At 34.6% G+C, this 288358-nt stretch overlaps 2 protein-coding genes and 1 long non-coding RNA gene across 5 annotated transcripts; all 3 read left to right on the forward strand.

Moving 5' to 3' along the window:
* Positions 1 to 24802: 24802 nt before the first annotated feature.
* Positions 24803 to 27085, forward strand: LOC141406057 (uncharacterized). Its single transcript, XM_073991069.1, has 5 exons — positions 24803 to 25508; positions 25572 to 25751; positions 25811 to 25879; positions 25937 to 26275; positions 26341 to 27085. The coding sequence occupies exons 1-4, from the start codon at positions 25365 to 25367 to the stop codon at positions 26273 to 26275; spliced, it is 732 nt and encodes a 243-aa protein (XP_073847170.1). The 5' UTR covers positions 24803 to 25364; the 3' UTR covers positions 26341 to 27085.
* A 28309-nt stretch (positions 27086 to 55394) lies between these two features.
* Positions 55395 to 220897, forward strand: Drep2 (DNA fragmentation factor-related protein 2). 3 transcript variants are annotated; one of them, XM_073992678.1, is made up of 5 exons: positions 55425 to 55955; positions 56698 to 56897; positions 197457 to 197553; positions 217335 to 217508; positions 217615 to 220897. In XM_073992678.1, the coding sequence occupies exons 2-5, from the start codon at positions 56886 to 56888 to the stop codon at positions 218742 to 218744; spliced, it is 1413 nt and encodes a 470-aa protein (XP_073848779.1). In that variant the 5' UTR covers positions 55425 to 55955; positions 56698 to 56885; the 3' UTR covers positions 218745 to 220897. The 3 variants fall into 3 exon arrangements, with proteins under 3 accessions (XP_073848778.1, XP_073848779.1, XP_073848780.1); XM_073992679.1 differs by having other exon boundaries at positions 55425 to 55654; XM_073992677.1 differs by having other exon boundaries at positions 55395 to 56897.
* A 17905-nt stretch (positions 220898 to 238802) lies between these two features.
* Positions 238803 to 239678, forward strand: LOC141386612 (uncharacterized). Its single transcript, XR_012408419.1, has 4 exons — positions 238803 to 239167; positions 239270 to 239432; positions 239497 to 239590; positions 239658 to 239678. It is a non-coding gene; the product is annotated as an uncharacterized lncRNA (long non-coding RNA).
* The last annotated feature ends 48680 nt before the right edge of the window (positions 239679 to 288358 follow it).

The raw sequence follows: 288358 nt of genomic DNA on the forward strand, positions 1-288358 counted from the left end.
TACAGAAAAAACCAGTTGGTTGATCCCTACACATTTCTTCAAAAGGAAAACAAGAGTGTATACATTTCGGAGAATTTGTTATAAAATAAAGAAATAAAAACTTAAGTTGCGAACATTTTTGCGGCAATTCACGAGACGGAAATTTTTAATGGAGCGGGGTTGGAGTCCATTTCGAAAGCTGAACTAGTGATGGGAAGGCAACATAAAAAACCTTTTGGATGATGAAGCAAAATCAGATGCGCTTGGATTAAATTGAGAACGGAGGAAGTAAGCTCAAATGTGATTGAATTTAATGGAAACTTTTTTTAAATTTGTTTTTATATAACAATTTTGAGTTAATATAATAAATGTAGTAAAGTTCTTTGAGTTCTTGTTTTACAGAAATAATAAATGCATTTTATTTATTTTGGGATATTTCGCAATGGCTTGCATTTTTATTGCATCTTTAGACTGATTAAAAATGCAATCCGAAGAATGAATATAAATTCAATCCAAAGCACTGCATCTTAAGCTGTGATTTGGATCGAAAATGGAGTGCATCCTACCTGTGTGCTGTGGAAGCAAAATGGAGTGCATCCTAGCTGCGCGCTCTCTTGTAAAATTCATAGGAAAAAATGTACTCCAACGACAATTGTACTGTACACTTGTACTGATTAAACTGCATCCACGGATGCAAACTTTTTGCTGGGCATTTCTAGGAATTTGTTATAAAATAAAGAAATAAAAACTTAAGTCGCGAACATTTTTGCGTAATTTACGAGACGGAAATTTTTAATGGAGTGGAGTCCATGACGACAGCTGAACTAGTGCTGGGAAGGCAACATAAAAAGCCTTTAGGATGATAAAGCAAAATCAGATGCGCTTGGATTAAATGGAGAACGGAGGAAGTAAACTCAAATGTGATTTAATTTAATGGAAACTTTTTTAAATTTGTGTTTATATTATAAAGTTCTTTGTATTATTGTTTTACACAAATAATAAATGCATTTTATTTATTCTGGGATATTTCGCAATAGCTTGCATTTTTATTGCATCTTTAGACTGACTAAAAATGCAATCCGAAGAGGGCCTTTAAATTCAATTCAAAACACTACATCAAAAGCTGTGATTTGGATCGAAAATGGAGTGCATCCGAGCTGTGTGCTGTGGAAGCAAGATGGAGTGCATCCTAGCTGCGCGCTCCCTTGTAAAATTCATAAGTGAATTCATAGAAAATGATGTACCCCAACGGCACTTGTACTGTACACTTGTAGTGATTCAACTGCATCCGCGGATGCAAACTTTTTGCTGGGTAGTTACTGATCTTGAGCCAGTTTTCTTAATCTGACCATAATATCCTGTTAAAATATAATGACAGAGATGCACATATATGTGGGAACTGGGTATAATATACTTACTACACATAGTGGTATAACATTAAAATACAACTCTACATGTAAAATATAAAATGTAAGCCCGCACTCTATATTTTAATGTTAACAATTTGAAAACTTTTTTTTTATTTGTCATAGTGAATTTATAACTTTTAATATTGTGATTGATCATAAAATTTAAACTTTAACTGACGAAATGCAACATTATAAAATATATTTAATACTACTAGTTTAAGCAACTGTAAAGTACTAATTAAATCATGTGATTCTAGAGGATTCTCATGAGTTGTACTTAAATAGAGTGAATCTCAAATTTAATCACTTTGCAATCGGCATTTGAGCCACTTGTAGTCTCGTCCATTCTTGTAAAATAAATTTTTGGCAGCTACATGGTTTCCATTGTTGAATAAGCAAAGCAAGGAACATCAATTCCGAAAACTAATTCTTAGGATTTTATAATAAATAAAGCAATGTTTAAATAATTCACTAAAATTATTACATGTGTTTTACTAAAATCCTACATTTTGGGGGCTCGTACCGGAGCTAAGCCACTGGAGAAAAGTGTTTGTGAGAAAATGTGAACTGTGAATAGAGAATATTCTTGAAAAATACCTGAGTGGTACGAGAAAAAGATCATTGGAGAATGGTCATGAACTTGAAAATACCTGAGTGGCACGAAAAATAATGATCATTAGAGAATGTTCATAAAAATAACCTGAGTGGTTAAGAGAAAATAAACTGTTTAAGAGATAACCTGCAAAAAACTGAAAAAACTGTCGAAAAAGCTAATTTGTGTGTGAGACAAAAAAACTGTGTTACAAAATTTTGGAAAAAGGCTGAAAGACCAGAACAAAAAACTGAACAGAAAATAAAATAGTGCAAAATAAATTGTGTTATAAAGACGATGTGTATCAAAGCTTTTCGAAAGAAAAATAAAGGCAGCATAACAGCACAAACTTCAGTGCACAAAGACAATTATTATTGTGAGTAATAAAAAACGCCACATGATCTATGTAATGACCATTAAGTCAAGCATCAGTTCGTGGTAGCTAACACACATACAAACAATAAAAAATAAGAATTCGTTGTCAAGTGCCTAAACAACGATAACTACATCCAGTTGCCAAGTGCATAAAACAACAACAAGGCATTGTGTGGAAATAACCCTGACTTTATGCCGAGGGAGAACCTGTGAGTTGCAGAACGAGATAGAAATTGTGTGTACGAGATCAAATTGCGGAGTAAATGCAGATGTGTTGCAGAACTTTAAGCTAAGTAGAAAAGTTTTATTAAATATAAAAGCTTTTAGGTTTGGAAAAAGACCAAGCTTTTTAAATTTGAAAACTCGCTAAGGTTTGAAAAATTAAAAGTTCCGGTCAATGATAAACAAACTTTAAAAGTTTAGTGCAGGCAAGAACCAATGTTAATGTTACAGTTTGAGAGTTTCGATTAATTGAGAAGAATAGTTTAAGAATTGATCGAGCCAAAGCCAAGAAGAGAATGAAACATTTTGACAGAGAAAAGCCGGAAGTGCCTAAACCAGGTGAATTTGTCGCCATTAAGCATACACAGGTTCGACCAGGTTTCGAAAGGCATGGGACAGATAGGTTAGGCAAACGTGAAGGAAAAGATTTAGTCAAAATAAAGACAAGTGAGTACAAGCCAGTTGGACTGGACGCCATTAAGCGTTTATACAAAAGCATAAAAAAATTAAAAAGTTCAGAGAATTAAACCGTCAGAGATACGAACTAGAGATGATCGGTGAATGTGAGGGACTGGGAAGGGTAATACTGAGGCTGAGTACTTGAAGTGGTGGAGCACGTCATTCGGGTCGAATGAATCATCAGGATGGCCGAATGTGGGAACTGGGTATAATATACTTCCCAGCAAAAAGTTTGCATCCGCGGATGCAGTTGAATTACTACAAGTGTACAGTACAGTTGCCGTTGGAGTACATTTTTTCCTATGAATTCACTTATGAATTTTACAAGAGAGCGCGCAGCTAGGATGCACTCCAATTTGCTTCCACAGCACACAGCTAGGATGCACTCCGTTTTCGATCCAAATCACAACTTTTTATGTAGTATTTTGGATTGAATTTAAATGCACTCTTCGGATTGTGTTTTTAATCAATCCAAAGATGCAGTAAAAATGCAAGCTATTGCGAAATATGCCAGAATAAATAAAATGCATTTATTTGTGTAAAACATGAACACAAAGAACTTTATTAAATACAAATTAAAAAAGTTTCCATTAAATTCAATCACATTTGAGTTTACTTTCTCCGTTCTCCAATTAATCCAAGCGCATCTGATTTTGCTTCATCATACTAAAGGTTTTTTATGTTGACTTCCCATCACTAGTTCAGCTTTCGACATGGACTCCAACTTAACTTCACTCCATTAACAATTTCCGTCTCGTGAATTACAACAAAAATGTTCGCAACTTCAGTTTTTATTTCTTTCGAAATGTATACACTCTTGTTTGTCTTTTGAAGAAATGTGTAGGGATCAACCAACTGGTTTTTTTCTGTAGGGATCTCTACAGCAACTGCTTATAAAATGTATGTTACGGAGTGCATTTTTCATATCTCTGTTGAACTACATCAAAAGATGTTGTGAAATCATGACTCCAATTGCACAACTTCCAAAAGTTTTTGCTGGGTTACTACACATAGTGGTATAATATTAAAATACAACTCTACATGTAAAATATAAAATGTAAGCCTGCCCTCTATATTTTAATTTTAACAATTTGGAAGCTTTTGTATTTTTTTTTTCATTGTGAATGTATAACTTTTAATATTGTGATTGATCATAAAATTTAAACTTTAACTGACGAAATGCAACACTGTAAAATATATTTAATATATCATGAGTTGTACTTAAATAGAGTGAATCTCAAATTTAATCACTTTGCAATCGACATTTGTCTTTGTCACTTTTTGGCATCTACAATAGTTTCCATTGTTAAATAAGCAAAGCAAGGAACATCAATTCCGAAAACTAATTGTTAGGATTTTATAATAAATAAAGCAATGTTTAAATAATTCACTAATAGTATTACATGTGTTTTAATATAACACTGTGCAACATTTTTAAGGTGATCTTGTGCAAACAATTCGAACTGAAGATTTTTTGAAAGTACAGACCCAAAGGACAAGAAACCCTAGTTGGGTTTTGTTGTGTCAGATCCAGCTCGGATTTTATGGCCCCATCTAAACATGGTTAAATATTGAGTTTTTAAAGAAATTCGGGGCTATATCTCTGAAACCAATGCGAATCTTCTTCTGACCTCTGAAGCAAATTTGTAGATAAAAACAAGAATAAAATATATGGATAAATAATGAACTCGAAAAACTACATGTATTGCCTCAAATTTCAAAATATATGCAAAAATTCCTCAATTTTTATACATTTCGCACCGTATCTCCAAACCCGTTAATTTTTTCTGAATATTTTCTTTTGGAAAAATATTCTCTGGAATGTAATACACAACTCTTCAGAACATGTCATTGTTGTAAAATGCCTCTATGCCGTTGTTTTCAGTACATTTTTCAGCGACGATTTAATAAAAATGTCAATAATGTAGTGAAATCCGTAATGCGAGAATAAACTGTTGGTGTGAACTGTGTTGATACGTGTTGTAAAAGATATGATGCAAAATACCGCTGAAACAACATGAAGTAAGCATTTTAGAGTTTCGGAATGTTCTAAAGAATTGTTGAGAACTTTATTTGGAATATTTTTACAAAAGGTTACTTGGTACAACTCCCAATAGTTTAGCCGATACTGACCAGAATTTCAGCAATTATGCAAAATTTTCTATATTTTATAGATTTTGATGCCCTAGATGGAGTTTTTCTTATGTGGTCTTTTCAAAAAAAAAAAAAGTTCTACTAGTTTAGGGCTACAATATTGCTAAAGACAGCAAGTCCAAATTCCTATTCGTTTCTGATATAAAGGCCTGATAAATGCAAAAAAGTGTAGATATAGTCCTGTTTAGATGAGGCCATAAAATCCGAACTGGATCTGACAGAACAAAACCCTACTAGGGTTTTTGTAGTCTAAATATGTACTTTCAAAAAATGCATACTAAAAGATGTTTGCATTTTCAGTGTTGCATAGTGTAATCCTACATATATGTTTGCATATGTGTATATACATTAATATAAAAATTTATGGTGTGTGTTTTCGCTCTTGCCCGAGAGTTTTTAATAGGAATAGTTACCCAGCAAAAAGTTTGCATCCGCGGATGCAGTTGAATCACTACAAGTGTACAGTACAAGTGCGTTGGAGTACATCTTTTTTATATGAATTCATTTATGAATTTTACAAGGGAGCGCGCAGCTAGGATGCACTCCATTTTCGATCCAAATCACAGCTTTTGATATAGTGTAAGTAAGAAAGTCGAGCGGCTTATGTACCCAGGCCTTAAAGGTAGAAACACAATGAAATACGCCGCTTTTTTCACGTTCAGTTTCATGTAAAAGACTAAAGGCAAAGTACTACCTAATTCAAATGAAATGAATGCCTTTAATCTTTTACATGAAACTGAGCGTGAAGAAAGCGGCGTATTTCATTCTGTTCACACCTTTATTCTTTTATCAGAAGCAGGCGAGGCTTCTTAAGTGGGGTACACACCGACAGTCAAAATTGACTTTTAGTACAATTTTCTCGCAAATAAAAGCATTTCTTTAGCTAAAAATATATGAAATGCAATATGTAAAGTGTTATTTACATATTAGGAAAGTAATTATTCAGCTAGAGTTTGATATTAACAAAATAGACCTTGATGACTGTCAGTTTTGTTGGTCAGTGTGTACTATGCTTTATGTACCTAGGAAGGAATAAAGTTTACATTACCAGGGATTTGTTATTACATCTTCCATTTAGAATAAATGTTATATTTTGTAAAAATATGGAAATATCAAGCAAAAATGTCTGTGCATCAGATTTACTGAAATCAGATTGGTTGATCTTAATTGGGGGCGCTCTTGCCGAAAGGTGGGGCACAAATAAAATACCAAAATCAAGCTTAAGGAGCGGCACCTGGCTCCTTAATATCATTGGGGGGCGGAGGTTGAGTCAACCGGTACGGCAATCATCGAGGAACAATCGGCAGTTATGACAGAAAAAAAAAAATAAAAGACGAACCTATGTATTGGTTCTTTATTTGCTTATTCATTCAAATTTGGAGATTTGAATAATAGCGCTTATCGAATTTGACAACAATAGTGGTTGACGGTTTGGTAACAAGTGAATAGCATTTATTGAAAGGAAAAAAATAAACTTAGGATTGTGAATTAGTTTGCCCTGATAGGAAAATGTCGCATTAACAAAATCGGGCCCCTTGCAGTACGACTGCAATGAAAAAAGGAGAATTGCACGTGTGTCGCGACTCTTTACAATACATTAATCAACAATGAATGAATATATAAACTGTAAAGTTTGGATGGGGAACGAACGCATCAGGAACATACGCCATAAATGGTCCAGTCGAACACTGTACTATGAGCTGTTGGCAGCCCGCTTCTGGAATATACTCCTTCCGTGACGACCTTTGGGTAAGTACCTACCCCAATCACGATATCGATGCCTGAAGATAGATAAAATTGGGTCCGCAAAGAAGAGATGAGCAATGCTTTGTTTGAACTCCTCAGGCAGAGATTCAGCTGGCGTTTTCGTCGTGATCCGGTTGTAGACTCGGAAAGTCCCCTCAATTTTTACTTTCGAATCAAAACGGAAGAATAGTGTCAGCTAGTGTCGTCTCCTCTCTCAATGTCAGGGTGTTTAACTGGTTCTTCTCCACAAATGGACTGACTTCCGAATTGTAAGTTCCTTTATATTCGTGCATGAAACTAGGGGTTCTTAAATCGAGTTCCATACTAGAGTAATTTTATGAAATTGCAGTAGTGGGGAAATCGATTTAAGAACCTCTAGTTTCATGCATGAATACACTATGCAACACTGAAAATGCAAACAACTTCTAGTATGCATTTTTTGAAAGCACATATTTAGACTACAACAACCCTAGTAGGGTTTTGTCCTGTCAGGTCCAGTTCGGATTTTATGACCTCATCTAAACCGGGCTAAAACTAAAGTTTTTTGCATTTATAGGGCATTTATCTCAGAAACGATTAGGAATTTGGCCTTGTTGTCTTTGGCAATATTGTAGCCCTAAACCAGTAGAACTTATCTTTTAAAAAAACCACATAAGAAAAACTCCATCTAGGGCATCAAAATCCATAAAATATAGAAAATTTTACATAATTGCTGAAATTTTGGTCAGTATCGGCTAAACTATTGGGAGTTGAACCAAGTAACCTATTGCAAAAATCTTCCAAATAAAGTTCTCAACAATTCTTTAGAACATTCTGTAGCTCTAAAATGCTTATTTCATGTTGTTTCAGCGGTATTTTGCATCATATCTTTTACAACACGTATCAACACAGTTCACACCAACAGTTTATTCTCGCATTACGGATTTCACTACATTATTGACATTTTTATTAAATCGTCGCTGAAAAATGTACTGAAAACAACGGCATAGAGGCATTTTACAACAATGACATGTTCTGAAGAGTTGTGTATTACATTCCAGAGAATATTTTTCCAAAAGAAAATATTCAGAAAAAATTAACGGGTTTGGAGATACGGTGCGAAATGTATAAAAATTGAGGAATTTTTGCATATATTTTGAAATTTGAGGCAATACATGTAGTTTTTCGAGTTCATTATTTCTCCAGATATTTTATTCTTGTACTTATCTACAAATTTGCTTCAGAGGTCAGAAGAAGATTCGCATTGGTTTCAGAGATATAGCCCCGAATTTCTTTAAATACTCAATATTTAACCGTGTTTAGATGGGGCCATAAAATCCGAGCTGGATCTGACACAACAAAACCAAACTAGGGTTTCTTGTCGTTTGGGTCTGTACTTTCAAAAAATCCTCAGTTCGATTTGTTTGCACAGGATCACCTTAAAAATGTTGCACAGTGATACCATGGCACAATAATACAGGTACAGCGACAAAAACAGCTGGTTATCACACTAGTTGTCAAAATTCATTATTGTGAATAAAAACACATAAAAAATGTAAACAAGCAATTCACAATAATACATTATTGTGACCAAATTTGACGTTTGATATGATTTGATGTAACACCTTCTTATTCCACCATGACGAATACAAAGCAACAACAATGCGGAAGTCGGCCACGCTCTCGAAACCCAAGTTACCGGTGATGCAGAATGCAGGAGGCATCGAGCTACATTCTTCGCTTCCACCCTAACGAGGACGGTAGGCAGCAGAATCATTCGCTTCTGTCGGATCAAGGACGCGAGAGACATTTTTGCGTTACGCGATACTGGCGCGGATGCTTGAGGCCTCGGTTGGGGTCGCGCTGACTTGGAGGTGGACGGTCGTGGTGAGTTGGGCGGGGACTCTGAGCGTGACTTCGGAGAGGGTGGAACGATTTGGTCCCGCAACTTGGGATCAACGTGAAGCAGTGTGTGATGAAATTTGTGGCAGTGACGCCATCCGGTGTCACTCAAACACGACCCTTCAGAATTGTCTAGAGCCAAACAGTTGACACAATACTTGTGCTCCCGAACCACCTTCATCCATTAGTCCATGTCTAGGAACTTATAGCATCGTCGTAACGCATGAGGACGCTGGCAGTGGAGGCACAACAACTGTCCCTTTCCATACGGAGCGGACTTGGAATGATCGCGTTTGTTGTTGTGGGAGGAAGGTTTGGGCATGAAGGGACGTACGCAACAACACAGGACGAAAAGGAAGAAGAAATTTTGAATTTATTTAGATGACAGGACGACAAGCTTTGTTATCGGAAATTGTCAGAATACAAATGTGCGGGGCATCCTCGCCGAGAGACGAATCTGTGGAAAGCTGCCAAGAACGAGAATGTGGAAAAATCGGATGTCAAAGGGACCTGCGAAGTCGAGGCCCGTGCGGAAGAAAGCACGAGCAAATTCGGTACGCTCAGAAGGTAGCACAGCTATGATTTGTCTTTGACGTCTGTTTTTGTACAGATAGTGATTTATGGACAAAATCAACACATTGCCAAGAAAAGTGGCAGCTGTAAGGAAGGATAATAGGACGTTTCTTGTCGTACAGGATGCATGGAGCGGAATTTAAGCGACCACAGGAACGGATTAAGCCATCGGAATCTAAGAATGGATTTAAAATTAGAACTGGATGAAGAAATTAGCTGTTTGCAGGATAACACCTTGTATTCATTAGGAACATGGAACTTCAGGTACCATTTTACCAGCAGATTTCGAGCAACAAGGATTTCGGAACTGGAAACCAAGTGTGACTCGTAATTGAAATCGGAACGGAGTATCGGATGGGTCCGTCTGAAAAACCGATGGACGTAAGCAAACATCCTGAGCGATCGAGGATACGAGAAGTTTTCAAGAATATCAACGGAATCCTCGAAATAGGAAAAATTGACCTTAATGGGGTTGCGTTCTGCGCTTGTGTCCTGAATAGGAATACTGTCCGGCTGTCGATCGGCAGAGTCACGAAGCCAAGTCGGTCCGGACCACCAGAGATCATTTTCGGTGATATCCGAAGGTAGAAGACCGCGACTTGCTAAATCTGCCGGGTTGGATTGGGAAGGAACATGATGGAATTTGGAAGGATTAATCACCTGTACTATAGAGGAAACTCTATTGGCTACAAATGTTAGACAATGCAAGCAATAATTAGGAATATCGAGAGAAGGAAGCAGTGTATCAATCACTTATTCTAGCAGAACAGCCCCACATAGTTCTAGTTCTTGTCTTGGAATACACCATGTGGAGCTATTCGTACATATAAAGCAGCTGCGTAAGAAACTATGAAACCAGACTTCAGCGGAAGGATTATAATGGAGCCATCTTGGAATCTTCCACTGAGATAAGGTGGTCGGACTTATAATTTCGTCCCAACATGTACCATCGGACCATATTTTCTGCATTATAATTTTTGCCTCGACGATACATACAAGCCAGCCTGCAGGATCAAAAAGTTTGGAGATCCGCTGTCCATTTTCGAAGGGAGAAACCAGCTGATGCTAGGGCGGATTTAAGCTCATTTTTGGACTGAATTGCTTCGGAAAGTGAATGTGCACCGGAGAGTTACATTGGACATCATCAGCTAGTTGCAGGAGTGTGCGAATACCCAAGTATGGAGCACAATTGACACCGAATGTGACCGCTTGCAGCTCGAAATCTTGAATGTTGTCACCTGGGTGGTTGCGGAAGACAATTCTTTGGAACGGAGTATGATCAGAATGAACGAACAATCGCCATTTGAGAATTAGCGTGGTCAAGTCATTCTGCAACACTGGACCAGTATGCAAAATGTTGTTCAGGCTTTGACCATTGGATGAAGCAGCAGATGCATTGAAAACCACACGAACCTTTGTGGTTGATCTCCCGGGTTTAACAACGGAATGATGAGGCATATAGTAGTGGCCTGGATTACAATTGAAACTCGGTGTTTGAATTGGAATCATGTGCTTCAGTAGAACGTACTCGTCCAGCACCTGATCATACTCTAATTTGGAGTTTGGATTAGACGGCTCTCATTGCGAAGGAACTGAGAGACCGCGCTTGGACGGGATTGTCCTAAGAAAATTTCATTTGGAAAACCTTCCTTGAAGGCAAGTCGAACAACAACCTGCCATCTTTCTTTTAGTTGAAACAAAAACTCTTCGCAGGATTTATCAGAATTAGAAGTGAACATCTTGCTTGGGCCGTTCTCCACCTTCCAGAAACGACATATTTCCTTATTTAGGGAAATCTAGCAAAAGTTGGAGACTTCCGTGGACGATGGAGAAGAAATAGGAATTGGACCTGTGAGATTCTATCCAAATATGGTCTCTTGGCCCATTAGGGATAAAAAAAAATTATGCATTACCCCGGATCGCATGATTTCAGGAATAAAATCACCTCCAACTAGCAGATCAATAGTGGAACTCTAATGAAATGCGGATTTGCTAGCTTGATGTTAGGAAGACGAGAGAACAAAGACGTCGGCAGAGTCTGCGAAGGGAGATTTCCAGATAATTGCGGAAAAAACTCCTCTTGAGCTTGTTCTGAAGCAGGATTGGATCACTCCGTTCCCCAAACTAGTGGACTGTACGGAATAAGAGTGAAGGGAACAGAGCTAGCACTCAGAATTGACTTGGAAGAAAAATTGGAGGGATGACTATTCGCGGAACTATCATGGAGCATAGAGTTGTGTCTCTTTTGACTCTCCAAACAATTGTTCTTGCTGGAACAACTACACACATGATACGTCTTAGAAATGAAATTCAGGCAGAGGCCTTGCTTCTTAACCTTAGATGAGCGTTATTTCATGTCCATTGCGATGAACTTTGGACATTTTCGGAGGATATGCGCGAAAATGGCGCACAGAGGACATTTTGGAGGAGAAACTTTAGTCTGAAATGAATTAAACTTCGAAGATTTGGGATTGGAATGGGGTTTCCCTTTGTTGTCCTCCGACTTTGAATTATTGCGCATCTCGAAAACGGACTCAAGAGTACGATACCTGTTTGTGAGAAAGGAATCGAGGTCTTCCCACTTTGGAAGAGCCGTTTTATCGATCTGACCTTGCTCAGAGTTGAATCTGGAAGGCGGTTGGAAAAAAGGAATACGAATATCGGATCCCAACTCTTGACATCGATATCGTACAATGAAAGCGCAGATATACAGGAATTGATATCTCGCTGCATGAACTTTAAGGCAGAGGCTGATACGCTTTAATAAAAGGAAGATTGAAAAGAACTTTGAACTGACAATTCACAAGAATTCTTTTATTTTCGAATCTAGCGCACAAGTTCTGCCAGGCTAATTGGAAACCTTGATTAGTCAAACGGTTTCACCTCTTGTCTGCTGCGTTAAGTGGAATAAGCGCTCGACTGGAGTTTTTAACGTACACAGCCGTGAACATGTCTCGGAATGTATGCCATGGCATATAATCTCCGTTGAAGACTGTAGTGTCGCACGGAGGAAGGCGGAAGGAATGTTCGTGATCTCGTTGTTCCTCTTGAACGGGACTACTGAGGGTAGAGATGGGGATTCGGAAGGGTTTGGAACAGAAGGTGTCTGAAAACTTTCCAAAAGTTCAGACAACTTTGCGAGACAAGTACAATAAGTCACGTCCGTGCTTTTGTACTTAGTCTGGAAGGTGTCCCTCTCTGACTCTACCTCTTTACCACCATTCTCCTCTTCACCCTCCTACCTAGCTCTCTCGGCTATGAATTTATCAACGACTTTACGCGTTCCCCCAATAAATTTGGAAATTTGAATCTTTAGCAACTGGGCGTAGGCTAACGGAATAGTGTAATCAGCGACTCCAGCATTGAATGCAACCAACTGGTCAGCGCACAGTGGTTCAGAATCGTTTTTTCCTGGTCAAAATTCTGTAACTTTTGAACGGATAGAGATATTTTCACAATTCTTTTTTCTTAGACAGATAACACAATCAGCTTTCTGGTGAATTATAAGCGGTCAACTTCGGTCTGGTAGTTGCAGAGGAATTCAATGTCAAAGTTAAACTTTTGAATTTTTTTTACTATTTTTCATCAAAATATCAGTGCTTTTGTGTTTTTATATCTTCTTATATATTAAAGATGGTCAAACGCCAATAAATAAACTAAAAAAATGCAAAAAAATTAAAAAAATTGTTCGAAAAAAAAAATTAAAAAAAAAATTTTCACAAATTTTTCACATTAAAAAATTCAAAAAATTTAAATCTTTTCAAAAATTAAAATAAAATGCTCCTTGGGTGTTCATAAAACTTATATAACTCATATGAAAACTCATATACACCAAAAAATTTTAATTTGTGTAAAAAAGCTGTAATTGATATGGGAATTGGTATGGAAAAACACACATTTTTACCCATGTAATTTCAATAAATTTAAAAAAGTGTTAAACGGACGGAACGGGACGGGAACAAAAGTATATATGGGCTAAAAGAGGGGACTTTCGGGCATATTTCTGTGGAAACAGAACATTGTTCCATGTTGTTCCACAAAAGTTCTAGTCCACTAAATTTGGATTTTCATAAAATTTAGTACCTGAGGAAGAATAAAATAGTACATTTTGTGTAAACACCACGGTAATTTGTTTAATTTATTTTTAAAGGCCACAATCCTACCTACCTAACAAAAAAACAGCGAACGCAATTTATGTTATAGTTTCCGAGAAATAGCTATTTCTTTCTCCAGAAGTTTTCAAAAATTACGTATTTCTCAAAAATTGGAAAAATGTTCGTCTTTAGGGGCAACCCACGCCCGCACCTTCCAATATTTTGACCTAATTTTTTGGTTTCCTTAGTTTCAATATGTTTACTATCGAATCCCATATAGAAATTAAATATCTGTTACAAAACAAAATTTTGATTTTTGGCCAGGAAAATCGATTCCTGAACCATTGTGACAACAACCACATGATGTTTATTGTTTGTTTACATCAGCGACGACCACAGAAATACAACCAAAGCGAAGACATGTATGAACGTATGAGTGAAAAAAGCAACAACCACATTATGTTTTTGTTTGTTTCCATTCATTTACACTGTACGTGAGAGAGAGAAGCAAATGCAAAAACAACTCAGTGGGCGCCCTCACTATACGATCTAAGCAAAGAAACTCGTCCCTGGTTTACATTCACTTACACTGTAGGTGAGAGAGAGAGAGAGAAGCGAATGCAAAAACAACTCACTATACTGTCTTTGCAAAGATGCCGTCTCTGCCCTAAACACATCCAACTTTTGTTTTGAAGTTTGGTATCGTCCGTCGTCGTCGATTTACGTTGGCCGTTGTTAACACACATAAAACTTTTGATAACGCCATAGTCAGCCATATGTTTTATATAAACAACAACATATCGCTCATTTCCTCAAAGAGTGACACATTTCAAAAAATCAAGTTTCGAGAAAAACCCGTTTTAAGTTGGTGATTCAAATTTGACTTCCTAACTTAAAAATATTATTATGTACACAAAATATACACCTTTTTCACATGTAATTCGAAACATTCCAGTTGTAATTCGTAACATTTAATTTGTAATTCGATTATTCTATATGTAATTCGTAACATTTTATTTGTAATTCGAGAATTCCATTTGTAATTCGAATTATTCCATTTGTAATTCGAATTATTCCATTTGTAATTCGGATTATTCTATTTGTAATTCGAATTATTCCATTTGTAATTCGAATTATTCCATTTGAAATTCGAATTATTTCATTTGTAATTCGAATTATTCCATTTGAAATTCGAATTATTCTATTTGTAATTCGAATTATTCTATTTGTAATTCGAATTATTTTTTTTTGTAATTCGAATTGTTTTATTTGTAATTCGAATTATTCCATTTGTAATTCGAATTACTCCAATTGAAATTACAAATAGAATAATTCGAATTACAACTGGAATAATTCGAATTACAAATAAAACAATTCGAATTACAAATAAAATAATTCGAATTACAAATAGAATAATTCGAATTACAAATAGAATAATTCGAATTTCAAATGGAATAATTCGAATTACAAATGAAATAATTCGAATTTCAAATGGAATAATTCGAATTACAAATGGAATAATTCGAATTACAAATAGAATCATTCGAATTACAAATGGAATAATTCGAATTACAATTGAAATGTTTCGAATTACAATTGGAATTCTCGAATTACAAATAAAATGTTACGGATTACAAATGGAATTCTCGAATTACAACTAAAATGATTCGAATTACATCTGAAAGAGGTGTAGAATAACCACTTGGACCATATTTGGCAAATCACTAGCCAGATATCAGTGCTAAATTTCTGTGCAAGATCAAGCACGCTTTGAAGTGTTTTAGTGCTTCATAAACTCAAAAATCTGTTTGGTTGAATTATGACACAAGATAAAGGAGAAGTCCTACAAAAAATAGAAATTGCTAACTCAGAAAACGCATTTTTTGAGTTATGCCACTCTTTGAGTAAATGAGCGATATGTTCGGCGATCAACATTTAAGAAGTCTAAATATATAATATTTCTCCCCAAACATTGTAATTATATTCTTTTTATTATAAAAGGAGAAACAAATAAACAAAAAAAAAAAAACAAGAATAACGTCGTGCCAGTGTCTTCAATTTGAAGCATTGTGGCGTTTTTTTATTGGGATAGCGTTTGCAATTTTGTTTTTTCAAAATAGTCTGGCTTAATCCCATTGTTGTTGTTTTAATATTTTAAAACAACTATTTTATTAGTGGAAAAGATTTGGCATTGTTCGCCAAGGGGTAAGGCATTTGTCGAAATTCGACGACACACACAAGTGGAAGAGGTTTGAATTGTTTTCGCAGACACTTTCGTCGGAGTTGTATGAGGTTGCCAAGGAAAAACTTCTCATTGAACTTTTTTCTTTGCTTACCTTTATACTTCGAGCTGACGATTGATGTTTGGGTATAAAAAGTTTCTTGTTGAAGAAGTTATTGAAAAATAACTTCGGTGGAGAATATCCACAAACAAGAAACAAGGGAACTGATGAGATCCAGTGGCGTGGATCGAAACTATAGTATTCCCTGCCTTACCCCTTGGCGAACAATGCCAAATCTTTTCCACTAATAATATAGTTGTTTTAAAATATTAAAACAACAACAATGGGATTAAGCCAGACTATTTTGAAAAAACAAAATTGCAAACGCTATCCCAATAAAAAAAACGCCACAATGCTTCAAATTGAAGACACTGGCACGACGTGTGTTGTTTTTGCTGTAAAGCAGAAAAACCAAATTTTGGTGTGTGCATTTGTCGAAATTCGACGACACACACAAGTGGAAGAGGTTTGAATTGTTTTCGCAGACACTTTCGTCGGAGTTGTATGAGGTTGCCAAGGAAAAACTTCTCATTGAACTTTTTTCTTTGCTTACCTTTATACTTCGAGCTGACAATTGATGTTTGGGTATAAAAAGTTTCTTGTTGAAGAAGTTATTGAAAAATAACTTCGGTGGAGAATATCCACAAACAAGAAACAAGGGAACTGATGAGATCCAGTGGCGTGGATCGAAACTATAGTATTCCCTGCCTTACCCCTTGGCAAACAATGCCAAATCTTTTCCACTAATAAAATAGTTGTTTTAAAATATTAAAACAACAACAATGGGATTAAGCCAGACTATTTTGAAAAAACAAAATTGCAAACGCTATCCCAATAAAAAACGCCACAATGCTTCAAATTGAAGACACTGGCACGACGTGTGTTGTTTTTGCTGTAAAGCAGAAAAACCAAATTTTGGTGTGTGCATTTGTCGAAATTCGACGACACACACAAGTGGAAGAGGTTTGAATTGTTTTCGCAGACACTTTCGTCGGAGTTGTATGAGGTTGCCAAGGAAAAACTTCTCATTGAACTTTTTTCTTTGCTTACCTTTATACTTCGAGCTGACGATTGATGTTTGGGTATAAAAAAATTCTTGTTGAAGAAGTTATTGAAAAATAACTTCGGTGGAGAATATCCACAAACAAGAAACAAGGGAACTGATGAGATCCAGTGGCGTGGATCGAAACTATAGTATTCCCTGCCTTACCCCTTGGCGAACAATGCCAAATCTTTTCCACTAATAAAATAGTTGTTTTAAAATATTAAAACAACAACAATGGGATTAAGCCAGACTATTTTGAAAAAAGAAAAACAAGAATAACTTCAAAAATGAGTCAATTTGTTTGTATAACATGTAAACAATGAAAAGTGAATAACAACGCCGGTGCCAGTTTTGGCAAATCAAAATTTTTTGACTTTGAAGCCCAAAACTGAGCAATGTGTGCACCACAAAGAGAATTAGAACAAGAGAAATTTTCGGACGTCAATGCCAAACGCAAAATTTTACCCATACGTTTGATGTGTTTACAGCTTTATGTTGTTGGAGAGACTAGTCGGCAGTGGATCTTTCTCTAACAACAACTGCAGTGGAATAAAACTGTGATGGATAAGAGGTATAAACACAAAAACCAATAGAAATTAAGCGAAATACTCTCGCAGCAAGAAAAATAAAAAACGATATTCAACTCTGCATATTTTTAAAAATGAAAGATGATTCAGAAGCAGGGTCAATTAAAGCGCTGGCTGGGTACGTAGTGCCTTGTTGCACAATGTGGACCATAGTCTTGCCTAAAAATATTTTCCTATTCTGAGTAGCACGAAATACCTGTCTAGTAGTAGACACAGATGAAAGAACTGTAGAGGTAGAAGGGGAGTTTACTGCAACTAAACTCCTGTAGTGGGATTCTGTAACTCATTTTTGCTGTTTCCGACAAGAATCGGTAAAATTAAATCGCAAAATTATGACTAAACACATAAAGAAAAGTTGGCATCACTGTTTGTGTCGGTAGAGGCTAGCGACTACTTTTTATTCATCGTTAACTTACCGAAAAATTTCTTTAATTATCGAAATTATAAGCATTTTAATTTTACCGGCAATTATCGATAACAGCAAAAATGAGTTACAGAATAGAGCTGACAAAAAATCGATGGCACTATCGATAATATCGATTATTATTTAAAAATTCAATATCGATAGATAGTTTTGCCTTTCGATATTATCGGAATAAAAACCCCTAACCTGAAATCCATTGAAATAAATAGAAATTTCGCTGCTTTTCGGTTATGTGTCAGTAAAAAAGTAAGTCCGTAGTCACACGTACACACTTTTCGGTAATATAAAATGTATTTTTTTACAATTTTATAAAATAAAAGCAGTTGTTTATTCTACTTTACATTTCTTTGAACTACTTTTGCATAATTTCAAGAAAATCATTGACATTTCCGCCATTTTCATCCCCAAATTAATGGCGATGACAACTTAACGATAATATCGATAGCAATCGATATTTTAAAACATTATATCGAAAATATCTAATGTTGGGTATATCGATGATTTGCCAGCTCTATTACAGAATCCCTCTACTGGAATCAGGTGACGTCGGAGATAGAGCTGGCAAACTATCGATATCTGTCCCATTCGATTTTTTCGATATTTCCGTTTCAAACTATCGATAAAATCGATACTATCGTAGATTTGTCACCCATATTTATTTAGAAGCCAAAATGGCCAACAAACGATTTTTGTTTACATTTCGTATGCCATTGAAATACCGTTGTAAAATTCAATTTTAAAACGTCGGTACGTTACGTTTTCGTGCTCTCGAGGTTTCCTTTAATTTTTTTCATTTGACAGTTTTCTCCTTAATAAAAGTTTTCATTTCACATTTTCATACAAATAAGTTTCAGCCCCAGAACTATTTCTAAGCGATACTGGCACACAATTGACCCCAAGTCAACGACGAGACGTCAATTGTGAAATCCACCACTTTTTTAAACAACAGAACTGAGAGCTGGTAAATCAACTGGTATATGACAGTAAACTTCGAATTAGTACAGTACCATCTACGGGTAATGCATAGAGAGTCAATTGGTTACTTTCGCAGACATTCCTTTTAAATGTTTACAGTTGATTGCACTGTGATGGGTAGCGGGTACTGACTCGTTGGCCGAGTGCGGAGAATGTTAAAAAATGTTGAAAAACAGTTTTATTACAAAACACAAATTAATCATGGGAATTAAATTCCTCGAAGTCATTAAGACTTTGCAGTATACTACTAGAAATAGCCATCTCGAACGCAAAATCCAATTCAGGGAGAAAGTGCTATGGACCGTCATAACGCTCTTCATCTACTTGGTATGCTGTGTTCAGGTATCATGTGTTCCGACTCTGCTGAACATTTCTTGCATACTCTTATGTTACACGCTAAAACTTTCATACGAAACTTTCCCATTATTTTGCGTTCATAGATCGAGTTCCATACAAACGTAATTTTATGAAATTACTGTAATGGGGAACTCGACCTAAGAACGCCAAAATAATGGGAAAGTTTCTTATGAAAGTTTCAGCGTGTAACATAAGAGATACTTATGGAATTGGGTTTGTCTCCCAATGTTACATCTGGTTTGATTGTGCAATTGTTGACTGGTATAAAAACCATTGAAGTTGGTGACACTCCCAAGGATCGTGCTTTGTTCAATTGTGCGCAAAAACTCTTTGGTATGGTTATTATCATTGGTCAAGCCATTGTTTATGTCATGACTGCAATGTATGGTGATTGATCTTAAATAGGTGTTGATGTTTGCTTGTTGTAGATCAACATTTTATTTGCCGTCGGTTTGATTTTGTTACTTTTGGATGAATTATTGCAACATTTGCGAAACCTATGTGTGGAAGGTCTTCTCACCAATCACCGGTTCAATCTGCGCCATTTTCTTGCAGCTTCTAAAACATGTCATGAATTCGTTTTATTCGTTTACACAAAAAGCTTGTATAATCAATTGCGTATTTTAGTCCCGGTTCACACTAGAGTGAATTTCATTAAAAAAATTCATGAAATTAGGCGTTCTTTGAGCGAATTCCTCACTACAGCAAGTTCATGATTTTACTCTACTGTGTCCCGGTCCACACAAGAGTGATTTCATTGAAAAATTTCATTAAATTATGCGTCCCTAGATCGAGTTCCATTGTAAGGTAACATCGTGAAATTGCTCTAGTGGGGAACTCGATCTAGGAACGCCTTATTTCATGATTTTTTCAACGAATTCGCTTTAGTGTGGACCGGGACTGTGGAACTCGATCTAGAAAAGCATAATTTCATGAATTTGTTCTTTAGTGTGGACCGGGAATATGGAACTCGATCCAGGGACCCATAATGTCATGAAATTTTTTCTATGAAATCACTCTTGTGTGGACTGAGGCCTAACAATTTGTTAAAAAAAAATCCTGGCTGTTGCTTCTACGGCTCTTATTTAGTGATGTCAAAATTTTCGATAGTATCGAAATAAAAAAAATTATTCATTGGTATTGGCGTAAAATAATAAGTATCGATAATATCGATATTTCCATCGAGTATACCCTTGGTCTTCACAGCTTTTCATAAAGAAGACTACAGGTCTTCGTAGAGAGAAGACCAGAGGTCTTCGTAGAAAATACCACATGTCTTCATAGAGAAGACAAGAGCTATTCATAGATGACCAGTGGTCTTCATGGATGTCCAGAGGTCTTCACAGATGACCAGAGGTCTTAATAAAATTACCAGAGGTTTTCATAGAGGAGACCACAGGTCTTCATAGAGAACCCATAGGTCTTCATAGAGAAGATCACAGGTCTTCATACAGAAGACCACAGGTCTTCATACAGAAGACCACAGGTCTTCATACAGAAGACCACAGGCCTTCACAGAGAAGACCTTAGGTCTTCTTCATAGAGAAAACCTTAAGTCTTCATGGAGAAGACCTTATGAATACATGTCTTCTTGGAGAAGACCTAGGTCTTCTTCATAGAAAAGACCTTAGGTCTTCTTCTTAGAGAAGTTCTTAGGTCTTCATCATAGAGAAGACTTTAGGTCTTCTTCACAGAGAAGACCTTGGGTCTTCTTCGTAGAGAAGACCTTTGGTCTTCTTCATAAAGAATACCTTAGACACTGAGAAGACCTTAGGTCTTCTTCTTAGAGAAGTTCTTAGGTCTTCTTCATAGAGAAGACTTTAGGTCTTCTTCATAGAGAAGACTTTAGGTCTTCTTCATAGAGAAGACCTTAGGTCTTCTTCGTAGAGAAGACCTTTGGTCTTCTTCATAAAGAAGACCTTAGATACTGAGAAGACATTTGGTCTTCGTAATAGAGAAGACCTTAGGTCTTCTTAATAGAGAAGACGTTAGGTATTCTTAATAGAGAAGACCTTAGGTCTTCTTCATAGAGAAAACCTTAAGTCTTCATGGAGAAGACCTTATGTCTTCATGGAGAAGACCTAGGTCTTCTTCATAGAAAAGACCTTAGGTCATCTTCATAGGGAAGTTCTTAAGTCTTCTTCATAGAGAAGACTTTAGGTCTTCTTCAGAGAGAAGACTTTAGGTCTTCTTCATAGAGAAGACCTTAGGCCTTCTTCGTAGAGAAGACCTTTGGTCTTCTTCATAAAGAATACCTTAGACACTGAGAAGACCTTAGGTCTCTTTCATAGAGATGACCTTAGGTTTTCTTAATAGAGATGACCTTAGGTTTTCTTCATAGAGAAGACCTTAGGTTTTCTTCATAAAGAAGACATTAGGTCTTCTTCATAGAGAAGACTTTAGGTCTTCTTCATAGAGAAGACCTTAGGTCTTCTTCATAAAGAAGACATTAGGTCGTCTTCATAAAGAAGACCTTAGGTCTTCTTCATAGAGAAGACTTTAGGTTTTCTTCATGGAGAAGGTCTTCATAGAGAAGACCTTAGGTCTTCATAGAGAATACCTTAGATCTTCATAGAAAAGACCTTAGGAAGACCTACATAAAGAAGACCTTAGGTCTTCATAGAGAAGACCTTAGGTCTTCATAGAGAAGACCTTAGGACTTCATAGAGAAGACCTTAGGTTTTCATAGAGAAGACCTTAGGTTTTCATAGAGAAGACCTTAGGACTTCATAGAGAAGACCTTAGGTTTTCATAGAGGAGACCTTAGGTCTCCATAGAGGAGACCTTAGGTCTTCATAGAGGAGACCTTAGGTCTTCATAGAGAATACGTTAGGCCTTCATAGAGAAGACCTTAGGTCTTCATAGAGAAGAGCTTAATTCTTCATAGAGAAGATCTTAAGTCTTCATAGAGAAGACCTTAGGTCTTCCTAGAGAAAACCTTAGGTCTTCATAGAGAAAACCTTAGGTCTTCATAGAGAAGACCTTAGGCCTTCATGGAGAAGACCTTAGGTCTTCATGGAGAAGACCTTAGGTCTTCATGGAGAAGACCTTAGGTCTTCATGGAGAAGACCTTAGGTCTTCATGGAAAAGACCTTATGTCTTCATAGAGAAGACCTTAGGTCTTCATAGAGAAGACCATAAGTCTTCATAGAGAAGACCATAAGTCTTCATAGAGTAGACCTTAAGTCTTCACTGAAAAGACCTTAGGAAGACCTTCATAAAGAAGACCTTAGGTCTTCATAGAGAAGACCTTAGGTTCTCATAGTGAAGACCACAGGTCTTCGATATGAAGATCAAAGGTCGCTTTGTAAATTGTCTGCAGAAGCAACTCATCATCTCAACAAAAATAATACATTTTAATTTGAAAATCGTTTAAATTTAAAATGCCTAATAATTTATTTGTAAACAATTTTTAATTGAATTTTCCATTTTTAATTACTTTGTTTTTTTTTTCTCATTATCAGGTATGTACACAACACTCTATTGCAATATTTTGTTCAAACACACGTTCTCATGGTACTCTGTGGCATGCTAAGTAAGTTCTCCTCCAACCTTCCATTTGAGACAAGGTCAAAAGTTCAACTATCACAAACAAAATATGATATGTGATGACTACGGCAATTCAATCGATGTGACAAACAAACCAACCGAAAATTGTACATCAATACCTATCTGACTGACAGATGGTGAATTGGAAAGTATTCATCAATCACATATAACAGACACCTATATAAAGAACTATCAGATTAAAAAATTCCCAAGAAAAAAATTGAAGTGAATATTAGTGATTTGGTTTTTATTGAAGGAATAAATAAATTTTGCATAAGCACAGGTTCTGTGGGAACTAGAAATTTATGGAATATTAGATTAAATTTCATTTAACGAGTCTCGGAACTAGGGTTGTTCCATATTTTTTCTTTGAACAAACTGCGTATACTTAATATCACACGTTACATTTCATGATGTTACTCATACGTTTTGGAACTATTACAAGGAACAAGAGTAATCTAGTTAGTTACCCAACTTTACTCGGAACCCTTTTGAAAATATTAAAAAATTTTTTAGGTTTCATAATCAATTTTGAAGGACTAAAACTATTTTGTTTTATTTTATTAACACAAATTTCATACCCATACGTAATTATACATCTGTTCTGTGGGTCATCACAATATTATTTTTAGATAATTGCAATGTAATTGAAACGAATTATTAATTTATGTGGGAAATATGGTCACATTCATACATTCCCATTATCGAGTGTTTGTGTGTGTGCGTTTTTAAATTTTATTTTCATAAGGAAACCAATTTTCCAGCATGTCAACATTTATATCTAGCCCACCGCGAGTACGCGCAGGCACACATCACTTCTTCATAAATGTTACGTGAATAAACACCCAAAAGGAATTAACCTGACCATATCAAACAGAAAAATATTTTTCGACCATTGTTGACGAACTCTGTTTGCATTTTTCGCCTAAAGTCTATCTGTATATGTGTGAGTGTGTGGGTCCATATAAGGGATGATTACAAATCCCAGCAAACCAAAAAGGTCTTTTTGTAGAAGACAAGGCGGCCTTTGTAAAGAAGACCAATGGGAAGGTCAGGGCTTCTATTTAAAGACCATAAAGTCTTCTTATAGAGGTAGGACCGTGGCATAACTATAAACTATAAACCCCTCTTATGGAGAACCCAATGATCTTCTCAGGAAGACCTTGATCTTTTGAAGAATCTAATCTTTTTTCGCTATGTGTAGCAAACTGAATGAAACATTCAGCTCCAATGATTCAGCTCCAATTAGTCAACCAAGACTAATATTTATGATGTCTAAACGATAAAATTATTCTTTATTTGCTCTTTAGTTAGCATTAGTAGCATAATGTGCTAACATTTTCGGTATTAAACAATAAATTTGTAATTTGACGTATGTTTTTTGAGATGAATTCAATTTACAAAAACTTCTTTTGACGTTTTAAATTCGATCAGATGGGCTGATGAATCTACCTTGGTAATTGTGCTATGAACAAAAATCAGCTGACTGCCATTTAAATCCTCCAAAATGTATATCTAAATGCAATGAGATTTGTACTGTATTTATTAAATCCAGTCGAGGATTTATGGCTAGTCTAAATGAGCTATTACGATATAGTGATATAACATTTTTTCTTTTATACATGTTTACGTATTTAACCGAATTTACCGATCCAATTGACATAGAATTATTCTTGAATAGATCCTTGAATTCATAAATTTCGTTTCTGATGCCATTAGATGAAATGTTCCTCCTTGGTTGCGATTTTGAATTAACTGCAACATGTTAAGATACAAAGTTTCGTAAACATTTTTTTGTTGCATGCATTTTGTCTAGTCTTAGAGGCAGTTTACACTATCTATCAATTTCATATGACACGAAATAAAAACATTCCATATCTACCCACGGAGAAAATGTGGAGACGTAATTTTATTATGTTTTTGTTGGGGTGGACGCACAGAATAAATGGCGTAAGGAAAATCTCTAATATTCCACATATTAGTGAATATTTAACGATGGAAAATTTCATGTCATATGACATTTACATATAGTGTAAACTACCCCTTAGTCGATGGTCAGACTAGCACGATTTCAATATGGCGACGTCAAGTTTATAGGCGAGGGGTATGAAGTAGTGAAACCCATGTACACGGTTTACTGTGTTTGTGGTGTTGCCTCTTCTTGTTTTTCGTATCGATAAAACTGAAGTTGGCTGCAAGTTTTTTTCTCCCATTTTCTTTCATTTCATTTTCTCATTTTAGCAAACGTTTGAAGTGAAAATAAATCATTTAAAGGTTGAAATAAATGAAAAAGTGAAAATTTTACGAGCAACGTTAAAAAAAACACAAAATAAGGGAAATATCCTTAACAAAAATATAAATTGAACAAAAACATTGGATACCAGAAACAAAACCAGAGTGAAAAACTAAAATATAAGCATATGTTATGTAAAGAAAATAAGGATGACTTCTAAATGGAGAAAAGAAATGGTCGAACAACTTATAGTTTCTGTTCAGCAGTACCCCTGTTTATACAATGCTCGGTCACCGGACTATATAGATCGGATAAAAAAATCCAGTGTTTGGCGAATGATTCTAGAGGACCTGCGAGTATCGGATCCTTTGCTAAATGTGGAGGAAGTTAAAAGTTAAAAGCAATGGAGGAACCTGCGGATTCAATTTATGAAAGAACAGCGCAGATTATCGAGCTCGAAGAAAAGTGGAGCTGGGGTCTCAGACATTTATATTCCTAAGATATGGTATTACGACCAATTGCAATTTCTGGTGCCTCACATTGCTATGAGGTCTAGCAAAGACAACATAGAGGTAGGTAATCCGGTAATAAGTTATTCTATATTTTCATATTGTTTCTATGTTTTACATTTTTAGGATATGAATGCAGAAAATGAATCTGTGTGTTCCGTGGAAGAGAGTGACATTAGCCAAATACAATATTCAAATAATACGTCCTGTGATGACATGGATGATAACAATGGCCAGGGTCCTTCCAGAAAAAGGTCACGAAATGACAATGATGCCGAAAAATATGACGCACTAAGGGAAAGTCAGGTAAGACATTCATATCTCATCACCCTTTATAAACATATTAACATGTTCTCGCATTTTAGAAATTCAACGCCCTGCGGAATGAAGTCTACAACAACAATAATGACAATTATTCAAAAAAGAAACAAATTGTAAGTTTTGCTCTGTTTTGTATATTAAGTTATAACAGCACTCTTTTTATACAACAGAAAGATATCAGAAACGACTTAAAGGATATGAAAAACTTGATCACCGGAAGAAAAGAACTTAAGTTTGCATGGTTAGGAAACCTAGTAGCAGCGCAAATGGAAAATATAGATCCCGAAAATCAAAACGATGCCGCTTGGCAAATCCAATGTCTAATGCGGAAACTAACAAGACCATCTAAACGAGCATGCTCTTCATCATCCAAAAATATTTTGGATCTTTCTATGCAAGGTATATTTGAGGAGGAAGGCAGCATTGAAGATGAGAACATCATTGATGAGGTAGAAATCCTTGGAGAAGAAGACATCATTGAAGATGAAGGCATGTCTTATTTTAATTAGGTAACATACATATATTTTTTAAAAATTATTCATATGCTAATAACTTTTATTTTCTACCATTTCAGAATAAAAGACAATTTTTAAAGAAGAAGTCAAGCTTTAATTAGTTATTAATGATTTTGTCCAACGGAAACTGCAAAGTGACTCGACGTTGTCTTGATAGATATAATGCCCGAAGACATATGTCGATGTTTGGCTATACTAATATCAATATTAAAGTTTTGAAATAGATATCTTATGGTACGTTTACATTTACAAATCCATTGGATATTAATTGCCAATTCCATTTTACTAATGTTTGGTTTACATTTATAAAATCCACTTGATTTCAACTGACAATTCCATTGCGCAAATGAAATCGAATGGAGTTTTCATTTGACGTATAGCCAAAGGTATTGACAGTTGAAATCCACATGATTTCGTAAATGTAAACATAATTTTAGAAAGCTGCGAGAAAAACATTCAACGGTGTCAACGACAACGCCAAAAAGATGTAGTTTCCGTAAAGTCCATTGATATATTATTCCGTGAAGTACCTATGTTGTGTTCCTAATTGGTATAAAATGCCAAATTTTTTTTTTGTATTGTTCGCCTCTTTATATTATTTTTTAAGTCATATATGAATATAATAATTTAACTAAAGGAGCTATAAATGTATGTATATAAAAATATAGATATATACTAAATGTGTGATCGATCACCTGGAATGAAATTAAAATTAACAGAGAATATTTTTTAATTTAAACAGGAATTTTTGTCCAAATTACTTAAAGAAGTATTGAAATAAAACAAATGCTTGTAATAAATTTACATATATGTGTGTCATTATTTTTAAGGAGTAAATTGTTGCCATTGTTAGACAGTTTGTAAAACACTTTTCCGCTTGATTTACATTTCCATAAGTCAAATGAAATCTTCATTCGATTTCATTTGAGATTTGAGCAATGGAATTGACAGTTGAAATCGAATGGATTTCGGAAATGTAAACTAATATGCTGTTTATATTAGAGCTTTTTGCAGGGTTAACCTTCTTTGAGAGGATTTGTTTGAAATATAAGCAATGGAATTGACATTTAAAACCCAGTCGGTTTGTTAAATCCGGTTATATATAAACGGGGTATAAGCTTTAGAGCAATATAACTCTTGCACTTAAAACATTTGTTTGGGAATTTACGTCATTTATTTGACAGATAATCTATGGAATTCTGTAGTTAGGATAAGGTATTGGTTGCTTATTTTGTATGTGAAAATACATGAGAAGGAAACCAATTTCATCAAAAATATTAGGAAATATTTTCATGTTTTTTTCAGCATAATTGCTACTGATATTTTCATGCTATTAAACGTAGACATTTCATTTCTTTGGTGACCCATAGTGAAATTTGACGAAGAATATTTTTGACATCATCTATCTAAATTTATGTTTTGTGGGACAATTTTGAATAAACTCAGATGAAGTCCGACATTAACCCTAAAACTTCCTGTACCAATATAATGCACTTACCATTCCAACTAAATTACCACAAAATATTTTTATATTCTGTATGCATGCACAGCATGTCTTTTTATTTTAATCATAGTTATTTATGTTAAACGCATAGTGATAATCCTATATTATTGATAATAATTAATACAAATAATTAAATATTTAGAACGTTGTTTCAGCTGTACATGTATATTCAATATTGGACATCTTCAAGCAAAATTTCATCCACAGATCTGTAAAAAACGTAATATAATATATATTTCTCGATGTAAGCAATAAAAATAATAATTATAAATTATAGCTTACCATTGCAACCAATCAAGCTTGCCTTCATTGTTGAAATATTCCATAAATGTTTGCCGTACAGATTCGGCTTCACCTCTCCGTGGATTGTAGTATGCACTTTCCACGTTTTCTGAGTTATTCGGAATATTCGATGATTGGGTTAAATTTGATGTATATCCTTCATCGTGTTGTAGTAAAAAATTGTGGAGTGCAACACATGCGAGGGTTATTTTTTCAACCTTCTCTACACTTAGCTGAATTGGCGCCAAAAATACTCGAAATTTGTTGGACAACATTCCAAAAGAGTGTTCCACAACATGACGAGCTCTAGATATCCTTGCATTGAATACCTGTTTTTCCCTTGTATTCGAATGGAAAGGATATGGCTTCATCAGGTGCCTCTGCAGCGGGAAGGCATTATCCCCAACCACAACATACGGAAGAATGCGACCGTTGCCAACTACTGAATCATGCGGCAGACCTCTTTCATCCATTAGAACTGTGCTTAAGTGGCTTTGGAGATACACTCCCGCATCGTTGTTGCGACCATTGCAGCCAACATCCACAAAAATAAATTTGCAATTAGCATCGACTAATGCCAATAGCACTATGCTATTCGTCCCCTTATAATTATGAAAAAAGGCTCCATCCTTCCGCAATGGACGAAAAGTTATGTGTTTGCCATCCAAAGCCCCAATACAATTGGGGAATTGCCATTTGACAGCAAATTCTTTGGATATGGCATCCCATTCTGAGGGACAACTGGGGAACTAGAACAAAAAATATAAATTGTTGTTACTCATGCTGCCACCTTACTTTTTCCAACATGTTTAAATGTATACATTACCTTTAAATATGTGCCCTTCAGTCGTTTCCAAAGTGCTTCGCAAACTTGTGGAACGATTGTACATATAGATGCCTTTGACACTCTGCTTTGGTAGTCAATGCTTCGAAAGCTCTCTCCTGCAAAATATAGACATTTAATGACAATATAATTAATTGTTCATTGAAATCTTAATTTACAACATACCAGTGGCAAGAAATCTCAATGTTATAGCCAATTTCTGGGCTGGATCAATGGCTTCCCTCATTATAGTGTTGCAGCCGGAAATATCATTATGTATGAGGTTCAAAAGGCAATCAAATTGACTTTTTGACATCCTCAAATAATTACAAAATGACCATTCATCATGTACTAACAGCTCTTTGGTCACAAACGCAAAAGATCCACGTTGTGATCTGCCTTCTCTCCATGGTTTTATCCAATACTTTCTTCTTTTACCAGTAGTAGGCAGATACGTGGCATTATGGCATAAATCAATTAGGCCTATATAACAAATGATCAAATAGAAGACGTGTTAGTTAATTATAATGAACTATAATTTCCTACAAAACAACCACTATGGGCGGTCCAGTTGTCGCAAAAGATCTACACAACAACCTACACCTCATTATACGAGCTCCTAAATCTACTGAACTTATTGCAGAAGCTTAATGTACTGTTACATATTCCTATACCAAGATTAATTCAGGGTCATATGAATCAGAAGACCGAACATGCTATACATTTACAAATAGATTATATCAAACAAAACAATCCAATATTACTCACCTATTAAAATTCTCTCGTCTGCGTCCGCAGCAACGGCTTCCTGGAATAACTCCATAAGTACATTAATTATTATTAATTTCTCCCTTTCGTCCATTTTTATACAATATTGTTTGCTTTTTTAATAAATTTTTCAGTTTTGGTTTATTTTGGTTGGTTTTTGGTAATTTTGTTTCTATTTTCGTCTTTATAAACGCGAATGGTAAAATAAAGAGGACATGCAAAAATATTAAATTTTACGTTAACGTGTGTGGACACTAACGAAATTTGAAAAGAAATTTTAACGAAACTGGTTTCAAGAAACCTTGCTAGTCTGACCATCGACTTAGTTGTATTTATGTCTTTGGTATGAAGTGGTTTGTAACAGGGTGTGATGCCCGTTATTACATAGGCTACAATTATGTACACTACTACATTTTAGAGTTGGGTAATCTAGTTCACTGAACGGTTCGATCTTTCTCGTTCCTTTTATCAAAAGGAACTAGTTCCTTAATATCGTTCCTTCGTTCCATATAGTTTCTTCGTTCGTTTGGCATTTAACTCAAATGTTCTTTTTATTTAAACCGCTCCTTTGGATGAATCGTTCGTTCAAATATCATTTTGTGTAAAACTCCGCCGTTCTTTTAATGTTAAACAAATAAAAACACATTTTTATATTTTTTATTTTATAGAATTTATGCGCGCTTTATTAAAGACTAGTATCAAATATTTGTAAATTTTTGTAATTGATAGAGAGAAGTTTTCACCTCGGAATAATATTAATGATATGTGAGGCAATTTATGATCTGCTCCCAGCTCTTTAAGTTTTCTTACTCCTTTGCCATTTTACAATCTTTGCATTTTTTGACGGGAACACACACTTTTTATGTTGAAAATCTATTATATTTTCCTACACATGACGTAGGTAAACGCAAAACCCTTCACATACACACAAACACACGCATCGTCAATAACAAACAGAATAGAAACAGAATAGAAAATAAATTCATACGTTCTTTTCTATTGTGTTTCTATTTTGTTTGTTATTGACGACGCGTGTGTTTGTGTGTATGTAAAGCGTTGAACAAATAGAAAGAGATGAGCGAATTGAACGAGATGGTCAAAAGGAACGAGATGAACGAAAGGAACTATATAAACGAACGATTCGGATATCGTTGCGATCGTTCCAGTCTCGGAATAGTTCCAATGAACTAGTTCGTTCCGGTACTACACAACTCTACTACATTTTGAAGCTCTATGTCCGTGCGACAAACAGTTAAGATAACAGTAATGCTTCTAACTATACTTAACCTTTCGGGAACTGAAAGTCTAAAGAATTTTTGAGAAACCTTAAGATTATGTATTTGTCGTGAATAAAGAGCACGTGACTTAGGCGAGGGTGTACGAAAATACCGTGAAGAAGGAGGTGTACTTTGTGGCGTGGACACGCCAATGATTTCACCATTCGTGGAATTGGAAAGTCCTTTGTTGTTATTTAGAGGTTGGACGTAGTCTATGCCACTATTGTCGCGCAGGTCAAACAGGCTTTTAAGTTTTTGGTTCGCCAAAATACATGGATTGTCATAAGTTTGTTATAATTCGTTCCACACCAGACTAAAATTGGTGTCGGTAAGCAAAAAATTACCTAGTATTTCATTGGCATTGCCACTGGTCTTTTTATACCCTCCACTATAATATGGAGGGTATAATTAAATTTGTCATTCCGTTTGTAACACATCGAACGGTACCTCCCGATTTTCGGTATTTTGAAGGTTGAAATTTGGTACTTAGTCTTCGTTCGGAGTATACAACTTTCTCCCAGAAATTTGTCGGTAAAGGTCCACGCCTTCATATAGCCCCCATAGAACGGTACCTCCCGATTTTCGGTGTTTTGAAGGTTGTGGCTACTATAATCCACCGAAATAGCTGAAATTTGGTACTTATTCTTGTTGGGGGTATAAAACTTTCCACCAGAAATTTGTCGGTATAGGTCCACGACTTCATATAGTTTGGTAGTTATTCTTCGTTGGAGGTATACAATTTTCCCCCAGAAATTTGTCGGTGTAGGTCCCCGACTTTATATAGCCCCCCTAGAACGGTACCTCCTGATTTTCGTTATTTTGAGAGTTAGCCATATTGTTTTACAGAAATTGTTGAAATTTGGAATTTAGTCTTCTTCATAAGCGAAGGGAAATTGTTCCATTTTACTTCAATACAACTCGTGGTGGAGGGTATAACAATTTCGGCCCGGCCGAGCTTAACGCCGTTCTTACTTGTTCTTTAAGTGACATAACGTTCAATATCACTTATGCCGCTGTTGCTAATATAAACGGCAGAAAATAAATCCCTGAACGTAGGCCAAAGGCTCAATTCTTGTTCTATGAAAAGTTGAAATGAAAACTTTTGTAAAGGGAATAAATGTCAAATGAAACATTTATTAAAGAAAATATTTTTCATTTAAAATTTTCATAGAACAGGAATCCAGCCCCAGGAGTGAAAATCGCCATCAAACACTTCTATGTCACAGGGTGGTAAATTAAGTCAGTAACCGTATTAACATCTTCACAGGATGTGGAGGATGAGTTATTTGAAATAGTCAATCGATGCGAAACACCAGAAATGGTTACCGTATCTTCAGTACGTGGCAATGAACGGAAACAAACAAAACGATTCCCGTACCAATCACACAAAGCCACAAACTTTTCAGCTTCTCTGAATCGTTTCATTCTCACAACCAAAACAAAAACACAAACTTTTCAATGTAAAAAGATGGAAACCGTACGATTGCTGAAATGTAACTTCGGCTATGCTTTGCCGAGTTGTTTCATTCACCACCGAAACGACAAGTATTTTTGGGAAACGCTTGCCGTGCGTATTGTCAATGACACACTCAGGCACACACACATGTGATTGCTTAACAACCCCAGCAAACCAAATGTCGGATGTCCGACATATCGGAACAATTTCGGAAGCAAAATCGTTCAGATTTCGTATCGATTTCTATACGATTTTTCGTAGGGGAATTCGTTCAGATTTCGTTCCGATTTCGGATCGATATGTCGGAAACAAATTTCCCTTCGCACAACAACCACCTTTTGTATATATCTAACAAGCAACATTTTAGTTTGTTGTCGAAAAACAAAATGGTTGGTTATAAAATTCGCATATACATTTTTAAATATTTTACATATAAATGCAACATATAATAATTCAAGCTAGTGCTGATAGACTCAACATATTCGTACACAAAGTTTGCATTGTTCTACTATAACTACTAAATGATAACAACAGTGAAAATCATTAGATATCATTGAAATTATAATCTTCCAATAAAAAACGTAACAAAGAAAATTTATCAATAAAAAAGAGGCGTTAGAGAAAAATTTTTCCTTCGATAATCATACGAAATTAATCCAAAATCGTTCAGAAATCTTTACGAAAGTTCGGAAGGTACCTCAGATTTTCCTACGACATTATTCCGAAATCGTTCAGAAATCTGTACGAAAATTCGGAGGAAAAAAATCGAATTCCGAATTTCCCATGGATTTTCTTCCGATTTCGTTGCGAATTCTGATCGAAATCGATCCGATTTCGCTCCGACATTTCGTTCCGAAATTATGTCAACCACTTCATACAACTTTCGTTAAGATATCGTTACGATTTCGGATCAGATATCGGACGTAACGTCCGATATTTGTTCCGATTTCGTTACGATATCGGTACGATTGGTTTGCTGGGACCCTATAAGTTAGCATCAGCATACCACTACATTTTAGAGTTGGGTAATCTAGTTCACTGAACGGTTCGATCTTTCTCGTTCCTTTTATCAAAAGGAACTAGTTCCTTAATATCGTTCCTTCGTTCCATATAGTTTCTTCGTTCGTTTGGTATTTAACTCAAATGTTCTTTTTATTTAAACCGCTCCTTTGGATGAATCGTTCGTTCAAATATCATTTTGTGTAAAACTCCGCCGTTCTTTTAATGTTAAACAAATAAAAACACATTTTTATATTTTTTATTTTATAGAATTTATGCGCGCTTTATTAAAGACTAGTATCAAATATTTGTAAATTTTTGTAATTGATAGAGAGAAGTTTTCACCTCGGAATAATATTAATGATATGTGAGGCAATTTATGATCTGCTCCCAGCTCTTTAAGTTTTCTTACTCCTTTGCCATTTTACAATCTTTGCATTTTTTTACGGGAACACACACTTTTTATGTTGAAAATCTATTATATTTTCCTACACATGACGTAGGTAAACGCAAAACCCTTCACATACACACAAACACACGCATCGTCAATAACAGATATCGGACGTAACGTCCGATATTTGTTCCGATTTCGTTACGATATCGGTACGCTTGGTTTGCTGGGACCCTATAAGTTAGCATCAGCATACCACAGTGAATTTTATGAACCACGAAACGTTTTTAATTTATTCATATGTGTTTAGTACTATTCCGTTTTCTATCTGCTTTTGTGGAGTTGAGTACTTTTTGCTTTTCGTTTTGTTCGCATTCACGAATGTAAACAAAACAAAATTAAACAGCGAGCTCGGCCAACGTGGGTTATGTTTCGTTTTGTATTGTTCCTATGGAAAATACGAAACGATTGGAAATGCTATTTAAAGTATTTTTACGTACGCTGGTACGTGGTACTGTGTTTATCTATATGAGATTTTGGAGAAGTGAATGGAGGTGACTTAGACGGAGTCCGAAGTACCCCTAGCTTTCTATTAATGGACGATAAAACATTCATGTTCACGTTCGTGAAACCCCGTTAATTCCGGATGAGCGGGCGGGGAGACCGATCTGGTAACATTTTTGAAGATGTCACTGGCCATATTTTGTTGTTGTTGTAATGCAATTTATAACTAGAGTTGATCTTGGTCTTTTAGCGCGAAGGTGCTCTTGATTAAATAATTAAATTCGTATATTCTTCAATTGTTTACCCAATGTATACATATTATAGTCGAAACTATATTTTTTTCGAACTGACACTTGCATGTGTAAACTTTCGGAAAAAATTTAATTTACTTTCAAACAAGATCTATTTAACAGGTCACGTAAGTAGCACAACAACAACTTCTTTTTGGCTGAAAATTCTTCAATATGTCAAAATGTTTGTTTACGTTTTCATACAATTCATTCACAATAACAAAAAATTTGACAGATTGAAACCAGTCAGCTGGTCGTTTTACGCCACCTTATTATTTCATCATGCTTTCAAAGCAGTTACATTGATTACTGACAAGGAAATTTTATCGGCAGTGAGGTTGTTAGTTGGTGTGGCAGTGTTATACCCTCCACCACGACTGTCTGCACGTTACTTGCATGTGTAATCATTGCGTAATTCGAAAATTGCATTGTTTTATTTTTGTGTTGTGCCTTTTTTCCTATCTTTTGTTGGCTCCAATTTTGCTCCCCAGCTGCCGTTTTATTTTGTTGTTGCAATTTTGTCCAAATTGATTTGAAACAAAACAATTCACAAAACACTTACAGTGAGCATCAAAATAAAAATTCCACCAGTTGACTGAACTGGGCTGTTATGTTAGTGTCAAATTCCATACGACATTTTATACATATATTTATTTCTATGTTCGATGTATATTAGGGATACATATTTTTTAAAGAACAAATTTATTCATCAGAAAAAAACTATTTCCCATAAAGGCTCCTTCATATCATTGACATGTAACCTCCTCCAGGTCCGAATGACATGCCTCACACTAAAACACCGCTTATAGAGGCGGTACAATAATTGTTAATATGTGTGGTATTTTGTTAAACTTGAAAAGAATAAAGCCCTAATAAACATGTGCTTTTTTGTTTTCAAAAGCAAACGATTGAAACAGCTACTCTTTTTCCAATGAATTACCAGCGACCACAAACATTTTTGAAGAATTCTTCTTTCTGCGAGAAATTATAGCTGTGTTCCAGAACTAAAAAGCTTTTACAATTTTTACGACTTTTACACATTTTACTCGAAAAAGTGTTCCCGTACACAAAAAAGTTGTAAAATGTGCATTTCTCTTTAAAAAAAAAGCGGCTGAATGACGCTCTTTTTAAAAACTTTTTACACAACAAATTTGGGCTAGTAAAAAATAGTAACATGGTTGCCGGCGTCTGATTGACTGATACGCCGACTTTGACATTTGTTCCAGTTTTTTTGACGTATTTCCATTTTTCCGTTCCCGAACTATTTAAAAAAACTTGTGTGTGAGAACAAATTTTTTGCAGTTCTCTCTTTTACGAGTTTTACCATTAAAAAGAACGGGAACGAAGCTTATGTATTTAGTGGAATGATATGAAAAGATTCAAATTTGAAAATCTAACGAGTTTTCATTCATGTTTTTCAAAATATTCAATCAAATGTGAAAAATTATTAGTTTTTTAAATTCCAATAATTTATAGACATTTTCTTATTTTGTTTACATGTACGTTGACACTAATAGGTCTGTACGATAACTTTGCAAGTGAAAAGTACTTGCAAGTACTCAGCAAGTTCTCAGTAACCTCTCTCCACTAATTTTACTCTCTCGAACCTAAAAAATTGCAGATTGTTATCGAACAGCAATTTGCTAACACTTGGAATGTTATGTTTTGGGTGTAGGAAGGAGATGAGCACGCGTTGAGAGTTATTTTGAGACTGTTTTATTTATGCATTGCTTATGACTATCATAGGTGTGCTTACAAGTATGTGAGATCACTTATACTAATAACACAGTTGTAATTTATTGTATGTAATATGTAAAATGAATTAAGTCAAATATATAACATTACTCCCCCCAGAAAATTCAAAGTTGAAGGTAGTAAGTAGATATACATATATAAATAATGATTTGAAAATTAAGGCAAGAATATTTTGAAATGAATATATTATTTACGAAAAGGTTCAGGTGAATAACGAGATACTTCTTTTCTTCTTCTTGTACATCGTCTAGGACCATCAGTATTGTCATCAGTACTACGGCTTCTTGTTGGATTTTCGATTACTGGCTCTTCTGCTGTTTGTTGATGTTGATTAGGCTGTTCGGCGATTTCAGGCTGCGATTCAATAACAACAGGCTGTTGACATGGTGATGAAAAGCAGAAGTAATCAGGGCTGAAGCTATTCTGTAGTTGCTGGCGAAATTCGTTTGAATGTCTTGGCTTCATCTGATTAATATGACGTTTGTACTGACCATTAGGAGTATTGATGATAAATAACATTTTACCAAGTTGTTGTTTGATACTTCCTGGTATCCATTTTCTTCCTCTTCCATAGTAGCGAATATATACAGGTTGATTGATGTTATACTTGGAAGTTGTTGCTTTTGTTGATTTTGGCGATTTTTCATAAAGTTGAGACCAAATTGTTTTTACAGGTCTTCCACGAATAAGTTCTGCTGGAGATTTACCAGTTTCATTCGGCATAAAACGATATGTAGAAAGATATTTATGTACGGCATGTTTCAATGATAAGTTGTCATCGAAGTTCTTTCTAACTGCTGATTTAAAACTTCTTACGAAACGTTCGGCTAATCCATTTGATGCTGGATGAAATGGAGCTGTTGTAATATGATTTATATCCAGGTTGGAGCAAAATTGTTTGAATTCATCAGAAGTGAGTTGAGGACCATTGTCGCTGACTAGTGTGTCTGGAATTCCTTCAATTGAAAAAATTGCTGATAAGGCTGCTGCATATGAGCCACATGGAGTTGAATATAGGCCCAGCAAAATCGATGTGAATACGTTGCCAAGGTTTGGTTACTGTTGGCCAACTGTTAAATTGTTTTGAAGGCGATTCATTTTCGTTTTTGCATATTGAACATTTTGAAGCAAGTTGCGTGATATCGTTGTCTATGTTGTTCCAACATACATGTTGTCTGGCTAGTTGCTTCACTTTCACTACACCCCAATGTCCATCATGTAGAAGTGTTAGAGTCTGCTGTTTAAGGGCATCTGGAATAACCACTCGAACAAAATCAGTTTGAAGACAAAGTAAATCATTCTGAACTGTTAATGAGTGTCTTCTGTTGAAGTAAGGTTTGAGGTGAATATGATGCTGCAATAACTTTTCCGGCCATCCACGTAACACAAAATTTCGTACACGTTTGAGTACTGCATCATTTTCTAAACATTTTCGAATCTCATTAGGATTGATTGGAAATTCATCGAAAGTAATGTTGTAACAGGCTTCTTCTTGATCAAAAGGTTGATGATCTTCACATGGTAACCGTGATAAAGCGTCTGCATTACCATGTTCTGTAGTCTTCCGATACTTTATATCATAAGTATATGCCATCAGAATGATAGCCCAGCGTTGCAATCTGTGAGCTGTCATTGTAGGTAGATGTTTATTCGGGCTGAATATGCTTACTAGAGGCTTATGATCCGTAATTAAAGTAAAGTTTCTTCCGTAGAGATATTGGTGAAAACGTTGAACACCAAATATTATACTTAGACCCTCTTTCTCGATCTGGCTATACTTGACTTTATGTTTATCCAATGTTTTCGATGCAAAGGCTATTGGTCTTTCACTTCCATCAGGATATAGATGGGAAATGACGGCTCCGATTCCAAAAGGTGAAGCGTCGGTTGCAAGTATTAGAGGCAATTCATCTTGAAAATGAGATAATTGAGCGGCGTTTATAATATGTTGTTTGAGTTGTTCAAAAGCATGTTGCTGAGAGGTTCCCCAGTAAAATTTTGTATTTTTTCTTCGAAGGGCGTTGATCGATACTTGAGAAGTTAGGCACGAAATTATGATAATAATTTGCTTTACCCATAAACGCTTCCAATTCTTTGATGTTTTTAGGCGGTTTAATATTCTTAACTGCTGCGACACCTGATTCGTCTGGCAATATTCCCCTCGCACTAATCTGTCGACCAAGATAGGTTATCTTGTCTGGCAAAAATTGACATTTTTGCAATTTGCATTTTATCCCCTTGGATTGTAGAATGCTTAACACTTGTTCTAGGCGTTCGAAATGTTCTTCAATTGTGGGAGCAGAAATAACTATATCGTCAATATAATTAGCACATCCATCGATACCGATTAAAACTTGTTCTATGTATTTTTGAAAAATAGCAGGAGCGCTAGCGACACCATAGGGCAATATTTGGTATTGAAAAAGTCCCAAAGGCGTGTTTATTACCATAATTTCCTTAGATTCGTCATCTAATTCCATTTGAAGATAAGCATCTTTCAGGTCGATGGTTGAAAAATATTTTCCATTTCGTATTGTATGTAGTAAACTTTCACGAGTCGGTAAAGGATATTGTTCGATTTCAATTTGTTGGTTTACTGCAAGTTTAAAATCTCCACAAATTCGTATTGCGTTATTTGGCTTTTGAGCGATTACAATGGGTGATGCCCACTGGCTATATTTCACTGGTTTAATTATATTTGATTTAATAAGTCTTTCGATTTCCTCTTTAAATTTTGGCATTTGAGCGAATGGAATTTGTCTACTTCGAAAAAACTGCGGTTTTGCATCCGCTTTTAGGCGCATATTTGCTTTAAAGTTGGTTACGGTACCCAGGGAGGGATCAAAAATTGATTTGTACTTATTACACAAGTCTTTACTTTTCGCTTTATGGTTTTCTGTGAAACTATTAATTTGTTTTATTTGAAATCCGAATTTATTAAATAAATCAATACCGAAAAGATTTTCTCCATTTTCAACGTTCACAACAATCAATGTCACTGCTTCTTCTTTTTGTCCGTATTTTACTTTAGTATGTAATTATCCCAGGACGATTATTAATTTCTTTCCGAAACCGTGTAAAATTCTTTTACTTTTCACAAGCGGTGGTTTGTTTAGTTGTTTATATGTGGCTAAATTTATTATTGACACTGAAGCACCAGAATCCAATTTAACTTTTATTGATTTGTTGCAAATTTTTAATTCAATGTACATTTTTGAGTTATTTTCCAAAATTCCACCATTAATTCCATAATTTGTTTCAACATTGTCTATTTCATTATATGAACGATAATGTTTTCTTTTTGCACTGTTCTTAGTTTGTTTTGTCCTAGTTGACAAACACACGGGAGAAATATGTCCCTTTTTATTACACTTATGACAAGTGGCATTTCTGAATTTACACTCTTCTCTTGTATGCGAACGATAACAGCCAGAGCACGACTTTAGTTTGTTTTGATTCTTATTATTTATTTTTGATTTGTCACTGTTTTTGTTTTTTACTAAATTGACGTTTATGTGATGATCACTGTTATTCTCTTTCATCGCTGCTATTGTTTTAGTTGTTGCTTCGTAAGATTCTGCTAACAAAAGAACATCTGCTAAAGTTGAATGCTGCTTCTGTAGAGCTGCTGCGCGAACTGCATCATGAGGAGTATGAACAATTATGTGGTCACGTATCATCTCATCGACGTAATTATGAGAGCAATTTTCGGAGTTGCAAACGAACTTACATTCTCTCGCAAGACCACGAAGATCTGCAATCCACTCTTTGTATGTATGGTTGACCTTCATTTCACTTTTAAAAAATTCATACCTTGCTGCTGTAACATGATGTGAAATTCTAAAATGTTCCGTTAACTTTGCCGTTAGCTCGCTAAAATTCTTGTCGTCCAGGTTGGATGTACCAAATAAATTCTTTAGCAATTCAAATAATTCCGCACCAATCCATGACAAGAAAAATGATTTTTGTTGATCGGGCTGATCAACGTTGTAAGCAGAAAAATGTTGATTTAGCTGCTGCAAATATGAGTCCCAATTTTGGCTGTCTTTATTAAATGCGTGAAAAGCTGGTACTGCTTTGCTGTTGCATGATGGAAATTTGTCCATCATATTTTGCATCCACTTTTGTTGTTGCTCCAAAAGGCTTCTTGCAAAATTTTGCTGTTGCTGTATTAGCAATTGTAAATTTTCACTTGAACTCGCATCGTTTGGCATTTTGTTAAAAATTAATTTTTGTTGTTAGGGCACTAGCACTAAAGAAACAAACCGACCGGTCAAACAAATTGTTTGTTTATCCTCGTCGCCACTGTTATGTTTTGGGTGTAGGAAGGAGATGAGCACGCGTTGAGAGTCATTTTCATACTAATAACACAGTTGTAATTTATTGTATGTAATATGTAAAATGAATTAAGTCAAATATATAACATGGAAGAAGTCAGCTGATTTGATAAACAAGAAGAAGAAGTTGCAGGAAAATATTAACAGCGTGTTTTTGTAAAAATGCTTGCCTGTCACCCGAGCCGTTCGTACTAAAACGTATACGTTCAAAATTTGGTTCTTGTAAAATTTTACGAACCATTCGTTTTTATCTAAAAGCTTTCGTCTATTTCATAAAAGCTTTTACATTTCAGGGTTTCCATGATACTTATTTTGTGAATTTTGCATAGGAATCTGCACGTAAAATGTATTACTTGATGGCAACCCCGATAAACAGATGACAAACAAAAAATAAGAAAAAATGTAATCAAATTTGTCCAAAAATAATTGTGATAATATGAAGAAACGGATGTACATATACTCGTGTGCTTCTATGGAAATAAATAAAATTGCATTCCCTTCCAGTTTTCGTGTGTTTTGTGGCATTTATTACTCAAATTATTTCATTCAAAACTATGAGTCTTTTCCATTCGTTTATTTTATTCGTTCGTCTGATTTTGTTACGAAAACCAAAAAAATTACGAAAATAAAAAGCTTTCATTTGTTTGTCACACGATACAAACGTCAATCGCTATGAAAACCAAATTGTGTCTTCGTTCATGAAATCGACGAACGAATGGGCAAAAACTTTTTACAAAAACACGCTGTAAATAAAATAAATAATAAAAAAAAAATAGTCACCACAAACTACAAAATAAGTTATTTTAATTACATTATCGTTTTCCAAAATTTATTTAATATTTTTCCCTTTTTTATTTCTATTTATTTTAATAACAAAACGTTTGTTTATGTTCTTGTCAAGAAGTCTGCCACAAAGCATTCGAATTTAAATCAGCTGATTAAACTTGCAAATTGTTACAAGAAAAATTGTCCTTGCAAAAACTTGTAAACAAAACTCTCCAAAATTCTCTCACAATTGTCTCCAAATTCGCTCTCTTTTACTTTACAAGTTTGTTATCGAACAGCATTTTGTAAAAGTTTGTGCAAATTTGTACAAACTTTTGGATTATCGTACAGACCTAATGTTTACAAACAAAAACAAATTTCTATGTGGTTGTTGTTGAGTTGTATTTGTTGTAGTATTTACTTTACCTGGTTTGTTCTACCATGCCTCTCAACATTAGTTTGATTGCATTATTACACTGACATAGAGATATTATACGTGTAACATATAAATGTAGCTTTTCTAAGTATTTAGTGGTGAATTAAAATCCAGAAAATATTAGGCCCTTCCAACGTTTCATTAGGGATTTAATGAAGATTACTAAAATAACCCAAAATTTGACGCGTCAGAATAAAGTTTACACTTTTCTCAAACGCAAGAATTTTTTTATTTCTTTAACAAAATAAAGGTATATTTTGGCTTTTTTCTTTTCTTTTTATTGCACTCAAGCCTCCAAACAATAAATCAACGAGTGTTTTGGTGTAATCCGGTAATAATCGCCCATTGGACTCGTGGTACCGCTTTCGTATACAATATAGCCGAAGAATAAATGATTTCCTTCAAAAATGCACGAAAATTCACTTCTTACTTTAAAAATTACACGTAATGTCAGGTATTTGATTTAAAATCAAGAAGTATTAAATCCTTTTGCCGAACAAATTGCAAAAAGGCTTAAAAGCTCTAAAATATACACTCATGTTTCAATAGTTGTAGACTATTTTCAAAAATATGTGTGTTCGTTTACTCAAAATTTTTACAAATTGTTGCTGGATGTTGTTCGATTACTCTACAGTACAATGCAAAAGACCTTAGTCGATTACAAGAAGTTACTGGACTTGTACAAATCCGTACAAATTGTTAGGTAAACGAACACACCTAATGTAGCGAAGATACATACTTCAAATTGTATGAGGCTTATGTCATGTTCACACGAGCGTTTGAAGTACGTTGTTCGCTTCTCGAAATACGTACACGAATTAACCCGTTTCCACGACACCATTCGTAATTAAGAGAAACATAATTTATTTTTCCTTACTTTTTGCTTCCTCGTTTTGATGAGAATTTGAACACATAACAGGTGTAACATATATTAAATGAGCAGGAAAAACACTAACCTTTCCTGCGAATGTATATTTTACACTTAATTGCACACTTTTCATTCATATTGTCCATTAATACAGACAATTTTGGTATTTTCTGTACATTTTTATATGTTTCTATTTTCAAAATTAATGAGAGAGAGACATGTCAAAACAATATTTGTGTATACAGACTTTCAGACAGGTATTTGACTTTTGTTTCTAGATTTGTACGCGAATTTTAAAAAAATGGGCAAAAATTTTAACTGCAATCAAAGAGAATAGAAAATTTGCTATGCTTTGAATGTATACTAATCGTTGAACCTTTTAATTTTCATTCATATTTTCCAGTTTTTCTAAAAAAGCCCTTCATTTTAAAATTTTTTATTTTGTCTGTCATAATTAATGAATTTCGATAAATGCTCTCATTTGTTATAGATGGGACATATTTTATCGTTGTTCGGAAAGTATTTCTACTTGAACAACGTAGAAAAATCGTCGTTCGTTCTCAGAATTTTGTATAGGGAATCAAGTAATTTATTTGTCTTTGAGGGTCGAACAACGAATAGAGAACGAAGGACGTACCGTGGAAACGGGCTATAAGGCTAATTCGGTCTCTATTCGTTGTTCGAATCCAAATTATGATATAATTAGTTCATTTCCAATACAACATTTTGAGAAAGAACAACGATTTTTGTATATTATTCAATTTAAATTACTCTCAGAACGACGATAAAATATGTCCCATCTCTAAAAAATGAGAGAATTTATCGAAATAAATTAATTATGACAGGAAAACTAAAAAATTAAAAAAAAAATTATTAAAACCCAAACATTTTTAGAAAAACTTCAAAACTTGAATGAAAAGCAAACGGTTTAACGACAAGTATACACACACATCATAGCAAATTTTGTCTTCTCTTTCATTGCAGTTGCATTTCTTGCCCATCGTTTCAAATTCGCGTACAAATCTAGAAACAAAAATCAAGTGCCTGCCAGAAAGTCTGTATACCAAAAAGATATTTTGGCAGGTCTCTCTCTCATTAATTTTGAAAATAGAAAAATTAAAAATTGTAGTGAAAACTGCAAAATTGTGAGAAAAAATGGAAAACATGAATGAAAATAATATTGTTACGAATGTAACTGATAGGTTTAAGTTAATTTAGTTTAATTTCCGTTAATTTAAAAATTTGAATTGTAACGTAAAGTTTTTATTACGCAGTTACTTTATTTAAGCGACAACTACCATGTAGAATTCTCTTCATCATTCTAGTTCTTACTTTACCTTTTATTAATGTGCTTTTGTTTGTTTTGGCATAATCATGTAATTATCGTTTAGTTTGCTACCCTTGTAATTCTTGCATTTGTTTGTTGTTGTAATTACGTCATTAGTGTGCTTGTCCATTTGTATTGATCTTCGCCCATGTATGTGAGTATGGTTGTTCGCTTATGGGTACTTTACACGATATGTTTTTTACATATGAGTTGTCACTTCTCCCATACAAAATGTATATGCAAAGTGACAACTCATATGTAAAAAACATATCGTGTAAAGTACCCATTAGTGCGAATGTGCGTCTGTGTGTTCGTTGCACAGATTCGAGGTGTTACCAGATGTTCTGGACAACTCTCGAACAGGGAGATTTTGGGGATAAATACAGGTGGAAGCAGCAACAGCGAGTTAGTTGTGTTTTAACAGCGTGTTTTTGTAAAAATGCTTGCCTGTCACACGAACCGTTCGTACTAAAACGTATACGTTCAAAATTTGGTTCTTGTAAAATTTTACGAACCATTCGTTTTTATCTAAAAGCTTTCGTCTATTTCATAAAAGCTTTTATATTTCAGGGTTTCCATGGTACATATTTTGCGAATTTTGCATAGGCATCTGCACGTAAAATGTGTTACTCGATGGCAACCCCGATAAACAGATGACAAACAAATAATAAGAAAAAAATGTAATCAAATTTGTACAAAAATAATTGTGATAATATGAAGAAACGGATGTGCATATACGCGTGTGCTTCTATGGAAATAAATAAAATTGCATTCCCTTCCAGTTTCAGTGTGATTTGTGTAATTTATTACTCAAATTATTTAATTTTAATTCAAAACGATGGGTCTTTTCCATTCGTTTATTTTTGACGTATTCGTTCGTCTGATTTTGTTACGAAAACCAAAAAATTACGAAAATAAAAAGCTTTCATTTGATTATCACACGAATACAAACGTCAACCACTATGAAAACCAAATTGTGTCTTCGTTCATGAAATCGACGAACGAATGGGCAAAAACTTTTTTATAAAAACACGCTGTAAGCGTTTAACTGAAGAGATCGGTTAAAGAGTAGCTGCGTGCTAACTAGAGACAAGCTGTGTGTTTAGTAATTAAAGTCGGTTCCGAATAAGTGTAATAAAATAAATAAAGCATTGTAGAAACCTAATCTGAAACGAACCCTGTTTTATTTGGAAATAAAACAACGTCTACACGGAGATTAGTTAAATTTAATATCAAATAGATATCTGAAAGAAGGACAAATATATTTTCAGTTCATATAAATTAAATTTAATCGCCTCTTGGTTGAAACTTTATTTAAAATCAGTAAATAAAAAGTATGAAAATATGAATCATGTTGCCATGAATTGTGTACCATGTCGTATGAACGGGTTAATTCGTGTACGTAATTATGAGAGCGAACAACGTGATTCAAATGCTGGTATGAACATGGCATTAAGGAACTTAGGCCATGTTTATATTACAGCCTTTTGCAGGGTTAACCTTCTTAATGAGGATTTATTTGACGTATACGCAAGGGAGTTTACATTTTAAACCCAGTGGGTTTGTTAAATCCAGTTATATATAAACGTACTATTAAACCATAAAACATATTGAAATTTTAGAATTTTCAGCCAAATTTTTCTCAGTGCATGTTGTTGTTGTAACAGTGTTTATTATTATGTTTGTAGGTTCGTTCTTCTGTTTGGAATTGGATGGAATGGAATGGGGTTTCCCTTTGTTGTCCTCCGACTTTTAATTATTGCGCATTTCGAAAACGGACTCAAGAGTACGATACCTGTTTGTGAGGAATGAATCGAGGTCTTCCCACTTTGTAAGAGCCGTTTTATCGATCAGACCTTGCTCACTCAACGTCAGAGTTGAATCTGGAAGGCGGCTGGAACAAAGGAATACGAATATCGGATCCCAACTCTTGACATCGATATCGTACAATGAAAGTGCAGATATACAGGAATTGATATCTCACTGCATGGACTTTAAGGCAAAGGCTGATACGGCTTTAATAAAAGGAAGATTGAAAAGAATTTGAACTGACCATTTACAAGAATTCTTTTATTTTCGAATCTAGAGCACAAGTTCTGCAAGGCTAATTGGAAACCTTGATTAGTCAAAGGGCTTCACATTTGGTCTGCTGCGTTAAGTGGAATAAGCGCTCGACTGACTGAGACTGGAGTTTTTAACGTACACAGCCGTGAACATGTCTCAGAATGTATGCCATGGCATATAATCTCAGTTGAAGACTGTAGTGTCGCACGGAGGACGGCGGAAGGAATGACCATGATCTCGCTGTTCCTCTTGAATGGGACTACTGAGGGTAAAGATGGGGGTTTGGAAGGGTTTGGAACAGAAGGCGTCTGAAAACTTTCCAAAAGTTCAGACTACTTTGCGATACAAGTACAATAAGTCAAGTACGTGCTATTGTACTTAGTCTGGAAGGTGTCCCTCTCTGACGCTACCTCTTCACCACCATTCTCCTCTTCACCCTCCTACCTAGCTCTCTCGGCTATGAATTTATCAAAGAACGACTTTACGCGTACCCACAATAAATTCGCAAATTTGAATCTTTAGGCTAACGGAATAGTGTCGTCAGCGACTCCAGCATTGAATGCAACCAACTGGCCAGCGTTGCGAATAAATGCATCCAACGACATTGTGGATTGGAAATAATTGCAAAGGAACAACGGAAAATTGAACTTTTGTGTGATGAACTCTTAAGCGGGGTACACACGATCAGTTTTGACTGTCAGTTTTGCTCAATTAATCGTTTGCTTGCCAGTGTGTCCGTTCACTTTTGTCAGTCATCAGGCAACCACAAAATATTTTGTGGTTGCTGGACTGTTTGACAGTAATCGATAATTCCGAAAAATCGATAGTCAAAACTGATCGTGTGTACCCCGCTTTAGTGAAATCAGGAAAATCGACTTTACGAAAGAAATCTGCTCGAAAGATTAAGTCATTAGTCTGTAGCTGGAACCAGGAAATTCTCGAACCGAAAAAGATAAGATACCACTGGAGTTCGAAAAAAATCGAAGAAAATACGGAAAAACTTAGTTTTTTGGTATTTGCTTGCAGGAAAGATGAAAACTGGTGGCGATCGGCAGCACTATACTAGGAAACAGCACCAAAGTTTCAGCAATATCGAAAAATATTCCAAAAATGACGCTAAACTTCAGTGATATTGGGAAAAATTAGGTTAAGAATCGTAATTTATGAGGAATTTATATACTGTAAAGCATCCTCTAACGGTGGTGTGTCGCACTACGTATCCGCGACAACAACCAAGTCCACAATAGCGAAGACCTTCTCGGAAGATTTGGAAATATGATGGACTAAAATTCGGCTACACTGCAGTGTCTCGACACCTCACTTATGGATATGCATGAATATGTAATCTTATATATCGTAACCATAAATGCCGGAAGACGTAACTCACAAAAATAAAACTTTACAGGAGAAGCAAAAAACGTTATAAAATGAAAACGGTGTTATAAAATATCGAAAATTTTTAGTATCGTGTTTTAAGACAGGGAAGAAATATATTTTTGGAAAAAAACTAAATATTTTTCCAGAGTGTTAGAAGCTGTGTGGGTTATGTCTTTTGTATTTGTATTTTTCAGAAATGCTAAAAGCCGTAACACACAATTTATTTAGTATACATTTGAAGAAACTAGTATAAATGAAAAATTATCAACAAATTAGAACTGGTTTATTGGCCTACGCGGTTAAGCGAACTTTTAACTAGCAATTTGACGGTGTTGGGTTCAATTCCCAGTCTTTACGTTAATATTTCAATGGACCACAATTAGGTGAACTGTATATTCCAATCATCACTATTACAATTGCATTAGACGATATTAAATCTGGAATACTATATTCATTGTGTATTGAAGTCAATTTATGGACAAAATATAGTTCATATAAATTAAGTGATCTGTAACAATAAATGTAACTTTTAATTGTCATAAGGAATGTTGTCATAAAAGTAATGACAATCACTTGGAATTAAGCGTTTTAAGTCTTGCAGGTGTTGAAATTTCTTTTTTGAAACTTTTAGCCTGTGTGTGTACATCTGAGGAGGATCCACTGCCTCAAAATTTCCGGAGCTTCTCTATGGTAGAATCTTGTAGTCGTCTTTGATATCATTTTTAAAAAAGATTATACTGCTAGGATCAAAAGCCAATGCTCGCAGTGACTGTAGGATCTCCTGTCTTTTTGTATAAGTAAACCAATACAGAAAATTTGCGTTTTTCTCTGGACCTATTTGATAACTACAATCAGTTGATCTCTATTAAACCATGGGTTGGTTGAGAAGACCATCTTTTGCAAACTTACATCCTAATCGTATCCGTCTTTAAAGAATACGTCTTTATACTAGAACGACGTGAATTTTGACCATATGCACGTTTTCGTATCAATGCCTCAAATTTTGAATATCTCCGTTCGTTCTTTTTCTTGGAAAAATTAACAATATCGAGACGAGCATTGCCTTCCTAATAACCACTTCCTTTTGTCCGGTTACCATAAGCTCTGTTCCAGAACTAAAAAGTTTTTACAATTTTTACCACTTTTACACATTTTGTGTTCACGTACACAAAATTTATATGAAAATCGTTTACGACTTTTACAACTTTTACGAGTTTTACCACTTTATAAAGTACGGGAACAAGCCAATATTGTTTTCCATATGTGCGTTTTAGATGTTTATTTCAATCAGGGCATAGGTCTTCTGTCATCATCTTCAATTATTTCAATTATGATTTTTTTCTGTAAGACCAGTAAAAACTGTCTAAAGTCAAAGTTATTGCTCTAAAAATTAACTAAAAGAGTGGTCTTTGTGATTTTTGAAAAAGCTACTATTCTTGAGATATCGTCACCTAAGAGTGAAATTACTCATATGGAGAAATAAGCTGCAAAAATCAAAGAATACATTGTTTGTACTGCTGTTTAGTTTTGAAATAATGTGGGTAACGCCTTTTGTGTTCTATGAAAATTACAGTATGCTGTTACGTCTATTGACATTTCTTGAATAGGATCGATATTTTTAAACGTAGAAGATTGAAAGTTTGCAAGAGCATGTATTTTAGCTTAATATATCAGATTCTATCAAAAAACGAATTTCGATTTCCATGTCGGTTACGTCTTCCGGCATTTATGGTGACGATATATATGTCGCATACAAGCTATAAACCGACCATACAAGCAGGCTTGCTGTAAGGTGCACGTATATTGAAGACCACAACGAAGAGAATACCAATAAGATCAATCACTGTTAGATGAAATCACCAACATACACTATGCTGGCTGAACGGACAAACGACTCAACAGCGACCAACAAGAAATAATATGTATGTATGCTTATATGTACAGTCGAAATCGCTTATAACGTCGGTCAAGGGACCGACGGAATTTGTCGCTATAACCGATATGTCGTTATAAGCAATAGGGCTATAAAGGGCCCCAGAGATTTGGGACTTTTGGAAATCGTCGTTATAACCGATATGACGTTATAAACGACGACGTTATAAGCGATTTCGACTGTATATGGATCAGCAGTTAAGCCCTAAACCAGCGTCGCCCAAGAATTTCCATCAATGTTTTAGTATGTGTGAAGAAAATAACAACCACATGATGCAATATCAACACAGTGGGCGCCCTCACTATACTATATTTGCAAAGAAGGGCGTCTCTGCCCTAAACACATTCAACCAGGGCTGTCAGGTATGACGATTTCTCGCCAAACGTGGCAATTTTTCAACACGTTTGGCGACTTACTTTTTGACTTGGCGACATGGCGATTATTTGGCGGTTTACATAATAGTTGGCGATTTTGTTGGTGAATTGTATTGTTTTAAAGATGAAATTCCAACAAATTTACTCCACTTTTGGCCAAAAGTTTATGATTACCATGATGCGGCAAGTACATATCACTTTAAAGAAATATCACTAGCTGTTCTTAATATGTTAGTTATTCCAACCAGTAATGCCTGTGTTGAAAGGGGTTTCTCAATTATGAATTGTACCAAAACAAGGGTAATAAATCATTTTAATACAAATAAAATATGTTGTAATTCTTTCACACCAACTCATGCATGATATGTTAGAAAGATTCAATACAAATAATATGTATGACACTGAAAACAAAAACGATGCAGATGAGAATGAAGTATACATATAATATAATAAATTTGTGTACTTAGTTTTACTACCTCCAAAAGTAACTATTGGTCTCAAATAGCGATAATATAAATTAACTAAGATACAAATAAATCTTTAAATGTACATGTACCTTACTAGTTTATAGTAAATATAATTTTGATTTCAATAAATAAATTAAAAGTTATTAAAAAAATAGCTAAATGCAGTATAAATTTTAACAAAAATTGAAAAATTTTCATTTTGGCGGTTTTTGGCGATTTTTGATACTTGATTTGGCGATTTGGGTCAAAAAAAAAAAAAAAAACTGGCAGCCCTGCATCCAACTTTTGTTTTGAAGTTTGGTATCGTCCGTCGTCGTCGATTTACGTTGGGCGTTGGTAACACACATAAAACTTTTGATAACGCCGTAGTCAGCCATACAGTCAACCAAAAAAGTCTACCTACACCCTGTAAATCTCGAGTTTTAAGGTTAAGGAAGCATTTTTATGAAAATCCAAGTACATAGTTCTATTTCATATCCCTAATAAATAGACAGCGGAATTTTATGTAACCCCAATTTTTAGTCCGATTCATGTCGTATTTTGGGACTGGGCATATTTTTGGCTTCTGATTAAATTGCAATCGAAACATATGACATATGCAAAATTATGCAAAATGCATAAATTTTTGCATATGCAAAATTTATGCATTTTACATATTTTCTTATGCAACAAATATTTCAATAACACGGTGTGTAATTTTTTTACTTATGGTTTATTAACCACATTCTGACACCACAGCGTGATAGACGACCAAAAATAAGAAGACACGTGTCCCGGCGTTTTTCCCTATCACTTCAACTTTCGCGATTATGGGCCCACAGAAAACTGAGGCTTTTATGTCAAAAGGAATCATTTTGTCAGGCACATATCTTCTAAACCGCTTGGAATTTGGGATTACTTGTGGAGGCAAAGTTGTATCTCTCGTCCTAAAGAATAATAATTGTGAACACATAAAATCCATTCGATCTCATCTTCTAGGTCAAAATCGTCAAAGTCCACTTTCCATTGTGGTTTTTTCTCGGATTTTAGTCTGTAAATATCAAACCAATTAAAATTAAAGCAAACAACCAACTAGAAAAATGTTCGTTAGATCTCAATAAACAACTTTCTAGAACATACGAACTCTGTAGAAACGGTTCTTAATGGTCGAAAATAGCAAAACAAATGGGAATTTTATCCTCTTTTGTTGGTTTCCGCTCCATTGATACTAAACCGTTCAAAATTCAAAAAAGCAATCAATCACAATAATGTAGCAAATATTAGATTTTTATAATTTTTTCTCCTATTCTGGTCCACAGAAAATTTGAAAGGTTTGTTATTTACGGACCTGAACAGGAAATAATGATTTAAAATAATCGAATTTTGAGCTTGATAAACCGTTCCTAGAATCCTTATATGTTCTAGAAAGTTATTTATTGAAATCTTAGGTACATTTTTGTAGTTGACTGTATACTTAATTTTTGGGCGGTTCGGTATCTGTGGACCAGAATAGGAGAAAAAAAGTATAAAAATCTAATATTTTCAAAAGTTTTTGGCTATTTTCGCATTTAAGAACCGTCCATAGACATTTCGAATATTCCAGAAAGTTGTTTGCTGATATTTTTGCTACATTATTGTTAATTATTTTCTTGAATTTTGAACGGTTTAGTATCTATGGAGGGGAAACCGAGAAAAGAGGATACAAATCGCATTTGTTTAGCTATTTTGGTCATTAAGAACCGTTTCTACAGTGTTTGTATGTTCTAGAAAGCTGTTTATTGAGATCTAAGGGGTACTTTACACGATATGTTTTTTACATATGAGTTGTCACTTTGCATATACATTTTGTATGGCAGAAGTGACAACTCATATGTAAAAAACATACCGTGTAAAGTACCCCTAAGGAACATTTTTCTAGTTGGCTGTTTGCTTCAGTTTTGATCGGTTTGATATCTGCAGACTAAATTCCGAGAAAATAGTACAATGGAAATTTTACTTTGACGATTTTGACCTTGAAGATGAAGTTGAATGGATTTTATGCGTTCACAATTATTATTCCTTAGGACGAGAGCTACAACCTTGCCTCCACAAGTAATCCCAAATGCCAAGCGGTTTAGAAGATAGGTACCGTACAAAATGATCCCTTTTGACATCAAAGCCTCAGGTCTTTGGCGGCCCATAACCGCGAAAGTTGAAGTGATAGCGAAAAAAGCCGGGACACGTGTCTTCTTATTTTTGGTCTTCTATCACGCTGCGATGTCAAAATATGGTTAATAATTTCGTGTCGCATAGTGTAATAGGTACAAAAATGTTTGTATATAAAATTATTCTGTTTAAGATTCTTTTCAGACAAGTCAATAAAATAGAGATATGTATAACCATAGCCTCAATCTTCAAAATACCGAAAATCGAGATATATCGTTCTATGGGGGCTATATGAAGGCCTGAACCTGAACCGACAAATTTTAGGTGGAAAGTTGCTTACCCCTAAGGAAGACTTAATACCAAAATTTCAGCCATATAGGCGGGATATTGAGGCCACAACCGTCTTCTTCTTTTCCGAATATTAGCGACCAATACAATTTAATTACATTTTACATATATACATTATTTGTTTTTATAAATTATTTATCAAAACCGTAAATCCCTCTCTGTCTCTCGCTATGCTTAATAGATTTGTGACATCTCGAATACCAGTCCATTCCGTGATGTTATCAAGCCATGTTAACTCTTTTGTTCCTCTAATGGGGTTTCCTTCAATTTTTATGTGGGTAATATTTTGTAATAATTTATATTTTTGATTCCTCATAATATGTCCCAAATACGCAGTTTTTCTTCTCTTTATGGTTGCGATGAGTTCTCTTTCGCAATGCATTTTCCTCAATACTTCAGCGTTTGAAACATGAGCAGTCCAAGGAATTTTTAATATTCGCCGATACACCCATATTTCAAAGGCTTCTAACTTTTTAATATGTATCTGCAGATTTCACTGTCCACTCCTCCATTGCGTACAGTAGGACTGACAGACATATGCTTTGACAAATCGAATCTTCGTTTCAAGATTGACGTCATGGCTGGTAAAAATTCTCTTGTATTTCAAAAATGCATCTCTCGCCAATTCTATTCCACATCTTATTTCCTTCGAGGAGTCCCATTGTTCGGTAATTGTAGCTCCAAGATATTTAAAACTCTTAACTCTCTCTACGTTTGAGTTGTGTGTTTTTAATATCGCGTTATTGTGTTCTTGTTTTTTGCTTACAATCGTAAATTTTGTTTTCTGGATATTAATTTTTAAGCCATATTTTTCACTGCAAGTTGCGAGTGTATCCACAAGGTTCTGAAGTTGGGATATGTTATGTGCCATTAGAGTTGTGTCATCAGCATATCTAATGTTGTTTAAAACCGAACAGTCTATATAAATGCCATTTCGCAATCTATTGATCGATTCGTGAAATATTTGTTCTGAATAAATATTGAAAAACAATGGAGACAGTATAGACCCCTGCCTGACTCCTTTGGATATAGGTATACTCTCCGTCATTTCTCCGTTTACCTCAATTTGAGCAGTCTGGTGCCAGTATAGACTCTTTATACATTGTATTTCTTTCTGATCTATATTTATTGAGTTAAGAATGTCTATCAGTTTATCATGTAGTACGTTGTCGAAGGCCTTTTCATAATTAACGAAACATAGGAATACATCTTTTTGGGCGTTTCTACATTTTTATATCATTGTGTTTAGGCTTCTCTGGTACCCATGCCTTCTTTGAAGCCGAACTGAGACGTTCCCATTACCCTTTCGCATTTAGGATACATTCTTGAATGAATAATTCTAAGGAATATTTTTAGAGCATGGCTCATAAGAATATTTAGTCTGAACTCGTGACAGTATTTAGCGTGACTTTTTTAGGGATGGTTATAAATGTCGATCGGGGAGGCGTCCGATGGGAGAAAAAAACAACTCCGCACCGACCACAACCTTCAAAATACCTGAAATAGGAAGGTACCGTACTATGGGGGCTATATGAAGACGTGGACCTATACCGACAAATTTCAGGTGGAAAGTTTTATACCCCCAAGGAAGACGTAATACCAAATTTCACCCATTTCGGAGGGATATTGAGGCGATAACCTTATAAATACCAGAACTGCGGAGGTACCGTTCTATGGGGGCTATATGAAGACGTGGACCTATACCAACAAATTTCAGGTGGAAAGTTTTATACCCCCAAGGAAGACTTAATGCCAAATTTCAGCCATTTTGGAGGGATATTGAGGCCACACCCGTTCTATGGGGGCTATATGAAGACGTGAACCTATACCGAGAAATTTCAGGTGGAAAGTTTTATACTCCCAACGAAGATTTTATACAAAATATCAGCCATTTAAGTGTGATGTTGAGGCCACAACCCTCAAAAAACGAAAGTCGGGAGGTACCGTTCTATGGGGGTTATATGAAGACGTGGACCCATGCGGACAAATTTCAGTTTCTTACCCCTAACGAAGACTTAATACCACATTTCAGCCATTTCGGTGGGATTTTTAGACCACAAATCCTTGTATATATTTCTACATATGGTTTTGCATATGCTCATTTTATGCAAATATGTAAAAATATGCAAAAATTTCTGGGCCTAATTTGTTTTATTTTGTGATAAAATGAGTTTCTGTCTAATCAGATTTTCTCTACGACCATCCTAACCATATGTATATGCATTTGTGTAGGATTCCGCTGTCTAATTATTGATTAATAGGGAAAAGCTATCCGTGATACAGGAAATAATTTTTGAGAAAAAATGTCGAAAATTCATTGCCTTATTCTGGATATGTTCAAAAGACTGTTTCATCACAATATTGATGAATTTAATTTCAATAAATGTTGTAGGAAAAATGTTCATTCGTTCGTTTACTCTACAGTGCAATGTAAAAGATCTTAGCCGTTTACAAGAAGTTACTGGACTTGTACAAATTGTTGAGTAACTACTGTAGCACAGTGTAATTGTACGATTTTTGTCGGTAAATCGAAAAATGAGTTAGAGAATCGCACTTCTGACCGTTTATTTTTCAATCTACAGAACCATCCTGCTGTTTATTTTTCGATTTACAGATCCATCTGGGAGTACACTGCACTATCACTATCATTACAAATACAAATCCCCGTATTACGAGTACTTCTTTTTCCACTTTCTATTCATCCCATATAAAGAGAGAACAACTCAACGAAGTGCACTGCATTATCAACAACATTACAACCCATATTACGAATACTTCTTTATCACAACCAACATCCACCACTTTCTATTCATCACAAAATTCAACAGTAAGGGATAGGGGAAGATATAAAAAGGGTGTCATTTTATTTCGGTTAACGAAAATCTGCTCGTTAATATTTTACAAGTAAATACAAAAATATTGTAATGCTTTCATAGAAGTAATAAAAAATAATTAAAGTACCCCCACGCGTTCGAAAAATAGATGCAAAGATATGGTTACATACTTATTCGGTGTTAAAAGTGCAAATTCTGTGAATTGAACGTATAAATCTGCGTGGAAAACTCCCATGAATGGTCGAAACATAAGTAGACGGCATTAATCAACAGAAAGTGGTAGATAAATCGTGTGTAATAACCCAAAAGGAACAAAGGATTGTTTTAAAGTGTTACAAACGTGAATATTGTTGAACTAGTTGTTAAATTAGGTATAACAGCAAGTACAATCATTAATTTTTTAATATTGTATAACAAAAAGTTCATTTCTGAGTACACACGCACATGAAAAATATACATGTATGTTCGTACGCATTTGCACGTGAAGCATTACACACAAGAACGTCTTTGATAATGTTCATTAATAATACTATTTACGGCTAAAAATTTTAAAAATATGATAAGTAACATATTCCGACATAAAAATGAAAAAGCGAAATAAAACCTGTAATTAACTTTTCATCTTCGCAAAGTGTTAACACAGCATAGAACAGCCAGCACGGGTAGAATACCAATACAGTCAAGACCACTCGCACTGATACACACAAAACACACCCTCACTCTCCTTCAAGGAATCCATAGCTATTTGCTCACATCAAAAACATTGGAAATTCTAACGTTAGTGTAAAAGAACGGAAGCAAAAACGGTATACTACGTGCTAGCGAGTACTCTGGCGAACGAATTTTTCGCTGTTTTGTATGAATGAACCACAAATGAACGAACAAAATGAAAAACAGTATTTTCAATTATTAACCACAAAACAAACCAACAATGTGTAGGTCGAAACTAAGTAAACAAAAATGTTTGATTTTCGATAGTAGTTAAAAACTAAGAAACAGCTTCCACAAAGTGCAATAAAAATATGTCTATGATACATACTTTGTATTACAAGTCTTCCTGATTGATAATCTGTTGTGTGTCGTAACTCGTAACACATTCTTTTGGAATTACAGTATATGCACAATAAAAAAGTGTTCAAACAGCATATATCATTCATCCATACCCTAATACCAATAGTCCAATTTTTTATTCGATGATTCTGCTGCGGGATTTTTAATGCAAACTTTGAAGACATCTGGGAGAACAAACCATATCAAATGGCAGACCCTTTTTGCGGGGGGTTCTGTTGAGACATGTCGTAATGGCAAGAGAGGTGAGTTTGTAAACCTAAGTACCCAAGGTCCATGAGACAGCAGATGGTAATGAGCTGATTTATATCATTTTTTGTAGTACAAGTTCGTTCACAATCTATTTTAAGATAAGTTTGCCAATCAATACACTTATATTTGTTTACACATTTTTATTTTGTAAATTTCAATTTAAACAAATATGTATTATTTATAGTTTTCCTTTTTAAAGAAAAAATAATATACTGTGGTAGAGGTTAAAAACCTGTTTTGACGTCTCATATTACCATCAGCTGGGCTGATAAGGTTACATTGGTTCATATAACTTACATTTAAATGTATATGTATATGTATATTCAGTACAGCCTCGATAATCCGCACAATGCGGTAATTCGGACACTAAAATTATATACACTGTAGACTCTGTAATCCGAACACACTTCAATATTTTTACCTCAATTTGAACCATCATTTGTTTTCTTCTACACTGAGTTATTTCTATTATATACGGGTTTTTATTGATAAAAAAGAAATTTTATGCAATTTTAAAAAAGAGTGGTCTTTTTTAAATATTAACTTTGTTCATGGTTTTAGGGATCTAGTTAGCGGTATATTATTTTTATTTATTTTAAATCTAGGACAGTTAGAATACAATTCTTATGTACATTGTACTAGTGGTATATTGAATGTTTCTTGGTGTATAACATGATGAGAAACGGAATACATTTCATAAATAAAACAAAAAGTAATGAATAAAATTAAAAGTTAATAACAATAACATGTTATGTTTATAAATCATTTGTACTAAGATAATTTTTAAATTATTTTTAAAGCGCAGGTTGTTGCTTATGGTATGTATGTTTGGTGGAAGACAGTTCCAAAGACGTATGGTTGGTATAAAGTATTGTTTTTTTGAATGACTGAAATTTGGTATTGAGCCTTCGTTGGGGTATGAAACTTTCCCGATTATCGGTATTTTGAAGGTTGTGGCCTCAATATCCCACCGAAATGACTGAAATTTGGCATTTTGTCTTCGTTGTGGGTATCAAACTTTCCAACTGAAATTTGTCGGTATAGGTCCACGTCTTCATATAGCCCCCATAGAACGGTACCTCCGGATCTCTGGTATTTTGAAGGTTGTGCCCTCAATATCCCTCCGAAATGCCTGAAATTTGGTATTAAGTCTATGTTGGGGGTATAAAACTTTCCATTTGAAATTTGTCGGTATCGGTCCACGTCTTCATATTGCCCCATAGAACGGTACCTCTTGATTTCCGGTATTTTGAAGGTTGTGGCATCCCTCCGAAATGGCTGAAATTTGGTATTAAGTCTTCCTTGGGGGTAAAAAACTTTCCACCTAAAATTTGTCGGTTTAGGTTCAGGCCTACATAGAACGATACCTTCCGATTTTCGGTATTTTGAAGGTTTCGGCTGTGATTATACATTTCTCTATTTTATTGACTTGTCTGAAGAGAATGTTAAACAGAAAAATTGTACACACAAACATTTTGGTACCTATTTTGGAAATATTTGTTGCCTACAAAAATATGTAAAATGCATAAATTTTGCCTATGCACATATTATTTTTCATATGCAAAACGGGGCGCAACTTTTATATGGCGACTATACCAAACGTGGTTTTAATTTCAATTCTAAATATCTTATATTTAGCGTATATTTCATACTCTGTAAAAAGTTAAAATTGTATCCTAAATATTGTGATCTTTCTCTAATGAATTTTTATACTTTGTGTCAATATTTCATATAAAATCAACAGCAAAACCTTAAAAAAGCTTTACGTTACCCTACACACCATTTTAAAATTTCATGATTTTTGGTCAAGTTGGGCCCCCCCCCCCCGAAATTAAATCCTGCGTACGTCCCTGGTCATATGAACACGGGGATTCAGCCTAAATACAAAACGCAAAACTAAATGAATCAGATGTAGGTTACCCAAAGAAGTTCCCGAATACACCTTAATACAGTATAGGAACACAAACAAAATCAATTCTCGCATTATTGTAAACGATAGACACACAGCAAACAGTAAACGACGCGAAAAACAATGCCTTTGTCTTGGATGTATTAATGGAGAGAGAATTATGGACCATCCAACCATACAACGCTCGCATTAAACAATCAATCTTAGATCCTTTAAAAAGCCGATGAACATCATCAGTAAATGCATAAGGTTCGCACCAAAACTGCAATCTGTGTACCTGCAGACTATGTTATCTGCGCCTTCAAGATATGTTCAACAATCCTGGAGCAGATGGGCAGAATAGAAATGGGTCGAAATTCCTGCAACGAACCAGTAAACTTTAAGGCCCCAGTGGCACGTGTTAACATATTCCGATTGTACTTTAACTATGGCAATCTTAAAATCTAACAAAACTAAACAGTTTAGGGGGGTGCCGCATAAAAAAATCCGACATCGACTTTTTCACTTTGAGTTAAAACCAATCTAATATCACGCTCCACCGGCAAACGATATACGATCACCACGATACAGTGTATATCCAGATTTCTTCAAATTGGTCAAATTTGTTATTTAGGCTTTGTTGGTTTAGTTTGTAGAGAAAAACTTTCGATTGATTCTTCTGTCAACCACTTACGGTAATATAGCAAGAACATCATTTAAAATTATGCATTTGCCAATAAAAGAAAATAAAAATAAGAACATTTTCAAGTAATGATATTTAACATCTGGGTAACAAATTTTGTCGTTTAAAATCATTTGAAATTTAGGTATCCCCGAAGTGATACTTCTCTAATATTAATTTATTCATTCCGATTTATATTAGCTCAATGATATGATACTTATAGAAGAGTCCGAAAACGAGTCTTTCAGCACCACTTATAGAAACATTTTTTGATTTAGGCTGACTTCCGAATCATCAGATGCTTTGCAGTTTTTAAACTTCGTCAAAATATTTCAGGTGCACACTCATGCATTGTTCTTCGAAAAAGCAACTAAATGCATCAGAAATAAAAATGATACATGTTTGATTTTTACCTGCGTTAAAAATGGGCATTTGCGGCGTTTTGAAGTATATAAAAATTTATTACGGCGTCATGAAATACAATACATAAGACATTTTTGGACATTTGCAGAGCAACTGATGTTACGGAAGTCAGCTTTACTCAGGAAACGTCGCCAACACATGTGAGTATATGAATAATTATAAATTGAATTTTTATTTAGGATTGAAATAAAAATTTATTTCCTTTGTTTTTGATTTTGCCATTTTGATTTATCAAAGTCTTCACAATTTGCAATGGAAGAAAAAATATGATCAGGAACATTGTTTCGAGACTCCAAAAAGGCATAATTCTTAGTTAAAGGATTGCAATCGACATTAACATGGTCTTCAATCGTAAAATCTTCAATACGTATTGATACCCTATTTATACCCTCAGCATTTATTCTAACGAGGGTATATACACTTCCATACGAGCAAAATGTGCCTCATCGAAATAATGATTTTAGACCCCAAGTATGTTTGGACGAAATGTGTTCAAGACAATTTGGAGTTGATTTAGCAATGTCCGTCCGTCTGTCTGTCTGTCTGGCTGGAGCGCACTATAACTCTTGAATGGATCAACTGATTCGGTCCAAAAGTTGGCTTTCGTAATATTTTGCCCAAACTTAGTTTAAGTTCGAAGATGGGCTATATCGGTCCACTCCTTCCGGTACCTCCGGTACCACAAAAGTTCGAAAACGTTCGGAAAATTTGTGCGCACGATAACTCTTGGAGGAAGTAACCGATTTGATCCATACTTTGCACATCGTGAAATTTCTACCAGACTTAGATGGGGTTCCAATATGGACTCAATCGGTCCACTCCTTCGGGTATCTCCCACACAAAATTTCGGATAAGTTCAGATTAGGACCTGCTCTCGAATCGCTTTGATTTTTGTTGCAACAACTTGTATTCACTGACCCCCATGCGACGGTACAAGTTTCACCAGGGGCAAGTCCATACTTCCTGAGAAAATAGCCTGAAAGATGCAAAAGCCCCTATGACACCGTGTGTAGTGGTTGGAGCGCAAGATAACTCACGAACGGATCTGCCGATTCGGTCCAAAATTTGGCCTTCGCAATATTTTGTCCAAACAAAGTTTAAATTCGAAGATAAGCCATATCGGTCCACTCCTTCAGGTACCTCCCCCACAAAAGTTCAAAAATGTTCGGAAAAATTGTGCGCACGATAACTCTTGAAGGGAGTGACCGATGTAATCCATACTTTGCACATCCTAATATATTTACCAGATGTAGATCAGGTTCGAATCACTTTGATTTTTGTTGAAGCGATTTGCATTCGCTACATCCATTACGACGGTAGACGTTTTTCAGGGGCAAGTCCACATTTCTTGAATGCGGCAACAATTTGGTCAAAACTTTGGATCTCCTAATATTTTTTCAAAATTTAGTTTAACCTCTGAAATATCGTATATCTATCCTCCCTAAGGCTACATACCCACAATATTTCAACATTTGTGTCTTAGAGCAATTAATTCCTAATCCACATTTTTGTCGGCAAGTTAAAATATCGAAAAAGGGCCACAAAATTCTGAAGAGACCTTAAATACAATCGATCTGCCCGTAGGTGAAAGTTTCACTTCACATTGGCTGAGGGTATATATCTGTCGGCAAAGCCGACTGACACTTTTTTACTTGTTTTGTATTTCAATATCAGCATCTTCTATAGCTGTACTAAAAAAACCAGCCTTTGTAAAACAATGGCCAGTCACATTGTTGACAATAGAAATAAATGATTACGATGCATTTAGTTCATATATTATATATATATTGTTTATGTTAAATAATATGTTTTTTTTTTAAAATAAATTTTAAATTAATTTATAATTACATATCTATATATATAAATGAGCTTGGTGATAAGTGATTGACTGACTGACTGACTCATCATCAACGCCCAGCCAAAACGGCTAAAGCTAGGAGCTTGAAATTTTACCAGTGGGTCACTGTTGATGCAAATGTGCGAGATAAGGCCTGGTTTTAGAAAATTCGTCCTGGAACCACAAAAAATAACAACAACAAAAATCCTTATTTTTCATTACTATTACGTACTTATTCACTTAGTTGGCCCTCTGCAAGACATGTGTCAAATTAACAATGCTATAACTTCATGATACCGTAAACGATCACACATAATTTCAAATTTTGTAGTTTACTTCTAGGCGCACTTATTTTATCGTAAACCACTAAATAATAGAAAGACAAGACATTTGTTATCTTCCATTGCAACAGATGTCGCAGTTGGTGATAATGGTTTAAACATAAATTACGCGAAAAATACAAACCGATCCTGATTTAGTTTTTACATAACAGGTGTCGCACAAAAGATTTTCATTCGTTAAAATACAGTTAGAAAAGATGATTACAAACGATGCATTTGTAAAAATTTTGATTTTCAATTTAAAATTAAAACAAAAATTCTTTCAATAAATGATGTTGGGTTTGTTGAACAAATGAGTTGCTGTTGAAGACAACATTAGGGGAATAAATTCAGAAATCGGCCAGAAATAACAACAACTAAAAACTGTATGGACCTCACTTTTTGGTAATAACTAAATGTTTGCAAATCAATGAAAGTGCAATAAAATTGTGCATATTACCACGATTTATTTGCAATTAAGAATTTTATCGTATATTGATATGTACAGTCATAACTATTCAATTTCAAAATCTGTAATTTGAAGAAATCGCTAAATAATTAATGAAATCAATAATAGGCCCCAGGAATATAGGAATTTGGTATGGAAATCAAGGTTGGGAAGTGGTGCTTCTAAAAGGAAATGGTTTGGAAAATTACCAATCATGTGTACGAAAAGTACTAAATGGTACTAAATTTAGTACAATTTAGATTTGGGTGAACGTAAAGAGCTGGAAACCTGGAATTTGGAATTAAGGTTACTGTTGTAGTGTAGGATTGAGATATGAGGGTAGTTTTGGAAATTCGTGCTTATGTGTACGAAAAGTACTAAATAGTACTAAATTTGGTACAATAGGGATTTGGGTGAACGGATAGAGCTGGAATCCTGATATTTGGAATTGAGGTTACTGTTGGAGTGTAGGATTGAAGAACTTTTGGAAATTCGTACTTATGTGTATGAAAAGTACTAAATGGTACTAAATTTGATACAATGGGGATTTGGGTGAACGGATAATAACTGGAATCTCGAAATTTGGAATTGAGATTACTGGTGGGGTGTAGGATTGAGGTAGTTTTGAATATTCGTACTTATGGGTACGAAAAGTACTAAATCGTACTAAATTTAGTACAATTTGGATTTGAATGAACGGATAGAGCTGGAAACCTGAAATTTGGAATTAATATTACTGTTGAAGTGTAGGATTGAGATATGAGGGTGGTTTTGGAAATTAGTACTTATGTGTACGGAAAGTAATAAATGGAACTAAATTTTGTATAATGGGGATTTGGGTGAACGGATAGCGCTGGAATCTCTAAATTTGGAACTGAGATTACTGGTGGAGTTTAGTATTGTGGAAGTTTTGGAAATTCGTACATAGGGTACGAAAAATACTAAATAGCACTAAATTGGTACAGTTTCAATTTAAAATTAAAACAAAAATTCTTTCAATAAATGATGTTGGGTTTGTTGAACAAATGAGTTGCTGTTGAAGACAACATTAGGGGAATAAATTCAGAAATCGGCCAGAAATAACAACAACTAAAAACTGTATGGACCTCACTTTTTGGTAATAACTAAATGTTTGCAAATCAATGAAAGTGCAATAAAATTGTGCATATTACCACGATTTATTTGCAATTAAGAATTTTATCGTATATGGATATGTACAGTCATAACTATTCAATTTCAAAATCTGTAATTTGAAGAAATCGCTAAATAATTAATGAAATCAATAATAGGCCCCAGGAATATAGGAATATAGGAATTTGGTATGGAAATCAAGGTTGGGAAGTGGTGCTTCTAAAAGGAAATGGTTTGGAAAATTACCAAACATGTGTACGAAAAGTACTAAATTTAGTACAATTTACATTTGGGTGAACGTAAAGAGCTGGAAACCTGGAATTTGGAATTAAGGTTACTGTTGTAGTGTAGGATTGAGATATGAGGGTAGTTTTGGAAATTCGTGCTTATGTGTACGAAAAGTACTAAATAGTACTAAATTTGGTACAATAGGGATTTGGGTGAACGGATAGAGCTGGAATCCTGATATTTGGAATTGAGGTTACTGTTGGAGTGTAGGATTGCAGAACTTTTGGAAATTCGTACTTATGTGTATGAAAAGTACTAAATGGTACTAAATTTGATACAATGGGGATTTGGGTGAAGGGATAATAACTGGAATCTCGAAATTTGGAATTGAGATTACTGGTGGGGTGTAGGATTGAGGTAGTTTTGAATATTCGTACTTATGGGTACGAAAAGTACTAAATCGTACTAAATTTAGTACAATTTGGATTTGAATGAACGGATAGAGCTGGAAACCTGAAATTTGGAATTAATATTACTGTTGAAGTGTAGGATTGAGATATGAGGGTGGTTTTGGAAATTAGTACTTATGTGTACGGAAAGTACTAAATGGAACTAAATTTTGTATAATGGGGATTTGGGTGAACGGATAGCGCTGGAATCTCTAAATTTGGAACTGAGATTACTGGTGGAGTTTAGTATTGTGGAAGTTTTGGAAATTCGTACATAGGGTACGAAAAATACTAAATAGCACTAAATTTGGTACAGTTTCGATTTGGGTGAACGGATAGAGCTTGATTCCTCAAATTTGGACTGAGGATCACTGATGAAGAGTAAGAAAGATGCACCAAAGGGTTTTTGGAAACTTGAATGTACGAAAAGTACTAAATGGTACTAAATTTAGTACAGTTTGGATTTGGGTGAACGGATAGAGCTGGATTCCTGAAATTTGGAATTGATATTACTGTTGGAGTGTAGGACTGGGGAAGTTTTGGAAATTCTTACTTATGTGAATGAAAAGTACTAAATGGTACTAAATTTGGGACAATGGGGATTTGGGTGAACGGATATAGTTGGAATCTCGAAATTTGGAATTGAGATTACTGGTGGGGTGTAGAATTGAGGTAGTTTTGAAAATTCGTACTTATGGGTACGAAAAGTACTAAATGGTACTAAATTTAGTACAATTTGGATTTGGGTGAACGTATGTATGTAGCTGGAAACCTGAAATTTGGAATTAAGATTACTGTGAAGTGTAGGACTGAGATATGAGGGTGGTTTTGGAAATTCGTACTTATGTGTTCGAAAACTACTAAATTTGGTACAATAGGGATTCGAGTGAACGGACAGAGCTGGAATCCTGAAATTTGAAATTGAGATTACTGTTGGAGCATAGGATTGGGGAAATTTTGGAAATTCGTATTTATGTGTACGAAAAGTACTAAATGGTACTAAATTTTTTACAATTTGGATTTGGGTGAACGGATAGAACTGGAATCCTGAATTTTAAGTATTTTAATTTTATTTATTTTAATTTAAAGTATGAATTTTAGTAAACGGAAAAAGTTAGAATTTGCAACTCGTTCGCGGTAGGCTATAGAGGTAGAATTTGGATTTGGGTGACGGATAGTGTTTGAGTCCTGAAATTTGAAATTAGGATTACTATTGGAGTGTAGGACTGAGGTAGTAAGGGTACGAAAAGTACTAAGTGGTACTACCTGTGGTACAATTTGGATTTGGGAGAACGGATAGAGCTGGAATCCTGGAATTTGATCAGACTGCTGTTGGAGTATAGGATTGAGATGGAAGTAGTTTTTGAAATTCGTACTTATAGGTACGAAATGTACCAAATGGTACAACTTGGATTTGAGTGCACGGATAGCGCTGGAATCCTGTTATTTGGAATTATGGTTACTGTTGAAGTGAAGGATTAAGGTTGTTTTGGAAAATCGAATTGTACAGAATTTGGTACAATTTGTTTATGTGTAAAGTGCTAAAGTGTACTAAATATGGAATCCATTGTATTAGGCAAACGCGAAGAGCTAGAAATCTGAAATTTTGATGGAGAGTTAGGAAGATGTACCAAAGGGTATTTTGAAACTCGAACTATAAGCGTACGAAAAGTACTAAAAGTTTCTAAATTTGGTACCAATTGCATATTTTTAATGGATAAAGCTAGAATCTTCAAATTTGGTATGGGAATCAAGGTTGGGAAATGGCGTTGAAATAAGGAAATGGTTTTGGAAGTTCGTATTTATGATTACGAGCAGTACTAAATTTGGATTTGGGTGAACGGATAGAGCTGGAATCCTAAAGTTTTGAATTATGATTACTGTAGGGGTGTAGGATTGAGATAGTTTTGGAAATTCGTACCTTTGGGTACGAAAAGTACTAAATAGTACTAAATTTGGTACAATTTGGATTTGGATGAACGAATAGAGCTGGAATTCTGAAATTTGGAACTAAGATTACTGCCGGACAGTAGAATTGAGGTAGTTTTGGAAATTCGTACTTATGGGTACAGAAAGCACTAAATTTGGTACAATTTGAATTTTAGTAAACGGATAGTGTTGGAATTAGGAATTAAGATTACTGTAGGAGTGTAGTATTGAGGAAATTTTGAAAAGTCGTACGTATGGGTACGAGAAGTACTAAATGGTACTAAATATGGTACAATTTGGATTTGGATGAACGAATAGAGCTGGAAACCTGAAATTTGGAATTAAGGTTACTGTTGTAGTGTAGGATTGAGATATGAGGGTAGTTTTGGAAATTCGTGCTTATGTGTACGAAAAGTACTAAATAGTACTAAATTTGGTACAATAGGGATTTGGGTGAACGGATAGAGCTGGAATCCTGATATTTGGAATTGAGATTACTGTTGGAGTGTAGGATTGAAGAACTTTTGGAAATTCGTACTTATGTGTATGAAAAGTACTAAATGGTACTAAATTTGATACAATGGGGATTTGGGTGAACGGATAATAGCTGGAATCTCTAAATTTGGAACTGAGATTACTGGTGGAGTTTAATATTGTGGAAGTTTTGGAAATTCGTACATAGGGTACGAAAAATACTAAATAGCACTAAATTTGGTACCGTTTCGATTTGGGTGAACGGATAGGGCTTGATTCCTCAAATTTGGACTGAGGATCACTGATGAAGAGTAAGAAAGATGCACCAAAGGGTTTTTGGAAACTTGAGTGTACGAAAAGTAATAATTGGTACTAAATTTAGTACAATTTGGATTTGAGTGAACGGATAGAGCTGGATTCCTGAAATTTGGAATTGATATTACTGTTGGAGTGTAGGACTGGGGAAGTTTTGTGAATGAAAAGTACTAAATGGTACTAAATTTGGGACAATGGGGATTTGGGTGAACGGATATAGTTGGAATCTCGAAATTTGGAATTGAGATTACTGGTGGGGTGTAGAATTGAGGTAGTTTTGAAAATTCGTACTTATGGGTACGAAAAGCACAAAATGGTACTAAATTTAGTACAATTTGGATTTGGGTGAACGTATGTATGTAGCTGGAAACCTGAAATTTGGAATTAAGATTACTGTGAAGTGTAGGACTGAGATATGAGGGTGGTTTTGGAAATTCGTACTTATGTGTTCGAAAAGTACTAAATTTGGTACAATAGGGATTCGAGTGAACGGACAGAGCTGGAATCCTGAAATTTGAAATTGAGATTACTGTTGGATCATAGGATTGGGGAAATTTTGGAAATTCGTATTTATGTGTACGAAAAGTACTAAATGGTACTAAATTTATTACAATTTGGATTTGGGTGAACGGATAGAACTGGAATCCTGAATTTTAAGTATCAAGGTTGGGAAATGGCGTTGAAATAAGGAAATGGTTTTGGAAGTTCGTATTTATGATTACGAGCAGTACTAAATTTGGATTTGGGTGAACGGATAGAGCTGGAATCCTAAAGTTTTGAATTAAGATTACTGTAGGGGTGTAGGATTGAGATAGTTTTAGAAATTCGTACCTTTGGGTACGAAAAGTACTAAATGGTACTAAATTTGGTACAATTTGGATTTGGATGAACGGATAAAGCTGGAATTCTGAAATTTGGAACTAAGATTACTGTCGGACAGTAGAATTGAGGTAGTTTTGGAAATTCGTACTTATGGGTACAGAAAGCACTAAATTCGGTACAATTTGAATTTTAGTAAACGGATAGTGTTGGAATTAGGAATTAAGATTACTGTAGGAGTGTAGTATTGAGGAAATTTTGAAAAGTCGTACGTGTGCGTACGAGAAGTACTAAATGGTACTAAATATGGTACAATGTGGATTTGGGTGAACGGGTAGAGCTGGAATCCTGAAATTTTTGTTTGGGAAAGAAATGGTACTAAATTTGATACAATTTGGATTCGGGTGAATTAATAGAGCTGGAATCCTGAAATTTGGAATTACGATTACAGTCGAAGAGTAGGATTCAGGTTTTTTTGAAAAAGCAAACTTATGGTTACGAAAAGCACTAAATGGTACTAAATTTAGTACAATTTGTATGTAGGTGAACGGATAGCGGTGGAATCCTGCAATTTGAAAGTATGATTATTGTAGCCCTGTTGCGTTGAGGAAGTTTTGAAAATTGGTACGAAAATTCTAAATTGTTCTAAATTTAGTACAATTTTAATTTGGTTTAACGGATAGAGTTTGAATCCTGAAATTTGGAAGTAAGATTACTACTAAAGTGAAGGATTGAGGTAGTTTTGGAAAATCTTTCTTATGGGTACGAAGAGTTCGACTTGATACTAAGTTTGGTACAATTTGGAATTGGACGAACGGATACAGCTGGAATCTTGAGATTTGGAATTACTGTAATTATTATGGAATTTACTGTAATTATTTTGTATTAATGTCCGTGTATGGCTGAGATATGTCGTCGAAATACGTACCATAAGTATACGAAAATTACTTAATGGTACTCAATTTGTTTTTGGGTGTAGGGACAGTGCTGGAATTTTTATTTTTTGGAGTTAGGGTGTATATTGGTGTGCAACGTTGATCTCGCTGTTAATGTGTAAGGGTGAGATACGGCTGATCTTTTTTAAAAACGAACTTAAGGGGTACGTACAGTACTAAGATAAAAATAAATATTGATTAAAATTGGTATTAGTGCGACCAAATTTTCAGTGTTTGTCATTTCCATATTATATATTGTTTATTTGTTTTTTTTTATATCCTTTCCGCATACGAAGTAGCGGGCATTTTGCTAGTAGTATTTATATATTATTATACCATTATATGGCCAGTGGGATAAGGAATAATACTAAAAAATGTATTGTCACTTTTCCCTAACGTTTCCGAACAAAGTGCCTTTGTAGATATTTCCTTTATTTTTTCATTATGACAGGAAATCGTTTCTTTTATTAAAATTGAAATAATCTACTTAACACTTTCAAAAAATCATAAAAAATTTTAAGACATATTTTGAAGTACAGGTAGTATACAGTTTTTTCGTTAAAATCTAAATTTTATCTTTGACAGTTCAGTATTTTTTTAATTTTGTTTCGCTTAAAGACAAGATTATTAGGTTCTTAAAACGCCCACAAACATATACGAAGATCGGCTGATTCGTTTTCGAGCTATCGTTGGCTCCGCAAAACGCCTTTACAAAAAAAGTAGCCATTTACCACAAAACTATGTAATATTATTCAACAACAAAAATGCCAAAAGTAGTATAAGATGTGCTCTTTCAGATAAAATAAAGAACTATTAAAAATTTTTGTAGTTTTTTGAAACATTCATGAAAAAATAGATTTTTGGTCCGCAAAATTTTACCAAATAGCGATATTTAGTCGATTTTTTTTAAATAACACAGAAAATGCAAACTACTTCTAGTATGCATTTTTTGAAAGTACATATTTAGACTACAAAAACCCTAGTAGGGTTTTGTCCTGTCTGATCCAGTTCGGATTTTATGGTCTCATCTAAACCGGGCTAAAAATACACTTTTTTGCATTTATCAGGCCTTTATCTCAGAAACGCATAGGAATTTGGGCGTGCAGTCTTTAGCAATATTGTAGCCCTAAACTAGTAGAACTTATCTTTTGAAAGAACCACATAAGAAAAACTCCATCTAGGGCATCAAAATCTATAAAATATAGAAAATTTTACATAATTGCTGAAATTCTGTTCAATATCGGCTAAACTATTGAGTGTTGAACCAAGTAACATTTTGCAAAAATCTTCCAAAGTTCTCAAGAATTCTTTAGAACATTCTAAAATGCTTACTTCATGTTGTTTCAGCGGTATTTTGCATCATATCTTTTACAACACATTTTCGCATTTCGTATTTCACTACATTATTAAAATTTTTATTAAATCGTTGTTGAAAAATGTATTCAAAACAATGAGATAGAGACATTTTACAACAATGACATGCTCTTAAGAGTTGTGTATTACATTCCAGGGAATATTTTTCCAAAATCAGAAAATCAGAAAAAATAACGGGTTTGGAGATACGGTGCGAAATGTATAAAAATTGTGGCATTTTTGCATATACAATATGGTCTCGATAATCCGGACACTCGTTAATCCGGACAACGCGATAATCCGGACACTAGAATTTTTTACATTGTAGACTCGGTAATCCGGACATCTCATATTTTTCGTACCTCGATAATTCGGACATCTATATTTTTTCCTATCTTGAGCATTAGATTCTTATTTATTTCATTGACGTTTTTGTTCTTAGCAATAGCAATTGATGTATAAATAAGAAAAAATTAAGTTTTTCAAATTTTTCGGCCCACACCTCGTCCTTCTGGCTAGCCACTGTTGAACCAGTTATACAGTCAATATTGAACTACGAGTAACTATTTGAATATATCGAATGATTTTAACCATCGATGGCTGACTGTGGTAAGCACTTAAAAATTGATGTTGTGTGTTCCTTTCCTCTAAAGGAATTCGTTTATTAAGCCTCCGATTAGTGAGAAAGGCCTTTGGAACTGTTAATGTATTCCAATGATATTTTACTTAAACAAATTTAAAACATTTGAAGCGTTGGGATTAATAGCTTAGTTTTAAGATTTAGATTTTTTAGATTCTCTAGTCATTTTTTTGGGTTACCGACAAAAATCGGTAAAATTAAAAAGCAAAGCGATTAATAATAAAAAGTTTAAATAAAATTTGACAGCACTCTTGCTATAGGCAGCACTTAACGACCACTTTTTTGGTCGCTAACTTACTGCAAAATATCGTTAATTACAGAAATTGTAATTTTACCTATTTTTCCGGTAACGCATAAAATGAGTTGGAGAATCGCACTTCTTGTATAGAAATTTCCATGATAGAACAATATATAGTAACAGCAATACCCAGCTGACTGAACTGGGCTGTAATGTTAGTGTCAAATTCCGTACGACATTTTGTATATTTATTTCTAGTTTCGATGTATATTAGGGATATACATTTTTTAAAGAAAAAAATATATCATTCAGAAAAAAAAAAACAATTTCCCATAAAGACCTCTTCATATCGATGACATGTATTCTACTCCAACACCGCTTATGAAGGCGGGACAACATTTGTTAATATGTGTGGTATTTTGCTAAATTTGAAAATAATGAAGCCGTAATAAACATGTGCTTTTTTCATTTCAAAACAAAAATATTGAAACAGCTTCTCCGTTTTCAACATATTTTTAGCGACCCCGCACATTTTTGCAAGAATTCTACATTCTGCAGGAAATTATGCATTTAGTGGAATAACACGGAAACATTCAAAATGAAAATGTAACGAATTTTCATTCATGGTTTTCAAAATATTCAATCATACTTCGTATGCGGAAAAAGAAATAATATACAAATAATACAAAAAGAATAATAAACAATATTTAATATGGAGAACACTGAAAATTTTGATGTACTAATACCTACTTGAATTGATATTTAATTTCTTTGAAGTACTGCTCGTACACGTTTTGGTCGAATTTCAAAAAAGACCTCTACACTTCAACAGCGGTCTACATTTTAAATTCCAGTCCATGTTTTATTAGAACGGTATGTGTATTTTGAAAATTTTATCCACATTTGCTAACCGAATTTTGGAATTTGTGATAGTCCCAATTTACATTAGGCGAGTTTACTTGCGGCAATTGTCAGTTTGACGGAGAGAGAGGTGAGGTATATGGTAACCCTTTGCCTCTCAACACCCTCTCTCACCCACAAACTGACAATTGCCGCAAGTAAACTCGCCTAATGTAAATTGGGACATATCAAAATGTAGAAAACCATTGTTCAGAAGATGTTACCCTATATAACAGTTAATTTTTGAGACAATTTTTTTATGCCTTTTTTCTCAGGATGTAAAAACCTTCTTGTAAAACATTAGCCGCATAAATCTACCTTTTCAAATGAACTTACTATAACGTTCAGAATAGACAACAAAGATAAAAACAATTTTGTTGAAAAGGTATGTTTGACTTTCTGATTTCAGTACATTATTTAGAAACCGAATTCGTGTTAACCTAGAAACAATAGTACATTATTCAGTACAATTTTTAAAATCCAGTACCTTAGCTCAAACTTTACAGTTTTAGTTCTACTTGTTCACTCAATGTCAATGGTATTACATGTAGAAACCTTTCATACATTTAAAGGACGCACTAATGATATAATTCCATTTTCATTGCTACACCCAACGTCAAATTTAATAGCATTTAGTACATTTCGTATTTCTAAATCATCCAGCCCTCAGCCTAACTTTAGAATTTGTATGCATTTCAAAAAATCCGTATCTAAACACCAACACAATCCCTCAACAACAATTCGAAATTCCACCTATGTATATCCCTTCATGCAACACCAAACTTGTACCAAATTTAGTACTTATAGTATGTATAAGTTTCAAAAATTACTTCCTTTTATCCAAAATTATATCCCAACCGCGATTTAGTATTTTTCGTATACATTAGTACGAATTTCCAAAACTTCCTCTCTATCTCCACTCTAAACGTCAACTGCTATACTAATACAGAATTTCACAATTTCAGCTCTACCCCTTTACACAATAACAATTTGGACCAAATTCTGTGTCATTTAGTAATTTTCGTACACTTATTATACGTATATCTACAACCACATCCATATCTATACCCTACACACCAAAAGCGGCTATAATACCAAATTTCCGAATTCCACCATTCATAATACCATTAATACTTTTCGTATGAAAGTACGAATTTCAATAACTATCTCCAACAGTAATTGCGAATTTCAGGATTCCATCGCTATCCGTCCGCCCAAATTTAAATCGTACCAAATTTAGTACCATTTAGTACTTTTCGTCCCCATAAGTACGAATTTCCAAAACTTCCTCAATCCCACACTCCAACAGTAACCTTAACTCGAAATTTCAGGATTCCAGCTCTATTCGTTCACCCAAATATAAATTGTACCAAATTTAGTATAATTTAGTACTTTCCGTACCCTTAAGTACGAATTTCCGAAACTACCTCAATCCTACACTCCATAAGTAATCTTAATTCCAAATTTCAGGATTACAGCTCTACCCGTCCACCTAAATTTAAATTGTACCAAATTTAGTACTATTTAGTACTTTCCATTCCCATAAGTACGAATTTCCAAGACTAAGTCAATCCTACACTCCAACAGTAACCTTAACTCGAAATTTCAGGATTCCAGCTGTATCCGTCCACCCATATATAAATTGTACCAAATTTAGTACCATTCAGTACTTTCCGTACCCATAAGTACGAATTTCCAAAACTACCTCAATCCTACACTCCATAAATAATCTTAATTATAAATTTCAGGATTCCAGCTCTATCTGTTCACTCAAATCCAAAATGTACCAAACTTAGTACCATTTAGTACTTTCCGTACCCATAAGTACGAATTTCCGAATCTACCTCAATCCTACACTCCATAAGTAATGTTAATTCCAAATTTCAGGATTACAGCTCCACCTAAATTTAAATTGTACCAAATTTAGTACTTTCCGTACCCATAAGTACGAATTTCCAAGACTAAGTCAATCTCACAGTCCAACAGTAATCTTAATTCCAAATTTCTGGATCCCAGCTCTATTCGTTCCCCCAAATCCAAATTGTAACAAATTTAGTACTTTTCGTAACCATAAGTACGAATTTCCAAAACTTCCTCAATCCTACACTCCAACAGTAACCAAATATAAATTGTACCAAATTAAGTACATTTAGTACTTTCCGTACCCATAAGTATGAATTTCCAAAACTACTTCAATCCTACACTCCATCAGGAAACTTAATTCCAAATTTCAACACTCCAGCTCTATCCGTTCACCCAATTCCAAATTGCGTACCATTTAGTACTTTTCGTACACCCTAAGTACGAATTTTCCAAAACTTGCTCAATCCTACACCCCAATAGTAATCTTAAATCAAAATTTCCGTTCAACTAAATTTAAATTGTACCAAATTTAGTACCATTTAGTACTTTCCGTACCCATAAGTACGAGTTTCCAAGACTAACTCAATCCTAAACTCCAAAAGTAATTAAATTTCAAATGTCAGGATTCCAGCACTATCCGTTCACCCAAATCCAATTTGTAACAAATTTAGTACCGTTTACTACTTTTCGTACCCATAAGTAAGAATTTCCAAAACTACCTCAATCCTTCACTCTATCAGTAATCTTAATTCCAAATTTCAGGTTTCCATGTCTATCTAAATGCAAATTGTACCAAATTTAGTACTTTCCGTACCCATAAGTACGAATTTCCAAGACTAAGTCAATCTCACAGTCCAACAGTAATCTTAATTCCAAATTTCTGGATCCCAGCTCTATTCGTTCCCCCAAATCCAAATTATAACAAATTTAGTACTTTTCGTACACATAAGTATGAATTTCCATAACTACCCCCATATCTCAATCGCACACTTCTACGGTATTCCAAATTTCAGGTTTTCAGCTCTATCCGTTCACCCAAATCCAAATTGTACCAAATTTAGTACCATTTAGTACTTCTCGTACACATAAGTACGAACTTCCAAAATCATACCAAAACCATACCAAATATGAATATTGTAGCTATATCCGCTCAAAATATACAATTGGTACCAAATTTAGTAACTTTTCGTACACTTATAGGTCAAATTTCCAAAAACCCTTTGGTATATCTCTCGAACTCTCCATAAGTGACGGTCGTTCCAAATTTCAGAATTCTAGCTCTTCCCGTTTGCCTAATACAATGGGTACCATATTTAGTACCTTTTAGTACTTTTCGTACCCTTCTAGGTCGAATTTCCAAAAACCCAGCCTTATCTCACCCCTACACACCGACAGCAACCCACAGTCAGCTTTCTGGCTTCAGCGGTTTCGTCTGGGCGATGATATGTCAGCCACTCTCTCAGTCACTCACTCACTAAGCTCTTTTATATATATAGAAGATATCGTTGAAAAAAAAGTATGAAAAAATATACACCAATTATATAGAGAAGTTTTAGACTACCTGTGTATTGGAAATGCCACCTAAATTACGGTGGAGGAGTAAAATTAAAAAGTAAATTTGATAACAAGGAAAGCTGCTTAAAATGGTCGCAACCCGTGATATTTGCTTAATGTGAATTCGTTTACCTTAGATGTCAGGTTATTATCTAGTAAACGACCGATATTAACGATTTTAACTTAAAAAATGATGTGTTTTGTGACTACTCGGTAATCCGGACAATTCGATAATCCGGACATCGCTGAAACATGTGGTGTCCGGATTATCGAGACTATATTGTATTTTGAAATTTGAGGCAATGAATGTAGTTTTTCGAGTTCATTCTTTCTAAAAATATTTTATTCTTGTCCTTATGTACAAATTTGCTTGAGAGGTCAGAAGAAGATTCGCATTGGTTTCAGAGGTATAGCCCCGAATTACTTTAAAAACTCATTATTTAACCATGTTTAGATGTGACCATAAAATCCGAGCTGGATCTGAACCAAAAAACCCAACTAGGGTGTCTTGTCGTTTGGGTCTGTACTTTCAAAAAGTCCTCAGTTCGAATTGTTTGCACAAGATTATCTTAAAAATGTTGCACAGTGTAATATAGCAAGAACATCATTTAAAATTATGCATTTGCCCATAAAAGAAAATAAAAATAAGAAAAATTTCAAGTTTAAAATCATTTGAAATTTAGGTATCCCCGAAGTGATACTTCTCTAATATTAATTTATTCATTCCGATTTATATTAGCTCAATTATATGATACTTATAGAAGAGTCCGAAAACGAGTCTTTCAAAACCATTTATAGAAAAGTTTTTGAATTAGACTGACTTCCGAATCATCAGATGCTTTGCAGTTTTTAAACTTCGTCAAAATATTTCAGGTGTATATCCAGATTTCTTCAAACTGGTCAAGTTTGTTATTTATTCTTTGTTGGTTTAGTTTGTGGAGAAAAACGTGCAATTGATTCTACTGTCAAACCATTTACCATAATATAGCAAGAACATCATTTAAAATTATGCATTTGCTAATAAAAGAAAATAAAAATAAGAACACTTTCCAGTTTTCATATTTAACATCTGGGTAACAAATATTGTCGTTTAAAATCATTTGAAATTTAGGTATCCTCGAAGTGATACTTCTCTAATATTAATTTATTCATTCCGATTTATATTAGCTCAATGATATGGTACTTATAGAAGAGTCCGAAAACGAGTCTTTCAAAACCATTTATAGAAAAGTTTTTGAATTAGACTGACTTTCGAATCATCAGATGCTTTGCAGTTTTTAAACTTCAATTTGGTTTGCATTTGCGGCTACGAGAGTATTTGAATGTTTCTGTTGAATTCGCATTTAAACGAATTCGTCGGTCACATTTATTCTTGAGCTCGAGTCGTCATAAAATTGGGGAAGAGTTCTTTGCTTCAATGGAAAGAACTAAGAGAACTGATGAGTCCAAGTGGCGTTGAAGGAAACTAGTATTCTCTGCCCTTCCCTAAAGTAAATCAATTTTAACTACAGCACTTTAAAAACTAGTTGTTTTTAAAATTTGAAAACAACAAATCTGTGATTAAGCTGGGTCTTACTTTAAAAATAAAAAGTTTTTAAACTTCGTCAAAATATTTCAGGTGCACACTCATGCATCATAAAAATTATACATGTTTGCTTTTTTCCTGCGTTAAAAATGGGCAATTGTGACATTTTGAAGTATATAAAAATTTATGTATTACGGCGTTATGAAATACAATACTTAAGACATTTGCAGAACAACTGATGTTACGGAAGTCGGCCTTACTCAGGAAACGTCGCCAACATTACGCTGAGCTGTATTTTTGAAAATGTGTCACCTGGAAATCGTACCAGGGCATAATGTGTGAAAGGCGGGAGTGCTTACAACTGCAACACGTTGACACGATGTTACATTTTTTCTGCAAATTATGACATACTTATCCAACAAAAGGAAGGCTTACACCTTGTTGACAATAGAAATACAGTCGAGCTTCTCTATAACGTAGCACTTGAGAACCAACGAATTACTACGTTATAGTACGTTTATATATATCCCGATTTAACAAACCCACTGGGTTTCAAATGCCAATTCCTTTGCATAAACGTCAAATAAATCCTCATTAAGAAGGTTAACCCTGCAAAAGGCTATAATATAAACACGGCCTTATAGAGAAACCAAAGCAAAATGGTTAATTTGACCTATATATATAAAGAAATCAAAATAAATTGAATTTTTATTTAGGCATAAAAGAATTGATTTTTTCCATTTGTTTTTGATTTTGCTTTATCAAAGTCTTCACAATGAGCAATGGAAGAACAAATCTGATCGGGAGCATTGTTTCCAGACTCCAAAACAGGATAATTCACAGTTAAAGTGTCGCAATCGATATTAACATGGTCTTCAATCGTGACATCTACAATATTATTTCTGTACATATTGACACCCTTTTTTTGTCATATGAATATTATTTTCTTCAATATAAAGTTACATGTAACGACAAGAAAAGTAAAATAAAAAGATTATAATAACGCTTACAGGAATATAAAGCCATTTCCTCAAGCATTTGTATGTGATAACCAAAAAATTCACCACGTCATAATTCAAAAACTTTATCGAAAATTTCCTTTCTGGGTCTTTGTAGTTTCTCAAATTATTTTTGTCGTATCCACGTATCCTAAAATTTTTAACAATCCTTGCAAAGGATGTACTTGGAAAAATGTTTGAACGTTATCTTGATGCAGGTTTTGGAGCATTGTTTACACTTGGCGTGTTTCCTTACGAGCAAGAATCTTTCTGTTTTACCACTTTTTACTTGAAAAGTGTTCCCTTACTTTAAAACACGTACAATTGATATGAGAGCAGTTCACAAATTTTACTACTTTTGCCACCTTTACCATTGTTAAAAGTAAAGGAACAGACCAAATAGATATATAAAATGTATTAAATATAATATACAGTGGGCGTCAGAAGCGTTATTACACCGTAATAGGAATATTTTACATATAAAATATAAATTTAACATTTTTACAGTGTTTTATTTAACTTGCTTCGGTGTGTGTTTAGTTCAAATCTGGTAACTCATTTTTAACACGGTTGCAGTTGACCAATCGAACTAAAACTTTGCACACTTTTCAGATTTGGATGACAATACACGAATATGAAATCAAAACCAATATTGGTCCATTTTTACACTGTTTTATAGTGTTTTATCTAATTTGCTTTTCAAATCTGGTAACTAATTTTTCACACAGTTGCAGTTGACCAATCGAACTTAAAATTTGCACACATTTCAGATTTGGATGACAATACATGAATATGAAATCAAAACCGATATTGGTCCATTCTTACAGTGTTTTTACGGTGTGTAACTTAACCCCCTTTTCAAATATGGTAACTGATTTTTAAGACGGTTGCAGTTGACCAATCAAAGTAAAACTGTGAATATGAAACCGAAATCAATATGGGTCCGTTTTTTCCTATAGCCCCCATATAACGGTACCACCCGATTTCCGGTATTTTGCTTTTCAAATCTGGTAACTCATTTTTCACGCAGTTGCAATTGACCAATCGAACTAAAACTTTGCAAACTTTTCAGATTTGGATGACAATACATGAATATGAAATCAAAACCAATATTGGTCCATTTTTACAGTGTTGCACAGTGCTCAATTTTACATGCTTTTCAAATCTGGTAACTCATTTTTAACACAGTTGCAGTTGACCAATCGAATTAAATTTTGCACACATTTCAGATTTGGATGACAATACATGAATATGAAATCAAAACCAATATTGGCCCATTTTTACAGTGTTTTACTTAAATTGCATTTCAAATCTGTTAACTCAATTTTGACACGGTTGCAGTTGACCAATCGGACTAAAACTGTGGACACTTTTCAGATTTGGATGACAATACATGAATATAAAATTAAAACAAATATTGGTCCATTTTACAGTGTCTTAACGGTGTTTTATTTAACTTACATTTCAAATGTGGTACCTCAATTTTGACACAGTTGCAGTTGAGCAAAAGAACTGAAACTTTGCACACTTTTCAGATTTTGAGGACAATACATGAATGTGAAACCAAATGCAATATGGGTCGATCTTTTCCTATAGCCCTCATATAGCGGTACCACCCGATTTAGTTCAAATTTAGTAACTCATTTTTAACGCAGTTGCAGTTAACCAATTGAACTGAAACTTTGCACACTTTTCAGATTTGGAAGACAATACATAAATATGGGCCCAATTTTTCCTACAGCCCCCATATAGCGGTACCACCCGATTTCAGGTATTTTGAGGATTTTATCTTCATTTTTGCCCGAATTATTTGGCATTTGGGATTTCCAATGATACAGGCATTTCCCCACCAAAAATTGTTGACATGGGTCCAGGTTTTGGTATAGCCCCCATATAGCGGTATGGTCTGAGTTCAAGTGTTTTAAGGATTTTGTCTTCATTTTTAGGCCGAATTGGCTGTAACTTGGCATTTGGAGTTCCCAATGGTACAGAAACTTCCCCATAAAAAATTATGGACATAAGTCCTGGTTTTGGTATAGCCTTTATTTAACGGTACTACACGATTTCAGGCATTTTAAAATTTTTATCTAAATTTACGGCCAAAATTGACTATAACTTTTTTCTCAGTGATCAAAAAATGTATTTACTAAAAAGTTAAAAATAAAAAATAATTTAAAAAAATTAAGAATCAGTGTTTTATTTAGAAATGCACTTAAAACTAGAAAATAATTTGTCGCTTAGCCTCAATAAATATATTCTTTCTCATGATGGAATCTCTCAAATAAAACGCTTGCCGTTCAATATTGTCACAATTTTTAACTCAAATGCAAGCGTTTTATTTGAGAGATTCCATCATGAGAAAGAATATATTTATTGAGGCTAAGCGACAAATTATTTTCTAGTTTTAAGTGCATTTCTAAATAAAACACTGATTCTTAATTTTTTTAAATTATTTTTTATTAAGTATTTAGTGGTGAATAAAAACGATATTCATAACATTGTTCTAACTATATTGTTCTAACATTCCTGAACCCATAAAAGCCATTTATCGCAACCAAGGACGTACGCAGGATTTCATTTGGGGGGGGGGGGGGCCCAGGGGGGCCCAACTTGACCAAAAATTCATGAAAGTTAAAAATGTTGTGTAGCTTTAGATAAAGATATTTTAAACGTTTTTTAGTTGGTTTTATACGCAATATTCACACAAAGTATATAAATTCAATAGAGAGAGTTCACAATATTTTAGATACAATTTTGAAATTTGGAACAGAGTATAATATATTAGTGTTTGGATGTTTAGAATTGAAAATGAACCATATCGACCAAGTTCGATATAGTCCCCATATAAAAGTTCCGTCTGGTATTTTGATGTTTTTAACACTAACTGAATTGACGCAATAACTAAAAAATCTTTCATATGAATATATCCCATATATGTTTACGTTTTGGTGTATCCCGGAATTTTCAACCACATTAGCTCTTATTTGGGATTTTGGGTTCTTGTTTTCGCAGGGAATTGCCAATATATAAGTCCACGTTTTCGGTATCGAAAGATGTTCAGTATTTAGAATTTTCAAAAATATCGTCTGTAATATGGGTTTAGAAAATCCATTTGGTGGGTGAACCTCCATGCAGAAAATGGTCAAAATAGATCCACGATCGAGCAGTGTTTTAATGTTGTGGAGGATATAAACAGTTCGTCCCGAACATTACGCCTTTGCTTCTTCTTTAAACTACATATCCAGATATCACACACTAACTTCAGCCCCATTTAAAAAGTTTTGTATTATTTTTCCATATTAAGTTTTCAATTGAGCTTAATTTTGACCACTAGGACTGACTCTGACAAAAAGATCTATCTCAAAAAATTGTTATTAGTATACCACCAATTAATTAATTGAAATTAGATTATGTAGAAATGATAAACATAAAATTGAAAAACCATAAAATCAATCAAAACAATAGACCACTTAATCTTATAACTTTTTACAGATCTCAGAAATGTACCGAAGTTTTGTTTTTGAATATGATGGATATTATTTTAAACAATAATGCTCAAGGACCTCTGATTGTATGTGGCGATTCAAATATTGATATATTTAACAACATACACAATCAAGATCTATTGACTTTGTTTCTTAATTATGATTGTAGAAGTGCCCATCAGTTAATAACACGACCAGAAAGTAAAACCTGCATTGATCACATTTTTAGCAATATTTCTGATAGCATTTCCATTGATTCAGTTGAAAACTCTATTTCGGATCATAATTTATTGTCTTGTAAAGTAGAACTGCTGAGCAAAACTACAAACATTTTAGAGTACAAAAAAGACGTTTGTAACTTTTCAACACTGAAGTCATTATTGCGTCGCTATTTACCGTTACCATCTGAATCAATACCATATACTGCCACAGGTTTAACAAAACATGTAGTGGAATGTATTAACTATGCAACTAACCAGGCAACAGTGACCGCAACATACAAAAAAGATTGTAGATTTATGTTGACCCCATGGATAAATAATGACCTTCAAGGACTAATTCTGAAAAAGGAGAAATTACTGAAATTTAGACGCAAGTTCAAAAATAAACCTGAAATTAATGATAGTCTGAAAAGAATTAGTAAAGTTATAAGCTTGGCCAATAAGCAATGTAGGAATAGCTATTATGAAGAAAGTCTGAGAAAAATTGGAAATGACACAAAAAAGACGTGGAATTTTATTAATAAAACCCTAGGAAGAACTAAAGAAGATGCTGTCATTCTCACAGATAATGAGGAAAATCGTGTCGAAAGTAAGGAACAAATAGCCAATTTGCTTAATAATTATTTTGTATCCTCTATCAATGAGTTAAAAAGCCAGCTGAATATTGGGCCCAATGAAACTTATAATTTTTTTAATACAATGCCTCACACTAATAGTGTTTTTGAAATGGATAATATAGATTTACCGGAAATAATAAATATTACGAAAAACTTAAAAGTAAACAAATGTGCTGGTAGTGATAATATCTTGCCGCTAACTCTAAATAAATGTTGCGATGTTGTCGCCCCATGCTTGGTTGAAATTTTTAACAAAATGTTAATTTTCTCTGATTACCCGGATCAGCTTAAAATACACAAAATTATACCTATACCAAAACAAATAAACGCTACCAAAGAAGATAAATATAGACCAATATCCGTTCTATCTTCTATAGATAAAATTTTTGAAAAAGTGATTTATGATAAACTTTCAAAATATTTTGAAACCAATAATATGTGTTATCGTAACCAGTTTGGGTTTAGAAAAGGGTCCAGTACATCTGTTGCAATCCTGAATGTATTAAAGGGTGTATGTAAAGGTCTTGATGACGGATATAGTGGTGTTGCTGGTGTATTTTATGATATGACTAAGGCATTTGATTTGGTTGATCATGAAATTATGTTAAAAAAATTGCAACATTATGGCGTTCGTGGACCAGAATTGTCACTCATTCAAAGCTACTTTTCTAACAGGAAACAATTCGTGCAGATCAATGAATGCAAAAGCACTTTGGATTCTGTAAAGTATGGAGTGCCCCAAGGGAGTGGTTTGGGACCGTTGTTGTTTTCAATTTATATTAATGATTTGCAGAATCTAGGATTAGCCGGTCAACTATATATGTTTGCAGATGATATTTGCCTTCTTTATCCATACAAGTATGACTTGGTTCTTAAAACTGTTATTGAAAGGGATGCTTCATTTTTATTTGAATATTCGAGATTGAATGGTCTAAAACTTAATCCGTCGAAAACTAAAATGGTCAGGTTTAGATGTCGCCCAGTAACTTTTGATTTCAGTGTTTTTATTGATGGTAACTCTATTGTAGAAAGTGAATCAGTAAAATATTTAGGAGTAACTCTGCAAAATAATTTATTGTGGGATTTACATATCAATGAATTAAAAAAGAAAATAGCTCCTGCGATTGGATTGTTATACAAATTGAAAAGAAAATTGGATGAGAAAACGAAATACCTCATTTTCAACTCGCTTATACATTCTCATATAAACTATATGACTATTGTTTACGGATTCAATTCCAATAGTTCAGCTTTCAAATCTCTTCAAACAATGCAAAACAGAGCATTGAAAATAATTCATAATTTATCGCAAAATTTCCCCACGAATGTATTATATCGGAGTATTGCTCAAAATGTTCAACCAATTAAAAACTTATATGAATATCAAACTCTTCTGTTTGTGTATAAATCAGTTAACAGAATTGGGTATTGTACAATTGATTTCAGACAGAATCAAAACAATTTTGCTACAAGAAATCGAACTGATCTATGGGTACCAAGATGTAGATTCGAAAAAACAAAGCAACGAATAGATTATGTTGGTGGCATAAAATACAACGAACTACCCCCTTCCATTAAAAATATAGACCGGATTTCATTATTTAAACAACAATGTAAAATGTATTTAAAAAACAAGTATGATAACTAATTTATGTATGTACTATTATGTATCATAAATAATTATAATTTCATATATTATAAACAATTACAATTATGAAGAGCAAAATGAAAAATAGAATCAATAATTATTTGAATTTTGTACAGTTACGTGAAGTTGTCAATAGCCTCTACAATGCCTTTTATGGCGCTGAGGCAATAAATATATGTAACAATGAACTTTGTCAAAATAAAGAAAAATAAAAAAAAAAATAAAAAAAAAATAAATACCTCTAAAAGAATAATAACTAGAATACGAGATTAGACTTGTATCGAATATTTCCTCTTTTCAAAGCTGGATATTGTAAGGAAATAATATTCTTTTTGCCTTATTAAAGATAATTAATTCAAATAATCTTTTATGTTAGAAAAACACCTAAACACTCTATTTTAAAAGATGTGATAAAGTTCGCGCAAGCCAACTAAAAAATTCAGATTATTACATTAAGAAAAAAAATAAAACATTTTTATCAGGAGTCGGGCGATACAAACTACGACTCATAGACTCCGAATCCTACTCACAGTACTGTTTGAGACTACGAAACTAATGTTTAGGCTTTGCATGGTCAAAAAAATCCTCTGTAAAAAGCTCGGCAAAAGTCCTGACAAAATAGGATAAGTCGAAAAACTCCATCAAATACCGCAATGGTTGTAATTCCGGCTTATTTCTATTTTAGTAGTATAATTGATGTTTATGGTCTCGATGACATTAAAAACCTTTGCAAGGAATATGCCCAATGATTGATCACTTTTATCGGTACAGAGGAGGCAAACTTATAAAAATTCATAATTTTTATTAATTTTCTCCTTGGAGTTGAGACGGATATTTGTCCGTTCAATCTGCCTGTTTTCCATGACAAACGCTTTATAGCGCAGCCTTTGGAAGTTATGAGTTTGGATAATAAAGCTAACACATCCTGATAACATTTTTTTTTGTGTGTTTCGACGACGTGGGTTCCAGTCCCAGCCAGTCTCAGCTGGTGTTTTATTTAGAAATTTTACCTGTTAGGGCGAAGATTATATTAATTTTTATAAATTTTCTAGTTGGAGTTGAGCTTGATTATCGAAGATTTTTGCAAGTGATAAAGGAAACCCGAAGATTCGAACCCACACAACCACCAAATTATGTGACCTGGTTTCGCTGTTGGTTTAGGCAGCTTATCAGTTATATCGGCTTCTCTTCTAATAACTTTTATTTTCTTGAAAACCACTAAAAATGTATCCGTCGAGTTTGCCGAGAAAGATATACACATAACCAAATAATTTTCCTAAAAATTTTTTAGTCTAAAAGTTTCAGAATTTCGTGGCCTTCGAAACATTTGGGGTATATAACTTCACAATTGTGGCCCTGGCCACATAAAAATGCAAAAGTTTTGCACTTTTGTGGAGAAGATACCTGAAAGAAGGGACCGATATGGACAATTTTTAAAGTGGACCTAATGTTGGAAGTCATTTTTTTGGTAATTGTCATGTCAAGGCGTCATTTTAGTTAGTCACCGTAAGATTTAGATCTTTTGGGTCAGAAATCGTGGACTTACCCACGAAAAATAGAAGGACTGTAAACAAGACTGAAAACAGTACCATTGGTCAAAATGTTCAATGGATCCTCGAGCAGGCCTTAAACTGCACTTATGTTGAACTTTTGTGAGGGATGTATCTGAAGATGTTGTCCCATATAGACCCTCTTAATATATGTACGTCTGGAAGTAATTTTAGGTTGTTTCGGTGAAATCGGATATTTGCATTTTTTTTGTTCACTCCTGAAGGAGTGAACAGATTTGGACCTTAGAGAGTTTTTGTGGACACCATTTTAGCGAAACATTTTGAAGTCTTGTGGGTGGATCGATATGACATAAAGTTTGGACAAAATATTGCGAGGTCTAAAATTTGGAACAAATCCGTTCGAGAGTTACCATGCGCTCGTGCCAGACAGACGGACGAACTGGACTAAATCGACTCCAAATTGTTTGAAGCGGATTTCGTCAAAACAGATGAGAAGTCTAAGACCATTATTTCGATTTTTCGATACTGTTTTATCGTTAGCTTAAAAGCCGAAGGTACAATATCCAAAAAAAATTACAGCAGATTTTAATACCATTTAACCAATATTTCAGCATTAATTTCGTTTACGGTTGCTTTCAACTTTGTTGGTTATAGGAAAAAATTCAGGTGGATATGCTACATACGAGTATAGCAGATATTAGCATTTTATGACGCACAACAGGACTGTTTTCTCCATTATTTTCTCCTACTATTTAGAAACAAATTTATCTAAAATAGAAATATAAATTTTTGATTAAGACAGTAAAACGATCTAATCAAATTGGTTTGCGAGATATACTCCACGGAAAATTCTTGATATATTGTACTCTACTACTACTACGATACTGAGCTAGTAATTTTTGGAATACAGAATGAGCTTAAAACCTCAAGACAAAATTCCGGGCCCCCTGTGCCCCCCCTGCGTACGTCCCTGATCGGAACCCCGTTACAGTCGTACACCTCTGAACATATAGGAATCTTCACAAAGTTTGTGTATATTAACCACATTCCCATCATTGAAAGCTTCTTAGGCATTTCTCGAAATTTTTTGTACTTTTATTAGCTAATATACAGTCGGAATTCTCTATAATGTAGCACATGGGGACCGAAGAATTACTATGTTATAGAGAAAATTCGTTATAACGAAACCAATTCAAAATTGTTAATTTGACCTACATACATGATTAATAAAGAAACACGTGTAAGTATATGAATAATCATAAATTAAATTTTTATTTAGGATTGAAATAAAAATTGATTTTCATTTGTTTTTGATTTTGCCACTTTGATTTATCAAAGTCTTCACAATTTGCAATGGAAGAAAAAATATGATCAGGAACATTGTTTCGAGACTCCAAAAAGGCATAATTCGTAGTTAAAGGGTTGCAATCGACATTAACATGGTCTTCAATCGTAACATCTTCTATACGTATTGATACCCTATTTTTAAATGGTTTTATTTAGCTCACCCCGTTTGTTTTATTATTTATTCTTGGGTCAAATTTAGTAATTCAAATTTCACCCTCTTCCTGTCAACCGATTAATCTGAAATTTTGTATACACTTTGGATTTTGGTGACAATACAATTATGTTTATTCATTATCAGGAGGGTTGGCGTTTTTTGTTTGGGATGACGACTTCTATTTTGTTTTTCAAAATAGTCAGGCTTAATCCCATAGGCGTTGTTTTAATATTTTATTAAAACAACTTTAATTTATTAGTGGGAAAAAATTGGCGATGTTTACCAAGGGGTAAGGCAGGGAATACTATAGTTTCAGATCTCGCCACAGATCTTCATCAGTTTCCTTATTTCTTGTAAACATCGCCAATTTTTTCCCACTAATAAATTAAAGTTGTTTTAATAAAATATTAAAACAACGCCTATGGGATTAAGCCTGACTATTTTGAAAAACAAAATAGAAGTCGTCATCCTAAACAAAAAACGCCAACCCTCCTAATTGTGAGACCGGGCACCGTCAAAATGTTGTTTATTGCTGTAGTATGCAATACCAACAAATTAGTTATGTGCTTTTTCGTCGAGAATCGACGAACGCATAGCAGTGGGAAGAATTTGGATTTGTTTGCAAGTGAAGTTGCTAGAGTTTAGGTAGTGCCAAAGAAATTCTCGATCAGAGTTTTTCTTTGCGCACGTATCTATTTGAGCTAGCAATTGACACTTGGGTATAAAAAGTTTCTTGTTGAAAAACAAGAAATAAGGAAACTGATGAAGATCTGTGGCGAGATCTGAAACTATAGTATTCCCTGCCTTACCCCTTGGTAAACATCGCCAATTTTTCCCACTAATAAATTAAAGTTGTTTTAATAAAATATTAAAACAACGCCTATGGGATTAAGCCTGACTATTTTGAAAAACAAAATTTATTCATTATCATTATAAATTCAAGATGGCCGCCGCTACAAAATGGCGGATAACTTAGGTTTTATCAATCCCATCAACATGGGTATCAAATGAAAGGTCCCAACAAGTAGAATACAATTTACTATGCAAAATTGAAATCTAAGATGGCCGCCGCTACCAAATGGCTGATAAAACTTTTTTATCAATCCCACCAATATGGGTATCAAATAAAAGGGCTTGACAAGAAGAATACAGTGCACTATACAACTTCAATATTTAAGATGGGCGCAGCACTAAATGGCGTATAATTAAGATTTAAATTTAGAAATTGGATCTGTAATTTAGGTATCTGATTAATCCAGCCGGAATCCACCACCCAAGTCAAGATTTTTTTATCGTGTTGGGGACTGTGTGGCGTTAGGGTGGCTAAAAATGATACTTCGTTAGCGGTACACCACCCAAGTTAAGGTGAAAGGTTAAAACGCGCCGAGAACTGTATGGCATTAGGGTGGATAAAAATGATATGTCGTTAGGGTTTTCCCATCGCTTTGATTCGAATTGCAGCAAGTCTTTCATTCACTGGGGTGAAGCTTCATACCAGATGTTTTAGCCTCCGACTAACTACGAATCCGCAACCAAACTCATGCTTTACGTCATGGCAGCTATAATACAGTGCGTCACCTTTAGGTGTTGTTGTGACGCCTTTCCCAATCCATCGTATTTCCTGTATGGCAGTAATATCGGCCTTGTAGTTTTCAAGTACGTCTGCCAATACGAAGACTGTACCTTCTCTATAAAGAGTGCGAACATTCCAGGTGCAGATTCGCAGATCATTGTCCTTAAAACGTTTGCGGGGTTCGTCAACTTTAGAGGGGTTTGTTTTTCTTTTCTTTCGTTTTTTCATAGTAGGCTGTTTTTTTTTACCCAAGTTTTTAACGTTCTTATGGGTGAACGCGCGGCACATGTTAGCTCACTACCTTTAACGGGTGTCAGTGTCCACTTGAGACGAAAGAGTGACCAAGATAAATCCTGGTCTTTGCCATGTTAAAACCGGTCAGGACCGTTCCTTGGTATCTTCCATCCCCTACGTCACCCGTCGAACGCCAACAGTAACCTTAATACTAAATTTCAGATTTTTTGTATGAATTTACAAAACGTCTCCTTATCTCATCTCCACACACTAACGTGACCTACCCTGTAGAAAGCTTGGTGTCAAGTGTCGACATCTCACCACTTTGTCTACTATTATGGTAACTTTGTCAACAATCTTTAGTTTTACTGTATTTAATAAAATTTACAATTTAAACAAAAGCGTTGTGTTGTGTTGTGAAAACCACTGAATTTCTAAATGTTGTGCATCTGTTTTCAAATCTAACAACAAGCTTCAAATAAACCAACAAATCGAATACTGAAATTCTGGTACTAATGCCTCCATATGACCCTTCATGAACTATTGATTCACTACATACAGTGCCTCTATTGACTAACTACTTCCAATGTATATACCTCAGCAACTACTGCCTCATTACTTACATTCCAATGTCACTAGTGACTTTCGAATGACACGTTCATACAAAATGTCTATAGGAAATTATACGAGTTGTCTAAAATTTGTCAGTAGTACTGTCGACAATGTCAGTAGTAAGTCAGTATAGATTCATTATTGATATTTCCTACTGGGTATTACAAAGTTTCACAATTCCAGCCCTATCCCTTCTCCCAATTTAAGAATTCAAGCTCGTACGCCTGGTACCAAAATTTAGTACCTCTTGGTACTTTCGTGCACGCAATCAGTAACTAAGACATCAAATTTCTGCTCACTCAATGCCTAATAGTACTAAATGTAGTACCATTTAGTACTTTTCGTATAGATTTTTACATTTCCAACTAACCTCCTTACATAAGAAAAATATTCCAGCCAAAAGCATAACAATGTTCAATATTTTAGCTTTAATCTTTCACATAATACCAAATGGTATCACATTTAGTACATTTTAGTACCTGTGGTAAACGTATTGTTCGAATTAAGAGAAACTCTTTAATAAAACTATCCAGCATTCAGTGTTCAACTTCCAGAATTATAGGTCTACTCGTTCGCCTATTACAAAGGGTACAATTAGTACATTTTAGTACTTTGCTGTTACGTTTTTCCAACCTTATCACGCACCTATACTTAAAAAGGACTCTCACTCAGATTTTCAAGATTCCAACAGACGTTGCGCCTCGGCGTTGACTGTTAATCAACTCAAATGGTACAATTTATAGTACATTTAAGTACATCTCGCACAAAAAACACAAAAGTTCAATCACACTTCTTCTTTTGAGTAACATTGTATATATGGTAAAAACAAAAAATGTTTTACAATCGATGAATCCGAGTTTCACCCATTCAGAATTCGTGAACTGTTAAGATATTCTATATAGTATGACTATTTTATATAATATAACTGAAATTCTTTAAAATGAAGTGTTTTAGGAGGGATACCATAATGTCGACCATTAAAATTAATTTACGGGGGAGCTGTAGAATGTAGAAAATGGGTTGAAGCCAACAAGTTTTTTTATGTTCCCTTCCGATTTTTGGTTTAACCTTATATTTTATGGACCTATGCCTAAAGAAAGAATCACAGAATACTCCATGGGCAACATGATGCTAGTGTATGATTTTTCAATGTATCCACTGCATCTACCCAAAATTGATGCTGACATTTTAAAGCCGGATTTTCGGGGTTTTTTGAATTTTTTAATAATCCGGACGCGCAACAAGATAACACTATGCACCACTAAAAATGCAAACAACTTCTAGTATGCATTTTTTGAAAGTACATATTTAGATTATAAAAACCCTAGTAGGGTTTTGCCCTGTCAGATCCAGTTCGGATTTTATGGCCTCATCTAAACCGGGCTAAATCTAAACTTTTTTGCATTTATCAGGCCTTTATCTCAGAAACGAATTGGAATTTGGCCTTGCTGTCTTTAACAATATTGTAGCCCTAAACTAGTAGAACTTATCTTTTGAAAAAACCACATAAGAAAAACTCCATCTAGGACATCAAAATCTATAAAATATAGAAAATTTTACAGGATTGCTAAAATTCTGGTCAGTATCGGCTAAACTAATGCGAGTTGAACCAAGCAACCTTTTGCAAAAATCTTCCAAATAAAGTTCTCAACAATTCTTTAGAACATTCTGAAACTCTAAAATGCTTACTTCGTGTTATTTCAGCGGTATTTTGCATCATACTTTTTACAACACGTATTTCAAACACAGTTCACACCAACAGTTTATTCTCGCATTTCGGATTTCACTACATTATTGACATTTTTATTAAATCGTCGTTAAAAAAGGTACTGAAAACAACGACATAGAGGCATTTTACAACAATGACATGTTCTGAAGAGTTGTGTATTACATTCCAGGGAATTTTTTTCCAAAAGAAATATACAGAAAAATTTAACGGTTTTGGAGATACGGTGCGAAATGTATCAAAATTGTTGAATTTTTGCATATATTTTGAAATTTGAAACAATAAATTTAGTTTTTCGAGTCCATTATTTCTTCAAATATTTTATTCTTGTCCTTACCTAGAAATTTGCTTCAGAGGTCAGAAGAAGATTTGCATTGGTTTCAGAGATATAGCCCCGAATTTCTTTAAAAACTCAATATTTAACAATGTTTAGATGGGGCCATAAAGTCCGAGCTGGATCTGACACAACAAAACCCAACTAGGGTTTCTTGTCGTTTGGGTCCATACTTTCAATAAATCTTCAGTTCGAATTGTTTGCACAAGATCACCTTAAAAATATTGCACAGTGTAATATTAGCAACTTATTATAGGATCATAGAACTAGTGATTTTACGTCGTTTAGTGTATATCTTATGAGTGTGCTCCTTACAGTATCCTAGAAATTGGAGTCTAAAGGTCAAAATTTGATGCGTGAATTTTTTAAAAACAAAACCTATTTTTTAACGTTTAAAATGTACAAGGTCATTAAATTTCCTTTCAACCCAGCGTGAACTTAGTTTTTTATGCGACGGATCTAATGAGCCCTTCCGCGATCGAATCCATCCACTAAAACCACGGAAATAGGAAAATCGGTAAAAATATATTTTGACAAATCCGCGTACTAAACCGCGATTTTCTTTAAAAAAGTTTAGATAAATGAAATACTTTATACGCGATTATAATATTTGCGAAAACGCGTGTCATAAATTACAGAGATACGCCATTAATATGGGTCTTTTACGCAAAATAGAATGTGGAGGCACATCCGCGGTTCTTTAAGAATCTATTTGAATCAAGTGTATGTTGACTTATTTTTGATGGACGCTAATAAAACCGGATGCGCATCAAAATTGTATGCACATTGCGCGACTTTTACCCACTTTAAGGTTTTTGACATTGTGAGATGCAACTGACGGCACACAATGAAACATCGAAATATGCACAGATATTGAAAGATATTGATTCGCTGTATCCAAAATCGGATACGCATCAACCATCTTTAACTAATTCACGAATAACAGACTTTTTAATTTTCATATTTTTTGAATTGTTGATTGCCTGCGGGGTCTTGCTTTCATAAAACTCCAGTTTATTGTTAAAAAAAACTACGTTTTATTTTAAGAAAAGAAAATTTACGATAAAATTGGTATACATATTCAATATATGACAAATAAAACTTACGAAACAATTTACCCCGTTCAATTTGAAATACAATTCAACAATGAAAAAATGTTATAATAATTTCTAGTTACATTCAAATTCAAGGCATGCTAATTCCAAATAATAATATTAAATCTTAAAGCATGCTATTACCCAAAAATGTATTCTACTCGTACATTTTACAGATTTTAGAGCAGGAGGAGGCATTGTGACTCACAAGAGAGCCCATGTGCTCTAAGTGAGCGTAAATTTGTTATCGCTCACAGCCTGTGTAGATGCTAACACGTTGTGAACAACAACAAATTTACGCTCATTGAGAGCACAAGAGAGACCCAAAAATGTTCTCTGCCTCACTCTGTTTTAGAGCAGGGGAAGGCATTGTGACTCACAAGAGAGCCCATGTGCTCTAAGTGAGCGTAAATTTGGTATCGCTCACAGCCTGTGTAGATGCTAACACGTTGTGAACAACAACAAATTTACGCTCATTGAGAGCACAAGAGAGACCCAAAAATTTTCTCTGCCTCACTCTGTTTTAGAGAAATAACATCCTACCCCCCGTAAATCGCTATATACTTATAAGATTTACTAAAATTTAATTCGTATCTAAAATCGCCAATTTAGACAATGACCTCTTCAACAAACCACTTGCCATCTTAACTTTAGCAGATCTTGCAATTGAATTATTTTTGTGAAAATTTGGACAATTATTCCCAATTCCAGTTAGGTCAAATACGGTAAACATTCTTGAACCCAACGTCGCCACCAGCCTTCTTTGATTTTCTTCGTAACCTTTCTTTTGCAGCGCCACACACATATTTTGTCGGAAACTCTTTACATTTTTCGCCTGAGTTTCTATTAAAAAGCTGTTTCCGACAATTTTCTTCAACGTCATAATAAATTATCGGTCCATTCGCCCTTGTACCATCAGGGTTGTATTTTGCGGTAGCTTTGCTCTGCTTGTTTCGTCCGCAGGATTCTCTTTGTCGGGTATCCAATTCCATTGTTCTAATTCTACTTGACTCCATCATACCAGATGCTCTGTTCGCAACATATGGTATATAGGTATATGATATCCAATCTCTTTTCTTTCTCTTTTTCGGACAACCCTCAAACTTTTCATAATGATTTTTCGCATATTCTGGATCATCCAACATCAGTCGTTTCTCAGCATTTGGATAACTGTTCAGAATACTCGAAGCACGTCTATCCTCCTCTGACGTAAGCGTGTTCATATCAGATTTCACTCCAAAAATTTCCATATTACTTTTCATACCTTATCCAATCGATTAGCCATTAAAACACTTTTACAGGATGCATTTGAGGGCTTATTTTTGGGTCCATAAACGATCCATCCCAATCTTGTGTTCACTCCTATTAGACCAGAATTATGTGAAGTAACTGGAGTTTCTAAAGGAGTTGTCAGAAATGCGTGGTTTAGGCTGATAATAATATGGGGTTTTGCCGCACGATAACTCTCATATGGGATTAGATCAAGATGCGAATTGTCACTCGACCAAGTTTTATCTAAATTTTGTTCTGGTAGCGAAAGGTTCTACAAGGTATACACATTTGATACCTCATAGTTTTCTGCTCCTTCACAAGTACCACTTATTCTAAATTTGATATTTTCGCAGTCCTCACGCGAAGTTTGCTTATTCAACCACTGGATGTTCAGAGAATCTTTCTCGCCTTTTATGCCAAGTTCATTTACCAGCGCCTTATCGATTATAGTAGCATCCGCTCCGTCATCCACAAACGCAAATGTTCGTACTGTTTTCTATTTACCATATAAGATAACTGGAACCACTTGGAATAAAATAGCTCCTCGGTCACGTCCAACGTGACAGTTACGCATCTCGGAATTGTCACTTCTATTTTGCTTAACTGGGTGATAAGAACGTTACAATATTTATTATCTTGTTCGCAAAAATCACAAAACCCTCCATATCACCATCATCAACTGGTCTTATTTTTCTAGTATTACAAATTTGGCTCTTTATCAGCAACTCCGGACGACGTAACGTCTCTTCTAACATATCTATTATGTCATCCACATTCGACGAATTGGTCGAAAGGGCTTCCACAGTTTCCATGGCGCGACCCTTCAATGAATCACGTAACCGCATTAGGTTCTGCAGTGGTGAATAGCCAAATTCCTGCGAGGAACACTTAAAATCCTCTATGAAGATTGCCAATTCCTCTGGCGTGCCACTAATTCCGGCAATGGAAAAATTTTCTTTGATTTTGGCACAGCTCTAGTTTGTGCTCACTGGGAATTGTTCACTTACGGTACCATCAGTTGTTATTACTCTTGACTGAACCGGCAGATTCCCTGCCACAGTCCTACCGCTTGAAACATTTCCGGACTAAACACATTGGAAATTGTGCAAACTTACCGCCTGGATTTGGGACAATACTCGTATCATATTTTGCATATCCAACATTTGTTGTTGCATTAGATCCAGTCTTGCTTCCAAATCTTGCTTATAACTAATGTTCAAATTCTCGTTCGCGTTTTGAGTCATACTTACAATCGGATCTTGAACATTCTGCACAGAATCAATTTGTGACTCGGAATTTGCATTTAACTGATTTGCATTTTCGTTTAACTGATTTGGTTCTTCTTGAATTTGTTCATCAGTTCCTTCAAACGTTAGGTTTAGCAACTGCTTACCTCCTCTTCCTCTCTTAGTAGTTGGATAGGATGGCATCTTATATTTTATCGCTTTAGCTGAAAATATCCCGACCTTCGAGTAATATCCGGACTCAGGTCCACAGGATCTTAAAACACAGCTTCAATATTGTTGATGGCCTGCGGGGTCTTGCGTTCATAAAAAAACTACGTTTTATTCTAAGAAAAGAAAATTTACAATAAAATTGGTATACATATTCAATATATGACAAATAAAACTTACGAAACAATTTACCCCGTTCAATTCGAAATACAATTCAACAATGAAAAAATATTAAAATAATTTCTAGTTACATTCAAATTCAAGGCATACTAATTCCAAATAATAATATTAAATCTCGAAGCATGCTATTACCCAAAAAAGTATTCTACTCGTACATTTTACAGATTTTAGAGAAATAACATGAATGATTGTAATTTCAATATTTCTCTTAATTTCCCATTCTTATAAGTTATCATAGTAAGCAGTTAAGCTTTCGAGATGGTAAACAACATTTCTTGATGAAGTTTTAGCAGTATACATTAATTATTGTATGGGATTTTAGCGAAATTGTTGGAGAACTCCCAAATATTATTATTTTTTTTAATTTTTCTAATCGAACAAAGGATATATGTATGTGTAATTTTTTACGCGTTGTCTAGATTCTGTACGTATTTTAAATTTATTTTTTAGGGGTTTATACGGTCTCTGAGGTAGTATAATTTAGATTTGCTCCCAGATATTTTTTAACTTTTTTGATTTTCCGCGAAAATAAAAACATATTTTAGAAATTATGGTAGATATTATGCATACATTTTCTCAATACAACAAATAAGAAATTTTAAAATATCTTTTCTTTATAAGAGAATAAAACCCGCAATAACATTTGCGCTCATCGGCCAATTTTGTGAACGCGAAGAGATTTGAAACCAGAATTTTTCCTTAACATCGATACTAAAAATTGTAGATGTGATCTCAAAAATTTTTTTAAATTTTTTTTCAAATGGAATTGCAAAGGAAATTTGGTTTTTGCCATCTTATTATATAAACAAGTGAGCCAAGGCTATGTGATACCCTACACCACTACCCCTGTGCATAAGCTTTTGACTGGTAAAATTCAAAATATTAAAATTCTGATAGCTTAGCGCCTTTGCTCTGAATGTCTTCATTAATAAAGGTCAGTTTTGTCGAAACGCATTTAAGTGCATCGTCAGTACAACTCAAACAAAAAAAAAAAATGGAAAAGTGGGATGTACGCCAACCATCAATAGGCTTCTTTCTCTGTGAGACCCCCATCAACCCCGAAAATTTCGTGAGGATCCTACTATTATCTCTGTTGTTTGACCACCTACGACAAACTACTTCACATCGTTGTAAAGGTGATATTTTCTACTTTCTTGCCAGATTTTACTTTCGACATACCTCTTACAGAAGAGAGATATTCGCTTTGAAATAAAACGTTGGGCTTTTCTACAAATCAGTTTTTTCAAATTCCGACCCCTGAATAATATCCGACCATTAGCGAAATCAAAAGGGTTTTTCCTCTGTGGGACCCGATTAACATCCAAGATTTCGTGACGATTCAATAAAAATTGCGACGTGTAGCGTGATTACAAAAAAGTAAAAAAAAAATGGGATGTATTACCTACTATTTCGATAACTCCGTTATTTGGCCACCTACGCCAACCTACTTTTCGTCATTGTAAATACGGGATTTTCTACTTTCATAGTCAGACTTTGCTTTTAGAAGGTCCCCAACCAAAGCTGTGATATTCGTCATTATTATTAAAATCGCAAAAATGAAAAGTTGGGTTCTATTAGCGGCTATTGCCATATCTTCGTTGTTTGACCACCTACGAGAACCTACGTTACATCCTTGCAAAGGTGATATCTTCTTTAGCTTTTGAAATACCCCATATCGAAGCGGAGATATTAGCTTTGAAGTAAAATGTTGACTACTTCTACAAATAAGTTTTTTGCCCGTTTCGCCCCCTGAATATTATCCGACCATCTCCAAAGTCAATAGGCTTCTTCCCCTCCGGGACCTTCATCACCACCCAAAATGACGATCCGATTAAAATTGCGACCTGTAGCGTGATTACAGGGTTTAGATGTAGACGGACGGCACACATAGCCAGATCGACTCAGCTCGTTGAGACATTCATTTTGGTATATACATATATGTATGGGTTTACGATGATTATTTCGATGCGTTACAAACTTTTTGGCCAAAACCAACTTGTAATACCCTCCCCACATAGTGGTGTAGGGCATAAAGAGATTAGTCATAAGTGAGTGACTGACATATCATCGCCCAGACGAAACGGCTGAAGCTAGAAACTTGAAATTTTGAGTGTGGGTTGCGGTTGGTGTGTAGGCGAGAGATAAGGCCAAATTCGAACTGGAAGGGTACGAAAAGTACTAAAAGGTACTAAATATGGTACCCTTTTTATTAGGCAAAAGGGAAGAGCTAGAATTCTAAAGTTTGGAGTGAGGGTCACTAATGGAGAGCTAGAAATATGTACCAAAGAGTTTTTGGAAATTCGACTTATTAGTGTATGAAAAGTACTAAAAGTTATTAAATTTAGTACCAATTGTATATTTTGAACGGCTATAGCTAGAATCTTGGAATTTGGTATGAAATTCGTACTGATGTGTACGAAAAGTACTAAATTTAGTACAATTTGGATTCGGGTGAACGGATAGAGCTGGAAACCTGAAATTTGGAATTAGGATTGCAGTTGAAGTGTAAGATTGAGATATGGGGGTAGTTTTGTAAATTCGTACTTATGTGTACGAAAAGTATTAAATCGTACTAAATTTGGTAGAATCTGGATTTGGGTGAATGGATAGAGGTGGAATTCTAAAATTTAAGATTACTTTTGAAGTTTAAGATTGAGATATGGGGGTAGTTTTGTAAATTCGTACTTACGTGTACGAATAGTACTAAATGGTACTAAATTTGGATTTGGATGAATGAATAGAGCTGCAAACCTAAAATTTGGAATTAGGATTACTGTTGAAGTGTAGGATTGAGATATTGAGGTAGGGAGATTCGTACTTATATGTACCAAAAATAGTAAAGAGTACTAAATTTGGTACAAGTTGGATTTGGGTGAATGAATAGAGGTGGAATCCTGAAATTTGGAATAATGTTGGAGTATAGGATTTTGTATACGTAAAGTACTAAATTTAGTACAATTTGGATTCGGGTGAACGGATAGAGCTGGAAACCTGAAATTTGGAATTAGGATTGCAGTTGAAGTGTAAGATTGAGATATGGGGGTAGTTTTGTAAATTCGTACTTATGTGTACGAAAAGTATTAAATCGTACTAAATTTGGTAGAATCTGGATTTGGGTGAATGGATAGAGGTGGAATTCTAAAATTTAAGATTACTTTTGAAGTTTAAGATTGAGATATGGGGGTAGTTTTGTAAATTCGTACTTACGTGTACGAATAGTACTAAATGGTACTAAATTTGGATTTGGATGAATGAATAGAGCTGCAAACCTAAAATTTGGAATTAGGATTACTGTTGAAGTGTAGGATTGAGATATTGAGGTAGGGAAATTCGTACTTATATGTACCAAAAATAGTAAAGAGTACTAAATTTGGTACAAGTTGGATTTGGGTGAATGAATAGAGGTGGAATCCTGAAATTTGGAATAATGTTGGAGTATAGGATTTTGTATACGTAAAGTACAAAATTTGGTACAATTTTGATTTGGGTGAACGGATAGAGCTGGAAACCTGAAATTTGGAATTAGGATTGCAGTTGAAGTGTAAGATTGATATATGGGGGTAGTTTTGTAAATTCGTACTTATGTGTACGAAAAGTATTAAATGGTACTAAATTTGGTAGAATCTGGATTTGGGTGAATGGATAGAGGTGGAATTCTAAAATTTAAGATTCCTTTTGAAGTTTAAGATTGAGATATGAGGGTAGTTTTGTAAATTCGTACTTACGTGTACGAACAGTACTAAATTTGGATTTGGATGAATGAATAGAGCTGCAAACCTGAAATTTGGAATTAGGATTACTGTTGAAGTGTAGGATTGAGATATTGAGGTAGGGAAATTCGTACTTATATGTACCAAAATTAGTAAAGAGTACTAAATTTGGTACAAGTTGGATTTGGGTGAATGAATAGAGGTGGAATCCTGAAATTTGGAATAATGTTGGAGTATAGGATTTTGTGTACGTAAAGTACAAAATTTGGTACAATTTTGATTTGGGTGAACGGATAGAAACTTGAAATTTGGAATTAAGATTACTGTTGAATTGTAGGATTGAGATATTGAGGTAGCTTTGGGAATTCGTACTTATGTGTACGAAAAGTACTATATTGGGTACAATTTGGATTTGGGTGAATGAATAAAGTTGGAATCCTGAAATTTGGAATAATGATTACTTTCGGAGTGGAGGATTGAGATATAAAGGTAGTTTTGAAAATTCGTACTTTTATGTACAAAAAGTACTAAGTGGTACTAAATTTGGTACAATTTGCATTTGGGTGAACAGATAGCGCTGGAAACCTGAAATTTGGAATTAATATTACTGTTGAAGTGTAGGATTGTGCTATGGAGACAGCTTTGGAAATATGGACTTATGTGTACGAAGTGTACTAAATGGAACTAAATATGGTACAATTTGGATGAACGGAAAATGCTGGAAACTGGAATTGAGTTGATGTGCAGGAATGAGATATAGAGGTTGTTTAAACTACGTTAAAACTTATAATATGACCAATTATATGTATAAAAATTTCCAACCCTGTAAATTTATTTTAAATTTGGCCTCATTTTACACTTATTTCTCTATTCTTTGATCTATCTGTCACTTAAATGTAAACGTCAAATCTAAATTAATAAAATCGTCCTCTTTTACTCACGGCCACCGAAGGAACAACATCTCAGCTTAAGGGAAGTAATAAAAACTAATATAAAACTTACTTGGTATTTCTCTTGTTTATCCCCGCTATGGTAATCATTAGCCACACTCCGATGGCTTTTGTAGAGATTGTCCTATCTCTGGAAAATTGCGTGCCTACTCTCTCGCTCTGTACCAAGTTTTAAAGTTTTCCAACAGCCAGAAAGTGGCCAATAACTTCCTACAGAGGTATTTTTGGAAATTCGTACTTCAAAATTTGGTACTATCTGAATTTGATTGAACGGATAGAGATAGAATTCTGAAATTTGGAAATACTAATGCTGTTGGAGTACAGGATTGAGGTAGTTTAGGATATTCGTACTCATTGCGTATGAAAAGTACTAAATGGTATTAAATTTGGTACAATCTGGTTTTGGGTGAACGGATAGAGCTGGGATTCTGAAATTTAGAATTATGATTTCTGTTGCAGTGTATAATTGAGATATATATTTTTTTTTAATTTCGTACTTATGTGTACGAAAAATACTAAATGGTACTAAATTTGGTACAATTTGGATTTGGGTGAATAGTTTGAGTGTAGGATTTAAAAATGGAGGTAGTTTTGGAAATTCTTACTTATGTGTACGAAAAGTACTAATTTGGAAATTTGGAGTTGAGGTTACTGTTGAAGTGTATGATTGATATAGGTTTGGAAATTCGTACCCATCGAGCTAAAATCTTGAAATATAGAACTGAGATTACTGTTGGAGTGGAGGATTGAGATATTGAAATTGATATTTAAGTACGAAAAGTACTAAATGGTACTACATTTTTTATATGAATAGGGGTGGAATTTTTATATTTGAAAGTGGTTGAGGATATACGTACCATAAATGAACGAAAATTACTAAATTCCACAGATTTTCGTTCAAATTGTTATTGTGTAAATGGGTAGAGGTGAAATTGTGAAATTCGTTATTAGGATAGCAGTTGGTGTTTAGAGTGGAGATTTGGAGGAGGTTACGGAAATTCGTACCTAGGTATACGAAAAGTACTAAATACTGTTATAATTGGTTTTAGGAGAACAGATAGATGTGTAAATGGGTATTGCGGTTGGGATATTGTTTTGGATATAGGGATCTAATTTTTTAAACTTATACCTATTATAAGTACTAAATTTGATTTGGTACCGTTTGGTGTTGCATAAAGAGATATAGCAGGTATTTCTAATTTTTGTTTTAGGGTCTGTGTTGGTATTTAGATAAAGAGTTTTTAAAATGGATACAACTTCTGAAATTAGGTATGGAGGTCGCTGAGGATTGAAATATTGAGTTGGTGTTGGAAATAAGAAAACCACAAAATGGTGCTAAATTTGGTGTTGGATGAAGCTGGAATTATATTGTTACGGAATTAGATTAAACTAATCTCCGTGTAGACGTTGTTTTATTCCCTAGTACGATTTGAATCCAAATAAAACAGGGTTCGTTTCAGATTACGTTTCTACAATGCTTTATTTACTTTATTACACATATTCGGAACCGACTTTAATTACTAGGCACACAGCTTGTCTCTAGTTAGCACGCAGCTATTCTTTAACCGATCTGTACAATTCAACTACTAAAACACAACTAACTCGCCGTTGCTGATTCCACCTGTATTTATCCCAAAATCTCCCTGTTCGAGTATTCTCCAGAACATCTGGTAACACCTCGAATCTGTGCAATGAACACACAGGCGCATATTCGCACTAAGCGAACAAGATCAATACAAGTGGACAAGCACTAATGACGTAATTACAACAACAAACAAATGCAAGAAATACAAGAAGTAGCAAACTAAACGATAATTACATGATTATGTCAAAACAAACAAAACCACATTAATGAAAGGTAAAGTAAGAACTAGAATGATGAAGAGAATTCTACATGGTAGTTGTTGTTGCTTAAATAAGGTAACTGGCTAATAAAACTTTACGTTACAATTCAAATTTTTAAATTAATGGAAATTAAACTAAATTAACCTAAACCTATCAGTTACATTCGTAGCAATATAATTATTGTGCGGAATTATATAAAATGTGAAACTGCAATAAATTTGATACTGGGCTAAGGAAACAAATGGAATATCGATTTATTATTTATTTGTCAGGTTCACTATTAGAGGTGGTAGTACAATAAGTGTACTAGAAGTATTAAATATTCTAAATATTGAAGCACTGGTATTGAGTGAACCGATAAATGAATTTTGTTATGTGGATCACTGTTGAGATTGGATCAGAATGTTTATGAAAATCCGGCTTTAAAATGTATGAAATGTTTCTACGTGTAATACCATGGATTTTTAAAAATGCACTGAATAGTGTAATAGTGCTTTCATGTTAACGTGAAGGCGGGTTCTAAATAAATTTTACGGAATTAGGTTTAATTAATCTCCTCGATACGCTTTGTATAAAATAAAACAGAGTTTGTTTTAGATTACGTTTCTACAATGCTTTATTTACTTTATTACACTTATTCACAACCGACTTTAATTACTTACTAAGCACACAGCTTTACTCCAGTAAGCACACAGATTCTTCTTTAACGGACTGTTCAGAAGAATTACTACGTTATAGTGAAACCAAAAAAAATTGTAATAAAGAAACAAACGTGAGTATATGAATAATGTATGGAAATGAATTTTTGACTTTACTTTGCTTTCGTTGTATATTTCGTATATAAATCGGATTTGAATGCAAGTGAATGACTAGGCTTACGCCAAACACATGAAGCAAAATTAAAAAGCCAAAACTCATAACTTCAAGGGCAGCGCAAAAAAGCGTTTGCCGTGAAGAAAATACATTTCAGTGGCCAAATATCCGCGTAAATGTAAAAAACACATTCGCATGTGAAAAACGAAAAATTCAAGGACAGAGAAGCCATTACATAGTCGATACGTCTGAAGATCTGATTTACCACCAGTGAAACCAGGTAACGTAATTTGGTGACTATGTGGGTTCGAGTCCTTGGCTTTCCTTTTTCACTTGCAAATAATTTCCGATCATCAAGCTTAACTCTAAACGAGAAAATTAATAAAAAATAATTAAAAATGATCTTCGCCTTAACAGGCAAAATTTAAAAAAAAAACTTCAACTACTTGATTTTGCCACTTTGATTACACTGGTCAACAGGACTTTTGTTTCAACCGAAGTTGCAGTTGTTTCTAGATGAAATCGGCGAATTATTTTCAAATCTGGCCCCGGTTTTTCTCCATCAGCTCTTGTTTTTGAGATTTAGCTCAAAATCGGTTTTTACGAGTTCAACCCAGACTTTCATTATTTTCGGATACAAACAAATATTTTTTGTGGGTTTTTCGACATTAATATATTTAGCAGATGTTGTACGATGTTGAAATAGTTATGGTGAGTATTTATCAAAAAAATATAGAAATTATACGACGGACCTTGTAAAAATTTTATATTTTGAGTACTTTAAGCTGTAATTACGTCATCGGGGGAATTCATAGGATCTTCATATGGTACTCCGAATATGCTTAGGGTGTCTACTATATAATCCAGTATTCAAATGTATAATATAAAGTTCATAGCTCCCATGATTCGGCCATAACCTAAAAATCGCCATGAAGACTGCTAAAGGGAAATAATTTACCAGTGATATCATTACCACATAAACCATTTACTTTTCAATGGCAGTCTTCATGATGATTTTTGGGTTATGGTCGAATCATGGGCGGTATGAACTTTATATTATATATTTGAATACTGGACTATATAGTAGACACCCTAAGCATATCCGCATTGCCATATGAAGATCCTATGACTTCCCCCGATGACGTAATTATAGCTTAAAGTACTCAAAATAAGCAATTTTTACAAGGTATATTTTCTATATTTTTTTGATATATACTCACCATAACTATTTCAAAAACGATTTGTATCGAGCGTACAACATCTCCTTAATATATTAATGTCGAAAAACCCACAAAAAAATATTTGTTTGTATCCGAAAATAACGAAAGTCTGGGTTAAACTCGTAAAAACCGATTTTGAGCTATATCGCAAAAACAAGAGCTGATGGAGAAAAGCCGGCACCGGATCTGAAAATAACTCGCCGATTTCATCTAGAAACAACTGCAACTTCGTCTGAAACATTCAACTTTTTCAATTTTGTTGAGCAGTGTTATCAAAGTCTTCACAATTTGCAATGGAAGAAAAAATATGACCGGGAACATTGTTTCGAGACTCCAAAAAACGGGTAAATCTTAGTTAAAGAATCGCAATAAACATGGTCTTCAATTGTAACATCTTCAATACCTATTCATACCGTATTTTCGTATTTCAATATCAACATCTTATATACTAAGAAACCCAGCCTTTTTAAGACAATGTTTCCCTTTATATGTCCAATTTCCGAGCAACTAGACATTTTTTTGAAACAATTTTCGTCCCGAAAGCGCTGATGAATTAGTTTTGCTTCTCTTTTTTAAGGCGCACTTGGCGAACAACAACAAAAAACATACACGACAAGAGAACGATGAATACAAGTACAACAATGACGTCACAATTATCAAAACAAACATGAAAGAATGTACAAGAACAACAATAGGGGAAACTAAGCGATAATTGCATGATGGATAAATGTACAACAATAACAAAATAAACATGGAAAATAAGAACTGTAAAGATTGAGAGAATTCTATTCAATAGTTGTTGCTGTAAAACTAATTTAAATTGAAATTCAAATTTTTAAATTAACGGAAATTCAACTAAATTAACTTAAACCTATCGGTTAAATTAGTAACAATATGCAATACTTTTGAAAACTTAACAGAGCTGAAGCCAATGCTTTTATAACCAGCGAATCGTGATTGTATATTATACAAATTGAATGTTTTTCGAAGTTTTATTTGGAGTTTTTTCGACCTTTCAATTTTCTATGTCAATTGATAAATTAATTCAAGCTCGAGGTCATGTTTTTGATTTGTATATTTATTTATTCATAATTAATATTTCGCAATTTTCATGAATTGCATTCTCAGGACAATCTACAAATAATAAATAAATACAATTTTATTGCTTTACCACAGAAGGTTAAAAAAACACGCACAAAAAAGAATATAAAAAGATTCGCAAAAACACGTAAAACATACATTTATATTTTCTTAGAACTACAGTAGCCTCACTACCATCGTCATCAGTTAAAAATATTGCACTGTTGTTTCTTTTCATATTGCGATCTGTTTATATTTTTGGCTTTGCCAATTAAACCTCTGTAGCTTAAAGCGCTGTTGTCGACGTCTGTTTTGAAATTCATTGTCTTTGTTGTTGGTACGTTGAGTATATGCAGCATTTCCATCGTGTAACGTTTGTTGTGATGCAATGATGGGCTTTCATACACGCCAGCGTTGATTGTCAACCCTCACGCATTCTTACGCTCTTCGAATCAGTTGCTGCTGAGAAGCCCAAGAATGAACACACGTGTGGGGTGCGCGCGTGATTTTCTTGTGTACACACAACGAAATCTACAATTATTTTTCAGGGAATTATGTTGTTAAATGTTAATGTATATAACAACATAATACATTTTTGTTATTTTACAAGTTTTATGAAAACATTTTTGCGCATATTATCATAAATTAAATACGCATAATGTTATGGAAAAAATGATATTATATCATGAAAAAAATATAATAGTTTAAATGAGTTTTTTTTAATTTTTTCCTAAACAATATAAACATTTAAAACAATAATATTATTTTCTTATATAATTTTTAAATGCACAAATCATACAATATTTTGTACATGTTTACAGATCATTAAGACAGCGACCACAAAATGCTTGCACTTTATTGCTTTCAGTGCATTTTCTTTCTCTCTCTCACTCATACTCTCAATTTCATTTTGCCCATCTATGTTGTGATGTGATTCACTCTCCAACACTCTAACTCTCTCAAAGTCGGGGTGGTGAGTTTTGCTTGCACAGTGGCTCACAAGTGCAGTTTTGGGTTTGTCATGCTGTTGCCTTAATTTGATATCTGACTTGTGAGCTGATATTCTTGTTTTTAGTTTGTTTTTGGTCGTACCAACGTAAACTTCTTGACAAGTTTCTTTGTCGTTTCCACAACATGGTATCTGGTATACAACATTCGTTTTTTTCATTTTTGTCTAATCTTGTTTTGGTATTTGTGAACAGTTTTTTCAACGTGCTGTTGCACTTATGTGCTATTGTGAATTTATTGCAATGGAAGGCATTGTGACTCACAAGAGAGCCCATGTGCTCTAAGTGAGCATAAATTGGTTATCGCTCACAACCTGTGTAGATGCTAACACGTTGTGAGCATCAACAAATTTACGCTCATTGAGAGCACAAGGGAGGCCCAAAATTTTTCTCTGCCTCACTCTGATTTATTGTTATCTATATATAAAAGAGTAGTGAGTTGAGTGACTGACTGACTGATTCATCAACGCCCAGACGAAACGGCTGAAGCTAGAAACTTGAAATTTTTAGTGTGGGTTGCTGTTGGTGGGCAGGATTTTTCGAAATTCGAACTGGAAGGGTACGAAAAGTACTAAATATGGTACCCTTTGTATTAGGCAAACGGGAAGAGCTAGAATTGTGAAATTTGATATGAGGGTCACTGATGGGGAGTTAGAAAGATGTACCAAAGGGCTTTTGGAAATTCGAACTATAAGTGTACGAAAAGTACTAAATTTGGTACCAATTGTATATTTTGAACGGATACAGGTAGAATCTTGGGAAGTGGTGTCGATATAAGAAAGTTGGTGTGGAAATGCGTACTCGTGTGTACGAAAAGTACTAAATGGTACTAAATTTGGATTTGGGTGAGCGGATAGGGTTGGAATCTTGAAATTTGGAATTAAGATTATTGTTAGAGAGTAGGGTTGAGATATGAAGATAGTTTTGAAAATTCGTTCTTATTTATGTGTACGGAAAATACAAAATGGTACTAAATTTAGTACAATAAGGTTTTTGGGTGGATGGATAGAGCTGGAAACTTGAAATTTGGAATTAATATTACTGTTAGAGAGTAGGGTTGAGATATGGAGGGAGTTTTGGAAATTTGTTCTTATGTGTACGAAAAGTACTAAATGGTACTAAATATGGTACAGTTAGGATTTGGGTAAACGGATAGAGCGGGAATCCTAACATCTGGAACTATGATTACTGTTGGAGTGAAGGATGGAGATAGTTTTGGAAATTCGTACTTATGTGTACGAAAAGTACTAAATGGTGCTAAATTTGGTAAAATTGGGATTTGGGTGAACGGATAAACCTGGAATCCTAAAATTGGGAATTATGATTATCCAACAGAATTGACGTATAAAATGTACTAAATTTAGTACAATTTGGTATTATGTGAACGGATATAGCAAAAAGCTTTAAGTTTGTAATGAGAATCAGAGTTGAGAAGTAGGGTTTATACAAGGAGGTGGTTTTGTAAATGGGTACTCATGTAAACGAAAAGCTCTAATGGTACTAAAATTGTTACAATTTGGGAACTGGCATCCCGAAATTTGGAATTGAGATTAATGTTGGAGTGTAGGATTGAAATATGAAGAAAGTTTTGAAAATTCGTACTTGTGTGTAGAAAAAGTATTAATTAGTACTAAATTTTGTACCATTTGTATTGGGTGAACGGATAGAGATGGAATCCTGAAATTTGAAATAAAGATTGGAAGGATTTAGATATGGAAGTACATTTAGAACTTTTAGAAGTTCGTACGAAAAGTACTAAATTTGGTACAACTTGGATTTGGGTGAACGGATAGAGCTGGAGTCCTTAAATTTGGAATTATGGTTACTCTTGGAGTGGAGGATTGGGATAGTTTTGGAAATTTGTACTTATATGTACGAAAAGTTCTAAATGGTACAATATTTGGTACAACTTAGATTTAATTGAATAGAAAGAGTTTGAATCTTGAAATTTAGATCTAAGATTACTGTTGTAGTACGAAAAGTACTAAATGCTACTAAATTCTACAAGTTGGATTTGGGTGAACTGATAGTGTCAGAATCCTGAAATTTAAGATTACTGTTGGAGTGTAGGATTGAGATAGGGATGCAGTTGTGGAAATTCGTACTTATGTGTACGAAAAGTACTAAATCTAAATGTGATACAAATTGTACTTGGGTAAACGGAAGGAGCAGGGATCTTGATTTTTTATTAAGATATGTATTGGAGTTGAAGAATGAGTTGATTTGAGTATTTTTAATTTTTTTTATTTAATAATTCATTACTTGTTTGTACGAAAAGTAATAAATGGTACAATTGGGATTTGGGTGAATGGGTATAGATGTATACCTGAGAATTAGAGTTAATGTGGAATTGAAATATCAAAGTAGTTCTAGATATTCTTACTTATGTGTACTTAAAGCGCTAAATGGTACAAAATTTGGTACATTTTGGTATTTGCTAAAACTGGAATTATAAATTTTGGGATTAAGTGTACTATTGGTATGTATAATGGACATAAAAAGAAGATTTCCGAATTTAGTGCTTATATGTAAAAGGCGCATAATTTGGTCCAAATTGTTTTTGCGTAAAGAGGTAGAGATGAAAATTGTGAAATTCTGTACTTGACCTTTAAAGAGGAGATAAGTACTAAATACTATTTTAATTGGTTTTGGGAAACATATAGAGCTGTAAATGAATATCAGAGTTGGAATATATTTTTATAAACTTGTACCTACTATAAGTACCAAATTTAGTACCATTTTTGTATTGCATAAAGGGATTGGTGTTGGAGGTAGGAATGAAGCTGGAATTATATAATTAGTGTGCGAAAAGTACTAAAGTGCAATTAATTTGATATTGGGCTAATGAAAAGAGGAGGAATTCTGATTTATTATTTATTTGTCAGTTTCACTGTTAATCTTAATCGTACAATAAGTATTAAATTAAACTAAACAATGAATCACTGGTATTGAGTTAACCGATAGATGAAATGTTTATGAATATCCGCCTTAAAAATGTATGAGATGTTTCTACATGTAGGGGATAGAGCGGGTTTTTGGTGTGGAAATTCGAACTAAAGTAGTATGAACACAACTTAAATGAAATTAAATATCATGTAAAATAGTTATTAATACAACAAAATTGTCAGTGTTTCCCATTTCCATATGAAGTATTGTTTATTTGTATTTTATTCCTTTTCCGCATACGAAGTAGCGGGCATTTTGCTAGTTGTATATATTAGGAACATAAACCATCGATTTATAGATTTTCTCGCTTTTGATGTTGCTTTCGTTATTGGTTTTTATTGTATTATTATAATCTTTGATTAGTGAATTTATTATATTTGTTGGAAAATTGTTGTTGTATAATATGTTCTTAATTTTGGTTTTATTTTCTTTGTGAAATCCATCATCGCTTAACGATAGGATTCTAAATATGAGGTTTTTTGCAGTGTTAATGATGATTCTTTTTGGATGCTTTGAATAGAAATTGATTATTCTCCCAGAGGCGATTGGTTTTTGGTACCAATCCACCGCTAAGTGCTCTCCTTTTTTATGGCTAGTGTATTTAAATCAGTGTTCACCAGCGAGCCCGTACTGAGAGCAACTGAGCATACATTACCGTGTGTTTTGGATTGAAAGTTACGATAAGCTCGCTGGTGAACTCTGATTTAAATATGGGTGTCTATTGTTATGTTCCTTTTCTAGGGTGAATTACGGAGAGCACGCCGTAATCAACTGACCAACAAAATGATCTACATCAATTTAAAACAAAAGAACAAATTCACCAAATACAGCATAAATAAATACAAAAACTTGGGGAAGAAGAATGTTAAAATAAGATCGACAATAACATTTTTGATCCGTTGTCGGAATTCGGGACTAATCCCAGATTTTATCAATAATTCCACAAAAAACGTATACAACTTAATCGATGGAGGGGAGAACACAAAAATTCTGGTATACAACAAAATTAAAACACACATAGAAAACTTTCATCAGAAAATACTAAACACAATAATTGAACACAAACACAATCTATTAAAATAATGACAACTTGAACTAACCAAAAACAACAGGAAAAAATTTAACTGAAATTTAACTTTGCTCCCTAAAGAAATCACAACAAACTATGATTGAGTCTTTGAAACATTAACAAAAACAAGTACATATTCGTAAATTTGAGAAACTTATAACGAAACAAAGAGAAGAACTCAAAATAAAAACTAATGAGAATTGGTTTGTCAACAAAACCTTTCCAGAAAATATAAATTGGTTACTCTCATTAGGACCAAAATTTACACTACCTCCAACAAAAGAAACATTTCCACTATTCAAATTTATTGTTGATGTCGAAGAGATTATACACTCAAACGAAGAGAGAGAGGAACAAGAGGATGCACGATCAAAATTCACCACCTGAACAAAAATAAGAAGAACTCAAGAGATGCTTTTATTCTACGAACAGTGGAACAAACACAAACGTTTTTAAAGAGAAATAAAGATATAATTATTGTGAACGCAGATAAAGGTAACGCAACAGTAGCAATGGATAAAAATGAATACCGTGACAGAATGATGAATATTTTAGGAGATATAATGACATACCAAAGGATAAACAAGGATCCCACTGCAACATTGCAAAAGAAGAATAACGAGATAGTGGAAAAGATTTTAAAAAACGTGTATATAACTCCACCAGAGAGAAAAAGATTGAAAACTGACGTGGCTAATGCGCCAAGAATTTATGGATTACCCAAAATTCATAAAGATGGATATCCACTGAGACCTATTTGCTCCACAATAAACTCGCCATCCAGAGAAATGTGCAAATATATTTTCAATATATTAAATAAGTTAACCAAAGACTCGAATTATAATATAAGAGATTCAGTGCAATTTAGGAATAAGCTAAAAGACTTGACTATTAAGAAGGACGAAATGCTCGTATCATTCTATGTAGTGTCGCTTTTTCCAAGCATTCCAGTGGATCTTGCTATAAGTATCATAGATAGCAGATGGAAGAGCTGCAGGAATTTACAAATATGCCTAAGAGTATATTTCTAAAAATTCTAAGCTTTTGTATTAAAGAAAATAAATTTTTTAAATTCGAAGACAAGATCTCCAGCTTCTCGCGTCGTAGCTGACATATTCATGGAGAAACTGCTTGATACCTGCATGAATAACCTGACAACAAAACCGGCTTTATTGACTAAATATGTTGACGATTTGTTTGCCATTACAAATGACAGTGCAATAGAAGAGACTTTAAATATGCTCAATAGCTACCATAAAAGTGTAAAATTCACCCTAGAAAAGGAACATAACAATAGACTCCCATATTTAGATACACTAGTCATGAAAAGAGGAGAGCACTTAGCGGTAGATTGGTACCAAAAACCAACCGCCTCTGGAAGAATAATCAATTTCTATTCAAAGCATCCAGAAGAATCATCATTAACACTGCAAAAAACCTTATATTTAGAATCCTATCGTTGAGCGATGATGAATTTCACAAAGAAAATTAAACCAAAATTAAGAACATATTATAGAACAACGATTTTCCAACAAATAAAATAAATTCACTAATCAAAGATTATAACAATACAAAGAAAACCAATAACGAAAGCAACATCAAAAGCGAGAAAATCTATAAATCGTTGGTTTATGTTCCTAATATATCGGAGAGGTTCGAAAAGTCAAATATAAACAATAAATTCACAATAGCACATAAGTGCAATAACACATTGAAAAAACTGTTCACAAATACAAAAACACGATTAGACAAAAATGAAAAAACGAATGTTGTATACCAGATACCATGTTGTGGAAACGACAAAGAAACTTGTCAAGAAGTTTACGTTGGTACGATCAAAAACAAACTAAAAACAAGAATATCAGCTCACAAGTCAGATGTCAAATTAAGGCAACAGCATGACAAACCCAAAACTGCACTTGTGAGCCACTGTGCAAGCAAAACTCACCACCCCGACTTTGAGAGAGTTAGAGTGTTGGAGAGTGAATCACATCACAACAAACGTTACACGATGGAAATGCTGCATATACTCAACATACCAACAACAAAGAGAATGAATTTCAAATTTAATCGGCAAAGCCAAAAATATAAACAGATCGCAATATGAAAAGAAACAACAGTGCAATATTTTTAATTGATGACGATGGTAGTGAGGCTACTGTAGTTCTAAGAAAATATAAATGCATGTTTTACGTGTTTGTGCGAATCTTTTTATATTCTTTTTCTGTTGGAGTGTAGGATTGAGATAGGGATGCAGTTGTGGAAATTCGTACTTATGTGTACGAAAAGTACTAAATCTAAATGTGATACAAATTGTACTTGGGTAAACGGAAGGAGCAGGGATCTTGATTTTTTATTAAGATATGTATTGGAGTTGAAGAATGAGTTGATTTGAGTATTTTTAATTTTTTTTATTTAATAATTCATTACTTGTTTGTACGAAAAGTAATAAATGGTACAATTTGGATTTGGGTGAATGGGTATAGATGTATACCTGAGAATTAGAGTTAATGTGGAATTGAAATATCAAAGTAGTTCTAGATATTCTTACTTATGTGTACTTAAAGCGCTAAATGGTACAAAATTTGGTACATTTTGGTATTTGCTAAAACTGGAATTATAAATTTTGGGATTAAGTGTACTATTGGTATGTATAATGGACATAAAAAGAAGATTTCCGAATTTAGTGCTTATATGTAAAAGGCGCATAATTTGGTCCAAATTGTTTTTGCGTAAAGAGGTAGAGATGAAAATTGTGAAATTCTGTACTTGACCTTTAAAGAGGAGATAAGTACTAAATACTATTTTAATTGGTTTTGGGAAACATATAGAGCTGTAAATGAATATCAGAGTTGGAATATATTTTTATAAACTTGTACCTACTATAAGTACCAAATTTAGTACCATTTTTGTATTGCATAAAGGGATTGGTGTTGGAGGTAGGAATGAAGCTGGAATTATATAATTAGTGTGCGAAAAGTACTAAAGTGCAATTAATTTGATATTGGGCTAATGAAAAGAGGAGGAATTCTGATTTATTATTTATTTGTCAGTTTCACTGTTAATCTTAATCGTACAATAAGTATTAAATTAAACTAAACAATGAATCACTGGTATTGAGTTAACCGATAGATGAAATGTTTATGAATATCCGCCTTAAAAATGTATGAGATGTTTCTACATGTAGGGGATAGAGCGGGTTTTTGGTGTGGAAATTCGAACTAAAGTAGTATGAACACAACTTAAATGAAATTAAATATCATGTAAAATAGTTATTAATACAACAAAATTGTCAGTGTTTCCCATTTCCATATGAAGTATTGTTTATTTGTATTTTATTCCTTTTCCGCATACGAAGTAGCGGGCATTTTGCTAGTTGTATATATTAGGAACATAAACCATCGATTTATAGATTTTCTCGCTTTTGATGTTGCTTTCGTTATTGGTTTTTATTGTATTATTATAATCTTTGATTAGTGAATTTATTATATTTGTTGGAAAATTGTTGTTGTATAATATGTTCTTAATTTTGGTTTTATTTTCTTTGTGAAATCCATCATCGCTTAACGATAGGATTCTAAATATGAGGTTTTTTGCAGTGTTAATGATGATTCTTTTTGGATGCTTTGAATAGAAATTGATTATTCTTCCAGAGGCGATTGGTTTTTGGTACCAATCCACCGCTAAGTGCTCTCCTTTTTTATGGCTAGTGTATTTAAATCAGTGTTCACCAGCGAGCCCGTACTGAGAGCAACTGAGCATACATTACCGTGTGTTTTGGATTGAAAGTTACGATAAGCTCGCTGGTGAACTCTGATTTAAATATGGGTGTCTATTGTTATGTTCCTTTTCTAGGGTGAATTACGGAGAGCACGCCGTAATCAACTGACCAACAAAATGATCTACATCAATTTAAAACAAAAGAACAAATTCACCAAATACAGCATAAATAAATACAAAAACTTGGGGAAGAAGAATGTTAAAATAAGATCGACAATAACATTTTTGATCCGTTGTCGGAATTCGGGACTAATCCCAGATTTTATCAATAATTCCACAAAAAACGTATACAACTTAATCGATGGAGGGGAGAACACAAAAATTCTGGTATACAACAAAATTAAAACACACATAGAAAACTTTCATCAGAAAATACTAAACACAATAATTGAACACAAACACAATCTATTAAAATAATGACAACTTGAACTAACCAAAAACAACAGGAAAAAATTTAACTGAAATTTAACTTTGCTCCCTAAAGAAATCACAACAAACTATGATTGAGTCTTTGAAACATTAACAAAAACAAGTACATATTCGTAAATTTGAGAAACTTATAACGAAACAAAGAGAAGAACTCAAAATAAAAACTAATGAGAATTGGTTTGTCAACAAAACCTTTCCAGAAAATATAAATTGGTTACTCTCATTAGGACCAAAATTTACACTACCTCCAACAAAAGAAACATTTCCACTATTCAAATTTATTGTTGATGTCGAAGAGATTATACACTCAAACGAAGAGAGAGAGGAACAAGAGGATGCACGATCAAAATTCACCACCTGAACAAAAATAAGAAGAACTCAAGAGATGCTTTTATTCTACGAACACTGGAACAAACACAAACGTTTTTAAAGAGAAATAAAGATATAATTATTGTGAACGCAGATAAAGGTAACGCAACAGTAGCAATGGATAAAAATGAATACCGTGACAGAATGATGAATATTTTAGGAGATATAATGACATACCAAAGGATAAACAAGGATCCCACTGCAACATTGCAAAAGAAGAATAACGAGATAGTGGAAAAGATTTTAAAAAACGTGTATATAACTCCACCAGAGAGAAAAAGATTGAAAACTGACGTGGCTAATGCGCCAAGAATTTATGGATTACCCAAAATTCATAAAGATGGATATCCACTGAGACCTATTTGCTCCACAATAAACTCGCCATCCAGAGAAATGTGCAAATATATTTTCAATATATTAAATAAGTTAACCAAAGACTCGAATTATAATATAAGAGATTCAGTGCAATTTAGGAATAAGCTAAAAGACTTGACTATTAAGAAGGACGAAATGCTCGTATCATTCTATGTAGTGTCGCTTTTTCCAAGCATTCCAGTGGATCTTGCTATAAGTATCATAGATAGCAGATGGAAGAGCTGCAGGAATTTACAAATATGCCTAAGAGTATATTTCTAAAAATTCTAAGCTTTTGTATTAAAGAAAATAAATTTTTTAAATTCGAAGACAAGATCTCCAGCTTCTCGCGTCGTAGCTGACATATTCATGGAGAAACTGCTTGATACCTGCATGAATAACCTGACAACAAAACCGGCTTTATTGACTAAATATGTTGACGATTTGTTTGCCATTACAAATGACAGTGCAATAGAAGAGACTTTAAATATGCTCAATAGCTACCATAAAAGTGTAAAATTCACCCTAGAAAAGGAACATAACAATAGACTCCCATATTTAGATACACTAGTCATGAAAAGAGGAGAGCACTTAGCGGTAGATTGGTACCAAAAACCAACCGCCTCTGGAAGAATAATCAATTTCTATTCAAAGCATCCAGAAGAATCATCATTAACACTGCAAAAAACCTTATATTTAGAATCCTATCGTTGAGCGATGATGAATTTCACAAAGAAAATTAAACCAAAATTAAGAACATATTATAGAACAACGATTTTCCAACAAATAAAATAAATTCACTAATCAAAGATTATAACAATACAAAGAAAACCAATAACGAAAGCAACATCAAAAGCGAGAAAATCTATAAATCGTTGGTTTATGTTCCTAATATATCGGAGAGGTTCGAAAAGTCAAATATAAACAATAAATTCACAATAGCACATAAGTGCAATAACACATTGAAAAAACTGTTCACAAATACAAAAACACGATTAGACAAAAATGAAAAAACGAATGTTGTATACCAGATACCATGTTGTGGAAACGACAAAGAAACTTGTCAAGAAGTTTACGTTGGTACGATCAAAAACAAACTAAAAACAAGAATATCAGCTCACAAGTCAGATGTCAAATTAAGGCAACAGCATGACAAACCCAAAACTGCACTTGTGAGCCACTGTGCAAGCAAAACTCACCACCCCGACTTTGAGAGAGTTAGAGTGTTGGAGAGTGAATCACATCACAACAAACGTTACACGATGGAAATGCTGCATATACTCAACATACCAACAACAAAGAGAATGAATTCCAAATTTAATCGGCAAAGCCAAAAATATAAACAGATCGCAATATGAAAAGAAACAACAGTGCAATATTTTTAATTGATGACGATGGTAGTGAGGCTACTGTAGTTCTAAGAAAATATAAATGCATGTTTTACGTGTTTTTGCGAATCTTTTTATATTCTTTTTTGTGCGTGTTTTTTTAACCTTCTGTGGTAAAGCAATAAAATTGTATTGATTTATTATTTGAAGATTATCCTGAGGATGCAATTCATGAAAATTGCGAAATATGATTATGAATAAATAAATATACAAATCAAAAACATGACCTCGTGCTTGAATTAATTTGTCAATTGACATATAAATGTTTTTCGATAAAATTAAACGTTTTGGCAAAAATCTTGGCCTTAAATGTTAACTTGTGGTTATATTTACATATATCGGTGAAGTAAAATATCGGTCAGCCAAAATTTCAAAAATCTATTATTTCAGATAATATATGTACCTACAAAAAAGTTATAACCCCTGGTTTCGATAAGTGGAATAGCGCGATCAACTCCATATTTTGAAATTCCAAAAAAATCGATTCAGAAATCGCCGTTGCATACAGAGTGCACGGTGGACGTGCTTACAATTGCACCACGGTGTCACCCATTTTTATGGATTACTGAGGTTTATATGTTTAGAGTGTTTATTGAAACGGGTTCAACGAAAAGGCACTTTGTTAAAAACAAGCAAAAACCCGAAAATTGGACGGTACCGTTCTATGAGATCTATATCAAAACGTGGACTTATACCGATAATTATCTGCAGGAATGTTTGCTATTCACTTAAATTTGAGGTGTAAATGAAGCAATAAATTTGGGGTGTACAGTCACAAAAACCTTGGGACAAAGTCAATTCAGATAATTCTGATGACGATTATATAATTCTACCAAAAATAACTTTAATATGAGCTATACATGCGTACATTGTTAGACTTCATGGGTCAAAACAAGATCAATTAACTAACGGGAGGAAAATGCATAAGAAAAAATCAAATCAAAAGAAAATTTTTAAGTAGTGTTTATGTATGAATGAAAAACGCTAATAAATTGCTTTATGATCTCGAAATATTTTTACGCAGATGTAAATGATTGAATTTTTAATTTTATATCATTCAATTCCTTTAATAAATATACAAAATAGCACAGATCTATTTTATTGTAAAAATATGTAAAATATTTTTCCATTTTTATTTAAAAATGTTTTGAAAAGCTACAAAAAAACAATGACTCCATTATCCGGGAAAATCGATTATCCGTGATGCCTCCGGTCCCGACCATCACCGAGGTTTGACTGTACATATTGAATTATTGTGTCGACACTGGAGAATAAAGGAAACTTGATTCTCTTGAAAATAATGAATATGTATGGTAATTCCCAGGTAGCATTTGTCCATATTTACATTAGGCAATTTTCCTTGCGGCAATTGTCAGTTTGTTGGTGAGAGAGGGTGTTGAGATGCAAAGGGTTACCATATGATTCACTTCCCTCTCCTTCAAACTGACAATTGTCGCAAGGAAAATTGCCTAATATAAATATGGACTAATGGAAGATTTTTTTCAAATCACATTGGTGATCAAAAACCGATTAAGCTCTTGCATGATAAGAAAGGGACTTGAAAGTGACTCCCTCTAATGATTAAAAAGAGTTCAATTAAAAAAAAATGTTTAGCAGTCGAAAATAAATCATCCATGCGTTTAAAATGCGACTATTTTTCCGTTATTTATTGTCACATTTTGATCATCTGAACTTTTGAAAAGTGATCCGAATTATGTATCTTTTGATCAGATTTTGAACAAATAGGTGATTAAACACCAACTGTTTGTTTTGGTTGTATGTAATTCACATATACACTTTCCACAAAAATTTGAAATAAATGGCACGTATAATATTGACAGTATTGACACAACATAACACATGTCCAGGTTTTGCCAAGTGAAATGAAGAAACAGTATACATACTTACCATCGTAACATAAAGGGATAATTAAAAGCCATAACAAAGGAGAAAAGAAAACAAATGAAAGAGACAAAAACAAAGAAGTATAAAAAAGAAAATTCCTTTAATTTTTTCGTCTGATAAAAAGACTCATAAACGATTATAAACATGATTCAAAAAAGACTCGAAAAAGAGTCTCAAATTAATCAAAAATCACCAACAAATAATTAAAATACGACTCTAAACTAATGAAGAGGAAGACTCATTTGTGATTTGTTTAGAAGAGTCGCCTGAGGTTACGTTTTTATCCCGAGAAATGAGTCTTTTATGATCAGAAAATGTGCTAATATTCCAGCTTTTTAAACGTGCAGTCGAATAAAAGAAAGACTCGAATTTGATTAAAATTTTATTATTGGGTTATTATTTTATCCGTGTAATTGTGGAACAAATTATTTTTCGTAATTTTTATAAAATCAGACTGAACGGTATGTTGAGAAACTTTCAAAATGCTTGTGTTTCAATACCAACACAGTAACAAAATATTTTTGTATTTGTATGAGCAGGCCTGCATTACTATGAACCCTGCAAGTAAAAACTATCGCGGAAGTTACTTAGACGTGTCGCCCAGGGCGATGAAAACAGTCGCGGCGATAGTTGCAGAAGTCACCCTGAAGTGACCTCCGTTGTGAAGAAATGAACCACGCCGGCGTGTCGTCTTGGAAGTCACTCCAGCGACACTTCTAAAAGATCATTTCCGCGATAGTTCTAGAAATTAAAAAATATATATTTTTTTCTATTTATTTTTATTGAAATTTTTTTTTGTTTTTATTTATTTTTATTAATTTTTTATGTTTATTTATTTTTCTTCTCTTTTAGAGAAATTATTCTTTGCAATTTCCGCCTACATTAATTTTGTCATTTTAAAAATGTGATGTTTTGTTGTCTGACTTGGGAAGCGAACTCGGACCTTCAGAGTGCAAAGCGAGTATGCTTACCACTGCACCACCGCCTCATGTAATCATCAGATAGAAAATGTTCTAAATTTGTTCAAATGTGTTGAATCATTAAATAAATGTAAACAATCGCCTTGGAAGTCACTCAGAAGTCACTCCGAAGTGTCGGCATACGCGATAAAACGTAATCACAATAAGGCTATAGAAATTGTTTGTGTAATTCACCAACGATCTTCCTTGGCGTGTCTCCGGAGTGACCTCTTAGGCGAGGGAGTGCGAAACTCAGAACGTTTTCAGACGATAAGGTTTGACTGCTCAAAAACGTGGTTTCCGTTTTGACTCTCATTCGTAATTTTCACATCTAGTGTTGCGTTTTTGAAGTCATTGTATACAAGCGTACTTTTTGAACAAAAAGAAGTACGGTTTTACATAAATGTACCAAAAAGGTTTATGTGTGTATTGTATTTGAAAATTAAAAAAGTAATTCTTGTGAATCCCATAAAATTGGGTAAAATGTATGCGTTGTTAAAATTGTTGCCTCATGCGCGCATGCCATGTAAAAAATAATGTAATAATTCTTACCACCTGAAGGTAAGGTGATACCTGCGTTACCAGCGTAAATTTTTCAAGAAAGATTTTTATGAAATAGGGAAATACCTTTGTTATTAACAGGTACATAGAAGTCATGTTTTGAAGAACACCTTTATTTGTAAACAAGTAAGAACAGACTATAGTCGGACGGGGCCGACCATGTGATACCCTATACCACTATCCCTGTGCACTAGCTTTCCGGGCTAGCTGTTATAAGATGTGCATTAGAAATTTTACCAATTTTCACACAAACGTTTTGATCAATTTAACCCGCTAAATATTATCCGATCATACCGTTGACTTGCACGCTACTTCTTCATCTCAAACCAAAACTACGTTTAAAATTTCGCGCCGATCGGACTATTATTGCGACCTACAGAGCGGCTACAAAATCGAGCAAAAAAATTGTTTTTGGTCCATTTCATCCCTTTAACATTTCACGATCATCGCCAAAAACTAATCAGTTCTATTCTGGTCCAAACCCGACCTCCATACTAAATTTCGTGACAATCGGTCCATAATTGCGGCCTCTAGCTTGATTACAATTTTTAATGGACGGACAGACGGACGGACGGACGGACGGACACACATCGCTAAATCGCTTTATCTCGTCGAGATATGAAGTTTGGTATACCACATGAGGGGTCTACGACGAATATTTCGCGGCGTTACATGAATTTTTGGGAAAACAAACTTATTATACCCTTTTCCACATTGTGGTATAGGGTATAAAAATATGATGAAACAGGTAGATAATATCTTACATGCTAGTGTTGTATGTATGGTAGTTTATGTACGTTTTCGTTCACTAACTTCCACATTTTGTTTCAACACTGACACAATTTACGAATGACAATCAAAACGGATAACGCATTTTTGAGCAGGCAAACCTTATCGTGTGAAAACGTTCTCACTTCCAATTGCTGGCAGGGAAGTAGGGCTGCTCAAACAACTACATACATATTTTCCCTGTAGGAAGCATGGTGTCATGTGTCGACTTGTCTCCACTTTGTCTACTATTATGGTGACAAAGTCAACACTTTGTCAACAATTGATACTTTTACCTTAATAAGAAGAGGCATTGTTTATATTGACAGCTGATAGCCCAACGAAGCATATTCTTATTTATTTTTCTTTTTCCTAATTGTTTGGTGTAAAATAATTTTTGCGGTTCGTTAAAAAAGTGTTTTTGTGAAAAATCAATAAAATATTGTGAATTTAACGATAGTTTTAATAACAACAATTATGAGCAAAGGAAATTATAAAAGACAAGTGCAAAATAGACAATTCTACATCAAAATACAAATTCTGAGGCAGCTGACAACATTTGTGGTGAAACTTCGACGATAGTGGAGCCTGACGAAAATATTGTCCCGTCTCGCTGGAAATGCTGAATGCAACTTACATCTGATGTTTGGACATGACATAATAATGAGTTGAAATGTTGAAAGATTATTTGACAAAAATCCAAAGTTTATACAGCTGCAATAGGTAAGGAAATTTAGGGGCATTTTGTTTATTTATATTTATTTATACATTTTTCTTCTTTTCAATTCCTAGATGTTATATCAACATTCAGAGAATCGCCTGATAAAACGTTAATATACAAAATAGCACAGTTAAATTTTATTGTAAAAATATGTAAAATATTTTGCCATTTTTACTTAAAAATGTGTAGAAAAGCTACAAAAAAAACAATGACTCCATTATCCGGGAAAATCGATTATCCGTGATGCCTCCGGTCCCGACCATCACCGAGGTTTGACTGTACATATTGAATTATTGTGTCGACACTGGAGAAGAAGTAATATTTTAAGCAGGAAAGTCGCACTAATTACTATGACCAAGAAAATAAAAACAGCGATGATATTTCTGACAATGAAAATGATTTTGTTATTATTGTTTAGCCAGCCTTGAAAATATTGGCTTTATTTACTAATTTTGTGCTTATGTGGAATCTTGGGCTAAAGATAAAAAAGACTGTAATACGACGCAATTTTTACTTTTTTAGCATTTTCAATATTATATGATTATTCTTTATAGTCCGGTCAAAATAGACATGCGTATAAGGGGGAAATAGCAAAAATTCCCACAAAGCTTGGTGGAGTGCTAGGGTTGGCCATTAGAAGCAACGTCCTAAAAGTCCCCATCGATCCCATGTGTGCAAAACAAGTTATTCGGGGTCAAAGGTCATTTTCGGAGGAATTATTCAGTTTTTTTAATTTTTCTCAAAAATGGTAATACTTAGCAAAAGCCCGCTAAAGTAAAAGTTGCAGATTCAATAATTGTCTACAAGCTTGGTGGAGTGCTAGGGTTGGCCATTAGAAGCAACGTCCTAAAAGTCCCCATCGATCCCATGTGTGCAAAACAAGTTATTCGGGGTCAAAGGTCATTTTCGGAGGAATTATTCAGTTTTTTTAATTTTTCTCAAAAATGGTAATACTTAGCAAAAGCCCGCTAAAGTAAAAGTTGCAGATTCAATAATTGTCTACAAGATTGGTCTTTATGATTCTTAAAAAACACTTACCATTTTCGAGATATCTCGATCTAAAGGTCAAATAAAAAATTAGCCGCGTAAGTACATTATGAGGCGAACCGGTTAAAGTAACGACACTATGTGTTAGATACTTCCGTAAGCTTTCAAACGATATCCACTTTGCAGTAATCGGGTCAGTAGAACCGGGTCTAAACCGGTTTTTAAATTTGGACTTTCGGGTCTAATAACCGGCGAACCGGATCCGCAATCGTTGAAAATTATACATTTCCGTAATCAGCGCAACAAACCCTACCTTCGGACAAAACTTGAAAAAAATCGGAGAGTTTTCGTTGGGGTCGTTCCCGTTGGGCTTTCGATTATACATGTGGGTTAAATGGGCTATTTTGCGTAAAATGACTCTAACATTGAATAACTCTACTAAACACACTCCGATTTTGTTGGCATTTTTTAGAAGATAGCTATAATTTCGCTCTTCAAGAAAATATATATTTTTTTGGGGGACAGACCCGATTACTTCGCTTATTGTAGCCGGTTCGTCTGAATATGTGCATATTTCCCTTATAAGTGCATAAACATCATGTGTTTTTTAGAACAGCTATATCTCAAGAATTGTTCCTTCTAAGAAACAAATTATAAGGATCAAGCTTGTAGATAATTTTTCTGTCTACAATATTTACTTTAGTCACTTTTTGATTAGATCAACCGTTTTCAAAAAATAAATCCGAAAACCTAAAAACCCTTAAATTTTTACCTTTGACCCCGAATAATTTTTTTTGCACACATGGGATCGATGGGGACTTTTAGGACGTTGCTTCTAATGGCAAACCCTAGCTCTCCACCAAAATTCAGCTTTGTGGGAATTTTTGCTATTTCAATGTCTATTTTGACCGGACTATTAATAAAACATACTATTTAAGCAAAAGTGTAATTTCATCTTTTTATTGAACACATTATACACCTTTTTAATCTATAAAAAGTTTTAAATAGGCCAAAAAACTTAAAAGTGAAAATCTGGTACCAATGTCTCCATATGACCCTTTATATACTATTGACTCTCTACTTCCAATGTCTCTACTGACTTATTACCTCCAAGGTCTATACTGACTCACTACCTCCAATGTCAACACACATGATACGTTCATACAAAATGTCTATAGGAAATTACATGAGTTGGCTACAGATTGTCAGTAGTAGTGTTGATAATGTCAGTAGTAAGTCAGTATAGATTCACTATTGACATTTCCTACAGGGTTGTTATTGTGTTGGTTTTAAAACACATACATTTTGATAGTTTCCCAACATACCGTTCAGTCTGATTTTATAAAATTTACGACAAATAATTCGTACAAATACATTCTTCAATTACACGGATAAGCTAATAATTAGCATAAACATTCATTATTTTCAAGAGAATCAAGTTTCGTTTATTTTCCAGTGGCTACACAAGAATTTATAATTCAAATATGATGTTTTTTCGAGTAATGTTGGTTTGTTGGGTTGTCTTGTGTAACGGAAAAAAATGTGTATTGAAAATTTTCATTTCAAAAACAAAAGCGGTCTTTTTTAATTGTGTGAGTGAGCAAATTGACACACACCGACAGCAGATGGGCGCCCTTTGAGCAGCCTTGCTATGAAGCATAAAGCGGAGTACACACCATCAGTCAAAACTGACAGTCAACGAACTTTTGCTACAATTTTCTGGCAAATAAAAACTTTTGTTTAGGTAATAATGTTTGATATACAATGCGTGAAGTATTATTTAGAGGTTGGGAAAGTAATTATTCAGCTAGACTTTGACATTAACAAAATAGACCTCGATGACTGTCAGTTTTGTTGGCCGGTGTGTACTATGCTTAAGCTTCGTTCCCGTACTTTTTAATAGTAAAACTCGTAAAAGAGAGAACTGTAAAAAAATTGTTCTCACACAAAAGTTTTTTGAAATAGTTCGGAAACGGAAAATAGGTAAAAAAACTGGAACAAAGTCGGCGTACCAGCCAATCAGACGCCGGCAACCATGTTACTATTTTTTCACGCTCAAATTTGTTGAGTAAAAAGTTTTTAAAGAGAGCGTAATTCAGCGCCATTTTTGTTTAAAGAGAAGTGAACATTTTACAACTTTTTTGTGTACGGGAACGGATTTTCGGCTAAAATGTGTAAAAGTCGTACAAATTGTAAAAACTTTTTAGTTCTGAAACAAAGCTATAGTAAATTAATGGGGTTGCACTATGGTTTCAATCAGAAAATTTTTGGCCAAAACTCAAAATTTTATATTTAAGCCCAGTTAATAAAAAAACACAATTCAACCGAAAATTAGTTTTTGTAAACAACGATAGACACCGTTATTTGGTGCAGTGCCAATGTTGTCACTTTTTTGTATAAAATGATGTTGTGTTGTAAAATATACAATTTTGTGTCGTCGCATAAATATACAGAAGTGAGACAAAAGTTATTAAGAACTGGGAAGCTGGTTGTGAGTACTTTCATAATATTTAAAAAACGAAGACATTTTTAAAATTAGCATAGTAAAAATTAATGATTTTATGTATACTGAAGATTATTTTTTACAAAAATGTTTTAAATACATTTAAAAATATTACCATCGCCAAATCGATTTTGGAAGCTAGTAGGGGTTCTGTACTAACAAATTCAGTAGTAATATCTTTCCACTTTTTGCTACCCTTTTATAAAAGGCGTTTTAGTTTTAAGATGGAAGAATTTTTTTTTATGTACCTGTTATGACTGTATGTAGTATCCAGTTTATCGGTCATAGCTCCATGTTTCAGCCGATTTTCTCTAAAGTTCATACTGAGAAAAACAAGCCTGTAAAATTTTTCTTTAAATATGTCCAACTTTTGTCATAGCCTCCATATAACGACACCGCCCGATTTTATAACCGATTCGGCTGAAATTTGGTATTTCAACTTCTTGGAAGATAAGAATCCTTCGTAGCAAAAATTGTTAACATAAGTCAATGTTTTGGTTCAGACCGCACACAACGGTCGTTTTTTGTAACTTTGGGCGAAAACGCGTAATAATTGCTAATAACACTGCGATACAAAAGTCGACAAAAAAATGTTGCAGGGGTTCTGATGCATAAATTCCACATAGCCGATATAGATGATAAATGTATAAAACTTAAAGAGGAAAATGAGGCTATGCGAGCGGAAAGAGCAAAAGACCACAACCAACTTAATAGATTAATTGGACAAAGTAAACGGAGAAATTTATTTATCAAGGGTGTTAAAAACAAAGGATCACCAAAAAGATCGGTGGAGAACGTACTTTTTAACATCCTAAAACTTAAAGATGTTAAAATTGTGTCAATCCGGGTGATATTTTCATCAGAGGCGAAAATAAATGCAATTGTTGAAATGCAAGACGAAGACATGGCCCGGAACGTACTTCGAAATGCTAACAAGTTGGCTGGAACTAATATCGCGATCGAAAAGGATTTATGTGAAAAAAAGCGACAGGACTAGAACGTATTGTTCCAATTAAAAAAGGAATTGCTTGCCATCGACAAATCACATAAAATATACGCAATGACAAATGATTCAATGAAGGTTGGCTCAAAGTGGATGACATGGTATTTGAAGGAAGAATTGATGTGTGGAAGAAACAAAGCAGAAAATGAACTGAAGGAGTTGTATGGAGAAAAAATAAATGCCTTAGATATTAACTATAGCTCGTTACTATTTTGGCACCACGCTGTAAGAAACAATCGTTTGGAAGAGGAATCGGAGGATGTTTAATAGGCGTTAGGAAAACCTTGCGAAAAACAGGTTTTTTATATATTCACATAACATATGGTGAAATAAGCATAGTAAATATGGACATAAATGGATTGAAGTTAAATATCATTCCTATGTATACGAGAGTTGAAGGAAGATTTTATGAAACTTGATTCTCTCCTTGGAGAAAACGACTTAAACGTTAGAGTTGGACGTATGCAAAGAAACATCGACGATTTCTTTAAGGAAATGTTTGGTGTTGGTCGTGAAGAACGGAATTCAAAGGATACAGAAATAAATACAAGAGGTAGAGAGCTATTAAACTTTTGTTACGACCATGGATTGGTGATTGCGAAAGGGATGACAAGAGGAGATGAAATGGGTGAATTCACATTTTTTAGCGCTGTTGGGACGTCTGTCAATGACATTTGGATGATTTCCCAAGATATATTATCAAAAATAGATACTTTTAAAGTAATTAATAAAACTTAGTCTGACCCTATGCCTATTGTGTTGTCAATGAGATTCAAAATTAACGTGATTCCAACCAACAATAGTACCCTGCTACCAAAACTAAAGTGGGATAACCGCAATTGTGCCGAATATCAAAATAGAGTTACCGCAATCATCGCATCTCGTAGACAACAATCCCCTTTTATGTTCTCTGAAATCGCCAATATAATTAAAGATGCACACCATGCTATTCATACCAGAACAATACCGTTTACAAAAACAGAAAAGTGGTTCAATTTGACTTGTTTTAAAGCAAGGAAAAAATTATTTGAACATTTAAATAAATTCCGAGAGCATGCAACCGCAGAAAATAGAGACAAATATTTAAAGTCTAACAAGAGATATAAAGAAATCTGTCAAAACGCCAAAGCAAATTCGGTTTTGATGGAGTCCATGGTTTGGTTTCTTTGGGCCACTTCGTGTATTGGTTTTATAAGGGTAAATATAGTGAAAAACGGAGTTTCTTGGATTTTCAACTTTAAACGGGCATAACTTTTTTTTCACAAATGATTTCTACAGCATATTTTTTATTTAAAAGGGGTGAATAATGTCTTTTGAACAAGCTAAAGTTTTCTAAAATCAGTTAACAAATAGATGAGTTATGCCATCTCGTTTCCTTATGATGTTACATACAAATACACAAAGACATAAAACCCCTTATGGGTGTTTTACACGATATGTAATTTTACATATGTGTTGTCACTTTGCGTATACATTTTGTATATAAAAAGTGACAACTCATATGTAAAAAACATATCGTGTAAAGTATCCATTAGGGTATGAAAATGCATTTTTTATAATTTTCTGCAAGAGTTCTGCTAAACTTTTTAGAAGATTTTTGTTCATCTGTTCTGTTGAAAAAAAATCTTGCATAGTTCTCTGACAAATGCCCGCCCACGGTGCCCACTGTATCTCGAAAACGAATAAATCGATCAGCATACATATGTTTTTCTGGGATCATAAAGAACTGAATAATCTTGTCCTTAAGCGAAATGGAATTAAAAAATATCCATGTTTAAAAAATGGCGAACTTTCAAACCCAATATTTCGATTTTAAACATAGTGTAATAATTATAATAATACTAGGTGTATGTGATAATCATTCGGGTTTTTATTTTTTAAACAATAATGTAAAAAATTATTAGGATCTACCCAGAATATTTAAAAAATTGATTTCTAATCTGTTCTATACAGCGCCCGATAATAAATATATGAAGTGTAGAATGTATCACATTATTTATAGAGTAAATTCGATTAAATTTAAAATCTTTTCATTTATTCCCTGTAAATTTTTCTGAACTATTTTTGAACGATCCTAGTATTCAAATATTGTCATTGACAATTTGGTTCTCATAAAACCATGTTGTTATTTTATAAAATGGATAGTCACTCTCTTAATGACAAGATTTGTATGTGAACAATATTCCCACAATTCGACGACACATACAAGTGGAAGAGGTTTGAATTGTTTTCGCAGACACTTTCGTCGGAGTTGTATGAGGTTGCCAAGGAAAAACTTCTCATTGAACTTTTTTCTTTGCTTACCTTTATACTTCGAGCTGACGATTGATGTTTGGGTATAAAAAGTTTCTTGTTGAAGAAGTTATTGAAAAATAACTTCGGTGGAGAATATCCACAAACAAGAAACTAGGGAACTGATGAGATCCAGTGGCGTGGGTCGAAACTATAGTATTCCCTGCCTTACCCCTTGGCGAACAATGCCAAATCTTTTCTACTAATAAAATAGTTGTTTTAAAATATTAAAACAACAACAATGGGATTAAGCCAGACTATTTTGAAAAAAACAAAATTGCAAACGCTATCCCAATAAAAAAACGCCACAATACTTCAAAGTGTACAATATCTTTATTTAAGCTTCTCGAAGAATATTTTACCGTTTTCTTCTATATTTTGTGGATATTTCGCGGAAAAACTTTTGAGCTAGAGATAACTTCGAGAGTAATACACTAATAAATAATTTACTACAATATGTATCCTCTATTTAAAAAAAATAAACAATTAAAACATTTACACATAAATCTTTGATATAAATTATTGGCAATATTTTTTTTCTTAAAAATTTCGACATGTCTTGTTTTCGGCATAATTGTCTGTCAAAAGGAAACATAGGTGGGATAAAATGTACTCCTCATGAATGTTTATTTTTCACCCCCCTCCTTAATACAAAAAAAAAAAAAAATCGTCAAAAATAATGAAATAGGAATTCCAGGCATTGATATGCAAATATTTTTTCGTTATTTGACACATTTTTATAACCTAAATGTCAATAACTGACTGCCTGTTTCACTATGTCGAACGAAAATGAAAACGAAAGAAAAACAACTAAACTCGTGTATAATTTTTAAATTTTCTAGTTGTTTTAAAGCAAACACAAAGTCAATATTGCCATGAAAACCAAAGTTTAAGTGTTTTTCGTTCGTAATCATTTTCTTTCGACATAGTGAAACAGGCCCTAAATACATAATCATTTTTAAATCTTGAAAATAAGGTGAATCAAGAATCATATTACAAAAATTAATAAATTCCCAGCAAAATTAATTGGAAGTAGACTAGGTCTTTCACGCCATGTTTTGATGAAGTTCACGCATTCGGATGCGATCCGACGAATGACATCTATTTCTCGCAGTTTAACTGCATCCGGACGCAGTTCAGAGTCATGAAAAATGCACACCAGTTCCTTACATTTTAACCGCATTCAGATGCAATCCAATGATTTACATCCATTTCTCACATTTTAATAGCATCCGGATGCAGTTCCAACGTAGTCGTGAAGAAGGCACTCCGTTCGTTACATTTTATTAGCAGTTGTTAGAGGTCCCTACAAGTACATAAGTTAGTTTGTACACGGAGGAAATAAAGGCCTCTTTAAAATATGTCCCAAACATATTTTGCTGCAAACATAAAACATAACATATTTTTGGGTCATGCAAACAAATTATATGTTTGGGCGCAAACAAATTATATGTTTAGGTGCAAACAAATTATATGTTTTGCTGCAAACATAAATGTATTTGTTTGCAATCAGTACCAAACATAACATATGTTTGGGTCCTGCAAACAAATTATATGTTTGGGTGCAAACAAACACAAAACCAAAAGCCACAAAAAAAAAAAAAACAAACACATGCACCAGTAGGCGCTTACTGAGAGCATGGGAGCGTAAATTTCAATGTAAAACACATTGAAATGTATGCTCCTTTGCTCTCAGCAAGCGCTCACTGGATATCTCTAACATATACACACATTTATAAATGGTGGTGGTTTACTGAAACGCATAGAAACAAGCAACAACAGGCACATAGGTAAATAAAAAATTCCAAAGAAATACATGACAGACTTTAATAAAAGAACATTGGAATGAAACACATAATTTTTAAAAAACGCACTTTTAAAAAGAAATAAATATTTAGAAACTTCGTTGAACGCCTCTCCTTAATAGTGAAATAAAACACATTTACATCTGGCATCTGGAATTAAATGATTATATAATGTAATAAATAGGTACATCTATCTATGTTTGTATGTATGTATATGAAAAATGTATTGATGTAAGTACCAATATTAAATGCGATTTCTTCTTTGTCCCATAAAATATTTCCATTCGCCTTTTTGATTCATCTATAAAATTTCCAATTATAAAATGTATTGGGCATTTAATTTACTAAAAAGCACCACTTCTTTAAGAAAACACAGATTTATTCACTCACTTTACCGTCTTTACTCAACGATTGTATTTAGAAAACTGAAAAAACGAACAACATAATTAATACAATTTTTTTTCTTTTCCTCTTCGCTTGCTACGTTGGTTAACAACAACAAAGCACGAAACACGCGTGTTTGGCCGAATACACAGCACCAAAGCTTCTGCGTCTCCTATTACACCATACACACAGCTCTTTATTACAAAACAGCATTTCGCATCCGCGAGAGCCCTGTTGTTACTATCTTTGACAAAAATCCTCTCTCCACCCATAAAAAATATGTTTTAACATAAAAATATGTTGGTACCCAAACAAATAAAAGTGAGATATGTTACAAAATGTTGTAAACATATATTTGTTTGGACACAAACCATTTATGTTTTGATCCAAACATATATTTGTTTGCAACCAGTCCCAAACAAATATGTGGTTTGAACCAAACATATTTCTAACATAAATTTTTCTGCGTGTATAAACCTACAAACGCGTCGGCATCAATTTTTCCAAAAAAGGGAAAACGTGTAAACATTTCCAAAAATCCCCAGCAAAAAGTTTGCCTCCAAAGAGGCAGACCCTTTGGCACTGCATTTTAACTGACCCCTTGGCACTGCATTTTAACTCACCCTTTGGCACTGCATTTTAACTGACCCTTTGGCATTGCATTTTAAGTAACCCTTTGGGGTTAAATAGGAGGCAGTCCAAAGCACGTGTTTTGATACAGGCATTCTGCGGAAATTGTGCAAGCCATTACAAAATATCCCAGAACAAATAAAATGCATTTATTATTTGTGTAAAACAAAAATATTAAGAACTTTATCACATTAAGACAAATTATGAAAATTCTCCATTGAATTCAATCGCAAACATGCGTGTTTCCTCCGCCCTCCATTTAACCAAGCTGAACTGTTTTTGCTTCATCTGCTAAATTGGTTGTCTTCCCATCATCAGTTAAGATTTCGACATGTACTCCAACAGCACTCCATTCGGAAATTTTCTTCTCGTGAGTTACCGGAAAAATGTTCAAAAATTAAATATTATTTAGTTTGTATTAACAAATGTTTGGAAATGTTAACACGCTTATCTCTTATTGGAAAATGTATGCCGATGCCTGTAGAGATGTACAAACTGATTTATGTACATGTAGGCAGGGACGTACGCAAGGGGGGGGGCACTGGGGGCCCGTGAACCCCCCGAAATGGTTCGGTCGACTACAATTTTTTGAGCTACTTATCAAATTATTACCATTTTTGAATTAAAATATATTTTGTTTTTAAAATTGCAAGTGATAACTGATATTTTTCTGAAGGTTTTGTACTGAAAATGTACTTTGTCATCAAGTTGTCTAAGAAATATTTAAAATTTTTTTGTTTGAATACTCTTTTTAGAGAAAGTTCCAGTAAAACTGGAACTGCCATGCCAGTGTTTTGGAGTTCTGTAATAAATATAAAGGTCTTGAGGCTATAAACTCATTTTGTATTCAAAATATTTACAAATTCAGTATTGTGCGGATTAGAAGTACATAAAATGAAATGTCTATTGGACAATATATACGACATATCAAGGGTTATCCGTGGAGTATATCTCGAAAAGCAGTTAGAAAATTGTTTTACTGCCTTAATAAAAATGTTGTATTCTTATTTTATATCAACTTGTTGCTAAACAGTGGGATAAAATAATGGAGAAAAATGTATTGCTGTGCATAATAAACTGATAATATTTGCTATAAATAGCGTGCCCATCAGAATTTTTTCCTATCAGTAACAAATTTGTAGCTGAAAACTACCGTAAACGAAATTAATGCTCAAACTTTCGTTATATGGTATTGTATTAAAATCTGCTGTTATTTGTATTGTATATTACGGTGCTCTTGAACCAACTTTAAATGAAAGAAGAAAATCAAAAAACAAAAATTCCATTTTTAGGGTTTTTTAGGTTTTGGCGGTTTTGCTGGGAAACCACAAGCCCTATCAAAATGGAACTAAAGAAAATGTTATAGCAGTAAAAATTCTCTACAATATTGTTCTTATATGATATTTTCGTAGGTTTTACCATTTCTGAGATATAGAAGTTCAAATTTAAACAATTCACTGACTGTATCGGCTCCTTATAAAACAATGTCAGGACTACAATTTCCCATCTTAAGCTCAAAAATGGTACAACCGAGTAAAACAGTTACGAATCCCCATCTTGTAAAGAATTTTCACAGCTATACGATTTTCTGTAGTCCCATTTCGACAAGACTTACTGTTTTGAAGCAAATCGTGAAAACCTAACAAAAAACCCTAAAAATGTGACCTGAATTTCTATATCTCGAAAATGGTGAAACCTAGGAACAAATCAAACAAATTTTCAAAGTTACAACATTTTCTTTAGCCCCATTTCGATAGGAGTTGTGGTTTCCCAGCAAAATCGCGAAAACCTAAAATAAACCTAAAAATATGAACTTATTTAAAATTCCATCCATCGATTTTTTCTTGTTTTGGGATTTTTCTCATCTATGAACATTGCTGTTTCAGAATCCACAAAAACTTCCCAGTTAACGTTGGTTCAAGAGCACCGTGATATTGAACCCGCAACCATTAGGCTAACGATAAAAATGTACCTCATCGTAATAATGTTCTTAGACTAATCATATGTTTGGACGAAACACGCGTCAAACAATTTGGAGTCGATTTATCCCAGTTTGTCCGTCTGCCTGGCTCGTGCCCATTATAACTCTCGAACAGATCAACAGATTTGGTCCAAATTTTGGATCTCGCAATATTTTGTCCAACCTTCCTTTGGACATCGGACTTCAAAATGTTTCCCTAAAATCTTGAGCAAAGTCCAATCCGATTTTTTCGAGACCTAGAGTAGGTTCGAATGTGGATTATATCGATTCATCCTTCAGATACCTCCAACACAAAATTTCAATTATCCGATTTGACCGAAACATCCTAAAATAACGTACATATTAAATTCTTAAACTTCTTCGCTATACAATTTATAGGAAAAAATTGGCTATCTTGCCCGTATTCGATCTGTCTATATATAAAAGTCTCAACTCACACAGGCTGAGGGTATATATGTAGGCAAACCCGATTCTTACTTTTTACTTTTTTTACAGAAAACAAAAGTTATGAATTTTCATAAGTTTGTCTCCGCTGTACCGACAGAAGTGATTGGTCGTTGGAAAGTTTTTAAGGTCATCGAGTCCATAAACATCTAGTCATACAATTAAGATTGAAATGGAGAAATGGACGGAGTTTTTCGTCTTAAGCTATTTTTTCAGGATTTAGCTAAAATGTTGCCGATCTCTTTTGAGAGATATTTTTTCGACCATGTGTTTGCGTAGTCTCAAACAGTACTGCGAGTGGGATTCGGAGTCTATGAGTCGTAGATTGCATAGCCCGGCTCTTGATATTTTTTCTTTTATTAATGTAATTTTCTGAATTATTAGTTGGCTTTCACGGACTCTATCACTTCTGGTAAAATAGTAAAGTTTTGGTGTTTTTATGACCTTAAAGAATATCATTTTCATACAATAATACAAAACTTTTTTAATGGGACTGAATTTAGTGTGTGATAAGGAAGAAACGGCGTTATGTTCAGATCGAACTGTTTATATCCTCCAAAAAATGTATATATCTATTCGACATATTCGCGAATGCAATCCCTGCGTTCGAACGTGGATCTATTTTCACCACTTTTTGCATGGAAATTCTCCCAACAAAATGATTTCCAAAATCCATATTACAGACGATATTTTTAAAAACTATGCCAATAGCCTCGAATATAGAAAATATTTCGAAAGCTATTCGCTGCGGGATTTAGAACCCAAAATGTCAAATAAGAGCTAATGTGGTTGAAAATTCTGGGATACACCAAAACGTACATCTATATGGGTAATATTAATTTGAAAGATTTTTTAGTTATTTCTTCAGTTCTGTTGGAGAATTTGGTTAAAAACTTTTGTAAGGAAACTATGCCGAACGTGGTCTGATATGGTTCATCCAAGGACTAATATATTATAATCAGTTCCAAATTTCAATCTTGTATCTAAAATATTGTGATCTCTCTCTTTTGAATGTATATATTTTGTGGCAATATTGAATATACATAAAATCAATTAAAACGTAACGACACACAACATTTTTAATTTGTATGATTTTTGGTCAAGTTGGGCCCCCCCCCCGAAATGAAATCCTGCGTACGTCCCTGCATGTAGGGATCTCCAACAACTGCTAATAAAATGTAGCGAACGGAGTGCCTTTTTCACGACTCCGTTTGGACTGCATCCGGATGCTGTTAAAATGTGAGGACTGGAGTGCCTTTTTCACGACTCCGTTTGAACTGCATCAAAACATGCAGTGACAGAACTAGTCCACATTGCACAACTTCCAATTTATTTTGCTGGGTCTGTTATAAAATAAAATAATTGCAAACACTTTTGCTGTAATTTATGAGAAGACAATTTTTCAATGGAGTGCGGTTGGAGAAAATTTCGAAATCTTAACTGGCGATGGGAAGACAATATAAAAAGCCTTTAACATATGAAGCAAGAATAATACAGCTTCGATTTAATGGAGAGCGGATGAAACAAACTGCGCTATGTACAAACATATGTACACTTCCGAATGCCGTCCTGAGAACAATAACAGGGTACCTCCTCATGACTCCAATGGACCATCCACATGAGGAGGCAAATATTATTCCAGTGCAGCGACACAATCACATGCTTTCGTTGCAGTACCTGCTCGGGTGTTACCATGAGAGCCATCCAAATCACCATATGGTGGATAAGCCCCGCCCATTCAGGCAGATCATGGAAATCTTCATGATCTAGAAGATGAGGTCCAACGTTAAAAGAGAGAACCTCTAGATCAACAAGCATATCAAGCGCGTTTGAATAGCATTCATACGGCAGCAGTTAAATGCGGCTCTCACAGAACATCCCGTATCCATCGTAGCGGAAGAGCGTCAGCTGCCACGCAAAAATAGAGTAGTTTTGGCTCAACAACGCTCGGGATGGTGCAGCCGCCTGAATTGCTATTGGGCAAGAATCGACGGTACTCAACTTACTCTAGTGGATCTGTGGTTACATCCCATCGAACTGGAGATTGACCCAGAGCCAGATTAAGCAGAAGAAAGAATATACAAACAGATAATACAAAACACTGTTACAACAACAACAGATGCGATTGAATTTCATGAAGAAACTTCATAATTTGTGTTAATGTAATAAAGTTCGTAATATTTTTGTTCTACACAAATAATAAATTCTTTTTATTTATTCTGGGATATTTTGCAATGGCTTGCATTTTTATTGCATCTTTGAATTGCATAAAAACACATTCCGAACAGTGCCTTTAAACTCCATCCAAAGCACAGCATCAAAACACGTGCTTTGGATGCAATTTGGACTTCATCCTATTCTGCCCTACATGTTTAGTTAAAATGCGATTCCAAAGGGATAGTTAAAATGCAATGTCAGAGGGTTAGTTAAAATTCAGTGCCAAAGGGCAAACTTTTTGCTGGGATTGTATATGTCAAATAAAATCGACTGGATTTACGACGAGAATTTATTTGACGTGTACCGAATAGATTTCGTAAATCCTAACGTACTATGCGACAGTAGCTGCATTAATATTTTAAGTAGACATCGGATTATTACATGTTTTTTATTTCTTATACGATTGGACTCAAATTTAGGATCTAGGCGATTTAAGGGTCATTTTTTGATATTTGAGGTCATATCAAAAACATGCAAAAAATATGCAAAAATATGCAAAAATATGCAAAAAATATGCAAAAATATGCAAAAATATGCAAAAAATATGAAAACAGTTTTTGACCGAAAATCGTCATAAAAGTCGTAAAATTGTCAATTAAAGTTGGAAAAATCATCAAAAACGTTCAATGTGTTCTAAATTAAGATTGCTGGCCATTTAAATTCGATTTTTTAGTAGTTTATAATGTTATTGAGACCTATTACGACAGTGTTGTGTAGGGTATCGTTTTTATTTTTATTATTAAACTATGCAAAAATAAAAAAAAAATTGATCAAATATCAAACATTTTATGTAAAATTCAATATTTTCTTTGTCTTAATTAGTAGCATTAGGCCGGTTTTAACTCATAGGGATCAAATCGATGTCCGATTTTCTAGGCGAGAGTGTCTAAACTGTTTAGCTTTGTTAGATTGCCAAAGTTTGAGCACAATTGAAATATGTTAACACGTGCTACTGGGGCCTCGAAGTTATGAAAATCTCGATTTTTGTCTATTTGGCGACATCGGCGACGAACGGTTAAAGCTATTCGCCCGTATTATACATTACATTAAAGGGCATTCTGTTCATTTTATGTTCAAAAATAAAATACGTAAGTATTACTGAATTCGTCTTAAGGCGAAAATTGAGTATATTGTACAGCTGACTACTTGGAGAACGATTTGGTTAGTTGTTCGTCCTTTGTAATTAATTGGTTGTAATCTGTGATGAGCTCATCTCCTCGCTCTGCTGTGACGTTCACAACTTTCCTTTTTCTGATATTTGTTTGTCACTGTTTTCGTAGTTCAATAGATTTTCAATGAGGTCTAGGTCTTTTTTTGATGCAAAACGCATCGTGGAATCTGTAGGACCATTTGTCCCGAAAAGAATATAGCGTGGCTTCAAGAAAATCCTAACCATTACATTGTTATTGCTACTTGACCCCTGCAAGGTGTCCTATAGGAACTTTACTCGTATCATTTTGGTTACAGCAGGAGCTCTCGGAGAGGAAACCAAGATCTAGAAGCTTTATCCGTGAACAGCAAAGAATAAACCGTGAAAACTACACGCAACAACTTCAAGGAAGGCTTAAGGTAACCCAAAAAGAGGCTATTTGCGTGCACTGGATGAAAAAATATTACTAGGTATTCTCAAAGCAGAGCAGAAAAGAGGGTTGCTGTTCTGGTACCACATGGGTATAAAGAACAACCTAGGCGTTCCTGAAACTGACAGTAGCTCAGAGGAGAAACAAGACCTAGCAATGAACGAATGCCTAGATTAAAAGTTTCTCACCGGCTCGAGCAGATGTTAGGTCGAGAGCTCCTGTACCTGCGTACAGACTTATTAGAACAGTGTTAATCACCACTGGGCTCGCGAGCCGTGTCTGTGTGAACACACACAATCTCAGTTGTGGTGAGTTTGAACGTTACTGTCACCACCGATCATCTTCTTTGTTTTAGCAATGAATTAACGCAAACGATGTTTATCTAGAGCAGCGTCAGGCACCATACTTTTCTATTGCATACTTTACGGGGCGTCATTGTGTGAGTGCATGCTTTTTCAATGGGTTGAATTGTGTGTGTGGAGAGAGCAACGCTAAATGAGCGCACACGAGCGCCTAATTGCCTGACCTGGATCTAGAGCACCATCCGGCAAAAAGGGGCACACGTGCCCTTGATGAGAGTAACACCAAACCAACCACCATTTAATCTTCACTCAGAAGTCAACGAAGAAGGTTGTGTCGTCGCTTTTTTCAATGATTTTTAATTTTAGCAATGCAATAACCTACACGATGTTTGTGGAGAGAGCGAAAGTTACGCTCTCGATGTCGTATGCGTGTGACCGCACATACTTCATTTGTATGGGTGCCGATACCTGATCTAGAGCCAGGTCAGGCACCATACTTTTCTATTGCATACTTTACGGGGCGTCATTGTGTGAGTGCATGCTTTTTCAATGGGTTGAATTGTGTGTGTGGAGAGAGCAACGCTAAATGAGCGCACACGGGCGCCTAATTGCCTGACCTGGCTATAGATCATAGGTGTGCACGGGCATCCACTGGTGGCTGCTGTAAAATACTCTTACTTTTATTAATTCATCAAAACTCAGACGTTTAAGAATTTTTTGTAATTATTATTTATTGCATGACATTCAGTACAAGACTGAAGTAAAAAAATCAAAACATTTGCTCTCTTACTGTGCGTTCCGGTCGCGTGTGTGTGATTTGCCGAATAACTTCGTAACCATATCAATACCAACGAACGGGTTTGATCTAAAGAGGGATAGATAATCTCGTGTGTGTGCCCAACACAAACGCAGCGGTTGAATTTGTTGTTGCCCACACGACAACAACTGAGTGTTATAAATGGGAGTGTTGGCTATTGATTTTGCAAAACATATAATGAACAAGATAATATTTATGAATTGTTGTTACTTTTATATTCCTTAGAGTCGTTTTGTTCTAAAATCGCATGAAACAATCAGCAAAATTTTCACATGAAAATAAAAATGCCTCAAAACCATTTTTTTAGGAAGTGGTGCTATTATTTTTTTCGCAGCTGTAGATATAATATAGGATAGATTGGGTAAACATAATCAATAGGTTGAAAAGAAATAGAGACAATGAATTGAGTTTAATACAAAAAATAGTGAAAACGATATTCAGAAAATATTTTTTTAGGTCCAAAACAAGACCTAAACCGAATTGAAGATTTATTGAAATACGAAAGACATTCACAAACAAATATCAGATAAAGAAAATAACAAAATGATAAATCATCTGTGGTGTCTTAGTCCCGAACTTGTTGGCATGGCATTGTTTGATCTGATAGTGCAAAGCACCGTAAAGAGTCAAATTTGACAAAAATCTTGACAAAGCAAGCAGAAGAAAATTGAAATTTCTCCTTAAATATTCAAACTAAACTAACAAAAGAACAACTGCCGAAATTCCTTGATAAAGGTCTACCAGGCGTAATAACAAGTGAGACTTACTTATTGTTCAATAGATTAAACATAAACTCCGAATTTCTTGAAAAAGATCGTGAAACTTGGTCACAAAACATCAATTACTAGGAGGAGGTAAACAACTTGAAAGTTGTGAATGACATAGCAGAGCAAGGAGTCGAGTTCATCACCAACTAGTCATCTGTACCCAGATGGCTCCAAAACCACATTATGTCAGTCCCTTGAATAAATTTAAATAAGAACAAAATTAAATAGACAAAGCAGAGCCCAGCTATTCGGCTGAGGTTTGAACCGGAGTCCTCTCCAACAATCCGACGAAGTTGTCGAAGCCACTGCCAATCTATCATATCAAACAATTTATGAAGGAAATCCTCCTTCGATTTGTACATGTGTATGTATTGAGAAATAATTCTAGACAGGACACTAGGTTGAAGAAAAAGGCTTAAAAATACTTCATATCTGCAAATTTTCAGCCTTTGTCTTCTAGCCATTAGCATTCAAAATACCCCTGATGAGCCTGGCTTAAAACGATCGTAGCGTAATGGTTGAGTGTGTGGTGTTTCGCTAGAATTAATTTTTCAATACAAAACTCCTTAGGCCATGTTAGCTCGATTAATCCAATTAATTAATTAAACACTTTCATAAATAATGGCCTTCGTCCTAAAAAGACAATAATAAATAAAAGACATTTGTTTTCATTCCCAAAAATTGATAATATAGGGAGAAAATTGTGGGTTTTTTCGCCCCAGTGGCACGTGTTAACATATTCCAATTGTGCTCAAACTTTGACAATCTTAAAATCTAACAAAACTAAACAATTAAGGAGGGGTGCCGAATTAAAAATCCTACATCGATTTTAAATTAAGACAAAGAAAATATTGAATTTTACATAAAATATTTGACAATGTAACAAATTTTATATTTTTGCATAGTTTAATATGTAAAAATGGTATTACAATGTACACTGTCGTAAGGGGTCCCATAAAACATAATAATCTCCTAAAAAATCTACGTTAAACGGCAAACAATCTTAATTTAGAACACTTTGAAGATTTATGATGATTTTTGCAACATTAATTGACAATTTTACGATTTTTATGACGATTTTCGGCCAAAAACTGTTTGCATATTTTTTAATTTTTTTGCATATGTTCATATGCAAAATGTGCAACTAAAATACAAAATATGACATTGTTATTGAATTCAGTTTTCTTTGAAATGAATTTTGGTCCAATCAGAACCTCCGTATCTTTATTATACAAAAATATGCAATATCCGATGTCTAATTAAAAGGAATATATATTAGGGCCTTAAACAAAAAATACCGCACCAGTGCCATGTGGGAAATATTGGAATTCTGATAATGAAAACGTGTTTATTAGGTCGATTCGGTGAAAAAAGTTCCCCCACCGCAAAGTTAACGGTAGAGGAAAAGTGGCAATGAATTTCTTCATATTTTTCCATGCTCTATACGGCTATGTGGTGGTATTTTTGATATTTGCAAAAAAAAAAAAAACAAGTAAGAAAAGGGTATAGTCGGACGGAGCCGACCATATACCACTATCCCTGGACAATCGGAACTTCTTTTCAATGACTGTGAAAATTTAATTATCAAATATCAGAGAGGTAATGTATAATACTTATGACCAAAACCAAAAAGTTATCTAGCATGACAAAGACATTTTTGTAGTAGGAAAGGAAAATTTAGTTCACACAAACTAAAATGTAATGAAACCCACTTATGTAGTACTACTACATCCGTTATTTAACTGCTACGTTATTGAAATTTTTACCAATTTCACACAAAAGTTTCATTCCATTTAACCCGCTAAGTATTATCTGATCTTCACGTTGGTTTGTACGCTTCTTCTTCATCATAAACTCAAGCTTTGTTTAAAATTTTGCGGGTTATTATTTTGACCCAAAATTGGTTAAAATTTAGTTTTTGGTCCATTTCATCCCCTGAACATTTCACGATCATCACCAAAAACTAATTATTTCTATTCTGGCCCGAACCCAACCTCCTTAAAAAATTCATTACAATCGGTCCATAATTGCTGCCTTAAGCTTGTTTACAATTTTTAATGGACGGACACACATCGCTAAATCGCTTTATCTCGTCGAGATATGAATTGTGGCATACCAAATTAAGGGTCTAGGACGAATATTTCGTGGTGTTACATAAACTTTTGGAGAGACAATATGTAGCATGGGATAAAAATGTGGTTCTCTACACAGAACCCATTATATATTAGGCAGTAGGCCCGTTATCTAGCAAACACTTTATTGCAATTTACATCAGAGGAAAGGTCAGTAGTTTTTTCCATATGTAGGCTACTTTGCGAAATATATATCCCCTCAAGGAATTAAAATGTCGACAAAAAATAAAATTTTTATATTTTTCATACAAAAGTAATGGTCCATTTCACCCGCTAAAGAATATCAGATAATCATTCAAAATTGTAGGCATCTTTTTCGACCTATATTCTTACCCGGTGCAAAATTTCGTGACTATTGATGTATAATTGCGACTTCAAGCGAGGTTATTATTACACTACAAACAAATAACGGAATATATTAGGCTGTAACTCTGTTATCTGATCATGAACACCAACATAATTGGCATCAATTGAAAGGTCAAGCGTTCCACTTTCAAGTATATCTCACTTTTCCGTAATGTCACGTCCAGGAATTAAGATATAAGCTGTATATTAAAAATGTTCACAATTTTCACACAAAAGTTTTGGTCCACTTAACCCTCTAAATATTATCCGATCGCCATCTCAAATTGCAAGCTTCTCCTTTGTGATATACTCTTACCTTATTTAAAATTACGCGTTGATCGGACTATTATTGGAACCTACAGAGGCGCTAGAAAATTGGATAAATATTATGTTTTTGGTCCATTTCACCCGCTAAATATTTCACTATCATCACCAATAAGAATAGGGATCTATTCTGATCTGAACCCGACCTCCATACAAAATTTCGTGACGATCGCTCCATAATTGCGGCCTGGAGCGTGTTTACAATTTATAATGGACAGACGGACGGACACACATCTCAAAATCGCTTTATCTCGTCGAGATATGAAGATTGGTATACCACATTGGGGGTCTCCGACGAATATTTCGCGGTGTTACATGAATTTTTACCAAAACAAACTTATAATACCCTTTTCCACATTGTGGTATCTATATATATAAAAATGGTGTAAAAAATGTATAGTAATTCATAAAATGAGAACGGCTAGGCCGATTGGTATACCACATTGGGGGTCTCCGACGAATATTTCGCGGTGTTACATGAATTTTTACCAAAACAAACTTATAATACCCTTTTCCACATTGTGGTATCTATATATATAAAAATGGTGTAAAAAATGTATAGTAATTCATAAAATGAGAACGGCTAGGCCGATTTCTGTAAAATTTTTTGTCAGTTATTCGCATTTTCGAGGAGAAGGTCTTTACGGAAGAAAATTTTGGAAAATCCCTCTGGAAAAGTCGGAAAATTGGAAAAATCGAAAATTGAGTTTTTGTATGAAATTTTATTCCTTAATAGCGAGACGAAGTTCGCCGGGTCCGCTAGTAGGGTATAAAAACAGAAAAGTTATAACTCTAACATACACACATATATGTATGTAGAGTAGGGTTATGACTTTTTTACAACCTCATATCCCTTTACCATATTTTGATGAGCTTTTGCCTAAGATTATATAAAATTTTAATTATAAGGTGATTCGATAAAAAAAAGCTCACTCACAACAAGCTTTTAAAGTTTTTATATATGACTTTCTTGAAAATTTTGGAGTCACTTTAAACACATACACATATAACTCAAAACAGGCTTTAAATCCACAAGACATAACCAAAATTACTTAAGCTTTTGTTTGTCACCAATTTTATCGCCATATCATTACATACATATCAGCAAAAATTTCTAAAATAGTCCTTTCCATTTCAAAAAAAAAAAAAAAATTTGATACTACATCTATGATTTTTGGTACATAGATTAAGAAAAAAATCAGAATTCCAAATCTGTTTTCGTTACTAACTTTGATCGTTGCGCACAAAAGATATGACCGTTTTAATTATGATAATTAGAAAAAATTCTAAAAAAATCACGGCTTAATATAGTTAGCTGTTATATCCTATTATCGTTAACTGAATTCGTACCCTTTTGCGATGATGCAAAAAATAATCGCAAAGTCTCAATGGATTCGCGAAAAATCAAATTTGTTAAATAATTTCACGTATTTACAAACATATTTTTGAAACAATAGCGCTAATACTTACGAAAAATATATAAAAAAAATTATAACAGCATCCAGACATTTTGAGGAATAAAATGAAACCTAAATTGTGAAGGTTGGGGCTATAGTATTCATGTTATTTGCAAAAATAAAATTCTAATTTTATTTTTTTTATGGTTTTATAGGAAAAGTTGGAGAAAAAATGTTTGAGTTCTTCGGCATTTTCGTCAAAATTTCACGCAATAATGATGATATTCCGTTGTAACAAATTTTTCGCTTATAGTTTTCCTATTGGATAATATTATTAGAACCTTATATTAAATTACAAGGAATTCCAATTGTGGCATAACGTTAGAAAAAATCTATTATATCTCTGGATTTACGAGTGTTTTTAAATATCTGTTTTCGCGCAGTTTAAACACACGTATCGATCTATTTATTTAAGTAGAACTGACACATCCAAAACGCGTTTTAATATGCGATATTTTCAAAATATTTTTTTTTGCAAATTTTTGAAATTTGAGGGGTATCATATCCGCCGATCTAGTGGGTGGATTTTTACGCGTCGTGGCTTGTTAGATTCAGAACGTAAAAAAACTAAATTTCACGCGGGTTTCCACGGAAATCGAATGACGTTTGTAAATTCTATACCAAAAAAATATATTTTTGAGAAAAATTTACGCACAAAAATTTCGTGTTTGGGCGCAGATTACTGTGATCCTGTGAGGGCTACACCCTCATGTTATGCACCAAAAAATGCGTAACAGTTGCGCGTCCCGATTAGAGCAAAAATTCAAAAAACCCCATTTTCAGTCTTCAAAATGTCAGCATCCGTTTGAGGTATATACAGTGGATATATTAAAAAATCATACATTAGAAACTTCAACTGTGAAGTGTACTCTTTAACTTCTCCTTTAAGCATTAAGCTCTACATTGTGTTGTAAAACCACTAATTGGAAAATAACATAATGAAACTCGTTTCCTCCAACAATTTTTTCCTATTTTTTTACATTAATATGACCAAAGTTTCCGCTCAAATTATAATTTTTAGAAATCCATCGGTGAATCGTGCTAAAACAGTTTATTTTACCTAAATGCGTTCAAAAGTTATGGTATATTACAACAATTCGCGAGTTACAATACCCCATATCTCAGTTTCAACATAAGTAAATTTTCTACAAAATGGCCGATATGTATGTAGAGGGTTATGACTTTTTTTCAACCTTATATCCCTTTACCATATTTTGATGAGCTTTTGCCTAAGATTATATAAAATTTTAATTATAAGGTGATTCGATAAAAAAGCTCACTCCCAAAAATCTTTTAAAGTTTTTATATATGACCTTTCTTGAAAATTTTGGAGTCACTTTAAACACATACACATATAACTCAAAACAGGCTTTAAATCCACAAGACATAACCAAAGTGACTTAAGCTTTTGTTTGTCACCAATTTTATCGCCATATCATTACATACATATCAGCAAAAATTTCTAAAATCGTCCTTTCCATTTCAAAAAAAAAAAAAAAAAAAATTTGATACTACATCTATGATTTTTGGTACATAGATTAAGACAAAAATCGCATTCCAAATCTGTTTTCGTTACCAACTTTGATCGTTGCGCGCAAAAGATATGACCGTTTTAATTATGCTAATTAGAAAAAATTCTAAACAATCGCGGCTTAATATAGTAAGCTGTTATATCCTATTTTCGTTAACTGAAATCGCACCCTTTGCGATGATGCAAAAAAAAACGAAAAGTTTCAATGGATTCGCGAAAAATTAAATTTGTTAAATAATTTCACGTATTTACAAACATATTTTTGAAACAATAGCGCATATACTTACAAAAAAATATATATAAAAAATTATAGCAGCATCCAGAGGAATAAAATTAAACCTAAGTCGTGAAGTTTGGAGCTATAGTATTCATGTTATTTGCAAAAATACAAAGAAAATATGGCGAAGAAAATAAAAATCATGTTATTCTTATTTTATTTTTTTATGGTTTTATAGGAAAGGTTGAAGAAAAAATGTTTTAGTTCTTCGCCATTTTCGTCCAAATTTCAAGCAATAATGAAGATATTCCGTTGCAACAAATTTTTCGCTTATAGTTTTCCTATTGGCGAATATTTTTAGAACATTATATTAAATCACAAGGAATTCCAATTGTGACATAACATTAAAATAATGTTATATTGAATATTACAACATTTGAAACGCATATAAACCGCGTAATAGTGAAATTGACATGATGCGCATCCGATTTTCCAACACAGCGAATCCATCCCTCTTATTTGGTGTACAGTTTGTGAAACTCTATTTGGCGGCCACGATGTAGCGTCTGTTGCATATTAAGGCGCAAAATACAGTTAGATGGTCATAATTTCCACGAAGTTCATTTACATTTAATGCGTATCCGATTTCGATGATAACCTTTAAAAAATACATTATTTGATGTCGTTTCATTGTGATCCATCAAGAACCGTGGATGTAGCATCGCACTTAATTTTTAGAAAAAATCAATTGTATCTCCGCATTAGCGATAGGTTTGAAATTTATGTTTTTGCGCATTTTAAACAGGCATATATTTATTTCAGTAAAAATTACACTTCCAAACCGCGTTTCAATGCGCGCAATTTTCAAAAACATTTTTTTGCAGATTTTTCGAAATTTGAGGGGTATCATATCCGCCGATCTAGTGGACGGATTTGGACGCGTCATGGCTTATTAGATTCCGAACGTAAAAAACTAAGTTCACGCGGGTTTCACCAACAATTTAATGACAGTTGCAAATTTTGAATAAAAAAACAGTTTTTTTTTTTTAATTTACGCACAAAAATTTCGGCTTTAAGCTGAGATTGTTGTGAACCTTCCAAGGCTACATCAAAAAATGCGTAATCGCGAGTACTACAACCTCATAATCAGTTTTTAAAGGAGTACAGTTGCGCGTCCCGATTAGAGCAAAAATTCAAAAAACCCAATTTTTCAGTCTTCAAAATGTCAGCATCCGTTTGAGATTGATGCAGTGGTTATATTAAAAAATTATACATTAGAAACTTAATCTCTGAAGTGTATTCTTTAACTTCTTCTTTGAACATTGTATTGTAAAGCCACTAATTGAAAATTGACATAAAAAAGTCGTTTCCTTCAACGATTTTTTCCTATTTTTTCATTAATATGACCACAGCTTCCGCTCAAATTATAATGTTAAGAAATCCATCGTTGAATCGTGATAAAACAGATTATTTTACCTAAATGCGTCCCAACATTATGGTATATTACAACAATTCGCGAGTTACAATACCCCATACCTCAGTTTCAACATAAGTAAATTTTCTACAAAAAGGCCGATATACATATATCAATTTATATTATGTATAACTTTTTTCCATATATCATATCAATTGAAATTTGTTTGTGCGTGACCTTTTACAATATTTAAATGGAATAAAAGTTATTTTAGTTATTAATAGGCAAAAGGTAATTCATTCGTGCAACAGGAAATAATTGTTTAAGATATTATTAAATTTCATAGTATTTTTCAAAAAAAAAAAAATTCAAAGTGGTTTGTGCGTGATCTTTTTTCATAATTATTTGGAATGAATGTTATTTTTGTCCTTAATAGGCAAACGTGCATTCATTTTCGCTACAGTAAATCATTTTTGAGAAAAAAAGGTCAAAAATCATAACCCTAATGTACACACAATTCAATATCGTATTAGCTCTTTTAATATTAAGCTATGTAAAGTAAAAGGTTGGTCTAGGAACATTACTTCGGTTTTTTGTTTGAGTCAAAAATAGATAATAAGGAAATCTCAAAAATAACTCTAAAATACTGTAGCGTAAAGATCATATTGCATTTCCATGATTTTTAATACCTGGGGACCCCCTCCGAAGCGAAATCCTGTACAAGTCCCTACTACGCGATCTCATTTTGTGTTTATCTATGTATATAGAAAATCTCGTCTTTGGAAAATTTTGTGTTTTAGCCATTTATGCAGTTCTTTGGGTACAAACATACATAGGTACATACATATGTATGCACAGTGGACAAACAAACAATGGCACTCCCATAAAGCGACCAAACATCAACATGCTTCAGAGTGACAGTAATTGTTTCCATTCCATTGTAGTACAATACATCCATACTGCTTGCCTTTGCATGGCACGAGTATAAGAGCGGATCATATGTTTGGGGTTTTGTATACGTATGTATATATTTTAAGCAATGCACAGAACTTGCATTGTATGTGTACGTAAATAGTAGGATGTCCTCGTCCCATTAGTCTGTTAGTAAGGTTGTCGATTGTCCTGCTAATGTATGTGTATGTACATGTGCGAGCCTGTGTCTGAACTGGGTCAAATGTAAACTAACATTTGTCTAACAGAAATGTCTTTTTTGCATTGTATGTGTGAGTCTACCAAGTAAACGTAAAATCTAGAGCTGAACTTTTTTAGTTCCGTTTCATCTTTCGGTCATGAGTGGCGTATAGCATAAGCAGTGCGTTGGTGGGCCTAGCTGCATTTCAAAAATATAACAAAAAATTGTTATTTTAAATCAAAAGAGCTTTTTATATCTTCTTAAAAATATAATGTTTGCTAAATAATCCAATACCTATTTCTCGGTTGTGAGGTCGTGCAAATGTCAAATATATATCCTTGATGTGTCTTATTTCGAAAGTCTTTCCTAAAAAGTGAAGGAAGAAAGTCCTCTATACAATTCAAACACGCCCTAATGCACTCAGTTTAAAATCTGGAAAAACGTCATAAAAAACTCAAGCAAACGGGAAATATTTGTCTAAAAGTTGTTAAAATGTTGTACGTGTATATGTTTTTCGCTCTGGTAAAACAAAAATATTCAACAGATATTATAAATCTGAAAAACTAAAATATCACGTTAAATCATCAATCGGTTGGGCATAGATATCAACGTTGAAGTAACCATCACATGCAAAAGATACAGCTAAATATGAAAAGTGAAATTTCTAAGATTTACGGCTCGAGTATATGTGTCATGGGCTACAGATGAGAGTATACGAAGATTTTTGCAGTAGTTTTCCTCAAAAGATGTGTATGTTTGTCATTTGTATGCTATGCAATGAAAAACGAAAAGATGCCACGAGTGCTTGCTATGGAAATAATACAGGCGATGTTTCCAAGATACCTACATTGAAGAAACGTACATTATCTGCTGCCACAACTAAAACTAACACTGGCAGAAACATCCACATATTCAGCTCCAATTACCATAGACATTAATTATTGAAGAAGAACAACAATAAACTACTTACTTTTTTACCTCCATAATCGTCCAAGTTGCCCAACATGTTGTCCAAGTTGCCCAACATGTTGTCCAAGTTGCCCAATTGTCCAATAATCAAAGGATGCGCAGAGATCGAACTGGCGAAGCACTAGATTCCGAGTAGTAGTAATATGACCAAACATTTCAAGACAAACAAAAAAAATGAAATTAGTTCAGCGTAAAATATAAAGCAATCAACCTCCAACGACTAACACATACATACAACAGCATACAAGAGGAAGAATAAATAACTAAATATCTCCGCAACAGAAAGTATACAAACAAAACACCAGAGTCAACCTATTTAGCATCCTTTTAACCAGTTCTCTCTTTTACTTTCTCTCCGTTAACATTTTCTAGAGTGCATTCGTGTTGTGATTGTGCATTGATAACACACATGCACTTGTATATATACATATGCATATGTATGTACATGCAAAGATATGTCGGAGAAACGAAAGGACGAACATTAGAACGAGTTATGTCTTCGTGCCCCAATTACTTCATTCGTATGTAGGGCAGATTAAATCGGTTTCATATCACACGTAGAGGCATTAATCTTCAGTCTTCAAATCAAGATGTAAAGGATGTTGTCAAAAACCTGAGGTCATTTGAAATGGAATAAACAATTTCTTGGTTCAAAATTTCCCAACACACCAAATGAATTTATTTTGTACTGTGCGAATGTACCATAGCAAGGCGTATACCGTTTAAGTTGTATTCTCTTGAAATTGTTTCTGAGGTACGCGTGTGCACCTCCAAACATATGATATACGACGACATAACAAACTATACACAACCAGTGCATTAACAGCAGAGGGCATACAGGTATTTCTATTCACTACAATGGCCCACGATGCTAAGAGAGTATCTGTGCTTTCATAATAACAATTCAACATTCTCCGTAGCACGAATAAGACACCAACTACTGCAACACAACAGCAACAACAACAATAATAGATATGTGGTACGTCGTATGCTCCACGACAACATTTTTGTTATTATTATGCCTAAGCTCTGGTTGTGTCAGTTTTTCTGAAGTAGAAGAAAACAAATGTGTTGGGTGTGACACAAACAGCAGTACTCGTCTGTAAAAATAAATATATTGTACGGTTTCAAATCAATTTGATATCCAGAAGGCATTTACAACAATTAATACGAATTTCTTTACAAAACCAATGTTATAAACGTAAAAGTGTGGCTCCGTAGCATTCGGATCAGAATAATGATATGAATTAGTTTAGTGTGATAAAACATCGCAGTGTTCCGGTTATCATAGAAATTGTGTTGATATGAGCTCAAAATTTTGCATATAACTGTGAATGCGACAATATAAATATAACGCGATACAAAACAACCTTTTTTGTTATGTTTTCGAGGTATACAAAAATTTCCTAATTTAAATCGATAGTACAACCATTCAACCGTGGATAGCAAAGGTGAAACAATGTGGTCCAATGCTTTATGCACACTGGGCGTCACGAAACCAATATGCAATTGCCTCAGCAGACAAGTGGCAGCTGCTGCAGCGGTAGCAGCAGCTACTCAGGGCACTGCAATCACTACAGGACCCACATCATCAAACTCCACGCCTGCGGTAATTGAGTTTATACACACATGCTTTAATATATAAATTATATCTATATTAAAATAAAAGAGTAAAGTGATTGACTGACTGACTTACTGACTGATTGATTCATCAACGCCCAGACGAAACGGCTGAAGCTAGAATCTTGAAATTTTGTGTGTGGATCACTCTTGGTTCAAAGGGGTCAGATAAGGCTAGGTTTTTGGAAATTCGAACTAGAAGGGTACGAAAAGTACTAAAAGGTACGAAATATGTTACCCATTGTATAAGGCAAACGGGAAGAGCTAGAATTCTGTAATTTGGAATGAGGGTCACTGGTGGAGAGTTAGAAAGATGCACCAAAGTGTTTTTAAAAATTCGACCTATAAGAATACGAAAAGTACTAAATTGAGTACCAATTATATATTTTCAACGGATATAGCTAGAATCTTGAAATTTGATATGGGAATAAAGGATGGGAAGTGATGCTGATATAAGAAAATGGTTAAATTAAATTGTACTAAATTTGGTACAATTTTGATTTGAGTGAACGGATAGAGCTGGAAATCTCAATTTGGAATTAAGATTTCTTTTGGAATGTAGAATTGAGATATGGGTGTAGTTTTGGAAATTCGTACTTATGTGTACGAAATGTACTAAATGGTACTAAATTTTGCACAACTTGGATTTGTGCAAACGGATAGAATTGGAATCCTGAAATTTCGATTTAGGGCTACTGTTGAGATATGGTGTAGATTTGGAAAGTTTTCGTTAAGTGTACGAAAAGTGCTAAAATGTACTAAATTTGGTACAGTACGGATTTGGGTGAACGGGTAGAGCTGGAAATCGGAAATGTTGATTTAAGATTACTGTTGGAGTGTAGGATTGAGATATGGATGTAGTTTTGAAAATTCGTACTTATATGTACAAAAGTACTTAATTGTACTAAATTTGGTAACATTTGGTATTATTTCAACTGATATAGCTTAAAGCTTGACATTTGGAATGAAAATCAAGGTTGAGGAGGTAATACAAGGAGGGGGACTTATGTGTAAGAAAAGTACTAAGTGGTACTAAATTTCGTACAATTAGGATTTGGGCTAACCGGTAGAGTTGGAATCCTGAAATTTGGACATAAGATTACTGTTGGAGTGTCGGTTCGAGATATGGAAGCAGTTTTGGGAATTTGTACATATGGGTACGAAAATTGCTAAATGGTACTAAATTTGGTACAATTTGGATTTGAGTGAACGAACAGAGCAGGAATCCTGAGATTTGGAATTACTATTACTGTTGGAGTGCAGAACTGAGGTAGTTATGGAAATTCGTACTTATGGGTACAAAAAGTACTAAATGGTACCATATTTGGTACAATGTGGATTGGCGTAAACGAATAGAGCTGGAAACCAAGGGATTTGGAATTAAGAATACTGTTAGAGTGTGGGATTGAAGTAGTTTTAGAAATTCATACTTATGGGTACGAAGTGTACCAAATGGCAATACATTTGGTACAATTTGGATCCGTATGAACGAATAAAGCTGAAACCCTGTTGGTGTGTAGGATAGATGTAGCTGTAGTTTTTGGGGGTAGTTTTGGAAATTCGTACTTATGTATACGAAAATTACTAAGATTTGTACAAATTTGATTTGGATCAACGGATAAAGCTGGAATCTTAAAATTTGAAATTATAATTATTCTACAGGATTGACATATGGGGGTAGGTTTAGAAATTCGTACTTATGTGTACTAAATTTGGTGCAATTGGGTTGGAACCGTGAAATTTGGAATTATGATAGCTGTTGGAGTGTAGGATAGATGTATGGAGTTAGTTTTGGAATTTCGTACTGTTGGAGTGTAGTTTTGAGATATGGAGGTAGTTTCAGTTTTGAAAATTCGCACTTATGAGTACGAAAAGTACGAAATTGTACAATTTGGTACAGTTTTGACTTGGAGGAACGGATAGAGCTGAAATCCTGAAATTTGGAATTAAGATAACTGTTGGGTGTAGGATTCAGATATGGAGGTAGGTTTGGAAGATCGTACTCATTTGTACTAAATGGTACTTAATTTGGTACAAGTTGGTACTGGGTAAAAGAATTAAACTGGTATCCCGAAATTTGAAATTAAGATTACTCTTGGAGTGTAGAGTGGAAGTAGTTTTGAAAATTCGCACTGTGGGGTTGAGATATGGAGGTGGTTATGAAAATGTGTACAACAGTTATAAATTGTACAAAATTTGGTATTGGGTCTTTCTGGATTTCTGAATTGTGTAAATGCATACTAAATGGTACTACATTTAGAGTAATTTTGGTATAAGATGAAGGGATAAAATTGGGATCCGATAATTTTGCATTATGGTCACAGGTGAGGTGATGAGAAAATAGGAACTATAAGCGTACCAAAACGACCTCATTAACTCAACATCACTCACCAATAGTAACCACGTTACCAATTTCGGAATTCCAGATATATTCCATTATTTGGAATTCCGAAATTTGGTAACATGGTTACTATTGGTGAGTGATGTTGAGATAATGAGGTCGTTTTGGAACTATAAGTACTATGAGCGTACGGAAAGTAAAAAATGGTACTAAATTTGGTACAACTTGGATGAAAGGATAAAGCTGGAATTCTGATATTAGGGTCACTACTGGTGCGTATGGTTAATATAAGGAGGTTGATTTTTAAATAGGTACTATAAATTTGGAAATTTGGAATAATTGTCACCTTTGAGTCTTACAGAAACCCGCAATAAGTGTACGAAAAGTATTAATTTCATACCATTAGTATTAGGCAGGTTAGAAATCAAATTTTGTAATTTGAACAAATTTTTCATATTTTACTTTATAAATTTTCAATGCTCAAAATATGAACGGGGTAAATAAAAAATCTGTTTGCATCCTCTTTTCTATTAATGTGAACTTTTCTCTAACGAAGTAGCGGGCATTTTGCTAGTATTTATATATGTACATAAGGACTATAAGAGAATAAGAACACAATTTGCCAGAACCCTGTGCGGAACATGGTTCTTATATTAAACCAGGTTTTAGAATGTATTCGTTTTATACCCTCAGCCGTTTGGCCTGACGAGGGTATATACACTTTCATACGACCAAAATGTGCCTTCCTTATCGAAATAATTGATTGGACCAAATCCGTTTCACACAATTTGGAGTTGATTTAGCAATATTTTTTTTTTTGGTCGGGGAAAAAATCATCGAAAGACTCTGGCTACCTGGTTTATGATTTCGCCAGGTGTGCGAGACTTTAACACGCTAAAATAACCCCTTTACTCTGATCCACCATCCCTGCGGTACCGCCGTACAGCCATTTCGTCGCAGGGGGAATGTTCTATAGAACACTTATATTTGTTATTCTTCTTCGAATATCGTCTTGCCTCCGTAATTCCAATATTATTGTCTTTACGTACTCACATACATACTCCCAATTGCTTAGAGACGTCATCATAATTTCGATTATGTTTTCTACACATATCTCACTACCCACTTGCCGCTCTAAATTTGTCCTCTCTTCAGTGAATCGCGGGCACAGAAAGAAAACGTGGTATGGGTCTTCTACATGTTCCACGCAGCAGGGACAATCAGGGGAGGAGTCAAGTCCAAAACGGTATAAATAGGACCTGAAACTGCCATGTCCCGAGAGAAATTGGGTGAGATAGAAGTTTAGATCTCCATGTCGCCTATTTGACCATGTGTCCACATTTCTTATCAGAGAATACGTCCATCTGCCTTTTGTAGATGCTGACCACCTAATTTGCCATTCGGTAATGCTACGTCTTCTTGCGACGTCGGATTCATTATCTGTTTCCTGTGAGCTTCTTGAGTTGTATACGTATTCTGATTCTCTTGCAAGAAAATCTATGGGAATCATAGCTGTGATAGCTGCAGTCCTATATGCACAGCATACACGTAGTGCTGCCAGTCTGTATACTGTACCAATCTTTTCGTAATAAGTGGCATACCTCAAGGATTTCGCCCATATTGGTGCTGCATAAAGAATAATATTTTTGGTAACTCCTGCCAGAATTTTTCTCTTTAAGTATCTCGGACCTCTTGTGTTTGGCATTATACGGCATAGCGCTTTACAAGTGTTTCCGGCTTTCGCCTTTACGTAATTCAAATGCTCCTTAAAAGATAGACGATTGTCTATAATAACGCCGAGGTATTTCAGGCTTTCCGCTGTTGTGATTGTACATTCTCCGACTTTAATTTTTATCCTTTCTACAGTTCTGCGGCTTGCAATTAATGCAGCTTCCGTTTTTTGATCGGCTAATGCTAGGCCTTGTGAACACAGCCACGATTTAACCAACTGTATGCTGACTTCTGAGACATTTTTTGCTTCTTCGGTTGTTTTTGCAACTATAACTAGCGCATTATCATCTGCAAATCCAATAATATTTGCTTTCTCTGGGAGTTTTAGCTTTAAGACACCATCATACATCACGTTCCACAGAAGAGGTCCAAGAACAGATCCTTGTGGTACTCCTCCTGATATTTGGTATTCTTTTAAGCCCTCCTCAGTTTGGTGTATTAGTATTTTGTTGCGGAAGTAGTCCTGGAGTATAGCCACAAGATATGCCGGGACGTTTAACCGTCTCAGAGAGTTTAGAATATTCTCCCAGTTAGCTGTCTTAAAGGCATTTTTAACATCTAGTGTTATGACAACACAATACTCTTTTTTCCAGCGTTGGCCATTTATTGCTTCCCTTGCGATATCTGTTACCATTTTTATTGCATCGATCGTAGATCTCTTTTTTCTGAAACCAAATTGGCTTTCAGATAAGCCTTTTGCACGTTCTATGTACTCTTCAAGTCTGTCGCGGATAATGCTCTCAAGGAGTTTTCCGCATGTATCTAACATACATAGCGGGCGGTATGATGAAGGATTTTCCAAGGGCTTGCCGTTTTTGAACAATAGGACTAGTCTTTGCCTTTTCCATAACGATGGAAAGGATCCATATTCTAAGCAGGAGTTCAGTAATTTAAGCATTTGTTCTCCACAGCAACTTATAATCTCTTTTAGAACGTAGTTGGGAATTCCATCGAGACCAGGCGTTTTGGAGTCATCGAATTTAGAGACGGCAATATTTATCTCCGCTGGTGTAACCGGGGGGTAAGCAAAATGTCCCCCAGGGTCAAAAGTTGCCCATATTGTTACAGCTTGGTGAGGAAAAAGGTGATTCACAATGTTATCTAATGTTTTAGCATCCGTAGGTGTACTTGAGCCGAAGCATTTCAGTTTCTTAGTCACAATCTTGTACGCGAGTCCAAACGGCTGGGATTCTACATCATCGCAAATAGCGAGAAAACACGATCTTTTGCTTGCATGAATGGCTTTTTGGAGCGCTTTCTTCTTCATCTTGAGAACCTGTCTATACGCTTCATTGTCTTCTCTATCACGAGTTCTTACAAAACGTCTTCTAGCAAGAAGACACTATTTACGTAGTTCAGCTATTTCAGCGTTCCACCAATATACTGGGGCTTTGTTGACACCCCGCTTCCTTTTTTGCACCGATGCATTGCATGCTTGTGTTGCTCGAAGAATAAGCTCTTCCGCCATATTTTCGGGGGTTCCCTGCAGTTCTGTGTCTTCCATACATAGCACAAATATGTCTTTATCAAATGAGCCTTTTTTCCAACCAGATATTTCAGGCGTTCGAAACGATCTGCTTAATGCTGCTTGTAGGGCTCGCTGATAATTGCTAGATCGACCTCTATTTCCCGAACTGTCTGTTTTAACAAATTTTGGGCAGCTTCACAATGATTTAAATTTAATTGTATAAATTTCATTAAGATCCTCTAAGTTGGCGTAGAGCTTCCTTGAATTTCGGACACACAGTCGACCCAGTGATGTTGCTATGATCTGTTGATGGTTCATTGCATAGCATACACTTGGGGGGGGGGGTGTTTTACAGTTAGCAATCTTGTGACCCGCTTCTCCACAGCAAATGCAGCGACCTGAGTTGTCGTTCGGGTTTTTACATCTAACTGCTGTATGACCAAAGTCCAGACATTTATAACAATTTATGAATAGTTCAAAAATTGTTTTCGATTTTTCGAATGAAACATAAACATGGAATATATGTCTATTTTTTTTTTTGCAAAATATGAACCAATTCATTCATTTCAAAATAATCTTCTTTAAAACAAGAAGTTACTTATATTTAAAACTGCGTTTATATTTTTTATAAACAGTGTTCATTAGACAGTCATACTGTACGGACGTGTTTAGCGGAAGATCACATCAATCGTTTTCTTACTATCGAAATAATAATAATTGTTATTGTACAGATATTGAGAAATCAACAAAATAGAAGATAAAAAATTTAAACACACTGGGGAGAGCATTAGTGCTCATAACCCAGAGAGACATAACAATGTAAAACCAATATCCCTTAACACCGTAGTTAAGAGAAAAAGAGATATAGAAATCATGGCGTTGCCAAATGCAAAACAACACAAAAACAACTACTATGCATTGTTAGACATTGAAAAAGATGAGCAGTGCGATAAAGAATTATTAAAAAAATTTGAGAACCAAGTAAAAGAAAATAAAGAAAAGCAACAACAACCAAGTGTTAGCTTACCATCAAACAACACGACAAACACTTGTAATGATAAATCTTCTCAACAGAATGTAATGATCAATAATGATAATGCAAAAAATAAAAACAAAAAAATTCCACCAATAAACATAATAGATATAGAAACAAAAGACTTAATTGAATTCATAAAAAATGGATTACAAATAAAAAATTTCAGTATTAAGGAATACCGAAATAAAAAATCATTATTAATGAACTCCCTAGATGATTTCTTAAGAGTGAAAGCATATCTTGAAAAAACTAAAGCAAGCTTTTTTACCTTTACCCCAAAGGGAATAAAAACTAAAACCTTTTTATTAAAATGCTTAGACAAATCTTTAAGTACTGAAGACATTTTCAACGAACTATCTTCTTTACAAGACAATGAATTAAAAATTATTAAAGTGAGTCCATTCATCACTAAAAACAATAATAGTGCACATAAAAATGATTTACGTATATTTATGGTGCAAATATCTCCGGACAGTAATGTCCAAAAACTTAAAGCAATTAAATTACTATTCCATCGTAATATCTACTGGGATACCATAAGAAGACCTGAAATACCCCAATGTCGTAACTGTCAAGGGTTCTTTCACAGTGCCTCAAATTGCTATATGCCTTCAAAATGTGTCAAATGTGGAAAAGAACACGAAAAAGGGCAATGCACAATTAATAATGTTCCGATTGAAGAACGAGAAAAGCTGTACTGCATACTCTGCCAGAAATATGGACATCCTGCTTCATATAAAGGATGTGAACGCTATAAGGAGTTACAACAAAAACTTAGAAATAAGAAAAACATTATATCTAGTAATAGAAAAAATAATGTAAATTCATTTACAACCCCAAACATGAGTTTCGCTAATGTATTAAATGGAAACAACAATAATAATCTTAATAACTTACCCAACACTTCATTTATTGAAGAGCTAAAAAATATGATGTTAAATATTAACACACAAATACTAAACATGCAAAAACAATTACAACTGCAGGCTGCGCGAATTGACGCAGTTTTTTCCATGATTGAAGGATAATGATGACATCAAACAGTAATAGAAATACTCTTACCAAAAATCTTAAGATAATACACATAAATGTAAACTCACTAATTCGTTTCAACAGAAGATACGACTTAGAACAATTCCTCAATAAGCATGACCCTGATATTGCACTTTTGAATGAGACCAAGCTTAGCCCTAGGCATGTTCTCCAATTCCCTAACTACAAAGTTGTTAGAAAAGATAGAAAGGATGCGATTCGTGGTGGAGGAACCGCCATACTAATAAAAGATACAATAAAACATTATCATTATACAAACAAAATAACAGAGTCGTTAAAGTGTTTAGAGGTTTGTTTAATAAAAATTCCAATGGCTCACAACAAGGCCCTTTTCGTAATTGCAGCATATTACCCTTCAGGTAATAATGACTCACAATTTATTCCTGATATAGATAATCTTTTACATTCACTGGATTTGCACAATTTAAACAATTACTACATAATAATGGGAGACTTGAACTGTAGGCACTCTGATTGGGGCAACTCTACCAATAATATAAAAGGGACAAAAATGAAGCAATGGTTAACTGATAATGAAATTCAACTTAGATGTAAATTTTACGCCACAGAGCTACCATCTTATCCAAGAACGGGATCTTTTATAGACGTATGTATCGCTGACTGTAGATTACATCTATCGAAACTTAATGATACCGTTAATTGTCTTCAAACTCTCGAATATGACAGTGATCATAACGCAATCGAAATTTATACGTCCTTAGACAATGTTCAAGAAAAGTTTACTTTTTTCCTTGTAGATGAAAAACACAAATATAACTATAAGAAAACAAACTGGATTAAATTCAAAGAAAAGATAATTAGAAAAATTAATCAAGGCGAGCGGATTCCTAATGATAGAAATTTAACAAACCAAGAGATTGATGATCATACAGATAAGATAGAGAAAATAATATTTGATACAATAAAAGCGGTTACGCCTAAAACAAAACTAGATCAGGGTATAGGCAAATTTACTAATACTATTATAAAGAAACTGCATTCCGAGAAAAGCAAAATAGTAACAATTATTAAAAGACATAACAGATTAGAGAGCGTACTCCATGATTCTACTATTATTTTTTTGAAAGCTAAACTAAAGTTAATTAAAAAACTTTTACACGAAAATTTATTAAACTCCATAAATAAATATGTACAAGAAAAGTTAACAAATATTGACCCAAAAGATTCTAGTAACATGTTTAAAGTAATAAAAAAGAATTTCAAAAAATGTAAACCCTTAAATTTAAAATACATTAAAATACCAAATAACTCTGAACATATTCTCAATAATGTGAATATACCATTAGAAAGTGTTTGAAATTGATGATTCGCAAAATTATATAATACGCGAGCCAGTACAAATGTTAGATACAATTGGATCTTGCTTAGAAAATATTCATTCAAACAAAACTCTAGATAATAGAAATAATTTACATTTACAAGTAAACAATTTTTTTGAGAGATTCCTTGAAATCAAAGAAACATTTGAAAGAAACAGAAACACCTTAGTAACATTTACTAGTGATTTTAAAGCTGATTCGATAGACGAGACCAATAATAGAGATTACTTTGTAACAAGAGAAAAAATATTATATATATTCCATAAACTAAAACCAAAGCTGTCTTCAGGAGAAGATGAAATCCCAAACATTGCTTTAAAAAACTTACCTGAACAACTCATCTTCGAATATTGTTGTTTATTTAACAATATGTTAAATAACTCTTATTTTCCCAAAAAATGGAAAAATGCTAAAGTCGTTTTATTACCAAAAAAAGACAAAGATTGCAGCAACCCCAAAAATCTAATTGACATGGAAAAAGCTTTTGATAGCATATGGATTCCGGGTTTAATATTCAAGCTAATGGTCTATGAATTTCCATTGAACCAAATTATTCTTATCCATAATATGATAAATGAAAAAACTTTTAGAGTATATCACCAAGACTCAGTGAGTCGAAATAAGTTCAAAATAATCAATGGTTTACAACAAGGAACAGTTAATTCCCCGATACTTTTCAATTTGTATCTTCTGGACATTTTACAAAAAGTGGATAACATAATTTCCTTTGCAGACGATATAATCATCTATTACCCTGACAAGAAAGTGGAACAAATTAATAAAAACCTTCAAGACAAGTTTCACAAAATAGAAAAATATGCAATGGATTGGAACATGAAAATTAATGTAGAAAAATGTGAGACTATTCTATTTAGACCTCCTGTTAACAAATGCAACAATGATTTAAGAAATAACTGGAAAAACTTTGCAATTCAATCATGCACAAATAATAAAATACCGAATAAAGAAATAGTAAAATATCTAGGAGTCTACCTGGATAAATTTTTATATTTTAATAACCACGTTAACGAAGCTCTTCAAAAAGCCAGAAAAGCCTTTTTCATGTACAAGTCCCTTTTCTACTCTAAATTCATCAAAACTAATGTTAAAATAATTATGTACCAATCTCTTATTAGACCCATTATAACATATGGGTGTCCCATATGGTTTAATATATCTCCTTCAAACATGGAAAAAATTCGCGTATTCGAAAGAAAATGCCTCAGGGCATGCACATCGTTATTTAGATCACCACAAAGTAATTACATAAAATATATATCCAACAAAAAACTATATAATGCTGCTAATATATCAAGAATAGACACTTTCATTATTAACCTAATACGTAATACAATACAATAGAAACACCGACTGTTATTCAAACAATTTAATATTAGCCCCTTACTACATAAGCGATGAATATGTCTCAAAAACAATAAGTGAAGGATGGGTTCCACCAGAAGCATTTGTTTATTTAGATAAAAATAATAGAATAGAAAACGAAAACGGTATTCCTATTTTTTACCATATTTATAGAAGAGCTAATGTAAAAGCAATAGTCGATGTACCTATGACAAATTTAGATCTCAGGTTTGATAAAACCATACCTTATAAAGATTTTTATAGTGCACAAAAACCTAAATCACCAAAATTTTGGTGGCTATCAAATTAATTAATTTTTGTTTTTTCTTTTACTTCTGACTATTTTTATAAATTTAAAATATACAAGTAATGTTTTTTGTACTTCTGTTTTTTCATTGCAAAATATTATATTTAATCTGTATTAATATGGAAAATACAGGATCAAAAGTTGAAAATGCAAATCTATTCATGAAAATATTACTTGAGAGTCCGTTATTAGGACCGTTGTATAATGTAATTAATTATATTGACTGGTGTTTATAACAGTATGTTGTATGTATGATTATAAAATGAAGAATAAATAAACAGAAAAAAAAAAATATATTTTTTATAAATTTTTTTTCTTTTAAAATGATAAGATTTTTTGAGCTTGAGGTCTGTATTGTTGTTTTTATTTTATTTTTCCCAATATTTCGCAATTGTTAAAATTGCATCTTCAGGGGTATCTACAAATATATAAATATATCAACATTTTTCCAAAAAAAATTTTGCAAATTCGTGCTTACATTAAATACGTAAAAATTAATGTCAAGTTATTCTTATAAACTAGCGTAGCTTTACTACCCTTGTCTGTTGTTGATATTGCACTGAAGTTCTTTACGACTTGCATACTCTTTTTGTGTTAAATGTTTGTAGCAATAGGCTGCATTATCGGTGTCGCTTTTGTAGCTAATTTTCTTTCAAACTACCAACAACTAAGAAAATTAACTACAAAAGTGACACCGATAATGCAGCCTATTATTTATTGCTTTTACGCCAAATCGTGGGCGCATAGTGCCAAAATGCAGCCTATTGCTACAAACATTTAACACAAAAAGAGTATGCAAGTCGTAAAGAACTTCAGTGCAATGTAGGGGAAACTAGAAAATTTTTTTGTATTTTAGAAAAGCATTCATACTTTTGCGAAAATAGTATTTTGTATATGAATACAAAAATTTGACCATTCACTTTAAAAGTGCGTTCAAATTATGGACAAAAAAATTATGAATGGAATTAGTAAAAAATTCATACTTTTTTTCTGTGTACATGTGCATTTATACATAATTCATTAGGAAAAATCAATTAGAAGAGAAAGGTTTAAAGAACAATAATCACAAAATTAAATAAAAAAATAATTTCAAAATAAGATAAAAAATAATTTCAAAATAATATAAAAACAAGATTTTTATAGAAAAAATAAATTTATAAAAAATATAAACACAGTTTTGAATATAAGTAACTTTTTCTTGCTTTAAAGAAGATTATTTTGAAATGAATGAATTGGTTCATATTTTGCAAAAATAGACAAATATTCCATGTTTATGTTTCATTCAAAAAAGAAACCAATATTTATTGCTTTATGAATTAGGTTCATACAATGTAAAAATTTGAACATTATAAACAATTTTTGAACACTATTCATAAATTGAATGAATTTGTTTTTTCTGTGTATACCAGCGTCGCCCAAGAATTTCCATAATTGTTTTAGTATGTGTGTATGTATAAGTGAAGAAAACAACAACCACATGATGTTTATTGTTTGTTTTCATTCATTCACATACAGAGAAGCAAATGCAAAAACAACTCAGTGGGCGCCCTCCCTATACTGTCTTTGCAAAGAAGTGCATCCCTGGTCTATACCCATATCACTTTAATGCATAGACATTTTTGTATGGTTCACAATGTGTACAAAATTCAGATTTGTAAAAAGTGACAGTGGTTATGCATAAAACATACCGTGTAGAAGCTGCATAAAAATTAATATTTTTGGAGTTATTTGATCAAACCCATAACATTTATTAATATTCAAGGATTCCAGAATTCTTGAAACTGTTGCTATATTCACAGGTTGTAAAGAGAAACAACTCAGTTCAGGTATAAGTGTAAAAAAGAATTGATATCATCATCAGAATATTGCTGTAAATTGGTCCTTGACTGTTTTACGGAATCAGTGAAAAAATCGTTTAGAGTCGTGGCTTTAGCATTAGCTTTACATAAAATTGCTCCATCTTCCAATATTACTTTTAATTTATCTGCCTTTAGAATGACCGAGGTTTTATTAATGATGTTTTTTCACGTCACCTTTACATATAGGGTGATCCAACTAGAGGTTCCAATTTTTTTTAAAGAAAAAACACAGAAAATTCTAATTAAATGGGAAATATTTATTTATTTTTGAAAGAACATTCTACGGCATTAATTTTTTAGTTTATATCTATCAAATGTTGACCGCGTCTACGTCTTAGACGGTCTGTCCGTAGAGTCCAATTTTCGCTGAATTGTTCGAACATTTCGACTGGTAACTGAAGAATGACGCGCGTGATTTTTTGCGCCAAGGCCTGAATTGGAGCTGGGTTATCCGCATACACTTTAGATTTTAAATATCTCCAAAGAACAAAGTCTAACGGTGTGATATCACACGATCTTGGTGGCCAATCGACCGTCAAAAAACCTGAAATTGTCTGCTCATCGAAGTGTTCTCTTAATAAATCCATTGATTGAGGTCAAAATGTATCCGAGATCACGAGCTTCATTTTCAAGCATCAAATATTCGGCTATCATGGTCACCATTAAAGGATATATTCTCACCGAAATCATTTTTGAAGAAATATGGGCTGATGGTTCTACCAGCGGAATAACCACACGAACCGTTGTTTAACCGTTGTTAAAGTGACACCTCTTGAATCTCTTTAGGTAGTTCTTAACCTAATGCGGATACTTTCCTTGTTTACATACCTATTAAGTCCGAAATGGACCTCAACTCTGAAAAATTTGGCTTTATGTATATCGATTTTAACTGAGTCTAATTACTAGACAAAATGCTGTCACACATTCCAAAGTTCATCAAAATTGGCAGATATAGGGTGTTTGGTGCAGCAAATACGTGAAATCGGGCGAAAATATATATGGGAGCTATATCCAAATCTGAACGGATTTCGTTGTAATTCGGCACATTTATTTTTATACCGAATTCAGTTACACAATCCAAATTTCATCAAATTCGGTTGTATGTAGCGTGTTTGATGCAGCATGTAATAAAAGACGATATCTATACTTTGACCAAAATTTCACGAAAGACTTTAAGGAAAACAGCCTACCTTGCGGCCTCACGCATACGGCTCTCTCTCGCTCTCTCCACAAACAGCGTGCGTGTTAATGCATTGCTAAAATTAAAAATCATTGAAACAGGCGACAACAGAACCTTCTTTATTGACTTCTGAACGAAGACTGAGTGGTGGTTGTTCTGTTGTTATTCTCATCAAGGGCACGTGTGCCCCTTTTTGCCGGATGCTACCGTAAACACTTACTCAAGAAAAAAAAACACAGCACATTGTTGTAGCGCTCTCTTTATGCCCTAAAAAAGTTGTTTCTCTCGCTCTTGAGAGCGAGAACATGCGACAAACGTTGAAAACCATTTTAACTACAGAAATTTATTAATAACCATAAACAAATTTCAATAAATTTTTTTTTTGAAATCGTTTATTGATCGCTTTCTAGTAACACTTTCTTGTTTGATAAACATTTCCCATTATATTCGTAATATTTTATCGCCCTTCGACAAAAATATGGTGATAAAAGTTTTAATCAAAATTTCCGGTGTGGCTTTTTTTCTGTGTAGAAAAGAGAAAACTGGTTATATTTCATTATAAAAATGGTAGAAATAAAAGGAAATTTTGCTTATTTTTAAATATTTAGACGAATATAGTATAGTAAATATAGGAATAATGGATAATGCCAGGCAAATAAAGTATAAAGTATTGTCGTTGTCCACGGACCAGTGTTGCCCAATTTGACTATTGATCGTCATTTTGACGATTTTTTGACCCAAAATGACCATTTACGATTTTAAGGTCCAAAATGATGATTTTTCACGTAAGCCAAAATTGCATGTAATAAAAGACGATATCTATACTTTGACCAAAATTTCACGAAAGACTTTAAGGAAAACAGCCTGTGGTAGTGTCGCGTGTGGACGTGTTTTTACATAGCTCTCTTAAAATCTGAGCATAATCATTGCAAAATAACAACAATAAAGTAAACAAACCGTATTGAAAGAGAAACATAGTGAGAGTCAGTGTAATGCAGTGTTCACCAGCGAGCCCTTACTGAGAGGAAGTAAGCATACATTACTGTGTGTTTTACATTGAAAGTTACGCTCACTTGTTCTCAGTAAGGGCTCGCTGGTTTATCCGACGCCACGTTTATCCGACTCACCCCTTCGTCTATTTCAAATGTTAGACGATCGATTTACAAAACTCAGCGCTCGTTTGAAGGAGGATTTTACACATATCTATTTCGGAAAATACAATTTGCTAGATCCAATAGAGGCAGAAAGATTAAACCTCTTAGGCGAAGGAGCCTGATCTCCAAATGGCAATTTTTTACAGGCTCTATACGACTCTGGAATAATTTAATAATTTACCACGTACCAGCAATATAGTAAAGTTCAAAAAAGGCTTACAAGTATTATCTCATAATGCCTTTCTTTAGTATAATATGATCATATCATCTTCTTCTAAACATTCTCTTCCTCTTATCATTAACTTAATCCAAATTTAATTTATTAAAAATAATTTTATATAATATTTTGTACCTCATCGAAATTTATCAATTTACAATATGTTCTTTTATTCTCAATTTTTAGTTTTCCTTATTGTTTTTTTTTAATAATTTGTGCTATTTTATAATTTATGTCGGATTACAACTATAATTCTACACTGTAATTTATAAGACATTTGTCTTGTTGTGTATGAATAAAATAAATAAATAAATGTTCCAAATTCGATTTTATGATCTGTTTTAATGTTTTATAGCAATTTCCAGACGGATTGCCTATACATATTTAGGCACATATCTGGAATACAGATATTTTCATAGCTTTTGCTTCACCTTCGAATTACATCAGCTGAAAATGTTTGTTTAGGATTATTAATAAATGCAAATCTTTCTTGAAAAGTTTTCGAGATAAAATAGGAATTATATCTATCTCGTTGTGAAAAAAACATTATGAGTCCAGCTTTCTTAGCTTCCTACTAATGCCTTCTTTAAGCGGTCAGTAAGCTTTTATCGATTTCCGACGGCGCACAGTGCGAAATATTGGCAGTTTAGTGGAACTTTAAGGAATTTTTAAAGTACATAAAATTAATTAAATTTTTATTGAATACCTTAACTAAGTACTCCACTACAAAAGCCCCATACTCAGTTTGGAGATTTACTCCGCGAAACGACTTAAAAATGCAAGTTGCATTTTGGTTTCATAATTTTTTTTCTAATAAATATATTTTCGATTCATTATAAAAAAATGGAGTGGCGCGGGCAAATGGTAAGTCAGTATGCCATGATTTATTTTTCTTAATATTTTACAAAACAATTATGATATTTTACTCATTAAAAAAAGCAAAAAACTCTTAGGATATCATTAACATAAACATTCCTCAACTCTGCATCATCTTTCAAAATTTTCTTCTCCATCATAAACGACATTTTAGTTTTCTTATGGGCGAATTTAACGACAACAGACGCTGTTTTGTTTTGCGTGTTACGGTTAACAAAATAGGCATCTTCAATTTGGTTGACATTAATAAGTTTGGGCCCCAACCAGGGTTTCGGAGTAGAGCCATTTTTCCTTCGACTCTGACTCCAGGCCAGTTTTTTTCACGACTCCGGGGGTAATTTCATATACATACCACTGAAAATGAATAAAACATGCACCATTTTTAATTTTTTTTCAAGGTTGACGGTGAATGAAGGCAATGCCGATACTTTAACATGCAAGGAGAAATCGCCATGTCCAAGCATGTCTCTGCATACATATTATATCAAAACTTTAACGCTTGTATAAGAGGTTCTGAAGTAAGAAGCTTCAGGGTTTAAAATGCTAACTCCATATTAGCAAAAGCACCGAATATTTGCAGATTTGTCTGCTAAAATTTCTTCGAAATATGTTTAGCAACAATGAACAAGGGCAACATGTAGCAACAAATTTCACAAAAATATTGCTAGCGATGCTGATGCTATTTGATATTGTCGCCATAATAAAATAGCAACGGACACGCATACTCATATTTTGCAGCACACATGATCAACACATATCAGAAAAGGGGATAAACAACAAAGTTTCAACGGCTTAACCAGGTTTTCAGCGAACAATTGTTTTTGAGATCAGGATTACCAGTGTAATGCATTAAAAATCACGATATAATTAATTCCACTTTTTTCGTTCAAAGTACATGTGAATTTTTGGTGAAGCCCTTTCATAAATTTTTTTATTTATAAACAATAATAATTAGTATTTTTTAGGTTCTAACATATGATGGAGGCATTTTGACATTAAATGATAAAATACTGCGTTGGCAACTCTAATCAAAAAACCACCCTCGGTTGCTAATTCGCCGCGACGAATGGTCAGCCGACTGCTAAATATGTAGCGTGGTTGTCGATTATGCCTAACGAAAAAAAGATTAGACGTAAAAACCGAAATAAGCAAAAATTTACAACAATAAATATGCGTTCTGTTGCTTACTCTTATGTTACACGCTAAAACTTTCATACGAAACTTTCCCATTATTTTGGCGTTCTTAGGTCGAGTTCCCCATTACAGTAATTTCATAAAATTACTTTTGTATGGAACTCGATCTATGAACGCCAAAATAATGGGAAAGCTTCGTATGAAAGTTTTAGCGTGTAACATAAGAGTTATTTAGATGTGTGTGTCAATATTGTGTAGCAGTTGAAGTGTACAGCTAATGCTAATGTTTTTAGATGCTGGCTTTTAGACCCTGGAAGCTTTGTTCGGGAATATAAGATATGAGAACAAAATCTCCATTGGATTTTTTAATGCAAATGACAAAATGTTAATTTACGTAAGTGTGATCCGGATTATAAGTACTACATGGGGTAAGCAATCCAAGATCGGGTCTCAAACATAATCCAAACCCAAAGTTTGTAGCACTTGACATTTTGTACTTTTGTGCAATTGTAAAGGACTTATGTAGAAACAAGTGAGCCAAGGCTATAGTCGGGTCGGAGCCGACTATATGATACCCTACACCGCTAACCCTGTGCATAAGCTTTTGACTGGTAAAATTCAAAATATTAAAATTAGGATAGCTTAGCGCATTTGCTCTTAATGTTTTCATTAATAGAGGTCAATTTTGTTGAAACGCATTTAAGTGCATCGTCAGTACAACTCAAATAAAAAATGGAAAGTGGGATGTACGCCAACAATCAATAGGTTCTTTTTCTGTGAGTCCCCCATCAACCCCCAAAATTTCGTGAGAATCCGATCGAAATTCCGACCTGAAGTGTGATTGCACAAAAAATGGAAAAAGGGATGCATTACCGACTATTACGATATCTCTGTTGTTTAACCACCTATGACAACTTACATTGCATCATTGTAAAGATGGAATTTTCTACTTTTATAGTCAGACTTTGTTTTTGGGAGGTCCCCAAACAAAGCTATGATATTCGTCATTATTATTAAAATCGCAAAAATGAAAAGTTGGGTTCTATTAGCGGCTGTTGCGATATCTTCGTTGTTTGACCACCAACGACAATCTACGTTACATCGTTGCAAAGGTGATACTTTCTACTTTCCTTTCCAGGATTTGCTTTCGATATACCTCTTGCAGAAGAGAAATAAAACTTTGGCCTTTTCTACGAATAAGTTTTTTTCACATTCGGACCCCTGAATAATATCCGACCACTACCAAAATCAATGGGTTTTTTCTCTGTTTGACTCACATTATAACCCAAAATTTCGTGACGATCCAATCAAAATTGCGACGTGTATCGTGATTACAAAAAAAATTAAAAAAATGGGATGTATTACCGACTATTGCGATATCTCCGTTATTTGGCCACCTACGCCAACCTGCTTTACATCATTGTATGGATGGAATTTTGTAAAGATGGAATTTTCTAATTTTCATAGTCAGACTTTGCTTTTGGAAGGTCCCCAACCAAAGCTGTGATATTTGTCATTATTACTAAAATCGCAAAAATGAAAAGTTGGGTTCTATTAGCGGCTATTGCGATATCTTCGTTGTTTGACCACCTACGACAATCTACGTTTCATCGTTGCAAAGGTGATATTTTCTACTTTCCTTTCCAGGATTTGCTTTCGATATACCTCTTGCAGAAGAGAAATAAAACTTTGGCCTTTTCTACGAATAAGTTTTTTTCACATTCGGACCCCTGAATAATATCCGACCACTACCAAAATCAATGGGTTTTTTCTCTGTTTGACTCACATTATAACCCAAAATTTCGTGACGATCCAATCAAAATTGCGACGTGTATCGTGATTACAAAAAAAATTAAAAAAATGGGATGTATTACCGACTATTGCGATATCTCCGTTATTTGGCCACCTACGCCAACCTGCTTTACATCATTGTATGGATGGAATTTTGTAAAGATGGAATTTTCTAATTTTCATAGTCAGACTTTGCTTTTGGAAGGTCCCCAACCAAAGCTGTGATATTTGTCATTATTACTAAAATCGCAAAAATGAAAAGTTGGGTTCTATTAGCGGCTATTGCGATATCTTCGTTGTTTGACCACCTACGACAATCTACGTTACATCGTTGCAAAGGTGATATTTTCTACTTTAATTAGATTTTGATTTTTCTCCAAATTGGTTTTTTGCCCATTCCGACCCTTGAATATTGTCCGACGATCGGATTAAAATTGCGACCTGTAGCGTGATTACAAGATTTATATGAACAGACGGACGGACGGAACACATAGCCAGATCGACTCAGCTTTCGATGCGTTACAAACTTTTTGGCCAAAACCATCTTATAATACCCTCCCCACATAGTGGTGTAAGGTATAAAAATGTTGGTTTTAATGCTGATGATCAGTAGGATTTCTCATAGAAGACCACAAAGACTTCCATAGTAGTCCAATAGGCCCTCTCATAGAAGATAAGATGAGAAGACCAATAGCACTTCTAGCAGAAAACTTGTAAGACTTCTATAAAAAACAAATTAGTCAAAACAAGTGAGAGCAATAGTAGGAAGGGGCCTATCATGTGACATCCTACACCACTACTCCTGTAGTGGGATTCTGTAACTCATTTTTGCTGTTATCGATAATTGTAGGTAAAATTAAAATGCTTATAATTTCGGTAATTAACGCAAATTTCGGTAAGTTAACGATGAATAAAAAGTAGTCGCTAGCCTCTACCGACACAAGCAGGGATGCCAACTTTTCTTTATGTTTTTAGTCATAATTTAATTTTACCGATTTTTGTCGGTAACAGCAAAAATGAGTTACAGAATCCCACTACTGGACACTATCTTTCCACGAAACGTTTTGAGTTTAAATTAAATTAAAAAGGATATTTTACATGATTTATATTTCTAAGTTAGATCAGTGTAGTCCTTCACTTTTATCCCAATATATTGGCCACATAAAGTCATCTATTATATAAAACTGAAACTGACGTTCGTACGTGAATCAAAAACTGGACCAATTTAAAACCGATTTGCTCCGAGTTTGTCTTTAAATATTCATGTTTATCCAAGGAAGGATATGACATATTTTATTTGTTAGATATCGCGAAAAATCCGCGACAACTTGCAAAAATATAGTTTGAAGAAAGATTTTCAGAGAATATTGCTACATCGCCTGAAAGTATATATACTTACTTACTTACTTAGCTGGCCCATTACAGGACATTTGTTCTATAGGCCGAACTAAGAATAGATCTCCATTCCTCTCTATTTGTTGCTTTGCACGCTGGAATACCGCGCCTTTTCATCTCATCATCCACTTGTTTGCGCCATCTATTCCTTGGCCTGCCAATTCTGCGTGCACCGCCATGTGGCATGTATTCATACGCCTTTTTAGCGGGTTCATCATCGCTCATTCTTATGATATCGACGCCTCCAAAGAATAGTATGCTAAGTTGACTTACCATGTTTTCAAGTTCTTTACATTTTTATATTTAACGTCCTTTTACTTAAATTCTGTCAAATTTTGGTAATGATCGGACAATCCGAACAGAAGTTATAAACAAATATTTCCTTAGTATTGTACTGAAGCTCAAAGAAATTTCCAAACTTTAAGAGCTTGTCCTGCAAAACTCGCTTTTCAGAATTAGCAAACTATTATTTGGAGGTATCGAACGTCCTTTAACTTATATTCTGTTTAATTTTGGTAATGATCGGTCAATCCGAACAGAAGTTATAAACAAATATTGACTTAGCATAGTACTGAAGTTCAAAAAATTTTCCAAACTTTGAGAGCTTCTCCTGCAAAACTCACTTTTTAGACTTAGCATACTATTATTTGGAGGTGTCGATATGGCCTAGCCAACGCAATCGCTGCATCTCGATACGTTTAACTATATTGATGTCGTTGTATAGCAGATACAGCTCGTGGTTCATGCGACGTCGATATTCACCGTCAACGCAGATTGGTCCGTAGATCTTTCGAAGAATTTTTCTCTCAAACACACCAAGCACTTCCATGTCTGCTTGCGCAAGTACCCAGGCATCGGAGCCATACATCAGCACGGGTAGTATCAGTGTTTTGCAGAGCGTTATTTTTGTTTGACGAGATGTGGCTTTGTTTTTAAACTGCTTACTTAAACCAAAGTAGCATCTGTTGGCCAATACAATTCTTCTTTTTATTTCACAACTGATGTCGTTTGTTGTGTTTACGGAGGTGCCGAGGTAGACGAAGTCTTTTACTACCTCAATATTATAGGAACCAACTTCCACAGTCGGTCCGAGCTCAATGGACGCATTGCGCGTCGACACCATCAACTTGGTCTTCTCACCGTTTACCGCCAGACCCACTTTAGCAGACTCTACTTCGACCTTTATAAAGGTATCAGTTACTTCTTTTACTGATCGGCCCATGATGTCTATACCATCAGCATAAGCAAGTAACATGTGACTATTGGTGTAGATTGTGCCACTTCTTTTGACGTTTGCCTCTCGTATAACCTTCTCTAGCAGGATGTTGAAGAGGTCACACGAAAGGCTGTCTCCTTGTCTGAAACCTCTTTTGGTACCAAACTCTTCGGAGAGGTTCTTTCCTATTTTAACTGAGGACCTCGTGTCAGTTAAAGTCATTTTACAAAGCCGGATGAGCTTTACGGGAATACCAAATTCAGACATGGCTTGGAATACCTTTGAACGCAGCGGGCTGTCGAAGGCTGCTTTATAATCGACAAAAAGGTGGTAGGTGTCGATCTGCACCTCTTGGGTCTTCTCCAGGATTTGCCGCAGGGTAAATATCTGGTCAATGGTGGACTTGCCAGGTCTAAAGCCGCATTGGTATGGTCCAATTATCTCGTTGACCATAGGCTTTAGTCGTTCGCACAATATCCCTGACACGATCTTGTAGGCAATAGGGAGTAGACTTATGCCCCTATAGTTAGAGCATACAGTCTTATCTCCCTTCTTGTGGACGGGGCACAGGATACTCAGGTTCCAATCGTCGGGTACTCGTTCTTCCAGCCAGATGGTGCTAACTAGCTGATGAATACACCTTATCAGCGTGTCGCCTCCGGTTTTGAACAGCTCGGCTGGTAAGCCATCGGCCCCTGCTGCCTTATTATTCTTCAGCCGATTTATTGCTGTCTTTACCTCATCTTGGCTGGGCGGTATACATTCAATACCATCTTCTGGGATTGGGACTGTGGTATCTTCGTCGTCTTCGCTGCTATTGGATACCAACAGATTTGAAAAATGTTCTTTCCATATCCTGAGTACACTATCTGTATCAGTTACCAAATTACTTTGCTGGTCTCTACAGAAGGATGTGCCTGTACCAAAGCCATCAGTTTGATGCTTGACTCTTTGGTAGAATTTTCGGACTTCATTCTGGCTCCTGTACATCTCGATTTTTTCACACTCCCGCTTTTCCATCTCTCTCTTTTTCCTGCGGAAAAGACGTTTCTCCTCTCTCCTTTTCTCCCTGTATCTCTCTCGTGCGCTACGCGTTGCTACGGATTGTAAAGTAGCCTTATATGCCGCATTTTTCTCTTCGGTGGCAGCACGACACTCCTCATCATACCATGGATTCCTTGGTGGAGGTCTCTGGTATCCAAGTATGGATTTTGCGGCTGTTTGCATGGAGTGGGCAATGCTTTGCCATTGCGCTGATATGTTATCGGGATGAGGAGTGCTTTGATTAAGCAATTGGGCTAGTTGAGTGGAATATGCTGTGGCTATCTGTTGTGATTGCAGCTTACCGATGTCTAACTTTCGTGTTGTGTCTGTTCGTACTTTGTTTGCTACGTTTAAGCGGGTGCGTACCTTTGCTGCAACAAGGTAGTGGTCCGAATCAATGTTTGCGCCTCGGAACGATCGTACATCCAACACGCTCGATGAATGTCTTCCATCTATCACAACATGATCAATTTGGTTTCTTGTTTTCTGATCTGGAGACAGTCAGGTGCCCTTATGAATATCGAGATGATTAAATCTGGTACTGCTAACTACCATGTTTTTTGCAGCTGCAAAGTCTATCAGCCTCATACCATTGTCAGATGTTTCACTGTGGAGACTGAATTTCCCGACTGTTGGGCCAAAGATATTCTCCTTTCCAATTTTGGCATTAAAATCGCCTAGAATGATTTTAATGTCATAGGCAGGGCAACAGTCATATGTTTCTTCTAAGCTCTCGTAAAATATATCTTTGGTCTGTTCGTCCTTTTCTTCAGTGGGAGCATGAGCGCAAATAAAGCTGATGTTGAAGAATTTAGCTTTTATTCGAATTGCAGCAAGTCTTTCATTCACTGGGGTGAAGCTGGATACCAGATGTTTTAGTCTCCGACTAACTACGAATCCACAACCAAACTCATGCTTTACGTCGTGGCAGCTATAATACAGAGCGTCACCTTTAGGTGTTGTTGTGACGCCTTTCCCAATCCATCGTATTTCCTGTATGGCAGTAATATCGGTCTTGTACTTTTCAAGTACGTCTGCCAATGCGAAGACTGCACCTTCTCTATAAAGAGTGCGAACATTCCAGGTGCAGATTCGCAGATCATGGTCCTTAAAACGTTTGCGGGGTTCGTCAACTTTAGAGGGGTTTGTTTTTCTTTTCTTTCGTTTTTTCATAGTATGCTGTTTTTTCTAGGGGAGGGTTACTAACCCGACGCCCAAACCCAAGTTTTTAACATTCTTATGGGCGAATGCGCGGCACATGTTAGCTCACTACCTTTAACGGGTGTTAAAGGCAGTTCCCCAGGTGACACCACGGGGAGGTCAGTGTCCACTTGAGATGAAAGAGGGACCAAGATAAATCCTGGGCTTTGTCATGTTAAAACCGGTCAGGACCGTTGCTTGGTATCTTCCATCCCCTACGTCACCAAAGTATATATAAATATATATAAATCTTTGAAATTCCACGTTGATCTGGAGATATAGCATCGGAATCAGAGATATCTCCAAAAAAATTTAAAAGTTGTATGTGAATACCTATATAACGGTAACAGATATAGTCTCCAAAATTTTTATGCGCGACCGAAAATGATTTAGAAATAAGTATCCCAAATTATATTCAAATCGGTTCAGATTTCGATACAGCTCCCATATATATTTTCGATTGATTTCATGTATTTGATGCATCAAACATGATATGTACATTAGGGCTATAACCAAAAAAATACCACCACATAGCCGTGTAGAGCATGGAAAACTATTATGAAATACGGCGTTAATTTTTCTCTATCGCGAAAAAAGTTTCCGCACCAAATGCATTGAAGTTCAGTAATGCATTTTTTAATTTTAGCTGTTATGACAACATATTTGCATTTAATTAAAATTTCTATTTTTTTGTAACCTAATTTAAAATTATTATCAAAGCGTTCTGGACCAATTTGTTCTCAAATCGCGCCATTTCGGAGCATATTAGGAACTTTTGATACTATTGCAATTTTTGGTTTTTCTTTATAAACTCGTGAATTTTATGTTTATATTTTTTGTACCTACCGGACAAAAGAATATGGGGTCATTTGCAACGAAGTCGCGAAAGTTACAGGCTGTTTTTGTTGACTTTGCCTGTGAGAATCGTATATGTTTTTTACAAAAATACAACACCAGTACCACGTGGGGAATTTTGTCCTAATAACGAAAACACGTTTCTAAGATCGATTCGGTGAAAAAATACTAAGCCCCTTTTGTAAATACTAAGCCCCTTTTGTTATTTTTTGTACTTATAATTTTAAATTAGCTTTGTTTGAATAAATATTCATAGAAAAAAATACAATTCTCACAGGCAAAGTCATTAAAAACTGTCTGTAACTTTCGCGAATTTGTTGCAAATGACACCATATTCTCTTGTCCGATAGGTACAATAAATATAAACATAAAATTCACGAATTTATAAAGAAAAAACAAAAATTGCAATAGTGTCAGAAATTCCTAAAATGCTCCGAAATGGCGCGATTTGAGAACAAATTGGTCCAGAACGCTTTGGTAATGATTTTAAATTAGGTTACAAAAAAATAGAAATTTTAATTAAATGCAAATATGTTGTCATAACAGCTAAAATTAAAAAATGCATTACTGAACTTCAATGCATTTGGTGCGGAAACTTTTTTCGCGATAGAGAAAAAATTACACCTTTTTTCATAATAGTTTTTCATGCTCTACACGGCTATGTGGTGGTATTTTTGATATTTGCAAAAAAGTGCAAAAAGTTATATCCCTAATGTACATATGTCCAATTTCATTGAAATTTGGAATTTGTGACGGAATTTGGTGTAGAAAGAAGTATGTCAATTTATACTGAAATCGGTTCAGATTTGGATATAGCTACCATATATATTTTAGCTTGATTTCATGTAGTTGATGCATCAAACACGCGATGTATGTTCTAGTTCAATAAAATTTGGAATGTGTGACGGAATCATGTATTTGATGCACCAAACACGCTATTCATATCCAATTTCATTGAAATTTATAATGTGTGCCGGAGTTTTATGTGGAAATAAGTATGCCAATTTATATTGAAATCGGTTTAGATATGGATATATCCCCCATATATAATTTGACATACTTACTTCTACACTGATCTAACTTAAATATATAAGTTAACCGTTTCACAATAAAATGCAAACGTTCTTCTTTGAGTTTGATGATAAACTGCTTTCTTTATTTACCAAAATGTTTTCACAAAAGTTTAATTATGCTTACATTAACATTTCTTAAGTTTAATATTAATATTGTTATTCATATTCATTCTTTACATTTATTTTATTTTGCCTGCTTAGCATTGTTAACGGCAAGTGTCGTACTGTTTGAGCGGAGTCAAATGACCGTTGGTCATCGACAGTGGCATGTGATATGGGAATGATGAGTTAACTGTTTGAATGATGTCATCGACAGTGGCATGTGTTATGGGAATGATGCGTTAACACCTCCCCCTAAATACCGAGCGTCCTCGTTCGGTTAAAAATGTGGGATATGGGAAATTCTATTTATCCCAGCTGATCTTATTTCAGATAGTTCTGGCAGAGACGCGTGCATCGCATCATTTGTTTTTATTATGGGTGCCGAAATAACAATTTTCTCGTACTGGGAGCACAACATTTTGTGTAGAATCATAAAAGTTGCAATCACAATGACTATTGAAGACAGACCAACGTTTATTGAAAAGCCCCATTTATGGTTTGAAGTTAATTGTTCAATGGATTTGGTATTTATTACTTGGAGTTCCTTTACCATTTCTAAATATATGGTTTCTTCGATCTTGTGTTCGGATATTCTTGGTTGTAGAATGGCGGGTAAGGGTTGTAGGTGTGTTGTTTCGAAGAAATTATATGTTTTATCCAATATTTCAATGGTGGAGTTGTGAAATTTTAATACATAAGTGCCAGAAAGGTTTCTAGGTTCTTGATTAACGTGAACTGTCCCATTGAATTGATTTAAAAGAATTACTCCTGGTGTTAATTCCTCCATTGTAGGAATATTTCTATTATCAACGACACTGCAGTTAGATTGTTTGATCTTTATTACATTTGCGAAGCAGGTGTTATCATAAATTTGTTCTAATTATGTTCTCTTACAAATCGTGATAATATTACAGGTTTTACAATTTTTTATGATACCAAAAATTATTTTGTTACAAATTATTACATTGTCGAAAATTATTCTGTCAACTAGTTTGCCGAATTTGACTGGTTTTATTAATAGTTTGTTACATGGAGTACTTTCTGTAGTAGGAATACTAATAATGTAAAGAATCGAATTTTTATTTGAAGCAATCTTTATCTCTGCAAATTCGAAAACTTGGTCTATATTCATGAACGGAATTAGTTCATAATTTATTACGTCTTTTACAATATTCACTTCATCTGAAGACCGAATAAATGAGTTTACCACTCCGACTTTTGCCCAGTGTATGGCGTATTGAACATTTACAATTTCGGTTTTTAAGAGGTCAATTCTTATTTTAAATGTTTCAATCATTTGATTTTTGTGCGTTTCATTGAGGTTTTCCTCTTTCAAAATTTTATTAGTTGTTGCCAAAGATAGCTTATTAATAGACATCGGATTTTGCATATTTGCATATTTTTTATTAATAAAGATACAAAAATTCTGATTGGACCAAATTCGTTTTGAAGAAAACTGAATGCAATGACAGGCTCAAATTTTTTATTTTTTTTGCATATTTGCGTATGCACAAAATATGCAAAAAAATATGCAAAATATGCAAGTAATGTTTTTGACGAAAATCATCAAATTAAGTCATCAAAAAGTGTTCTAAATAAAGTTTATTTCCCTTAAACGTTGATTTCTTAGCAGATTATAATGTTATTAATTATTATTCCGCCATAGCAATAAATCTGGACTAAAAGACTTAGAAAATTTCCTATAACCCAGCGTTTCTTATTACAACATAAGCTGCTTTCTAATACAAATTTGTTCAAAAACTCAATCAGAAATCTCAAAATGAACGTATCCAAATATGTTGATAGTTTCTGCTCGACTAAAATTGTCTGACAGAATAACAGAAATTAAGACTAAGATAATAGTGAATATTACATAAAATCTTTCATATTTTACTAAAAACATATAGCATATAAAATATATATACAGGGCAATCATGAATATTTCCCTCAGAATTTTCCGCACGGAAAATAATTTTAAAAAGTGAAATTCTCTTAAAATCAATATTTGTTAAAAGTTGAAAACTACTAGATTCGCTTCATTATGGCGTATTCTAGTCGAATCGACAAAGATATTCCCTTTTTGGGCAGAAATATGGAAATAAAAAATTGTGAAATTGGGGAAAGGAAACAAATTCCGCACGGAATTTTTATTCATGATTGCACTGATAACTATATTTTAATACCCTAAGGGTATTATGTCTTAGTGAATGAGTTTGCAACATGCAAAAGGAAACGAAATAGACCCACAGTTCCTTTTGATGATCTGCCATGTCTTTTTGAAAACAAAGTAGAGGTCACATTTATAGACCAATTCGCATAAAAATTGGAGATTTTTTGGCCCTAGGGCGACCCCTATTTATTTTGGTAAGAATCGATTCAGGTTTGGATATTGCTCCCATAAATACAGTATAATCTCGATAATCCCAACACCGCAGGTTTCGGCGGTGTCCGAATTATCAAATTGTGTGGATTAACGAAAAATAAAGAAAATCAATTATTTTCTATGATTAAATCACTAGTGGTAGTTATATCATAATACTTTTTTAAATTGTAATTGCTAATACCGAACTTTTAAATAAAATAAAGAAGTAAAAAGTGCTGTACGTGTAAAAAATAGTGAGATTTTTCTACACGATAATCCAGACATTTTATTGGCATTGTCCGTATTTGTTCTTTTCCTTACTTTTTACCAATTTACCATGCAACAAGTCTCAATTTTCCCAAATTAGAGGAAAAGCCAATCAGATATTAAAAATAGAGCTAGAAATATGGCCGATTTCTGTAAATTTTTTTGTCAGTTATTCGTATTTTCGAGGAGAAGGTCTTTACGGAAGAAAATTTTGGAAAATCTCTCTGGAAAAGTCGGAAAATTGGAAAAATCGAAAATTGAATTTTTGTATGAAATTTTATTCCTTAATAGCGAGACGAAGTTCGCCGGGTCCGCTAGTTTGTTATAAAAGGTGTTATATCCTTGTACTCGATAATCTTTACTAAATGTTGCTGAAAAAATTTTACTGCAACTTCTCCATTAAACAACTGTCAAAATTCGAAGCATTTGTAATAATTAGTACAAATTATCGAGTACACGGGCAGGTATAAGTTAATTGATTGTGTATACAAAAGGGTTATGTCTTTTCGACTGTGTTATCAAAATTGTTTTCCTGTAGCAGGAATGAAAGAACTATATTTTTTTAGCATTTCAAATGCTTTTCTAGCAGAAATATGTGAGTGGTTTTGCCATGTTAAAGATAATTCCAAGGTTATTGACTTATTTTACTACTACCACGCTATTCTGTGGTTTTTATAAGTGATGTCATTTTGCACTAATCATTGGGTGTTCTTCATTTTGCTTATTATTCATCGTGGATGGGTATAACAATAATCTATTACTTTTCGAAGAGGAGTGAACATTTCTCAATTCTGCATTAAGCGGTTGTATGCGTACAATATAGATCGATATTATAAAATTATGTATTTTAGTGCAATAAACTAAAAGCATGTCATCAATATTAAAGCGGCAATATTAGAGCATTTTTCCAAAGAAGCTTTTTGACCACGAAGAACAAAAATTGCCAATTTATGTCTGTATATACTGAATAAAGGACTAAACACTATAAAATATATTCAGATCTAATATGTGGATATTCAAAATGTATGCTTCAAATTGTAGTTATATTCCAGAACCTGGAATCGTAAATGGTACTCTAGTATTTTTTCCCATTTGTGCTAAAAACGAACACTTTTTCCAAAAACTAGAAGAAATTACGCTTTTATCTAAACTCTAGCTCCTTTGTTTTTCTGCTAGACAATTTTGGCCGAGTAGAAACTATCACCATATTTGGACACGTTGACTTTGACATTTCTGATTGAGTTTTTGAAATTTTTCCATTACCTACATTTGTATAGGAAGCTACTTATGTTGTAATAGGAATACTGGATTACACTGTCCGACAGCTAAAATTACACTTGAACCGGACTATATACGTTTGAAAATATAGGCAAAATGGAGTAAAATGGTATTCTTAATTGTTCGTTTTCTCATCGTTTTGACCTTTTAGAGGTCAAACAAATTTCAAAGGTCAACATTTTTCAAAAAAAATATTTTAAATACTTGTACTCGTCGTACGATGCTGGTATTGGTGTCATATTAAATATCCTTGAAAAATTAAGTCAAAAGTGAGCATTTTGGCAGGCGCATATCTTCTAAACCGCGAAGAATTTTAATTTGTTCATGGAGGCAAAGTTGCAGCTCTTGTCATAAAGAATATAAATTCTGGACACATGAAGTCCACCAAACCTCATCTTCATCATCTTCTATAACTTTTTCTAGGGGCTTGACCTTGAAAATGAGGTTTGGTGGATTTCATTTGTCAAGAATTGATGTTCTTTATGACAAGAGCTACAACTTTGCTTCCATGAGCAAATTAAAATTCTTCGCGGTTTAGGAGATATGCGCCAGCCAAAATGCTCACTTTTAACTTAATTTTTCAAGGATATTTTTGATGTCCTTTTTATCCTGGAATGCAATACTTTATAATTATTATATAAAGCTTATACCCTCCTCTTCAATATGACACTAATACCAGCATCGTACGACGATTACAAGTATTTAAAATATTTTTTTTTTTAAAATGTTGACCTTTGAAATTTGTTTGACCTCTAAAAGGTCAAAACGATGAGAAAACGAAAAATTAAAAATTCCATTATACTCCATTTTGCCTATACTTTCAAACGTATATAGTCCGGTTCAAGTGTAACAAAATTTTTTGAAAATTGTCGGACGGTGTTATCCCAGCGAAATGTTCGATGACAAATCATGAGTTGAATCATGGGTGCAAGGGACATGTCATGGGTGAAAATTTAGGTGAATCACCAATGACATTTACAAGGGAGTGACACACACTTTCACCAATTCATTGTCATAGCATTTTGCACCAGTTCATTGTCATAGCATCTTGCACCAGTTCATCATCATAACATCTTGCACCAGTTCATTGTCATGGCTTCTTGCACCAGTTCATTGTCATGGTTTCTTGCACCAATGCTTTGGATCCGGATTTTCGCCAATCAGAAATAAAATTTGCAATACAATTATGTAATTTGTTGAACTAATAAGAATACAATGTACAGATTATTTGTATCGCCAGATGTTATTTTTCTTTATTTTGTATGTAATTTTCAAAATAATATGTTATATTAATCCGCAATATCATATTTATCTCTTCCGATGGCTGCAAGATATTTCTTTTAACTTGGGGTTCCGTTTTTCCAATATTCGATAAATTATGTGTCAATCTATGAACCAAGCTCATCATTTGGGAAATCTATTTTTTTTAAACTTATTTTACCGATCTTCTACTTTGCTTCTCTAATTTTGGATGCCTTGTTTTGTGGTATCATATTGAACTTGGTCTTTCCATTGGAGTTTTGTTCTTCCCTCGGCTGGAGTAACGTTAAATGGCTCGTATTAATATACCGATGGCATCTTTATCTATCCTGTTGACATGGCCCAGCCAACCCAATAATTGCAGCTCGATATGTTTTACTATATCGGTGTTGGTCGGCTGGTGGAGCTCGTGGTTTATAGACCGGGTCTCTTTCATACTTCTTTTTATATCCACAAAACGAAACAGATCATATTGTTCCATGAGCCGAACTAAGAATATATTTCCAAACGCACCGATCTTCTCTAATTTTGGATGCCATGTTTTGTGATATCATATTGAACTTGGTCTTTCCATTGGAGTTTTGTTCTTCCCTCGGCTGGCTGGTGGAGCTCGTGGTTTATGGACCGGGTCTTTTTTATACTTCTTTTTAATATCCACAAAACGAAACAGGATTCCAAACACAAAATATATTTTTCTTTTGTTTTATATCAATCTATATAAATTTAGCCACTATCGATTACTTTCATCTGACTTTTATTTTCATTTTAACGATTACTTCTGCAAGTACACAATTATTCGGGTACATGAGTATTTGCTAATTTATTGTGCGGGTATTTATCAATTTATTTAAACTCATGACAATATTATGACAAATATCGGATCTCTCACCACTTTAATTTCACTCATAAAAATTTGATGAAAAAGATCGGATCTTTCACGACTTCAATTGGACTCATGAAAATTCGATAAAAAGGATCGGATCTTTCACGATTCCTTTCGCACTCATGCAAAAAAACCAGTGAAATCATCATTTCACATGGAATCACTTCCATTTAAATTTGCTGGATTTGGCATTTTTCTCACCTTGTGAAAACTGATTTAAGTCGTATTAGTCCAAATTTATTGCTGCGGCGGAATATCTGGAGAGTCTCAATAACATAATAATCTGCAAAAAACTATGTTAAACTGCAAAAAACTTAATTTAGAAGGCTTTTTTGTTGATTTTCCAAATTTATTTGTCTATTTTCGTCAAAAACACTTGCATATTTAGCATATTTTTTGCATATATTTTTCATATTTTTTGCATATATTTTGCATATTTTTTGCATGTTTTTGATATGACCCCAAATATCGAAAAATTTACCCATGAGAAATAAAAAACATGCTAAAATCCGATGTCAACTTATTAACAACGATCTGTTTATCGTTATTGGCCAATAATTCGTCAGATTTTTTCTTAAGTATCTCAAAGTCGTCATGATCGGGGTTTCCCGCGATCCATTTCCATGCCGTTCCTATGAAATTCAGGGATCTTTTGGTTCTCGGTTTGAGTCTGTCCAAGTAGGCCTGTAATTCAGTCAATTCGTAAATAATGAAAGGTCGGAGGTGATGGCTGCTACTAACATTCTTATCTACTGTCATTTTCATACTATCAATTAATAACTGATATTTGTCGATATTGATGATATGTATCAATTTAAAGGTCATAAAGTCATTCCCGCGTTCAGTGTCACAATTTGTGCATTAGTGTAATCGAATATGTGTACGTCTTCGTTTGTCAATGTGAAAAATGTCAACGAACCAATGTGAGGGTCCACATTGTTCCTTTTTCCTTTGTACTCAAGTGTGAACACAGCACAGATTTTGAAATTTTTGGATAAGTGGTTGCACAGGAGAACCCTTCAGACGCTTTTCTTTTGCCCAACTCTCTATTGCAATTACAACCAAAAACTCGGAACAAAATTATTTTCCTAAGGAGTTTGTATTGAAAAAGTGAATTCTACCGAAGTCCAACACACCCAACTAATATGCTAAGATCGTTTTGCTGGTGGTTTAATTCAGCTCATAAGGCATATCGGATGTGAATGGCTAGAAGACAAAGGCTGATTTTGATAACTTCTATTTATACAACCATTATTACAAATTTGCAGATATGAAGTATTTTTAAAGCCTTTTTTACCAAGTCAACCTAGTGTCTTGTCTAGATTCATTTCAATACAAACTCCTTAGGTCATATTAGCTCGATTAAAATTCAATTAGTTACAAACTTTCATAAATTATGACCTTCGTCCTATAAGACAACAATAACTAAAAATTATTTTCCTTTTGGCTTTTAAGCCAGTTGCAATCAAATCATATTCAGCACATCGAATTATTTTACGTTTGTCAATACCACTCTTCGAGCACAGCTTCAAAAAATATAAATTACTTTCGCTTACAACGAATATAATATCTATTTTATCAATAAAAAACCCAATTACTACTCTAAACAATAAAATAAGTAACTTAAATGAATTAATGTAGAAGAAAACTAATGAGTGTCCGGATTATCGAGGTAAAAAAATTGCCGTGTGTCCGGATTACTGAGTCTACAGTGTAAATATTTTCAGTGTGCGGATTATCGAGTTGTCCGGATTAACGAGTGTCCGGATTATCGAGACTATACTGTACATACAAGCATTGGCATAAGTGTGATTTGTTTTGTTTGAAAAATAAAATGTGTCGGTATTTTGAATTATTTTATTCAGGCATGTTCTGGCATTCACCTCTGCACCTCACGTGTATAGAACACACCTAAAGCTGTTCTGCAACACACTTTACACCTAGTTGGGATGTATTCCTCACACTGTAATTTTGATAGCGAGAGCTGAGTGAATCCTTATTTTTTAAAGAAACTAATTGAAATTTTCTACAAAAAAACTGCATAGGACTAAAATCTAATGTGTTTTCTATTAGCATTTAAAAAAATATTTAATTTTCTTAACAAAATATGATTTAAAATGTATTTTTTTCCTAAAGTACCAAATTCAACATGTACGCGCTCTTGTAGAAGTTGGTTTCTTTGTTTACGTCTGTTTCGTAAACAATCAAAAGAACAAAGCGTACATACCCACACACGCATGTGTATTCGTTGATGCGCCAACGCAGACTGATATTTTTTCATTGTTAATGATAAAGTTTGAAAGCTGTAATAAAGCTTTCCAAAGTTCTTTCGTGAAATATGAAAGCTCTTTTCACGTGAAACACAGAACATCAATTGCTTTCACAGGCGAAGTGCATGTGTGATGTGAAATGGATACACGGTGAATTCCAGAACATGCACGATTAATTTCTTCAAAACAATGAATGAAACCGCCATTAAAACGTGTCTACAAAACGTTCTACTCGGCAGCTAAGAGACAGTCCTTTCGAAATACATAAACCCATATTTAATGGAAAAGTGTACGTTTATGTGCAGGCGTTTTCATGAACAGAAAATGTTTTTTTTTTCACTTCCGAAGCGCAAAAAACCTTTCGGTCGACATACATGAACAGGCTGTTATTTTATTTTGCCTGCTTAGCATTGTTAACGGCAAGTGTCGTACTGTTTGAGCGGTGTCAGATGACCGTTGGTCATCGACAGTGGTATGTGTTGTGGGAATGATAACATATATATGAGGAAATATCAAAATTTTTTAGTTTTCCATAAAAAAAATTAAAAAAAAAATGTTAAGCTACATGAAAGATTTTTGGTACATAGATTGGGAAAAAAATCCGATTCTCAAATCTGTTCGAGATACTAATTTTGGTTGTTGCGCGCAATAGTTATGGCGGTTTTAATTCTGATAATATGAAATAAATCTTAAAACAACGCTACTCATTATATTGCGAAACATTGTTAATTAAGGGCTTCCTACGTACTATATGATTACTGAGGTTCCATAACGTTAGTGACAAAGTTGTAAATTTTAGCGGAAATTAAGAAAGAATTAAAAAAACTGCTTGCTTGCAAATTGTTTTATTAAAATTTAAGCTGTTTATGCATCGGAAAAATATTTTAAAAATATGTACGTAATCCAAGCATCGCGACGATTCAAATGGAACCAAAAATATAGAAATCTGTTTAGCGGTTTGCACATTTTAGCAAAAAAAAAAAAAGAACAAGTAAGAAAAGCGTTAAGTTCGGTCGGGCCGAACTTTTTATACCCTCCACCACAAATTTCAGCCATTTCGGTGGATTAATGTGGCCACAACCTTCAAAATACCGAAATTCGGAAGGTACCGTTCTATTGGGGCTATATGATGGTGTGGACCTATACCTACAAATTTCTGGGGGAAAGTTTTATACGCCTAAAGAAGACTAAATACCAAATTTCAGCCATCTCGGTGTGATAATGAGGCTAAAACGTTCAAAATATCGAAAATCGGGAGATATTGTATTATGGGCGCTATATCAACACGTGGACCTATATATACATTTTATGGCAGAAATGTTTCTTACCCTCTGGAAACACAAAATACAAAGTTACAACCGATTCTTTGGTCAAATGGGTCTAATACATTCAAAATATATTAAAATGACGCGTACTTTATAAGGGGCCTTATGTGGGGGCTATATCAAAACGTGGACCTATATAACCCAACTTTGGTAGGAATGTTTTCTGGCCTCTGAAGACACAAAATACCAAATTACAACCAATTCTGTGGTCAAATGGGTCTAATACATTCAAAATATATTAAAATGACGCGTACTTTATATGGGGCCTTATATGGGGGCTATACCAAAACGTGGACCTATATAACCCAACTTTGGTAGGAATATTTTTTGGCCTCTGGAGACACAAAGTACCAAATTACAACCAATTCGGTGGTAAAATGGGCCAAATATCTTAAAAATTCCTTAAAACGACGACGCGTCACGCGTCATTTTGTATGGGGGCTATACGAAAGCGTGGACCTACATAGCCCGCTTTCAATACCAAAAGTCCTACGTAACTAAAACATATTTTCCCAAAATTTCTTCAACCTACGTCAATCCGTTCGGACGCTAGAGTGATTTCCACAGACGGACAGACGGACAGACGGACAGACGGACGGACATGGCTATATCGATGTAGAATTGCACGCTGATCAAGAATATATATACTTTGTGGGGTCTACAATGATTATTTCGAGTAGTTACAAACGTAGTGACAAACTTAATATACCCCCATCCTATGGTGGAGGGTATAAAAATATATATATATTGAGGGAAGTTATAAAATTTTTGTAAGAGAAAATATTTTTCAATTTTTTCTGTGAGTTAGTTGAAGAAAATGTAAGAATATTAGGTCGGAGTTATTCTTCTGTTTTAGTTAAATTGCACGCAATTAAGTTTGTCACTACGTTTGTAACTACTCGAAATAATCATTGTAGACCCCACAAAGTATATATATTCTTGATCAGCGTGCAATTCTACATCGATATAGCCATGTCCGTACGTCTGTGGAAATCACTCTAGCGCCCGAACGGATTGACGTAGGTTGATGAAATTTTGGGAAAATATGTTATATTTACGTAAGACTTTTGGTATTGAAAGCGGGCTATGTAGGTCCACGCTTTCGTATAGCCCCCATACAAAATGACGCGTGACGCGTCGTCGTTTTAAGGAATTTTTAAGATATTTGGCCCATTTTACCACCGAATTGGTTGTAATTTGGTACTTTGTGTCTCCAGAGGCCAAAAAATATTCCTACCAAAGTTGGGTTATATAGGTCCACGTTTTTGTATAGCCCCCATATAAGGCCCCATATAAAGTACGCGTCATTTTAATATATTTTGAATGCATTAGACCCATTTGACCACAGAATTGGTTGTAATTTTTTATTTCGTGTCTTCAGAGGCCAGAAAATATTCCTACCAAAGTTGGGTTATATAGGTCCACATTTTGGTATAGCCCCCACATAAGGCCCCTTATAAAGTACGCGTCATTTTAATATAGTTTGAATGTATTAGACCCATTTGACCAAAGAATCGGTTGTAACTTTGTATTTTGTGTTTCCAGAGGCTAAAAAACATTTCTACCATAAAATGATTATATAGGTCCACGTTTTGATATAGCCCCCATAGGACGATATCTCCCGATTTTCGATATTTTGAACGTTTTAGCCTCATTATCACACCGAGATGGCTGAAATTTGGTATTTAGTCTTCTTTAGGCGTATAAAACTTTCCCCCAAAAAATTGTAGGTATAGGTCCACGCCATCATATAGCCCCCATAGAACGGTACCTTCCGAATTTCGGTATTTTGAAGGTTGTGGCCACATTAATCCACCGAAATGGCTGAAATTTGTGGTGGAGGGTATAAAAAGTTCGACCCGACCGAACTTAACGCTTTTCTTACTTGTTTATTCTAATCACTTCTCGAGTACGTTCAAATAAATGTTGGGTTCCTTTGAATGGGGTATAATCTTCAAATAAAACTGTATCATTTGAAATGCGTGTAAATCGCGAAATCCTCAAAATCGCTTGATGCGCATGCGGTTTATCAATACGGCGAATTCGTCTCTTTTAATTTGTACACATTTGCCAGGATTTACTTTGGCCGCTAAGATGTACCGTCGTCTGCAGTTTAGTGTTCAACAATCTGTATAACGCTTATAATTTGCACACAGTGCATACACTTTTTATGCGCATCCGATTTCACTACCAACCGTGGAAAAATACATCGATCTAATCCTATTTCGATCAAATCCATCAAGAACCGTGGATGTAGCATCACACACTATTTTTGGGAAAACTCGGATACAGCTCCCATGCCACTAAATGTTTTAAACAGCTGTTTTCGCAAAACCGCGAGTGATGTGTCAGTTTTTTCATTCACAAGAAAACGACCCACAGAAAATGCGACTAAATCCGCGATATTTTCAAAAACATTTTTCGCACATTTTTCGGTTTTTGCAGTTGCTGTTTTCGCCGTTCTAGTGGATGGATTTTCACGATCTATTTATATGATCCGGACCGCCGAAAAACTAAAATATCGCGGGGTACCTGCGCACTCAAAATGATATTGTAAATACTGTACCCTAAAAATATGTTTTCTAGAAAAAATATCGCACTAAATTTTGGCCTTTGGCAGTAGATTACTCTGCTGCTGTGTGGGCTACATAGTCAATATACATATCAAATTATGCGTAATTGCGAGTACTTTAATCCTATTAGTTGTTTTTTCAAATACTCGAATGCGCATTCCAGTTAAATTAAAAATACGAAAAACACCTACAACCCGGCTTAAAAATGTCAGCATCCATAAAAGGTGGAAGCAGTGGAAATTTCGAAAAGTGATACATTAAAAGTGTAATCTTCATTTTGTATTCTTCTACTTTTACTTTGGACATATGTCCGACATTTGAACGGTTTAATCAGCAATCAAATAGTAACGTAAAAAACCTCGTTAGCTTCAACGTTTTTTCCTATTTTTATTCATTTACGCGGTCATAACTTCCACGCAAATTAAATTATTTTACCAAATTTATGAGCTTTGTTCAAAATAATTTTTTGGGAATGATGAGTTAACATATATATATATATTTATACATGATTTCACGTATGAGATTTGGATATAGCTCCCGAACATATTTTCGGCCGATTTCATATATTTAATGCGCCAAACGCGCTACGTATGTCCAAATTCATTGAAATTTGGAATGTGTAACGGAATTTGGTGTAGAAAGAAGTATTCCAAATAATATTGAAATCGGTTCAGATTTGGATATAGCTCCCATTACTACATCGCCTGAAAGTAACGTTGGCTATATGAATCTTTGAAATTCCACGTTTTTCTGGAAATATAGAATCGGAATCGGAGGTATCTCCAAAAAAATAAGTATGCCAAATTATATTGAAATCGGCTCAGATTTGAAGATGGTTTCCATATATATTTTCTGCCGATTTCATGTATTTTTATTTATTTATTTCTTTCATATAATGCAATTTTAAGCCCAATGGCCGATTACAATTAAATTGCAAATTGAACTACTCCATGATGATAATTATAAAAATATATATATTTGATGCTTCAACACGCTATGTATGTTCAATAGGGTTATGACTTTTTGACATTTTTCCTCAAAAATGATTTCCTGTAGCAGGGATGAATGAACTTTTGCCTATTAATCACTATGCTATCGTTTATTCCATTGAAATATAAAAAAAGTTCACGCACAAATCGATTTTAAAAAATAATTTTTTGAAAAAATATATGAAATGAAAAAAATTTTTTTTTCAAAAAATTATTTTTTGTTGCACAAATAAATAAATATAAGCCCACTAATAACTATAATAACGTTTATTACATTCAAATATTAAAAAAGTCGTGAAAAAAGTCACTTTGTTTTCAAATTTTTGTTTTTAAATCTTTTGTTTTTTGTTAAAACTTAAAGTTAGAAGTGATGATTGATGATTCTTGTCATTATCTTTCAATGTGAAAATGTTATTTTTGATGTCTCCAAATTAGTTTATTTTGCATTTTCAAATCCATCAGATAGTAAAAGAACACATGTAATAATGGCCCTATATCTGTTTTCAGTGACTTCAAGAAATTTTCCATAATTTTGATAAATTCAAATTTTAAAATCATTTTGTGCGTGAGGTTTTTTCACCGAATCACCTTATAATTAAAATTTTATGTAATCTTATGGCAAAACTCATCACGCTATGATACAGGGATATGAGGTTGTAAAAAAGTCATAACCCTAATGTTCAATTTTAATTAAATTCAGAATGTGTGAAGGAATTTGGTCTACAAATAAGTTTGCCAAATTATATTGAAATCGGTTAAGATTTGGACATTGCTCTCATATATACTTTCAGCCGATTTCATATATTTGATGTACCAAACACGCTACGTATGTCCAATTTCATTGAAATTTGGAATGTCTGACAGAATTTGGTCTAGAAATACATTTCCCAATTTATATCGAAATCGTTTCAGTTTTGATTACCACTCCCGAACATATTTTCGGCCGATTTCATGTATTTGATGCATCAAACACGCTATGTATGCCCAATTATATTGAAAACTGTCAAGATTTGTAAAATGTGTGCAGAATTATTGTGAAATCGGTTCTGATTTCAGGTTGCCCTTTTATTAAAAAATATCACGCGTGTATACATAAGGGATAATAATAAATTATTGAATTTCTGATTCGATATTTAAGGGAGCGATTTTGATGTTAGTAAAAGTCATCATTATAGTTCGCGTGTACTAATAGTCAGAAAGGAATTAACCAAGGCTACATATACTAAATACTACATATCCGACACGCTTCTTTAGAGGGATGAGTGAAAAATAAACAGTTACCTATATTTTTGTTATGACATTTCTAAATCATTATTGGAGTAAACATTAACAACAGAATATAAGGTATCGCACTTGGAAAAATTACTTGCATGAGTAAAATAAATTCAAACATAGTATTTTTCTTATTTAATTCTCTTTTTTAAAGGGGAGATCCAATCTGCCGAAATTGTGTAAGAGTATATGAAATTTGTAAATGTTACCTACGTAGTGCTTATAGTCGGAAAGGATTTAGGAGGAGCGTTACCTCCTGCTCCATACATAGCGTGTTTGGTGCATCAAATACATGAAATCAACCGAAAATATATATGGGAGCTATATCCAAATCTGATAACGAAGACCTTATAGCCCGATAAGACGAAGTCTTAAAACATAATAAATAAAAACTTAAAGGTCGAGAAACTTTAAATAAAATAAAACTGAACCAATTTCAATATAATTTTGCATACTTATTTCCAAATCATTTTGCGTCACTTTCTAATTTTGGAGACTATATCTGTTAGCGTTCTATAGATATTCGCATACTGCTTTTACATTTTTTGGATATAACTCAGATTTCGATGCTGTATCTCCAGATCAACGTGGAATTTCAGAGATTCATATAGCCAATGTTACTTTCAGGCTATGTAGCAATGGGAGCTATATCCTGAACCGATTTCAATATACTATGGCATACTTACTTCTACACCAAATTCCACTACACATTCGAAATTTCATTGAAATTGGACATACGTAGCGTGTTTGGCGCATCAAATAATGAAATCGGCCGAAAATATGTTCGGGAGCTATATCCAAATTTCAACCGATTTCAATATAATTTGGCATACTAATTTCTACACTAAATTCCGCCACACATTCGAAATTTCATTGAAGTTGGACATACATACGTAGCGTGTTTGGTGCATCAAATACATGAAATGGATCGAAAATATATATGGGGGCTATATACAAATCTAAACCGATTTCAATATAATTTGGCATACTTATTTCCACATCAAATTATGGCACACATTACAAATTTCAATGAAATTTGTTGCATCAAATACATGAAATCGGCGAAAATATATATATGGGAGCTATATCCAACTCTGAAACGATTTCAATAATTTGACATACTAATTTCTACACAAAATTCCGTCAAAAAATTTATTGAAATTGGACATACATAGCGTGTTTGGTGCATCAAATACATGAAATCAACCGATTTCAAAATGCTATGGCATATTTACTTCTACAACAAATTCCGTCACACATTTCAAATTTCAATGAAATTGGACATACGTAGCGTGTTTCGCGCATCAAATACATGAAATCAACATATATATGGGAGCTATATCCAAATCTGAACCGATTTGAATATAATTTTGCATACTTATTTCCAAATCATTTTGCGTCACACAGTTTGAATTTTGGAGACTATATCTTTTACCGTTCTATAGATATTCACATACAATTTTTACATTTTTTGGAGATACCTCTGATTCCGATGCTATATCTCCAGATCAACGTGGAATTTCAATAATTTATATAGCCAATGTTACTTTCAGGAGATGTAGCAATATTCTCTGAAAATATGCCAGATCCTTCCTTGGATAAGTACGAACATTTTAAGACAAACGCGAAGCAAATCGGTTGTAAATTGGTCGAGTTGTTGATTCACGTACGAACGTTATTTCAGTTTTATATAACACTGTGAACCGAAATTTTGAGGGGGTGAAAAATTCCTATTGGAGATGAAAGCCCTTGGTGAGTATATACAGAACCCCGAAGGACAGATTCGCCGTGAGTCGAACTTTCGCGATATGGCGTGATGAATATTTTGCTGGAGACCCTAAAAGCCATCTGGAATCAGCGTTATATCTTTGTTCGCTGTTGTTTAAGCTTATATTTAAGATGACATGTCTTCAGTCAAATCAAATGAGGATTTTTTTCGTAGAACATTTCGACCTTCTAACATGCTTCCTTCAATGTCCTTTTCGTCCTTTATTTCAAGAACCGCAATAAAAGTGGCACAAGATGACATTTTTCAGCTTCGGAATATTCTACAAAAATGTCGCTCGGAAGATTTTAGGTACGGTTCCCAAAAACATAAAATCATTTCTAAGCGGTCGTTTTTCACTTTTACCCGAATCTTGCTCAGACAGCCCTATATCTATTTATTTCAATACATTATTGTTAACCTATTGATGATCTAGAATTCTCGGAGTCTTTAAAACAGTTGTATCTTGTATTGCACGTTAATTTCATTATTTTTTGGAATAAATATCCGGATATCCGAATTATGGGACCGGTTATTCTGATATTAAAACCGAATTTTTATCCGGTTTTTATGAACCGAATAACCGTATATGCATATCATTAGAAAGCTATTAAAATTGTCAAACAGATATGACTAATATGCATTAGACGTCAATAGGTTAACAATAATGTATTGAAATAAATAGATATAGGGCTGTCTGAGCAAGATTCGGGTAAAAGTGAAAAACGACCGCTTAAACATGATTTTATCGATTTTATGTCTTTGGGAACCGTACCTAAAGGACGAAAAGGACATTGAAGGAAGCATGATAGAAGGTCGAAATGTTCTACGAAAAAAATCCTCATTTGATTTGACTGAAGACATGTCATCTTAAATATAAGCTTAAACAACAACGAACAAAGATATAACGCTGATTCCAGATGGCTTTTAGGGTCTCCAGCCAAATATTCATCACGCCATATCGCGAAAGTTCGACTCACGGCGAATCTGTCCTTCGGGGTTCTGTATGTACTCACCAGGGGCTTTCATCTTCAATAGGAATTTTCTACCCCCCAGACTTTGAGCTCCATTTTGTTGCTTACTTACTTACTTAGCTGGCCTTTTACAGAACATTTGTTCCATAAGCCGAACTAAGAAAAAATCTCCAATCCTCTCTGTTTGCTGCTGTATTTTCCCAATCTGGGATATGTAGCTTTGTGATATCTCGTTTCACTTGTTCGCTCCAACGAAGCTTTGGCCTTCCAGATCTGCGAGAACCTCCATGCGGCCCGTATTTATACGCCTTTTTAGCGGGTTCATCATCACTCATTCTTATAACATGGCCTAGCCATCGCAATCGTTGTATCTCGATTCGTTCAACTATATTGATGTCATTGTATAGTTGATACAGCTCGATGTTCATACGACGCCGATATTCGCCGTCAACACAGATTGGCCCATAGATCTTTCGTAGAATTTTTCTCTCAAACACACAAAGCACTGCCTTATCTGCTTGAGCAAGTACCCATGCTTCGGAACCATACATTAGCACGGGTAGTATCAGTGTTTTGTACAGTGTTATTTTTGTTTGACGAGAGGTGGCTTTATTCCTAAACTGCTTACTCAGCCCAAAGTAGCATCTGTTAGCCAACACTATTCATCTTCGTATTTCACAACTGATGTTATTTGTTGTGTTTATGGCGGTGCCGAGGTAGACGAAGTCCTTTACTACCTCAAAATTATAGGTACCAACATTCACAGATGGTGCGGTGTTTATGGACATATTACGCGTCGATACCATCAACTTGGTTTTTACGCCGTTTACTGCCAGACCAACTTTAGCAGATTCTCGTTCGACTTTTGTAAAGGTGTCAGTTACTTCCTTTACCGATCGACCCATGATGTCAATGTCGTCGGCATAAGCCAGTAACATGTGGCTGTTCGTGTATATTGTTCCATTTCTTTTGACCTTCGCGTCTCGTATGACCTTTTCCAGTAGGATGTTAAATAGATCACACGACAGGCCGTCTCCTTGTCTGAAACCTCTTTTGGTAGTAAACTCTTCGGAGAGGTTCTTTCCAATTTTAACTGAGGATCTCGTCTCAGTTAATGTCATTCTACAAAGTCGAATTAACTTTGCAGGAATACCAAAATCAGACATGGCTTGGAACACCTTTGAACGTATAGGGCTGTCGAATGCTGCTTTATAATCGACGAAAAGATGGAAGGTGTCGATCTGCATTTCTTGGGTCTTTTCCAGGATTTGTCTCAAGGTAAATATCTGGTCAATGGTGGATTTGCCAGGTCTAAAGCCGCACTGATAGGGTCCAATAATTTCATTGACCATAGGCTTTAGTCTCTCACACAATATGCCAGATACTATCTTATATGCAATAGGGAGCAGACTTATGCCCCTATAATTGGAGCACACAGTCTTATCACCCTTCTTGTGGACTGGACATAGGATGCTCACGTTCCAATCGTCGGGTACGCGTTCTTCCTGCCAGATGGTGCTAACTAGCTGATGCATACACCTTATCAGCGTGTCGCCTCCGGTTTTGAACAGCTCGGCTGGTAGGCCATCTGCTCCTGCCGCCTTATTATTCTTCAGCCGGTTTATTGCTGTCCTTACCTCATCTTGGCTGGGCGGTATACATTCAATACCATCATCTGGGATTGGATCTGTGGTATCTTCGCCGTCTTCACTGCTATCGGATACCAACAGTTTGGAAAAATGTTCTTTCCATATCCTGAGCACACTATCTGTATCAGTTACCAAATTACCTTGTTGATCTCTACAGGAGGATATTCCTGTACCAAAGCCATCAGTTTGATGCTTCACTCTTTGGTAGAATTTTCGGACTTCGTTCTGTCTCCTGTACATCTCCATTTGTTCACACTCCCTCTTTTCCATTTCTCTCTTTTTCCTGCGGAAAAGACGTTTCTCCTCTCTCCTTTTCTCCCGATACCTCTCTCGTGCGCTACGCGTTGCTACTGATTGTAAAGTAGCCCTATATGCCGCATTTTTTTCTTCGGTAGCAGCACGGCACTCCTGGTCATACCACGGATTCTTTGGTGGAGGTCTCTGGTATCCAAGTACTGATTTTGCGGCTGTTTGCATGGAGTGGGCAATATTTTGCCATTGTGCTGATATGTTATCGGGACGAGAAGCGCTATCATTAAGCAATTGGGTCAGTTGAGTGGAATATGCTGTGGCTATCTGTTGTGTTTGTAGCTTGGCGATGTCCAACTTTCGTGTTGTGTCTGTCCGTGCTTTATTTGCAACGTTTAGACGGGTACGTACCTTTGCTGCAACGAGGTAATGGTCCGAATCTATGTTTGCTCCTCGGAACGATCGTACATCCAACACGCTCGATGAATGTCTTCCATCTATCACAACGTGATCAATTTGATTTATTGTTCTTTGGTCTGGAGACAGCCAAGTGCCCTTATGAATATCGAGATGCTTAAATCTGGTACTGCTAACTACCATGTTTTTTGCCGCTGCGAAGTCTATCAGCCTCATTCCATTGTCTGATGTTTCACTATGTAGACTGAATTTCCCAACTGTTTGTCCAAAGATATTCTCCTTTCCAATTTTGGCATTAAAATCGCCTAGAACAATTTTAATGTCATGGGCAGGACAACGGTCATATGTTTCTTCTAAGCTCTCGTAGAATATATCTTTGGTCTGTTCGTCCTTGTCTTCGGTTGGGGCATGAGCGCAGATAAAGCTGATGTTGAAGAATTTTGCTTTAAATCGAATTGTAGCAAGTCTTTCATTCACTGGGGTGAAGCTGGAGACCAGATGTTTTAACCTCCGACCAACTACAAAACCGCAACCAAACTCATGCTTTGTGTCATGGCAGCTATAATACAGTGCGTCACCTTTAGGTGTTGTTGTGACATCTTTCCCAGTCCATCGTATTTCCTGTATGGCAGTAATATCGGCTTTGTACTTTCCAAGTACGTCTGCCAATGCGAAGACTGCACCTTCTCTATAAAGAGTGCGAACATTCCAGGTGCAGATTCGCAGATCATGGTCCTTAAAACGTTTGCGGGGTTCGTCAACTTTAGAGGGGTTTGTTTTTCTTTTCTTTCGTTTTTTCATAGTAGGCTGTTTTTTTCTAGGGGAGGGTTACTAACCCGACGCCCAAACCCAAGTTTTTAACGTTCTTATGGGTGAACGCGCGGCACATGTTAGCTCACTACCTTTAACGGGTGTTAAAGGCAGTTCCCCAGGTGACACCACGAGGAGGTCAGTGTCCACTTGAGATGAAAGAGGGACCAAGATAAATCCTGGGCTTTGCCATGTTAAAACCGGTCAGGACCGTTCCTTGGTATCTTCCATCCCCTACGTCACCCATCCATTTTGTTGCACAGTGTAATAAAGAAGAAGAGAAGATACATTTTGGTTTCAACGTTGTATACTAACTTTTGCGACAGACTGTATTCTTGTTCAGGGTAAAATTCTAAGTCGATATAACAATGTCCGTCAAGATACAGCTCACAATTTTTTAGATAGAGCTTTGCAATTTGGTATAAAAGTTTATATTTATCCTAGGATGTTTGGTATTGCAAATGTGGACCGATATAATAATATAATAATAATTGTTCCACAAACATCCCAGGCGGGACAAGGGAGACTCCTCTCATATCAATGAGTGCACCCCGATTCATATTAGCTCAATGATACGGGACCTACTGCTTATTGCCGAGTCCAAACGGCGTGTCTTAAGACACCACTTGTATAGAACTTTTACATGGCTGAAATACTCAAGAAATGTCGCCAACATTACTGAGGGGTATTTTGCCACCGTTAAAAATTTGATGTTACCTGGCCGGGGAATGGAACCCACGACCTTCTGCGTGCAAGGCGGGCGTGCATACCATTGCACCACGGTGGACCGATATACGTTTTGATATAGCCCCCATAGAACGGCACCACCCGATGTTCGGTATTTTGAAGGTTTTATCCTCATTATCACACCGAAATGGCTGAAATTTGAAACTTAGTCTTCGTTGTCGGGTACAAAACCGGTATAAGTATAGGTTCACGCCATCATATAGGCTCCATAGAACGGTACCTCCCGATTTTCGGTATTTTGAAGGTTGTGGCCACAATAATCCACCGATCTGGTCTTCATTTGGAGTATTAAACGTTCCATACGAAAGTTGCCGGTATAGTTACACGCCTTCAATAGCCCCCATAAAACGTACCTCCCGATTTTCGGTGTTTTGAACGTTGTGGCCTCAATATTCCTCAGAAATGGCTGATATTTTTTTATTTAGTCTTCGTTGGGGGTATAAAACTTTGCCCCAGAAACTTTTTGTAGCTTTTACTTGAAGATCTATACAGTGAAAATTCATCGTTTGCAAACATTTTATTGCCTATCTATGCATTTGAATACATACTTACACATACATATGTATATTTATTGTATTTTGTCTTTACAGGAATCACGTGGCAAGAGGCCTTTAAAAATTTGGGATAGTTGGCGGAATGTACGGAAGGGTGTTGTCGTTGGCACATTTGAAGAATTGTTAGTTAGAGGTAAGTATATTAACCGCGTTGTGCGAAAATAAACAAATAAAAAAGCCGTAAATGAATAAGACTTGCAATACCATCTGCCCTAAAGATTATGAAAAATATGATTTATTACGTAGGGTACAATATTTTTTTAAAATCGCTATATTTGCAACACTTACGAACGCATCGGTGTATAAATTTATTTGCGAGACAACGACGATTGTGCCCCGATCAATTGTTCTTAGTTATGACCCGAAGTCCCGGCCACTTTTTAAACAGCGAACCAATTTTCATTAAATTTTCTCGAATGTGTCGTGATACAAATTGCCTTGAATGGTGAAGTTCAACGGTACTGAAGGCGTAGATCTGTCCATCAATAACGAAAAACTGAAAACATACACACAATAAGCGCAAGAATTCGACTTCATTCATTTTTCGCGTTGGTAAAAAGATAGGGAACAGGGATGATTATCAATACTAGAAAGGAGAAATTACATTAAAAAAGTGCATATATAAATAATACGATGCATTCCAATATAAACATTATATTAGATATTCCTACTGTACTATAAAATAATATGTGTATTTTAATCCATAGATTGCCAATTGCTTTTTATGGATATATAGTTTATTTGGTGTTGTTGAAATAAAAGACAGTGACTTCTCTTAGTAACTATTTTAAACTAGTTATTTAATATTAATTTAGAAAAAATATCGAGATACTGCTACTACGGCGGAGGAACAGACCACACCACTACAATTAGCGTCTGTACTCCATAAGGAGAGGCCTGTGGATCTAACAGCGGTCGTCGGTCTTGCATCAAGCGGCTCGCTATATGGAGCTCAAAATCCTTGGGATAATCGAAATGAGGTGGTGCGGATATGGAGAAATGACATCAGCCAATGTAAATATGGTTCTCTATAGTGGGAAAGCGGACAAGAGTGAGAGCGGAGTGGGCTTCATAATCTCGAAAGCACGGCATAGGCATAAGAAACAATAACGGTGTTCGCTTTGTAGAACATTGTCAGACATTTCAAATGGTAATAGGTGGTTCCTTATTTCCACACAAACTAATACACAAATATTAAGGATGCAAACACAATCCAACATTACAAGATCATGGGAAGATGCATGCAGTACCCTCAAATCCATTGCGAAAAACCACATAGGATACGAGGAGAAAACAGAACGAAAAGAATGGATTTCCGACAATACTTGGAATTTGATCAAAGAAAGGAATGACTTAAAACAGAAATCAACACAAAATCCGTGGTATATGGGGCAGTATAAAGTCATTGCAAAACTTGCAAAAGGCTCAACTCATAATGACAAAAGACAATATGCGGAGAAAATGGCCCGAGAAGCAGAGGTAGCGGCAGGAGCAAATAACATGAAGGATCTTTATAAAGTTATAAGTCGCATGACAAATCAGTCATCAAACCCAAAGCTGTAAAAGACATCGACAAAAAACTATTAACCAATGTTGATCAACAAATAAATCGGTGGAAACAACACTTTGAAACAATCAGTAGCATTTTTGAATAAAACGATGTTCAAAGCGATCAAATATGAAAACAAATCAAAACCATGATGAAACTGTTGACGCCGACACTCCAAACATAGCTGAAATTGCAACAGCGATAAACAAACTCAAAAAGAACAAGTAAAAAAGCATTAAGTTCGGCCGGGCCGAACTTTTCATACCCTCCACCATAAAATATTCATTCCTGTCCCCAACTTTAAGTGAGTACGTTAAAATGTCAGATAATGTACATAAAATGCTTCATTCGGGAGGCCCTTTTTTATGGTGCCTATATCTAACTGTTGACAATTTTTGGTGGGCTAGAAATCGGTACATAACGTGGGAACTTCAAATGTCATTAGCAGCTAGTTCGGAGGTATCTGGGCTATACGAAAATATGAACTTAAATGAACAATTTTTGTTGGCTTTTAAATTTCAAATTACAGAAAGTTCGTCCAAAAATAAAGCTAAGGTACGGAAAATCGGGAGGTTTGTTTAGGGGCTATACAAAAACATGGACCTACGTTCGGTTAAACATTTTAAGTAAAATCCTCAAAGTACCGAAAATCGGGAAGTATCGTTATATTGGGGCTATGTTGAAAATTGTTGATGCAGATGTCAAATTACAGTTAGTTTTGTTAAAAATTTTAGCTAAAATGGCCAAATTACAGAAAATTGGGAGGTACCGTTACATGGGAGCTATATCCGAACATGGACCTATGTTGACAATTTTTGATGGAGAGGTGTTGTGACCACTAAGAACTTCAAATGTCAAATTACTGCTAGTTCGGTTTAATATTGTAGCTAAAATCATCAAATTACTGAAAATCGGGAGGTACCGTTATATGGGGGCTTTCTTGACAATTTTTAGTGGAGAGGTGTGGTGACCACTAAGAATTTCAAATGTCAAATGTTCAAATTACAGATAATTCAGTTAAAACTTGTTGGCAAAATTCCTGAAATCGGGCGGTAACGTTATATGGGGGCTATTCCAAAACATGGACCTGTGTCCACTAGTTATCTAAGTTTATTGACATTTAAGAACCCTAAATGTCAATTGATAGCTAAATCGGTCTGAAAATGTAGATAAAAACGTCAAAATGTAGTAAATCGGGGGTACCGTTATATGGGGGCTATACCAACACGTGGACCTTGGTCCACAACTTTTGTTATATAAGTTTAGTTACACTTAAGAACCCTAAATGTCAAATTATAGCTATATCGGTCTGAAAATGTAGATAAAAACGTCAAAATACCGTAAATCGGGGGGGACCGTTATATGGGGGCTATACCAAAACGTGGACCTATGTCCACAACTTCTAATATATAAGTTTATTGATACTTAAGAACCCTAAATGTCAAATTATAGCTAAATCGGTCTGAAAATGTAGCTAAAACCGTCAAAATACCGTAAATCGGGGGGTACCTTTATATGGGGGCTATACCAAAACGTGGACCTATGTCCACAACTTCTAATATATAAGTTTACTGATACTTAAGAACCCTAAAGGTCAAATTATAGCTAAATCGGTCTGAAAATGTAGCTAAAACCGTCAAAATACCGTAAATCGGGGGGTACCGTTATATAGGGCTATACCAAAACGTGGACCTATGTCCACAACTTTTGTTATATAAGTTTATTGACACTTAAGAACCCTAAATGTCAAATTATAGCTACATCGGTCTGAAAATGTATCTAAAAACGTCAAAATACCGCAAATCGGGGGGTACCGTTATATGGGGGCTATACCAAAACGTGGACCTATGTCCACAACTTTTGCTATATAGGTTTATTAACACTTAAGAACCCTAAATTTCAAATTATAGCTACATCGGTCTGATAATGTAGCTAAAAACGTCAAAATATCGTATATCGGGGGTACCGTTATATGGGGGCTATACCAAAACGTGGACCTATGTCCACAACTTCTAATATATAAGTTTATTGACACTTAAGAACCATAAATGTCAAATTATAGCCAAATCAGTCTGAAAATGTAGCTAAAACCGTCAAAATACCGTAAATCGGGGGGTACCGTTATATGGGGGCTATACCAAAACGTGGACCTATGTCCACAACTTTTGTTATATAAGTTTATTGACACTTAAGAACCCTAAATGTCAAATTATAGCTACATCGGTCTGAAAATGTAGCTAAAAACGTCAAAATACCGCAAATCGGGGGGTACCGTTATATGGGGGCTATACCAAAACGTGGACCTATGTCCACAACTTTTGTTATATAAGTTTATTAATACTTAAGAACCCTAAATGTTAAATTATAGCTAAATCGGTCTAAAAATGTAGCTAAAAACGTCAAAATACCGAAAATCGGGGGGTACCGTTATATGGGGGCTATACCAAAACGTGGACCTATGTCCACAACTTTTGTTATATAAGTTTATTAATACTTAAGAACCCTAAATGTTAAATTATAGCTAAATCGGTCTAAAAATGTAGCTAAAAACGTCAAAATACCGAAAATCGGGGGGTACCGTTATATGGGGGCTATACCAAAACGTGGACCGATATAGCCCATCATCGAACTTGACCTGCCTGCAAACAAAAGACGCATTTTCCTAAAATTTCAGCGTCCTATCTCCATTTTTGTGGATGCTAGAGTGATTACCACAGACGGACGGACGGACGGACGGACGGACGGACGTGCTCAGATCGACTTAGAATTTTACCCTGATCAAGAATATATATAGTTCAATGCAAATGAGTAGTTCAATGCGTTACAAACGGAAAAACAAACTTAATATACCCTCCATACTATGGTGGAGGGTATAACAAGGCTCCAGGAGAGGACGGTATACCACCAGAACTGTTGCAAGTGGATGCTACGCTAACAGCAACAATTATACACCCGCATATTCTAGAAGCATGGGAAAACGAGACACTACCAGAAACGTTGACGAAAGGTACTATAATAAAGTTACCGAAAAAAGATTTGTGATACCTGGCGCGGAATTACTTTGCTTAACACTGTTTATAAAATCATATCGACTATAATAAACGATAGGCTGCAGAGCATTGAAAAATCATTACATGACAAACAAGCCGGATTCCGCCCATATCGAAGCTGTGTAGACCAGACGAACACTCTAAGTGTCATTATAGAACAGTCCTTGGAATGGAGAACTCCACTATATTTGGTATTTGTGGACTTCCGTAAAGCATTCGACTCCATCAAAAGAAATGCCTTTTGGTCAGCATTAAAAATGAAACGCGTGCCCCAGAAAATCATACAAATAATTAAGGCGATGTACAGCAACACAACCCTGCATGTAAAACATCGCGGAACGTTGAGCGAACCATTCACAACGAACGCGGGGGTGAAACAAGGATGTCCCCTGTCTCCACTGTTATTTGCAATTGTACTAGACGTGGTAATGGATAAAATATGCTCAAAGGAAGGATGAATAGTTTGGACTTTCCACCGCCATCTGGAAGATCTTGATTATGCTGACGGCATTTGTCTCATGTCTTACAAATTCAACGACATGCAAGACAAATTAAATGGCCTCGTTCTTCACGCTAGAGAAGTTGGTCTAGAAATTAATATAAAAAAGACACAAGCAATAAGAAATCGTCCCAAATATCACTTCGAGCAAAGCTCAGCATATTCAACGCATGTGTTAAAACAATTTTACTATACGGAAGATAAACTTGGCTACTTTCAAACGCAGTAACACAAGTACTCCAAGTTTACATAAATAAATGTCTGCGCATAATGAATTAGGTCGATTTGCCACAACTGTGGTGGTAGAGATTACTTTCAGAATAACATTTCTAGGAATTTGTATATTGGAAGCAATGTGCAAATTTTGCATTTCTAGTTTCACATAAAATATTTCAATGTTTCACAGTGTTGGAGAAGAGTCTGCAAAATATAACTGAATTGGTCGCGGGGGTACGTCGGTACTTTTTATACTGAAATGGAACTGAAAAAGTACTTATGTACTGAATTTTGCATCCCTGACGAGTGAACGCGTAAATTCGAGTCTCTCTATGCTGAATAATGTCTCTCACAATATTGGTGCTAATACTCAGTGATGCCAACTGTTCCGAGGTAAAAATCGCTACAGACAATTTGTGTTAAAATACACCACAAATCTCTACTGACTAAGAATAAAAAACACCACGAAAATGTGTAACAATGGCAAAGATTATCAATTGTTACACAGAAAGAGAAATTAAAAAAAAAAAAAAAAAAAAAAACGCATTCATGTTTTTATCCATTTCTTCAATAAAATATCGAATCCCATTCTTTTCTATATTTTTGAACACGATCTGCCATCTAAATGTATGAATATTTCACTCGCTGCCCAATATAATGCCTGCCCCATAACCTGCAAGAAGCTACTATTTTTTACCGCGATAACAATTTTTCCTTTATGATGTCGAAAAAACTAGTAAAAATTAGTAGATTTTTGCAGTATTGGAACAGACCAATACTCTTTATTCGATAACGTAGAGTGCGTATTTGCCATGTTTCGTTCCCGTTGGAGCCATCCCAGGCCTTTGGCGAGGAAGAGCAGACTTGTCGGCTCGGTTTTGCAGAAGGCTGTTAAAGATTGAATCGTGCGTTCACCCTTGGTGCGCAATCTTCTGGAAATAAGCATTGGACAACTGTATAGTAGGTGCTCGATTGTCTCTCTCTTCTTCGTTTTCACCTGCAATATTCAGCAATTACATTTCTTTCCCATTTGCCAGTCATTGATCTTATAGTGCAGTGGCCCGTGATAATTACAACTGCTAGTTTCAGATCGGATTTCATCATTGAGAGTAGTGATTCTTGGTTGAAAGGACTGGCCAGATTGCTCTAGATACGTTACAGCCAGGTACGTTTTGCCAATTTTAACAGCCCTTGTCCAGATACCCTTTTCTATCAACCTCATATAGTGGCACAAGGGTGGCATGATGGAGTTATAGACCGCGATTTCTGTTGACTCCGGTCCGCAACATGCCAGATCATCCGCTTTTTCATTACTTTCGATTGATTTTAGGGCCTTCAAAGCATTCTTACAGTCTAAGATCGCCGCAGGCTTGATGGCGTGGAACCTGAGTGATTTGAGGGCCGCTTGACTATCGACGTAAATAGTCACCGGTCCAACGATGTCCCCTTTCATAGTGCTTATCAGTTCCGCGGATTTCCTGACGCAAATGCTTCTGCCTGGAAGACACTAAAATTTTCGTTGAGTTTGAAGGAGGGTCGTAAGTTGAGGGAATTGCTGTAGACGCCTGTTCCCGTGCCTGATTCTATCTTAGAGCCGTCGGTGTAGATTTCTATACCGTCTAGAGGTGGGCGATTGGGAATCCAGTTATCCCTGTGGGGTATATGTACTTTGATTGTCCCGAAGTTCACTTGTGGTGATATATAATCACTGATGTTCTCTGAAACTATTGGTATTCCAACTTTTCGTAGAATTTCTGCGCCATGAACCTAGCTCTTTGAGCCGAAATGCATTCTTTAACTGGATGGAGATCAAGTAGCGCATTTAGAGCCGCCTGTGGAGTGCTCTTCAAGGTACCAGTGATTAATAATGATGCTGCTCTTCAGACGCTCCAGTGGAGAACCTTTGGTCTCAGTCCCCAAATTTTTCCAATGGAATTCATGCTGGAGTAAAGAACTATTAGACCTATCTTTGCACGTTCCTCGACATTGCTTTTCCATGTTAGTCCAGGATGGTACCGAGATACTTGGCTTCCGAAGAGAGACTAAGGTTGACTCCATCCATCACCGGTAGGTTACATGGTCTGACCTACCTCTTGTTTGTGAACAAACCGAGCTCAGTCTTCGATGGGTTCACTCCAATACCATTGATGCTCGCCCATCTCGATAATTTGAATTGAGTTCCGACAAAGTTTGTGGGGACTTCCCGCTAAACATGATGACGACATCGTCAGCATAAGCGATAGTTTTATTTCGTAGTTTGTCAAATTCCTTAAGCATTTAGTTTATTACTAGGAGCCACAGTTGTGGCAATAAGACACCACCTTGGGGTGTACCCCTTAAGACATACTTCCGAATGGAACTCCTACCTATGCTTGAGTTGATTATTGGGCTGCTGAGCATACCATAAATCCAATTGATAAGAGGAAATACCTTAGCTTATGAGAGAGTTATGGATGGATTCATGTCTGACATTATTAAAGGCACCGTCTATGTAAAAAATTCCGTTAACGTATAATTTGATCCCTCCGAATTTCTTAATTTCGCTGTTGAACTTTTTGAATGACACTTTCTCTCAATCTGTGGACAACTTTGATTTATTTGCTTTATTGTAAAGCATTCTGCTGATCTTCCTAAGATTAGCAAGATCTTTCGACCCATGCCTGGGTATGATAGTGGGCAGGAGGCCTAATAGCTCTCCACCAGAGGCTCCGTTACAAGTCTCACTGCATTGTCCAGCTTTGCGGTTGCTAAGTCAGTAAACTTGCACCAACCGGCCTTGCTTGGATTTCTATGTGGTGGTTGTCTGATACCATCAGTAGAGACGTGGAAGAGTATCTTCCGGTTGTCAGAAAAGGAACACTCTTTGGATACCCTCCAGTCCCTAATTATGGATTTGTATTTGTTGATGAGGGTTATGTCGATAACCTCCCAGAAAAATTAATTGGAAGCTGCAATGTAGACTCGTTCTTTCACGGCATGTTTTTATGCAGTTCTAACGGAGTCGTGAAAAAGACACTCCATACCCCATATTTTATGCGCATTCGGATGCAATCCAACGAATGACATCCATTTCTCACATGCATACGGATGCAGTTCAATTAGAGTCGTGAAAAATTAACTCCAATTCCCTATAATTTAACCGCATTCGGATGCGATCCCACGATTGATATCCATTTCTCACATTGCAGGTTAATCTGCATAATGCGAAGTGGCTGCTGCTTACGGTGCCTTCGAGCTAGACAGAACCTTATCCATCCTAACCCAAAATGCAGTTTGCCCTCACGAGTTCGTAGATACTCCTGTCCTTGGATGTCTATTGACACCCTAATGACAAGACCCCCACTCTTCGGACTGTGGCTGACAAGTTTCCAAGAGCTAGTCTGGAGATTGGGGTTTTGTCTATTGAGTATTGTCAGTATGCGTGCAGGATCCACGGCGGGCTGTGGCACCCATCGTGATAGTACCCTTCTGCTGGGTAGCTCCTTCATACTTACAGCCGCCAATTGGCACTTCTCCCAGAGTTCACCGAGACCATCTATTGTGTTGACAAGAAAATCTAAAGATTCCTTGTTTTCACAGCAGATGACCTTAATACCCCTGAATGGAGCAACACTTCCGAACTGTGCATGTTTGGGTGGCTCCAATGTCATGCAGACAGTTCTCAATCAGCAGCAATCGATTGTCACTGATCCTGCCATCGGGATCAGATCGATCGATGACCGCTAACCGGAGCTCATCCGGTATCAATGGTCTACTCGTATTATTAACAGCTCCTTCACCGGTGAGAGGAGATTGTGTCGACACCTTGTGGCTCAAGTTGGCCTTGACAGTGGTATCCTTCCCGATCTCATTCTTTTGGTGGCGGGCAGATGAGGTAGAGGGTTTGGATACGCGGTTTGAGTTTGGTATCTTGGCCTTCGGGTGTGGTTCCTCCATTCATCTATCCCTCTTCATCGGGTTTTTCGATGAGGTGGGGAGGATATTCTTGGGATCCAGGGAGCGGTGCCGGGTCAGTTTATATAAAAGGTTGATTCACCTCTGCTATCAACCCCCTCGCAATTGAAGAAGGCATTGAGGTCAGGAGATATGAGTCCGCAGGAGACTGACTCAGTCAAACAGCGATCCTGCTCTGGCTTTTTGTTTTTTTTTTGTGCTGAAATCAGCTTAGCTTCCTCGGTTATCTGGATGAGAGAGCCTATTAACCTGAGGACTTCTCTACGGTGCTTCACTACATTGAGATTTATCTAGGTCAAATTGAACTCCCTCACAGAGGTGGTTGAGGGATCTCTGCTAATGCACTTCTTAAGGTAGTGCATGTCCCTACGATACTCCCTATTATCGTTGGTCAGCCGATATACAGTGTTGTCCGAGGCGGTGGGAGCCTTTCCGGCCGTGACTATGTTACAGGCTCCATTCTCAGTGGCTACCTGCTTTTGGAGACTTTTTTTATCGGCTTCGGCCGATGAATGGTCCGCCGGAAACTCGCTGATCCTGCGTCCACAAGATTGGTTGTTCCCACTGAGGCCGAGGCCAGTTCACTTGTGTCTACAGTCGCTGGAACGACTGTTGTATCGAGTTCGTCGTCCGATGAACTGACCTCAGCCTCAACGGAAAAAACATCTAGATTGAGATTCAGGGCCAGCGTTCGTTCCAGAAGGTCTAATTACTGTCAACTTTGTTCAGTGATACTGCCACCTGCTAGGGCGGGTACCCCTGTATGTCACCTCCCGTAATTTTGGTATTTTCGACCGTAGGCTGTGTGTAGGCTGCTGTAAACAATTCAGTGTCCATGGGCATTGCAGAATTGTTGTCATCATTGGGTTTTGGGGTGTTTGTTTTGTTGTTAAAAACATTCAGATCCATACATTATTGAATTAGAGAGGGAATGGAGGTCGACCATGTCGTAGCCCTCCTGTACCATGAAAATGACTTGACAACTAAGTCTATACTGCATTGAGACGCCCAGGTTTTTAATGAGGATCCGTTCTTATACAGTTGTAGTTTGGTTTAGAAAACCGATAGGCACTCGTTCGTCTGACACATCGGCGTTAGGGGATCTTTAATTCGTAGGAGATCACTACGTGGATAACCTTTGGTCGGTCACAATCTCCCCCACTCAGCGTTCCAGAAAAAGGGTTGAGTAGAGGATATTGTGAATTTAAGACTCCGCATCACACAAAGATGAAAAACCGGTCTTAGTTTAGATGAGTAGAGGTAACTACTCATCTAAACTAAGACCGGTTTTTCATAAGATCGAGAAAGAAATCTATTTTTTCTTGCATAATATTCCTCTTATAAGGGATCCACAACCATTGACCTGTCTTTCTGTTTGTTCTGCGAAACACATTGGCTACGTACACTCGATCGTCTGCTTGTTGCTGTGGGCTCTCCCATCATGGTGACCGTAACGGGACTTATTTGGATTTGTTTCTGTCTTCACCATAAACAAACTCTTATTCGGCTCGCTGTACAAAAATAAGTTCCACACGCTCCTTGCTTTCAGCACCACATTGTTTTGTTTGTCTAACTAATATCTACGCACATTTTTTTTCCAAAGTTCGCTTCATCTTTCACCGCTACTTGGCCTATTGATATGAAATTGTATTGTAAATTCGGCACAAACAAAACATCATTTAGCACAATGTCGCCCTCATTGATTAGAATTTTCCCCTTCGCTTGAACTCTTGTTTCATCAGCTAGAGAGATTTCTTCTTCATGATCCTCAAACTTCGTAAACAAATTACGGTTACAGCATAAATGCGATGAAGCACCGGTTTCAAAACAACATGTGTTTTTATTGACGTAACTACTTACAACACCCCTACTAACACATTATTTGAACAAAGGCATGTCGCACTGAATAACTAGTTATTCTACGACCACTAGAATAAATAGTTATTTTATGACCACTGGAAGTAGAAAAATAAGCTAAACAAAAAAAAAGTATCAGTCGGCTTTGCCGACAGAGATATACCCTCAGCCTGTGTATATTGAAACAATTTTTTTTTTTTCAAAAAACGCAAGTATTTAGGGAGTTTTAAAAATTTTGGGCGTTTGAACTGACAAAAATGTTGATTAGGATTTAATATCAAAAGTTTTGCGGAGGAGATACTAAAAAGAATGGATCTCCAGCCACTACATATGGTACCATAGGGGTTTTTTAGAACTTCAGGGATGTTTGCTCAAGAAGTATGAACTTGCCCCTGAAACAACTTTTACCATCGCAATTGAGGCAGCAATGCAAGTTGCTTCAACAAAAATCAAAGTGATTCGAAAGCAGGTCTTAAAGTGAACATGTATCCGAAATTTTGAGTGGGAGGTACCGGATGGAGTGGACAAATATAGTCCATATTTGAACCTGATCTATATCTGGTAGATATATTAGGATGTGTAAAGTATGGGCCAATTCGGCCACTCTCTTCAAGAGTTATCGTACGCACAATTTTTCCGAACATTTTTGAACTTTTGTGGGGGAGGTACCTGAAGGAGTGGACCGATATGGCTTATCTTCGAACTTAAACTATGTTTGGACAAAATATTACTAAGGCCAAACTTTGGACCGAATCGGCAGACCTGTTCGAGAGTTATTTTGCCCTCCAACCTCCTCACACGGTGTCATAGGGGTTTTTTGCAACTTTCAGGCTATTTTCTCAGGAAGTATGGACTTGCCCCTGATGAAACTTATATCGTCGTATGGAGGGCAGTGAATACAAGTTGCTAAAGCAAAAATCAAAGCGATTCGAGAGATGTTCCTAAACTGAACTTTTCCAAAATTTTGTGTGGGAGGTACCCGACGGAGTGGACCGATTGAGTCCATATTAAAACCTGATCTAAGTCTGGTACACGCTCCACGATGGGCAAAGTATGGACCAAATCGGTTACACCCTTCAAGAGTTATCGTGCGTACAAATTTTCCGAACATTTTCGAACTTTTGTGGGGGAGGTACCGGAAGGAGTGGACCGATATAGCTCATCTTCGAACTTAAACTAAGTTTGGACAAAATATTACGAAAGCCAAAATTTGAACCGAATCGGTTCATCCCTTCGAGAGTTATCGTGCGCTCCAGCCAGCCAGACAGACAGACAGACAGACGGACGGACATTGCTCAACCGACTCCAAATTGTCTGAAACACATTTCGTCCAAACATACTTGGGGTCTAAAACCATTATTTCGGTGAGGCACATTTTACCCGTATGAAAGTGTATATACCCTTCATAGCCTAAAGGCTGAGGGTATAAAAACATATCGTCGGTGTCATGCTTAAGTGTTCCATACGCCATTTTTGACTTTTTGAGATACAGATGGTTTCTAGGGTTTTCCGGTATGCTCTTTTTGAATTTCTAGTCAGCTTTCTTCTATCTGCGCTAGTTTCCGAGATATCCATGCATCGACGCGAAAGTTTAAACTTTTTTCAGTTATGAAATTATTATTTTAAAAACTTACTAGTTTGAAAACACATTTCAAAAATCAGAATTTAAATTTTCGATTTAGAAGTATTTAATTTATTGAGGCAAAGATGCAAAATTTTTTTGTCACTTTGTTCCATGTGATTTACAATATTTCACATTTGTGTCATAAGTGCGGATATGGAACAAACGACAAAAATTCTTTTTTTAAAAAAAAATCTCTATAACCTTTATATTCCAATACATATTCCTCTAAAATTTTGCAAATATGTTCTATACACTATTATTAATATTTCAAGTCAAAAATATAAATATTTGCTTTAGCCACCTCCACACAGTTGTGACGCAAAACATTAAAATTCGATTATCTCAAAACAGGCAAATGGCGTATGGAACACTTAAGCATGACACCGACGATATGTGGGTGAATATTGCGAAAAGACTTGTTTTGGTGGTCGAAAACGGGAAAGTGTAAAAATGGGGTTTTTTAGTTCAATTTTACTCATAAATATTAGTTTAAAATTCAAAAATATTGCCCCAGCGTCTTGTAGACTTTGTAGGGAGTAGAGGGGTAATGGGCATTCCAAATTAAAAAAATGTGAAATTATTGATGATGGCCAGCGTCTTTAGAATTTCATAGCTCCGCTATGAATGTCAGAGTTTCTCATATTGAAACAAAAACCCAAGAGAAAACATTAAGTGACCATGAAATGATTCGTACAAATTCTTTCCATTGATTACTCCATGTTAGCAGACTGGTGATCGATTCATTGACCAAAAATTTTATTTTTGTCAACGAGCATTTAGGCAATTTATTTACATTTTACAAATGTAAACAAATCTGCAATATTCAATGCTACAAGAATATTTCTTTGTTCTTAGGAATTCTTGCCCTTTGTGGGTATTACACAGTTTGAGTATAATATGCATGTGACGATAGTGTTGACCATAATATGGTGGGAGAGGGGGGTTCAAAGTTGCATATTTTACCTCCAATATGTGTGGGAGCAAAATATGAAACAATGTTGCATACTGTACCTTATATATGTATATGTGAGAGAAGGAGATATAGACAGAGAGTTGGGAAAGTCCCCCAGATTTATACGTTAATGTAATCAAGATTACATGTCAATGTATATGTAAGCGTTTAAATATAGGCTTGGAAATTTCATCACTCACTTTGAGTTTAGTTTAAATCAGGGATGCTCGCCCTCATACTTAAAAGTGTAAACAAACCACACGTATTATCTCTTTACTTCTTATCTTACCACTACTAATGCACCAACTTTTCTGAACATCAATGGTTAAAATAAATAAGAATGAGAGAGGCTCAGATATTGTATGACTTTCTCAGGAGTAATTTTCAACGGCCGCCATTTGTTGGTTCATGTACATCAATGGTGCACAAGAAGAGAATGCTATTTTGGGTTTTTGTATGGGAAATAGAGCTGTAGTTAACTTTTTCGTAAAGACGCGTGCATGACTGATGTACATACATTTTCTCTCTCTCTCTCTCTATATATATATATTAGGATAGTTAGTGGGTCAAAGTGCGATACATTGACCAAAATTTAATTTTTGTCAACCTTAAACACCGTCAACCGTAAACACATCTGTAATATTCAGTACTCCAAGAATATTTCTTTTTTCATATAAATGTTCTCCTTTGTTATGCTTTCTATACTCCATGTTAGTGGGTTGGAGATCGATACAATCACGAAAAATTGGATTTTTGTCAATGAGAACGTAGACAATTTGGTTACATTTAATCAAATGTAAACAAAACTGGTGGTATTTACGATTTAGGAGAAATAAACTACATATAACTTCAGCAATAAACGGCTTGCAACACATGGATCATTTTCTAACAGATGAGGTACACTTGACAAAGGACAAAAATATGTCCGTGGATTTAGTAATTTTGTATACAAATTTTCCAATTTTGCATATTAAATAGAAAGGTTTCTTAAGGTCTATTTAACCAGAAACTGGTGGATATTGTAGTATATCAGATGTTATGGAAGCTGGAATTATGGTTTACTACAAAAATACCACAACTGCAAAAATACCAATAGTTAGGTGACCAACGATGAGGTTCAAAAAACTAATTTCCACCCCACAGAAATAGCACTTTGTTTTGTCTGATTTACCCTTATAAAAATACAAAATTACAATGGTTTTGGTTTGGTATTTCCAAGAAATCGCTGATAGTAATATTCTCCATTTCAGCGCATTGCAAGGGGATCACTGATGTTAACAGGGTTGAGGAGCTTTGACGCAGAGTTTCATGACAAAAAGACTGGACAAATGATTAAGCTTGATGTCTGCGCTTAACATTGAATGATCTTCTGTTTAACGGCATGTTTGTTCATAGTTATGATTAAACATGCCACCTATCCAAATAATTCCCAAAGATTGCGAAATTCATATTTATATTGCTTGACATTACATTTTTGGTATTAACACAATTGGAATAAGAAATAAGGTAGATCAAGTTTGAAAAAATCGACAGTGCCCAGTTTTCCTGAATTCATAGATTCAGGTTACGTTCGCATTTAATTCAGGTTGGGTTCAGGTAAAATTTTTATAAAATTACCGTTATTTTTACATAATTCTATAGCAGAGGCATTCCAAAAGAAGAAAAGAACAGAAATTTGCGGTATTTTGCTTTGAAAATCCTTAAAAACTCCAAATATATAGTGCTTATAGGTGTACGAATACGAACTTTGCCACCCTCACAGGCGCCATATATACCTAAATGACGGAATAAATTAAAAATTAGTTTTGTTATTTTTAAATCTTTCTTCGCTATAGTAACCCCCATCAATTGTATCATATTTGCATATAAAATATGGAATTAATAACGATTTTACTCATTTTTGAATTTTGTACGAATATGAACTTTGCATACTGTATATTGAAATGTATTTTGTTAACATTAGCTATCAAATGTGGTTCTATTTCAACTTCTCGGTCTGGCTCCCTCCCACACATATACAGGTTAAATGTGGTTCTCTCCTCAAATCTCGGTCTCGCTCTCTGCAGCACATATACAGGTTAAATGTGGTTCTCTAGATATACTCCACTCAATTATTTGTTTGAATAAAACTCTGTCGCACAATAGGCCTGTTCGGGTAAGAATTGCCTCTTACGGCTGGTCTTTATCCTAACTATCACATTGGGGAACTAATATTTAACGATTCAACGTAATATTTTTTAACTTAATCGATAAATGTTGTCAACCCTAATATTTTTGGACGTAATATTTTTGGGACACCCTAATATTTTGTATATATTTAAGCTTTGTTTGAGAGCTCTGCTCTTCAAATACCCTCTCGATCTAGCGATCTCTCTCTGTATTGCTCTCTCACACACACACACTCTCTCTCACACACACATAGCCTGCACAGTGGGCCGAATAGGCAAAAAAGGCGCTTTTTAATTTGGAATGCCCATTACCCCTCTACTGTAGGGGCTAATTGGTTTACAATTTCGTGTACGAACGTATCATTTATAAATTTACATAAATATTTATTTTTATAAAATGAAAAATAGTTATAAATTACATCAGAAGTATATCAATATTTCAAAGCAAAAATGATTTCAATTCTCTTTTACAATTTGAAATTCTTGAAATAACCTTTATATTATTGGGAACATGGTTAAATTCCAAGCAACCATTATTTTCGATCCGCTGTTGTGATAGTTCTAATCGGCATCTTTTGACTCGTAAATTAGAATCGTTCCTGGTAATAACTACAGTTTGATTAATATCAAACTGGATTGATCGGGCGCCAATATTATTTATGGCTTTGTAAATATATGTAATAGTTTGTAATTTGTAAATTCCGTAGAGGGGTAAAATGTTTTTGGCACTATTGCTATATAGATCAATTGTAGAGTATAGACGTGGCAAATTGTATACAATTTTCAGAGCCTTGTTTTGGCATCTTTGAAGTGGTTTCAAGTGATTCGTTTTCTTATAAGCATATATTAGTGCCAAATAATTGAAATGACTCTGGATTAGAGAGGTTATACAGTAGCAGTTTAGTCTCTACAGTAAATTTGTTTTAAACTTATGTAGTATCCCTATAGCAGGGGCAATTTTCGTTTTCAAGTCATCTATATGTGTATCCCATGCCAAATTGCTTTGCATATTGCAGTGACTGACTTTCAAATATATGTGTATCACCGCGGTAATGAGTATGTACAAATAACTTTGTACATATCTTTGGGTGAGGTTAGGGCACTGGGAAAATCAAACTATTAAAAATAAAGATTGCATATTATCAATTTCCCAGTGTCATAAGACACCATATGTTTTCAATGCAGCGCTCTTATGCGCTGGCGCAGACGGCAATTATTAATCTATTTTAAATATGTGTCACCAATTCCGAGCCATCGTAAATCTATGTGTGTGAGCACTGATAAGAAAGAATGTCATAAAGTCCACACACACGAAGATAACGATGTGTGCTGGCTAAATAGATTAAAAAGATTGTATGTCTGCGTGTAGGCTAAGATAGATTAGTTTAAGTAGCTCTTAAGTTTCATTTTATTTTAATAAAATTAGAATTGAATCCTCAACCGAATCGATAGGTTGTCTTTTCTCTTCTCGCTTTTACATTTGGTCCATCGAGCCTTTGAATAGGTTTGAACTAACGACGAAAAGTAAAAAGAAAAAATAAAAAAACTGAGTTTTCCCCCACCAGTGGTAAGAGACTCAAAGGAAAAAAATGAAAATAAAAAAAATGTTAAAATCAGCTCCTCCCTAGAAAAGAAGGGAATTGCTGAAGTAAAGAAAAGACCCAAAGAGGCATAAATAGAAAAAGACCCAGAGAGGCAACAATTTCAAAAGACCCAATGAGGCAAAATTAGAAAAAGCCGCGAAATAGCCAAATAAAAATATAAAAAAAGAGAACTCAACCATGGAGACACAAATTAACACAATGTTGGAGATGATGCGGCTTAGCATGGATGCATTTTTTGAACGACAGAGAATAATGATGGAGCAAAGGCAGGGACAAATGGAACTATTGCTGCAATTATATACAAGAAATAAAGCGGTTGATAGTTCCCAGGAATCGTCCCCGCCGGCAAGTCCTCAGAATGAGGGAGAAATTACTGAAGAAGGTGATCTCTACGTAAACAAGGATGTTGGAGATAACACTGGTACCGATGGTGCAGAAGCGTTGCCACAGCAGTTCGCTGGAGCACATAGCCCAGGCGTAGGCGAACAACAACCCTTTCATGATGATTTAAACGAGACAGATGAGACGGTGGAATATTATCTGAAGAAGGAAGAAGTTCTAGAAGTTAATGCCGAGGATGAAGAAGAAACGTTCGAAGTAGAAACTGGCGATTCTAGCCCGGGACTTATAAAAGAAGAACGAGATTTCGACAATAGCGAAATTGTTGATAACTCGCATATATCATCGTCCAACAACGACGTATCTGAGAAAGCAACAACAAAACAAATTAGCTCAAAGCGTGACAAGGCCGAACGAATGATTTGCGATAATAAGGAAGGTGTGGTGAGACAAATTCTACAAATATTACGTCTGAAGATAGAGAAGTTGCAAGCCAAGCCAAACAACATGCCACCATCGAAGGAAGTTCTGCTAAGCCGGAGGAAGAAGTCGAAGAAAAACATGCTGATGACGTGGGGAATGAAGCCGGCGGACAAAGGTGGAGGAACTGGCAAGAGATATAGGTTAGAGAGATGGCTGATGTCATTCGTTGGGGCCGTAACGTAGACGGTGATGCGAATGCGGCGATGCACACATTGTTTTTATATAATTATGTATTTTTAAATCATCAAATATGACAATTATTTCAATTTTGTATTCTCATAGCTAATAAGTAAACATAATACAGTCCACTTCACAATCGTACTTTTGCCGCCCGGGAGAATGTACAAATAACTTTGTACATATCTTTGGGTGAGGTTAGGGCACTGGGAAAATCAAACCATTAAAAATAAAGATTGCATATTATCAATTTCCCAGTGTCATAAGACACCATATGTTTTCAATGCAGCGCTCTTATGCGCTGGCGCAGACGGCAATTATTAATCTATTTTAAATATGTGTCACCAATTCCGAGCCATCGTAAATCTATGTGTGTGAGCACTGATAAGAAAGAATGTCATAAAGTCCACACACGAAGATAACGATGTGCGCTGGCTAAATAGATTAAAAAGATTGTATGTCTGCGTGTAGGCTAAGATAGATTAGTTTAAGTAGCTCTTAAGTTTCATTTTATTTTAATAAAATTAGAATTGAATCCTCAACCGAACCGAAAGGTTGTCTTTTCTCTTCTCGCTTTTACAGAGTATTTGCACCTTGCGACCAATTTTTTCAATAACTATGCAGAATATTTGATTTGATTTTAGAGTTTTGTTTAAGGATATTTTGTTTTACTTATTCCGCTTTTAAGAATTTAATTTTTTTTTCAATATTTTTAACGCTAAATGTGTCGGGACACAGCCTTTTCGCAATATTCACCCATGTATATTTTTCTATTTTTAGAACTGTTGAGGTGGGAATTTAATGAGTATTTGAACCTTGCGACCAATTTTTTTCATGTAAATATGTAGAATATTTTATTTTGATTTTCGAGCCTTGTTTAAAGATATTTTGTTTTAATTATTCCGTTTCTAAGAATTTAAATTTTTTAAATATTTTTAACCATAAATGCGTCGGGGCACAGTCGTTTCGCAATATTCACCCATGTATGTTTTTCTATTTTTTGAACTAAACACACAAACCCCGGATTTGTAGTTAGACACACACGCTAAGTAGTTGTTTTTATTTACATTACTTTGTAATGGGTAACATAATGACTAAGGGAACCGAAGTTGGTATTTATTGGTTTTTGGGAAATATGATAATGATTTCAGTACGAATATTTTATTGAATGGAGTTTTTAGTTTTAGCATAATAGTACCGTCGAGGCTTTTATCTTTAATACTTCGTACAATCTTTCTTATTATGGGATCCCATTTATTCTTAAATAACAAGAGTCGGCCAAGTTTTCATGCGTCTCTATTTGTGACTTAATCCCCTTAAATTCATCTTTAATTTTTAGGGAATCTTGATACATTTACAAAAATTGTAAAAATATATAAACATATACATACATATCTCTAATACCATGCCTACACAAACTGATGCTACTTCAAATTTTGCAGGTAAAGATAAATTGGGGGTTCCAGCCTCAGAACCGGTACGACTTGTTCTGGAGAGCGATGGAACCCAAATTGAAGATGGAGAATATTTTCGAACATTAGCAAATAACACTGTCCTACTGTTACTGAGGCAGGGAGAACGTTGGTACCCCACTGGAGTCGATGTTATAAAAGCTGGTATGTTTAAACGGGCAATGAAATCATTAACGAAAATAATAAAAAAAATAATATAATTTATTCATATATAAGTTTGTAATAATATTTATGTATATGTATTTTTCAGCTATATCAGCTATACCGAAAATCGTCTGTGAGACGATTCATGCGTTGGAGTTACATGATGAGACCCCATCTTGGAAAATTATGGATAACAAGGGTCGCGTTACGGTTGTTCTGCACTGGGACCAACGACAAGGAGGAGGTGGTGGCAGTGGAGGAGCAGGAGGGGGAGGATCTGGAGGAATGGGACCTAGTAGTAGTGGGGCGAGTAGTAGTAATGGTCCTTCTGAAAAATATTCACCATCGAAAAAAGGCCTCTCGGCGCAAAGTTCTTTGGACAACAAATCAGTTTCGTCGCAATCATCGCAGCAGCGATATACAAGTCCACAAATAACAGTAATCAGTGATGATGGTCCTGCAAACATATATCATCCTGGTGGCATGGTAGTGTCACCGGGTATTGTGATACCCGGCACCAGCAGAAGGCTTTCAAAACAAGGTGGTTCCTTTGATAGTGCCGTTGGCGCGGTGCACGTGCACACACCTGAATGTGCACATCACGCACATACACCTAGTCGAGCAGGTAGTCCAAGTACTACAGAATGCGACTTCCATTGTTGTGCCTTGCACGAAGAGGGTCGTAAAATAGCTGTTCACAAAAGTGTAGCAACATCCCCCATTCAAGATGGTACTACAAGTCCTCAGCCCCAACAACAGACATCACTGACCATGTCATCGGTTGTGGATCCTATGATGGGCGGCAGCATGCAACGCCGGTCTTCCGGTACAAAAGGTCATGTTCGGTTCCTTGATATTGCGCCGGAGCGTGACAGCTCTGAAAGTGAAACAGAAAATACGGTTATGGAGGACGACAAGGTAACGACTGAGAAGTTCTTGTTACTCATCGATCAACTCTCCGTAGATCAGAAACGGCATCTAAGCATTAAGGATATTGGCATTATTTTAGAGCGCCTGAATTCCAAAATTTTGGATGTTGAACGACTAGACAGAGAGTCGGAATCCGACGATTGTTACAACTGGACGATAAAGGCAACGATACGTGGAGATGCCTTACGCGAGTTGGGAGTAATCTACAACGGCAACTACTATGCCATTTCCGAACACCCTGGCTACAAAGAGGAACTAGAGGAGAACGGAGAAGAAGCCGAAGAGGACGAAGAAGATCGCATCTAAACTCTAACTTCAAATATTCTGTTTATCTCCTTTGGTTCAAGCAACCTAATATATAGGCATTTCCAAACTTCTAAAAATCTCAAAGGCTCTACACTATTTCAGAAATTACTGTTAGATTTTAAGTTAGGCACTGGCTCACAACGTTTAATCCAATTCCGAAAACGCTCAGCTACTAAAATTCAAAAAAACTACATAACCCCTTCCCCCTTTAGTTAAATGGACATTAAACGCTTTTACTTTAATCGGTAGCCTCTAGTTATGTAATTTATGTAGAACTAATCTGTTAAAACCTCGACCTGAAATAAGAAAATACAATCAGATCAATTGAATTTACATCTTACAATTCATTCTCAGCAATATATTGTGATTTAAAAAAGAATTGTGTTAATTTTTGTGATACTCTGGCTGTTTCTTTTGTTGATTCTCATATTGCCATTGTGTGAATCCTCTCTGTGAGCGAGCCAAGCGGAATTCGTATGTTTAATCCTGTTTGTTAGAAACCCAAATTGCGCGTTTATTTTATACATTTACTTGCATACTTGTATAGATAAATATGCAAACTTACATAAATATACGGAGAGTTTAAAATACAATGGTAGGCTAAATAATTTCAAGCGAAGTGAACAAACTGCAAAAGATATGAGATTGATGGTTGCAGGTATGAATAGTTAGACCTAATATAGGTGTGTGATCAATATTGCGGGCAATTAATAATGGCCAATATTTTATAATTGTTTATTTTTAGTTTAAATACACACAACATCACGAACACTGACTCGCTCAGCCAAATATTTGTATCAAAGTAAAATATATAAACTGCCATCATTAGAGTTCATGAAAAAATTCAAAACGTAAAAATTAGGCATTTAAAAATATGAACAGCAACAAAACACGCATAATTTTGTAAAACTCGAAATTATTACATAGAATAGTAGTGATTATGACAATTAACGAAATACCAATGTACACACAATCTCCCACAGAACCGCATTATATGTATTGATTGCCGTTGGTTCGATTCTTTTTCCCAGGCCCATTCCACCTATATCATAAAACCAAATCAAGTGTATGGAACAACTCAAACATTTAAATTTCATCCTTTTAATGTCATGTCGATCTTGACCGAAAACGGTCACTTTATTTAGTCCATTCTGAAATTATTATTATATCAAGAACCCTTTCATAATAACTGACACTGAATCATTCTTCTCCCTTTCCAATAAATACCCTATCAAACACATCCTTCATACCTTTTCTGAAAGTAACACTGCCAATAAATCATTTTGTTAAACAAATCATGATATAAGATATCTTAATATATGTTTTGTGTGTGTACGGATTCTTCGTTTGTATGGACATTTGTATGTACATATGTGTGTCAAAACAAAAGGATAGACTGACTTTAACGTAGGGATGCACAGAGAGAATTGGACACATTTACTCTTAAATATTTCAAATTGGTCATTTGAATGTTTTAAAAATGTAAAATAGTACAAATTGCAGATTTCTTAAATATATTTCAAAAACAATGCTTTTAGCTGCGTTTGATGGTAACATAGGTTTTCGCACTGCTTTGTAAATGACTACTTTAAATTGAAGTTCGACAACCACTATGATGGCAATGGATTTAAAGTCGCATTTACATCTAACATCATACATCATTTAAGTTGCAAATTCCCGCGAATATCTGTCAAACAGGCTTACTTATGTTCATTCTTAAATGTATTTTACACTTGCATTTAGAATTTAGATGTAAAAGCGCTTTTCGCATACGACCGTCGAACAGAGATGGCCCGTCAGAAACTGTGACGTACATATATGACATACATTTCCGATTTATATTTATAATGCGTACTTATACAAAATAGTTGGGTTTTCGACAATCGAAATAGTGATCATATTATGCCATCCTTCCTTATGTATGTACATATATATGTATGTGGAGGAAAATGAACTTTGATGAATTGTTAGTGAAACTTTTCTCTGTATAACTTGCTATATTAAAAATAGCAGAGAAAAAACGAATAAGGAATGAATATGAGACAAAATTGTGCACTGGTACGGAAAGAAGCCCTTAAGAAGAAACGGAATACAATCTGACTGGAAACCCAATAACGAAATACGGAATAGAACAGGCAATGAAAACACTAAAAGATAGGAAAGCTACGATATTTCAGCAGAAATATTGAAAATAGGGGAAGAAAATGCATGTATATAACACGGGGAAATATCCACCAGACTGGCACACTTCAAAATTCATACCGATACCAAAGAAGAACAATACAAAAAATGTGAAGAATATGGACTGATTTTTCTACGAATAATCCATAGCCGAATACACCCACAATGTGAAGGCACCAGAGTTATGACTTTTTTACAACCTCATATCCCAGTATATTATGATGAGCTTGTACCTAAGATTACAAAAAATCTAAATTATAAGGTGATTCGATAAAAAAAACTTCAGAACATTGGACAATTTATTGAAGTCACTGTAAGCAGATACACAACTGAATACAAACTTTAGGGTAACACGGCATAATAAAAATGACATAACCGTTTGTTTCTCACTAATTTGATCATCATATCATTACATATACATACATATATCATGTTATATTTCATCATATAACATTTCATTCTTTGAAAGTGGTTTGTGCGTGACCTTTGTCAATATTTAAATGGAGTAAATGTTATTTTAGTTAATAATAGGCAAAACGTCACTTATTCGTGCGTGCAACAGGAAATAATTTGTTGAAAATTTGTTTTTCATTTCATAGTATTTTTTTCACAAATACGTTATTTGAATGTGATTTGTGCGGAACCTTTTTTAATAATTAAATGGAATGAACGCTATTTTCATTCCCTCTACTGGAAATCATTTTTGAGAAAAGGTAAAAAATGCATAACCCTAATGGGCACATAACAGTTCGAATTTAAACAAGGAAATGAGGGGATTTACAAATATATATATATATATATATATATATTGCGTGAACATTTTTTAATAATTAAATGGAATGAACGCTATTTTCATTCCCTCTACTGGAAATCATTTTTGAGAAAAAGGTAAAAAATGCATAACCCTAATGGGCACATAACAGTTCGAATTTAAAGAAGGAAATGACGGGATTTACATATATATATATATATATATATATATATATATATATATATATATATATGTTTCGTTGACTGCGAAAAAGTTTTTGATATGGCTCATAGAAATTTTGAAAACGATCAACATAAGAGGCAACGTGGCATACATTGATATAAATAGAGAAATGACAGAAGAAGTAATAATCTCAAAGGGAATACGAAAAGGTCGTATCATCTCGCCGCTGTTATTTAATATATACTCCCAAAGTATATTTTTTAAAGAGATTATAGAACACCAAAGGATAGGAGTACAATTACATTGGAGGATTATTAATGATATCAGATACGCAGATGATACAACAATATTCACTAGCACTATATGCAGTTTACAAAAACTTATTGACAAACTCGCAGGTGCAAGTGAATCATATGAGTTGAAAATCAACAAAAAGACAACAATATGTGACCATGAGCCAAAAAATGTGTGCAACAACAGCGCGTTAAAATACAAAAAAAATCGAAATAGGAATAGTCAAAAACTACAACAAATTTGGAGTTATCATAAATTAGCGATGAGAAGTTCAACTTGTATAGAAAAAGCAAGGGATATATTTTACAAATTCAACAAGATTCTGGCTAGCCATGACATCGGCATACAAACCAAGACCGACCAAAATAATGTTGTCGCTAACCCCTACCGATACCGCAAGTGTCACCAACTTTTCATTCATAATTTTGCTGTTTTATTAAACCCTATTATAAGTTGGTTTTGGCCAAAAAGTTTGTAACGCATCGAAATAATGGTCGTAGACCCATACATATATACCAAAATGAATGTATCGACGAGCTGAGTCGATCTGGCTATGTGTGTCCGTCCGTCCGCCCGTCTGTCCATCTAAACCTTTTAATCACGCTACAAGTCGAATATCTCCGCTTCTATAAGGGGTATATCAAAAGCAAATCCTGTTAATGAAAGTAGAAAATATCACCTTTGCAGCTATGTAACGTAGGTTGTCGTAGGTGGTCAAAAAGATATCGCAGTAGCCGCTAATAGAACCCAACTTTTCATTTTTGCGATTTTAATAATAATGACGAATATCACAGCTTTGGTTGGGGACCTTCCAAAATCAAAGTCTGACTATGAAAGTAGAAAATCCCATCTTTACAACGATGTAAAGCAAGTTGGCGTAGGTGGCCAAATAACGGAGATATCGCAATAGTAGTTAATACATCCCATTTTTTAATTTTTTTATAATCACGCTACACGTCGCAATTTTGATTGGATCCTAACGCAATTTTGAGTTTTAATGGGGGTCCCACAGGGGAAAAAACCTATTGATTTTGGTAATGGTCGTATATTATTCAGGGGTCGGAATTTGAAAAAAACTTATGTGGAGAAAAGGCCAACGTTTTATTTCAAAGCGGATATCTCTCTTCTATAAGAGGTATATCGAAAGCAAAACTTGGCAAGGAAAGTAGAAAATATCACCTTTACAACGATGTGAAGTAGGTTGTCATAGGTGGTTAAACAACAGAGATGTCGCAATAGTCGGTAAAGCATCTAGAGTGTGTCGTTCATGAACGAACCGGCTAAAAAGAGCGACTCCGTGAAAAGAATGGATCCGTATCCAGCTCATTTGGTTATATCGTTCATCGTTCAGCAGAGGCAAAACAACCACCAACCAACACAAATGCATAGGAATGCAAACCTAGGAAATAATGCTGTAGTGTTGGGACCTGAACGAACGAACATCTTCAATAGAAAGATTTGGTGAAAGGAACGAACGGAGCAATATGCAGCACATTTGTTTATATAATTCTTTTGGATTATCGGCTCATCCCTTTCTTTTTGCATCTCTCGTTCTTGTTGCTTTTCTCGTTCTTATAGCTCTTGTTTTTCTTGTTCATTAAGTTGAGCGAGTGTCAACTTTCGATCTATCTTCCTCTTACGAAGAAAACATATAGTTTTCTTCTTGTTAACATCATTACGCGTAGGTGAATTAAAAAAAAAAAACAATTATCTTGTGTGTGGAGTGTAGAGTTTTTTAGTTCATAGGTATAAATTGAGACCAGTAAAGGAAAGGATGAAATTCGGGCGGGGCCGACTATATGATACCCTACACCACTGTGAATATGTAAAATGTATTGGAGATATTTATAAATCTGAACTGATATCGATATAATATGGTACACTTCTTACTAGAACAAATTCCGTCACACATTCCAAATTTCATCTAAATCGGACATATATAGCGTGTGCGGTGCAGCTAATACGTGAAATCGGTCGACAATATATATGGGAGCTATATCAAAATCTGAACTGATTTTCACCAAAATCAATAACGTTTTTCCTATGCCTAATAAATTATATTCCCCAATTTTCAGCAGAATCAGACAATAAATGCGACTTGTACGTTGCGAACGAATGGACGGAATGGACGGACATGCATAAATCGACTCAGAAAGTGATTCTATGTATATGCCTAGAAGGAACTATGGGTCTATCTCTAATCTAATTTTTCTATATTGAATGAAAAGAGGATATACGAATACTTTGTTTTATTTATTTTTAAGACTGATAAAACGACTATTGATGCAGAGAACGGGCGATATTCACAAGAAAATAATAGACTGAAACGGTTTATTCAACGAAAAAGAGCCAACGAACGAAGTGAAAGATCCTAATCTCTTTGATGAATGAATGAAAAATAACGATCCTCTCAGTGAACGAGATTGCCCAACACTAAATGCATCCCTTTTTCCATTTTTTGTGCAAAAACACTACAGGTCGGAATTTTGATCGGATCATCACGACATTTTGGGGGTTGAAGGGGGTCTCACAGAGAAAGAAGCCTAATGATGGTTGGCGTACATCCCACTTTTCCATTTTTATATTATTTGAGTTGTACTGACGATGCACTTAAATGCGTTTCAACAAAATTGACCTGTATTAATAAAGACATTCAAAGCAAAGGCGCTAAGCTGTCACAATTTTAATACTTTGAATTTTACCAGTCAAAAGCTTATGCACAGGGGTAGTGGTGTAGGGTATCATAGTCAGACTTTGCTTTTGGAAGGTCCCCAACCAAAGCTTTTATATTCGTCATTATTATTAAAATCGCAAAAATGAAAAGTTGTGTTCTATTAGCGGCTATTGCGATATCTTCGTTGCTTGACCACATACGACAACCTATTATGATATGATATTTTCTACTTTCATTAGCGGGTTTTGCTTTTGATATACCTTTTATAGAAGCGGAGATATTTGCTTTGAAATAAAACGTTAACTTTTTCTCCAAATAAGTTTTTGGCCCATTCCGACCTCTGAATATTATCCGACCATCACCAAAATCAATAGGCTTCTGCCTCTCCGGGACCTTCATCAACACCCAAACTTTGGTGACGATCGGATTAAAGTTGCGACCTGCAGCGTCTTCCCCTCCGCGACCCCCAACAACACCCAAAATTTGGAGTAGGGTATAAAAACATGCGTCATTTCAGATGTTAATTCCATAGAATATATGACTATTAAATGACGGATTTGCCCCAAATATGTACTTGTTATAGATGCAAGTAAGCTAAAGGTTTAGCTAGGTCTCTCTGGTTACCCAAAAGTTTGTAACAATTTGTGCAAATTGTTAAAGAAAGTTGTCTGTTAACACACATTTACAGATCTTCACTGGAGAAATTTCTTCTAGCAAGAACATATCGCTCATTTACTGATAACACAACTGGCATAACTCAAAAAATGCGTTTTCTAAGTTAGCAACTTCTACCTTTTTATACGACTTCTACTTTATCTTGTGTAAAATTTTCGTGCTGATATCTCTAAAACTCAAGGAGTTACAGCTCATTTAATAAATGTTTGGCATAAATCAACAAAAAAGGTTTTTGAGTTCATTGAGCACTAAAATGCTTCAAATCATGCTTGATCTTGCACAGAAATTTAACACTTATTTCTGGCTAGCCCTTTACAAAAGATTGCCTAAGTGGTTATTTTATTTTTTGTGCAATAATCTTTTTAAGTTGGGAAGTCAAATTTGAATCGCCAACTTTAAACGTGTTTTTCTGGAAACTGGATTATTTGAGATGTGTTATTCTTTGATATTATCTTTTGCATAATTTATAAATGATTTGTTATAGTACGTTTACTTTGTACTGAATTTAATAAATCCAATGGATTTTAATAATAAACTTAATTAACCCGACAAAAGGCTCTAATGTAAACATTCCAATAGATGATTGAAATTGAAGAGAAATTAGTTGGCAAGCTTTTTCTATTGATCTTTTGATAAAGAATTGCAGATGTCGATGTTGTACATATCGCTCATTTACTCAAAGAGTGACACATCTCAAAAAATCCAGTTTCGAAAAAACGCGGTTTAAGTTGGTGATGGAAATTTGACTTCCCAACTTTAAAATATTATTACACGAAAAACAAAATAAATGATTAGACCATGTTTTGCAAATAGCTAGCTAGATACTGATATATATGTAGCTAAACTCAAAAAACTTTTTTGTTGAATTATGCCAAACTCGTAGTAAATGAGCTGAACAAATAGAACTGACTAATATGCTATTTGAGCTACGTATTCGTTATGACTTTAATTATTTGACACACAACACTTACGAATGTAAATACATACAACATTCCTAGCGTCGAATTATTGTAATTATCTCGCTGTATTAGAAATGAAAATGGCGAAAATGTTCGATAATAGAAATAACAAATAAAACGTAACATTGTTCAAGAAAGATATGGCGGAAAACGAAACATTAATAAACGTACATATATTACAAAATAAATGAGTCGGTTGTAGAATACTGATTCGCTGGCATATAATAAAAATTATTATTAGAGTATATTATATTATTACGGCTATAGGTTAGATTAGGGCATTTATTGGGAAATTTTAGTTATTACTATATACTAGGAACCGCATAACAAGCACCACCAAAACCGCGACAACAATTGCAGGAAAAACTAACAATGCTATATCCAACACACATCCAGGATGTTTATTGCATATAAGTCCGCCAGCAACGTAAAACTCATACATACAATAAAATACACTCCCAAAAACTCCTATGTGCATGACAAACAAATAACACAGCAAAAGATAAGACAAAAAACATAATTTGAAATATGGTGTAAATGCAATCAGTTGTAAAATGTAAACAAACAAAAAGCCGAAGAACAAGGAAAATCCCAGAAATTTTACCAGTTTACCAATTAAAATAACTAAAAATATTATAAAGTATAATAAAAACAAAAATCAGAGAAAAAACAACATGAACTAATACAAAAAGCATTCATATAATATATTAGTCTTACATTGCATACAAAGAAAAGCAAAAACCATAAAATAATAACTGTCACCATAAATAAATCAATAAACATAAAAATAACAAAATAAGGAGAGAAAACCATAACTAACAAAAGCGATATAAATAAAGAAAACATTAAAAACAAACTGAGAAAAGCGAAAACTGAAATTTTTGATCAATTAGGATACTGAAAAATAGCGAATGTTTTAAATGATTTTTGTTAATACTCGATGAAAAATGTGACTAAAACATAAAAAAATAATAAAACAACAAGAATAAAATTGAAGATGAATTACAATTCTGAATATAAGTTAAGGAAATAATTATTAAGAATGATTCTCAAACAAAATAAATAAAAAGATAATAAAGAATCGTATTAAAATTTGCATTTGGAATTGGTTTGTATTTACTCGTATATTTCTAGAGAAATATGTTTTTTTTAAATAGTCTGACTTAATCCCCTTGTTATTTTGAAAACAAAAATAATACCTATTTTAAAACAACTAATTTATAAGTGTAGAACAATTTGTCACTGTTCGACAAGGTGTAAAGGCAACGCAGTTTCGAATCTCACTCAGATTCTCATCAGTTACCTTGCTCTTTGTTTGTGTCGTTGATATACAACGAAGACAGCATAACAAAAATGTTTTGTTTGTTTATTACAGCAATGGGTGGTGCCACCTTGGTGCAATGTTATCCGTACCCGCCTTGCCAGCTAAAGGTCCGGGGTTCGATTCTTAGGTCAGACAACATCTCATTTTCAACGGTGGCAAAATACCCCTCAGTGTAATGTTGGCCACATTTCCTGAGTATTTCTGACTATTTGAATCATGAAAAACTTCTCTACAAGTAGTGTCTTAAGACACGCCGTTCGGTCTTAGCAATAAAAAGTAGGTCCCATACCATTGAGCCAATATGAATCGGGGTGCACTAATTGATATGATGAGAGAAATCTCCCTCGTCCCTTCTGGGATGTTTGTGGAATATACAGTTAGACAACAAAAGTATTGCAAAGGCCAACATTGTAAAAAAAATCATATTAATTGTTTGTTTATGGCAACAAATTATGCAAAAAAACAAGTAAGCCAATGCTATAGTTGGACGGGACCGACCATGTGATACCCTACACCTTTACCACTGGGAAGTAGCTTCTCACAAATCAAAATTTCTTTATGGAACAAATAAACTTATTGTAAGAAATAACTTTGTGGATAATATAATAATTGTTTCACAAACATCTCAGAACTGACAAAGGAGACTTCTCTCATATCAATGAGTGAGTGTACCCCGATTCATATTCGCTCAATGATATGGGGCCCACAGCTTATTTTCGAACTGAGTGCCCTAAGACACCACTTGCAGAGAAGTTTAATATGGCTGAAATACTCAGAAAATGTCGCAAACCTTACTGAAGGATATTTTACCACCGTTGATTTTGCCTGCAAAAAAGTGGCAAAGCGCCCCATGCTGCAATGTATTGTTACGGAATTAGGTGTAACTAATCTCCGTGTAGACGTTGTTTTATTCCCCGATACGATTTGTAACAAATAAAACAGGGTTCGTTTTAAATTACGTTTCTACAATGCTTTATTTACTTTATTACACTTATTCGGAACCGACTTTAACTACTAAGCACACAGCTTGTCTCTAGTTAGCACGCAGCACTTCTTTTACCGATCTGTTCAGTTCAACGCATAAAACACAACTAACTCAATGTTGCCGTTCAAACCTGTATTTATTCCCAAAATCTCCTTGGTCTAGAATTATCCAGAACATCTGGCAACACCTCGAATCTGTGCAACGAACACACAGACGCACATTCGCACTAAGCGAACAACCATACTCACATACATGGGGGAAGATAATTACAAGTGGACAAGCACACTAATGACGTAGTTACAACAACAAACAAATGCAAGAAATAAGAAATGGCAACTAAACGATAATTACATGATTATGGAGAACAAACAAAAGCACATTAATAAAAGGTAAAGTAAGAACTAGAATGATGAAGAGAATTCTACATGGTAGTTGTTGTTGCTTAAATAAAGTAACTGCGTAATAAAAAAACTTTACGTTACAATTCAAATTTTTAAATTCACGGAAATTAAACTAAATTAACTTAAACCTATTAGTTGCATTCGTAACAGTATGTATAAAAATCCAATTGGACAATTAAAACGTTAGGGCACCATATAATTTGCAATAATGCAAAACTGGGAATAGGAAAATGTGGTTCTCTACACAAAACACATTCGGGGTTATCATGAATGAAATTTCCCCAAGAGTTTTGTTTTTCCGCCGTTGCAACTTAAGGGAGTAATTAAAAAAATCACGGGGAATTTCCGTTCATGAGAACCCCCATTATATATTAAGCAGTAGGCGTACGTTATCTAGCAGATACGTGATTGCAATTTGCATCAGAGGAAGATCAGTAGTTCTATTTCCATATGTAGTCTACTTTGCCGGCATATGCCACAAAAGTTATTGTCCATTTCACCCACTAAATAATATCAGATCATCATCCAAAATTGTAAGCATCTTCTTCTACCTAAACTTTTACCTGGTGCAAAATTTCGTGATTATTGAGCTATAATTGCGAACTCTAGCATGTTTATGATAACACTACAAACAAATAAGTGGGTATATTAGTCTGTAACTCTGTTATCTTAACATGTACACCAACACAATTGAAATCAAGGTCAAGCGTTCCTTTTCCAACTATAGCTAACTTGCCCGGAATGTCTCTCCCAGGAAAAGAGATATAAGCTGTATATTAAATTTTTTCACAATTTTCATACAAAAGTTGTGGTCCATTTAACACTTCCTTGTCATATACTCTTACCTTATTTAAAGTATCGAGGCGATCGGACTATTATTCCGACCTACAGAGCAGCTACAAAGTCGGATAAAAATTATAAAAACCGACCTCCATACCAAATGTCGTGACGATCGGTCCATAATTGCGGCCTGGAATTTGATTACAATTTATAATGGACAGACGGACGGACGGACACATATCTCAAAATCGATTTATCTCGCCGAGATATGAAGATTGGTATACCACATTGGGGGTCTCCGACGAATATTTCGCAGTGTTACATGAATTATTACCAAAACAAACTTATAATATCCTTTCACATAGTTGTGTAGGGTATAAAAACTATACGGTTTATTTGTGTAAATCTCTTGCCATTGGCCCTCAAAAGAATATTTCGTCAAATTATACATAAGGTTTTTGCGATTTATAACAAATGCGGACTTGGGGGTGACAATAAAAGAATTGTAAAAATTACCAAATCTTTGGTTTCTTGTATAATTTTCAAAGTACCCAGCAAAAATACTCATTACAAATTGACCTACTTTCTGATTATTTTAACAAGGGCATGTCATAAGAATTCAGTACTTATTTTTCGCCACTAAAAAGTAGATAAATAGGTAGTTAAATAAGTACTTACAACTGGAAGTAACCAGAGAGTAGAAATAAGTACTGATTTCCTATGACATGTTCTTGTTAAAATAATCAGAAAGTAGGTCAATTTGTAATGAGTATTTTTGCTGGGTAGTATTTCTCAATAAGTTATTTATCCACTTTAGACATTCATTGGAGTTTAAATGAGCTTAGTTAACCCATAATTAAGGCTCGGCATGTTCCACTATAAGGGTACTGGTTCCCCGATTTTTAGTAAATCTTGATCATTCCTTGAAGGATCTTTTTCGAGTTTTTTTTCTTAAAATGGGCCCAATATTTGTATAAGGGTTGACATCAGGATTTTGGCCCAAGGTATTTATTAGTTTGATGATTAATATGTCACGATCTGGCCTATTTAGTAATAGTATCTATCCATTTAGTAATAATTAAGCCATTCCAATATTATTGAGAGAGGAAATAGAGCTCTGTTGAATGTCGTTTCAATATACTGCCCAGAGAGTCTATTTTGCCTACACTTTCCAGAGGTATTTTAGTGTCTTCATCGCCAAAATCGGACTGTGTCGGATGTGGCTCCTTGGTAACAAAATGACAATAATTACACAAATTTATTTTAATATAATCCATTTATTTATTGCAATTAAAGAATTTAAATTTTCACAACACAGAAAAGTATACATACGCCTTAAAACTATGTGCAATTCCGGTAAAATAACTCAAAGAAATTACATTGGGATATCGTTCATGGTATAGTATTAAGCGCGTCATATATTTTGCGGCTGGGGTGATAAATCGTGTTAATTTATAGCTTGTAAAAAAATTTCTTCAAACAAAGATCGCTGTATACTACAAGACCTCACCTTACTGCTAAGTCCATTCATTTCCGATGACCAGGCAAACAGTAAATGCCTTCGGAATGTCGGAATGATATTGTCGGACCATTCTACTCTTGAAACAAAATAAGTGTAGTACGTATTAAAGGTATTACAAGTATATTATATACATATCCCAGCAAAAATACTCATTACAAATTGGCCTACTTTCTCATTATTTTAACACGGGCATGTCATAGGGAGTAAGTACTTATTTTTGGCACTTAAAAGTAAATAAATAAGTACTTAAAAAGTAATTACGACCTGAAGTAACCAGGGAGTAACTACTTATTTATCTACTTTTTAGTGGCCAAAAAATAAGTACTTACTCTCTATGCCCGTGTTAAAATAATGAGAAAGTAGACCAATTTGTAATGAGTATTTTTGCTGGGATGTATATTATTACAGCAATGAACCAATCAATCAAAACATTGTTGGCGTTTTTTTTGGATAGCTGTTGCACTTTTGTTATCAGGATAGTTTGGCAAAATCCCAGTGTTATTGTTTAAATACTTTAAAATCCAATGCACAGTGGATCAAGCCATAGGCCAAAAATAAAAAATAAACTGAATTTAAAATTTTTTGTATAACATCTGGCAGCAATGTTATGGACCTTTTTAAAAATACAATAGTTTTTGTTTCATTCATTTTAAGTTCATCTTAAGAATAGCTCCAAAAGTCGAAACATTATAATAATATTTTTTGCAGTGAGTACAACGTACAATTTACGTGCAGGGAAATACATATATTCAAAATATCGCAAAATTAATACGAATTGCATAATATTATAACGGATTTTGAAGAAGGAGGCAATAGCGTATTTTTTTTTTAAATTATTGTTTTAACGTGTTATGGAATTCCAATTAGATGTATGTTTTCTTAGTGTATTTTGTAATGCTAATTCGTTCATATACATAAATTTGACCTAAGGTTTTAGTCATGATGCACACCAGTGCTCACCTCGGGAATATCAGCTGCCATCTAGTGCCAGACTTTAAATGGTGGGTCGCAGACTAAAACTGCTCTAAAATATGGTTTCTATGGATATGTTAGGGTATACTCCATTATCGCTTCGTTTTATTTTTGTATAACGGTAAAAGTATTGAAAATCTGGGTTTCTTATATGTTCAAAATGAAACGGGCATATCTTTATTTTTCCACAACGGATTTCTTTTGATCCTTCTTCCTTTTGAAGGGGTGAATAATATCTTTTGAATATACTATTATTGATCCTTCTTCCTTTTGAAGGGGTGAATAATATCTTTTGAATAAGCTATTATTGATCCTTCTTCCTTTTAAAGGGGTGAATAATATCTTTTGAATAAGCTATTATTGTTTTAAATCGGTTAACAAATGGCTAAGTTATAGTGGTTTAAGTCTGAAAACCCCCACAAAAAAAAACTATAACTGAATTTCTCACAATTTTCAAAATAAATATTGAACAAAACAAAAAAACATTATATTTTTGAAAATTATGAGAAATTCAGTTATTGTTTTTTTTGTGGGGGTTTTCAGGCTTAAACCACTATAACTTAGCCATTTGTTACCCGATTTAAAAAAATAATAGCTAATTCAAAAGATATTATTCACCCCTTTAAAATGAAGAAGGATCAAAAGAAATCCGTTGTGGAAAAATTAAGATATACCCGTTTGAATTTGAAAATATAAGAAACCCAGATTTTCAATACTTTTACCGTTATAAAAAAAATAAAACGAAGCGACCCAAACGAACTAAAGGCATTTTCGTTCTCCATGAATCCAACACGATGGAATTTTGCATCAGAACGCTTGAATATTTTTCTGGTCAGCTTTTGTAGCACAATGTCATTTATCGACATTTTCAGAAAAGTTTGCACGTTCTCAACACCAAAAGTGCCTGAAAAGCGTTCCAATGTTTTTGCGATGTATTAGATAGTTCTTAATTACTGCCTTGGCTGCAATTTTTGTCTTTGTGTTGGCTCGAAAATCTCAATGGTTGGGCTGTTATATGCCAAGATGTCAAAAAAGTAGATAAAAAACTTAAAGTCAAAATCGGGAGGCTCGATTTTCATCGGAGACATATGGTCCAGTAGACTTTTTTGCTCAGTTCAATCCCAGGAATCAGAAACGCGAAGGGCACATTAAGGTTTTCAAATCGCCCCGGCCTATTGTATATATAATATACACAGAAAAAATATTTCATGATTTTTTACATATGTTCCTTCATAATGTAGTTTTTTTCATACTGCATAGGTACCCCACATAAGATACATTTGCAGTTTCTTATATCCAAAATTTTTTCAAAAATATGTAAGATTTTCATGAGAAGTAAAATCACTCTCCTATTTTTCCCTACATTACCATTATTTGCTCTCATATTTCTTCTCTAATATCTTAACCTAATGCTGATCGACTCAACATGTATGTACATATGGTTCTGCTTTGCTCACAAGACGATAACAACTACATAGAAAATCATTAGAAGCAACGGTAAAATACAATAATACAAAATAAAAGCCTTGTAAAAAGCAGCAAAACTTTTCTCTGGTTTGGTTGGTGATGGTTGGTTAGCCAATAAAAACAAAACAACTCGCCAAAATTGTTTTTTTTTTCAATCTCTCAGTAGAAACCGGGGCCCTATTCCACAAAACAACTTATCGCTTTTCACTTTGCACTTATCAAAATGTAGCTATTTTGAAAAGTGATCTTTTTTTGTTCTACAAATTTCTTTTCAGTTTCTCTTTGTATGAATAAAACATAAAAAATAAAATAAAAAAATTCTGAAAGATGGTATAGTCTTAGTGTAAAAACGAGAAACATCGATTTGAGGGGTGATTCGGAGGGGTTTGTTCGGAGGCTGGAAGTTCGGAATGGGGTGGTTTGGAGGTTGGAAGTTCGAAATGGGGTGGTTCGCAGGGTCGATGTTCGGAGGGTGGAAGTTCAGATGTGCGTGGTTTGCAGGATGAAAGTTCAGAACTGTGTGGTTCGCAGGGTGGAAGTTCTGAGGGCGATGGTTCTTAGGGTGGAAGTGGAGGTGGTTCGGAGGGTGGAAGTTCGGAAAAACTAATACGATCCTTATAAATTCTTGACATTACCGTGTTTTCAATATTTCCTAACAAAATCTACCATCGTAACGTTTTAAAAACTTTATTTGTTTTATCATTTGGTCTGTAAAAACAAAATGCAAAGTTTTCTGTGGAACGAAGGAGTAAAACTTTTTGCAAAATCTTAGCAAAATACAGTTTGCAGTTACAACTTTTCACTTAGTAGGAGAGGACGTTTGTGGAACAGAAATCAAAAAAAAAAAAAAAAAACAGTAATTTTTTGAAAACTTAGCAAAACTCAACTTATCTTTAGCAACTTATCACTTATCAAAAAAAAGGGTCTGTGGAACGCAAAAATTTGCGAATTGTCAAAAATATTGCTAAGTGCAAAATGAAAAGTTGATTAGTTGTTTCGTGGAATAGAGCCCAGTGTTTTTGCGTTTTGAAAGCCTTTCATGAAATGCAGAAATTTGAACCTTGACAAGCAGCATATCCACATTTTAGAGGATAAATTTCTCCAAATTAACTGGAGTGAACTTTATAGTTTATACTCCGTTGATCAACAACTTTATTCACTGCAAAAACATATTTTTGGCATATTCAACTCAACAGTTCCTCTAAATACAAAAATAACCACTTTGGATAGTAAACCTTAATTCTTCAATTAAAATTTATATAAACAAGGGATAGGGGATACTTCTAGTATATCCTATATCCTCCTGTAGAGACCAACAAGGTAATTTGGTAACTGATACAGATAGTGTGCTCAGGTTATGGAAAGAACATTTTTCCAAACTGTTGGTATCCGATAGCAGTGAAGATGGCGAAGATACCACAGATCCAATCCCAGAAGATGGTATTGAATGTATACCGCCCAGCCAGGATGAGGTTAGGACAGCAATAGACCGGCTGAAGAATAATAAGGCGGCAGGAGCAGATGGCCTACCAGCCGAGCTGTTCAAAACCGGAGGCGACACGCTGATAAGGTGTATGCATCAGCTAGTTAGCACCATCTGGCAGGAAGAACGCGTACCCGACGATTGGAACGTGAGCATCCTATGTCCAGTCCACAAGAAGGGTGATAAGACTGTGTGCTCCAATTACAGGGGCATAAGTCTGCTCCCTATTGCATATAAGATAGTATCTGGCATATTGTGTGAGAGACTAAAGCCTATGGTCAATGAAATTATTGGACCCTATCAGTGCGGCTTTAGACCGGGCAAATCCACCATTGACAAGATATTTACCTTGAGACAAATCCTGGAAAAGACCCAAGAAATGCAGATCGACACCTTCCATCTTTTCGTCGATTATAAAGCAGCATTCGACAGCCCTATACGTTCAAAGGTGTTCCAAGCCATGTCTGATTTTGGTATTCCTGCAAAGCTCATTCGGCATTGTAGAATGACGTTAACTGAGACGAGATCCTCAGTTAAAATAGGAAAGAACCTCTCCGAAGAGTTTATTACCAAAAGAAGTTTCAGACAAGGAGACGGCCTGTCGTTTAATCTATTCAACATCCTGCTGGAAAAGGTCATACAAGACGCGAAGGAAGGAAGGAAAGAAACGGAACGATATACACGAACAGCCATATGTTACTGGCTTATGCCGACGACATTGACATCATGGGTCGATCGGTAAAGGAAGTAACTGACACTTTTGCAGAAGTCGAAATAGAATCTGCTAAAGTTGGTCTGGCAGTAAACGGCGAAAAAACCAAGTTGATGGTATCGACGCGTAATATGTCCACTAACCCCGCACCATCTGTGAATGTTGGTACCTACAATTTTGAGGTAGTAAAGGACTTCGTCTACCTCGGCACCACCATAAACACAACAAATAACATCAGTTGTGAAATACGAAGAAGAATAGTGTTGGCTAACAGATGCTACTTTGGGCTGAGTATACTGAAAGAAAAATGCTTCGTTGTATCAATGAACGGGTGTCATTGGTTATTTTTCATTGATGCTGCGAAATGTTACATTAATACAATGAAATGTTTAGTTAATGCTATGAAACCTTACGTTAACTAAAATTTAATGATTTTTGGTTTCATTGAATAAATGAAACGTATTTCATTATTGTAATGAAACTTCTAATTTCTTTAAATTTTAAAAAATATGTGAGTATTGAAACTATACTAAATAGTATGTGCTTCAAAAAACTAGTATTCAAACATATTTTAAGAAAATGGAGGAAAATTGGATATATTTGATGTTTTTAGTTGGCTCCAAAAATTAATGATATAGTTTCATTAAATGAATGAAATAGTTTCATTAAATAAATGAAACAGTTTCATTGAATAAATGAAACATTTTCATTAAATAAATGCAAGAGTTTCATTAAATAATTGAAACTGAAGTTCCCAATACTATTTTGCGGAATGAAAAAAGGGTCTGAAATCTTATCTATATTATGACCCTTATATTATCATTTTTATTCTAATTATTTTTCTTTATTAAACAAATGTTTTAAATTTTCCACAATCATAAACAGAACACATTTATAAATCTGCCATGTACATACATACAGTTAGTCAACTATATTATTGCAAACGATGAATTGTTAAACATTTAGATTTTTAATTAGGAACTACTACAAGAATTTCTTTCAATAATGTTGGGTTTTTTGTACATATCTGTTGATTTACCTGTTAATGACAACATCCAGCCAAAAAATTCAGAAATCGGTCGTAAATTACAAAAACAGCGGGCAAAAAGTATAGGTACCTGGTTTTTGTGGTGTCAACTAAATAATTGCAAAACGAATGAATGTGCAATAAAATCGTGGGATTTTCCCAGCAATTTTTTTCAATTAAGGATTTTTATGATTTTATGGTATGTGGACATGTAAGCCCATAATTTTTGATCATAAATTAATTGTTATGTGTGTAACATAGGCGGTATATTCAGAAAAAGAGAAACTCAGGTAAACGGATTTCGGAAAATATTTGCTTCATTTGGCATACTCCAATTATAATAATGGTAAATCCGCCAGAGAAATCGCTAAAATCACCTCACATAAGCTGATAACTATATGCAACATCATATACCGCACCGAGAGAGAAGGCGGGTTCAAACTAAAGACGTCACATTGAAGGCCAAAAGTAGTAAATCCACGAATTGGCAGGAGACTGATTAAAGAAATTGACGAAAGAACCCAAAGCAGCACCAGATAATTGCTTTTTGTTATCAAAATAGAATTTGGAGTAAGTGTTTCACATGGAAAAGTCAGAAAAGTGCTACTTAATAACAAGTCTTCATCATGAGTGACTAGGTAAAAACTGTTGCCCTCCCAGCACAACATATAGAAACAACTCAGACTTGTTACAGACAACTTTTCATGCCATCTTAAGTATTGGGATGACGTTATATTTTCTGATAAGACTAAAATTATGTTGTACTATCACGATGGGCCTCAAAAAGTACTGCGAAACCCCTTTATAGCCATGGAAAACAAGAATTTAATACATACCGCAAAGTTCGGAAAACTGTCAATTATGGTCTTGGGTTGTATACCAAGCAGTGACGTTGGTGACATCCAGATTTTGAAGGAAACAATGACAGAGTACGTTTATTTACGTGTTTTAAACATTATTTAACCAAAAACGTCAAGCAATTTGGACCTCTTGACCCTGAAAATGCAAAAAATTGCAATATGAATACTACCAAGACAACGACCCCACGCATAAATCGTATTTATGTAGGACTTGGTTGTTATACAACTGCACCAAAGTCATTGACACCCCAGTCCAGAGCCTAAATATTAACCCAATATCGACAATTCATGGGTACACCTGAAGAAAAAAGTCGGGAATAGGTCGCCCACTAACCTGGGGGACTAAATAAAATGCAATAAAGAAGAATGGCTAAAAATACCATTGGAATATGACATTCCGAAACTTATTTATTAAATTCAGATACGTTTACAAGCGTATTTTGATGTCAAAGTTGGGCATACGAAATATTAGAACCAACTTTTCGAAAAATACCGTGAAAAACTGAAAAGTTGTGAATTTTGCAATTCTTTAGTTGACAGTGCAAATAATGAGTTGTACTCATTTTTGTTAATTTTAAGAAAATGTTTAGTGAAATTTAGCTACTTTTTATTTTATTATATTAATAAACATGTGTAAGAATTGTATTGTTAACAAAAGTATTAATAATGATATTTATTTATACCAATAACATGATGTTTTATTTAAAATTTTGTAATAATTTTGGTTTTGCAATAATTTAGTTGACTAACTGTATGTGTGTATAGAATCACATACATCAAATATACATATATACATACGTCTCTAAAAGCGTAACTGTACAAAAATTCCTTACTTGCTTTACTAGCGATTGGCTTTGATATACATACATATTCATTCTCATTAAAATGTTTGTCTCATTTTTTCTACTTGGGTATCAAGGCTTATTCTCTCGGTATGTTATTCTCTGTCGTTCCTTGTTATGTATTTCATTGTTGTTATGAAGTAAATTCCAGCTGTGCGGTGTGAATGTGCGTGTGTGCGTTTAACAAGCAGAAAACAAGATTAAGCAAAACAACCCTGTCTGCCAAAAAGTTGATCAGCAAATTGTCAACAACATTGTTTTAGTTGACATTATAACGCCGCCAAGTGCGGATGAATAAAAATTTTACGATTCGTGTTTTTAACTTAGAAAAGTAAGTATGTAAATATTGGACAAACTATTTCTGTTAAGTTTTATGTATTCATTTGTTTATATAAGTGAATTTACATTTATTTGGTTTTTCTCTTTGTAATAGATGCAAGCAATAGAAAATCTAAAGAAGAATGGAATGACGGAGAAAATGCCAAGAGTTTGGTGTCCAGCGACAAATAAAGACAAATAAATTACTAACAGTTTTTATGATTTTCAATTTTACCTTATGGTGACAACGCTCAATAGGATCATAAACTTCGTTGAAAGTAGGTATGAAGTGTTTAATGTGAAAAGAAAATACAAATATTAAACTAAAACTCTTTCATGCAGTTTTTATATGTACAGTTGTTTTATGTGAACTTTGTATGCTGTATCCCAACATCATGGAAGTACACAGGGGATGACTGAGCGGCAAAATATGAAGGTAAGTTATTGTGTAGAAAACCAGTTTTTCAGTAACAAATTGTTTATTCTTTCAATTTTACTTACAGATGACAACGACCAATGGTATCATTAATGTATTTAGTTAATAACTAAGAAATCAAAAATGACGTATTGTATCTATGGTCAAAACTAATTGCAATAAAATGAATTAAACATATTTAGCGTTGACTTAATTTTTATGCATTATGTGAGTATGAAATGACTTCATAAAATAAATGAAATCTTACGTTACATCAATGAAATGTATCATTGATTTTGAGCCAACGTAAGGCTTCATTGCATTAATGAAAGTATTTCTTTACATTAATGAAAGTATTTCATTACACTAATGAAAATATTTCATTGCATTAATGAAAGTATTTCATTGTATTAATGAAAGAATTTCATTATATTAATGAAAGTATTTCATTGCAATAATGAAGAAGTTTCATTGCATCAATGAAGAAGTTTCATTGCACTAATGAAAAGGTTTCATTGCATCAATGAAAAAGTTTCATTTCATTAATGAAGATATTTCATTGCATCAATGAAGAAGTTTCATTGCATTAATGAAGAGATTTCATTGCATCAATGAAGAAGTTTCATTGCAATAATGAACAAATTCGTTCATTTTACTTTAGAAAACACTGATACTAAACGTGCTAATGTATGGTTCCGAAGCATGGGTACTTGCTCAAGCAGATAAGGCCAATCTGTGTTGACGGCGAATATCGGCGTCGTATGAACAACGAGCTATATCAACTATACAATGACATCAATGTTGTTGAACGAATCGAGATACAACGATTGCGATGGCTAGGCCATGTTATAAGAATGAGTGATGATGAACTCGCTAAAAAGGCGTATAAATACGGGCCGCATGGAGGTTCTCGCAGATCTGGAAGGCCAAAGCTTCGTTGGATCGAACAAGTCAAACGAGGTATCAGAAAGCTACATATCCCAGATTGGGAAAATACGGCAGCAAACAGAGAGGATTGGAGATTTTTTCTTAGTTCGGCTTATGGTTCTGTAAAAGGCCAGCTAAGTAAGTTAAGATATTATTGTTAACAATTGCTGACGTTTGGTATGATTGATGGAACACCTTCTAATCATAAATAAACAACATGTTTGTAAACAGGTTTTTTGCTAAATAATTGGAAAGCCGGTTTACAAAGTGACCTTGCAGTTGTCAAAATTTTACCAGTAAACTGAATTTTCGTAATTATAGGCTAAAAGAGACAACGCTCGAAAAACGGGGACTGCTGGTGGAAAGGATAATAATTGTTCCACAAACATCCCAGATGGGACAAGGGAGACTTCTCTCATATCAATGAGTGCACCCCGATTCATTATCAGCCCAATCATGAATATTCTTGCGGAATACAACTCTCGCGGAATAGATTTTTCTCGAGAGAACATTCCTCCTATAATGAACAATGTGATTGAATTTGGCAGCACTGAAGGGTCTTTTTCACACCTTGTGTGCCCTAATTGTTGTAAAAAGAAAGCGAAATTTCTAAGTGTTTGTGTTTTTCGACAAAATCAACAAATTTAATCAAATAAATTACACTTTTATACATCAAAGACATTCAGAAGATGTTACTAATTATGAAAAACATCCGATGTGATTGGAAATTTCTAAGAAGACAGTGCAATTGACTCCATTGTGCTATGGAACTGCCACTATCATGAATGTGTTAGAAACGAGTGTTTTTAATTAAATAATGGCAAAAATTGAAAAAAAAATACGAATTCTGGATTAAAATAATTAAAAATATGCTTTTATCCAGTGTTTTTCAATAATTGTTGTGCAACAATTTTGTATGTCCAAAATTCTCTCATCCCATCGTTGATCGGTACAAAAAGTAGAGAGTGACTGAGTTTGCAAAGTGTGTTATTTTGTAAAATTTGTTCAATTTTTAAAAAATTTCCAACAACAAGTAAAAGATTTTAGTATAACATCCCAACAAAAGTGTTTATTTTGCATGTTTTGTACAAAGTTTGTGGGAAATACTAAGATTTTTTGTAAACTCCCTTCAGTTTTGCAAGGGAGATTTTTTTGGAGGAAAACACATGTTTGAGAGCGTTCATGATACCTACTTTTTCTCCATCCGAATTTTTTTCCATGCGGATTTTTTGTTTGTGATAGCAAAGAAGGGAAAAGAGAGAAATTCCGCACGGAATTTTCATTCATGATTGGGCTGATTAGCTCAATGATATGGAGCCAACTGTTTATCGACGAGTCCGAACGGCGTGTCTTAAGACACCACTTGTGGAGAAGTTTTTCAAGGCTGAAATACTTAGGATATGTCGCCAACATTACTGAGGGGTATTTTGCCACCGTTGAAAATTGTTTGATGTTGTTTGGCCGGGGAATCGAACCCACGACCTTCAACGTGCAAGGCGGGTGTGCATACCATTGCACCACGGTGGACAACGCTCTAAACGAAGTATATTTGGCTATACTTGATATTATAGGATCGGATTCCGTTGTTGAAGATGGCCTGAATTTACCGGAAAACTATGGGAATTCTGAAAATCCAAATCCGAGGAAGAGAAGAAGCTCTACCAAGCAGATAGAGACACGATACTTCGTTTAGAACTCCTACAGGTTGAAGTTTACTATAGAAAACTGCAATGCTTTGAATTGGAGAAAATACAACTCTCGCGGAATAGATTTTTCTCGAGAGAACATCCTCCTATAATGAACAATGTGATTGAATTTGGCAGCACTGAAGGGTCTTTTTCACACCTTGTGTGCCCTAATTGTTGTAAAAAGAAAGCGAAATTTCTAAGTGTTTGTGTTTTTAGACAAAATCAACAAATTTAATCAAATAAATTACACTTTTATACATCAAAGACATTCAGAAGATGTTACTAATTATGAAAAACATCCGATGTGACTGGAAATTTCTAAGAAGACAGTGCAATTGACTCCATTGTGCTATGGAACTGCCACTATCATGAATGTGTTAATTAAATAATGGCAAAAATTGAAAAAATACGAATTCTGGATTAAAATAATTAAAAATATGCTTTTATCCAGTGTTTTTCAATAATTGTTGTGCAACAATTTTGTATGTCGGAATCGAACCCATGACCTTCAACGTGCAAGGCGGGTGTGCATACCATTGCACCACGGTGGACAACGCTCTAAACGAAGTATATTTGGCTATACTTGATATTATAGGATCGGATTCCGTTGTTGAAGATGGCCTGAATTTACCGGAAAACTATGGGAATTCTGAAAATCTACAATCAATCCTGAATGATTGTATAGCATCGCCGACAGACGAAATACCTCCTACCCCTATTCCAAATCCGAGGAAGAGAAGAAGCTCTACCAAGCAGCCAAGTGAACCTCTAACAAAAAGAACTCTACAAGGCTTCCAAGAAAAACTATGGATAGAGACACGATACTTCGTTTAGAACTCCTACAGGTTGAAGTTTACTATAGAAAACTGCAATGCTTTGAATTGGAGAAAAAGCTAAACTTGCCAACATCAGACATAACTCGTGAAATTAATGTGACAGAAACTTTAACTATTTCTGACTCATCGAATATTACTTGTTTAGATGAGTAGTAACATAAGTATTTTTTTTTTTGGTTTTAATAAAAAAACGAATAAATGAATTAGAATAGAGTATTAAATGGATTTTATTATTTATAATATTAACTGAAGCTAAAACACAATTGTACTTTGATAAAACTAAAAAGAAAACAATAATAAACAATAATAAATAAAAAAAAAGGAAACAATAATAATACTTCAAGAATTTACATTGACGTTAAGAAAGATATTGTAGCAAAGAAGAAAGCCTTTCATTCGAATGATTTCCGTTTCTTATAATACTGTTTTCTTCTTCATTTATTTCCACATACTTTACCCCGAATTCACTGTCCCTGTCTTCAGGATGGTTATTGTTTCTTTCACTTGTTCTAATACTACAGGCAATATTATGCAAAATTACGCAAATAATTACTACCTTTCCAGCAAATCTAGGTTGAAGTCTCATATAGTTTAGACACGGGAATCGTTCTTTAAGAATACCAATGCTATTTTCAATTATGCGTTGAATTTTTTGGTGGTAACGATTAAAAGCTCCTTCAGCAGCGAACAAAATCTCCCGCCGTAACATTCTGAATGCTTAACTTGCTTTAAAAATATAAATTGGCAAAGAGATCGTCTACCACGCAAATTCTAGGCAGACTTATCAAAATTTGCTCTGCAAAAACAAAATGGAAAACTTTCTGTGGAACGAAAGAGCACAATTTTTTGAAAATTCTTAGCAAAAAACACGTTGCAGTTACATCTTTTCACTTAGCAGAAGAGAACATTATAATTAGCAACTTATCGCTTATCAAAAATAACGATTCTGTGTAACACACACATTTGGGAGTTGTCAAAAAAATTGCTAAGTGCAAAATGAAAAGTTGATAAGTTGTTTCGTGGAATAGGGCCCAGGTGTGCTTCTTAGTACTACTTAACCACTCTGAAGCCTTTGACGCCGTAGATCACTGAAATTTGGTTTCTAAACTTAGACGTATTTTCTATTTCTCTATTACCTCTACAAACGTAATAATGTCCTACTTAACAAGTAGGTCTCAATCAGTCTACCTAGGCAACATAAAGTCCAAGCCATTGCGGGTTGAGAAAGGCATTACTATTCTCTATGTATGCCAATTATCTTCCACTTTAATAAACATATAGACCAGTGTTCACCAACAACTACAAATGCAACAGCTCCGTTTGTGTTGGGCACACACACGAGATTATCTATCCCTCTCTAGATAAACATCGTGTGCGTTAATTCATTGCTAAAACAAAGAAGATAATCGGTGGTGAGAGTAACGTTGAAACCCACCACAATTTAGATTGTGTGTGTTCACACAGACACGGCTCGCGAGCCCACTGGTGATTAACACTGATATAGACGGATACACATGTATGCCGATGACGTTCAAATATATTTGAGCAGCCATCTAAATGATATAGACCAGTGCACACATAGCACACATAATAAACGTAGACTTGTCTAATGTATGTAAATGGGCCAAAGCGAAGTCTTAATCGAATGAATTCAAAATGTCTAACAATACACAAAAATAAAAAGCTTGCTCAACAAAATATTGAAATACTTGCAAACGTTGAGAAAGTTGCCTTATTTTCCAGCGCCAAAAACCGGGGTTAACGCACCCATATACACCTTAACATACGTTACCTCCTCGCAAAAACATTTTTGGTCCCGGGTCTACTCATGGTGTAATAAGAAAGGTATGGCAGAGCTAACAGCTGATGACTATTTTTTTGTTTTTTCTTTGGTGAACGACTTCTGTCTATCTAATTTTGATATGTTTTGCTTTTAAAGTTTAATTATGACAAATTTTAAAACAATAGCCGTTATAATTAAAAAAGAGAATCCGTCGCGTGTGCGAAAAACTGATTGGTTATGTACAGAATGAGAAAATACATATATCCTTGGTATGTACATATGTATAATAAAAATAGGTAAAAAAACTTTTTAAGTTAAACGGTTTTATGTTAAACATACATTGCAATGTTTAAGATAAATGTACTAAAAACCAAAAAATAATAAAATAGATACAGTCGTGGGAATTATAAACATATGCATAGACTAGACTAAACTAAAACCGTGGGGCACGTCAATTGTCTACAATCGTTGATTAAAATGTTTGTTTTGTAATGTTACGCTATAATTAGGCAGTTGTTCAACCGACAACGATGGACGTGTGATAAGTAGGGCTAGAATGTGGAAACAAGCTAGCAAGCTCGATTATAAGCGAGTTTTAAGGTTTCATAGTGGTGAGCGAGTAGTACTTTGTCGATTAAAGACAAACTACGAGCAGTGAAACGCTTCCTCGCCAGGCAGCAGCGTGAATGTCCAACGATAAACTAGTTGAAACATCTCTTTTATTTACATGGAGTGTATAACTATTGGAATTTCCATGAGCAAGAAAATAGTAAGTAATTTCCTCAGCGTCTGCGGGCCAACTGCCTAACGACGAATTAAACGATTCTTCTATCGCACATTAAGTCGATAATTTGTAGACAATTGACGTGCCCCTCGGTTTTATTTTAGTCTTGTCTATGCATATGTTTATAATTCCCACGACTGTATCTATTTTATTATTTTTTGGTTTTTAGTACATTTATCTTAAACATTGCAATGTATGTTTAACATAAAACCGTTTAACTTAAAAAGTTTTTTTTACCTATTTTTATTTTCTAGTTTTTAGTTTTTATTTCGCATTCTGTTTAATTCATTTAGTGCTTCATTATTGCAAGGTTTCTTGCCCGTTAGTTTATTGCAGTCCAACTCCTCTATATGTAGTCCCTGCAAAGATCTTACTCTACTAAGAGCCACGTAGGCTTGACCTTCTTCAAACAGTTTTGCACCTAAGTATACGACTGCGTGATCCACAGTGCTGTCCTGCATTTTATGTATTGTAGAAGCCCATGATAGTATTAAAGGCAACATTCTTCTTTCAGCCGTCCCGTAATTGTACTTAGCTAGAAACTGTATGGCTTTCGGGTGTATAAAATGTACTGTATAGTGCACTGTATTCTTCGTGTCAAGCCCTTTTATTTGATACCCATATTGGAGGGATTGATAAAAAATTGTTGTCAGCCATTTGGTAGCGGCGGCCATCTTAGATTTCAATTTTGCATAGTAAATTGTATTCTACTTGTTGAGACCTTTCATTTGATACCCATGTTGATGGGATTGATAAAACCTAAGTTATCCGCCATTTTGTAGAGGCCGCCATCTTGGATTTTAATTTTACATAGTACATTGTATTCTACTGGTTGAGCACTTTTATTTGATACCCATATTGATGGGATTGATAAAACCTACGTTATCCGCCATTTTGTAGCGGCCGCCATCTTGGATTTCAATTTTTTATAGTATATTGTATTCTGCTTGTTGAGCCCTTTCATTTGATACCCATATTGATGGGATTGATAAAACCTACGTTAACCGCAATTTTTTAGCGGCCGCCATCATGGATTTCAATTTTTTATAGTATATTGTATTCTGCTTGTTGAGCCCTTTCATTTGATACCCATATTGATGGGATTGATAAAACCTACGTTAACCGCCATTTTGTAGCGGCCGCCATCTTGGATTTCAATTTTTTATAGTATATTGTATTCTGCTTGTTGAGCCCTTTCATTTGATACCCATATTGATGGGATTGATAAAACCTACGTTATCCGCCATTTTATAGCGGCCGCCATCTTGGATTTAAATTTTTTATAGTAGTTTGTATTCTGCTTGTTGAGCCCTTTCATTTGTTACCCATATTGATGGGATTGATAAAACCTACGTTATCCGCCATTTTGTAGCGGCCGCCATCTTGGATTTCAATTTTTTATAGTATATTGTATTCTGCTTGTTGAGCCCTTTCATTTGATACCCATATTGATGGGATTGATAAAACCTACGTTATCCGCCATTTTGTAGCGGCCGCCATCTTGAATTTATAATGATAATGAATAAACATAATTGTATTGTCACCAAAATCCAAAGTGTATACAAAATTTCAGATTAATCGGTTGACAGGAAGAGGGTGAAATTTGAATTACTAAATTTGACCCAAGAATAATGAATAAATAAAACAAACGGGGTGAGCTAAATAAAACCTTTTAAAAACGTATTCTACACAAGAATCTAATTTATCTCTTTTAAACTGTTTTATTTAGCTAGACATACCGAAATGCCGAATGATACAGGAAATACAAAAAGTACCCAGCAGCACCTACAAAAAAAAATTAAGTTGTTGAATGTCGAGAGAAAATTTACGATGAAAACGCATTTAGAGTATAAATGCGGATACATGATTCGAAAATTAAATATTAATGAGAATGCATGTTTCAAAAAAATGTACGTTATTTTTTTCATATCGCCGAGTTTGGTCGTAACAATCCGTTCGCATGCCATATCCACATACATATGTATAACAGACGAGGACTGGACCAGAACTGGCTAGACGACCGAAAAGTTATGGTGGCTCTTGACCTATTAAGGGCCTCAAGCTGTTCAAGGACATATAATCAACGTTGGATAATCAACGCCAGTCTTTTATGGAATTCTAAAATAAGAATTCGGAAGAAAATAGACATTTGACGGAACAGTTTACGAAATACGACACACCCAGACGGTATTGAGGCTGTAATGTACGCGGATGACTAGCTGACTTAGTGCAGTTCTTTCATCTGAGGGATATGCAAATATCAGCCGCTAAATCCGTTGTTCACCACCCAAACCCATGGTCGGATTTAGCAGTTTTTTTTTTCGTTCCCGATCGACGCGAAACCATAGTGTTCCGGCTGCCGACACAGCATCAACCTTATGCTTCTACGTAGGTTCCTATGTCGCTACAACAATAACACCTAACCATATTGGTCGATGGCGTCCTAATTTCGACCACTAACACCCAGATATTGGGTTTGAAATTCGATAGCTTGTTTAAGTCGTCCAAGCATGTCACAGGTCAGAAGCAGGAAAACTGTCCTCAAATCGCTGGCCGGCAGAACAGAAAAACCTTGTTGACCTCTTACAAAGCAATAGGTCGATCTGTGGTAAGCTATGCGGCGTCAGCTTGGTATGCAAATGTTAGCGGTACACAGTAGAAGAATATTCAAACCTGCCAGAATGCCGTTTTAAGAACTTCATAAGAGACGAAGATTTTACCGTTGCATCAGCACACCAAAATGCTGTCGATGCAGTACCTGCTTGGGTGTTATAGCCTTGAGCATCATTCCCCTATCTAAGCTTCCCTCGCCCAGGCATAACAAGAGAGATCTTCACGACAACCTCTATATCAAAGAGCCTATCATATAGCATGCACACTGGTGCAGTTGCGCAGGGTGTACAATGGTACAGTGTGTATGCTGTATTCGGAGACCACCACCACCATAGGCAATTTTGAAAGAAAGCGGCCATACGTGTAGGGTTGATTTTCTATGATTTTTTGGAACCTGTTCTACCTTCCTTATTGTACCATGGGTCTACTTTACGGATGTGAGCTTTTTGCACACTGCGATTCAGGAAGTCGTCGTAAAACACCGCATGTGTAGGCGGTACAATATTTGTTAATATGTATGGTATTTGAAAAAAAAAATTAAAAAAATAAAACCCCAATAAACATGACCATTTGATTTCAAAAACAAAAGACTGAAATAGCTTCTCCTTTTTCAATGAATTTCCAGCGATCCCAAACATTATTGCAAGAATTCTAATTTTTGCGAGACATTATCGATTCAAATTGAAAATATAATGCATTTTCATTGATGTTTTTCAAAATATTTAATGTAATATGAAAAAGTATTAGTTTTTTTAATTCCAATAATTTGTAGACATTTCCTTCTTTTGTTTACATATACCAGTGACACTAACATTACAAACAAAAACTATTTTCTACGTGGCTGTTGTTGACTTGTATTTGTTGTAGTATTTACTTTACTTTGGGTGCCACCGTGGTGCAATGGTATGCACTCCCGCCTTGCACGCCAAAGGTCGTGGGACAGATTTCACGGCCAGGCAACATCAAAAATTTTCAACGGTGGCAAAAAATCCCTCAGCAATGTTGGCGACATTTCCTGAGTATTTCAGCCATGTAAAACTTCTCTACAAGTGGTGTCTTAAGACACGCCGTTCGGACTCGGCGATAAACAGTAGGTCGCATATCATTGAGCTAATATGAATCGGGATGCACTCATTGATATGAGAGAAGTCTCCCTTGTCCCTTCAGGGATGTTTGTGGAACAATTACAATTTACTTTACCTTGTTGGTTCTACCATGGTTGTTTGTTACCTGCTTATCGGGGTTGCCATCAAGTAATAATTGTGCGCACAAATGCAGATGCAAAATTCACAAAATAACCATTACGGAATCCCTGAATTATAAAAGCTTTTGCGAAATAAACGAAAGCTTTTAGATGAGACGTATACGTTTAAAATTTGGTTCTTGTAAAATCTTACGATTTCGTTATTATCTAAAAGCATTCGTCTATTTCGGGAAAGCTTTTACATTTCATGGTTTCCGTAATACTGATTTTGTGAATTTTGCATCAGCATCTGTACGCAATATGTGCTGCTTGACGACATATATATATATATATATATATATATATATATATATATATATATATATATATATATATATATATGTATATATATATGTATTGGTATAAGCACTATCGAGTAATGTCAAAACGTTCTGAGATTCCACATATATGGGGGAAGTACAACCCACTTTCTAAAAATGGTCCATATTAGCCTGGCCAGCGAATTAGGGACATTAGTAGTAAACTTAACTTTAAGGTTAATTGATGCATATTTTTATACAATAATTGCTCGTATTAGTTAGTTTATAGTGTATTCAACTGATTTCATGCTTTACCCCCGCCGAAAGTCCTTTAAGGTACCGAAGTATTACTATAATCCCTAATAAGTTTCTTTAGGCCTTATTTTCCGCTAATGCGCCAAAAATATGCATATTTTTGCACTTTGCAAAAACTATATTTGTAGTAACCCCAGACATCATTCCGAACCATACACTACAAGTACCGCTCCATACTGGGTGTACATTTATCCTTAAATTACTTATTAACCAATTTGGTTGAGTCATTAAGGTGAAAATCTAATTTGTAAAATTAATTATGAGGCATTTTTTAATCAACAAAATGTGGTAATCTGGTCATCAGCATTCTGACATAATGTGTTAAAATCATTTTGCACTTACTTCAACAACTGGAGCTTTTCGGCATGGAATAAAATTTGTGTATACCCTTTTTTAAACTATTCAAATTATACCATCTGTTTGATTATATGCACCGGATAATTTTTGCAGCAATTTAAACTTATTTTCCCTAAAAATTTAGTAGTATCGATTGATTTCCATAGAGATCCATAGGGCTGTTATTAATGTTGGGTGTTTTTTCTGGATTTTTAAAAATTGTGTATGTAAATAATCTCTAATCTAAATTTTGCTCAATTTTAAAGATAGCGGCAAAATAATTTTTTTACATTATGTCGGCATACTAATGACCAGATTACCACATTTTGTTGATTAAAAAATGCCCCATAATTAATCTTACAAATAAGATTTTCACCTTAATGAGTCAACCAAATTGGTTAATAAGTAATTTAAGGATAAATGTACACACAGTATGGAGCGGTACTTGTAGAGTATGGTTCGAAAATGATGTCTGAGGTTACTAAAAACCTAGCTTTTGTTATAAAGTGCCAAAAAATATGCATATTTTTGCCTAAAGCACCTAATTAGGGATTATAGTAATACTTCGGCCACTTAAAGGACTTTTGGCGGTGGTAAAGCATGAAATCAGTTGAATACACTATAAACTAACTAATACGAGCAATCTATATATATAAATGAGCTTGGTGATAAGTGATTGACTGACTGACTGACTCATCATCAACGCCCAGCCAAAACGGCTAAAGCTAGGAGCTTGAAATTTTACCAGTGGGTCACTGTTGATGCAAATGTGCGAGATAAGGTCGGGTTTTAGAAAATTCGTCCTAGAACCACAAAAAATAACAACAACAAAAATCCTTATTTTTCATTACTATTACGTACTTATTCACTTAGTTGGCCCTCTGCAAGACATGTGTAAAATTAACAATGCCATAACTTCTTGATATCGTAAGAGATCACACATAATTTCAAATTTTGTAGTTTACTTCTAGGCGCACTTATTTTATCGTAAACCACTAAATAATAGAAAGACAAGACATTTGTTATCTTCCATTGCAACAGATGTCGCAGTTGGTGATAATGGTGTATAAACATCAATTACGCAAATGAACAAATGAGTTGCTGTTGAAGACAACATTAGGGGAATAAATTCAGAAATCGGCCAGAAATAACAACAACTAAAAACTGTATGGACCTGACTTTTTGGTAATAACTAAATGTTTGCAAATCAATGAAAGTGCAATAGAATTGTGCATATTACCACGATTTATTTGCAATTAAGAATTTTATCGTATATGGAGATGTACAGTCATAACTATTCAATTTTCAATTTCAATATCTGTAATTTGAATGAAATCAATAATAGGCCCCAGGAATATAGGAATTTAATATGGAAATCAAGGTTGGGAAGTGGTGCTTCTAAAAGGAAATGGTTTGGAAAATTACCAATCATGTGTACGAAAAGTACTAAATTTAGTACAATTTAGATTTGGGTGAACGTAAAGAGCTGGAAACCTGAAATTTGGAATTAAGGTTACTGTTGTAGTGTAGGATTGAGATATGAGGGTAGTTTTGGAAATTCGTGCTTATGTGTACGAAAAGTACTAAATGGTACTAAATTTGATACAATGGGGATTTGGGTGAACGGATAATAGCTGGAATCTCGAAATTTGGAATTGAGATTACTGGTGGGGTGTAGGATTGAGGTAGTTTTGAAAATTCGTACTTATGGGTACGAAAAGTACTAAATGGTGCTAAATTTAGTACAATATGGATTTGAATGAACGGATAGAGCTGGAAACCTGAAATTTGGAATTAATATTACTGTTGAAGTGTAGGATTGAGATATGAAGGTGGTTTTGGAAATTAGTACTTATGTGTACGGAAAGTACTAAATGGAACTAAATTTTGTATAATGGGGATTTGGGTGAACGGATAGCGCTGGAATCTCTAAATTTGGAACTGAGATTACTGGTGGAGTTTAATATTGTGGAAGTTTTGGAAATTCGTACATAGGGTACGAAAAATACTAAATAGCACTAAATTTGGTACAGTTTCGATTTGGGTGAACGGATAGGGCTTGATTCCTCAAATTTGGACTGAGGATCACTGATGAAGAGTAAGAAAGATGCACCAAAGGGTTTTTGGAAACTTGAGTGTACGAAAAGTAATAATTGGTACTAAATTTAGTACAATTTGGATTTGAGTGAACGGATAGAGCTGGATTCCTGAAATTTGGAATTGATATTACTGTTGGAGTGTAGGACTGGGGAAGTTTTGGAAATTCTTACTTATGTGAATGAAAAGTACTAAATGGTACTAAATTTGGGACAATGGGGATTTGGGTGAACGGATATAGTTGGAATCTCGAAATTTGGAATTGAGATTACTGGTGGGGTGTAGAATTGAGGTAGTTTTGAAAATTCGTACTTATGGGTACGAAAAGTACTAAATGGTACTAAATTTAGTACAATTTGGATTTGGGTGAATGTATGTATGTAGCTGGAAACCTGAAATTTGGAATTAAGATTACTGTGAAGTGTAGGACTGAGATATGAGGGTGGTTTTGGAAATTCGTACTTATGTGTTCGAAAAGTACTACATTTGGTACAATAGGGATTCGAGTGAACGGACAGAGCTGGAATCCTGAAATTTGAAATTGAGATTACTGTTGGATCATAGGATTGGGGAAATTTTGGAAATTCGTATTTATGTGTACGAAAAGTACTAAATGGTACTAAATTTATTACAATTTGGATTTGGGTGAACGGATAGAACTGGAATCCTGAATTTTAAGTATCAAGGTTGGGAAATGGCGTTGAAATAAGGAAATGGTTTTGGAAGTTCGTATTTATGATTACGAGCAGTACTAAATTTGGATTTGGGTGAACGGATAGAGCTGGAATCCTAAAGTTTTGAATTAAGATTACTGTAGGGGCGTAGGATTGAGATAGTTTTAGAAATTCGTACCTTTGAGTACGAAAAGTACTAAATGGTACTAAATTTGGTACAATTTGGATTTGGATGAACGGATAAAGCTGGAATTCTGAAATTTGGAACTAAGATTACTGTCGGACAGTAGAATTGAGGTAGTTTTGGAAATTCGTACTTATGGGTACAGAAAGCACTAAATTCGGTACAATTTGAATTTTAGTAAACGGATAGTGTTGGAATTAGGAATTAAGATTACTGTAGGAGTGTAGTATTGAGGAAATTTTTAAAAGTCGTACGTGTGCGTACGAGAAGTACTAAATAGTACTAAATATGGTACAATGTGGATTTGGGTGAACTGTAGAGCTGGAATCCTGAAATTTTTGTTTGGGAAAGAAATGGTACTAAATTTGATACAATTTGGATTCGGGTGAATTAATAGAGCTGGAATCCTGAAATTTGGAATTACGATTACAGTCGAAGAGTAGGATTCAGGTTGTTTTGAAAAAGCAAACTTATGGTTACGAAAAGCACTAAATGGTACTAAATTTAGTACAATTTGTATGTAGGTGAACGGATAGCGGTGGAATCCTGCAATTTGAAAGTATGATTATTGTAGCCCTGTTGCGTTGAGGAAGTTTTGAAAATTGGTACGAAAATTCTAAATTGTTCTATATTTAGTGCAATTTTAATTTGGTTTAACGGATAGAGTTTGAATCCTGAAATTTGGAAGTAAGATTACTACTAAAGTGAAGGATTGAGGTAGTTTTGGAAAATCTTTCTTATGGGTACGAAGAGTTCGACTTGATACTAAGTTTGGTACAATTTGGAATTGGACGAACGGATACAGCTGGAATCTTGAGATTTGGAATTACTGTAATTATTATGGAATTTACTGTAATTATTTTGTATTAATGTCCGTGTATGGCTGAGATATGTCGTCGAAATACGTACCATAAGTATACGAAAATTACTTAATGGTACTCAATTTGTTTTTGGGTGTAGGGACAGTGCTGGAATTTTTATTTTTTGGAGTTAGGGTGTGTATTGGTGTGCAACGTTGATCTCGCTGTTAATGTGTAAGGGTGAGATACGGCTGATCTTTTTTAAAAACGAACTTAAGGTGTACGTACAGTACTAAGATAAAAATAAATATTGATTAAAATTGGTATTAGTGCGACCAAATTTTCAGTGTTTGTCATTTCCATATTATATATTGTTTATTTGTTTTTTTTATATCCTTTCCGCATACGAAGTAGCGGGCATTTTGCTAGTTATTGTATAAAAATATGCATCAATTAACCTTAAAGTTAATTTTACTACTAATGTCCCTAATTAGCTGGCCAGGTTAATATGGAACATTTTTAGAAAAATGGGTTGTATTTCCCCCACGTGTGGGGAATCTCCTCACGTTTTGAGTTCACTCGATAGTGCTTATTCCAATACCTTATATGCAAAATTTATTTCATCAAAATCTTCACATTTTTAAATGAAATCGAGTAATCTATTAAACTGAATTTATTGTCCCTAATTAGCTGTCCGCCACTGTATATATAGCAAAATGCCCCCTACTTCGTATGCGGAAAGGGAATAATATATCAAGAACACCGACGTAGGCCGAAATGATTTTCGTTCCTTTAGGATATTATTATGTTACACATTTTTTAAGTTTTGAGTAAAATTTTAAACTGTTTTACATTTTTCAAGAAATATGTAAAGTATTTGGAGGAAGTATTACAGAGAATTATTTAACTACATTGGTGTATTTATTGTCCAATATATTTAAAAATATAAAAATAGTGAAAAAGTTAGGCTTTTTGTTAGTTGCTGTTAAGTTTTAAGGCGTTATTTAAGCGTTTAATCGTAATTTTAGGCTGACTGTGAGTGTTACTGAGTTCAGAACAATACGTTCATTTGTATTTATTGAACGTTTGTAGCATATTACGTCCAATACTTTGGCTCATAAACTACATCTAGAAAAACATTCTTGCGATCTTTTGTTTTTAAAATTTTTGATAAGAGCAATTCAAGAATAAAATATAAAATTGTTGCTTAATCTTTGTGGTTTTAAAATTTTGTATATTTTTGTATATATATGTAATTTTTATATATTCTTTAAGACGTTTTTGTAATAAACTATTTTAAAAATCATAACAATTACAAATTCACGCAAAAAAATCTATATCAACCATTTTTTATGATATAATTTCTGTTCAACCGCAGTGTCGTCGTTGTGCTTATTTGAAACTGGTGCCTTGCTACAAATTAGTAAATGCCTATTGGACAAAAAAATGTGTCGTATTTTTATGTTTTGCTCGAACTTTTCGAATGTTAATAAAATCAAGATTATTAAGGTCAATGTTTATATTTTATTTATTGCGTATTATTTCCAATATTTTAAAATTATATTGAGTTTCATCTTTTAAAAGTCATTTCAGTTCGTCACAGTATAATTTTCAGCTTTTTTCAAGATATATGGACTTTCCCACGAAAAACATAATATCGCTCTAAACACAAGGAATACTTTCAGTAAAAATTTCTAAGGATCTTCGAACAGACCTTAAACTGCATTAAACAACTATTTTGAAGGTTTGTGAGGGAGGTACCCCAGTATGGTCCATATTTTGAGCTAAAACTAAGTTTGGGCAAAATATTACTAAATCCAAAGTTTGGACCAAATCTGTTGCTCCGTTCAAGAAAATCGCGCATACCACTTTAGGTAAAATTCTTGAAATTTTGGGGAAAATACCAGAAGGAGTAGACCAAAAAGCACCATCATCGAACTTTATATAAGGCTCGCAGAAGTATTGTGATAAACCAAGTTTGGACCAACGCAGTATCCGGTTCGAAATTTGTCGTGCACATCAGCTACTACACATGATAGCAGTAGGTGTTCTTTACAGGTTTTGGGCCATTTTCTCTGGAAGTATGGACTTGCCCCTGAAAAAACTTGTACTGTAGTAATAGGGATCCCGAGAACACTTGTTGCAAAAAAGGAAAGCGTTTCCAGGGAGGTATTTATACCCTACACCACAATGTGGAAAGGGTATTATAAGTTTGTTTTGGGAAAAATTCATGTAACACCGCGAAATATTCGTCGGAGACCCCCAATGTGGTATACCAATCTTCATATCTCGACGATATAAAGCGATTTTGAGATGTGTGTCCGTCCGTCCGTCTGTCCATTATAAATTGTAAACACGCTCCAGGCCGCAATTATGGACCGATCGTCACGAAATTTTGTATGGAGGTCGGGTTCAGGCCAGAATATATCCCTATTCTTATTGGTGATGATCGAGAAATATTTAGCGGGTTAAATGGACCAAAAACAAAATTTTTATCCAATTTTGTAGCGGCTCTGTATGTCGCAATTATAGTCCGATCGCCTCGAAATTTTAAATAATATAAGATTATATGACAAAGAAGAAGCTTGCAATTTGAGATGGTGATCGGATGATGTTTAGAGGGTTAAATGTACCACAACTTTTGTGTGAAAATTGTGAAAATTTTTAATATACCGGTAATATCCTTATTCCTGGACCACACATTCCGCCCACATAAATGATATTTGCCCTTTCAATTACTGCCAATTATGTTGATTTATGTGATCAGATAACAGATTTACAGCCTAATATATCCAGTGTTTTGCTTGTAATGTAATCAAATGTTTGTGGTACAATTATTATATTGTTATTTAAACTTAATGTGATAAGGTTGCAGACTCCAAAAAGTTATTTCTTACAATAAGTTTATTTGTCCAAAAGAAACTTTGATTTGCTGAAAGCTAACTCGCAGGGTAGTGGTGTAGGGTATCGTATGGTCTGCCCTTTCCGACTATAGCCTTTGCTTACTTGTTTTATTTATTAATTTATTTATTTCATATTTTTACTTTTAACTAAATTATTATAATGTCTTAAGCTTATACAGATATATTTACTAATTATCCAGATAGGCCTTAAACTACACTTCTCCGAAAATTTTGGAAATACTCAGTGGAAGGTTACCGAAAGAGTGGACCGATATGGTCCATCTTCGAAGTTGACCTAAATTTGGACAAAATGTTACGAAGGCCATATTTTGGGCCGAATCGGTTGATCTCTTCGAGAATTATCGTGCTCTCTAGGCAGCCATCCAGACGGACGAACATAGCTAAGTCGACTCCAAGTTTTCTGAAACACACTTTGGCCCTAAAATAATTATTTCGATGAGGCACATTTTGACTAAAGGCTGAAAGTATAAAAAATGTAGATTGGGAAAAAATGTGTTTATGGATTTTTACTAAAGTAATGTATGCCTATGTATACATTGGATTGGACGCCAGAATTTCATTTTAAACGAATTCAAGCTTGGTTGCCAGAGTTTTCCTTGTTCCTGATCAATTTACGAGAAGATCCACTATAGGAAACCAGAATTTCTATAAGTGAAGTTCGACTATTGGATTGGAAAATTAGTCTATTTATGCACGATTGGCGACAGAATTTGACATTTAAATACCCTCTAGAATTTCATGATGTATAGACTCACTATTGCTTAGCATTAGTTCTCTATCAAGAAAACCACTATTAGCCTTCAGAAATTCTTTGTGATAAGATATACGATTGGGCACCAAAATATCTTTAGGCAGATAACTACAATTGGCTTCTTTATGGCAATAACAACGATTGGACACCTGAATTTCCGAAATTGAAAAATGTACCATATTCTGACACCGCAGCGTGATAAAATAACAAAAAAAAGGAAAGTGTTTTGGAGTTTTTTGTTAAGAAATTTCTAAGGGTTTCCGATTGTATACTCTTTCCTTGGTCTTACCGAAGTGATATCACGGAATTACATAACATTCACTGTGGTTGTGAGTTATTTGATAAATGGTACACCCAAAAATATATGCGATTATTAATATATCCATTGTTTTGAACATTTATTAACTCTGATATATTATCAAAAAAGTTCTGAAAACAAGGGGAAATTGGGCAAGAAGTCTTACGTCATTTTAATTATAAATAGTAATGAAAATTATTTAATCAGTAATATAAGTCTAAAATAAGATTTACATCATTGCTAAATAAAAATTTTTGAAGCATTGTGGCGTTTTTTTATTGGGATAGCGTTTGCAATTTTGTTTTTTCAAAATAGTCTGGCTTAATCCCATTGTTGTTGTTTTAATATTTTAAAACAACTATTTTATTAGTGGAAAAGATTTGGCATTGTTCGCCAAGGGGTAAGGCAGGGAATATTATAGTTTCGATCCACGCCACTGGATCTCATCAGTTCCCTTGTTTCTTGTTTGTGGATATTCTCCACCGAAGTTATTTTTCAATAACTTCTTCAACAAGAAACTTTTTATACCCAAACATCAATCGTCAGCTCGAAGTATAAAGGTAAGCAAAGAAAAAAGTTCAATGAGAAGTTTTTCCTTGGCAACCTCATACAACTCCGACGAAAGTGGCTGCGAAAACAATTCAAACCTCTTCCACTTGTGTGTGTCGTCGAATTTCGACAAATGCACACACCAAAATTTGGTTGGTCTGCTTTACAGCAAAAACAACACACGTCGTGCCAGTGTCTTCAATTTGAAGCATTGTGGCGTTTTTTTTATTGGGATAGCGTTTGCAATTTTGTTTTTTCAAAATAGTCTGGCTTAATCCCATTGTTGTTGTTTTAATATTTTAAAACAACTATTTTATTAGTGGAAAAGATTTGGCATTGTTCGCCAAGGGGTAAGGCAGGGAATACTATAGTTTCGATCCACGCCACTGGATCTCATCAGTTCCCTTGTTTCTTGTTTGTGGATATTCTCCAATTGAAGACACTGGCACGACGTGTGTTGTTTTTGCTGTAAAGCAGACCAACCAAATTTTGGTGTGTGCATTTGTCGAAATTCGACGACACACACAAGTGGAAGAGGTTTGAATTGTTTTCGCAGCCACTTTCGTCGGAGTTGTATGAGGTTGCCAAGGCAAAACTTCTCATTGAACTTTTTTCTTTGCTTACCTTTATACTTCGAGCTGACGATTGATGTTTGGGTATAAAAAGTTTCTTGTTGAAGAAGTTATTGAAAAATAACTTCGGTGGAGAATATCCACAAACAAGAAACAAGGGAACTGATGAGATCCAGTGGCGTGGATCGAAACTATAGTATTCCCTGCCTTACCCCTTGGCGAACAATGCCAAATCTTTTCCACTAATAAAATAGTTGTTTTAAAATATTAAAACAACAACAATGGGATTAAGCCAGACTATTTTGAAAAAACAAAATTGCAAACGCTATCCCAATAAAAAAACGCCACAATGCTTCAAATTGAAGACACTGGCACGACGTGTGTTGTTTTTGCTGTAAAGCAGACCAAAAAAATTTTGGTGTGTGCATTTGTCGAAATTCGACGACACACACAAGTGGAAGAGGTTTGAATTGTTTTCGCAGACACTTTCGTCGGAGTTGTATGAGGTTGCCAAGGAAAAACTTCTCATTGAACTTTTTTCTTTGCTTACCTTTATACTTCGAGCTGACGATTGATGTTTGGGTATAAAAAGTTTCTTGTTGAAGAAGTTATTGAAAAATAACTTCGGTGGAGAATATCCACAAACAAGAAACAAGGGAACTGATGAGATCCAGTGGCGTGGATCGAAACTATAGTATTCCCTGCCTTACCCCTTGGCGAACAATGCCAAATCTTTTCCACTAATAAAATAGTTGTTTTAAAATATTAAAACAACAACAATGGGATTAAGCCAGACTATTTTGAAAAAACAAAAAATAAAAATTTTTCTCTAACATGAACTTTCAAAATTTTCGTCGGGTGGGCCCCCCCCCGAAATGAAATCCTGGCTACGTCCCTGATCAAGAAACAATATTTAATATGAAAATTGTGGACACTGAAAATGTTGATATACTCGTTTAAGTACTGTTCGTATACCTTTAATTCGAATATCGAAAAAAGACTCTATCACACCCCTACACATCAACAGCGATCCACATTTTAAATTTCAGTTCACGTTTTATAGGACGGTACGGGTATTTTTAAGATTTTATCCACTTTTTGCAACCAGAGTATCTGTAATTTCGGCATTTATAATAACAAAATGTAGAAAACTCAGAGGATAAAAACCTTCTTGCAAAACATATATCTACATGTACTTGTTCAAAAGATTTGTTTGACTTTTTGATCTCAGTGGATTATTTAGAAACAGCCTTCGCGTTATCATGAAAGCAATAGTAGAATATTCAGTACAATTTTTAAAATCCATGGTATTATACGTAGAAACATATCATACATTTTTAAAGGCGGATTTTCATAAACTTTCTTAATACCAGTGCTTCAATATTTAGTGCTATTTAATACTTCTAGTACACTTATTTTATTACCTCCTCTAACAGTGAACCTAACAAATAAATAATAAATCATAATTCCACTTCTATTGCTTACCCCAATACCAACTTTATTGAACTTTCGTACTTTTCGCACACTAACTATATACATAATTCCAGCTTCACCCAACACCAAATTTAGTACTATTTTGTACTTTTCGTATTTCCAATACCAACTTAATAATTCAGTGCTTAGCGACCTCCATAGCTAATTTTAGAATTTGTAAGCATTTCAAAAACTCCTTATCTGAACACCAACATAGACTCTAATAAAAAATCGGAATTCCAGCTTTATCAATTAATGCAACATCAAAACGGTATTAAATTTAGTACTTATAATATGTATAAGTTTCAAAAATTAAATCGCTATAATCAAAACAATATCCCAACCGCGATACTTATTCAATTTGAACCAAAATTGTGTGGAATTTAGTAATTTTTGTTCACTTATTGTACATATATCTACAACCACATTCATATCTCAACCCTACACACCAACAGCGACTATAATATAAAACTTCAGAATTCCACCCTTTATTCATATACCAAGTCAATAACTATCTCAATCCTCCACTCCAAAAGTAATCTTAATTTAGTACCAATTAGTACTTTTTGTACACATTAGTACAATTTAGTACTTTTCGTACACATACGTACGAAATTCAAAAAACTATCTTAATTCTACACTCCATCAGTAATCGTAATTCGAAATTTCAGCATCCCATTTAGTACTTTTCGTACGCAATAATTACGAATTTCAAAAACTATCTCAATCCTATACTCCAACAGTAATTTTATTTCAAAATTTTTGAATTCCATCTCTATCCGTGCAATCAAATCCAAATAGTATCAAATTTAGTACCTTTTAAAATTTCTGGTTTCCAGCTCTATCCGTTCACCACAATCCAAATTCTACTAAATTTAGTACCATTTATTACTTTTCGTACACATAAGTACGACTTTCCAAAACCATTTCTTTACATCAAAACTACTTCCCAACGTTGACTCCCATACCAAATTTCAAGATTTTACCTAAATCCGTTAAAAATATGCAATTGATACAAAATGTAGTAACTTTTAGTACTTTTCGTACACTTATAGGGAGAATTTCCATCTTTCTAACTCTACATCAGTGACCCTCATTCCAAATTTCAGAATTCTAGCTCTTCCCGTTTACCTAATACAAAGGGTACCATATTTAGTACCTTTTACTGCTTTTCATATCCTTCTAGTTCGATTTTTTAAAAACCAAGCCTTATCTTACCCCTACACACCAGAAGCAATCCACAGTCAAAATTTCAAGTTTCTAGCTTCAACGGTTTCCTCTGGGCAATGATATACATGTCACTCACTCAGTCATCACTAAGCTCTTTTATATATTTAAGATAAATATATATTTAGGCTAGCAAATACCCGCTACTTCGTATGCGGAAAGGGAATAAAATATAAATAATATTTTATATGAAAAAAATATTTCAAAATGGAAATTTTATCTTAACCTTTCACAACAATAGCGTACATTCAAAGTTCAAGTTTATACTTTCAACGGTTTCGAACGCGAATAGGCCTGTAAAATTTTCGGTATTCAAAATGGCCATAGAAATCCACGTTTTCTATATCTACATACCGACTTGGGGAATTTTAGAAATATAAAATACCTATAGTGTCCCATTTTTAAGGTAGAATTAGACGTGACATAGCCATAACCATAGAAAACCAAAACCCAATAGTTACTACTAATCGAATGCATTGATTTACATAGGTTTGGTTGAATCAGCCTTATGGCTTTATGGTTATCTCACGTCTACCTTTATGTTTTAAATTTTGACCTTGAATTCTCTGACATTTATTAGGACGGACATTTTGATGATTTAGAGCATTTTGAAGATTTTATGCATATTTTCCATGCAAAGTAGTTGTATTTTCGGTATTTGCAAATGGAAAGTTTAGAAAACTTGTTTAAAAAAATTTGCTTAATGTGCATGCCTTGACATATACCTAAATGACTGTAATTTTTTATGTATTTTTTAGGCCCCTTTGTTTCCCCTGACAACATAAAATTGTCGCATAGACGTGGTCCTTGAATTAACTTCCTAAAACGTTTAAAACAAAAAACTTTTTGTTGAAAAGATACTTCACGTTTGACTACTTGATTTCAGTACATTATTTAGAAACCGCCTTCGGTGAACATAAAATCAATGGAACAATATTCATTTTTCAAACTCAGGACTTTATCTCAGCGACGTCCTTACATAATTTCAGATTTTGTACGCATTTAAAAACTATTTACCTAAACAAAAACATTGACCCTTATACAAAAATTTGGAATTCAAATCCAATCCGTTTATACAATACCAAAGTGGAACCCAATGTAATACTTTTCCTACACATAGGTTTAAGTTTCAAAAAAGAACCTATTTATATCCCAATCGCACTTTACTATTCGAGCTTTATCTGTTCCCCTAAAACAAATTATTGAACTATTTAGAACTTCTCGTATAAATAAAAATCAAAAACTACTAACTAACAACTCTATCCGTTAACCCAAATCCAAATTGTACTAAATTTAGTACTATTTAGTAATTTTCGACTTTGGTCCATCTTTGTTAATCTTCATCAGTGACTCTCATTCCAAATTTCAGGATTTCAGCTCTATTCTATCACCCAAATCCAAATTGTACTAAATTTAGTACCATTTAGTACTTTTCGACCTTTGGCCCATCTTTGTTACTTTTCATCACTGAGCGCATTCCAAATTTCAGGATTCCACCTCTATCCGATCACCCAAATCCAAATTGTACAACATTTAGTACCATTTAGTACTTTCGACTTTTGGTCTATCGTAGTTTCTCTCCATCAGAGGCCCTCATTTAAAATTCAGGACTCCAGCTCTATCCGTTCACCCAAATCCAAATTGTACTAAAATTAGTACTTTTCGACCTTTGGTCCATCCTTGTTACTCTTCAGGAGTGACCCTTATTACAAATTTCACGGTTCCGGCTATTCGTTCACCCAAATCCAAATTGTACTAAATTTAGTACCTTTCGTACACTTATAGTTCGAATTTTCAAAAACCCTACGGTAATTCTTTGTTATTCTTCATCAATGACCCTAACTCCAAATTTCAGAATTCCAGCTCTATCCGTTCGCCCAAATCCACTTTTTACTAAATTTAGTACCATTTAGTACACATTAGTACGAGTTCCCAAACCTCCATATTTTAATCCTACACTCCAACAGTAACCTGATCACAAATTTCAGGGATCCTACTCTATCCTTTCACTCAAATCCAAGTTGTTCTAAATATAGTACCATTTAGTATTTTTCGTACCCGTAAGTACAATTATCCAAAACTTCCTCTATCCTACAATCCAACAGTAATCTTAATTCTAAATTTCTGCATTCCACGTGCCTCCGTTCACCAAAATCCAAATTGTACCAAATTTAGTAGCATTTCGTACTTTTTCTACCCATAAGTACGAATATACAAAATTTCCTCTATCCTACAATCCAACAGTAATCTTAATTCTAAATTTCTGCATTCCACGTGTCTCCGTTCACCCAAATATAAATTGTGCCAAATTTAGTACCATTTAGTACCCATAAGTACTAATGTCTAAAACTTAATTTATCCTACAATCCAACAGTAATCTTAATTCCAAATTTCAGTATTCCACCTGTCTCTGTCCACCCAAATCCAAATTGTACCCAGCTTAGTACCATTTAGTACTTTTCGTACACATAAGTACGAATTTCCTAAACCATTTCCTTATATCAACACCACCACCCAACCTTGATTCCCATACCAAATTTCAAGATTCTAGCTGTATCCATTCAAAATATACAATTGGTACTAAATTTAGTAAATTTTAGTACCTTTCGTACACTTGTAGTTCGAATTTCCAAAAACCCTTTGGTACACCTTTCTATGTCTCCATCTGTTACCCTCATTCCAAATTTCAGAATTCTAGCTCTTACCGTTTGCCTGATACAAAGGGTACCATATTTAGTACCATTTAGTACTTTTCGTACACATAAGTACGATTTTCCAAAACTATCCACTATCGTTTTCATCAGTAGGCTGAATTCCAAATTTCAGGTTTCCAGCTCTATCCGTTCACCCAAATACAAATTGTACTAAATTTATTACCATTTAGTACTTTTCGTACGAGTGCGTATTTCCCAAACCATTTCCGTTTTTAAACAACACTTTCCAATCTTGTTTTCCATACCAAATTTCAAGATTCTAGCTATACCCGATCAAAATATACAATTGGTACTAAATTTGGTAACTTTTAGTACACTTAGACGTCGAATTTCCAAAAACCCTTTGGTACATCTTTCTAACTTTCCATCAGTGACCCTCATGCTAAATTTCAGAATTCAAACTATTCCCGTTTGCCTAATACAAAGGGTACCATATTTAGTACCTTTTAGTACTTTTCGTACACTTCTAGGTCGAATTTCCAAAAACCCAGCCTTATCTCACCCCTACACACCAACAGCAACCTACACCCAAAATTTCAACTTTCTAGCTTCAGCGGTTTCGTCTGGGCGCTGATGAATCAGTCAGTCAGTCAGTCAGTGAATACCTCACCTGACTGCTATATAGACTAGCAAAATGCCCGCTACTTCGTATGCGGAAAGGATATAAAAAACAAATAAACAATATATAATATGGAAATGACAAACACTGAAAATTTGGTCGCACTAATACCAATTTAAATCAATATTTATTTTTATCTTAGTACTGTACGTACCCCTTAAGTTCGATTTTCAAAAAGATCAGCCGTATCTCACCCTTACACATTAACAGCGAGATCAACGTTGCACACCAATACACACCCTAACTCCAAAAAATAAAAATTTCAGCACTGTCCCTACACCCAAAAACAAATTGAGTACCATTAAATAATTTTCGTATACTTATGGTACGTATTTCGACGACATATCTCAGCCATACACGGACATTAATACAAAATAATTACAGTAAATTCCATAATAATTACAGTAATTCCAAATCTCAAGATTCCAGCTGTATCCGTTCGTCCAATTCCAAATTGTACCAAACTTAGTATCAAGTCGAACTCTTCGTACCCATAAGTAAGATTTTCCAAAACTACCTCAATCCTTCACTGTAGTAGTAATCTTACTTCAAAATTTCAGGATTCAAACTCTATCCCTTAAAACAAATTAAAATTGTACTAAATTTAGAACAATTTAGAATTTTCGAACCAATTTTCAAAACTTCCTCAACGCAACAGGGCTACAATAATCATACTTTCAAATTGCAGGATTCCACCGCTATCCGTTCACCTACATACAATTTGTACTAAATTTAGTACCATTTAGTGTTTTTCGTAACCATAAGTTTGCTTTTCAAAACAACCTGAATCCTACTCTTCGACTGTAATCGTAATTCCAAATTTCAGGATTCCAGCTCTATTAATTCACCCGAATCCAAATTGTATCAAATTTAGTACCATTTCTTTCCCAAACAAACATTTCAGGATTCCAGCTCTACCCGTTCACCCAAATCCATATTTAGTACCATTTAGTACTTCTCGTACCCATACGTACGACTTTTCAAAATTTCCTCAATACTACACTCCTACAGTAATCTTAATTCCCAATTCCAACACTATCCGTGTACTAAAATTCAAATTGTACCAAATTTAGTGCTTTCTGTACCCATAAGTACGAATTTCCAAAACTACCTCAATTCTACTGTCCGGCAGTAATCTTAGTTCCAAATTTCAGGAATCCAGCTCTATCCGTTCACCCAAATCCAAATTGTACTAAATTTAGTACCATTTAGTACTTTTCGTACACTCAAGTTTCCAAAAACCCTTTGGTGCATCTTTCTTACTCTTCATCAGTGATCCTCAGTCCAAATTTGAGGAATCAAGCTCTATCCGTTCACCCAAATCGAAACTGTACCAAATTTAGTGCTATTTAGTATTTTTCGTACCCTATGTACGAATTTCAAAAACTTCCACAATACCAAACTCCACCAGTAATCTCAGTTCCAAATTTCGAGATTCCAGAGCTATCCGTTCACCCAAATCCCCATTATACAAAATTTAGTTCCATTTAGTACTTTCCGTACACATAAGTACGAATTTCCAAAACCACCCTCATATCTCAATCCTACACTTCAACAGTAATATTAATTCCAAATTTCAGGTTTCCAGCTCTATCCGTTCATTCAAATCCAAATTGTACTAAATTTAGTACCATTTAGTACTTTTCGTACCCATAAGTACGAATTTTCAAAACTATCTCAATCCTACACTCCAACAGTAATCTCAATTCCAAATATCAGGATTCCAGCTCTATCCGTTCACCCAAATCCCTATTGTACCAAATTTAGTACTATTTAGTACTTTTCGTACACATAAGCACGAATTTCCAAAACTACCCTCATATCTCAATCCTACACTACAACAGTAACCTTAATTCCAAATTTCAGGTTTCCAGCTCTTTACGTTCACCCAAATCTAAATTGTACTAAATTTAGTATTGTACCAATTGTACCATTTAGTACATGATTGGTAATTTTCCAAACCATTTCCTTTTAGAAGCACCACTTCCCAACCTTGATTTCCATACCAAATTCCTATATTCCTGAGGCCTATTATTGATTTCATTAATTATTTAGCGATTTCTTCAAATTACAGATTTTGAAATTGAATAGTTATGACTGTACATCTCCATATACGATAAAATTCTTAATAGCAAATAAATCATGGTAATATGCGCAATTTTATTGCACTTTCATTGATTTGCAAACATTTAGTTATTACCAAAAAGTGAGGTCCATACAGTTTTTAGTTGTTGTTATTTCTGTCCGATTTCTGAATTTATTCCCCTAATGTTGTCTTCAACAGCAACTCATTTGTTCAACAAACCCAACATCATTTATTGAAAGAATTTTTGTTTTAATTTTAAATTGAAAATTAAAATGCATCGTTTGTAATCACCTTTTCTAACTGTATTTTAACGAATGAAAATCTTTTGTGCGACACCTGTTATGTGAAAACTAAATCAGGATCGGTTTGTATTTTTCGCGTAATTGATGTTTTTACCATTATCACCAACTGCGACATCTGTTGCAATGGAAGACAACAAATGTCTTGTCTTTCTATTATTTAGTGGTTTACGATAAAATAAGTGCGCCTAGAAGTAAACTACAAAATTTGAAATTATGTGTGATCGTTTACGGTATCATGAAGTTATAGCATTGTTAATTTGACACATGTCTTGCAGAGGGCCAACTAAGTGAATAAGTACGTAATAATAATGTAAAATAAGAATTTTTGTTGTTGTTATTTTTTGTGGTTCCAGGACGAATTTTCTAAAACCCGGCCTTATCTCGCACATTTGCATCAACAGTGACCCACTGGTAAAATTTCAAGCTCCTACCTTTAGCCGTTTTGGCTGGGCGTTGATGATGAGTCAGTCAGTCAGTCAGTCAATCACTTATCACCAAGCTCATTTATATATATACTAGCAAAATGCCCGCTACTTCGTATGCGGAAAGGATATAAAAAAAAACAAATAAACAATATATAATATGGAAATGACAAACACTGAAAATTTGGTCGCACTAATACCAATTTTAATCAATATTTATTTTTATCTTAGTACTGTACGTACCCCTTAAGTTCGTTTTTAAAAAAGATCAGCCGTATCTCACCCTTACACATTAACAGCGAGATCAACGTTGCACACCAATATACACCCTAACTCCAAAAAATAAAAATTCCAGCACTGTCCCTACACCCAAAAACAAATTGAGTACCATTAAGTAATTTTCGTATACTTATGGTACGTATTTCGACGACATATCTCAGCCATACACGGACATTAATACAAAATAATTACAGTAAATTCCATAATAATTACAGTAATTCCAAATCTCAAGATTCCAGCTGTATCCGTTCGTCCAATTCCAAATTGTACCAAACTTAGTATCAAGTCGAACTCTTCGTACCCATAAGAAAGATTTTCCAAAACTACCTCAATCCTTCACTTTAGTAGTAATCTTACTTCCAAATTTCAGGATTCAAACTCTATCCGTTAAACCAAATTAAAATTGTACTAAATTTAGAACAATTTAGAATTTTCGTACCAATTTTCAAAACTTCCTCAACGCAACAGGGCTACAATAATCATACTTTCAAATTGCAGGATTCCACCGCTATCCGTTCACCTACATACAAATTGTACTAAATTTAGTACCATTTAGTGCTTTTCGTAACCATAAGTTTGCTTTTTCAAAAAAACCTGAATCCTACTCTTCGACTGTAATCGTAATTCCAAATTTCAGGATTCCAGCTCTATTAATTCACCCGAATCCAAATTGTATCAAATTTAGTACCATTTCTTTCCCAAACAAAAATTTCAGGATTCCAGCTCTACCCGTTCACCCAAATCCACATTGTACCATATTTAGTACCATTTAGTACTTCTCGTACGCACACGTACGACTTTTCAAAATTTCCTCAATACTACACTCCTACAGTAATCTTAATTCCTAATTCCAACACTATCCGTTTACTAAAATTCAAATTGTACCGAATTTAGTGCTTTCTGTACCCATAAGTACGAATTTCCAAAACTACCTCAATTCTACTGTCCGACAGTAATCTTAGTTCCAAATTTCAGAATTCCAGCTTTATCCGTTCATCCAAATCCAAATTGTACCAAATTTAGTACCATTTAGTACTTTTCGTACCCAAAGGTACGAATTTCTAAAACTATCTCAATCCTACACCCCTACAGTAATCTTAATTCAAAACTTTAGGATTCCAGCTCTATCCGTTCACCCAAATCCAAATTTAGTACTGCTCGTAATCATAAATACGAACTTCCAAAACCATTTCCTTATTTCAACGCCATTTCCCAACCTTGATACTTAAAATTCAGGATTCCAGTTCTATCCGTTCACCCAAATCCAAATTGTAATAAATTTAGTACCATTTAGTACTTTTCGTACACATAAATACGAATTTCCAAAATTTCCCCAATCCTATGATCCAACAGTAATCTCAATTTCAAATTTCAGGATTCCAGCTCTGTCCGTTCACTCGAATCCCTATTGTACCAAATTTAGTACTTTTCGAACACATAAGTACGAATTTCCAAAACCACCCTCATATCTCAGTCCTACACTTCACAGTAATCTTAATTCCAAATTTCAGGTTTCCAGCTACATACATACGTTCACCCAAATCCAAATTGTACTAAATTTAGTACCATTTTGTGCTTTTCGTACCCATAAGTACGAATTTTCAAAACTACCTCAATTCTACACCCCACCAGTAATCTCAATTCCAAATTTCGAGATTCCAACTATATCCGTTCACCCAAATCCCCATTGTCCCAAATTTAGTACCATTTAGTACTTTTCATTCACAAAACTTCCCCAGTCCTACACTCCAACAGTAATATCAATTCCAAATTTCAGGAATCCAGCTCTATCCGTTCACTCAAATCCAAATTGTACTAAATTTAGTACCAATTATTACTTTTCGTACACTCAAGTTTCCAAAAACCCTTTGGTGCATCTTTCTTACTCTTCATCAGTGATCCTCAGTCCAAATTTGAGGAATCAAGCCCTATCCGTTCACCCAAATCGAAACGGTACCAAATTTAGTGCTATTTAGTATTTTTCGTACCCTATGTACGAATTTCCAAAACTTCCACAATATTAAACTCCACCAGTAATCTCAGTTCCAAATTTAGAGATTCCAGCTATTATCCGTTCACCCAAATCCCCATTGTATCAAATTTAGTACCATTTAGTACTTTTCATACACATAAGTACGAATTTCCAAAAGTTCTTCAATCCTACACTCCAACAGTAATCTCAATTCCAAATATCAGGATTCCAGCTCTATCCGTTCACCCAAATCCCTATTGTACCAAATTTAGTACTATTTAGTACTTCTCGTACCCATACGTACGACTTTTCAAAATTTCCTCAATACTACACTCCTACAGTAATCTTAATTCCTAATTCCAACACTATCCGTTTACTAAAATTCAAATTGTACCAAATTTAGTGCTTTCTGTACCCATAAGTACGAATTTCCAAAACTACCTCAATTCTACTGTCCGGCAGTAATCTTAGTTCCAAATTTCAGAATTCCAGCTCTATTCGTTCATCCAAATCCAAATTGTACCAAATTTAGTACTATTTAGTACTTTTCGTACCCAAAGGTACGAATTTCCAAAACTATCTCAATCCTACACCCCTACAGTAATCATAATTCAAAACTTTAGGATTCCAGCTCTATCCGTTCACCCAAATCCAAATTTAGTACTGCTCGTAATCATAAATACGAACTTCCAAAACCATTTCCTTATTTCAACGCCATTTCCCAACCTTGATTCCCATACCAAATTTGAAGATTCTAGCTTTATCCATTAAAAATATGCAATTGGTACCAAATTTAGAAACTTTTAGTACTTTTCGTACGCTTATAGTTCGAGTTTCAAAATACCCTTTGGTACATCTTCCTAACTCTCCATCAAAATTTTAGATTTCTAGCTCTTCGCGTTTGCCTAATACAATGGATTCCATATTTAGTACACTTTAGCACTTTACACATAAACAAATTGTACCAAATTCTGTACAATTCGATTTTCCAAAACAACCTTAATCCTTCACTTCAACAGTAACCATAATTCCAAATAACAGGATTCCAGCGCTATCCGTGCACTCAAATCCAAGTTGTACCATTTGGTACATTTCGTACCTATAAGTACGAATTTCAAAAACTACTTCCATCTCAATCCTATACTCCAACAGCAGTCTGATCAAATTCCAGGATTCCAGCTCTATCCGTTCTCCCAAATCCAAATTGTACCACAGGTAGTACCACTTAGTACTTTTCGTACCCTTACTACCTCAGTCCTACACTCCAATAGTAATCCTAATTTCAAATTTCAGGACTCAAACACTATCCGTCACCCAAATCCAAATTCTACCTCTATAGCCTACCGCGAACGAGTTGCAAATTCTAACTTTTTCCGTTTACTAAAATTCATACTTTAAATTAAAATAAATAAAATTAAAATACTTAAAATTCAGGATTCCAGTTCTATCCGTTCACCCAAATCCAAATTGTAAAAAATTTAGTACCATTTAGTACTTTTCGTACACATAAATACGAATTTCCAAAATTTCCCCAATCCTATGCTCCAACAGTAATCTCAATTTCAAATTTCAGGATTCCAGCTCTGTCCGTTCACTCGAATCCCTATTGTACCAAATTTAGTAGTTTTCGAACACATAAGTACGAATTTCCAAAACCACCCTCATATCTCAGTCCTACACTTCACAGTAATCTTAATTCCAAATTTCAGGTTTCCAGCTACATACATACGTTCACCCAAATCCAAATTGTACTAAATTTAGTACCATTTAGTACTTTTCGTACCCATAAGTACGAATTTTCAAAACTACCTCAATTCTACACCCCACCAGTAATCTCAATTCCAAATTTCGAGATTCCAACTATATCCGTTCACCCAAATCCCCATTGTCCCAAATTTAGTACCATTTAGTACTTTTCATTCACATAAGTAAGAATTTCCAAAACTTCCCCAGTCCTACACTCCAACAGTAATATCAATTCCAAATTTCAGGAATCCAGCTCTATCCGTTCACCCAAATCCAAACTGTACTAAATTTAGTACCATTTAGTACTTTTCGTACATTCAAGTTTCCAAAAACCCTTTGGTGCATCTTTCTTACTCTTCATCAGTGATCCTCAGTCCAAATTTGAGGAATCAAGCTCTATCCGTTCACCCAAATCGAAACTGTACCAAATTTAGTGCTATTTAGTATTTTTCGTACCCTATGTACGAATTTCCAAAACTTCCACAATACTAAACTCCACCAGTAATCTCAGTTCCAAATTTAGAGATTCCAGCGCTATCCGTTCACCCAAATCCCCATTATACAAAATTTAGTTCCATTTAGTACTTTCCGTACACATAAGTACTAATTTCCAAAACCACCCTCATATCTCAATCCTACACTTCAACAGTAATATTAATTCCAAATTTCAGGTTTCCAGCTCTATCCGTTCATTCAAATCCAAATTGTACTAAATTTAGTACGATTTAGTACTTTTCGTACCCATAAGTACGAATATTCAAAACTACCTCAATCCTACACCCCACCAGTAATCTCAATTCCAAATTTCGAGATTCCAGTTATTATCCCTTCACCCAAATCCCCATTGTATCAAATTTAGTACCATTTAGTACTTTTCATACACATAAGTACGAATTTCCAAAAGTTCTGCAATCCTACACTCCAACAGTAACCTCAATTCCAAATATCAGGATTCCAGCTCTATCCGTTCACCCAAATCCCTATTGTACCAAATTTAGTACTATTTAGTACTTTTCGTACACATAAGCACGAATTTCCAAAACTACCCTCATATCTCAATCCTACACTACAACAGTAACCTTAATTCCAAATTCCAGGTTTCCAGCTCTTTACGTTCACCCAAATGTAAATTGTACTAAATTTAGTACTTTTCGTACACATGTTTGGTAATTTTCCAAACCATTTCCTTTTAGAAGCACCACTTCCCAACCTTGATTTCCATACCAAATTCCTATATTCCTATATTCCTGGGGCCTATTATTGATTTCATTAATTATTTAGCGATTTCTTCAAATTACAGATTTTGAAATTGAATAGTTATGACTGTACATATCCATATACGATAAAATTCTTAATTGCAAATAAATCGTGGTAATATGCACAATTTTATTGCACTTTCATTGATTTGCAAACATTTAGTTATTACCAAAAAGTGAGGTCCATACAGTTTTTAGTTGTTGTTATTTCTGGCCGATTTCTGAATTTATTCCCCTAATGTTGTCTTCAACAGCAACTCATTTGTTCAACAAACCCAACATCATTTATTGAAAGAATTTTTGTTTTAATTTTAAATTGAAACTGTACCAATTTAGTGCTATTTAGTATTTTTCGTACCCTATGTACGAATTTCCAAAACTTCCACAATACTAAACTCCACCAGTAATCTCAGTTCCAAATTTAGAGATTCCAGCGCTATCCGTTCACCCAAATCCCCATTATACAAAATTTAGTTCCATTTATTACTTTCCGTACACATAAGTACTAATTTCCAAAACCACCCTCATATCTCAATCCTACACTTCAACAGTAATATTAATTCCAAATTTCAGGTTTCCAGCTCTATCCGTTCATTCAAATCCAAATTGTACTAAATTTAGTACGATTTAGTACTTTTCGTACCCATAAGTACGAATATTCAAAACTACCTCAATCCTACACCCCACCAGTAATCTCAATTCCAAATTTCGAGATTCCAGTTATTATCCGTTCACCCAAATCCCCATTGTATCAAATTTAGTACCATTTAGTACTTTTCATACACATAAGTACGAATTTCCAAAAGTTCTTCAATCCTACACTCCAACAGTAACCTCAATTCCAAATATCAGGATTCCAGCTCTATCCGTTCACCCAAATCCCTATTGTACCAAATTTAGTACTATTTAGTACTTTTCGTACACATAAGCACGAATTTCCAAAACTACCCTCATATCTCAATCCTACACTACAACAGTAACCTTAATTCCAAATTCCAGGTTTCCAGCTCTTTACGTTCACCCAAATCTAAATTGTACTAAATTTAGTACCATTTAGTACTTTTCGTACACATGATTGGTAATTTTCCAAACCATTTCCTTTTAGAAGCACCACTTCCCAACCTTGATTTCCATACCAAATTCCTATATTCCTGGGGCCTATTATTGATTTCATTAATTATTTAGCGATTTCTTCAAATTACAGATTTTGAAATTGAATAGTTATGACTGTACATATCAATATACGATAAAATTCTTAATTGCAAATAAATCGTGGTAATATGCACAATTTTATTGCACTTTCATTGATTTGCAAACATTTAGTTATTACCAAAAAGTGAGGTCCATACAGTTTTTAGTTGTTGTTATTTCTGGCCGATTTCTGAATTTATTCCCCTAATGTTGTCTTCAACAGCAACTCATTTGTTCAACAAACCCAACATCATTTATTGAAAGAATTTTTGTTTTAATTTTAAATTGAAAATCAAAATTTTTACAAATGCATCGTTTGTAATCATCTTTTCTAACTGTATTTTAACGAATGAAAATCTTTTGTGCGACACCTGTTATGTAAAAACTAAATCAGGATCGGTTTGTATTTTTCGCGTAATTTATGTTTAAACCATTATCACCAACTGCGACATCTGTTGCAATGGAAGATAACAAATGTCTTGTCTTTCTATTATTTAGTGGTTTACGATAAAATAAGTGCGCCTAGAAGTAAACTACAAAATTTGAAATTATGTGTGATCGTTTACGGTATCATGAAGTTATAGCATTGTTAATTTGACACATGTCTTGCAGAGGGCCAACTAAGTGAATAAGTACGTAATAGTAATGAAAAATAAGGATTTTTGTTGTTGTTATTTTTTGTGGTTCCAGGACGAATTTTCTAAAACCAGGCCTTATCTCGCACATTTGCATCAACAGTGACCCACTGGTAAAATTTCAAGCTCCTAGCTTTAGCCGTTTTGGCTGGGCGTTGATGATGAGTCAGTCAGTCAGTCAATCACTTATCACCAAGCTCATTTATATATATAGATAGATATATATAAAGTGTATGTCCATACAGATATTTATTTTATTTATTTTCTGTATATGTCTGCACAACAAGACAAATATCTTATAAATGATAGCAAGGCCTATAGAAGGTCGGCCATTCAGAGTTCTGTTAACAACTTTTGACAACAAACATAATAGATTTTATATTATTGTGATTTGATTTTCTTTGTATTTTAAATCACAATAATGTTTTTGACAACTGTTTAGTTGGGCAACAACAACTTCTCCAGTTCGATTGGATGCAATGTTTAGGTGAGGGAGGGGTGATCCATAGGTTATATTTCTCAGTTACCGTATATGATGAGCAGTGGAGGGAGAAAAGAACAAGTGAAATAAAAACAACCAGTATTAACTTTTAATATAAATATGATTTCTGTTTATTGTGATGTTTATTTCTTTTCTAACAACAAAGAGATTACCTTTGTAATCTTAGGTTGGCGCAGAGACCTTGATGTTTTCACTTCTAGAGATAAACCAAAAGTGAACGCAGAGGTTCACGTGGGTCGCAGAGGATCTCAGTGATCGCAGAGGATCTTCGTTTATTAATACTACAACTACAAATATTCCAGTGAGAGAACAGTCTCTCCTATGTATCAAAATGAGCATACCAAAAACAACCGTCGCCCGTTGGTATCTACACTCTCCGGACTTCGCAGAGGGAACTTGTAGAGGTGATACCCGAGCTGTCAATCAGCAACCGTGATCGACTGGGCTCGGGAATTTGAAGGCCAACGTATCCAACTTATACATTTCCGCCCACCTTGATACACGTAAGCGTGTGTCAACAATTAAAACTAGAAATAATTGCAAAAAGAATGAACGTAAATTCAGATTGCAAAGTGAGCTATGATTCAATTTGGAGATTTTCAAGAGAAGTTGCGAGCGATTCAATACACATTTGAGGATGTAGTACAAGCAATTTGTTTCAATAATTTGTTAGCAGTACTCAGTGGTCGATTTCAATTTAAAATACGAGATTATGAACAAGTGGTCGCAGGAACCGAACCGGTAAGAAGGTACCCGAAAATAGACAATGTAAGAGAACAAGTTTCTCTTGGTGTACCAGATTTCGATTTATATGAACAAGATATATCAGGGCAAGAAGAAAGCTCAACAGCTTTCTTAAGTCTCTTAGAAAGAAACAATTGAAACATTTGACGATAGATCAATAATGGCACAGACTCTATGATATTTACCATTATTAACTATGTCTAACTTTGCGGTTCCCAAAGCACACTATTATCTAAGGAAGAGTTAGGAATCGTATTGAGTTTAATGTTGTTCCAAGACCGATCCAACAAACGAGCTTCTCGACTTTTGATATCAGTAAAAGCCGGAGAGGGAGATGGACGCAACATGGAAGCACTAAATACTCGACTTTTGACCTTGGTAAAAGCCGGAGATGTATTTGAGCGCGACAAAGAAGGACTAAATACTCGACTTTTGACATTTGTAAAAGCCGGAGAGTGGTTTGGGTGCGAAAAAGTGGAATTATGTTCTCGATTTTTGACATCATTAAAAGTCGGAGTTATCTTCGTTGAAGAAGCTACAACTTTTCTAATTTGCAAAGTATTAGTATCTGGAAGATTGTTTTAGCATTTATTAGAAGAGCGGGTCGATATACTACACTTAGACTCTCGAAAATAGACAATGTAAGAGAACAAGTTTCTCTTGCTGTACCAGATTTCGATTTATATGAACAAGATATATCAGGACAAGAAGAAAGCTCAACAGCTTTCTTAAGTCTCTTTGAAAGAAACAATTGAAACATTTGACGATAGATCAATAATGGCACAGACTCTATGATATTTACCATTATTAACTATGTCTAACTTTGCGGTTCCCAAAGCACACTATTATCTAAGGAAGAGTTAGGAACCGTATTGAGTTTAATGTTGCTCCAAGACCGATCCAACAAACGAGCTTCTCGACTTTTGATATCATTAAAAGCCGGAGAGGGAGATGGACGCAACATGGAAGCACTAAATACTCGACTTTTGACCTTGGTAAAAGCCGGAGATGTATTTGAGCGCGACAAAGAAGGACTAAATACTCGAATTTTGACCTTTGTAAAAGCCGGAGAGTGGTTTGGGTGCGAAAAAGTGGAATTATGTTCTCGATTTTTGACATCATTAAAAGCCGGAGTTGTCTTCGTTGAAGAAGCTACAACTTTTCTAATTTGCAAAGTATTAGTATCTGGAAGATTGTTTTAGCATTTATTAGAAGAGCGGGTCGATATATTACACTTAGACTCTCGACTTTTGACATTTGTAAAAGTCGGAGAAGTGCATGGCAAAGAAGAACTGCCAGTAGGGTGTCTGGGCTGCGAGAAAACATAACTGGGATCTCCTCTTTTGACATCAGTAAAAGAGGGAGACAGTTTTGAAGTGTCCGGAGCAATTAATCTTCTAACTTGTGGCCGGTGGAGAAGACTATGATGCCTTTGGTTACACCAGTTGCAACTATGTTTGCTTTGGCAAGATTTAACTACATGGCCACGCGATAAGCAATTTATACAATACATACTTATACTTTTTTACCAACGAGAATTTGTCCTCAAATGACAGTTTAGCGAATTGGGGGGCAGAGACGCAGAACATGGCTCTGATTAGGACAAATTGGGTAATAAATGGATCGAGGAGGTGATACATTTTTGCATTCATGTACGGGCAACAATTTTTTCAAATGATGGGAGATCAAACAATTGTTTTATGTGGCTGTTCTAGTGAACGCTTATTTTCGTACGTATCGGACAAAGCTTTCAACGCGAAATCCCTTTCGCTACTATGATCGGTGAGTGGAAATTTCGATACAATTTCCCGAGCATCACCGGTGGTTGTCTGCACTAAGTAGCACAGGCGTTCAATGTTTGAAAGTCGCGAATTTTTAACAAAAAGTGTGGTGAAAAGATCCCTAAAGGTGGGCCAAAAAACGAAGTCTCCACTAAAGACTTCGATATCAAGGGGTTGCAACAAAAAACTGTGGGTACCGACAGGTGATGTGGAGTTATCAACAGGGCCACTAGAGGTTGTTGTGGTGTTGGAAGAAGCTTCTGGTGGAGCGGGTACGGAGGACGAAGCAGACTGCAAGGAAACCGACGAGAAAGAATCGTTCAATGACAAATTTCATGGCGGTGATACTTCAGGAAGATTTAAAGAATTTCTAATTGTATGCTTTCACAATAGGGGTGATTAGACGACACAAAAGCCGAAACTAGAGACTTTTTCGGAAGCAAACCAGGAGATTGCGTTTCTTTTGAAACGTTCAACAAATCATTTTGTGGCCTATAGCAGGTGAAGGAGTTTCACTACCAGGAGTTTTAAGGCGCTCAAGATGCCGACTAATTGTGCTAATGCACCGAAGGTAAGCAATATAGGATGTGGCGTACTTTTCCTCACCGACATCAATACCATCAGTCTGTGCAGTCTCGGATGTCGTGAGGCAGTTTTTGCACTCCTCGTAAGTGCAGAGAACTTTGTTCCACAACTTTCGAAGCTCAGAATTGTGGATTTCTACATTATATAGTTGGTTTCACGTTTCTGTTCAAAGGAAGCCACACGTTTCAAAACGATGGTTGAAGCTCTAATAAACCAAGTAAGCGGGGTGACAGACATTTTGTAAGTTAAATCTGCAATTAAATTTGCAACAAACAACAAAAGAATGGCGGGAAAAGAGATTTAATTGGAGCACAAATTGCTACAGTTCAAAGGAAATAAGAAATCTCCACAAAAACCTCCTCCTGTGATGATATTTGAAATTAAAGTAGGGCGAAATAAGAGAAAATTTAAAGAAACTTCCTCTTAGCAAACGAAAACTACTTTAATTTGGCCAAAAATGATAATAAAAAAAGTCTCAAATATACAAGAATGCTACAAGTGTAGGGTGTATGAAACGGTGAGATAGGCCAATGGTAGGGTGTAGTTGTCCAAAATCCAGCGACAAATAAGCTATTAATATGAAAATATTAAAGTTTGCACCAGAAAATCAACGCAAATCAACTAATTTGTCTGAAATATGTCTTGTTCGGTTGACAAGTACTGTGCAAAATATGCCAAAAGTAGGGTGTATTTATCCAAAAATACCGAAACCCCTACGGAGAGTCAAAAAATTTTCCAAAATTTTTAAGTAAAACTCCAAAAACAATATAAAAACGTCAAATAATAAATATTTTTCACATATATTCCCTGCTCTAAATATGTGCAATGAATGCAGAGTGTAGGGTGAATTTGTCCAAAAATTCCAAAATCACTACTGCCAATTAATTATGTTTCAAAAAACTATCGCAAAATAATTTTCAATTGTGCTGTTTTACCCCACTGTGCTAACCCATAAACGGATATAGCAAAAAGAGGAATCGACAACACACTTGGCGCTAGCAGAGAAATGGCTATGTGTGGACAGTGAAGCTCCCACTGAACAACAAGCGTTGCAAACGACCAAGCAAGTGAGTGCAGAGGATCAGCAGAGTTTTTTAAGGGACGCTTAAAAAGGCGGGAAAGTTGTTGGTACAATTACCATGTAATTTCTCAAATTAGTATAATTACCTATTAGACAAAAGGTAGGAGAATAGAAAAACGAATGTGTTTGGTTGGTGATGGAGGATCTATACAACAAAGAAATCAAATGTAGCGTGAATTTGGATGGTGCGTTGTAGTGTATTGTAAATTTGGCTGTGCAAATTGTCAAAGGGTTTTATGGAAACCGAGGGGGAGTAACAACGCCAAATATTTTTTGGATGGAGAGGATCGTACCAACAACTAAAACCAAACGACAATGTGTTTTGTTGTTAAATTTGCCAATGCAAATTTTCAAGAAAAGGTCTTTGTTAGAAAAGAACCTTGGGGAATAGCAACAATAACAAATAAATTTCAAATGATCAACACTCAGACAGATACAGTTAGCAAACTTAATTATTGCAAAAGCAAAATTATTACAAAATTTTAAATAAAACATAATTTTATTGGTATAAATAAATGTCATTATTAATATTTTTGTTAACAATACAATTCTTACACACGTTTATTGATATAATAAAATAAAAAGTAGCTAAATTTCACTAAAAATTTTCTTAAAATTAACAAAAATTAGTACAACTCATTATTCGCACTGTCAACTAAAGAATTGCAAAATTCACAACTTTTCAGTCTTTCACGCTATTTTTCGAAAAGTTGGTTCTAATATCTCGTATGCCCATTTATTTCGTATTTAGTCCCCCAGGTTAGTTGGCGACCTATTTCCGACTTTTTCCTTCAGGTGTACCTAGGAATTTTCGATTGGGTTAATATCTAGACACTGGAATGGGGTGTGAATGACTTTGGTACAGTTGTATAACAACCAAGTCCTACATAAATTAGATTTATGCTTAGGGTCGTTGTCTTGGTAGTACTCATATTGCAATTTGTTTGAATTTTCAGGGCCAACAGGCCCAAATTTCTTGACGCTTTTGGTTAAATCTTTTCTTAAAACATCTAAATAAACCTCCTATGTCATTGTTTCTTCCAAAATCAGCATTTTACCAACGTCTCTGCTTGGTATACAACCACATACCACCAAAACTGACAGTTTTCCGAAAATTACGGCATGTATTAATTTTTTGTTTTCCATGGCTTTCAAGGGTTTTCCCAATACTTTTTGAGGTCCATTGTGATAGTACAACATAATTTTAGTCTCATCAGAAAATATAACGCCATCCCAATACTAAAGATGGCGTGAAAAGTTGTCTATAACAAGTCTGAATAGTTTCTATATATTGTGATTGGAGGGTAATGGTTTTTACCTAGTCATTCGTAATGAGTGCCTGTTATTATGTAGCACTTTTCTGACTTTTCCATGTGACAAATTACTCAAAAAGCTATTTTCTGGTTCTGATTTGGGCTATTTCGTTAATTTCTCGAATCATTCGTCAACTCGTGTGGTTACTATTTTGGATCTGCCATGTAACGCCCTCAGTTTGAGCCTTCTTTCTCGGTGCGGTATATGATGTTCTATACACTTCTCAGCTTACGAGAAGTGATTTTAGGGATTTCTCTTTCGGATTTACCATTATAATAATTGGAATAGACCAAATGTAGCATATTCCCCGAAACCGTTTCCCTGACTTTCTCTTTTTCTGAAGATACCGTCTATGTTACACACACACACACAAATTAATTTATGATCAAAAATGATGGATCTACATGTCCACATACCATAAAAGTCTTTAAAATCCTTAAATGAAAAAAATCGAGGGGGAAACCCCACGATTTTATTGCACATTAATTCATTTTGAAATTATTTAGTTGACACCGCAAAAACGAGGTACCCATCCTTTTTGCCCGTTGTTTTTGTTATTTCCAACCGATTTCTCGATTTATTGGCTTGATGTTGTCACTAACAGGTAAATCAACAGATATTTACAAAAGCCCAATATTATTGAAAGAATTTCTAGTAGTAAATCCTAACTAAACATCTAAATTTTTAAAAATGCATCGTTTGAAATAATATAATTGACTAACTGTAAGTGTAATGAGAGATAGATCAGTGCGAGTAATAATTTAACAACACGAGAGCAAGAGTGATTGGAAGTTTAGGATGTTGTTATTGCAAATATTACAAATATATTTGCAAGTTCTCAGTTAGAATGAGAAGATCCACAATTAGAATTTTACAATGTAACAACACCGAATACTCTATATGATCAACGCGTCGTAGGGTGATCAGTACAACGACAACTAAGAAGGTAGTGGGGAAAGCAAGTGTTAAAACGAGAACTGCTAATATGAGTCGACCAATATGATTTTTTTAACAACAATATAAGGCGATTGGAAGGAGTGTGTTCATTGTTATGGTGAGAACTAATCATTTAGAGCAAATCGAACGAAATAACAACAACACGGATTATGATTTGTATGACCAACGCGGCGTCGGATGATCAGTACAACAGCGATTTCAACAATTTGTGTGTGGACTGTATGCCCAGATAGCATTTAGAAGACTGTTTTTTCAAAAATCACATTGAGGAGTCTTTTTAGAGTCCTTTTGGTGATCAAAAATTGATTAAGTCGCTTGTGTGATCAGAAATGGACTCGAAAGTGACTCCCTGTAATGATTAAAAAGAGTTCAATTTAAAATACAACAACAAATGTGTAGCAATCACAAATAAATCATTGAGGTGTTTAAAATCTGACAATTTTTTGTTATTTATTGTCATATTTTGATCATCTGGAAGATTGAAAAATGCTTAATCAAAAAAGGGTCATACAGGTGTTTGAAAAGTGATTATAATTATGTATACTCTGATCATATTTTGAACAGTTAGGTGATTAAAAACTGATTGCTTTGTTTTATTTTTATTTGGTTGTAAATAAAAAAATAAAATTCTCATATACACTTTCTACAAAATTTTGATATAAATGTAACGTATAATATTAAAGGTACAGACAAACACAACACAACAGGTTTTGCCAAGTTCGGAAATGAAGAAGCAGTATACTAACCACCAAGCAACATAAAGGATAATTAAAAGACATAACAAAGCAGAAAAGACTATAAAACAAAGGAAAGAAACAAAGAAGAATAAAAAGAATTTTTTTTTAATTTATTTCGTCTAACAAAAAGACTCATAAATGACTCCCTAAAGACTCATAAATGATTATAAACATGACTCTAAAAATACTCGAAAAAGGGTCCGAAATTAATCAACAAAACACCAATAAATGATTGAAATACGACTCGAAAAAGACTCATTTGTGATTTGTTTAGAAGAGTCGCCTGAGGTTATGTTTTCCTACCGACAAAGGAGTCATTTATGATCAGAAAATGAGCTCATATTCTAGCTTTTTAATCGTGCAGTCGGATCAAAAAAGACTCGAATTTGATTAAAATTTTCAAAAAATGCTGACTGGGGTAGGCGAAATTGTGCAACGAATTTAATTCACACGCGTAGGGTAATTTGAAATTATTTAGTTGAAATTAAATTATTTAGTTGACACCACAAAAACGAGGTACCTATCCTTTTTGTCCGTTGTTTTTGTTATTTCCAACCGATTTCTGGATTTATTGGCTTGATGTTGTTACTAACAGGTAAATCAACAGATATTTACAAAAAGCCCAATATTATTGAAAGAATTTCTAGTAGTAAATCCTAACTAAACATCTAAATTTTTAAAAATGCATCGTTTGAAATAATATAATTGACTAACTGTAAGTGTAATGAGAGATAGAACAGTGCGAGTAATAATTTTACAACACGAGAGCAAGAGTGATTGGAAGTTTGGGATGTTGTTATTGCAAATATTACAAATATATTTGCAAGTTCTCAGTTAGAATGAGAAGATCCACAATTAGAATTTTACAATGTAACAACACCGAATACTCTATATGATCAACGCGACGTAGGGTGATCAGTACAACGACAACTAAGAAGGTAGTGGGGAAAGCAAGTGTTAAAACGAGAAGTGCTAATATGAGTCGACCAATATGATTTTTTTAACAACAATATAAGGCGATTGGAAGGAGTGTGTTCGTTGTTATGGTGAGAACTAATCATTTAGAGCTATTGGAACGAAATAACAACAACACGGATTATGATTTGTATGACCAACGCGGCGTCGGATGAACAGTACAACAGCGATTTCAACAATTTGTGTGTGGACTGTATGGTAGGTGAAATTGTGCAACGAATTGAATTCACACGCGTAGGGTAATTGAAATTCGACCACAAGATTTTTTGTTTTTTGACACTGACCTGGTGTTAGTATGGTGATTTGTTGTTTAGAGATGATGCAAATTTATCCAATATTTTTCCGTGCTAAGACAACAACAAAGGCTTCAAATCTCATTGTATCACAATACAAGAGAGGGGGAATAGGCGACTGGAGCAGCGACAACAAAAAGGCTGGCTTCTATCCGGCTCGATGCGACCAAATGTTTAGTTGGGCAACAACAAATTCTCCAGTTCGATTGGATGTAGGGATACACAGTGAAATGCTATAATCGGTTTTTCGATCATTCGGTTTTTGTGAAAAAACTAAACCTCGATTTTCGGTTAGTCGATTATTCGACAGTGTTGAAAAAGTCGTCATTCGATTAATCGTTAGCCGCCGAAAACCGATTATAATCGAATATAATCGACCATTTTCGTTGATGCAATCCGTGGTGGTTATATGTTTTATAGGTTTTAGCACACACAATAGTCAACTACGACTTATAGTTGACTTCGTTTAATACTATATTACGAATAATAATAGAATACGACTGATGGTTGACTACGAATAATAGTTGACTCCGTCTTCCGAAGGTCGACTTAGAATAATCGATTATCCGTTTTTCGCGCATTCAATAGTCGACTACGACTTTTAGAAATTTTACGGCTAATAACCGATTAACCGAACTCGATTTTACGCATCCCTAATTGGATGAAATATTTAGGTGAGGGAGGGGTGATCCATAGGTTATATTTCTCAGTTACCGTATATGATGAGCAGTGGAGGGAGAAAAGAACAAGTGAAATAAAAACAACCAGTATTAATTCTTAATATAAATGTGATTGCTGTTTATTGTGATGTTTATTTCTTTTCTAACAACAAAGAGATTACCTTTGTAATCTTAGGTTGGCGCAGAGGCCTTGATGTTTTCACTCTCTAGAGATAACCAAAAGTGAACGCAGAGGTTCACGTGGATCGCAGAGGATCTTCGTTTATTACAACTGCAATTATTCCAGTGGGAGAACAGTCTCTCCTATGTATCAAAATGAGCGTACCAACAACAACCGTCACCCGTTGGTATCTACACTCTCCGGTCTTCGCAGAGGGAACTTGTAGAGGTGATACCCGAGCTGTCAATCAGCAACCGTGATCGACTGGGCTCGGGAAGTTGAAGGCCAACGTATCCAACTTATACAACAACAAACACAACAATCAGGTGGACTTACTGTCCAACTGTATAAACTGTGAACAGTGCTCGCTCGAATTCTACTCGCGAGTTCGAGCGGGAGTTCGAGTTTACTCGAAGAGTAAAATCGAGTAAAAATGAGTTGATATATTTGTGGAAAAAAATTTGTATAGTGTTGGTGGGAAGTTTATGAAGTTGAGGCGGGGTGTGATGTGGTGATTAAAGAGAGGGTGATTAAAGGGAGACTTCTCTCATATCAATGAGTGCACACCGATTCATATTGGCGCAATGATATTGGACAAACATTTATCGCCGAGTCCGAACGGAGTGTCTTACGACACAACATGTAAAGAAGTTTTTCATGGCAGAAATACTCAGGCCACCAGCACCGAAAATGTTGCACTTGCATATTTGGATATAGGTTGCATATTCAGTTGTAAAATTGAGATAATTCCTTCAAAATGCCTTAAAACGACGCGTCATTTTGTATGGTGGGGGTTGGTCCAAGCTGTATGAACCTACAACATATTTACCAAAGTAATATCCACCTACATACTTCTGAAATTAAAGTGATTTCCACAGACAGATAGGCATGCCAATATTGGTGCAGAAACGCACTTATCAAAAAAATATACATTTTATATGATCTTTAATCATTTCGAGGAGTTACAAACAGAATGACAAACTGAATATACCCTTCATTACAAATTTAACGATTTTGTTACTCCTAATGGTTTTCATCATGCAGAAATTGTCCATTGAATGATTCTGAAGAAATTCGAAATTAACATTTTTGATTTGATTTGGAGTAATCGGTCCAGTAGAACCAGGTCTAACAAGGTTTTTGTATCCTGACTTTCGGGTGCCTTTTAGGAACGCGATATCTTTTAGAGAATTTTAGGTTTTTTGTCTTTTGCTTTAGTCACTTTTGGGTAACGTTTTTTAGATATATAAAACAAGTGAGAAAAGCGTTAAGTTCGGTCGGGCCGAACTTTTTATACCCTCCACCACAAATTTCAGCCATTTCGGTGGATTAATGTGGCCACAACCTTCAAAATACCGAAAATCGAAGGTATCGTTCTATGGGGGCTATATGATGGCGTGGACCTATGTATACCTACAAATTTCTGGGGGAAAGTTTTATACCCCCAACGAAGACTAAATACCAAATTTCAGCCATCTCGGTGAGATAATGAGGCCAAAACCTTCAAAATACTGAAAATCGGGAGATATCGTCCTATGGGGGCTATATCAAAACGTGGACCTATATAAACATTTTATGGTAGAAATGTTTCTTAGCCTCTGTAAACACAAATACAAAGTTACAACCGATTCTGTTGTCAAATGGGACTAATACATTCAAAATATTTAAAAATGACGCGTACTTTATATGGGGCGTTATATGAGGGCTATACCAAAACGTGGACCTGTATAAACCAACCAATTCGGTGGTAAAATAGGACAAATATCTTAAAAATTCCTTATGGGCCAAATACATACGGTCCGTTGTGCGACGCGTTGCGCGTTGAAAACAACAACCACATGAAAAATGTGTAAGTGATGCCAAGTTTGTTCTTGAAGTTTTCATGTGGTTGTTGTAGCACGACGCTCAACGCGCCGAGCCCTTTTAAACGACGACTCTTCACGCGTCATTTTGTATGGGGGCTATACGAAAACGGGGACCTATATAGCCCGCTTTCAATACCAAAAGTCCTACGTACATATAATAGATTTTCCCAAAATTTCATCCCCCTACGTCAATCCGTTCGGACTCTGCTTTTTCTGTCTATACCAACTCACACCATAACTGTTTGAAAAAGTATCAATAACAACTTGTAACTGAAACTATATTCTACATATCTACCCAGCGAACACAATGTCGGACGTCCGACGCGTCTGCTCAAAGTCGGAAGTTTTTCCGACGCGTCCTCTCTCTCCCTCTCTGAAGGGAATTTTTCTATTTTCTCTTGTGCTGCATTGGCAAAATTAAGTGTAAATAAGCAGAGAGAAAAGACTTGTTTCGCTCGCACATTGTAAATGTGTAATTGTTGATGTGCCGACGTTGATGCAGTACGAACGAAAAATGCGTGTTGATGCATGATAGTGTTTAAATGTTATTCATAGTGATCGGTTGCATATCGTCTGCTCCGTCGGAAAAGGTCGTAAGTCCCTCTCAATAAATTTTTCAGGAGGAAGAAAAAACATTCCAGCGCTTTCTGTATTAAAGATTTTATTATGGTGGTAAAGGCAGAATTCTTCGGTTATTTATTCCGCTTCAACACCTGTACTTTGTTTGATAAAATTCCGTCGCGTTTGGGAGATAATTGGATGTCTTTGGACTTACGACCTTTTCCTTGTACAGTTTTGTATTTTTGTAGGGACTTACAACCTTTTCCTACAATTTACGGGCGTTTTTAAAATAAAATATGTATACTTTACAAAACAATGTGGAAAGGGTATTATAACTCGCGAAGTATTCGTCGTAGACCCCTCCACTTGCCATTTTTTCATATCCTGACGAGATAAAGCGATCTAGCTATGTGCGTCCGTCCATACATTTACAATTGTAATAAAACTCCAGGCCTCAATTTTGGCCGATCGTCACGAAATTTTGTGGAGAGGTCGGGTTCCGACCAGAAGTGACCCCATTAGATGTTGGTTATGATCGAAAGGTGTGAAATGGACCAAATCCACAATTTTTTCTCGACTTTGAAGCTGTCCTGTAAATCGCAGTAATATTCCGATCGGAGCGACATTTTAAAAATTATTTGAGTTTAAGACAAAGAATAAGCATGGTGATGAGATAATTATTAGCGGGTTTAATGGACCAAAACTTTTGGGTGAAATCTTACATATAAAAAACAATGTGTGAATGTTTGTATGTTCCGCATAGACTCAAAAACGTCTGAACCTATTTTTTTTGAAAATTTCAGAGAATGTACAAGGACCAACCGAGGTGAAAATAGGCTTTATATTTTTTTTTAAATTTCGGAGGGGGCGGGGGCAAGCCCTATTTTTTTAAAAACGCTTTTTTGCAAAAGTTATGAAAGTATCGGTCAGAAAATAATTTAAGAAGCAACGGTTGTTGAATCTCCGACCCTTAGTACCTGTTCCATCTAATTTTCAGA

The sequence above is a fragment of the Musca autumnalis genome, unplaced genomic scaffold (assembly GCF_047663935.1).
Source record: "Musca autumnalis isolate F117 unplaced genomic scaffold, ASM4766393v1 scaffold_5, whole genome shotgun sequence".
In the NCBI taxonomy this organism is placed as follows: Eukaryota; Metazoa; Arthropoda; class Insecta; order Diptera; family Muscidae; genus Musca; species Musca autumnalis.

What these genes read in the sequence shown, in the direction of transcription:
- LOC141406057 (XM_073991069.1), top strand. Translation starts at nt 25,365, where the DNA reads ATGAAAGAACAGCGCAGATTATCGAGCTCGAAGAAAAGTGGAGCTGGG. An exon ending in ACGCACTAAGGGAAAGTCAG is followed by an intron (nt 25,752 to 25,810) that starts GTAAGACATTCA and finishes CTCGCATTTTAG; the next exon opens with AAATTCAACGCCCTGCGGAA. An exon ending in ATTCAAAAAAGAAACAAATT is followed by an intron (nt 25,880 to 25,936) that starts GTAAGTTTTGCT and finishes TTTATACAACAG; the next exon opens with AAAGATATCAGAAACGACTT.
- Drep2 (XM_073992677.1), top strand. An exon ending in TGAAGAATTGTTAGTTAGAG is followed by an intron (nt 197,554 to 217,334) that starts GTAAGTATATTA and finishes CAAATTTTGCAG; the next exon opens with GTAAAGATAAATTGGGGGTT. An exon ending in AGTCGATGTTATAAAAGCTG is followed by an intron (nt 217,509 to 217,614) that starts GTATGTTTAAAC and finishes TGTATTTTTCAG; the next exon opens with CTATATCAGCTATACCGAAA.